The sequence below is a fragment of the Dama dama genome, chromosome 4, assembly GCF_033118175.1.
Source record: "Dama dama isolate Ldn47 chromosome 4, ASM3311817v1, whole genome shotgun sequence".
Lineage (NCBI taxonomy): Eukaryota > Metazoa > Chordata > Mammalia > Artiodactyla > Cervidae > Dama > Dama dama.
In genome coordinates, this window is record NC_083684.1 from 40,575,887 (window position 1) to 40,780,586 (window position 204,700).

Genomic DNA, 204,700 nt, shown 5'->3' on the forward strand with positions numbered 1-204,700 from the left:
GCACTGTGGTTGACTCAAGAACACATCAGTCAAAACAACAAGAAGAAAACAAATAAGTTAATTGTTGACTGAGAGAAGGATAGGTGATAAAACAAATATAACAAAATACTAATTGTAAAGTCTGTGGTGGGTATATAGGTGTTCAGTGTGCAATTTTTTTTTTTTAAACCCAAACTCTCTGATGGTTTTCAGGGAGAAGCTTTTTTTTAATATATATATAATTTTATTTATTTTTGTCTGTGCTGGAGCTTTGTTGCTATGCAGGCTTTTCTCTGGTTGTGGTGATCAAGGGCTACTCTTCGTTGCAATGCCTAAGCTTCTCATTGAAGTGGCTTCTCTTATTGTGGAGCACAGGCTGTAGGACACATGGACTTCAGTAGTTGCGGCACGTGGGCTCGATTGTTGAGGTTCCCCAGCTCTAGAGCACAGGCTCAGTAGTTGTGGCCCATGCTCCTCAGTATGGAGGATCTTCCTGGACCAAGTAGCAAACCCCTGTCTCCTGCATTGGCAGGCAGATTCTTTACCACTGAGCCACCAGGGAAGCCCCCAATGTTCAATTTTTTCAATTTTTATGTTTATAAAAATAAAAATCTTCATAATAAAACACTGAGGGAAGAAGCACAATCAGGGACCTAGGGATGTAGGCTCTCTCCAGGGATTGGGCAGATTCTAGCAGTTCCAAAGCTCCAGGGGAATTCAGCCATCCTCTCCCAGGGCAGGATGCTCCCACCGGCACCTAGCACCTGGGTGCTCAGCAAAATCTGCTGGATAAATGTGTCATGTCATCTCTTCCCACATGAGCCCTGTGACCCCTGGCAGTCAGAAAACAGAGTCAGTCTCCCTCGTCATAGCCCAACAAGTGCAAACAGAAGCTCAGCATTGTGTTAGTACCTCAGGTCTGCCTGGTCATCAGAGGGGTTTCACAGATAAAGGCCTTGTAGGAGTGTGCTTGTGAGAACTTGCCCTTGGAATCAGGAAGCAGCTCCTCCATCAGCATTTTAGCCATAGTGGGGCAATGGGGGTGGGGGGTCTGACTGGGAGCTGTGGGCTTTGTCCTTGGTCACTGATGAGGCAGGTAAAGGCTCTAGGTGGGGGCAGTACAGCGGTCTCCAGTGGACCAGAGGGCAAGAGCCAGGCATGGGAGTGGTAGGGGGAGCCTCCATGGTATGGAGAGGGGGCTTTCCACCTTGAGCCTGCAATGCTTGCCAGGCTGGGGTTCTAGAGGGGTAGATGATTAAGGTGGTGAGTGAATGGTGCCCCTCAGGCCAGACTGCAGCCATGGGAGGGAATGGCCTTTATGGAATGTGGCTAAGGGAAACACCTTAGCCACAGAGCCCTGCTGGCTGCTTGTTCCTCTCCACCCAAGAACGACACAGACATCTGTCAAGGTAGGTGTTTGTGTTTTTGGGGTTTATTCCTCTTTGTTCCAAGCTCTAAGCCTCAGCCTACTTCACTCCACATCCATGGCCTGCACGGTTTCCTCCACCAGCTCCAGAGTCAGCGGCACCACTGTCTGGGACAGGACAGGTGTGGTTCCAGGGGCAAAGCGGTACTGGCTGGACCTGGGAAGAAGCAGGGATGACCCCTCAAAAGGGGTCCATCGAGTGTCCCATCCTCTATTTATAGCCCTGTCTTCCCTCCCTACCACCCCATCCATCCTCCCCTGGGATTCCTCCATCCCCGGTGCTCCTACCTCTCTATAGGCTTTGTGGGAGAGCTCAGGGCTCGCAGCATCTTGGCGCCTGCCGTGGTGATCACACATGCATCCACATTGCCCCCAGAGCCCAGGTCACCCAGGATCCCTGCAGTGATGGCTTCTACCAGCAGCTCCTGCGCTGCCTCCAGCTGCAATGATGTGTCAGTGAGGCCTCATGGACCCTTCTAGATCACCCTTAGGCTATAGCCTGGAGACAGTTCATATTGAAGCCAGGCCTCATTTACTCACACCCAAACTCCCCTCTCTCTCGCCCTACACCCCCATCTCCACCCCAAGCTCCTCTACCCTGGTTTCAGTTTCCCCCTGTACCGTGACCCCATATTCCCACTGCCCCCATCTTCACAAACTTCTGAGTCACACTTGTGGCTCTGCTTCCACTGGCCTGTTCACCCACCCCCAATTCCTCACTCCCTGCCTTTTCTTTCTGGGCCTTAGCCGCCTATAAAGTGACATACATATGCCTTCTGCTTCCATCCATCCCAAACAAAATCCAGACCCCAGACCCCCCCCCCCGTCTCTCCTCAACTTCAAATGGCACTCTGAGGTTTGACTTCTGAGGCAGTCCAAGCTTTGGCACTGTTAGAATAGCACCTCATCCTCACTGCACTGGCCCCTCAGTCTCCACTCAGTCGTCACCTCCGAGAAGCCTTCCCCGACTAGGCCAGGGCTCCTCTGCGTTTCCCCGCTCGCGGGTGCACTTCCCACCAATGCTCGCGTAATGTGGTGGTGGTGGTGGGGTGGGGCAGGTGTCACTCACCGTCATGTTCGGCTGGAACCGGTCCTCCAGCACTGCTATGGCCGCATCCTGGCCGGATCCTGTAAGCAAGAGGGGCATCTGAGATCAACTGCGGCCGCCCAGTCGCTGAGCGAAAAACGCTGAGGCCAGGGTCGCACAGCAAGGTTCGAGGGGAGCGGGCAGAAGCGCTCACCCAGGGCCGTGAAGGGCAGCCGGCTGTAGGAGCCATGGGGGTGCACGCTGTAGAGCTGCGGTCCTGTGAAGTCCACGCCGCCCACGATCAGCGACGCTCCCACATAGCCCTGGTACCTTTTCGCCGAGTGGGTACGGTCAGCGGAACGCACCGGAGGCCAGGTCCCGCCCCTCCACGAAACCGCCCCTGCCTCCGAACCCCGCCCCCTCCCGCGGTCTGGCTCCCCATAACTGACAGCGCTCCTCGCTGTCTCCCTCTTAGCTCCTCTTAGGCCCGCCTCTTCCGGGCTCTCGGACCTCGCAGCCCCGCCCTTCCTCCGGTCCTGTGTCCTCTCAGCCCCGCCCTCCCCGCAGCTGCCCCTCCTCAGGGTCAGCTTAGACCCGCCTCAGCACCGGAAGAGCGTCTGGCGCAGCATGCGTGTGACGGTGGCCACGCGGGACTCGCGGCCCGTGGACAGTGCGTGTAGCTCCATGTTGGACGCCGCCATCCGCGTGGTCATCTCGGCGTCCGCGGCTACTCCAGCCCCACAGCAGCTGAGGGCGAAGGGAGGGGTCCCGTGAGGGAGTTGCTGGGAAGTGCTGGCACCCGGGATGGGAACGAGGGGGTGGTTCTTGGAGGGGGAGAGTTAGGCAGGGGAATGCTCACTAGATTTTGGGGGCGATGAAGTGGATCTTTTCGCAGATCTTGTCCGCGACGACCGAATCGTTAGTGGCCCGTGTATCCGCGCCCAAGATGACCCCGTCCTGGGGGTGGGGGACGGGGAGGAGCCGTTGGCCTAGTCCCCACGTCCCATTTCCCGCCGCCCCTCTAGGCCGCGCCATCCCAGCTCCCTGCTTACTTGGAACACAAGGCCTGCAATGGTGGTCCCGGTCTTGCGTGCGTGAGGGACCCGGAGCCCCGGGAGGGAGCGTTGCAAGGCTGCATTTCTGGAAACGGAGAGGAGAGGCCCAGGTTTCAGTTCTTCTGGGACCCCCATCACATCCCTCACTTCTGTCCCGGTTTCCCTCACCTCCTGGGGTAAACCTGGGAACCCAAGTCGTTTCAACACACGTACCTTACCCCACTCTCGCCCCCAGGAATTTTAAAGATCCTGGGGTGCTCACTCCCGGAAGCCCTCGCTGAAGGGCATAGGCAGCTGGGGAACCAACCATTCCCGCCCTCACCTCTCACAGTTCTCGAAGGAGAAGCCCCTTTGGGGCTCTAGCACTGTCTTCTGCATCTCCAGATGGGCAGGGGGTCAGAGGAGTGGGATCAGCAGGAAAGAAAGAAGGCGGAAGGCTTGTCCTCTGCCGGGCTGCACTATTGAGTTTCCCCCTTTCGCTTTCACGTTTCCTCAGAGCATGCTGGTCCTTTTCTGCGTCTTCTCTTTCACTTTCACCTTCAGCTCTGGTCTTTCGCAGCTTAGGAAGAGGGGAGATGTCCCTTGCTTGGCACTCCAAGCTGCTCCTGGGTCCTCTGTCTGAACAGAGGGACAAATTTCTCCTCTTTGGCCATTGTCCAGCCTGAGCCCCGGGCTCTGCCTACCCTGACCCCACCTCTAACTTCAAGTCTCAGCGCCCTAAGGCTATCACATTGACCAGTTCTCTGTTCTCATTATTACCTGTCTTCAACAGCATCAGTCATGGCTGCCTTTTGTCCTTCTCCCAACTCCTGCCTCTTGTTTGCTGCCTTTGCCTTCTTCCCAAAACCCAAACACTGAGGCTCAGTCCTCTCGGCCAAGGTGATGCTGATCTGTCTTCCGTGTTTCAGATGCGGTCCTCCCTCTCTCAGGAGGGGCATCATGGTTGTCCCTCAGGTGGCCTGTAGACATGCTGGGCTCTGCCCTTGGCCAAGCCTTATTTCACCTCCCATAGGACCCTTTATCTAGCCACTTCTTTCTCTGGATTACTGCTTGTCTCAGCTAGCATCCTCTCCCCGCTGGGCACAGCACTGGCCTCCCTGATTTCCCAATTCCTGCCCCTCACCCTCCACCCCAGACTACACTCCATGTTACAGAGAGGGGGCTCTTTTCTAGGTTGGAAATCTGGTCACACTCTTTCCCTGGTTAAACCCTGTATCAGTTGCACACAGCTCTTAGGCTCAAACGAGTCTTTACAGTCACCCTTCTCATTCATTCCATCTGATCTCTGCATTGGCAACACCTCCTCTGGGAAGCCTTTCCTGACCCACAAGACTCGCCACCTTGTTGCTCTCTATACTTTTCTCTCATATCACTTAGCTCCATTACCTAAAAATTAAATCTTCACCAGGGAAGTGACCCATTTAATGGCTGTCACTCTTCTAGATTCTGAACTCCTGTGCTTCTGTCACCCACCTAGCACTCAAAAGCCTCTGTCCAGAGGCGGGGTCTCGCCTGCCCTTTTGGGAGCTAGGAGGGACATTTCAGATCTTCCACATCCTGCACCCTTGGCTCCATGTATGCCCATTCCACTGCTGTGTGTGCAGCTGCCTCCAGTCCCCATGCCCAGAACAGAGGCAGGCACAGGCAGGCTGCTTAAACAGCTCAACCAGCAGTTTGCGCATGCTAAATCGCTTTAGTCGTGTCCATCTTTTTGTGACCCTATGGACTGTAGCCTGCCAGGCTCCTCTGCCCCTGGGATTCTCCAGGCAAGAATACTGGAGTAGGTTGCCATGCCCTCCTCATGGGAAGGTATACATCTCAAGGTGCCCAATTCAGTCCCAGGCTTTAGCAAAGCTCTTCACTCCACAAAGCACCAGGCCTGCGGCTGCGGATGAATGCATCCTTTGTGAGGACCCTAGTGCCTTTCCTTCAACTCACAACACATGTCAGGGCTTTTAACAGCAAAGGAATGTCTTTATTCAGGGGGCATGGGCTTTGGGCTGGCAGTCGGGGGTACAGCAGTGCTATTTCGGTAGGTACCCAGCAGGATGGCATTGATGTGCTCCAGTGTCTGATTGCTGAAGACCATATTGAGGTGCTGTGTCCCAGGCAGAGGCAATAGGTGCACAGGCTGTTTCTGGCGGCCCTGCCAGCGGGCACAGAGCTCGGTGCTGCGCGTGGCCACAGTGTCATCACCATCCTCATATAGCACATCCACGGGGTCTGTGTAGGGGAAGCCGTGGTCATAGATGTAGGTGCTGGGCGTGGGCAGGCCTATGCCATACAGACAGTACACTTCCACGCCAGGTGCTGGGAGGCCTGCCAGCAGGTCACGTGACTGGAGCCACATGTACCAGCCTTCCTCAAAGTGGAGGTCTGTAAAGAAGCGCTGCATGTGACGGCTTGTGTAGTTGATGCTGGGGGTGGAAATGAACACGTGGTCCTCAGGCCACGTCTGCCTGGCAGGAAACATCCAGGGTGACGTTGTCGTCATGCGCTGCTCCTCTTTCAGCTTGATGCTGGACATGATTGGGATGCCCTGGTTGTCACCTGGGGACAGAGAGTAAGGTGGGGTAGGGCTATTCCAGCCGGCAGGCCCACAACTTGCCCCCCAGCCCAAGCTCAGCTGGACACTCAATCTTGTCCTTGCCCAATCCAAACACAGACTCCAAGTCCTAGACTACTGGCCTAGCATTCTGGAGGTGCTCATGTGTACTTGTTAACTGAGAAGCCCCGATGGCACCTCTGACAGGGAGAGCTGGAGGCTTCAACAGGAGGGTCGGGGAGCAGTGCTTCCTGAGGGCGGGAGCGTGAGTTGGGGGATATAGTGCTGGCAGTTCTGTCTCAGGCAAGTGTCTGTCGACCCTTATGGCCTGTGCTGCACAGGGCTCAGAGCTGTGTTCTGGGAAGGATGAAATGAGACCCATCTCTGACACACATTGATGTGGTCTGGGGAGTGTTTCCTTCACTTCAGCTCCTAGGTGTAAGACCATGTCCAGCTGTGTTCAGCCTACAGTAGGTGCTCCACATGAGGTATCTGTCCTCGGGGAAGAGCAGGAAGGGCTCCTGGGGTCTGGCCCTGGCTTTGGCAGATCTGCCATGGCCTGGCTTAGGGAAGATCCGTGTGCAAAGCAGATCCTGGGAGCTGAGTGGGTAGACCTGAGGCCACGAGGAACAGACCTCAGTCAGACTCAGCAATGAGTCAGATTGCTGGGATTCACTTCATCTTTGTTTACCTCCCCTTTGTCATCACTGAGACAAACTCAGGAGTTTGTCTAACAGTCCAGGCTGGGCTCACTGCTCTCCAAGGACAATGAAAGGGGCTATTTCCCAGAGGTGGTAGACAACACCCCCCTAGATGGGCATTGTGAGAAGAAACAGGAGTAGGGGCAGGCCCATGGTCAGCTTCTTTCCACCACCACCCCCCCACATCCTGTGGGACCCAAGTGATCACAGGCCCTCTCACCTGAAGCTAAGACTAACATAGGCTTGATGGAGCCACCCCAGGGAGCCCCGAGAGAGATGAAACCATCGATGAAGCGGTCCTTCCAGGTCTGGGGTTGGCGAAGTAAGAAATAGAGCAGGTGCAGGCAGCCAAGACTGTGCCCAATGAGGAAGACGGGCTTCCCATACGTAGCATGCATCTCCTCGACCAGTCCAGCAAGCTTCAGGTAGTACTCCTCCTGCTGGCCTGCAGGGGGGTGGGTGGGTGGGTCAGCATGGCTGGAGGTAGGGGCCTCCACCCTGCCCCCCAAGCCCCCTAAACATAGAGACACTCACTAGGCTCCAGCCGCCAGTCGTAGGGGGCAGCCCGCACTGTCTCATCCCGCACGTACCCATTGTTGACCAGGTTCTGTACCAGTGTGTGCATATAACCTGTGGGGGAGGCGGCGGCATCAGAGGCTGTGGCCATGGCCCCTGCAAGCCCAACACAGCCTAGAGCCCAACCCTCTCCCTCAGCACACACACACCTGCCAACTTGCTGCTGTCCAGGTACTCAACAGAGTAGGTCTTGCCAAAGCCGGGGACACGGATCTGTACACCGGGAGCATTGGACACCCTCCCAGAGCTGCGATTGTACACAACCCTGGGGGCAGTGGGACATTGAGCGGACCTGCGGCCAAGGAGCAGGGCAAGGGACTAGGCCAGAGGTGACAGCACCCACCTGGTGTTGTCAATCCAGCAGTCTACCCCAAGGGGCAGGAACATGTTGAGATCTAGCCAGATGGTGAAAAAGTCCTCCGTCTTGCGGTAGCACATCCAGTTCACCACACTCGGTTTATCCAGCTTGGCTTCCAGCTGATTCCCCAGGCAGCCGGGCACTGCGGGCACCAGCCTTCACTCTGGACCCCACCCCAGCCTCACCTCCCCGACAGCCCCACCCCTTCCTCTCCCATACACCATCAACCCCCAGAGACTAAGGACAAGATCCTCTCTTTCTGTTCATATCCCCTGCTCCATCTCCCCAAAGTCCAGACTCCCCCCAGGGAGGGAAGATCCAGGGGCCAAGGCCACTGGCCCCTGCCCCCACAAAACAAACAGCTAGCATGATTCTCCATCTCTGCCAAAGTCCAAGAGGTGAACAAATAGTGTGGGGAGCGGGGACAGGACCTGACAGGCCTCTCCTGCTCTCCTGGGTTGGGCACATCGTCCTTGCCGGGGTGGGGGCTGAGGAAGGAGTGGTGGGGAGGGAGGGGGGCTGGACCCAGGGTCTGGCTACAGCTACAGCTGACCACAGCTTGTAATGCCCTGGCCAAGCCCTCTGGCACACCCACCCTCCACTCCACCCACCTGGGGGAAGACACCTCGGAGACACAGGAACAGAAGGGGTGGATTTCTCCTCAGGACAAGCCTCTGGCGCCTCCAAACACTGAGGCAGGAATTGGGGCTAATGCATGGGCAGAAGGGCGTCGGCAGGCTCTGCTACCAGGGGCGGGGGCCCCAGTTCCCCAAGGGCTGGCCGGGTATATCAGGGGCCTGGTGGGGGCTTACCGAGGATGACGGGCCGTGTGTGGTTACTGAGCTCGGCCTTGGGCGTGGTGTGCGGGGGGAACAGCACATTGAAGAGCCAGAAGGGGGCAGCTGGGGGGAGCAGCAGCCCCAGCAGCAGCAGGACCCACTGCCGCGGGGAGCCGGGCGGCCCCATTCCAGCCCTAGTGCCTGGTGCCCGGTAAAGCGGTCCTGGGCTGGCCTTATCTGGAGTGGGGGTGGGAGGGGCCCCAGGGCCAGTGGGAGGGACAGCCTGGCCAATGGGGCTGGCCAGTGGTTGCCGGAAAGGGGCATAGCGTCAGGGAGCTGGCTCTGGGCCTGGATTCAATTCCGCCTTCTTCCCCCGTGCCAGGGGAAACAGAGCTGGGGCAGCGGGAGGCCCAGAAGTACACAATGTTTTATTGAAAAAAGTCAGGCTTCAGCTGGCTGGTTCCATTCAACTTGGCTTGGTGGGGGTCCCCGCCCACAGGAGCTGAGTCAGATCTTCCTGCAGGCGGGCTGGGCCGGATCCCTCCCTCGTCACCCTTCCCCTCCTCTCTGATGGTGACATCCAAACAATAAATATGCAATAAATAGCGCTCCCGGGCCAGCTGCCTTCAATCCCCACATCAGCCCCAACCAGTCTTCTCCAGTCAGGACAGGCATCTTGGCGTGCTGGACGGGCAAGTCCCCGAACCTCTCAGGGTCCTGAGGGACCTCGGATCCATCTCCATGGCCAGGTCTGGGCCCAGGCTCCAAGGAGACCTAGTAAACCTGGGTCCAGGGTGAGGCCAGGCAAAGTGGGGCTGGCAGGTGGGTGCTGGAGGGAGGCTGTGTGTTACCCAGGACACCTTCACTCTAGGCCACAAGTCTGTACTGGGCTCAGGAGTAGATGGTGATGACTTCACGGCCACCACCACGTACCAACAGCACTCGTTCGAGGCCCTCGGTCAGCACCTCCAGGAACTCCATGTCTGCGGGGCATCAGTCAAGGAAGCCACACCCAAGGAAACACGCAGGGAAGTCTGGCCCATCAAGCAGAGCTGGGGTACCCTGCAAACCCTCAGGGCATCCAGGGACAGGAGTGCCCATCCTGACCTCATACACTGCCCACCTACCCACCAAAGGATCCAGTTCTCATCACCCTCGCTGTTCTTGGGTGGGCCGGGCATGTTCAGTAGGACCAGGCGGGCGTCATGGGAGCGTGTGACAATGACTTCATTGAGCTTCACGGCCGTGTGCATGCGCCGCACATTAGACTGGTCCCTGCAGATAACGCGGCTGATCATGGATCCCACCCCTGGACCACCCCACCGGGCTTATCTGCCCACACCCCACCTCCGCCCCCAGGCCTGGATATGGCTGGGTCCATTTCTGCTGCACTCACGGCTTAATATGCACCAGTTCCCGGAAGTTGTCGGGCGTGTGGCTGGGGTCCCAGGGCTCCGTGGCCATGTACTTGTCCCGGGTCCATGTCATCTGGATCTTGTCAGTCCCAGCTGCAGACTCATCCTCCTCATCCGAGTACAGGCTCTCCAGCCGCAGGGCTGAGTGCCGGTCCTTGACTAGCTGGGCCTGAGGACAACCAGAGGAGGTCGCCTCAGCGCCGTGGGGGGCCAAGCTGGCCCAGCGTGATCACCCAGCCTCAGGGAAACAAGGGGGGCTGCAGTGAGTCATTCTGATGCTCCCACTTGATGGCCTCTCCCAAGGCAGGACCCTGCCCTGAACGGAGGAAGGTCACTGACCTCTCGTTCCCGCTCTGTCTTGGTCAGCCTCATCTGCCGCAGCATTTGGGAGCGCTGCTCCATCATCAGTGTCCGCTCGTAGGTATATGCAGAGATGTCGCTGTTGTGCTGGGGAGTGGGTGAGCCATGAAGACCGGGCTATGGGGGTGGGGCAGGGCATCCACGGGGCTATGGCGGGCAGGGGTCTCACCATCTCCACCACCTCCACCTCTGCCTCGAGACGTAGGTGGTATAGGAAGATGGCCAGATCCTTCTTCATCTGGATGCTGTTGTCGTCCATCTGGGCCACCGTGAAGATGCGCATCCGGCATTTCCTCCAAACCTGCGGCCACGGAGGGTGGCGGTTCAGGCGCACCCCCTCCCTGCACGGGCCCAGCCCCTCGCACCACGGCCTGAGCGCCTGGCCCACCTTGTGCTGGCGCAGCAGGAAGGGCAGGAGCATGAGCATGCCGCCGTCGTGGACAATCCACCACACGTCGATGTGGCCCTCCAGGTAGCGCTCATGGTTGCTGGGGTAGAAGGCGATGTTCTTGGGCACAAGCAGGGCCAGGTGGGCAGCCGTGGTGCAGCGCACGGTGTCTGGGGAGGAGGGGCACTGTCGATTGTCAGCCCATGACCCTCTGGCCTCTGCCCTTGCTTGACCCCTGGCTTCTGCCCTATGTGGTCGAGCCCAGGCCCTGAGTCTCACACACCAATAAAGGTCTTCCAGGCGCGTGGGTCCTCACTCTGTCGCCAGCCGTAGGGCCAGCCCAGCACCACGGTGTTGTGCCTCATGCCTCCCAGGCCGCAAGACTGGATGAGGTGGGCCAGCCCCTCCCGCACCTTGCTGGCCACCACCACCTGGCAGAAGCCCTTCACCTTCTCAATCTCCATCATGTTCTTGATTGTCTGTGGGGAACATACCCGGGTCAGAAGGCAAGGCCATCCATGTCCCCTCTGCTGGGTTCCCTGCCCAGGCCCCAGGGTACAGAGCTGCTTGGTGGTGGGGAAGGACATGGGGGCAAGCTGCCCACCCAGAGACCATGCTTGCAAGATGGAACCTTCATACCCACCTGGCTCCCGCTCTCAGCTCTCGCCTGGCTGGCCAGGACTGGTCCCCTCCTCTCTGCACCAGCTACAGCCCGGACATCTCCAGTCCGGTTCAGGGTCCTCCCACCCCCGACTCCCACCCCAGCAGTACCTGCTCAGCAGCCTGGGCCTCGCCGTAGCTCTCCAAGAAGCTGCCCTGGATGACAGAACCGACGATGGTCAGGCCCTTGCCGGCTTTAAGCTGGGAGGCGAAAGTGAGGAGCCGCGGGTACTTCACGTGAAGGTCCTCATCTAGCTTCAGCAGCACCAGTAGCTGAGGCCTGAGTGGCCGGATGGAGAGGTGGCCTGAGACTAGGGCCAGAGGTCTGCAGGGAGCCCAGCTCCCTCCTCTCTTGGCTCACAGGCCCCCTCAGGTAGCAGTGATCCAAGGGCCTGATAAGCAGGACAGCACCCCTGGCAGTTCAGGACAGGGAACACGGACTAGGGAGGGAAGCCAGCACCTCGTGATTCTCCCCTCTCACAGGGCCGCCCCCTGAGAACCTCGACTGCCCCCGCCAGGCCCAGGTGACTCACCGCCAGTTCTTGGTGTGAGGAGGGCCCTCCTCTAGCCGCAACAGGGCATAGCGGGCGGCACTCAGGGACAGGCCTCGGATCCCATCGCCCCATTCCTTCTCAGCCCTGCAGAAGCCCCCGAAGGCTAGTGAGTCCCCCCCAGGACTTGTGTCCATGTGTATGTGGGATGGAAGGGACCAGGCCTAAGTCACAGCCCCCCAGCCCCAGCGCCACAGTCGCTTAATGAAGGATGGCTCAGCTCTCCACACCCGACTACAGCCCAGCCCAGCAGCCCCGAGCACCTGAGCGGGTGGCACCCGCACTCACCCTTGGTACTCGATGTACTTGTAGATCATGCCAGCGATGAGCATGGCGACCAGGGCGTAGTACCAGGAGGAGACAAACATCAAGGCCAGGCAGAGGCTCATGCCCAAGAAGGACAGTGCCCTGGGCCAGAGATGGGGGAAGGGCCAGAATCAGGGAAAGACCTCCCAGACTCTCACCAATAGAAACTGTTGCCCAGAAAGTTCAAACCCCATCCAGAATGGTTTCCCACAACCTGGCTCAGGGGCCCAGCTGGCACATACCAGTGATAGTACTTGAACCGAGGCCGCCAGTTGGGGGTCCTCAGGAGTGTCTGCACAGCACAGGCGAGGTTCACAAACAGGTAGCACATCAGGAAGAACCTGAAGCACAAGGAGCAGCTGGGACTGAGCAGCCCCCTTGGCAGCCAGGTACCTGATGTCCCGGACCCTCCCCAGGCTGGGCCTAGATGAGGAGCCGAGACTGTCACAGCTCTGCCCTGCATGGTCAGGAGGGTCATCTCAGCCTCACTTCGCCCACACCAGGGCCAGATGTGGATGGGACACTGCGCTGGGACCCGCAGAGCCTGGTCTGAGGATGTTCCAGGCAGAAGGCCAGGGGGCTGTGGGCAGAGGGAGCAGCTGTGGAAGAGGATGGTGTAAAGGAGAGTTCAGTGCCTGGATACAGCTAGACAAAAGCCAGGCCTCTGGCCTGGGAGACCAGTTGGATGAGGGGCTTTCATGAGTGTGGGGAGAGGGGGTCAGAGAACATGAGGAGGGCCATTTTGAGTCACTGCATTAGAGACACTTGAGGGACATTTCAGTGGGTGTGGGAGACCAGGACGGAAGAGGCCTACTGCCTGAGCCCCCCAGGAAAGACAGAAGGCTGCGGGGAGTGGCTGCCCACCTCTGCCCTCAGCTGGTGGGTGAGCAAGGACAGACAAGAAGGCAGGAGGGCTGATGAGACAGGGCAGGGACTCTCATGGTAGGGGCAGTGCTCAGTCCCGTTAGGGCTGCAGGAGGAGCAGCCACAGCATCAAGGCTGAGACACATCCTGACATGGGCGGTAAGGGGCCACCACCCAAGAAAACTGCAGCAAGGATAGTTTCAGGTGTGGGTGAAGCTGGGCGGTAACAAGTGGAGGTGTGTTGGGGGAACAGGAGAGCACTGACTCTGGCAGGCCTGGCTGTGGCTGGGGGCACAGCTTTGGGGCGAAGGGAGCTCAGTCAATCCTACAGGCTGCGTGGGGTGGTAAAGGGTGGCTCAGATGTAATGGAACAAGCAAACGGAGCACCAGCTGTGGAGCAAGGTGTGTGAGGTGGGGCAAAGTGGCCCTGGCACTGGCAGAGGTGAACAGAGCAAGGACATGAACTGCCCCAGGAAACTGCTGCGTGTTTGCCACCTCCTGCAGGGCACTGGCAGACTCAAATGCCCAGCTGACTCCAAAACTTTAAAAGCAAGCAACTTGCAAATAGGTGGATGGGACAGTGGTGCCTCATCAAAGGTGCTGAGACTGCTGCTTGCCCTGTCCCTGCTCTGGGGGTCTCTCACAGAGGCACAAGGGACCTACTGGTCTCTTTAAAACCTCTGAGTAAGCACTGGAAGGTTGAGGTTCAGAAGGCTGAGCTCTGCCAGGCAAATATCCCCCAACAGCCTAACCCGTCTCCCAGTTGTGCCCTCAACATTAGACAGGGTCACAGAGGAGTTGCTGGGCAGGGCTCCTGGCTAGGGTGTGGCTGAGGATGCAAGGAGACTTTCCCAGGACCCTTGCCCTGCCTTGGCCCCCAGCTCACATGGATAGAATGGGGGCCACCATGTCCAGGGAGGCAATGAGGATGCCCAGCTCAGCGATGAGTGCTGTCAGGAGGAGGGCCCACGTCGGTTCACCATTTGCCTTGCCATGGCCGAAAACCTGCACACGCCAGGGGCGATGGGGTCAGAAGCGAAGAAGCTGGTCCCATTCCACACATCAGGATACAAGTCACAGCCTGGCCTCCATCATCTCCAAGTCCCTCGGGCTCAAGTCACAGCCACACCTATCCTGACAGGTACTCCGCCCTCCAATTCCCCAGGTTTCTCTGTTGTGAGTGAAGACAGGCCTTGGGGCTTCTGGGCCCAGGCAGTTCTGCCAGCAGCAGCTCTCCATGGATGGCTGCCTGGCCCTGGCCCTTGGCAGGATAACATGCACCTGGATTGACTGTCTACTTCTCTCCCTGGCCAGTGTGCACGACTAGGAGCACCCAGATGGTGGGGGACTGTAAGAAGCTCACCCGGAGGAAAGGGATGATGTTGTCCTTGGCGATAGCCTGCAACAGGCGTGGTGCCCCAGTTAGGCTCTGCAGGCCGGCACCGCAAGTGGAGAAAAAGGAGCCGATGACGATGACCCAGGGCGAAGGCCACGCTAACGTGCCCACCACCAGGTTTCTGCTGACACCATCGCCGTACCTGCAAGGGCCGGGCTCAGACCATACAAGGAGCCCCCAAAACCCTGGCTGGGGCTGCCCAGTGTGAGGGTTGGCAGGGGTCAAGAAGGACAGCTACAGGGGCCAGAACTCTGGCCCTCAGCAGAGGCTAGTCCACCAGCCCCTATCCTTCCAGCCCAGACCCAATCTGATGTCAGCATCCTCTTAGAAGCCAAAGTCCTGGTGGGACTGACCCACCACTGACAACCAGCAGCCTGAGGACATGTGTGGGACCACGAGTATGAGAGGGGCTGGGGTCTGGGCAGCAGAAGCTGAGCCCACAGCCACAGGGAGGGGCCCAGCTCACTTACTTGTCCCGGAGGACCACACCCTCGATGCAAGCACCGAAGAGAACCACGCTGCTGAAGTCTGTAGCCGTGTCAAGGAAAGCTGGACCTCTGCTACCCCTGCTGTCCCCACTCACTCCCCACACAGGGCCCCAGGGCCCCCCTCGCCCAAGTCTCAGGACACCTGCAGCTGAGGTTTCATGTCGGGCACAAACAAACCCCTTGAATGTATGCATGTGTGTGAGGGGTGATGTATACATGCATGCATGTGTATACATGTCTGCACGTGCCAGGTGGTGACTTAAATACAAGGAAGTGCCTCCTGCCTGCGCACCCCCCTGCCACAATGCCAGGCCTAGGAAAGGATACAGACAAGGGAAGTGGTAACAATGGCCAGAATGGTCCCCACTGGGATGGACTTCTGCGCGTCTCGGAGGTCCCCAGAGCGGTTGGAACCAGCCATGATGCCTCCAAAAACAATGAGACTCCCTCAGGGGCTCCCTCGGGAGTGGGGGCAGGGAGCGTGGGTGGGCAAGAGAGCTTACCTGTTACTGAGGGGAAGAAGATGCCAACCAGCACAGTGAAGGATGTGGCGATGTCAGCCACCACGTACAGGGGCAGGCTCTCCTTCAGGCCAAGGGCATCCCTGGAGGGCAGTCCATGTTTCTCCACGACCTCACCCTTCTCCAGGTAGGCGCTCCATAGGTTTTCTGTGGGGGCAGCTGCATCACCACTGCAGCCCCAGGGAAGTCTGGGGCAGCCCAGCCAGGGGCTGCAGGTGTAAGAGGTTCTGGGGGCTCAAGGGGATGACCTCAGCCTGATGGCTGTGGTTTCAGCCACAGGGCCACTCTGGCTACAGGGAAGGACTGGCTGGCTGGAAGTCTGGAAAGTAAAGGTGGCTGAACCGCCACTGTCAGCCACTGCCTGCCTCTGAGACAGAGGCCCTTTATGGCTCCTGTGAGAACTATCCCAGGCAGGGTCAGGGGCTGGTGGCTGGGGAGAGAGGGGCTGCCAGAACTTTCTGGGGGGCTGCTGCAGGCCTGGGACACTGGCCAAAACAGGCTCCGTTCAACCGAAATTTAGCTGCCAGGAGCTGGGCTGAGAGGACACTGCTGGGCTGGGAAGGCAGCCAGAACTGCCTCCCGTTCCTGAGCTGGCCATACAAGGGCGGCTCTGTGCTACCCTGTCCCTCCATGCTCGTTCCCTCCTTCTGCTCGGCTGCGGGGGTGGGGGGCGGGGGTGAGCAGGCGGAAGGGAGTACACACCCTGGAGTACACCAGCAGCTGCACCAGGGATGCCGGGGATCTCAGTCACATTGTTGAGCAGGAAGTAGGGGTCGCAGGCCTCAGCCGTGAGGTTGGGGCTGTGGCAGAAGAGGCTCCAGAGCTGGGTGCCCACTGTCTCATTGTCTACCACGGCCGTCTTGGCGCAGACATCAAACTGGTCCCGGGACAGTGTCCTGTTGCCCAGCATACATACTCTGTGGGACATGGGGGAGGTGAAAGCATCAGCAGCTGCTCAGCCCAAGACCCCAACTTGCTCCCATCCGGCAGCCTCTACAGAGAAGGCCATCCATGTAGGCAGGATGTCAGTGTAATGCCTGGAGGTACTCCCAGGTTACTTACGGAAACACAGGAGGGTCAAAAATAGATTTGATGCCTCCAGCATAGATGGAGAGGATGGAGATGATCACACAGGCCAGGAAGAGTGAGGCAAATTTGTTCACATACTTGACACCAACGAATACCACTAGGGTCATGAAGGTCAGGAAAATGGTCCCATATACCCGCATATTGTTCAAGGTGGCACTCGACGTGTCATGAGTGCCTGTTGGGTAAAAAATGGCGGCTGGAGGGGCAATGTAGGTCTGAAACAAGAAGACAGATAAAGGAGAATCAATTTTCCTATGTGGAGTATGTGCTTAGTCACTCAGTCACGTCCGATTCTTTGCAACCCATGGACTATAGCCTACCAGGCTCCTCTGTCCATGGGATTCTCCAGCCAACAATACTGGAGTGGGTTGCCATTTCCTCCTCCAGGGGATCTTCCAGACTCAGGGATCAAATCCTCATCTCCTGCATTGGCAGGCAGATTCTTTACCACTTAGTTACTTGGGAAGCAGTGAATTTTATGTGAATTATATCTTAATAAAGCTATTATTTACAAAAAAGAAAAAAAAAAGATCCGGACACAGGAGCTGAACTGAATAGCTAAATAGAAGTGGGATAGTTTGAGGAACAACAAAATAAATAATGATAGTATAGGATTACAAGCCAAAGAATAAAAATAAATATCCAGGAGTCCATACTGATATAAATACATGGTTGAATAAATAAACAAATGGAAAAAGGACAAATTTCCTTACAGAAGAAATCCAGATAATAAACGTAGGAACGTCAGAAATAGTAAAACAAAAATAAACCCCCCAGAATATCCAGGAATAGGCTCCATGCTATAGACAGAGGATCTGGAGGAGGAAGTAGGTAGGCAGTTCCTCTAAACATCTACTGTCTGTATACCCAGGGGCGGGCACTGGTTAGCCAATCCTCCCCATTGCCCCTCCCGCTCATTCCCCACCACCAGGGCAGTCCAGTGGGAGGCAGGAAGCTGAGTCAGAGCACACTTGGGGCCCACAGAGAGGGTACTGACCTCCCTGATTTTGTTAAGATGATAAGATGGATCTAAGAGGCCTTGGCACAGAACCCTGGAGGAGACAGAGCTGCCCAGAGCCCACATGAGCCCGGGAGACAGGCTCTGCATCACCACCAAGATCCGTCATAACGTTACATGCAGTAGTTCACAGACCACCTGCCACAGCTGAAATATTGCCTGGGCAACTGGAACATCCAGGGCCAAGATGAAGACTGCCAGGCCCCTTCCATGCCCGATCCAACCTGGGAAAGGGCTGAAGGGGACACTGGCTTGAACAAAGATCTTTCTCCCTCAAAGAGGCCTTCCTCATTGTAAGCCGTAGATCTGGGCCAGACGTGAGAGGAGCATGAAGAGCCTGGGCTTATAGGAAAGGGGCTGTTCCGACAAGAACAGAAATGGCCAGGACTTAGCCTGACTCACCAGCAAGATCTCAATGGCCCCTAGGATGTACATGGCTGCCGCAAATGTTGTTCCCAGGTAGAAGCACAGGCCCACGGCACCTCCAAATTCTGGCCCCAGCGAACGGGAGATCATGAAATAGGAGCCCCCAGCTACAAAAGAAAAAGCATACACAGGTCAAGGCTGGTTTTTCTTCAAGAGGGTTAGGTCTCCCATGACAACCCTTCACAACCATCCAGGGGCACAGGGACTGCTTTTCCTATTTCCAAATGAGCAGAAGGTTTAGACAACCTTGCCTAAGATAGCATGGTTAATAAGTGGCCAGGCTGGGGGTGGACCTGATTTCATTTGACTCCAACACACAGCATGGGCCAGTGAGATGACTACTCTGCTGGGGCAGCTCTAGGTCCACAGCAAAGCCTCAGTGGAGTTAGGTCAGTCCCCACAGATTCCCCTGGCTGATTGTGTCCCATCTTAGCACACCGCACACCCTTCCCAAGGGCTAACTCTGTTAGCTGACCCTCCAGACCAGGGAAGGGACTGTATTTTATCTAGTTTTTTGCCCCTAGGGCCAGCCACAGGGTAATTGTCCTGGCTGACTCTCCAGCCCTGAATCTGTGCTTCCATCACAGTCTAACACCCCTGGCAAGACTGAGTCAACCCTGGGCCTCAGGGCCAGTGAGGGTGCAGGCGACAAGAGCCATCCCATGCTTCTGGTTGAAACTGCTCCTGATAAAACTTATCTGTGAAAAATCTGGGAACAAGGATCAAGAAGCTTTAAAAAGGCTACTCCTTTTCACGCTATAATCCCACCTCTAGGACCTTCTCCTATTCATTGGAAGGACGGATGTTGAAGCTGAAACTCTAATAGTCTGGCCACCTGATGGGAAGAGCTGACTCATTTGAAAAGACCCTGATGCTGGGAAAGATTGAAGGCGGGAGGAGAAGGGGACAACAGAGGATGAGATGGTTGGATGGCATCACCAACTCAATGGACATGAGTTTGAGTAGACTCTGGGAGTTGGTGATGGACAGGGAGGCCTGGCGTGCTGCAGTCCATGGGGTCAGAAAAAGTCGGACACGACTGAGCGACTGAACTGACCTGAGGACCTTCTCCTAAGGAAACTGCCAGGGGCATGAACAAAGATCAGTGGGCAAGACTGTTCATGACAATGTTTACAACAGTGAAAAAGCAGAGAATAGGAAAATAATCACATAAATTAGATAATATCAATCCTGTTTTAAAAAACCAAATAAACTGTTTTCAGCATTTGAGATACATACACACACACACACACACACACGCACACACACACACAGAGTTTGGGGAAAACAATATATCTCAATACTTTATAAGACCCTAAAACCATGGACCAAAAGGCTAACTAACAGTTATGAACTCAGGTTGGTTGGATTATGGGTACTCTTCAATTTTTTTCTACATTTTTCTATACTTTAAATCCCTCTTCTGGTAAACATATATTGTTTTTTCCCTATTACTTTTATATTAATACTAATAAAACTGTTATTTGAAAAAAATAAAAAAGGATTCTAACACAGGAGACAACCTGAATAGCCAAATACCCAAAGTAGAATGGTGCAAGCAAAAAATTAAATGATAGTACTAAGATTATGAACCAAAGAATAAAGTAAGTATCCAGGAGTCCATAGGGAAGGTATAATAAATACATGGCTAAATAAACAAATAAGTGGAGTCTCTGAAAACCAAGTCCAATCTCATCATCCTGGTGGGAAACCCTACAATCCATAGTGTGGGCCAGGCTCATTGACTTGGGCCACCAGGAACGCCCTATCATCTTCTTTATCAGCCCCAGCACCCCTTTTAAAAAATTACTTTTATACTAAAAACAAAACAAATCCCAAACAAATAAAACATAAAACAACAGCGATCTCAAATTCTATCAGGCAGGGATGCTCCTAAGTGGTGACACTTTCATGGAATCAAGGACTAAGACCGCACCACCAAACTGTCTGGGGGGCAGGGAATGAGTGTTCCCGGGCATGTCAAAGGGGATTCTGGGCCCATTCCCCACCTCAGGCCTGAATGGCACGCACCCACCTGGAACCACACCATTGGTGGCAATGGCGCTCATGGAGATGGCCGTCAGCAAGGTCTGTGGGAAGGAGGGCAGAGGTGAGCAGCTCAGCTGGGCGGGCTCTGTGGGGCAGCCGTGGCCCTGCCCCACCACGATACTCACACAACAGCAGCAGATGAGCACGATGAGGAGGGCCTGCAGCACGCCGGCCGTGCCCACCATCCAGGTCAGCCGCAGGAAGAGGATAACCCCAAAGATGTTCTGCAGGCAGGGCAGGTACACGCCCATGAGGGTGCCCATGCTGGGTGCCTATGGAGCAGGAGGGAAGAGGGGAGACGGAGCATCAGGGGGCCCCTCATTGCTTGGTAGTCCCCACCTCCAGGGTATTCTGCCAGAGAATAGGCTGGAGAAGGACATCTCAAGTGGAGACCTGGGGATACAGAGAGTGAGCTGATTGGATGTCTGTGCTGACCTTCATTAATGAAGAAACAGTGGGGAGTGGGGAGGTATAAAACCTGATTCTTTTCCAAACCCCATGTGCGAGCTTTTGAGCCTCACCTCCCCTTCATGGTCCTGCCACCTTCCCTTCCTCTCTTCTTTCACACTTCCAGAAAGTGAGGTCTATATCAGACCTCCACTTTCTCAGCCAGCAGGCCCTATGTTACCCAGGCCAGAGTCTAAAAAGTTGTTCCTGACCCCCCCTCTCTCCAACACCTCCATCCAGTCCAGAGGAAAGTAAGTCCTACCCAGTGTGCCTCTCAAGGTGCCCTGAGATCAGTCTACCTTGCTCCCCTGATGCTGGGGCGCTACACCTGGGGCACCTGGCTAGTGACTTCTTATGCCTGTCCGCCTATCCGTGCTCCAGCCCACTCTGCTGCCAGAATAGGACTCTGAAAACCAAGACCAGTCGCATCATCCTTAATAAAACTCCTCTGCATTGTCTATACTGTAATCCAGTGTGAGCCAGGCTCCTTGGCCTGGGCCACCAGGCATGCCCCATACCTCTGTCAGTCTCAGCCCCTGACAACATCAGACCCTCAGAGCCTCTGAACCAGGGCATGTGCTAGGCTCTGCCTGGGATGATTATCCCTGCCTTACAGCCTGGCAAATTCCTCTTCAGTTAAACCTTCAGGAGACTTAACTGTTGCCTCTTCCAGGAAGTTTCCCCAGGTTGCCTTAGGTGGAGTTAGTACTTCTTCTTGCATCCCCTCAGCATCTGATATACCCTTCCATCACAGTGGTCATGACAGGTCATGGTAACTGTTCACTCGAATGACTATAGTGGGGTAAACTTGGCTTGTTCACTGTTCTATCATCAGCAGGCCCTGCAGGTGCTCAAAAGGTGCTCCTAAGCCCAGTGAGTGATGCCTTAGAAGGCCTCTGGGACAACCTATTGGGAAAGTCCTGCATATAAAGACTCAGGCTGGAGGGCAGGTAAGGAAAGTCTGTCTTAATGGGCACATCCAGGCAGGATTTGTCAACTACCTAAGGGCAGAGTAGGGGCTAAACAGGAGGCCAGGGCAGATGCTGAAGCACAGAGTTATGGCTGGTGCCTTCTTGAAGAACTGAGCCCACATAAGAACAGCACTGAGTAGTGGGGTCCTAAGAGCTTCCACCAGAACCCCCAGCAAAGCCTGCTGCTCTAGAGCTGGGGTGGGAGAAAGAACTCCGTGGCCACAGGAACTCTTCTCCAGGGCCCAGGCCAGGCACAGGATCTGTGCACAGCCTAAAGGACCCCAGAAGGGCCTGGGAGGGCCCCAAGTAAAAACAAATGGTCCCTCAAGCTGTCCTGCACAGAGCGGGTGACGGATACCCCTCATGTGGGTTCTGACTGAGCCCTTCTCAGAGGCCCTAGACCATCCACTGGATAGTGGCAGCTCCCAGCCTCCCCATTCAAGGCTGAGTCACTCTGGGAAAAGGGGCAGTATGGGAAAGGGCAGGGCCGGAAATGCTTTCTGCATCTCTAAATAACCTCTGGCAGCCTCAGAAGGTCACCAGGCCACAGCTAGAGTGGCTGCCATGGAGAGGCTGCCTTGGGTCTTGGTGTGGTCTGACTGGAGGCCCACCCTTCCGGCTTTAAGCTTTTCTTTTCTGAGGCCCCTGCTCACACCCGCCTGGGTGAGGACCACAGCTCAGTGGCCCCAGCTCCCTAGCTTTCTGCTGATTTGCTGTGGACTTGACAAGCCTCTTCCTTTCTCCATGAAACAGCTACTAGCGCTGGGACACTCAGCCATCCTCTGCATCTTTAAACCCAGGGCCAGGGGAGCTGGCAGGTAAGCTTAGGCTGGACTCCAGCATCCTCACAGGCTCTACATAAGGCCAAGGGACCACAGCCCTTCACCAACCCAGAACACCTTGTTGAGATGTACTCTAGCCTTTCTTAGGGACCTTTTTACTCCCAACCACTGGCTTCCTGGACTTGGCCTGAAAGGACAGAGAGGAGACTCTTACCCAAGGATCTCACCCCTCACTGCAGGGCTAAACAGGGATAGCTAGAGATAGACAGAGTTCTCTGCTATCTGCAGTTCAGAAAATATCATCAAAATCACAACCAAGAGGATAGGGTGGGGGTCAGGTCTGTGTGACCCCAAGATCTCAGCTGTCCTCTCTCAAGTGTGGGCTGGGTTGCCTCCGAGAAGAGTGACATGAGGGGTGCACAGCCACCTGGTCCTCACCTCCTCTCTCCTCACCCACCTCAGTAATCTCAAAGGCAAAGGCAATCTCAAGGGCAATCTCAAAGACCTGCCCAAATCTCAAGGGCAGGTCTGAGACCTGGGATGCGGTTTATTCCAGCCAAGGGCTCCTCCTGCCTGTGCTGACCTCCAGCAAGAGGTCAGCTAGTGCCAGACACAAGCTCCTTTCGGGTCACAGCTGCTTCCCAAACCTCAGGGAGTCAGGAGACATGGAGAAAAAAGCTGTTTTGCCTCTAAACTGAATACATCGGGGGGAAAAAAACAACCCAGCCTTCAGTTAAACAGCCCCATCACACAGGTTAGTGTTAGGGTAAAGTCATCCCTGGCGGCTCCAGTGGTAAAGAACCCACCTACCAATGCAGGAGACATGGGTTTGATCCCTGGGTCGGGAAGATCCCCTGGAGGAGGAAATGGCAACCCACTCCAGTATTCATGCCTGGGAAATCCATGTATAGAGAAGCCTGTCAGGCTACAGTGGGGTCGCAAAAGAGTTGGATATGACCAAGCGACTGAATAACAACAAAGTTATCCTGAAGAGAGGATGACTGGAGGGCCAGAGTCCTGGAGAGTGAACAGGGATAAGACTAGGAAAGAGATAGGGAAGCCCCAGGAGGCAGTGTTTTACTTCTATCACCCTCAGTTGCAGCGCTCAAGGAACCCAGGGGCTGTTGGAGAGGTCTGCCAGTGCAGCCAACAAAGAGAGGGGCAGAAGGGTTTAGTCATCTGCTCTAGGTCACATAGCTCCAAGGTTCCTAGTACCAAAGGTAACACCCTTATCCATCCTGATGGGATGCCAGTGATCTGGCATCCTACACAGTCACATACCTCACAGGAAACCCACAAGTCTCCCAGTGTTATGTGTTGACCTTGTTTAGCTCAGTCACCTTAGGCAAGTTACTTAACATCTTTGACACTCAAGTTTCCTCACCTGTAAAGTGGGGATGATAATAGAAACTGCCTCACAGATTTTTTGTGAGGTTGATACGCAAGTGGTAAAGAACCCACTGCTTAGCATGATGCCTCACACACACACACGCACACACACAGGCCTAAGTAAAGGCAGTGGTCGCTCCCACCATTATTTCTGAGGGCCTCCCTCATCCTCTGCCCTGAGGGGCTCCTCCTCAGCCCAGCCCTTGAAGCCTCCTTGAGGCCAAAATACTCAGTGCCCATCCTCCACGCTTACCACACCTGGCACCTACTTCCCTGGGATGCTAACAGCTACATGGGGAAACTGCCAACTCCATGGTGTTGACTCTGTCCTCCTAGGAGCAGCCTCTCTGTTGCCCCTGACCAGCTCACCTTGGCTGCTCTCCGACGGGCACCCTCTCCACTCTCAGCCTCCTCATGCTCCTTGGCGCCCTGTGTGAGGTTGGTGTAGCTGACGAGCTTGCCCAGAAGAGATGACACCTTTGGCCGGATGTCCAGCTCTTCCTGTAAACAGAGCCACAGGGCATTCTGGCAACGGGCCCAACTGGCACCAGGCTACCTGTGTGTAGCCAGCAGCCTGGCCTCTGGTCCCTTGCCAAGCCCTGAGGCAGGCTTGGGCTCCTGCCTGGGGAAGCCCAAGCCAGCCAACTGGGCAGGTGTGGGTGCCCCACCCCAGCACTCACTTCTCTCTGCCCCACCTTGGCTCAATCACTACCAGCCCATTTGCAAAACTACCTGCCTCAGGGGAAAGGGTAGGGCAGACAGGCGACTGGCACACTTCATCCTGCCTGTTCTGGCTGGCTACCTCCCAGCTATGAGTAGGCCTCTGGAACTCACATCTGTGCTCAACAAATAGACACCCTAGTGATCCCAGGGAAACAAAGAAATTAAAAGAGGAGTCAAAAGAGAGATGTGTGGGACAAGTGAAGTCTCTCTTATCTGCCCAAACCGTGAACCTCCTGGATGGTCTTCCCCACACCCTGTGAATAACCCACCTCAATCCCCAAGGTGGGATCCTAGCCCCCTAGCTCATCTTTGGGAGGGACCAAGTCAAGAGGCCTCCCAGGGCTCAAGATATGGCACAGCATCTAGCACAGCTTCCTGAGCACTGTGTCTCTACCTGCCTATTGTCCACATTTAGTTTTTCCCTATCAATCAGCTCCTTTCTGACCCTACACACAAGGAGAAACTGGCTTGGAGTAAGAAGTGAAGATGCAGGTCTTTGCAAGTCTATGGAGACTGAAGAGCCTATGAGACTTCCACAGAATGTGGGTAGATGTGGGTCAGAATTTAGGGGCCTAAACCATGACTTCAACCCAGAGCCAGCTTCTGACTTGAGTCTGAAAATGATAAAATTCAAGGCCAAAGTCACAAAATTGGGAATGTTTCCAGAGAGAGATCCACTGAGGTTACAGATATGGGGAGAAGGGGCAAATTCAGTGAGAAGCACCAGGTCTTGGTGAACTTGATGGGGCTAGAGTTGGAGGAGTCAATCAGGAAGGACAAGGAAGAGTTCACAGGAGAGGGAAGAATTGTGGACTGTGAGAAGTCCCAGATGTGAAGGAGACAAAGGAAATCCTGGGTTAGAAATCCTGAGAGGTGGTGACCTTGCTGAGTGGCTGCATGGAAGTCAAAGGTAAACACTCTTGGAGGTAGTAATGAGGTAGAGACCTCTGGGAAAGCAGTTTCAGTTGAAAAGGCCAAGAGAACTGCAGCTTGGCTGCCAAGCGAGCGAGACAGACAAGCGGAGACTGGAGGAGGAGCCCAGACATAAAGAGGCACAACACCCAGCCGGCTTGCTTAGCTAAGGCTTAGGTCCTGACAGGTCCCTGCGCGCCCACACCCATGGCCCAGAATGGCTCCTCAGCTACCTCAAACAGTGCCAGGTTCCTGTCATGGTAGTCACTTCCTCTGGAAGCTTCCATGGGACAAAGGAAAGGGCTGCTCTCTTTATGGTTGCCATGTCCTGTAGAGAGAGAAAAACAGAATCCTAGTCAGGGACTGCCTACTGAGCTCCCAGCATGCACTTCTTCCCAGCAGGCCTGCTGTCATCTCTGTGGAGCACTTTAGGGACCAGTGTAACAATACTGGGCCTCAGTTTCCCCAACATACCCTGTCAGCCTCCTTGAAAGAGCCAGAATTGGCAGACTGGCCAATGATCAAAACCCAGCGTAACACTCATCTAGCAGGGGGCACAGGAGCCCCAGACGCATTAGCTCAGCACTGTTAACACCAAGGGGCGGAGTCTGCGGCAGAAGGGCGTGGCCCAGTCAAGGCCCGCCTTCAGACCACCCCTGAGACTCACAGTCCCGTTTTTTTCCCCAGCCCTTCTGGAATACCCAATGTGCACGGTGCCAAGGGCTCAGTGTCCTCAGGGCTCCCCCAAGAGCTACCCTCCAGATAGAGAAAGCCACACAGGGCGCCTTCTGCCGCCATGATCAGCCAGCCACCTGCTAGCCACCCCATCATGCACCGCACGGGGACGGCATTCTTGAGGGCGGCCTGAAGCATGCCGGGAGGAGCAGCAAGCAGGAGACTGTCCAGTGTACGGAAGTGGGCGCCCAGAGCTGTCTAGGGTCATCTGGGACAGCCCTGCGAAAGCCTGCCCCCGTGGGTGTGGGACTGGGCAAGGACTGTAGGCAGGACTCACTTGTTTACCTCCCTGTCCCCAGATACCAGCCGCTTGCCCGAGACTAGGCGAGTGGCCAGTCCCCCCGTCTACCTACCCCCCGGGCCGATGAGGTAAGGCCTAAGCACCAAGGAGACCTCACAGAAAGGAGCCAGATGCACCTTCTTTTAATACAGCTGCCTCGACACTCAAAACTGGGCCGCTTTTTCTGGCCACCCAGCATTCACTCTTTTCGTTTTCCAAACCGTGTCCATTGTGAGTCTCAGTGGGTGACATTCCCAGCTTTCCATGAAGCAGGCAGAAGACACCAAGAGTCCTTTTCTCGTTGCTAAGGGAGAAAAAACCCTGCAGTTTGGAAACTGTGGTGGCAGTGACTGAAGGCCTCACAGCTGACATCTTGGTTCAAAGAAGCCACGTTGGTATTGGATGGCAATGACTACAGCAGCAGTGTTGGCCTGGTGTCCTGTGATGGAGGTGGCCAACAGAAGTGTCTTCACGGATCCAGACTAGTGGGGTATTCTGGCCATGCCTGGTTTTGTGAGAGCTACCTGGCAACCTTCTCTGGTTAAACAGCCCCCAATCCATTTCTCTTGTTTGCAGCTAAAAATACTGAATGACACCTCCTCCATTTGATACGTCCTCTTGCCATCAATATGAAACTTAACTTCTCTGAGCCAACAATCACTCAATAGGTGCTGTGCTATGGATTATTTACTGCCCCAAGAGACTGACAGGTAAAGCATGTTGATGACAATTTCTGGGGCAAAATCAGCTGTTCCTTCCCACAGGATGTAAAAAGAGTACATCACCTTCTCTAGGAACCTGGACTAGCTAAATAAGTGAACCAGCTCAGTACCAGAAGCTACAAGTCTGTGTGTAGGTCAGTGCTAAGGGCAAAGTGGACAGAGATAGTAAGAGGTGAGGCCAGCCTACAGAATCAAGTTAAAGCCTCGGGGTGGGAGGGGTGGTCACGTAGCTACTCAGACACCCTAAAACATTTGCTGTGCCCTTGATGCCTAGTACACGGATGGTCCTTCAGTGAGAAGTCACTGAAAACTACTCTTAGATTTTTGTGACAAACAAAAATATCTTCCCTGAATAAGTCAGAGGCTTTATTCTGTCCAAAAAAGGCAACTATAAGAGCTCATCTTGTTTCCCTTTCTGCCTTGGCTGCCAGGAATCTCTAAGCTAAATTTATTTCTTAGAAATCCAGTCACCATCTGCCTCAGAGTCCCTGTCCCTTTCCTCTGCATGGTTTTGATCTTTCTTACAGTAAGAGTCCTTTGGGGAGGAATTTTTGTTGTCTGTCTCTTCTGACCCTTCTGTGGAAGTAGGTTGAAAGTAAAGGATAAATCATTTTAGACTCCTGCATTGCAGCCTCCCCCCCCTCACCACCACCATTGTCCAACCCTAACCCCGCCTCTCTTAAGGACTGCATTAGTGTCTAGAAAACACAGAGCTGAGCACATAGCAGTCCCCCCAAAATGCCTGTGGATGGTCCTGCAAGACCCAGTCGATCCCTTGTCCCTTCAGCCATGATGCCAGGGCAGCTCAGAGCCCTTCCAAAGGTTACCTTTAGTTCTCATAGCAATACTCCAGTAGGCATCATTTACCCTCTTTTCGTAACAAGGAATGCAAAGCTCAGGTTCAGAGGCAAAGTGACTCAGTGAGAGGGCCAAACTTGGGTCCCAGGATCCCCTAGATCCAGGTAAGAGCTGAGCTGTGGGTTCCCTACTCCTGCTTAGGAGCCCTTTCCATTCCAGGAGGCATCCCAGGGTTGCGGAAAGGCCACAGCTAAAGAGTGGCTGGGGTTTGCAGTTTGGCCATGATGTGTGTATCCAAGGCTCCTGGTGCTCAGTGGCCAGAAGCCAAGCTTGGATTCTGTGTGACGCAGGGCAACCTGCTTACCTTCTCTGTGCTGCCTTGGTTTCTTTTCCTATGAAGCAGAGCTAATAACATCCACTCTTCCAAATGCCTCAGAAAAGGGACAGCCTGGTGCCAGACACCCAGCAGGGATTCCATGGAGTTCCCCAAAACCACCCCAGTTAAGGACAGCTCCCATGGGATTGTGGGAATTGGGGGGAGGTGGGGTCTAAGCAGTGCCTGGGTATCTGTACTGCTGTCAGCTATTCCAAAAATCCCAGGGCAGGTCTGGGCATGCCTGCCAGGCCAAAGCTACTCAGATGCCACCTGAGACCCCTGGTGAACCACAGCATGAAGACGGGGCCTGGGGGCTGCCTCTGAGATACACACATATGTGTGTTCTGGCCAGCAGCTGTGAATGCGCCAGCTGCAAGCAGGGATCCAGGTGACACTCCTGGTATCCCCGTACAGGTATCTGCCAGGGGTACTCCTCTAGAACCTCTTCACCCTCTGCCCACAGGCCACGGTGGGCTGGATGAACAGGTCCATCTATGCCCTTGGACCAGAGGTATGGGCCTTGAGAGATTCAGATAACCAGGCCGGTGGGGGGGAAGGGGGGTCCCATGAGATGGCCCTCAGGGTCACTATTTGTGTGCCCCTGACCCTTTGCAGCCCCCAACTAGAAGGATCATAACCACTCACCAGGGTGCAGAATGTCCCCCATACTGCAGACACAGTCACGGATCTGGCTGAAAGGGAGGAAGAAGAGGTGGGGGGGATAGTGGGAGGAGCTGGCCCAGCCTGGAGGGACCTGGCAGGACTCAGCCAATGTGAAGGAGCCAGTTCCCTATAGTCCCCTGTGAGAGGCCAAGGCGGAGCCTGAGGCTGGGTTTCGCTCTGCCTACCTGCTGGTCCAAGCTGATCTTAGGGATGCAGCCCAACCCAGCCTCTGGGGAGAGCGAGCCTCCAAGGGCTAACAGAGGAGCAGGGATGGCTGCCGGCTCCTGCTCTGTTCACTGGTACCAGGCTGGGGCAGGTGCCGGCAGGGGTTGAGGTGTGCACACCCTCACAAGCTGTCAAGCCTGTTAAATTTCCATGATGTCCAGCAGCCCATGCCACTGCGCTGTGCCATCTCCACACACAGCAGTCAAGTGACACACACAGCCATCACCCACATGAAGCATGGATCACCTCAGTCAGGTCCCCATCAGAGACAGATCCAAGTCAGATCAAGATAACATCACCTGACATATGCCACCAACACGCATGTCCCCTGCAGATCTCCATCATGGTCAGTAACAGAGCAAGCATTTGTCATCAGTCACATCACCATCCTCATCACCGTAGCCCACAAGAATGTGCTATCCTGACCCCACTCTGGCTCTGCGGTACTCCACAGCGGTACACTTGCACGAACTCAACTACACATGCATGTGCTGCTGCACACACACACACACACACACACACACACAGGTTCTTGGAGTGTTCACACAAGAGTGAGCCCTGCAAGGACAGGGCCCTGGGGAAAGAGATGGTGAAAGTCAAGGGCAGGCACCTAGGAGGGGGAAGCCGGGTTTACCTTCAGGCCCAGTTTAACAGCTAGGTTAAGAGTTAGGACTCTGGAATCTCCCATCCTGATCTGAATCCCCTAGAGCAAGTTACATAACCACTCCATGCCTCACTTCACTCCTTCCTAATCGAGAGTAACACTACCTATCCCAGGGCGGGAAATTAGGAGGATTAAACTAAATTAGGGGGAGTTAATTCAGGTAAAGTGCCTAGACAAGCCTGGTCCCGTGTGAGTGCTCCACAGGTGTCCTCTGTAGCTACAGATGTAAGCTGGGATCCATGTAGCACTCAGACAGTGCCCCACAGACCCCTTCAGGCTTCCCTCCGGGGGGACTGGGGTGTTGGGCGGCACACAGAAGGAAGGAGAAGGGGAGGGGAGCGGAGGAGAGAGAGGGTTGTTTTAAGGAAAGAGATGCTGAAGCACAAAAGTGTAGGCGAGACGAGAAGAGGTTAGGGGCGGTTGGCAGGAGGTGAGACGGCTGGGGTCCCGCCTGGGGCTGTCGCTCCCAGCCGGGAAGAGCCAGAGATGCAGGTTCGGCTCTCTTCGCGCCCCGGGCGGCCCCGCTGGCCTAGCCACGTCTGCAGCCCCCGCCCGCGGCCCTCAAGGGAGGAGCTGGGGCGGGGAGGGAGGCCCGACCGCTACAGCAGGCGCCGGGGGCCCAGGAAAATTGTGTCTGCGCGCGAGGAGTTGGGGACTGTCTAGCGGCGAAGGAGTCTAAGAACTAAGTTGGGCCCTCTTCGACGTGTGCGCGCACGGCCCGGCGTCTGTGCGCCAGCTGGCCCCGCAAGGCCCGCTCCCCGCCCCGGCCCGGGACCCCACCGGGCGGGCCCTCACCGTCCGCGTCCTCCCGATCGGCGCGCTCCCCGTAGTCCACCCAACTCAGACCCTCGAGGTTGTCATAATCGCCGCGCCGCGGCCCGTCTACCGGCACCACGGTGAAGTGAGGCATCCCGCGCGCTCGGCCCCGCCGCGCCCGCCGCCCCGGCCGCCTGCCCGGCTGTCCCCGCTGCTCCGGGCCGGCGCGCCCCGCCCGCTCACATTCCTCCCCGCTGCGCTCACTTCCTCCGCCCGCCCCCCGGGCCGCCCCTCGGGGGCGGGGAGCAGGAGGGGCTCGGGGCCGGCTCCTCCCTGAGGGGGGCCCTGGAGGAGTGAAACCCCCGGGGGGGCAGTACAATTCCACGCCCTGGGGAGGCCCGATTCCTGTGTGACCTCGGGTGGTGAGCCGCCGTCTCTGAGCTTCGGATGCAGTGCTTGTAAAATGAGGAAATGCTCTGGGGCTGCTGGGGGCTCCTGAGGTGGGGCACGAGGTGAGCTTTCGGCCTAGTGAGCGCTCAGTGACGTTTCTGTGATGCAGGGCCGGGGAAGGGTAGGCAGGAGCGCAGAGCTCATTCAAGAACCGCCCAGGGGCCTTCTCAGCATCCTATCCCCATTTTCATCATCCCTGTCTTTCACCTCTCCTCCGCGTCCTTGGAAACCGAGGGAGCCCCAGGAAGATCCCATCCCTTCGCCCATCCCACAGTGCCTCTCTGTTGGAGGCTGCTGGGGGGATCCGTGCCCTTTCACCAGAGGCTGCTTCCTTCTTGGAAGTAAGGACACCCATTCCCCTCGCCCAGCCCCACGGGCATCTTCAGACGCTGCATTGCATTCTTTAGCCAAGTTCTTTCATCTCAATTTTATCTTTTTCTGTCTCACCTCCTGGAGATTCCTCTTTGTTATTGTGCAGTCGCTAAGTCATGTCCGACTCTTGGAGACCCTAAGGACTGAAGCACACCGGGCTGCTCTGTCCTCCACTATCTCCTTTTGCTCAAATTCATATCTATTGAGTTGGTGATGCTATCTAACCAAGCCTTTTTTTTTTTTTTTTTTCCATTTATTTCTTTACTCTCAATTTTCTTTCACTTTCTATGCCATTGCTTCAGATAAGTTTATTCAGGTGGCTTTACTTTAATATCTTTATCTTTCTAGACCATTCTTTCAGCATTTTCTCTATCAGAAAACCTCAGTGCCCACCTCCATTTTTTCTCCCTTTTATGACTCAGAGGGTTTTAGAGTATCAGAATTAGTGGTATCTTTCCAACCTACCACAGACTCTGCATTCTCTGACCTTTGTCTCTGGGATGGGATCAGGAATCAGTCTCTGGGCCCTGCAGGAGGACCTGGGATCTGACCTCTATTCTGGCCCCTACCCAACTCTCATCCCAGCGAAGACCTGTTGATTTGGCCTGTCTTTCATGCCACATTCAGTTGCCCATAGTAGCAGCCTTCCAATGAACTCCCTGCTCATGGTAGAGCCATTTCTTCTCTTTTTTTAAAAAATATTTACTTATTTATTTGACTGCACCAGGTCTTCATTGCGACATGCCAGAACTTTAGTTGCAGGCATGCGAACTCTTAGTTACAGCATATGTGATCTAGTTCCTTGACCGGGGATCAAACCTGGACCCCCTGCATTGGGAGTATGGAGTCTTAGCTACTGGACCACCAGGGAAGTCCTAAGAGCCACCTGTTTTGAAAAGAAAGCCCAAACTCTTCTCTTGGCCCACAAAGCCCTGCTCCATCTGGCCCCTCCAGTCTCTTCAGCTTTATCTGTCCTCATCCTCTGCCCCAGCCTCAGCCTTTCTGGCTTCTTTCACTTCCCCAAACTCAAGGGGTTTCTGTGCAACACCTGTGCCTGAAAAGATGCCTTTCTACCCACCCACCCCGACACCCATTTACCAAACTCCTTTGTATGGAGGGGGTCTCAACTTAGAATACTGCTTCTTCTCCAGAAAACGTCTCTGAAACATACCCCACCTTCCCACCACCCCCACTTCATCCTCCTGTGAGGCACTTTCCTTTCATAGGACTCACTGCAGGAAGAAGTATGTTGGTGGAGATCTTTAATGTTTCTTGTGTGTGGATTTCACACTGGCAGGACCGTTTCAGTCTCCTCAACTTGGTATCTTCAGTCTTGGCCCCAACACATTTTTTGAATAAAGAACGAACAGGTGCCTCCTCCTTGGTCTTCCCTGATGCTCCACAAAATCTCCCCATAGTTCTCACCTGGCCTCTCGTCTCAGGGGTAGGGTCAGGTGCTATGTGGGGAAGATAGGCTACTATAGTCCAACTGAAACCTTAGATTTTACGAGACTCTGTAGCTAGGATACAATTTCCCTCATACTATTGACTGGTTAAGTAGCCTGCACCATCAGGGTACTCATGGGCAAAAATAACAGGCAAAAAGAAACAGACATTTGACAAGCACAGACATTTCAAAAGAAAACATCTTAAAGAACAGTCTTTTGGACTTTGTGGGAAAAGGCGAGGGTGGGATGATTTGGGAGAATAGCATTGGAACATGTATATTATCATATGTGAAACTGATCACCAGTCCAGGTTCGATGCATGAGACAGGGTGTTCAGGGCTGGCGCACTGGGATGACCCAGAGGGATGGGATGGGGAGGGAGGTGGGAGGGGGGTTTAGGATGGGGAACACATGTACACCCGTGGCTGATTCATGTCAATGTATGGCAAAAACCACTACAACATTGTAAAGGAATTAGCCTCCAATGAAAATAAATAAATTAAAAAAAGAAAACATCTATTGGGGAAAGGATCAGAATACATGGATCAAAAATTCAAAATTAGCCTAATAAACATATTACAAAAGATAAAGTAGAATATTAGCCATATGAAACAAGAAAGTATAAAAAAGAACAAGCAGAGGGAACATCCCTGGTGGTCCAGTGGTTAAAAATCTGCCTTGCGGGACTTCCCTGGTGGCTCAATGGATAAGAATCTGTCTGCCAATGCAGGGGACACTGGTTCGATCCCTGGTCCGGGAAGATTCCACATGTGGTGGAGTAACAGAGCTCGCGTGCCACAACTACTGAAGCCCACACACCTAGAGTCTGTGCTCCACAACGGGAGAAGCCACTGCAATGAGAAAACCACACACTGCAACCAAATCTACCTTCCAAAGGAGACCCAGCACAGCCAAAAATAAATAATAAATAAATTAAAAAAAAAAAAAATCTGCCTTGCAACGCAGGTAAAGTAGGTTTGACCCCTGGTCAGGGAACTAAGATCCCACATACTGCAGGGCAACTGAGCCTGTATGCCACAAGTACTGAAGCCCGTGCACTCTACAGACCATGCTTTGCAACAGGAGAAGCCACTGCATGGCAATAAGAGAAAAGCCCCTGAGAGTGGCAACCAAGACCCAGTGCAGCCAAATAATAAATAAATAAATATCTTTTAAAAGAACAAGCAGAAATATAAGGTAGAGAAAAATATAATCGTCCCAGTGATCTATGGCTTCATAACAAATTACCCCAAAAGATAGTGACTTAGAGTGACAATCAACAGAAATATTTATTTGCTCACAAATCTGTTAACTGAGTAAGCTTGTCTCTAGTCCACATGGCATCACTTGGGGCTGGAGGATTCATTTTGAAAATGATTCATGGGAATTCCCCATGGGTCCAGTGGTTAGGACTCCGAGCTTCCACTGCCAGGGGCCCTGGTCAGGAAACTGAGATTCCACAAGCCGAGGGGCATGAACAAAAAAAAGATGATTCACTCACATGACCAGTAGATTGTTATTGGCTGTAGGCTAAGAGCTCAAGGGGACTGTGGACCAGGGACACTGGGTCCTTTACATGTGAACCTCTCCCTGGGCAGCTTGGCTTCCTCATAGTACAGTGGCTACAGCCCATGAGTGAGTAAGCATCCTAAGAAGCAGGACAGTCTCCTGGGCCCAGGGCTGGATGGGCACAGCATCACTTCTGCCATATTTTACTGGTCAAGCAGGTACAAAGCCCAGATTCAAGGGGTGGGCAGACATAGAATCCATCTTTGGATGGGAGAAGTATCAAAGAAATACAGGACCATGTATAAAAATTACCACAATGGTATGTCAGACAACACAATAGGTGATCTAATAGCAGAAAGTTTTCATTGAGAATGAATCCATAAATTAGAAAGACCAAGTTAAGGAATTCTCCCAAAAGAAGAAAAAGAAGAGAGAGATGAGATAGAAAAAGAAGTTCTAGTATCTGCACAATAGAAATTCCAGAAAAAGAGTAGAATAAAAATGGAGAAAAAGTGCAACATGAATGAACCTTGACAACATTAACTGTAGGAAACTAGATATAAAGGTCACATATTATATGACTCCATTTGTAAGAAACATCCAGAACAGAGAAATACATAGACGCAGAGAGCAGATTGGTGGCTGGGGGAACCACAGGATCAGGTGCAACTGCTTAATAGGTAGAGGGTTTCCTTTTAGGATGGTCAAAATATTTTGGAGCTAGATAGAAGTGATGGTTGTATGACATTGTGAATGTACTAAATGCCACTGAATTATTCACTTTATTTTTAATTTTTTTAAACTTAATTTTTTATTTATTTGGCTGTACCAGGTCTTAGACATAGCACTTGGGATCTTCGTTGCCATGAGCATGCTTTTATTTGCAGCATGTGAAATCCAGTTTCCTGACCAGGGATCAAACCTGGCCTCCCTGGGAAGTCCCCTGTAATTTGTTCTTTTTTAATGCTGTGTTCTCTTCCATGGAGTTAATACCACACCGTTGATTTCTCTATTGTTGGGTTATTTTCACTTTGAAATTACTAAAAATAGTGCTTCTCTAAATATATTTGTTCATGTCTTTCTGTGCATATGTGTGCAGGCCTTTCTGTTGAGTCTTTAGGGGAGAAAAATGGTTAAATCCTTGGGTATATGTGTCTGAATATTCACTGGAAGGACTGATGCTGAAGCTGAAACTCCAATACTTCAGCCACCTGATGCGAAGCTGACTCATTGGAAAAGACCCTGATGCTGGGAAAGATTGAAGGCAGGAGAAGGGGATGACAGAGAATGAGATGTTTGGACAGCATCATGGACATGAGTTTGAGTAAGCTCCAGGAGCTGGTGATGGACAGGGAAGCCTGATGTGCTGCAGTCAATGGGGTTGCAAAGAGTCAGACATGACTGAGCAGCTGAACTGAACTGATATGTGTCTTTAACTTTAGTAAATAATGTGGAACAGTTTTTCAAAGCAGTTTTGTCAGTTTACACTGCCACCAGCTGGTTATGAGAAAACCTTATACTCCACATCCTGAATAATACCCTATTGTTCATCTGTTGAGTTTTAGTTATCTTTTTCTGTGACTTTTATTTTGCATTTCTCTAGTGACTAGCAAGGTTGACAGTCTTTTCATTTTCTTATTGGCCACTTGGATATCCTCTTTTGTAAAGTTCCTTTGCAAATGTCTTGCCCATTTTTATACTGGCTTGTCTGTCTCTGGATATATACCTTTTGTCAGTTATACATGTTGAAAACTTCCCCCACTCTCTGACTTGCTTTTTCACTCTTTTTTATATTTATTTATTTATTCGGCTGCGCCGGGTCTTAGTCGAGGCACAAAGGATCTTTGATCTTCATTGCAGCAGGCAGGATATTTAGTTGCGGCATGCAAACTCTTACTTGCAGCATGTGGGGTCTAGTTCCCTAGTAATTGAACCCAGGTTCCCTGCACTGGGAGCCCAGAATTTTACCCACTGGACCACCAGGGAAGTACCTGAGATGATACTCTTTAAGTAGAAGACTCACTCTCCTAGATATCAACTTGTTTTAATAAATGGAACAGAATTCAAAGAGAGACCCACAAGTGTATGGACACAATTTATAACATAGTTGGCACTGTAGTCTTTCTGCTAATTTAAAGTTTCCATGGAAGGAACTTAGATCTGGCGCTGGCCCACCCTGTGGACTGGGAGAGGAAAGAGGCCAAAAGCTAAGAGGGTCTGTAGGAAGCTGAGCTGATGTAGAAGCTGCAGTTTCTTTTCTTTCTTTTAACAACTTGATTCACACCCCTGCCCATTAAAAAAAATCAGTTTAACAAAAATCAGAGTACCTTATCTGAAAAACGCTTTCTCTCTTGATATTTCCAAACACATTAGTTTATTCTATAAAAGGTATCATCCTCTTAAAAAAAATTTTTTTTAAACTTTTCGAGAGAGATTGGGAATGTACCCTCTGTTACACTCCACAATGGGATCAACTCTGAACTTGATTCTTTAGTGCTCTTCCGTGGGCTCAGGCTTTTAGCATAAGAATAAGGTAAGGTTCTTCTGCCTTTCCAGAGAGACAAAGCTGAAAGCCAATGGGAACCAAACATATTGAGCAGCTGGGGGTAGAACCTAAGACCCCTCACCAAGGACCAAGAGCCCATCAGACCCAACCCCTTTCCCCGTGAAGAAAGGACAGTCACACCTGGCTCTGTACTCGAAATGTTTATTCTCAGCATATATATGTTTGTGCCTGGATGACTGGAAGGGAAACTTCATGAGACTTTGCCACAGTGACCTCTGGGGGACTGGCCAGGTCACTAGAGTCATAAGATGAGGACTGAGAAGGTGGCAGCAGCCACAAGGCCTAGAACCAGCTGTGGGGAGGCTTTTGGGGGCCTCTGGAGGGCCTGGTTGGTTAGCCACTTGTTTCTCACCAGGTGTGTGGCCCGAGGCTTACTCTGAGGCTGAGTCAGGAGGTGGGAATGGCACGACCTGCCCACCTGCCTGTTTGGAAATTCATCCTCCAAAGGACTCTGACCTTTGTTTTCCTCTCTCACCTGAAGATGAAAGTCGGCAGTCAGTGGTTTCCACAGTGCCCCCCTCACCTGCTTAAACCACTGAACCCTCTTTTTGTCCAGCCCAGCATACCTGTTCCACTTGTCTGAAGACCCGCAGCAGGTTTCCACGAAGGACGCCCTGAAGGTCCTCCTCCCTCCAGCCTCGCCTCAGCAATTCCTCTATGAGTACCGGGTATGTGGACACATCCTCCAGCCCCTCGGGGAACCTGCGTGGCCACCAGCTGGCTAACTGGGGCTCCTCAGCCCCAATCCTGGCTGAGGGCCCACTGTTGCACCAGTCCCAACCACATATGGGAAGTTAAAGGCCGTATTCCTCAGGCTACTGAATGCAACTTTGGAAGCTCCTGGAAGACTGGGCTTCGGCAGCACTTACCTGCTGAGCAGATGCTCAGCCCACAGCACATCTGCTGGGCTGGCAGTGGAGCATATGCTGGATAGGTCTTGAGAGGGGGTGGGGTTCTTAACAACTGTGATGCCCTGGAGTGGGAATGGGTCCACTGGACCACAGGAGGGACAAGGAGAATCCAGGAAACAGGTCCTGGGAGGGGAAAGATGCCTGGTGGGCTGAAAGACCGGAGTCTATAATGGAGGATGAAGGATGGGAGGACCATGGATGGGGAACTGAGACTAAGGGACTCCCCACTGTACCCCAGCCAAGACAAACCCCAGGGAAACACTCACCGGCCAGACCCATCGTAACTCCCGCTGATCCCGATGAACTCAGATCCCATGACTGCCCTGATGTGGTCAAAGTGATCTAGGGGATGAGGGTGGTGGTGGGTAGCATGAGGTTGGAGTTAGATCCTGGGACCAGCCCTGATCTGAGGAAGCTCAGCGTGGCCAGTTCCCCTGCCCAAGGCAATCCAAGACATGACAGCTGACTCCATGGAGCTCCTAGCCTGCTGTGACTTCTGGAGTGGCCGCAGGCTAGATACTGGAGCCAGAGTGAACCTCAGGGCCTGAACTCCTTAGGACCTTTTCCTGCCTAGGAGCCACCATGCCTCTGGTTCCTTGACAACCTGCTCACAGGGCTCTGCCTGTCCTGTCTAGGGATATAGGAGCAAAAGAGAGACTCAGAAGCAGAGGCAGTTGCCTCCCCCCAAACCTGCTGCACTGGTTGGAGCCCCAGATCTGGGTTGAGGGCAGTGAAGAGCTGTGTCTGCTCCCCTAGACTGTTGGGAGGCCTACCCAGGGCCCAGGGTGTGCTGGAAGGCTAGAGCTCTCCTGATGGCCCGAGCAGCCACAGGCCAAGCTACAACTGCACTAAGAATTGAAGTGGGGCTCACCTGCCACGGTGGACACATTAGCAAACAGGTTACACTGCAGCACCCCCAAGGACAGCGACACCATCACAATGCCACCATTCTTCTTCTACATGGATGAACAAAGGAACACTCAGCTTGCCCCTTCTGACCTGATGGCCTGCCACTTATGCCCTGGGGGCCCTGATAAGGCAAATGCTTAGTCCTCACAGGAGGGCTTGGGTGAGGCTTTACCTCTCTTGGACCCTGGGTGGGAACTGATTTGGCCTTGAGTTTCAGAGATGGGGGAGGGTTAACCAGCCTCAGGTCCAAGGGTGAGTGAGGACCGGACTGGTAGGTTTGCTCAGGGTCAAGGATCTTTGGGTGAAGTCCTGGATTTGAGGGCTGGGGTGGCCGCTCACCAGAAGTTGCAGGATGTCATCAGGAATGTTAAGCATGTTGTCACACACAGCTTTGGCAGCCGAGTGGGAGAAGATCACAGGAGCTTTTGACACCTTCAGGGCTTGCTGTGCCAGAGCATGCGACCCATAGGACAAGTCCACCATCATGCCCAGGCGATTCATCTCCTCTATCACCTTCTGCAGGGACAAGTGGAGGATTTTTTGGGGGGAGGGGGTTGTCAGGAGGGATGCACATGTGTGCATACCTGTAGGGGGTGGCTGAGGTAGGGTATTGACAAAGAGTCCTTACCTCACCAAAGCTTGTCAACCCACTGATGTTGGTGTAGAAGAGCTGAAACTTGGTGGAGCTCTCTGCCCTGAAAGACAGGCAGAGGAGGGCAATCTAGCAGGCCACACCTTGGCCAAGAGAGCCTGAACATCCAGGCTCTCTGAACACCCGTCCCACCTCAGAACAGGGTGAGGATCTGGACCAGCTGCTTTCTGGGAGTGTGAGGGACCTGCTGGGAGTCCAGCCTCCTTCTGTGGACCCCTCTATCCTCACCTCTCTGGCACTTTCCCCACCAAGCATCTGCCGTTCCACCCCAGGCCAGGCAGTCTGCTCACCAGGGCGTGTTGCAGGTGAAGGTGAGCGTCAGGTAGCGAACTCCCAGCAGATAGAAACTGCGCAGCACAGAGAGGCTGCTGTCAAGTGAGTGACCACCCTCCACGCCAATAAGGCAGGCCAGCTTTTGAGTGCTGTTCAGTCCTAGAAGAAGATAGAAGATCAAGTGGTCAGAGGCCAAGGCCAGAACCACCAGAGTAGCCCCTGACTCCCCTCCCTTCCCCCAGCCCACCTTCGGCTGAAGTCACGAGCTCCAGTTCATTGTAGGAGTCACACATGCGGCGGATGAGGTCAATCTGCTCCAGCGTGAGGCGCACAGCATCCTGGTCCTGGGTCTGGCATGGGGCGTAGGCTGACCAGAACTGGTGGTTGGCACAGGGGTCCAGAATGAAATTAGGCTGGTCTCAATGCTGTAGGCCTACTTACTCCTCCTCAGCCCTCAAGGTACTCATGTGGGTCAGTGGTCCGAGTGCAGCACCACATGACCCATGGTACCCTGATGACTATTCAGCTAGCTGCCAGCAGCCCAATTGAAATTATGACACATCATTGCTTGCTGTTTGTCCACGGACTATGTGAATGCCCCAAGGGCAATCCACCATATTCTTTGTGGTTTCAGAGCCCCCACCCTCACCAAGGATTTTCCAGTCACTTTCTGTGTCTCCACAGAACCTGGGCACCCATGCGGCTGGCCTGTCTTGACCTCCAACACCCCTACACTCACTCCCCAGCAGCCTCATGATGGCACAGAGTGTGTCCTGTGTCCATCAGAGGCCTGTCTACCAAGGTTTCTGTGGCCCCCAGACTCCCCAGAGGCCATTATGTGTGTGTCTCTGGTACCTGTGCACCCACGAAGCCATCCCTGAGCTTGTCTAGGTTGGTCTGGCCGAGTCTGAAATTGCGCAGGTTCACACCTTGTAGCTGGTTCTGGAAATGCCGTTTCAGGAGCAGCGGCAGGTGGTTGTGGCTGGGGTTGTCAGGACAAAGTAAGAAAAGTAGGGGACATGGCCCCCAGGTCATGGGCCTACCCCACGTCCCCGCCTCACACAGATGATAGTCCTGAAGAGCAGCTGTTACGTAGGGGGTTCTACGAGCAACAGCGTTAATAGGGAGGAAGGCGCCCTATGGGGGTGGTGGAGAAGAGGAGCGTGTCAGGGAGCCTTCTCTCTAACCCTTCACGCTCTGGACCTCCTCTTCTGTCCAGGAGTGGGTTCAGCCCCCACCGGCCCGCACACCCCCACCTACGCACCCATCCACCAGCCGGAAGTCCCGCATCAGGGCCCGCGCGCGCTCCTGGAGACTCGGGCCTCTGGGAGTGCCTGGCGCTGTTGGGTTGCTGGAGGTGGCCGGCGCGGTCTGGGCGCTGGAACCGCCTGGCGTGGTCTGGGCGCTGGTTACCGGCCGCAGCAGCAGCCAGAGCAGGAGCAGCAGACGCAGCAGAGGCCGCTGGGTGAGCACGTGGGGACGCTCGAGGCCTAGGGGCAGCATTGCTGCACAGGGCCGAGCAGGCGGGCAGAGGCGGGTCTCGAGAGCTAAGAGGAGCCGGCGAGGGGCAGAGGGCGACAATGGGGTCCCGACCGTCGACGCTGGTGACCCAGCCGCACGGCTTCCTGAGAAGCGGCAGGAGCCAGTCAGGACGCTAGGCAGGTTAGCTCGGGGATCCGCAATGCCGCCGCCCAGCGTGGCCGCCAGGGGGGCGGTAGGCCCTTCCCTCCCATCTAGGGTGGCGCCCCATTGGGCCAGGCCAGCCTCTGCCCCGAGCGCCCTCAGGCGGCGCACCGCGGGTTACCTCTGTCCTTGCTTCCTGCCCTATACCCACCCCTCCCAAGCGCCAGGGGCCTACTGATTCAGGGAAGAGGCCAAGGGGTGGACTAGGAGGGACCCAGGAATCTTCCCAATTTCACCTCTAGGCAGACAGGTCGCAAGCCCATGTGGGGTTTTAGCTGCAGGGGTATGCCTGCCCTCCAACTGGTTAAATATTCCATGAAATTCTGGGAAGAATTAAAATTTAAAAGAGTGAATTAGATCTATATGTTTTGACTGGCAGAAGAAAAAAATCCCCTATATATTTTTAACAAAAATGAAATTTAAGTATAATATTTATGGGAGACCATTTTGTTTTAGTGCATGCTCATTCACTAAGTTGTGTCTGACTTTTCTGCCACCCTATGGACTGTAGCCTGCCAGACCCCTCTGTGCATGGGATTTCCCAGGCAAGAATACTGGAGTGGGTTGACATTTCCTTCTCCAGGGGATCTTCCCCAGGGATCATCAAACTCACATCTCTTGCATTTTCTGCATTGGCAGGCGGATTCTTTACCACATTTCGTATTAAAATTTACTTCTGGGGACTTCCTTGGTGGTCCTGTGGTTAAGACTGTGTGCTCCCAATGCTGGGGGCATGGGTTAGTGTTGTAGGGTGTGCCTCTGCCCAGAAAACAAAACAAAAATCCTGCCCCAAATTTACTTCTGTACCTATGTTGACATACACATACACAAAAAAAGACTCTGGAGGAATATACATACTAAACTTTAGTTAATAATAGCCATCTTGGGAAGAGGGTTACCTGTGTGTTATGTGTGTTAGTCGCTCAATCATGTCCGACTCTCTGTTGACCCCACGGACTGTAGCCTGCCAGGCTTCTCTGTCCTTGGAATTCTCCAGGCAAGAATACTGGAGTGGATTGCATTTCCTTCTCCAGAGGAACTTCCTAACCCAGGGATTGAACCCTGGTCTCCTGCATCGAAGGCAGAGTCTTTACTGTTTGAGCTACAGGGTAGTCCTAACCGTTTTAGGAAGGGGGTTACTTACTCCCTGGTGAATTTATGTCTCATCTTTTTTTGTATTTTTTCTTTAGCTTATCTGGCTGCATAGGGTCTGAGTTGCCCATGCGGGACCTTCTAGTTGAGGTATGTGAACTCTTAGTTGCTGCATGTGGGATCTAGTTGTCTGACCAGGGATTGAACCCGGGCCCCCCACATTGGGAATGCCGAATCTTAGCCACTGGACCACCAGGGAAGTCCCTAGCGCATTATCATTTATGGACTAGGGAAAGACGTAGTAGACTGACTGTCTTAGAAAGTCCCTGAGGAGCAGGGGGAGGGGTGGGCCCACCTCCAGAGCTGTCCAACCATTAGAGGTCTGTGGCCCATTAAGTAGCCTGATATTCTGGCTCTGTCCAAATAGGAACAAAGATCATTTGTGATCCAGGCAGGTTCTCTTCTTGGGAGTCTGAGCCAGAATTCCCTAAAAGATCTCCAGGTGATAGACAGTGGGTCAGGATTGAGGTGAGCTACTCAGAGGGAATGAGTAAAGTCCGCCTTTCTGCAGCCAGAGCCTTCCACTGTCTTCTGGTGCTGAGCCAAACGCCCTGGCCTCAGGCCACTGCCAACAGGTCTGCCTTGAGTACCTGGTGTCTGAACTGCAGGGTCCCCCACCAAACCCCAGTGTTGGGGCCTGTACCACAGGCCCCACTACAGAGAAGGACAGCTCATGCTGATTCCATTTCTGAAATGTTTATTTTTGGGAAATGTTTGTGCTTGCATGAGAGGAAACTTCGTGGATATCTGCGTCTGCCAAAGTGACATCTGGCAGGATTAATGGATCACCAGAGCCAAAGAATGAGGACCAGGAAGGCAGTAATAACTGTGAGGCCTGGGGCTGTGTTGGGGAAAGATTTTGAGAATGACTGCATAGGTGACAAAATAGGATTCCCATGCCTTGGAGTTCTGGTTAGTTTCTGGTCTTGAGCCAGATTTTCTCTCTGCTGCAGATGCGAGAGGACGGAGCGGCAGGAGCTTCCCAGCTGCTCATCTGGGAACTCATCCTCCAAGGGACTCTGTCCCTTGTTTTCCTCCCGAACCTGGAGGTGGCAGTCAGTGGGCAGCGACTCCCGCAGCAACACCCCCCATACACCTGCTCAGAGCTCCTCTTCAGCCCAGCCCAGCATACCTGTTCCACCTGGCTGAAGACCCGCAGCAGGTTTCCTCGAAGGACACCCCAGAGCTCTTCCTCACTCCAGCCACGCCTCAGCAACTCTTCTATGAGTACTGGGTATGTGGACACGTCCTCCAGACCCTGTGGGAACCTGTGTGGCCACCAGCCAGCCATCCAGCTATTAGCCCTCAGATATGCCCCCTGGTCCTGACTCAGAACCAGTGTCCTATGTGTGCAGGGTCAACTGAACCCCTGCCCTGGTCAAATATGGGAAATGGAGACTTGGAGATTCAAGCCTGCTCTTCATCCTTCAGAAGGGCCCTTAAGCTCCTTGAATATTCATCAGAATTCATTGAATTGATCTATTAAGATCTATGCCTTTCACTGAATGCAAATTTTCCTTCTGTTTATAAAAAGAAGAAAGGCTTTTGAAGAACTGGGTTGACCCCCTTGCCTGCACAGACCCAACTGCAGGTAGAGAAGATGGTGAGCCTACCCCAGACCTTTCTAAGAGTCTGCTCAGAGGCTGTGGGTCTGCTGGCACTGGCTGGGTGCAGATGCTGGGCAGATGAGGTCTGTCTGGTTGGGTTAGCCAAGTATGATGATCTAGAGTAGGGCCAATGGGATGCAGATAGACAGGAGAGCCCAGCAAACAGATCCTGGGAGAGGGGAGATACCAGTGGGTCCAGCAGACCTGAGGCTGTGGTCAAGGCCATGAGGACCATACTGTGGTGGGCACTGTGGCTATGAAAGCCCCCTGTGGCACATCCAGCCCAAGACAAGCCCACATGGATGCACTCACCGGCCAGCCCCGTCATAATCTCCTCCAATCCCGATGAACTTGGATCCAATGACAGCCCTAATGTGGTCAAAGTGATCTGAAGGATGAAAAGTCAGCAGTGTGGGACTTCCAGGATGGGGGTGGGGATGAGGATTGGCCTCTGTTGATTCCCCTTCTTGCAACCTGTAGGCCTGATGGGCCAGTTCCTTCATGGCCTGGCACCCAGAGCGCCAAGTAGAGGGCCCTGAGGTTTGGTCTGAAGTGATCCCGGCTGGCTCCAGACTGGACTTCAGATTTGGAGTAGACCTCAGAGCCACCCATTTGGGTCAAGATTCACTCTGCCTCTCAGTTCCCTTGAGAACCTGTGAACTTCTCCATGGGTGGTGAGAGAGGAACAAGAAAACAACCGACAGAGACCCCAGAGACCTATGGAGCTGCCCAATCTCTTGACCAGAGGCACGGGCAATCTGCTTTGGAGCCCCTGCAGAGGTGCAGATGGGCAGCACCCGGACTCTGTGTCTGACTGCCTCCCGGATACCCATCAGCATCTGTTTTGATTCTGTGGCCCCAGTTCCACATGGCACTAAGAACTGTGTACCGTTCATTATTGGGCTTGGGGGAGCAGTGCCTATTGCCAACAGGTGGGTCAAACCCTTGGGGCCCTTCTGAGGTCGTCCTCAAATTTGGGCCTTGCTTCAGGTCCAAATCAGAACTGTTCAGAGAGCCCAGGGTGAGGCTTACCTGCCACAGTAGACACGTTGGCTAGCGGGTTGCATTGTAGCACCCCCATGGACAAAGACACCATCACAATGCCACCGTTCTTCTTCTGCAGAGTTGGACAATGGACATTTGACTTGGCTCCTGGCACAACCACCCGCCTGTTCACTCTTTTGGCTCTCTGAGGAAGGTGTTCAGCCCTGGCTTTGAGGTCAGAGATGTCTCCTTTCTGGGTTTGTGTGAATGGGGGAGCCTCAGCTCTGGTCTGGGTGGTGTCTTGGCACTTGGTTTGTGGGTTTGGAGGAGTATTTTTATTTATTCTTTTAGCTGCGCCATGTCTTAGTTGTGGCACATGGGATCCTCCACCTTCCTTGTGGCATGCAGGATCTTCTGCTGTGTCAGTCAGGGTCTTTAGTTGCAAACTGTGAACTATCAGCGGCAACAGGTAGGATCTCCTGACTAGGGATCGAACCCGGACCCCCTGCCCTGGGAGCACGGAGTCTTAGCCACTAGACCACCAGGGAGGTTCTCAAGGAATGTTTACCACCAAGAGTTCGAGAGTTCAGGGGCTGTGTGTTTTGGGGGCAGAAGATCTTTAACCTGGGGTTTGAGGAAATTGAGGGAGCAGAGGCTCAGGTTCGGGGGCTACTGGTTCGAACGTCTTGCTTTAGGTTTGCAGGCAAGGGCAGTCTCTCACCAAAAGCTGTAGGATGTCATCAGGAACATTCCGGGTGCTCTCGCACACAGCCCGGGCAGCCGAGTGGGAGAAGATCACAGGTGCCTGCGACACTTCTAGGGCTCTCCGTGCCACGGCGTCTGAGACATGGGACAAGTCCACCATCATGCCCAGACGGTTCATTTCTGCCACCACCTTCTGCAGGGACGGGTTGGGGAGAGGGTGTCAGGGCTGCATTTGTCTTTGGTGCATTTATCTGGAGGGAGCAGGTGGGGCTGTGCATTTACATGGGGCAGGGTATGGAGCCAGGGTCCTCACCTCACCAAAGCTGGTCAGCCCGCTGACGTCGCTGTAGAAGGGGTGGATGCCCTTAGCTGAGCTCTCTGCCCTGCAGGGTGGCCAGGAGGCAGTCTGACTGGTGGTCATGACTCAGCTACAAGAAGCTAGACAGAGGTTCTGTCGAGCCCTCTACACCTGCATCTCCCTGGAGCTAGAGGAGGGACCCAAGCAGGGCTGTGCGTGGCAGTAGGAGGGCTCTTCGGGGGATCCAGTCTTGCTGTGTAGACCTCCCCACTCCAAGTTCAGGGCCAAGTCCCAGGGGTCAAGCTTGGTGTGGGCCCCAGCATGATCTTGGGCAGATCCCTGCCTCACTGGGCCCATACCATCTGCACCAGGCTCACCAGGGCGTGTTGCAGGTGTGCGTGAGTGTCAGGTAGCGCACACCCAGCATATAGAAGGTACGCAAGACGGAGAGGCTGCTGTCCAGTGAGTGGCCACCCTCCACACCGATGAGGCAGGCCAACTTCCGGGTACCATTCAGAGCTGGGGGCAGGTGGGACAGATTGTCATGGTCAGAGACATGGGTAGCTTAATCAAGCCCCTGACACCCACCACCAGCCACCCGTCTACCTTTAACTGAGGTCACAAGCTCCAGCTCAGAATAGGAGGCACACATGCGGTGGATGAGATCAATCTGCTCTAGGGTGAGGCGCACAGCATCGCGTTCCTGGGTCTGGCATGGGACGTAGGCTGACCAGAACTGAGGGAAGGCCAGGGGATGGTTTGGGTAGGAGTTCCTTTAGAACTTCTTGGGCTTCTCACCACCTCCACTGCTGGTGCAGCATTCCCTGTACCCAGTGTCACGTGTGATGCATGGCTTGTTCCATGATACTTGGATGCCCATCATGTCGACTCACTGTGACCCCTGTTAGCCCCCAGCATCCGTGTCATGGCACTTTCTAGGTTGCTATGGTAACTGAGTTCTGATGTGACTAACCCGCGGTCTCTGAGGCCCCCAAACTCCCCCACATTCCCCCAGAGCCATGGTGGCACCTTCTGTGTCCCCTTGGTACCTGGGCACCCACGAGACCGTCTTTAAGCCTGTTCAAGCTGGTCTGGCCGTGGCTGAAACTGTGCAGATTAACATCCTGTAGGCCCTTGCGGTTAAACTGCCTCAGGACCAGGGGCATGTCGTTGTGGCTGGAGGGAGGTCAAGGCAAATGGGTGGGCTCCTTCGGGCTCAGGCCAGCCAGGGGATTCCCCCACCTCACACTGTCACATAGACTATACTAGGACCAGCTGAGGCCTGGACTGAGGGGGTTCCCACCAGAGAGGGGGTGACAGAAGAGGAGAAGGGCACCCATGGATGATGGAGAGGATAACCCAGGGCTGGTGTGAAGGAGCCGCCCCACTAGCTCTGCATGCTCTGGACTTCCTCCCCTGCCCAGGGCCAGGCTAGGCCCCCACCAGCCCCCACGCACCCATCCACAAGCGGGAAGTCCCGCATCAGGGCCCGCACACGCTCCCCCAGACTTGGTGTGCTGGTGGTGTCCAGTCTGGTCAGGGTGATAGGGGCATCCGGTGCTGTCTGGGCGCTGGTTACCAGCCGCAACAGCAGCCACAGCAGGAGCAGCAGAGGCCGCTGGGTGAGCATGTGGGGATGCTTGAGGCCCCCACTCAGCATGCTGCACAGGGCCGGGCAGGCGGGTCTGAGAGCGGTGGGGGTGCTGGGGTTCTGCCAGTCAACACAGATCATGCAGTGGCACAGCCTCTGGGAGAGGGGCATGGAGGGAGGGGACACAGAGTCACAGGACCCTGCGACCCCTGTGCAGAGAGCCGTAATCCGCAAAGTCTGGGTGCCATGGGGGCCCGAACTACCCTCCTGCCCTCTGCTAAGAGGCGGCTCTTGTGGGCTAAGCTGGCCTCCACCTTGAGCCCATTCCCCTCCCATCTTGGGTTCCCTCTGCCCCTGCCCCTCTCCCGACCCCTCTATTCCGAGGGGACCACCCTAAATTGCTCTCCCCCTGCCTCTAACCTTGCTGTCCAAGAGAGAGTCCAGGGCGCTTCTGTGAGACAGTGGCCTTCAGCCCCAGGCAGCCCCTCCCAGGAGCACAGCTTGTCTCCATCTGTCTGCAGCCTGCCCCGCCCACCCCAGGGCCGTGTGCCAGTGTCTCTGTGTCCCCGTTGATCTGGGCTCCCAGTTTCCAGGTGCTGGGCCATGTGGGGTGGGTGTGAGGGAGGAGATAGTTTTTAGAAATGGAGGGTTAACCTTGTGGATTCTAGATTCAGGAAGGGCCCCCCTGCCCCTGACCTTTTTCTCTTCCTACTTGACTCCCCAGCGTGCGTGACCATTCTCATGAGACTTCAGCCAGCAACTGGGAACTGTCAGGGGCACCCCTCCCCCATTTCCCCCAGTCACCCTCTGGAAAGAGTGCCTTCAGGAGTTGCTGCACTTCTCCAGGGCCTCACTTGAGGAACTTTGGGGATGTGAACCGAACAACTATCTGGGAAGGGTCAAGGACCCTTTTACTCACCAGAGCAAGAACCTGGTAGGTAGGCTATTGAGTGGAAGGAATTGAAGTCACTTCCATGACAGGAGATTCCCCACCCCAGGAAGCTTCCTCCCAGAGTTGCGGGCTGACCTGCTGGCCAGGATCCAGGATCCCTCCTACCTCAGTGTGGAAGGCCTGGCATCTGGGTTCTGCTGCTACAGTCGCTGTATCTGGTAGGCCTTGTGGCTCTAGCTCTCCCAGAAACCACAAGGTCTAAGTTCCTGTGCTTGCTCTGAGGCCCCACCCAATTCCTCATTTCTAGTTTCAGGCCCTCACCCTAGCTGACTCCTCTAGGAACAGCCCCCCTCCCACCACCACCACACACATGCACTGAGGATGTGCCTTCTCACAGAAGCTCAGCCACTGAGATGCTTTCGGAACTGTGCCCAAACTCCTTCATCTCCAGCCTCTCAAATTTCTGCTCTGATCCTTGGTGCCCCACGGAGCTGTTCGGCCTTTGGAAACTTTCCCGGGTGGCAGGAGTGACTAGCTCAGGGGTAGGGACCTAAGTCTGAGTGCTGGAGACCCTAGAAATCTCTCTAAAAATGAAATGAGTAAAACTCTTCCAGCAGAACTAGAGGTCCTGGTCTACCTGTGAGGGGAAGGGTCCCTGCTTGTGCATATTTCAAGGCTCATGTATATTGCATTTGACATTGCCCAGTGCCTACAGGCCAGAAGGAAGGGCACACTGGTGGTGCTATGTTGGAGGTGAGTCTGCTTCCTGCTCACTGCAGCCTGCAGAGCATGTGTCCCCTAGGGCTCTGCCTCAGAGAACAGCAGGGTGTATCCCTGCCCTGGGCACCCAAACTCAGACCTGGCTCCTTTCCCTCCCCTTGCTGGTCAGCAGCCCCCAGAGTCACTCTCACAGTGGGGAGAGGGAGGAGAAATTCTTGGGCTGGTTTCCAGGCAAAAAAAAAAATGAGTTTGGGGGATAAACTGTTCATTCCACTCTTGATAGACCTCCAGGAAGTGCAGACAAACAGCAGCTGCTGACAGAGGAATGAAAAGAGAAAATTTAGCCTTTTTTTTTCTTTCTTTTTTTAGCTATTCTGTAGGGACCAGATGTCTAGACAGGCTGTTTTGACCTAGAGGAGGTAGGCACCATTACTGTAGAAGATTAGCCAGGCAACAAATTTTCTGTAACGTTCAGCTTCAGTCCTTAAACAGGCTGGCACTGGTGGCCATGGCCTTGAGGTGACCATATAAAGCTGATCATGGAAACACACACACATGTACATTCTTATATACTCAGGGGCATGGGAGTACTCACACCCAAGTGGCAAGCAGATTTTAGCCAACAAAGTGACATGTCGTTCCCTTAACCTCACCAAGGCATCTTCATGCCCCATCCCTGCCAGGGGCAAATGAGCACACTAGCAAAGTCTTGTCCTCTAGGAGCCCCCCGGACACAGAGACAGTTTGGGGGCAGAGGTTATGACAGAAGTTTTCCAGGTGCCGCCGACAATGGGCGGAAGTGAAAAGAGGATGGAGGCAAAGAAGCCCAGGGCCTGGCTCCAGAGCTGACCTGAATGTCATCCATGATACCCTCTACTCTCTGCCCACCCCTCCCCTTTCAGGGCCTCTTCAAGTTCTGCTGATTCAACCTCCAAACATCTCCCGGGTATGTCTCCTTTCCATGCCCACTGTTCCTTTCCCAGTACAGGTCATTTTCATCTCTCACCTCCTTCTGGTCTCCCCACCTCCAGTTCATTTCCCACAGAGCAGGCATACCCTATCTCTCTTTGAAAAATCTGGTGCCATCCTCCTGCCCAAAGTTTTTCTGTGGCTTCTTGTTGCTCCTAAACCTAGGATTCCTTTATTTGACTTTCAAGTCCTGGGGAGTCTGCCCTTACCTGCTTCTCCAGTTTCAACAAATAACACAAACCTCTAAGATCCCCTGGAGAAGGAAATGGCAGTCCACTCCAGTAGTCTTGCCTGGAAAATCCTGTGGACAGAGGAGCCTGGTGGGCTACTGTCTGTGGGGTCGCAAGAGTTGGACACGTCTTAGCGACTAAACCACCACCACACCACTCTGCCCCCTATTTTCTGGCCACACCAGCCATGCTGCCCCTCAGCCTCCAAATGGTGGCGCTGTTGAGGCAGGGCCAGGGGAGGAAATCTTGCCATCAGGAAGGGTTGAACATACCGTGGGGAACTCTGCCACATCCAAACCCTCTTTGGCAACTTACCCTCTCTAAAAACAGGGACGTGAGTGAATCTCTCAGACTGCTCAGGTTCAGGTTTTGCTGGGACCTCTCCCTCTTCCTCCCCACCCCACCCTGCCCCAGCAGTCAGAAGTGGTTGCCCCTGTTGGAGCTGGCAAGTGAACTCCCCAAGGCCACGACCACCACACTCTGGCACCTGGCACCACACCTGAGCACAGCAAGCACTTGACCAGCATTCAGTGAAAAGTGAGTTGACTAGGAGCACAGGAGGCTGCGCCTTCCCTTCCTTCCCAGAACGAGGAGATGTGGCAGCAGTGACGGTGCATCAGGGAAGCCAGAGTTACTGCGTGCCCAGAGCTATGCTACGAGTTAGGAGCACACAGTGCATTCAGTCTTCACAATAGCCCACCAAGTAGGTTTTTACCAGCCTTATATTTTTTCTGATAGATTTTTTTTTGTTGTTTTAAAATTGAATTATAGTTGATTTGGGCTTCCCTGGTGGCTCAGATGGTAAAGAATCTGCCTGCAATACAAGAGACCTGGGTTTGATCCTTGGGTCGGGAAGATCCCCTGGAGAAGGGAATGGCTACCCACTCCAGTATTCTTGCCTGGAGAATTCCATGGACTTCGGAGCCTGGCAGGCTACAGTCCGTGGGGTCGCAAAGAGTCAGACACAACTGAGCGACTGACACTTTCACTTTTTCACTATGGCTGATTTACAAAGTTGTGTTGTTTCAGGTTACAGCAAGGTGATTCAGCCACACATGCACACACAGATATGTGTGTGTGTGTGTGTATTTTTTCTTTTTCAGATTCTTTTCCTTTATGTGTTGGTGTGATGTTTAGTCACTAAGTTGTGTCTGACTCTTGTGACCCCATGGACTGTAACCTGCCAGGCTCCTCTGTCCATGGGATTTCCCAGGGAAGAATACTGGAGTGGGTTCCCATATCCTTCTCCAGGGGATCTTCCTGACCCAGGGATGGAACCTGCATCTCCTGCATTGGCAGGCAGATTCTTTACCACTGAGCCACCAGGGAAGCCTCTTTTCCCTTAGAGGTTATTACAAAATACTGAATATAGTTCCCAGTGCTATACGATAGGTCCTTGTTAGTTGTGTTTTATATACAGTAGTGTGTATATGTTAATCCCAAGCTCCTTATTTATCCCCATGCCGCCCAATGGGGGCAGCTTGTAAGGACAATGGAACTAAGATTCTATGAAGGAGAAATATCCTTAGTCTTCTGTTGTCTGGGGCTCTCTGGGACCCCAAGCCAGACCTACTCAGACTTTGTCTCTTCTGGCTCATCCTCTGTGTGTGCTCCAGGCCCTGACGGGCCAGAACTCTGAAGAATGACAGCCAGCTGTTTGGTCAAGTCTGCCATGTCTGGCTTTGCATACCTCCTGTTCACTGCTGCTGGGCTCACCAGGGTTGGCTCTGTCTTCAGTGAGGAGAATTCATGGTTCATAAGGCAGGCACCTGGGGAAGCCAGCAGTGGTAGGCAGAGTAGCCCACTGGCCCTGGGGTGGAACCTGCCTTAAACCTGGCTGAGAAGGAGGACAGGTGTGGGGAGACCAGCTGCTGGGCAGGCACATGATCACAGTGGTGCCCTCCTGGCACGTCAGATAGAGTTCTTTTGACGTCTCGACTTCCAGCTGCTACCTCTTTTGAAGAGAATCACTTCCATCCATCTCTTTGTACTGATATCCTTTGCTGATCACCTGCCGGTGCTGGCCTTTCGCTGAGGTGTGCAGTGAGAGGGCTGGACGAGTCTCCCGTGATCTATCACATGTGCTGGCATAACACACAGAAGAGTTGGCTGTGGGGGTGCCAGGTGCTGGGAGCCAGTCCTGAGCAAGCAAACGTTTGCTCGACAACATACGTGAATGCTCATTTAGCCTCGAGTTTGGACTTGCTGTCTCTTTGTTCAGCCTAGCCTGCTCATCTTTCAGGCCTGTCAGACCCGTCCTCCACAACACCATGCTGCACACAGCACGCCCTACCCCAGACCTGCCCGCCCCGCTCCCTGCTTTTATGTGGGAAGCTTGCCCTCCTCTGCCTGAGTTCAGGGCTTGCCCAAACTAGTTCACCCTGTGAAGCTGACCACCTGAGTCCTCGCTGATTCCAAATCTGGCTGAACATAGGCTCCATCTGAGAAGTTTTTATTTCTTTTTACCTATTAGGGAAAACTTTCAAACATATGAAAAAGTAGACAGAAGAATATATTGAACCCCTTTGTACCCATTGCTTAGCTTCAACAGTTATCAACTAATGCCCTATCTTATTTCATTTATACCTTACCCATCCACTTTCATAGGATATTTTAAAGCAAATCAGGCATTTATTTCATCCATATTTAAGATTACATCTCTAAAAGACAGGTGTGTTAGTCGCTCAGTCATGTCTGACTCTTTGTGACCCCATGGACTCTAACCCACTAGGCTCTTCTGTCCATGAGATTCTCCAGGCAAGAAACCTGGAGTGGGTTGCCAGTTCCTTCTCCAGGGGAACTTCCTGAGGGACTCTTTTTAAAAGTCGGATCCTGGCAAAGGATCTGAATAGACATTTTCCCAAAGAAGACATACAGATGGCCAAGAGGTATATGAAAATGTGCTGAGCATCACTAACCATCGGGGAAATGCAAATCAAAACCACAATGACTTGTCACCTCACACCTGTTAGGATGGCTGTTATCAAAAAAAGAAAACAAGTGTGAGAGGACCTGAAGTGAAGGGAACCCTTGCACACTGTTGGTGGGAATTAAATTGGTACAGTCACTATGGAAAATATTTTGAAAGTTCCTCAAAAAAAATAAAAATAAGACTATCAGATGATCTAGCAATTCCACTTCTGGGCATTTACCCAAAGGTAACAAAAAACACTAATATACGATATATGCACCCCCATGTTCACTGCAGCATTATTTACAATAACCAAATATGGAAGCCACCTAAGTGTCCCTCATGGATGAGTGGATAAAGATGTGGTATATACATCCAATGCGCTGATGAGGGAGGTGGGCCTGAGATACAGGCCCAAACCCTGTACTCTTTCTTCTCTCCTAATATTCCCCTGCCCCAACTTTCCAGGACCAACTGTCCCCTTAACTGCTGAGAGAGGCATTCCACCAGTAACATCCAGCAACTCACTGCCATGGCACACAGCAGTCAGAGTGGTCTTCCTAGCACTTGCGTCAGATCACTTCACTCCCCTGCTCAAATCCTTTCCACAACTTCCCATCACACTTAAGAGTCACACTCTTCAGTATGGCTGATGAGGCCTACTATGATCTGGCCTGTTCCTACTTCTCCAACCACATCTTTCATTCTCTTTCCTCCCTGGTCACACTGGCCCTTCTGCTGGTCCTAGTACACTCCAGCCTCACTCCTACCTCAAGGTCTTTGTACTTGCCATGTCCTCCTTCGGAAATTCTCTTCTTCCAGCTCCTCACAGGATTCTTTCACTTGCATCTCCACTGAAATGTCAGCTCCTCAAAGAAGCCTTCCCTGACTACCTGGTATAACATAGCAACCCCTCATCGCTCTACCCCATTATCCTGTTCTACTTTTCTGTATAGCAATTATAATTTCTTGAAATTATTGTTTGTGTCTCCTTTCAGGTTGTGGGTGCCATGAGAAGAGGGTGTTCGATCATCTTATTCACCTAAACGCCTCAGGCAGCCAGCACAGCGGCTGGTATGTAACGGGTGCATGTCTACTTGCTAAGTTGCTTCAGTCATGTCCGAGTCTTTGCAGCCCAATGGACCGTAGCCCACCAGGCTCCTCTGTCTCCAGGCAGGAATACTGGAGTGGGTTGCCATGCCCTCCTCCAGGGGATCTTCCCAGCAAACGGGTCGAAACTGCATCTCTTAGGTCTCCTGCATTGGCAGGCAGGTTCTTTACCGCTAGCACCACCTGGGTACTCAGTATTTGTTGGATAAATGGATCGACAGATGGAATGGCATGTTCCCAGTCCTTCCTCTTTTGTCCTTACACACACACCACACACACCCACACCGGCTCTACATTTCTTTTTTTTTTTTCCGGCTCTACATTTCTTAAAGAACCTGCCTACATCCTGCCCCAATTTGCACAGGTGTCATTGCAGGAGCCGCATAGGTAGAAACTACCCCCAAGGGTCTTTTTAGAGGCAGAAGTTCTCAAAGGACCAGGAGCCTCATGTGGGAATATGCTTAAACGAAACAGGGAGGTTTGGGACCTGGCCTTAGATAACTTGGATTTAAAGTCAGCCACTGTTACAGAAAAACATTTTATTGAGCGGTAAGGGACCCTGTTGGGGCCAGAAAGGGCTGGGAATAAAGGAGCATGTGAGCCTTAGGGAGGGGTGGCTGCCGCTTGACTCTCCATCATATTCTTGCTCCAGGAAGCAGGTCTTCCTGGGTCTCTCTCTCTTTTTTTTTTTTCCTGGGTCTCTTTATCCTGCCTCCTGATCCAAGGCAGGAGGCTCTTTGGGAAGTCACACATTGCTTCTTTCAGTTTTGAAAAGCCCAGCTCCCCTTGGTGTGTGGTGGCAGCAGCTGGCCAGTGGCTCAGGCAGGAGCCTGTGTGGTAGACAGGGCCCCTGCGAAGGCCACTCCACACTTCTCTCTGCTTCTGGGTCCTCCTTGGCTCACAGTGTGCAGATTGTTCTTTCTTCTGCCCACAACGGGGCTCCCGAGAATTGAGCAGAGGAACATCAGGTTTTCTTCCAGGCCAGCTTCAGTCCTGGGATGTTCAGAGGAGACTCTCAACTCTGTTTCTGAGGTTCCTTGCTCATGGCCGTTTAGTGTGGAAGGAGGCTCCTGGTTGAGGAAGGAAGGGTCAGACAGAATGGCACAGGTTCTAATCTGTGGCAGTGGGGGTCACTGCAGGAAGCAGCATTTAAACCATTGCCCTCTCTTCAGAGTGTGGCTCAGCTGGCAAGCTTCTGCAGGGTCAGCCTCCTGCCACCATGCTGCAGTTGCTGAGTTTTGCGGCTGGAGCAACTGAGGTCTTTATCCGACTCCACCAGAGCTCGCTGTCTCTTGGGAGTGCGGCTGAGGACTGGCTTCTCTGCTTCCACCTTGGCTGGGGTGGCCACAGGAGCATCCCCATAGGCCCGGTAGCCACCAACCAGGCAGTATGTCTCCCCGTGCCAGCCTACCTGCATTTCTCCACACCCTCGGTAGAGGACATGGTAGTGACCAGGTGTAGGAGGGGAAATGGGAGCCACAGCTGCTGCAAAGAAAATAACTGATCAGTCGCTTCTGCTGTACACAGTCTCCTGCCAGAATTTCCCCCCTCACTTCTCTCCCAGTTTCTGGCTGAAGCCCTCTAATCTGCTTGACATCCAAAACACAGCCTCTGCCCATCACCCCATGAGTCCCTAGAGAATGGACCTTGGCTGCCAAAGCATTTCCTAGAGACTGTGACTGCAGCCGATGAGGAAATCTGTTCGCCATTTCCAGAGAAAACCTGAAAATAATTGCAATCAGGATCCCCTCCATCTCTCCCTTCCACACCAGAGGAAATATTCCTTAAGATCTGTCTTCAGTGGAAATGCATTTCAAGTTTTGGGAAAAGGAATCTAGTTTGGTAAGAACCCCTCCCACCTTGGCAGCCCCTCTTGGGCCCCATTTATATTGCCTGTTTTCATCCACACTGAACTCTAGCCCTCTGATACTTTTATCTAGATTAGAAAATACTGAGGCAGAGTGACCAGAAGATTCAGAACCAGATTGTGGGTACCAAGTCTAGACTCACATCAGCCTCCTGGGATACCAGCTCCTCAGCCCTCCAGTCTCATTAGCATTTCATCACTCCCCTGGGTTCTTCTGGTCTTTCCCTCAATACCACACCACTCTTACCCCCAGTACACAGCAGCTCAATCTGGAATGTGTCGGAGGGGACCCATGTAGATGTCCCCATGACTGCACGAAGGTGCCTGGGTTTGAAGGTGCAGCTCAAGAGCAGCCCTCTTCCTCAAACTGTGCCATTTATCATTTGCCAGCAAAAATGCACTTGCCTCTTGCTAAGAGGCCAATCAGGAAAGGGTCTGGATGGAAGTGTCCTATAGCCCAAAGAGGAAGGCTACATTTAAAGACCAGGACTTTCCTGCTCACTTGCCCAGGGGTGACCTTTTGCTTATCCTCAGCAATGAGCACTGTGGGTCCCTGAAGGTGCCCCAGGGCACTCATATTACTTACAGTTGGGAAAGTGCTGAGGTGTGTGTGTGGGCAAGCCCAAAAGGAACACGTGGTGGCCAGGTGAGGCTGTGTGTACACAACGCCTTTTGTACAGATGTCCAGTCTCAGCCTACCTGCTGTGTTGCCCTCCCACGGGACAGAGGACAAGTTAGAGTGAATATAGAAGATTCGATCAGACATTCTCTCTTACACAGCCAAAGACTGCTATCTGGTAGAGGACTAGTAAGGAAGTTTCTCCGAGAGTAGCACGTTTGCGCAGTTACCCTGCCATGGAAACTGTGATAAGGGCTGTGAGGTCATCACTATCCAGTGAGGTCATATAAGGAACATGTGACTTGAGGGGCAGGCTGCAGGCTCTCGAGGTTTTTTGGAGGAGAGCAGAGTGAAGGCAGAGAGGCACCTTGCCTGGCCCCTCACACCTGGGCCTCCCCATGCGTGCCCTAGTCTAGTAGTCACCCCCTGGGGAGCATGCCTGTGGGCTGGCGCAGCCCCTGGTGCCATGGAGGGCAAGAGAAACCCACATTCTGAGATTGGCCTGAGAGGCAAAACTGACCTAAGAGACACTAGGCTGTATGTTACTAACCCCAAGAGAAACAGAGATTTGTGTAGACTGGGGAATCGGGGAAGGCTCCTTGGCAGTGGGCCTGAAGGACAAGTGAGATATGGACCCATGGGGAAAAGTGGGGAGTCATTCCAGTTTGAAAGAATAAAAGCAGACACACTCTTCTCAACTTGTTCTGCCCCAGATATAAATTCATAGCCCTCTCACATTTTTACAACTGCCAAGACTTAAACCAAGAGGTTAAGGGGCCTACCCAAGGCTACACAGGCAGTGGAGTGGTTCTGCTCAATGGTAGGTTCATATCAGGGTCCAGATACAGCCGATAGGAATGTGAGGACAAGCTCATCCCATTTCAAACTGACACTGAGAGATGTTAAAGGTGCAAAATGAGGGCCCTGATGACTTCACAAAGTGGGGGTGATGGACCCATTTAAATAGGAAATTCAAAACAAACTCATGACAAAATGACAACGTAAGCATTACACTCCCCTCTCCCTTAAAAGCAAAAATCATTATAGTCCCCCCTCTCTACCATGAAAAGATGAGATAACAGGCTAAGTAGCAACCCGGGTGAAAAACATGGTGAACACTGTGAAGAGGTGTTACTAAGACAGTTTGATCTGACTCAGAGAAGGAAAGAGACAGCTCTGCCCTTAGCCTGATCAGGTTCACAGGAAGGAACGTTTGGGGCAGCCTTTGGTAATGTGGCAATGTAAGATAACCTTCTTTAGGGGTTCCCTATAGCTAACCTTAAAAAAGCAAACATTTGTTTACTGGAGCTGTTGCAGAGGGGATGTGCCCAGGAGGTGGAGACATCTTGGGCTATTATTTTAGAGCTTGGGCCACTCTGGTTGCAAACCACAGAAACCTTCCTTCTCTCTACTCCTAAATTGCTTGAATTGGCAGATGCATGTTAGGACAGATGAAGTCAGGCCTAATTAGAGCAGACTGCCTTTGGGAATACTAGAAGGTAAAATGTGAAGGGAAATGTTCTGTAGGTTTGTCATGGCAGGTGGGCCAGAGTGAGACCACTGATTGTCCAAGGCTTCAGAGATTACTTGTCTGAGAGCATCCCTCTGGCGCGATGCGGGTACAGATACCTTATCATAACTCAGCTGGGCACCTGGGGAAGGCAGAATACATGGTTTATTAACTTAAAAGGGTGGGAGACTCATCTGGAGATTCCACAAAACAACTTAACAAAGACTTGTATGTGGATTTTTGGACCAACCCTCAGAAAACTTACGTAGCTCTGGAGTAGGGCTCAGGGATCAATCAACAAGCTTCCTGGGCAGTGGCACCAAAGTGGTCCACAGATAGTGACTAAATTATTGTCTATTTGGGGTTGCTTTTGAGAGTCAAAGTGAGCAATATTAAAAATTGCAGCAGGCATAGATATAAACAAGGAATATTCAAGGCAAACAGAAATGTATAGTTATTCTACATGTGAATCACATTTGAGAAAACTTAGTCTAGTGGTTAAAGAACACAACTCTTAGGACACAGACCAGATTCTGTCCTACTTATTTGTGTGATTCTGAACAAGTTCTTTCATCTTTCTGACTCTGTTTCCTCATATGGGAAAGACTACACATTTAGCACAATATTCTCTTTTGGCAAAGGTTGCTCTGAGCCTATTTCTGTTCTCTGCAACTTAACCCTTTTTAGTGTGTGAGCAGTTTTAAGTTGTTTTCTTAAGTATTATCTCTTTCAACTGTTCCTTACTTTAGGCAAAGCTTATATAATGCTGCTAGGTTCTATAAAGCTTATAGAGCCTAGAAGATAGTGAGAGGATGCTATAAGCTTATTTTGCCAGTTTTATAAAAATGTTTAACCTTCTTTCCTCTTCCTCTGCAACCAAGAGATGAGAAAGAAGGCAGAGGCTGGAAATGCATACCAAGGAATACCTCTGTGTCAGTCTGCCTTTTATTCTTCTGCCACTACTTCCCAGAGAGATTTCACTAAGAGAGCCTAAGCTTGCCATGGCCATTGTTCATAAAGAAAATTTCCCTATTGCTAGTCATATCTCCTTTTCTTTCTTCTGAGGGCTTAATGGATTTTTTAAAAATTTGGCTGTGTAAGGTCTTAGTTGTGGCCACAGGGTGAGGCTGGGATTTAGCTGCCCTGTCCCACAGCATGTGGGATCTTAGTTCCCCCACCAGGGTTCGAATCCACATCCCCTGCATTAGGAGGCAGATTCTTAACCACTGGACCACCAGGGAAGTCTCCTTAATGGGTGGTTTTTGGGGCAGGAAATAAAGTCTAAACAAAAACATCAACTGAAGGAGTCTTTGTCCTAGGTGTAGTAGTTTGGAGTGTGAATTTTCTCAGAATCCAGTGAATTGTGCCCCAGGTGCAAACTACAGAAACATCACTTATTGTTAGAAATCATGACATGATACAAAGCCAAAATTGACTTTATTCTTCGTGTGAAAGACTACAGAGAGCCACGTTCAGTAGTTCACCCTTCAGTGTTGACCAGCAGCTGGAGCCTTCAGAAGGTGACTAAGCAGCCCAGAGCATCCTGCTGACAAGTGTGCTCACCCACCCAGCATACAGGGAAAGATCCCTGTTATGGCATCATATTTAAGCCTGCTGCAGTAAGGTTTCCTGGTGCAAAGGCTCACTTACTGAGGACCCTAGACCTCGAAGGCTTCTCCTTCGGCGAGCTGCCAGTTCAATCTTCTGAACCAGGCTCACATCCCAGGGATGGGTCACAAAGCTGATGACTGTTCCTGGCACCTCACTCCCCACACGGCCCACCCTCCCTGCTCTGTGGATGTAATCCTGCAGGGTGAGAGGGAAATCATAATTGATGACAAGTTCCACCTGGGTGCTGTCCAGGCCCCGAGAGGCGATGTCTGTGCAGAGAAGTATGTCTCGGGAGCCCTTCTGGAAGGACTGGAAAATACCTGCCCTCATGGAGGCTGGCATTTGTCCCTGCAGTCTTAAGTGTTGGATTTTGTGGTCATCCAGAATATATCCCAGCCAGTTCACAGTGCTGGAGCTGTTACAGAACACGAGAACAGTTCCTGCAGAGCCAGTCCTGTGTGTTCTGTCATGCTGCTTGAGGATATGCACTAACTCAGTCACCTTCTCTGCTCCTTTCAGCCTCATGAATGTCTGTTTGACATGAGGCATGATGCAGTGGAGCTTGGGACTGGTAATGGTGGTTAGAGAGTCTAAGCTGGCAACTTTACTCAGCAGCTGGCCTACACCGTCGGGAAATGTGGCCCCGACCAACACTAACTGAGCTTTGGGATTGAAAGGGTCTTTTAAGTCAGCGGGGCCTTCTGCTATGTGACTCTTCTCCAAGATGTAATCCACCAGTTCCAGGAAACTTTCATCCAACAATGTATCTACCTCATCCAACACCAAGAAAGACAGCTGCGCCAGGCTGATTAGTTGACCTTTCAGGGCTTTCCACAGAGCCCCCGGCGTGGCCACCAGTACATCTGCTGGAGGATGTTTGGACAGTTGCAGCCTGATCCTACTCATGCCATGGCCTCCCCCTAACTCCTGCACCCGGAGGCCTAAGGAGCTGCCCAGGGGCTGGGCCACGGCCCGCACCTGTTCAGCTAATTCTCGAGAAGGCACAAGGACCAGGCCTCGAGGAGCAGGGATACGACTGGGGTCCAGGCTTGGCTGGCCCAAGAGCCGCTGAAGCAGAGGTAGCATGTAGCCGAGAGTCTTGCCACTGCCGGTTTCCGCGGCGCAGAGGATGTGGCGGCCACGAAGTAATGGCGGAATGGTACTCGACTGCACGGTTGTGGGCCGAACGACTTCGGGAGCAGCTTCTTGGAGTGCGCTCAGCACACGGGGCTCCAGACCCAGATCGGCGAAGCTGCCCTTGGACGAGAGGTTCCGCAGCGCTGGGGCCTCATGCTGAGCGCGCTCAATGGAGAAGTAGTCCTGGCGAGCGCGCCGATGCTTCCAGCCTCGCGAAGCGAGTGGCGCAGCCTCCCAACGGCCCAGCGTTAGGCGTGCGGGCTGGTTCAACTCCGGCCGCCGCGCCGAGATCAGCAGCGGGCCAGGTCGCACCAACACCGGCCGCAGGGGGCTCCGCTGCCTGCTCTGCCGCTGTTCCTGCCGCTTCTGTAGAGCCCGCGGGATGCGCACCACAGGCAGGGGCTCGTCGGGACCGCGGACTGTCAGGTCCCGTCGAGGCGCCAGAGGCAACTGAGTCACGAGCGACAACAGCCGTAGCTGCCGTGCTAGAGCCATATTCCCCTTGGTGCGGAAGAGGCGCACAACAGTGGCGTCACGCGCGCGCCAAGGCCTCGCGGACGGTGGCCGGCGCGGCTCAGTAAGGCATGCGGAATTGGCGAACTGTGTGGAAGGAGGGAGGATCTGTAGAGTTCAGCAGCGGCGAGGTCTGTAGGTCCAAACCGGATGGTGACGTCCAGGCCCCGGCCAACCTTGGGGAAGGGTGCGCGATGAAGGCAGGACCGGGGTCCGGCGATAGGCGGCGATGGGGCCCTGGAATTAAGAACCAGGAGGGCTGAGGGCTTCTGGCGATCCGATGTCGGAACCCTACAATTCTCCTTTGTCGCCCTCACATCTTCTGTGATGGCTTGTCCAGTTCTGATCGCCCCGTGTAAACTGTGAAGGTGTGGCGGTGTTTTCACAGATGTGCTCCCCTTGTAAGGTCTTCTAATACAAATATTTATTGAGAATCTGAGTGAATGGGGGCCGAGACCAGGAGTAGATCTAGGCTCAGCGTTTCCCCACCGCCCAGAGAGCAGAGGGCCCAGAGGGCAAACTGATGGACTTCAGCATATCATCTCTTCGGTCAAGAGAACTCATCTCTTCGGACCTTTTCCGCTTGCTTTTCAGCTGAGGTTCATTCTTCCTTCTCTTGTCACCCTTTCCAACTTCTCATCCTGAAGCTTGGCTAGCTCCACCAGCTTTCAGGTTAGAAACCTAAATTACTTGAATAGTAGTGAGGAGGGTCCTGCTACAGGTATATGACTTGTCTCACAAAGCCATGGTCAGGCAGAATATTTTACCTGAATTCAGTTCAGGTTGTGGGAAAACCTTACACTATTGGTACTTCTTGAACGGACCCAGAAAATGGGCATCAGATTATCTCCTACCCCACAGATTCTGAGGAAGGGGCTGGGCCACACAAGAATCTGGCAAATGTAGCTACCTGAAGTGAGAGTACATACTGCAGTCTCAGCCTCTCTTCAGTGCCCATCCTCCATCCAAGGTTCTCAACAGCACACTGTTGATATTTTGGCCCAGATCATTCTTGGGTAGGAGATAAGGTAAATGTGGATTAACTACCTGGAAGAGTCTTAACATCTGAAGAAAGAGGTTTTTGGGGTTTTTTGGCCACTGCTGTACCGCCTGTGGTGCTGCCTGCAGTGCAAGTATGGAATCTTAACCACTGGACTACCAGGGAAGTCCCTGGAGAAAAGTTTTACTTTCATTAGATGCTGTTATAAAGATAAATATTATTATATTTCAAATAGTATTTTGATACACAATAGGCTTTTCTGGAGAGTTACCTGTTAAACAAGAGGAGGAGAGAGTTTTGAGTAATGACAGGTAGATAGTCACTGGATAGAATGGCGGCTCTTGAGTGAGAGTGATTTTTGCCCCCACCCTCCCCCCAGGACATTTAACAATGGCTGGAGACATCTTTATTTGTCACATCTGGGGAAATGCTACAGGCTTCTAGTGGGTAGAGACCAGGATATTACTAAATAGAGTACAATGCACAGGACAGCGCCCCCCCCCCCCCCAAAGAATGATCTGGCCGAAAATATATATCAACAGTGCTGTTGAGAACCTTGGATAGAGAATGGGGACTGAAGAGGGGCTGAGGTTGCCGCATGTACGCTCACTTCAGGTAGCTACATTTGCCAGGCTCTTGTGTGGCCCAGCCCCTTCCCCAGAATCTGTAGTGGGCATATTGATGTCATTGCTTGTCCTGCCCTTGGGATCAAGAAACCTTGGGGGGTCCCTGAGAGCCATAAGCACAGAAAGGGGTGATTTAAGGAGGGTGGTACGGGAGAAGAGAACTTCAGGAAGAATAAAATTGTCCTCATGTGTTTGCGGACTGTGTCAGATGGAAAAGAGATGAAGTGTGCTATGGGTTGAACCATTCCAGAAGGCAGACTGGGACTGATGACAGGGAGTCACATTCCGAATTTGACATAAAGACTGCTATAGCAACCAGAAATGTCCAGATCTGTCTGGAGAGTGCTGGATTTTCTGTCACTGAAAATTTCTTGTACAGATCAATGACCATTGAGTGGTGGAATGATAGAGGGGAGTTGATACAAAGAATACGCTATGATATTGTGATTCTACACTACTTTTATGATTCTTTCCCAGAACTCAGAGCTCCTGTTCCTTAGCTGAAGGGCTCCTTGGATGTCTGATCTGACAGGTTTCATCCATTTACCTGTGCTACTCTTTTTTCAGATACAAAACAGAGAATTGCTTTGCACCGAGCCAGAACAGGTACATTGAAAGAATTATCAGAAAAGAATAATACATAGGTATGTATTTGTGTTTGACTTTTGTCCAAATGTTTGGGGCAGGGTAACTGGTTAGTGGCTGCTTTCTCATGCTCGAGCCCTTGCAATGTGATTACCTCAAAACGTCATAGGGATTGGAGCCTGTCTGAGCCTGTCTGTCTCTTCTCATAGCCCTAGTTTCTTACTGTGATTTCTTTTTTTTTTTTTTTTTGGCCACCCTGCATGGCATGCTGGATCTTAGTTCCCTGACTGGGAATCAAACCAGTGCCCCGTGCAGTGGAAGCATGGAGTCTTAATCACTGGACCACGGGGGAAGTCCCTTTCTTATAATTTCTTTAGATATTCTGTAAATCCCCTCTTTCCCTCCTGCTCACAGCAGACATTGAGTAACCTCTAGTTGTTATTGAGATGGATATTTTACAAGATATTTTACAAAGCACTTTATCAGTTCAGATCAGTCGCTCAGTTGTGTCCAACTCTTTGCGACCCCATGGACTGCAGCACGCCAAGCTTCCCTGTCCATCACCAACTCCTGAAGCTTACTCAAACTCATGTCCATCAAGTCGGTGATGCCATCCAACCATCTCATCCTCTTCTTTTCCTGCCTTCAATCTTTCCCAGCATCAGGGTCTTTTCCAATGAGTCAGTTCTTCCCATTAGGTGGCCAAAGTATTGGAGTTTCAGCTTCAGCGTCAGTCCTTCCAATAAATATTCAGGACTGATTTCCTTTAGGACAGACTGGTTGAATCTCTTTGCAGTCCAAGGGACTCTCAAGAGTCTTTTAGAAATAAGAAAGGCTTACTTATTGTGGAAAAATCCAAGCTCCTGGGAGTGGTAGCCTCATGAGGTAATGTTTTTCTCAGAGCTGCCATGGAAACATATGTTGCCTAGTTACTCCCTAAATTTTAAAAGGAATTGTTCCTTGGGTCTCAGGTGATAGTGGTACATTCATTCATTTATTCAAGCAGTAAATATTTCCTGAGCACCACGTATGTGCCAGGTACTTTTCATGTGAACAAAACAGACAAAATTCCTGCCCTAGTGAGCTTTATATTCTGATTTAATTGACTTGAGGTCAGGCCTGGACATTGGTATTTTTTTTAACTTTTTATTTTATATTGGGGTATAGCCATTTAACAATATTGTAATAGTTTCAGATGAACAGTAGAGGGACTCAGCCATATATATACATGTATCCATTCTCCCCGAAACTCGTTTCCCATCCAGGCTGCCACATAACATTGAACAGAGTTCCCTGTGCTATACGGTAGGTCCTTGTTGGTTATCCATTTTAAAGATTTTGGTTTTTTTGTTTTTGTTTTACTCCTGTTGACTTTACCTTCAAAGTATATTTAGAACATGACCACTTCTCACCACCTTTGTAACTCTCTCCCCATCCTGAGCCACCATCATCTCTCTTGTCAGTGACTGAAGAGTCTAACTGGTCTCCCTGTGTCTACCATGGCTTTTCATGCAGCAGTCACTGTGATCATGGAAAAATGTGATCAGTCATGCCACTCCTCTCCTTAGAACCCTTGCTGGCTCATATCGCGAAGAAGTAACAAAGCCCATAGAGCATCCTATGAGGCCATTTGGGATCTCACCATCGTGTCCTATCTGCTTACTGCTCTCACATCCATCCTGTATCTGATGTCCATTACTCTTTTTCTTTCTGTGCTCCACTATGTCGGCCTTTGTACTAGTCTTTTAACACATCAGACTTGCTCCTGCCCCAGGGCCTTTGCACTGACTATTTCCTCTGCTGTGCACTCTTCATTCCCCACTAGCATGAACGCTCTAGCAGAACAGGAATCTTTGTTTTCTTCTCTAATGTATCCACAAAGATTAGGACTGTGACTGGCACAGACCACACACTTAATAAATATTTGTTGGATGTGTGAATGAGCTTGCATTGTTTTTATGATCAGAGAAAGGGAAAACAAAGTACTACATGTTGGGAGGAAAAGGAAAGCCTGCTCTAGATAACAGAAGAGATTTTTCTTCATTTGAATTTCTGACTCTTCTTTCTTCAGGAATGATTGTCAACAGCCTCTCTCTGTGCTACCACAACAAACTCATCTTAGCCCCTATGGTTCGGGTGGGGACTCTCCCAATGCGGCTTCTGGCCCTGGACTATGGAGCAGACATTGTGTACTGTGAGGTAAGGGGCTCCTAATCCTCCCAGACAGAGAGCTTTTCCACAAGTGCAGCCTCCTCACTGGTAGGTGGGTGTGGTTAGAATCTAGAGGAGGCAGAATGGGCGCTCCCTTCACAGGTGGTCACTGAAAGCATCAGAAGACAAAAAGAGGAGTTTTGTGAGCCCTGCCGAGGATCAGGAGCCTCAGCTGCAAGGAGGCATTGTGGGACACCTGTGCCAGGTGGATAGATGAGCATCGTGTCAGGTGGCTGCTGTGGCTTCTGTAGGGGTTAATACATATTCATTATGTGAATGAGGAAGCTCAGTTTCAGAGTGAGAAGGAAAAGGACCAGATTCAGGCCAGAGAAACTGGATGGGGTTTGTTTGGGAAGCCATAGAATTTTCTGATAGCAATAGCTAGTGGGCCAGCTACTGGCCTGCTGCTTTGAAGAATATTATTAATAGTATTTCAGCTCCAGGTTTAGAAAGCATCTTCTAGGAAAAACAGAGTTAAAGGAGTAGCTGATATTGGATATGGACTGTGAGCAGTGGTTCTCAGTTGGGCATGTGAGCTTTCTCTGCAACCCTGAATCCTGCTATGTCTCTCTAGTGGGGGTGAGAGGTTAAAGAAACTACCCAAGTACTTCTGACATTTCCATCTTTAAGAGCCATCTGTGGAGGGAGGACTGTGGCTATAAGAGGGCTACACAAGGAATCCTTGTGCTGATGGATCTATTCTGTGTCAATATCCTGGTTGCAATATTGTTACTACAGTTTTGCAAGATGTTACCACGGGGAGAAATTGGGCAGTGGGTACACAGGATCTCATGTTCAGGTTCAATTGCATGTGAACCTCCAATTATCTCATAATAAAAGGTTTTATTAAAAAGAAAGGTGTAGAAAGAAGAGAGGGTCTGGGACTTCCATGGAGGTCCAGTGGCTAAGACTCTGTGCTCCCAATGCAGGGGACCCAGGTTCAATCCCTGGTCAGGGAACTAGATCCCACATGCTGCATCTAAGAAACCTGCATGCTGCAACTAAAGGTCCTGCATGCTGCAACTAAGACCCAGTGAATCCAAAATAAATAAGTAAAGTAAATATTTTTTAAAAAGGAAAAGAAGTGCTCACTTCGGCAGCACATATACTAAAATTGGAACGATACAGAGAAGATTAGCATGGCCCCTGCGCAAGGATGACACGCAAATTCGTGAAGCGTTCCATATTTAAAAAAAGAAAAAGAAAAAAAAAAGGAAAAGAAGCGAGGGCTTAAGAGGGAATTTGGGAAGAATAGGCCCTTTACCCAGACCTGGCTCCTGTGGAGCAGAGTCAGACAGGCAGGCATGCAGGTCAGCTGGCCCCTGCTTGTGGTGAGTAGATGGATCTCTAGGAACTGAGCCCTGAGAACTGGGAAAGGCACAGCATGGTGCCTGGTGCCCCCTGGTGGATCTAGAGTTGCTTTGCAGGCCAGCCTTGTGATGCTCTGTGTTCACATGAGGTGACCCATCTGCAGGGTTAGTCAAATCACCTCACCCACCTCTCAGGACCTAGTGTGGGACCTCAGGCATTCTATATGTACAGGCACCTTCTTAAAAACCCTGCAAAGCCCTCAGCAGCTGTAGGTGAAGAAAGGATGAACCAGCTCGGCAAAGATTAAGGTTATTCCCCACCAAGGTCTGCCCTATTGATGGAGTTTGCTAGGGGTTCATCAGATGTCACATACTTATTCCTTTTTATAATAACAATGGATGGAGGACCTAGAGATTGTCCTACTGAGTGAAATAAGACAGACAGAGAAAGACAAATATCATGTGCTACCGCTTATATGTGGAATCTAAAAAAATGGTACAAATTAACCTATTTACAATACAGAAAGGGTCACAGATGTAGAAAACAAACTTATAGTTACCAAGAGGGCAAAGAGAGGGGGATACACTGGGAGACTGGGATTGACATATACAGACTACTATATGTAAAATAGGTTACCTTTATAATAAACCTACTATATGGAACAGGAAACTCTGCTCAACACTCTGTAATGACCTATATGGGGAAAGAATCTAAAAAACAGTGGGTGTGTGTGTGTGTGTAACTGATTCACTGTGCTCTACTCCTGAAACTAACACAGCATTGTAAATCACCTACACGCCAATAAACATGAAATAAAACAAACAAACAAAAAAGAAATAAAACAAATAACAACAAACAAACCAAAATAAAATGGGACTCTAATGGCTCAGACATGAGAGGACAGCTGCCTTTTAATAAGCAAGTTGAAGGGAGAAGACAGTGGCCTTTAGAGACCTTGATTACCAAAATAGGTACTTGAATTTTTTTTTATGGTAAAAAACACATAAGATTTACCATCTTAACTGTTTTTAAGTGTACAGTTCAGTAGTTGTGAAACACATCTCCAGAACCTTTTCATCTTGCAAAACCAAAACTCTATACCTACTAAACAACAACTCCCCTTTTCCCCATCCCACACAGCCCCTTCACCGTTCTACTTTCTGTTTCTATGAGTTTGAATACTTTAGATATCTCATATAAGTAGAAATATGCAATAGTTGTCTTTTTGTGACTGGCTTATTGTGGCTCAGCTGGTAAAGAATCTTCCTGCAATGCAAGAGACCTGGGTTCAATCCCTGGGTTGGGAAGATGCCCTGGAGAGGGGAAAGGCTACCCACTCCAGTATTCTGGCCTGGAGAATTCCATGGACTGTATAGTCCATGGGGTCACAAAGAGTTGGGCCCGACTTAACGACTTTCACTTATTTTATTTAGCATAATATCCTCAAGGTTCATCACATGTTGTACTATGTGACAGGTTTTCCTTCCATTTTTAGCCTGAATAATAATCAATGGTATATGCACTGCATTTTGCTTATCCATTTATCAGTCAATGGACATTTGGGTCGCTTCTATTTCTTGGCTATTTTATTTTTTTATTTTTATTTATTTATTTTTTTATTTCTTGGCTATTTTAAATAGTGCTGCTGTGAATGTAGGTGTGCAGACCCCTCTTCGAGATCCTGCTTTCAGTTCTTTGGGCTGCGTATACCCAGAAGTAGGATTTGCTGGATCATGTGGTAGTTTTTTCATTTTTTGAGGTATCTCCATACTGTTTTCTCTGTCTTTTGCACCATTTTACACTCCCACCAGCAATGTACAGTTTCTGAAATCTTTGCTAACACTTATTATCTTCTCTTCTTTTTTAATAGTACCCATGCTGATGGGTGTAAGGTGATAGCTCATTGTGCTTTTGATTTGCATTTCTCTGATGATGAATGACATTGAGCGTGTTTTTGCATGCTTCATGGCCATTGGTATATCATCTTTGAAGAAATTTCTGTTCAAATCTTCTGCCCAGATGGGTAATTTTTTTAAACTTACAAGGAAATTATTTATGGAAAAAAATTGTAGGACTGGACAAAGAACATCCATATACCATTTACCCAGATTGACCTACTGTTAACATTTTGCTTGATTTGTTTTATAATTTGTTCTTTCTCTCTAATATATGTATTTTCTCCATAACTGTTTGAAAGTTTCATATAGTATAATGTATTACTTCTCAAATACTTCATGATATTTTCTAATAATAAAGTCATTCTTTTTTTAAGATTTTTTTTTTTGGGTGTGGACCATTTTTAAAGTTTTTATTGAATCTGTTACAATACTGCTTCTGTTTTTTATGTTTTTTATATTTGTTTGTTTTTGGCCCTGAGGCATGTGGGGTCTTAATTCCCCTTATTGAACCTGTACCCTGTTCATTGGAAGGTGAAGTCTTAACCACTGGATTGCCAGATAAGTCTCTTTCTGTCTTTTTTTCTTTGCGGTTGTTGCCGTCCTAGTCATTTTGAAATGGTATCTCACTGTGGGTTTTTTTGTTTGTTTGTTTTTAAAGATAGGTTCTATTTATTATTTTTTGCCACACTAGGGGTTGAACCCAGGCCCTCAGCATTGAGAACACAGAGTCCTAATCTCTGGACTGCCAGGAAATTCTCCCCATTGTGGACACTGTGGTTTTGATTTTCATTTCCTAGTAATGATATTGAGCATCTTTTGCTATATTTATTTTCCATTTATATATCTTTTTTTGAGAAATATCTCTTCATATCTTATGCCCATTTTAAAATTATTGTTTTTTTATTCAAAGAGTTTTAGGAGTTCTTTATATATTCTGGATATTAGACCTTTAACAGATATATGATTTGCAAATATTTTCTCCCATTCTGTGGGAGATAACTGTCTTTTCAGTTTATTTTTCATTTATTTATTTTTTTAAGACTTCATTTTAATTTTTTTAAATTTTATATAAGTATAATTGATTTACTGTATTGATAGGTATCCTTTGATGCACAAAAAATTTTAATTTTAATGAAGTTCAATTTATCTTATACTTTCCTTTGTTGTTTGTACTTTTGGTATCATCTCTAAGGGGCTTCCTTGGTGGCTCAGATGGTAAAGCATCTGCCTGAAATGCAGGAGAACAAAGTTCGATCCCTGGGTTGGAAAGATCCCTTAAAGAAGCAAATGGCTTGGAGAATTACATCAACAGAGGAGCCTGGCAGGGTGGAATGGAGGAGATGAAGGTAGTAGGCTGTAGTTCAGATATAGGAAAATAATATCTGACAAAAAAAGAATAAGCCCATACATGATAAGGCACTTAAAAATTAAATGCTGTTCAAACATTTGGTAGCCACATGAATAAAATAATTTGCTTGCTGGAGAAGGAAATGACAACCCACTCCAGTATTCTTGCCTGGAAAAGTCCATGGACAGAGGAGCCTGGCAGGCTGCAGTCCATGCGGTTACGTGACTGAGCACGCATGCATGAGGAGGGTGGAGGGAGATGGGCTGGTAGAAATAAACTGGTAGAACTGGAAAAAAAAAAAATCCGCTTGCAGTGCAGGAGACTATAACTGACTTATAAATGGCCTTACTTATCAGGTAAGTTAAAAAGTCAAAGTTAGTTTTACCAAGAAGATAAAAACCAATTAAAATTATATTCTTAACTGTGATGGAGATAGATTTGGGAACTAGAAAGCGTTGTTTGTGGCAAAATTTGAGTTGTCTCTTCTATAAAAATAAATGTCATATATGATAAAAATTGAGGGAATGACATGGATATAGGAAAAATAGTTGTGATAATTGAGGTAGAAAAATAATATCCTCTTTGACAAAGAATAGTTTTTTTTCTGCACAACTTTTATAGATGTAAAAGTCAGTTTGGTAGGAAGATGCACAAATGATAAACTCTATGGCATGGAAAAACAATGTTAGTTTTCACCAATGAAGGAAATAAAGTGAAAAAAAAAGAGAAAAATCTGTGAGGTTCTACAGTATAACCAAAAAACTGACTAAAATGAATAAAGTTGGTAAACAATAGTGTTGAGGACGTGTGGGTGAGCAGACCCATGTGTGGTTTTACTGGTGACAATTGAAATTAATTTATCCACTTAACAATCAGCTGAGCATCTGCTGCATGTAAGGCATTGATGCAGCTTCACCAGATGTTCAGTAAGCACTTGTAACATGCTGGGCACTAGTGACACAAAGATGAATGAGACTGTGTCCAAGCCCCAGAGGCTCTTTGGGTATAATGGGGAGACAGAAGAGAAAATAAGACATTTCAAGGGCTGTTTTGCCTCAGCTCTTCCTCTCAGGTCCTCAAGGCCCACCTTTGTGTAAATCCAGAACCTTCCTCAGGGCATTCATCATCTAATGGTAAAGGCATGATGGGTGCATCTGTAACTAGCATATAGAGAAGAAGTGGTCCAGCTGTGAAGGTGGACGTGGCAGAGGGTTTGAGGAATCCCGAGGGGGACAAGTTACAGCTGCCAGGGCTGGGATCCCAGCAGCAGGGACCCGAGCTCATTCTCACTTTCACTCAGCTCGCTTTCCCCAACTCATTCTCAGCCAAAGCTGAGCCTGGCTGCAGTCCTTTCCATAAGCACAGGTCACTCAGTGCTGCCCACTTACGACACTGGCCTTCTTGCCTGCCCCTGCAACCAGGATCACTGGTCTTCCTTGCTGTACTCAGGACTTGTGTGTCCAGGAGTGACATGTGCCCTTTGATTCCTCTGCAGGAGCTGATTGACCTCAAGATGCTTCAGTGCAAGAGAGTTGTCAATGGTGAGTGCAGCTGTGGTCCTAGGGTTGTATGTGTGCCCAGTCATGCCCAGGCTGTACTAACATCGTCTTTGCCTGGGTGTCAGTGTCCTCTGGTGCTCCTTGCCCGGTTGTGTCATTTTATGGATCCTATGCTCTCTTGAGTAGGGCTTCCCTGGGGGCTCAGTTGGTTAAGAATCCACTTGCAAATCAGGAGAGACCACCTGCAACGCAGGAAACCCAGGTTTGATCCCTGAGTTGAGAAGATCCCCCGGAGGAGGAAATAGCAACCCACACCAGTTTTCTTGAATGGGAAGTCCCATGGACAGAGCAGCTTGGCGGGCTGTGGTCCATGGGGTCACAGGAGTCGAACTTGACTTAGTGACTAAACCACCACCATCATGGTCTCTTGAGAATAGTCACTGCTCTCCAGAGACCATGACAAACAGCCAGTTGTAGAGCAGACTCTGAATACCTTCTACCTGCAGGCTTACTGGCGTATGAATCACCAGGTTTTGTAGTACAGGTGACCCCCTTGGGGTCAGGATGGCTTCAGCACTGATCCTGACCCTGCTGCTCTCTGACTGTACCCTGGGGCAAGTCATATGACTCTCTGCCTCAGTTTCTTTAGCTGTAAAAGGAAAATTACAATCCCTGCTTTACTTAAATCATAGGGTTGGAGTGAGGATTAAGTAAGATAAGGGACATGTAAGTACTTTGCAAATGGAAGTAGTTGTGCTGAATTGTGGTTTTGGTTATACTTTATTGATAAGGCTGATTCTGCTTTAATGAGAGTTGTGGTATTGTTTGAGGTTTTTGAAATGTATACACGTTTGTGAAATCTTGAAATAAGTTCACTCAAAGTTTTGTCAATTTCATGTTTAATTGTTTTAGATATATATTTTCTTCGTGTTATGAAAAGTTCAATGTTACAGGTATCAGTTCAGTTCAGTCACTCAGTTGTGTCCGATTCTTTGCGACCCCATGGACTACAGCACGCGAGGCTTCCCTGTCCATCACCAATTCCGGGAGCTTGCTCAAACTCATGTCTATTGAGTTAGTGATGCCATCCAACCATCTCATCTTCTGTCATCCCCTTCTCCTGCCTTCAATCTTGCTCAACATCAAGGTCTTTTCCAAGGAGTCAGTTCTTTGCATCAGGTGGCCAAAGTATTGGAGCTTCAGCTTCAGCATCAGTCATTCCAGTGAATATTCAGGACTGATTTCCTTTAGGATTGGCTGATTTGATCTCCTTGCAGTCCAAGGGACTCTCAAGAGTCTTCTCCAACACCACAGTTCAAAAGCATCAATTCTTCGGTGCTCAGCTCTCTTTATGGTCCAACTCTCACATCCATACATGACTACTGGAAAAACCATTGACTAGCTGAACCTTTGTCAGCAAAGGTCTCTGCTTTTTAATATGCTGTCTAGGTTGGTCATAGCTTTTGAAATTATTACTCCTGAAATAAAAGGAGCAAGTGTCTTTTAATTTCACAGCTGCAGTCACCATCTGCAGTAATTTTGGAGCCCAGGAAAAGAAAGTCTGTCACTGTTTCCATTATTTCCCCAACTATTTGCTGTGAGGTGATGAGCCTGGATGCCATGATCTTCGTTTTTTGAATATTGAGTTTTAAGCCAGCTTTTTCACTCTCCTCTTTCACTTTCATCAAGAGGCTCTTAAAAAAAAAAAAAAAGAAAAGAGGCTCTTTAGTTCCTCTTCGCTTTTTTGCATAGAGATGGTGTCATCTGTTTATCTGAGGTTATTGATATTTCTCCCAGCAATCTTGATTCCAGCTTGTGCTTCATCCAGTCCTGCATTTCGCAGAATGTACTCTGCATATAAATTAAATAAGCAGGGTGACAATTTACTTGACATACTCCTTTCCCAATCCTAAAAAACAAAAACTCCACATAATCCCATGCTTGAAGAGTAATCACAAAGAGAAATGACATGTACTTTTTACACACACTTGGGATCATCATATGCGTTTTTTATTTATTTTTTATTTTTTGGGGAGAAAGAGGGCAAGGGGCCCGCGAATGGCTGCATGCCACTGTCCCTCTCCCCATCACCGGGGACAGAGGGAAGGACATGGGCATGGACGTGGGACAGCGGCAACAGGCTTGCCACCGGCCCCCCGATCACGTGCGTCCCCCCAGGAAAGGGGATGGCGGGGCCTCCCTGTGACACCCTGCCTCTCCCCTGTTCCCTGTCCCAGCCCACGAGCAAGGCCCACGGCAGGGAAATGGTACATGTTTTGCCCCTTGCTTTTCTATTAATACGAAGACATTTGTGTTTTCTCGCAGAGGCGCTCAGCACAGTGGACTTTGTTGCTCCTGATGACCGAGTGGTCTTCCGCACCTGTGAAAGGGAGCAAAACAAGGTCGTCTTCCAGATGGTAGGACATCCCAGGGCTGAGCGCACTTCCCATCTCATGCCCTGGGCCGGGGGAGTCTTACGTGCCTGGGCTCCGTTATACAGTGGTCTTCAATCTTCCTGAAGATCCTTCATTCATTGGTTTCAGAGATCTGCTCGTGAGTGATTATACTCTTGGAGACGGTTTATGGAAATCAAACTATTAGCGGTTTATTACATGCTTCCAGTCTCAAATTTAATTTCCTTCATTGTAGGGATTATCTGTTTATCCTGACATGTGTATTTTTATTCCCTAGCATCAGTTGTTCAGATCATGGTCTTTGTTTTGTATAGTGTATATATATTTACCATTTAAAGAAATTAGGTTTCTTCAAGAGTAGTTTTTGGGGACTTCCTAGCAGTCTAGTGGTTAAGACTCTGTGCTTTTACCACAGGGAGCATGGGTTTGGTCCTTGGTTGAGGAAGTAAGATCTCACATGCCATGCAGTACAACCAGAAAAAAAAAAAAGAGTGATTAGGATTTGCGGTAGAGTCATAGTGATTCTGTCATTCTCTCACTGTGGGCATTTCTCAGTATTTTTTTCAGAAATACTTCCTGGGTAACATTTAGGTTTGTTAAAAAAAAATTAATAACAGGACTTCCCTGGTGGCCCAGTGGTTAAGAATCTGCCCGCCAATGCAGGGGATATGGGTTTGATCTCTGGTCCAGGATGATTCCACATGTAGTGGGGCATCTAAGCCTGTGCACTGTGACTGGCGAGCCCGCATGCCCTAGAGCCGATGCTCCGCAACAAGAGAAGCCACCACAATGAGAAGTCTGTGTGCCGCAGCTAGAGAAAGCCTGTGCGCAGCAACAAAATAATTAAAAAAAAACTGATATCAATGAGTAACCATATGATAAATTAGATACAGAAGAATGTTAATTATATAATCTAAGTGGTGGGTATATGAATGTTCCCTCTAGAATCTTTCCAACTTTTTTGTATGTTTCAAAGTATTGACACCATTGATGACATTTTCTTAGGTCTCCAGTGAGCCAGTCCAGTGGGCTAGCTACTTGGGAGAATAACACCTGGTCTCCACTTGCTGGTGTGTGTGTGTGTGAGAATAACACCTGGTCTCCACTTGCTGGTGTGTGTGTGTGTGTGAGAATAACACCTGGTCTCCACTTGCTGGTGTGTGTGTGTGTGTGTGTGTGTGTGTGTGTGTTTGCACGTGTATGCCCGTGCATGTGTGTGCTGTGCCTGCGTATGGTTGTCTGTGCATATGGACTGTGTCAGGGCCGTGGTTGATATAGCCTCTTGTGTTCCCAGGGGACTTCAGATGCAGAGCGAGCCCTTGCTGTGGCCAGGCTTGTGTAAGTTCTTCCCTCTTGGGGGACTGCCTTTGCCTCTTCTGTCGGCCCTGAGGTCTTACTGTTCCCTGTGACCTTGGAGGTGACCACCCTTCTGCTTCCTAGTCCACTACCTTCTGTTTTCAGGTTAAGAGGGTCATATTTCCTTCTCTATTTGTGGTGAATAAGGGCCGCCCCAGGTATGATGTGAACCCACTGTGTCTGGACCCCAGAGAACCTCTGGGTGGGAGCCTGTTTGTTAGTGTTTATTTATGAGGCTTCCTTTCTGGAGATTACCATGACTGTGAACCCTGAGCTTTTAAATCTCATGAAGTGTAAGTAAGAGTTACTGCTTTCTAAATTAATGAAGGCAGCAGAGTAATGTGGTTCAGGAGATGGGCTTTTGTGTTAGCTGTGGGCTGGAATCCTGACTTTGCTGTCTGCTGACTGTGTGACCTTAGATCTGTTACTTAACCTCACTGAGAACTTCGGTTTCCTCATCTATAAAATGAGACCAATAGTCCCACTTCCCTCTGGCGTTATAGGGAAGGGTACATGAGATGATGTATTTAAATATCTTTGCAATATGTGGCATGTAGTGAGTGCTTGGTAAGTTGTTAGCTCTTGTTATTAATTACAATGAAGGAGAGAAGAAACTTGGGTAGTAGTTGCCGCTGGTCACAGACAAGTAACTGTGTATGTACCAGATGATGAGGAAAGGGTCCTTTCTACATCTGAGGACTGTTTGGAGGAAGCTAACTATGCAGCCGAGCACACCAAGACAGTCCCCCACTTCCACCAAAACCAGTGCTCTGGGAAAGGGCTCTTGTGCCTGGGTCACTTTTGTGCATCGGCAAATGGCTTTCACTACCCAGTTAGGACTGGAACTCTGGGATGGAGTTCCGTGTGGCTGTCACTCAACGTTCGAGTCATCTGATACAACTCAAAGCTTGCCGAATTCTCTACAACTAGCCTTTCCTACATGTGTGAGCACCTTATATTCTTCTTCTGGAGCTCTGCCCAGGAGGAGAGGCGGTTGCATATTTTAGAGACAGGATTTTTCATTTTCTGTCCCTGAGGGTTGGTGTGTTTCAGAGGGCCAGTAAGAATTTCAGGAGCTCAGACCCATACTTTTTTTTTTTTTTTTTTCAGACCCATACTTTTGACTTTATGTCCTACCCACAAGTTGAATATTTATTACCTTTCCTCCTTCATGTTTTTCCAGAGAAAATGATGTGGCTGGTATTGACGTCAACATGGGCTGTCCTAAAGAGTATTCCACCAAGGTAAACTGCTTTTGTTGTACTCTTCACAAATGTAGGGTGCATATTAAAGGAGGCTGACTGGAGGTGACAACTAAGTACAGTGCCTGACTCTGGACTAGATCCTGTACTCATGAGCAGGAAGCTCAAGAGCATGTTATTAGATCAACTGGCAAAATTGGAATATAGATGATGGTAGATGAGCTAAAAAATACCATATCAATGAAAATATATGAAGTTGATAACTTCTGTGGTTAAATGAGAATATCTCTATTAGAAAATACACACAAATATTTAGGGGTCAAGAGCTATGAGATACATATATGTGTGTGTATGTGTGTGTGTGTGTGTGTGTGTGTATATATATATATATATATGTATAATTATCCTCAAATGGTTCAGGAAAAAAAATTTTAATTTTATTTACTTATCTTTGTCTGTGCTGGGTCTTTGTTGCTCCATACTGGCTTTCTCTAATTGCGATGAGTGGGGACCACTCTTTAGCTGTGGAGCATGGGTTTCTCATTGCCATGGTTTCTCTTGTTGCAGAGCACAGGCTCTAGGGCCTGCTGACTCAGTAGCTGGGAAGCAACGAGGCATGTGCAATCTTGGTTTTGGAGGTGGTTTGGAGCAGATGTGCAGTCTTCCTGGATTAGGCATGTGCCCTGAGGCATGTGCAGTCTTCCTGCACATTAGGGATTAGGGATCGAACTGGTGTCCCCAGCATTGGCAGGTGGATTCTTAACAATTGGACCACCAGGAAAGTCCAGGAAAAATTTTAGATGTGCATACACATACACATGTATACATAAATAAATATTCACACACACACACAGAGCACTCGTGCCCAAGTAATAATGCTGTAAATGTTAAAAGAAAGAAAAATGTGAACAGAGCTCTGTCTTTTTCATGATAAAAATAGAGGATGCAATATATATATATATCCCAATTGTCGTATCAGAAGAGACCAGACAGGACTGCAGTGGAAGCTCTGAGAAAGGAACAGAAGGGCAGCCCTTAAACGCAGGCTCTTGTGGGGAAATGTGGTCCCTGAGGAGGAGTCTTGGGACCTGGCAGGCCAAGGGAGGGGTATAAGCTGGGACTTGGAGGCCAATATGCAGTAGAGGCAGGGAACCTTGATTTGATCAGAGGGTTGAGCAGTGGGAGGGGAAGAGGCAACAGAGGAACATGTGATTGAAAATCTTGGTTGGGACCAGGTTAACTGAACTTTGACTTTTTAGATATCTCTGACCTGTTTCAGAACAGAGAAGGCTTGTGATCAGAAACTTAGTCTCTTCCCCCAGGGGAAGCCAGGGTTGCTAGTTTCTTGTGTGTCTTTCCAAATATATTCTATAAATAGAAATGCTAATCTAGAAGCCATGTGTCTAGTGGATTCAAGTGTAAAGAGGCTAGAGGTCAGGACACAGATATCCGAGATGAATATCTTGAGTCCACAGGAGAAACCAAGGATGGAGAGAAGAAAAGCCAAATTGGGGCAGAATTTGACAGTGCTTGGCTGGCAAATGATCACACTGGGAGTGGGAGGTGGGGTGAGTTGTGGGGGCAGAGGGAGGATAGACTGGCAGCCAAGAGGATGGTTGGTCTCAGTGTCATTGGGACTGCTGGAGGAAGAGGTGGTTTGGAGAGGATGTAAAGGGCAGCTTGGAGCTAACTGAGTGTAAGGCACCAGAGGACTGCTGCAGGGTCACCTTGGAAACCTGATCATAGGGTTCGAGGGTCTGCAGTCTAGATGTGGCAGATTGTCCCCATAGCCCACGCCCAGAGTCTGCTCTCAGGAGTTGATTGGCCTGAGGACCCTTGCTTTAGGCCAAGACGCCGAGACTGCCTGAGGGAAAGGCCCTTGGGGTACTTGAAAACCAGAGGACCTTGTGGGTGACTGCTTCAAGGAATCGTGGAAGTTTACCCTTGTCTCTTCCTAAGTGGCTCAGTGGTAAAGAACCCGCCTGCCAACACAGGAGACGCAGGAGATGCAGATTCAACCCCTGGGTCGGGAAGATCCCCCAGAGTAGGAAATGGCAACCCATTCCAGTATTCTTGCCTGGGAAATTTCATGGGCAGAGGATCCTGGCAGAATACAGTCCATGGGGTGGCAAAGAATTGGACATGGCTGAGCATGCACGCAAGGAGTTGAAAACATCAGGCTCTGTTTTGCTACCTTCTAATTATTCCCTCATGCACCTGAGTTGTGTATGGAGCAGAGCTGAAATGGTTGGGATATACCCCCGACATCATGGAGTGAAAAAAGCAAGGAGCAGAATTGTATATGATGTGTCACCATTTCTGTGTGGGAAATGGGGAATGAATATATATATTTACACTTGTTTTTATATATTTGGAAAGATACACAAGAAACTGGTGACACATGTTTCCCCTGGAAAAGGAAACTTAAGTTTTCCTTTGGTTTTGCAGAAGAAATAAGGTTCCCTTGCAGGGGTGCTACTCCAGATAATTAACAAGGTCACAGCACTGGCACTGACCAGTCAGAACAGATACCTCCCAGTGCGCCATACCTAGTACCTGCCAGCTGAATATCTGCTCTCTTCTTATGGTTCAGAAATGGAAGTCATATTAAAAAAAATAAATTGAATAGTTTTTTTCTCCTTCTAAGCAGGGAGAGTTTTACTCTTCATCCTTTTGAACCTTTAAGATTTTTAATATGTCGCCTATTCAAAAAAGCAAATTAAGAAGTTAAATAGAAAGGAAAGAAGGAAGGGAGGGAAGGAGAGAGGAAGGAAAGAAATGACAGTTAGGAAAGCCATTGCTGGGGAAGGAGCAGAAAGACCAGAGTTTAGATTCTGCGATTCCACAAGGCAGGGCTGGATTGTGTGCGAGGGGAGGGGCAGTGGAGCCCGGGTCAGTGGCCAGGGCTTCCTCGAGGCCTCTAAGGTTGTGTCTGAGGTAGTCCAGGGCTAGAAGCCCTGCTCTTCCCGTTCTCCTCTGAAATGCAGACTCAGTCTGTACTGGTTCAGCATTCTCCATGGTTCTAATGTGTATTTCTGAAACATGACATTAAACTGTAATTAACTTTAAACCTTCTGAGCACATTCCCTGAGCATTCATTAGTTTGTAGTTTATATACTGACAGCATATCTTTTTTTTTTTTTTTTTTCTGACAGCATATCTTTATTGGATTTGTCTTTCTTCCCTTCACCTCATTCTGAATGGGTTCAGATTTTTAACATTCCCCCCTCTTCCAATTATGAAAGTAATTCATACCATTGTCCAGAGCTTGGATAATATAGAAAAGGCCAAAGAAAAAAAAAAAGCAAAAACAGGAAAATCATCAGTAATCTCACCATCAAGAGACGACGACTGTTATTCATGTTAAGTGGCTCTGGGGATTGTTGGTTTCCATTAGTTGGGGATTTTGATTGACATTGGGCTGAGTGCTCAGGACTGAGAGGCCATTGTTGCTGGCAGGGGAGCGGGGTCTGGACATGATCTGCAGCCTGTGTGCCTCTGTGTGGCTTTGCTGGCAGTGGTGGCAAGTGACGGTAGGATAGGAAGAAGGTGGATTCGATCTCATTTCAAAGGAAGACCAATCCATTTTTTTTTAAAGAGGCTTGGCAGCTGGTGGGGTTTAGTTTAATAAGGCACTGAAACCCTCGATAGGAAATGGGCAGTGCTGAAAAATGAATTTTTTAGAACCCGTTTCTAGGTAGATCTGCGGGTCTTGCTAAGGGGATCAGAGTGACGCCTTTTAGAATTCGTCAAACTGATCCTTGGTGTTGTGGGCACAGATGCTGCTGCTTTCTTGCTTGCCCAGGAGAAGTGCTGATCACCAGTGGACCTTGGTTTCTGGGAGGCAGGTGTGAGGTGCTGCCAGGTTGCCATCCTACAGGGAGGAGCCGCCCTCCTCCAGCTCTAAGAGCCCCTGTGTGTGCTTTTCCTTAGGGAGGAATGGGAGCTGCCCTGCTGTCAGATCCTGACAAAATCGAGAAGGTAAGTCCTGCCCTTAAGAGGTCTCTTAAGTGTGCCTGTGAGCTAGAGCTGTTGGGAGCACCTTCCCTCCCCTCCCCTCCCCTGAGATTAAGGGAATTACTCACTCCATCAGGGTCTGGAAAGTTTTTAAAAGACTTCCCGGTGATTTTGACATGCAGCCAGGTTCAGGAACCCCTGAGCCATCCTGCAGCAGCCTTGGTGTTCCTGAAAAGCCCAGGGCTAGGGACATGTCAGCCGAGAGCCAAGGGCCCTGAGGTCTCATTTAGAACCACCTCTATATGCCTCTCTTCCTTCTGAGAAGATCATGAGAGCACAGGCCAGCCTACCTGGGGGTTGCAGACATTCTCAGTGGCCACATGTGTCAAGGCATAGGGGATTGGCCTCTCCCAGTGGGTCCCCTGCACACGGACAGAGTCCATCATCAGTATGAGAGCAAGCCAAGCTAGGGCCATACGAGGTAAGCTGAATTAGTCCCCTCTGGTCCCCTTCCTCTGTGATTCTGGTGGCCAGGTTTACAAGCCGTTAGGGTCAGACTGATGTTTGCCACCCAGTGCTATGAGCTGCCAGGGCATGTGGGAGTAACATTTTCTGTCACACCACGTGCACCTTTGACTCTTCTCTGTCAGTTCACCAGCTTTCTCCTTGCTGTTCCTCTAGCTACCTTGATTTCCTTTTCCTCCTCCATCCCCACTTCTGTCTCTGGGCCTTAAGCCCCCCTAATGCCTCCCACGTGCTAACAGCATGGGATGAGGCGCCACTGCTAAGAGGTGCCATTGCCATGTCAGCAGCTCAACCTTGTACATCCCTCCAGCCCCTCTGTCTCTGGGGTCTAGGAAATCCAGCATGTCTGTGAGTTAGGGGCCTTCTCATTTTTCCTGGGTGTGCATAGGCACAGAAAATGACCTCAGACACCTCTTTGCAGGCTGGAGTGTATGTGGACAGTTGTGGGTGTCCACCCTTAGGGGTGGTTTTCTTCCTAACATGTACATACAGGCATTTCTGTTATCCTCTGGCCTCCTGGCTTCTCCCACCTGTGCTGTTTGCTTTGTCTTCACCACCGCCCTTCTTCAGGCACATTGTACGCAAGAGGCAGCAGCATTCCCAGCTCACCTCAGAAGCTCACTTCACTTCTGTCTAACTGTTTTCAAGTGGCACCTGGGCCAGCAGGCCCTGTCTTGCCCATGATCTGTCCTGACAGCCCAGCCTCTTGGTCCAGTGTCTCCTTTACTGGTTCTTGTAATCCAGCTGTCTGCTGCCCCCTCCTGTCTAGAACCAGGCTGGTAACGGCTGCCTGAGTGTCCCCTCTGCTCTGCTAGACAGGGATCCAGTTTCTTGGAAGAGGGCTCTTGGGATCACCTTCCCTCTAGCTTGCCTGGCCCAAAATTTTTGATGAGGGAAGAAGATAAAGATAGTAAGGTCACAGACATGCAGTGTCATCTACCCCTTTCTTGGTCTCTGACTCTTGGTCTGGTCTTGTTACTTCCCTGACACTTTCCTATGTGACTTTCTTGATCTGTGTTTGGAGTCCTTTGCAATTAATGTGCAAAATAAACGCTTTTAAATAGGATGACAATGTTGTCTTTTCCTTTGCCCGTTCCTCTGCTGTATATCTGACTCCCCCAAAAGGGAGGACAGGGCCCAGGACCTTTTCAAGCTCTCCTGTTCCTTCACTTGGCAGACCTTGGCACAGCACTCAGGGAACATGCCTTCAGACAGGAATGGAGCTGTGAGCCATGTGTTCTCAATCAGCGTTAGGCCTCAGAACCATTTTGAGGAGAGAATATGTTGGACAGAGTCTTTTGAAAACACATATTCCTAAGCCCTGCCTCATTCAGGAGAGATGAGGTGGAATCTATGATTCTGCATTTCTTAGGCTCTCCAGGTGATTCTGATGTTTGTCCCAGCAAAGGATCACACTGTGTCCTGCACAGGCATGTATGTAGATCCATCCATACATTCATTCCCTCACGCATTCATTTACCAGATATATTTATACTGCTATGAACCAGGTAAGGGACTGCTGGGGCTGGGGCTCTAGTGGAGAAAAAAGGTGAGCTCCTTCCTTCACAGAGCTTCCATGTAGATGGTGTGCAACAGATGCATTCACATGAACATAAATGTGTCTGTGCCACTGGGCCACACGGGTCTGGAGTGAAATTCGTCAGCACAAGCCGCTGTGGTGATTATTCCGGAAGAGGCAGATGTTCTTGTGTTCTCCCCTGCCATAGATCCTCAGCACTCTTGTGAAAGGGACGCGCAGACCTGTGACCTGTAAGATTCGCATCCTGCCATCGGTAAGGATGATGTGTTACACCTGAAGGTCCATTTTCTCTGGAGATGTTGGTTGAGGGGTGTGAATGATTCTTGAGGGGACGGGTCAGGTTTGGAGGAGTCGGGAGATCTGAGTCCACTTTGGGAGCTGGCAGCTGCTCCCTCTGTGGCTGCAGTAACCACCCTGTGTGGCCCCATCCCTCAGCTGGAAGACACCCTGAGCCTTGTGAAGCGGATAGAGAGGACTGGCATCGCCGCCATTGCGGTTCACGGGAGGTGAGTTGTCCCCTTGCTAGTGACTGACTTGCAGGGAGGTCTTCAGCCATTTTGATGCTTCTTCACCAGACCCCGGGCACCTACCAGCTTTTCTTCTATGTACCCAGCCTAGCTCTGCTCAGCTCTTTGACACCCCCTGAATCTGGAGGGCAGTCTAACCCTTTCTGGGGTTGCATTTTTCTTTGTTTCATTCATTGAGCATCTACTGGGTGGTAGAAACTGCACTGAACTTTAGAGATACAGACACACCAAAGGGAAGGAGAAACGCCCCTGCCCTCAGGATGTGCAAATGCTAGAGATCGAGTGATTTGCTCAAAACTGGGTCATGCAGTCAGGAAGTGGTGGAATTAGAACTCTGCTTCTGAATCTCATTTTCTTTCCACTACGTTCAGCACTAGCTTTTCTCCCGAATGACCCCAGGCAGACCGCTGTTCTTTTATAGGCACTGCCTCTTTTGTCTGCCCTTGTTGGACTACCAGCTGTCACAGGGACTGCTTTAAACAGTCCTTAGGTCTGTAGCGAATGTGTTCTCTGCTGAGAGCTGAGGTGTTGCTGAAGGCTGTCCTTGGTTTCCCAGTAGAACTTGCTCCCTGTGTCCAGGATGTACTTGTGTACCAAATCCCAGGTTGGCAAATGTTGGCTGGAGTGACCTCCCTTCTGAATGATGTTCCTTGTGAGTTCAAGGGTCTTATAGGAACAGCCCATTTCTTGCAGGTGTGTCTATTACAGCGTTTTCAGAGAAGGGAACCCAGAACTTCAATATACAAAAACAGAGCAAAGCAGAGCTGTGTGTGTTGAAGCCAGCAGGGGGAGGTGAAAGGCCACACAAATGTACATACACACCCCTTCCAGAGGCAGCAGGCTCTGGGCTCAGATGCCTGGCTTCAAATCCCAGCTCTGCTGCTGGTTGGCTGTGTGTCCCTGGACAAGTTATTTAACCTTTCTGAGCACTACAGTCCTCATTTGGAAATTAAGATAGTTTCTGTTGTTGCGAAGCTTCTATGAGATTGTGAATATACAGTCTTGGCATAGTGCCTGGCAGATAGTGTTCTCTGAATAAATAAAGCTATTCCTTTTTCCCAGTAGCTGGAAAGACTAGGGAGACAGAATTGGGCAAGTTTAAAGAGGGACTTTCTGGCTATCAAAGCTGTTACGGATGGGTTAGAATTGGGCTGCCAGGGGTATGGGGAGGTGGAGGTGGAGGCTGGATTGATGGGACTTTCTTGGGCCCTGTGGCCCCTGACACTTTGGTTGAGGGGTATAGCAGAGGGACACCATAAACAGGGCCTGGGCAAGGGCTGTTTGGTTGGCCATCTGGTTTGCCCATGAGCACAACTCAGGTTGGGGTTTACCTTAGCATCCCTAAGACTCACTCACTCATACACAGGAACTTCTTGCAGCTGATCTTGGATTCAGGGGCCTTGAGCTGTGGCCCCGCCTCCCCATGACCCTTGGTGACAGCCATGGTCTGTGGCCTGCTCCGTGCCAGGTGCCTCTCCCCAGGATCAGCTGCCCAGCTTGACCTCAGCACAGACAGCTGTGTGGGAGTGTCCTGTCTGAGTGGCAGCAGCTGTTCGCTGTCCCCAGGGAAGGGCAAGATCAGGACAGTAGGGGCAGCATTTTTTTTTGGGGGGGGGCAGCATTTTTAAGGCAGCATCCCTCATCTCTGGCAGAGGCGAGGAGAAGTTGGGGGTGGCCATGTGACCATCCTCATCGGCTCCCGACAGCCACGCCTCGCCTGCGGGTCTCTGAGGGCTGGACTTGGTGTGTACCCGCGCTGCCCCTGCCTCCTGCAGCTGGGGTCAGGGAGAGCCATGCCCTGTAGCCTAGAGCCCTGTCCCTGCTGGCCACATGGCCTTCCTGAGTGCCAGCAGGGAGGACTGTCAGGCCTGACTCACGTCACTGGGGCTCAGTGTGACGCAGCCTTTGGCACTCAGCCCCCAGCCCCATCTCTTTATCTCCAAGGAAGCGAGAGGAGCGGCCCCAGCACCCTGTCAGCTGCGAAGCCATCAAAGCCATCGCTGAAACCCTCTCCATTCCCGTCATAGCCAAGTAAGCCTCCCTTCCTCCTTGTTTGGTCCTTTATGCCTCATTTTACTCAGAGGGATTTGAACTAACAAACAGAAAACGGAATGAGATAGCATCAAAAAATGACCCTCAGGGAAGAGAAGACAAGAGTGTGGCAAAAATGAACTTGGGAACAAGGCTTAGAAGTGTCTGTTGTGTCCCTCGGCCTCTGGTGAGCGGCTGATGTTAAGTATGTGGTAGGCAGAGGTCCAGGGCATTCTGATGGAGGGGTCGAGGTAGGAGCATTTAGGGAGAGAGAGAGCAAGAAAGAGGCTGCCAAAAGGCCCCCAGGGGAAGGTGGCGTCATACCAGGGCTAGGTGTTTAGGGTGTAGGGGGAGGCAATCCATGCCAGAGCGCAGAGAGCCGCAGCTCAGGGGCAGGAGGCAGGTCACAGGCCAAAGCCCAGATCCTGGCAGGTGTCGGGGACCGATGACCAGCCTGCCGGCTCAGCAGCTGGACAGCAGTGTCCTGGTGTCACTGGGGAGCTGGCCTGTGTCAGCCAGTTGGGAGTCCAGCTCAGCCCTGTTCCTGCCCAATGGCAAGTTGGAAACAGAGAGGTTCTAAAACCCTGACGAAAGTCGTGCCTGCCTAGAGGCAGGGAGTGGGAAGCTAAGGCAGGGGTGGTGGGGGGTGGCAACCAGGCCCATTTTGCCCAGGCCAAGGCGGGTTGGTGGTGGCTTGGAGAGGGGAGGAGGCTGCTCAAGACCCTAGATTGTATTGCTATCTGAGGGAGCTCCTCCACCCCTCATCCCACACGCAGTGCTGTCTCTGAGCTGAGGCTGCCACCTGGCTCCTAATGAAACAGACAGAGAGCAGTTTCCAAGCAGCCATGGTATGGCCTGAAGGGAAATTGCAACCACACCAGGCCTCCTTCCTTCCTCTCACGACCGCCCTGCGTCTGTTCCCTTTCTAGGGTTTGACCCAGCCATTAGTGGGCATGTAGGGCCCCTACAGCCTGGGGCTTTTCCTGTCATCCCTGTATCCATGTACAGATACCTGTCCTTCGGACCTGGGCTGGCTTTAGTCACTGTTGAGAATGGGGGGCTGGGGAGGGTAAATGTGCCTGAGTACCTGTGAAGTGCCAGGCACGGTTTGGGCTGCTGTTCTCTATTATCTCACTCAGTGTTCCTGGCCCCGCAGCAGGGTGCATGTTGTGCTCTCCAGTCTCCGAAGCTGTCATAGCTGAAGGGCTTGGCCAAAGCCACATACTTAATAAGCAGCAGATCCAGGAGTTGCCTGTTTCTGACAATGCTGGTACGAGGCTGGGGCTACCCTTCACCAACCCCCCATCCCCACTGGCTGTTGCTTTTCAGTGGCGGATCTCACGACCACATCCAAGGGTATTTGGATATAGAAGACTTCCGACGAGCCACGGCAGCCTCTTCAGTGATGGTGGCCCGGGCGGCCATGTGGAACCCGTCTATCTTCCTCAAGGAGGGTCCACGGCCCTTGGAAGAGGTCATGCAAAAGTACATCAGATATGTACGTCTATACACTTTTTCACAACAAATTTTTCTCTCTATCTGCCTGCTTTCTGCAGAAAGTGCTTTGGGTGAGCCTCCAGCCCCCGGCAGCCCATGTGGTTCCTCTCCTTTTCTTTGTCGTGTTGCGAGGCATTGGGTTTTCCTGGCTGCAGTGCGAAGAGTGGGCTGCCCTACCATCATCCCCTTCTAAAGCCTCCGAGGTGTGGGGGTCATTGCACGGGCCTCTGGATCCAGGATGCTGTCGGGGCCCCTAACCCATGATACCTTTCTCTAATTCCCTGTCACCCCTCTGCCCCCCGTGTGCACAGTGCCAGTGGGTTGGCACTTCAGCAGCCACAGCCAGGAGTAGCCATCATAGCAGCTGTTGCTGAGGGCAGATTCTCTCCATAAAGACATGTCACCTGGCCATCAGTCAGAATCACTTCTCAAGCTCTTCTCTTGCAATTCCCAGAAAGCAAAATAAGCAAAAATGTCGTTTCCAGTTAGGCTACTCTCTGCCTCAGGAAGTAGCCTAACGTTAGCCCTTTCCTTGGGGAATAGCTTTTTCTTCCCACCAGAATGGTGATGGTAGTGCCAGGGCATTTCCTGTAAAGAAGTTTTTTGTCACCTGCCATGTCTCACTGGCGCAGCCCGGACACCCCATGGGACTCTGTGGCCAGCTGTGTGTGTGTGTGTCTGTCGGCAGAGACAGTGAGTGGTCCTCAGACTCCTCATCAGTGAGGGGAGGCTGAGCGGAGAGTGAAGTCCTCACCAGAGAAGACTCCCACCCTCCTCTTCAGTCCCGGAGCCCCCACCCACCTGGGGGGTCAGGAGCTTCTCAGACTCTCGGGCGGCCGTGACCATGCCTGGGCAGTTGTGGCTGCCATGACATGTGGGTATCCTCAGTGCTGAGCGAGCTGGGGGTGGGGGAGGCCCTGAGGCCTATGCCCAGAGCCGGCAGCCTCTGTCCTCAGGCCTCTTCTGCTCATTGCTGCAGCCTTCATCCCCTTGGTCCCAGATGTCCTATCGGCCAGGTGAGTGACCGCCAGGCTCTCTGACAGCCTGGGTCAGCCAGAGGTGAGGGGCTGGGCTCAGCCTAGGTGGGCTGGCTGGTGGCCTGTGGCTGGGATGGCATGGTCAATAGAGCCAAGCTCTCTCACTGGCTGAGTGGTGATGGTATTCTTCCCGCACAGCCCATCCCTTGGCAGCACCTCATGAGGGTGTGTTGGGCCAGAGAAAGGGAGTGGCTTTCCAGCACAGGCAGGGCTGCTTCTGGTCCAGCCAGGTGCCTCTGTCCCAGACAAGCTGAGTCAAGCCCTTGCTGCTGGCCGGGACTTACCCCTGGGTCCCTGCTGTGTCGTGACGCACTGAGGCAAGGCACTGAAGACACAGGCCTAGGTGGAGGGATTAGAAGAGTGTAGGGGGTAGGTGGTGGAGGGGTGGGTTCTGGGGGACTGGGGCACCCTTTGACCCTTGCTCTCCTGCCCTCCCCAGCCAGGCTGACTTCCACTGGGCATCCCCAGGCACTCGACTTGCCTTGTTGAGCCTGCATTTCCCCATCTGAGTACTGGTACCTATTTGTCGAGCTCGTGACACATGTGAACATGCTTGGTCCATGAAGCTGGGTTTTCCCATGTTGGGGGAAGTTGTAGACAGGCTGTTTAAGATGTGGGAGTGGCAGGTGCCCGCCAGGGTTATAAGGAGTAGAGGAATCTCACCCCTGTCCTGGGGCTGGTTCTGCCACACCAGAGCTTGGCTGTTGCCCGCTCCCCGCCATGGAGGATGCTTGGCAGCAGGTCCTCAGTGGTAGCTGATGCGGGAGCAGCTGCCTGCACATCTGGACCTTGGTCAGCCTGTCCGAGGTAGAGTGTTCTCCTGACCGGGGGCCTTGGCTGCAACCCTCAAGCCTTGTGTCACTAACCAGAGGAGTAGATGGCCAAGGTGGAGGTGGCTCTTTTGTGGGGCCTCAGCTCCAGGCCCCCTCAGGCCTCCTTGGAGCCACTGTCCCCGCCGTCAGAGCAGCGCGGGCTCATAGCCTGCCTGGGCAGTAGGGGGACTCACAGTGGTTCTTCTCGCAGGCCGTGCAGTATGACAACCACTACACCAACACCAAATACTGCTTGTGCCAGATGCTGCGAGAACAGCTGGAATCACCCCAGGGAAGGTTACTCCACGCTGCCCAGTCTTCCCAGGAAATTTGGTGAGAGGGGCAACACGGGCTGTTCATCTGTCCATGCAGACATGCCCCAGACCTGACCCTGAGCCATAAACTGACTACCAGGGGACCCTGGGGGTGGATTTGCAGAATGCAGATTGTGGGGTACAGCTTTGCCTCACAGATGGGGGTACTTGCAAAGCTTTAGAACCTACTATCCCTGGACTGATCTCAGCAGCAGAATTTTGGAAACTAGGGCACCAGTTGGATGGAGGAAGGTGAGGGCTGGGCTTGGGAATCCCTGGGGAGGAAGGGGCTTTCCTGGTCACAGATCTGTCACATGCCAGGCCACCAGGATCCAATGGTTAGCAGACTTGGGGTCTTAGAATGGAACCCCCGGCCTGTTCCCACACCTTCACCCCATCTAGAGGCCACCCTTTGGTTCTCCAAATCTGCTGGAGCTCCAACTCAGGTGGTAGACTTTGGGGGCCATGACACCCTGGCCTCATGCCTGTCCCCACAGCTCCCTGACTACCTGTGCTTGTATGGGGCCTCCTACCTAGATGCTCTCTCCCCTGCACGTTCGCTGCTTCTACCCTCCTTCCCCCAGAGAAGGCTTTCTGGACCAGGCTCGCTCTCAGGCAGCCATCTTCATGAATATCTTCCAGTCCTTAAGATGCTCCCAGAGGGAAGAGCCTTGCCAGAACCTTCCTCCTCGCCCTGGGCTTGTGGTGCTCAGTCTGTCCCTCTCCCATGTGGCTTAACCAGCTCGACTTCAGTACCTTGTGAGCTCGGGGACAACTCTCAAGAATTATCACTCTGTTGCTCTGGGTGGTATCTCATTTTAGGTTTGGCCTAACTGTTTGTGGTCAGGGCAGGAAGTGGGGAACCAGTCAGTGGTCAGGCCTCCGTGTCTTCCTCCCACGGGCCCACATGAGAATGAGGTTGTGCATACCCCCCAGCGCTTGGTCTGTGTAGCTCACCTCACTCACTGCCGGCTGGGGACACCTGCCTATGTGCTCCTCCTTGGAAGAAAGGCTGTGGTGATGTTTGGAACCTTTTCCACCCAGCCCAGCCTGCTCTCCGGTGCTCACGCTTAGGGGGCACCTGCTCCATTCTCCATTTGCTAGTTCAGGCTGATCTCAGGGATGTGTAGGAAGCACCTTCCAATGGCTTAACCCTGGTAGTGTTCCGGTGCATGTAGGGGACATTTCTCAGTGGCGGGCCCTGGGTTTTTGCAGCAGTTTCCTGCGTGCCGGCTGCACTAAGGGGCTTGCTCTACTCTTCTCATCCCTTCAAAGTGAGGCCTTTGGCCTTGGTGCCTTCTATGAGGAGACCACACGAGAGCTGGATGCCCGACGGGCCAAACTTCTGGCCAGGAGCCCAGAGGAAGCAGAGGGACCAGTTGAAGACACTTCTGGTATCATTAAGATGGCCATCAAGTTTGACCGGTAGGTCTCCAGCTTGGCTTCAGCGTGGGCCAGGGCCAGTCCTCAGGTCTGACTGGGCCAGCAAGCTGGCTGGTTAATGCCAAGCCATGGGACCACAGGCCTCCTTTATTTTGGATGCTTGTTCTCAGTTTTCAGCAACCCAAAGAAGGCACTTTGGAGAAGACAGTCCCTGAAAGCCCAGGCAGTGCTGTCAGGGTGTGCATGCTGTTCCAAGGGTGACTAAACTATACCTTTTTCCTGACCCGTCCCCTCCCACAACTCAATCTGGGGAGACTCGTCCCCTTCTGTTACTGAAAATATGTGTTTTCTCCCTGAAAAAGTAGTGAAAGTATTAGTCGCTCAGTCATGTCTGACTCTTTGTGACCCCATCGACTGTAGCCCGCCAAGCTCCTCTGTCCACGGAATTCTCCAAGAATACTAGAGTGGGTTGCCGTTTCCTTCTCCAGGGGATCTTCCTGACCCAGGGATTGAACCCAGGTCTCCCGCATTGCAAGCAGATTCTTTACCATTTGAGTCACCAGGGAAGCCCCGGTTTTTACCTTGGCCCTCAGGAATTAACTGCCCATAAGAAGCTCCAAAAGAGCCGCAGGCCCTGAGCCCTTATCTAGCTGAGCAGTCCACCCCTCACTGCCCCCTGTTAGGCCTGTGGTGCTGTCTCTATGCAGAAGTAGCCTCAGGCCAATTATTGCCTCAGCCAGTGACTCAGCTTCAAATGGGGCCCTGGCCCTTATCCTCTGTGATCTAGGATCTGAGCCTTTCTTGGGTCCCCAGACCCAGATAAGGAGTCAGTCTTGTCTGACAGAGACTTGGGAGGCGGGATGTGGGCTCAACTGTTGGACAGTCATACCCTGGAAGAGCTCCTGGTGGGAAGTTGGAATATGGTGCTTCCGTCCCTGTCACCACCTGGCTCTGGAGCTCGAGTCCACTGTGCCCACTGACACTCAGGGTACATAATCGGGGTGAAGCTAGAGCCTGAGACCATTATGTGGCAACCCTGCTCCCTACTCCTACCCACTCCCTCCTGAGGTTGTCTTGAGAGGCAAACGGTACCTCCCTTCTTGGCTGCTGAAGGCTGTTTTCCAGGCTGGAGCGCACTTCCCATCCTGATTCCCCAAGCAGCTGAAGCCCGTCTTCCCTTCAGGTAGAATGCAGGCCCCGAGCTGCAGGTGGGACAGAAGCGGGAGATTCAGGGACTCGGAGCAGGTGTCCTGAGGAAGCAGTCTGTGGTCTCAGTTCCTGCAGCTCCTCCAGGCACTGAGTCAGGCCCCTGCTGAGGAATGCAGTGCTAATGGTCGTTGGGCCCTGACCCCTTCCCCGCCTCTCCCCAGGCGAGCATATTCACCCCAGATCACCCCCAAGATGTGCCTGCTGGAGTGGTGCCGGAGGGAGAAGCTGGCACAGCCGGTGTATGAAACGGTGAGTTCCTGGCTGTATCCTGCCCTCGTCCAGCCCACGCACTCCCGCTGCCACTGTGGCCCCCAGCCCGCCCATAGCTCCACCTGGACTCCAGACCGCTTGACTGGAGTCTGGTGTTGCCTTCTGTGGGCTGGTTGCCACTAGCTCCTTCCTGGTGACAGTGAGCCTGCTGTCTAGTTCTGGACGCTTTCATAAAACTGAACTAGAGACTTAAGTAAGTACTGCTTGGGCCAGTTCCTTCTGGTGGCATTGCCTGGGCAGGGGTCTCATCTCTGGAAAGGGCTGACTGGCTTAGGAAGGATGATCCAACCTAAAAGTTAGACTGACGGGTTTTTGGACCAGGCCTCAGCCAGTGGGGCACAGAATTGGGCCCCCCACATCTGGGCTCCTCAGTGGAAACTTTGAGGTAGTCTTGCTTCACTTCCGTTGGTTCCCATGGCCGTGCCTGTTTAGGTTGCTCTGTCTCTTCTGAACTGGCCTGTGGACCTCCAAGCTTGTATCTTCTGGGCCTGGTGTCCCCCTCTGCCAGAGTGACTCTTCCAAAATGAATCTGACTCTGTCTCCCTTGCTCCCATCCTCATCAGCTCCCCAGCACCTTTGGGATCCAGCCCTCCCACCTCAGCACAGAGCACGAGCCCCGCACATGTCTTTCCACTTCAGGTCCCACCCACTCAGCTCCCCACCCACCACTCATCCTGGTTGCCTTGCCTGATGTACTTTCTGTGCTCCTGTCCTTGTCCCCTTTCACCCCTTTGCCATCCGGTGAGCTCCTCCTCCCTGAGGGGACCTGGCCCATCCAGATGTCAGCGGGAGGACGCTCCACAGTCACGCCCAGCTGAGGGCTGTGATGGCCTTTCACTTAGGTCCATGACAGAACTCCTGACACACTGGGATGTCGCTGACTGTATTATTTGCCTTTCTTCTCTGGAAGAGGCATACAGGCCCTTCAGGGGAGGAGCATGTGATAGAGGTAGGCTTTGTGTGACTTAGGTGAAAGTACTTCCATTTCTCTGCCTTAGTCGTGACCCTGGCAGGTAGGCCTCCAGGGCTTGGCCTTCTGGCTCTCATGTAGCTGTCCCTGTTTCCTTTGCTCTCTCTCTACCAGGTCCAGCGCCCTCTGGATCGCCTCTTCTGTTCTGTTGTCACTGTTGCTGAACAAAAGTACCAGTCTACCTTGTGGTGAGTTTTCTCATCAGTGGGCATGAGGCTTGGCGGCAGGGCCTGATCCTCGCATTGGCCTGGGAGGGTTAGGGGGGCCAGTATACCTAGATAGTGGTATCCCTGGGTGATGACGCCTTCCCCAGGTTTGTCAGAATTTCTGCCAAGGGTGTATAGAGTCAAGCCTCTCAGCCTCTCAACCTGTAACCAGTCTGCCTATCTCCCTGCCTTATTGCCCCATACCTCATCTACCCAGGGACAAGTCCAAGAAACTGGCGGAACAGGCTGCAGCCATCGTCTGTCTGCGGAGCCAGGGCCTCCCAGAGGGTCGGCTGGGTGAGGAGAGCCCCTCCTTGCACAAGCGCAAGCGGGAGGCCCTTGACCAAGACCCTGGGGATCCCAGAACTCAGGAGCCAGCCATGCCTGGGGAGCTGTGCAAGAAGCCTTTTGTAGCCTTGGCAAGTGGTCAAGAGAGCCCCCTGGAAGGCTGGTAACCACTGTCCCTCCCTGGTCAGCCTCTCCCTGGGCCTGGCCCTAGGATGGCTGTGGGTGCAGAGCATCAGCCAGATGCCATTGGACAATTTTCTGCCCCTGCTGGACAGGAATTGAGAGGTTCTGGCTTGGGCCAGCAGCCTGGAGCACGGGCCAAGGGGTGCCCAGAGTGTCCCATCTCCCTCAGTGGGTCTGAGCAGCGGAGCTAAGTTCCCAGCGACCTCAGTATTTCCTTTGAAAACAGGAGCTCTCAGGTGGCACCTCCCCAACCTGACATTGGTACAGTGCAATAAAGACACCCATCACCCTTACCACCAGCTGGCTGCTTCAGCCTGGCTCTTTACCCATGGATGGATGTCTTGGCATTAGTCTGCTTCCAGCCTCTGGGCAGAACTGGGGCTTCCTGAAGCATTTCTCCTACCCATCCTAGATAGAGGTGGGGGATGGGGTATCACCTTTAATACTCACTGGACTCCTGGACTCAAGTTGAGCCAGGAAAGCCCAAGAAGCCCATTCTGCAGATGCTAAACCTGAGGCACTGGCCATCAGTTGACTTTCCTGATGAGAGATGATATGGAATCCGGGGGAACTGTTAGGGTATCTGGTACCCTAGTAAGGGACCAGGTCAGGTGAGTGGTGGGGTGGGGGGCGCTCAGTCTGACCCACCCCACCTAGCTGGAGTTCAGACCTCTGCCGGCTCTGGGCAGAGGACACTAGAGACTGCTGATGACAGCCATTTGGGGCCCTTGTGATTGCCCGCCCACGCCACTGCTCCCCTGCCTTCTGCCCCCACCGTCCCATCCCATTGGGCCGGAAGGAAGTGGCAGATTCTCTTTAATTTCCTCCTGGCAGTGAGAAGCAAACAAACGGCTACCGCATCTTGTGGGGCCTCCCCCACTTAACTGGGAGGGGCCTTCTGACCAAAGGTCTCTGCCCAGCACCGCCCCCGCTTCCTCCGCTGTAAACACGCGGCTTCTCCTCCTCCTTTCAGAGCTCTGTGTGGAGGGGGGATTCCCCTCTGGGTCAAGGCCTTGTTCCTCTCATCTCCAGTCTGTACTCCTGGCTCTGAGGACCTGAGTCAAGGGTTGGGCGGGTGAGGCCCCTGCCTCAATCCTGGAGCGGCCCCTCCCTGCACCCACACTTGCTCTTCTGTTTGCAGATAAGGATACCACAAAACCAGGGCCTCCAGGAGCCCATCACTCTTTGACCTTGGGCGAGTCACTTCTAGTCCTTGCTGAGCCCAAGAGCCCTTCTCTGAGTGGGATCAGCTCTTCTACTGCCTGAGGCCAGCGGATAAATAGTCTCACCTGGGCACTGTGCAGCTAATGGGGTCACTCTGTGGTGAGGCTGCCCTAACTTCCCGGGCCAGAGACTCCAGAGAAGGGGCCCCACCCAGGAGACAGACTGAGGCTTGGTTCAGTCTCAGTCATCCAACTTTAGGCATAATTTCTGATTTTTCTTACAAAAAACATATTCAGTCAAAATGCCCCCTTTGCTTTTCCTCATACCCAACTGGAACAGCACAGACAGGTCCCAGTGGATCGACCCTCCAGGCATCCTGAACTTGTCAGAGCTTGTGGGAGGACCCTGGTGGGCCAGGTACCAAGTCCAGAGATCCACCTACCTGGTGGGGTTGGGCTCTGTCCTCAGACCTCTTCTTCCATCAGTGTGGTTTTCCTGGGGGGTGGGGGGTGGGGTGGGGCTCTGCTCTAGAGTAGTCAGGTCTGTTTCTGGGCTATGGGCAAGGAAAGGCAGGGGTAGAGGTCAGTTGCTGAGATAGAGGTTAGAGTGTGGGGACTTTCAGGGGCCAGGAAAAGTATTGGGGAGAGGGTGTGCCACAGGGGAGCAAGTATGGGGGCCTAGTGTGTGTTCGTTGACCGAGGATGTCTAGCAGAATTCTGTTTGTATATGTTGGCCCTCAAATGGTCTCACTGTAGCACTCCTCAGTGATGCCTGCCCTTAACCTCAGAGAGGCGTAAGACCTGAGACCAACTGGGAGGGCCCAGTCAGATCTGAAAGCTGCACCCACTGTGCTCACCATGCTCACCTTAAACTCAGGCCACTTAGATACCCAACCCCCTCTCTAATCTAGTGGGCACCACACTTATCCATCCATTCCAGCCACCTTGATTGAGGACTTCCTCTTTTTTTTTTTTTTGATGATCAAATATTTAATAACTGAGGACAATAATAGAAGGTTCGAGGACTTCCTCTTAACGCATCATATTTTGGGGACACTTTTTTTTTTTTAAGATTTTTTTTCGATGTGGACCATTTTTTTTTTTTTTTTTTTTGATGTGGACCATTTTTAAAGTCTTTATTGAATTTGTTACAGCATTGTTTCTGTTTGTTTGTTATTTTATAATTCTTTTTTTTTGGCATGAGGCATGTGGGATCTTAGCCCCCTGATCAAGGATCTAACTCGAACCCCTGGCACTGGAAGGTGAAATCTTAACCATTGGACCACTAGGGAAGTCCCACACATGGTTTTAATATGAGCACGAGAAGAAGAGGGGGGCAGGTCTTCTGAAGGCTACAGCAAACAGACTGGACTGGATGCAGTGATGGGTGGGGAATCTCTTGCCCCTGCCGTTCTGCACACTCAGTCCTTCCAGGTGTCACTCCCGCTCAGAAACTCCTCCAGGGCTGTCCACTGCCCTCTGGATTAAGTCCAAACTCCACAGCCTAGTGCTTGAGGACAAAGTGCTGACCCTGTCTTCCCAGCACCCTGTGCTGACTTCAGCAAGTAACTTTTCTTGATTGTAGTTGGTTGGTCATATCCCCTCGGCCAGATTGGGAGCTGCTCAAGGGCAGTCCTTGTGCCCCTCTGGCCAGCCTGGGCGTGGGGGTGGGGAGCAGGCACAGAGGAAAAGTCAAACAAGAGCTTGTGGTGGGGGTGGGAGGTGGGGAATGTGTGCCATGGAGAGGAAGAACTTTTCTAAACTCTGACTTTTCTCCAAGGCTCCTGTTGTCCCTAATGTGGAACAAGGTGAGCTGGACTGAGCTAAGCTGTATCGTCACTCAGAGGCCACAGGAGAGCCTTCAATGATGAGGGCTCCGGGCCAAGCATGTGGCAGCTGACAAAAGGGATGGTTTCCCTCTCATCTCAGGCCCTGACTGGTATACACACAGGAGGGAGAAGGGACCCACACTATCCCTGTCCATGAACCTGGCCCAGTCTGGGGTTCTGTCTATTGCACTGGGTCCCTGGGCCTCCTGGTTGCACAGTGCTCTCAGGAGGCTGGAGGTGGGTCAGATGGCCGCCTGCCATCTAAAAGAGCTTTGGGAGCTGACCTGAGTCCTGGCCCTGGGTAAGGAAAAGGGGTAGAGAGAATTTGTGTATTTTTTTTTTTTTTTAGAATTTGTGTATTGATGTGTGTTGATTCTTCACAGCCTGCAGGGCTCCCAGTCATTGATGCCTTTCTTCCAAAGGTGCTAACACTCTTCCTGCAGTTGATGCTCACTTCTGCCCCAGCCCTCATCACACCCCAGGTTAGGGTTCTCAGTCTCCTTCATAGTAGAAACCTTCCCCAAGACATGAGCCCTTTTAAGTGTTCTCCAGGTGCACAGTGGCTGGGAACACATGCATCGCTGAACATTTGATGAATGGGTGAATTTCTGCAACTGTCTATAGCTTTTCTGGTCCCTGCCCAGTGGTGGGGCTGGCGGGCCCATGATCTCCCTCCTGTCTTCTCCGTGGCCTGACCAGCTGAGCCCCTGGTTCAGATAAAGTCATGTGTGGAGGGCAGAGGGGTTAGATAAAGGTTCATTTTCTCCATCTAGATGATAACCTGGGAGGTACTGATGTATGTGTGTGTGTGGGAGGGGGGCGGTAGGGGTGACACATCCTGAGATTACATCATTTTATGATGAGGAAGAGGTGAGCTGGCTAAACTTTTGGGGCCTTTTGGTGTACTAAGGGTCGTATTACATGTAATACTAATTGGCAGACCAAACATCTGCTTGGGGCAGAAGGCTGCAGTTAGTGTGATGTCTGGACTCTAAATTCCATACTTAGGCCCTCAAGGTTGGAGTTCCTCTGAAGGCAGGACTGCTTATTGGAAGGCTCTTTTACCCACTTAATGCTATTTGTTCCCTCTCCTTGACTACGGTTGTCTTCTGCCTTGAATCTTTCCCTCCCCCACTCCAAGTCAGAGATTCATTCAGGATTCTGAAATGGAAATCTGCTCTAAACCCTTTCGTGGTTCCCTCGTGCACTCAGGATAAAGTCCAGAAAGCTCACAGTGGCATGCACCACTCTTCCCCATTCATCGGGCCTTATTTTTGGCTTTTATTCACTGCATGTACTCTCTGGTTTCCAAGTCTTTGGAAATCTGTACTCTGCCTGGAACCATCTTGCCCATCTCTCCAGTTCCTACTTAGCCTTGCATCCAGGGTGATTATGAGTTTCCTCTCAGTTCTTGGCACAGCCATAATCTCTTTGCACAGTGATTATTAGATTTGCTGGCCTCTCCCTGATGCCTGAAGGGAGATTAATTTATCTCTGCCTCCCCAGGTCCAGCACAGGTATGAGTACAGAGCATAGGGCAGGAAAAGTTTTCTGACCTCAGGGATGAACCAATCCAAGATAGACATCTCACTGGTCTGGAAGTGCTCTGTTTTGCTGACCCTAGACTTAGTGGGCTTTCCCTAGGATTCCCTAGTAGCTCACGTTGTCAGTCCACATACTGAGGCATTTCTTAAGGGTGCTCCCCCTTGCCCTCTTCAGTTCAGTTCAGTTCAGTCACTCGTGCCTGACTCTTTGTGACCCAATGGACTGCAACACCCCAGGCTTCCCTGTCCATCACCAGCTCCCGGAGCGTCCTCAAACTCATGTCCATCTAGTCGGTGATGCCATCCAACTATCTCATCCTCTGTCATCCCCATCTTCCGCCTTCCAGTCTTTTCCAGTGAGTCAGTTCTTCGCATCAAGTGGCCAAAGTATTGGAGCTTCAGCTTCAGTCCTTCCAATGAATATTCAGAACTGATTTCCTTTAGGGTTGACTGGTTTGATCTCCTTCCAGTCCAAGGGATTCTCAAGTCTCTAGCCAGGGATTTTTTTTGTGGACAGTGTAGAATATAGCTGGGCTCTTGCACCTGCCTGAGACCCTAGTTCAGGCAACACACTTCCAGGGATGCTATGCCCTTCAGGGCCTGGAACTAGGAGAGTTGGTCACTGTCACCTCTCCCAGATCTTGGTTCACCCTGTGCCTTGCAGGAGTCCTAAGTAAACAAGCCAGGCTCAGCGTCCCTGGGCACAGCCTCCACCCCAGGCTCCAGGAGGAGGCATGTTAGCTTGTCTCGGGGGAAGACTGGCCCCCTGGGGAGGGGCCGAGAGTTTGAAAACTGTTGATACAGTGTCACTTCCTTCCCACTAACAGCCACTCAGTTTGGGTGGTACAGTTTCTTCCGCTTTAATGGATGTGCATCGGGATGCAGAGGTCACAGAGCCCTTACAGTGGCGTGAGTTCACGATGGGCTTTCCCGTTCAGTTAGCCTGACTTACAGCAGGGGACAGACCCTGCTCCTAGGACTTTGCCAAGGTCTCGAATGCGCCGGCTGTCCTCGAGAAAGCAGCTGCTAGGCGGGCTGGCGGGGGTAGACAAAGGCTCAGTCGGCGAAGCGCGGGCTCCGCCCCGCAGGGGTGGGTCTGCAGCGACGGGTAACAGGCTTGAGGACCGTCGCGCAACCCAGGTCTTCTCCCGCTCCGCTCTAGCTTAGCTGGAAGCCCAACCCAGTCCCCGCCCTCTGGAGACTCCGCCATTAAGGTTGGGGTGAAGAGATGAGGGTGTGAGTGATAGCCACATAATCCTCCCGAGCGCTGTTACCTTCCCCAAACTCAGCGAGCAGAAGTAACTCTGCGGCCGCCAGTCACCGCGCCCTTAACGCCAAGGCTCTGAGCGCCCCTTCCCCAGCTAGCGGTCCACCCAAGAAGGAAGAGGATCTCTGATTGGCCGGTAGTGGGCCCCTCAATCTAATTAGAGGGCTACGGACCGACCCCGCGCTCTGGTACCGGGTCCAGGTTTAGGAGGGGATGAAGTGGAGGCCAAACTACAACTCCCAAGAGGTAGCAGGGCTACCCGACCCTCCATGATCACATGGCTTCCTTCTCCAGGAGAGGGAGTCACGCGGTAGGCCGGTTGAGAGGGCGGGGCCGTCGGGCTAGCCCGCGGCGCCAGTGGCCTATGGGCTGCCGGGTCAGGCGGGCGCGCGGTAGTGGGCGGGGCCTGGCGCGCGTTGCGGCGCGGGAGCGCGCCGGTGGCAGCGGCTGTTGGGGGGCGGGGAATATCGTCTAAGGCGACCGTGGCAGCTTGGGCACCGACGACTGCCAGTGGCGGCGGCTCGTGGTGCGGCTCGGCGCGCGGCCAGTTTTCGAGTTCGGAACGGAACGCTCGGAGTCGCGGTCCCCGCCCGGAAAGTTTGCTGCGGAGCCGCGAACTCCTGGCCGGCGCGGCCCGGCATGAAGCGGCGCTGAAGAGCCGCCGCCGCCGCCGCAGCCGCCTGAGGAGGAGCCGCAGCACCCCGGGCCACGCCGATGACTACTGCAAACTGTGGCGCCCACGACGAGCTCGACTTTAAACTCGTCTTTGGCGAGGACGGGGCGCCGGCGCCGCCGCCCCCGGGCTCGCGGCCTGCAGGTGGGTGCCGGGCGGGGCGGGAATGAGGAGCGTCAGCTTTTCTCGCTCGCACGAGCTCTCCCCCTCCCTGGTCCCTCGGTCGTCCCGAGTCTGGTAACGTCGTGTGTGTGTGTGGGTGTGTGTGGTGAGTAAAGAGCGGATTTAAACCGCTGAGGAGGCATGTGAGTCGCAGAGACTTGGAAGTGCCTGCGGTCTTGGCTGGAAGCAAACTAGTGGGGACCTGGACTCCGGGGGTTTGGAGGCCGAGGGTCGGGGCCGCTGCCCAGGTGGCGTTTGGTTGTCGCTGCTTTGCCAGCGTGGTGTGAAGGGAATGTCCCTGTGAAGTGTAAGGAGGCTTGGTTTTTCATCTATTCTAGGTGTTAAAAACAATCTCCATTTGAAAGATGCGCATTCTGGAAGTGCAGGAGCTCTCTAAAATTCGTGCACATGTCTATTTAAATATACTTCGCTACGAGAGTAATGCTGTAGTGTTAAATTTCCACTTGTGCAAGTTAATGGCTCACATTTAATTAGAAGTGTAACTATAACGGGACTTTTCTGAAAAATAGATTTCTATTTTTTCTGCAGCAAAGTGTTTCGGAACATTTTAAAAAGTGGGGTGCCTTGTCCGAAATTCTCCTAGAAAGTTCTGGAAGTCAGCTTTTATTTTCAGAAAAAGCTCACCTCGGAAGATGTTTTGAAGGAGATCCTGTATTGAGTTTAAAGGAGATCGTGAAAGGCTGAGCACCATAATGCTTGGAGGTCAGACCAATCAGGAAATAGAAACAGGATGGCTGGGGACTTAGAACTCTCCTGTGACCTGGTTTGGAATACTGTGGTTCATTAAGTTCAGTTTCCCTATTACTTATGCAAGCGAACTTCAAAAGGGAAATGGATAAGACTAATCCCCCTTTATTCTTTCCGGGTGTTAGGTGAATTACTTCATGTTCATATTGATGTTCAACAGACTGCTCTGTAGGCTTGCACTGAAAAACATATCAGAACGTATTATATAAAAATTCTCTGCGAAGTATTTGTACTGTATTATCAGTTCTATTAGCTTTTTAAATGTTAGATGTCTTTTTCAATCCCATTGACATCGTTTGAGCACCTGTTATGCTCAGGGTGGTGGTTGGTAGTGTTATGATGGGCGCAGAAAGAATTGAGAGGCCCCTCAAGGAACTTGGGAAATGGGATGGAGGCACGTAACCCAAATAACTGTGCTACTAGGCTGACTGAATGGTGTTGCAGCTTATGGTAGAGATAGAAACGGGAAAAGTGGCTTTTGTGGAGAGGGTTGCATTGAATTGTACTTAGGTTACTGGGATTTAACAAAAAAAAACATCGTTTGAATGAGTATTTTTATTATAAAGAAGATAAACAGTTGATGATGTCAGCAAACTTTTATTGGACACAAACTTGATTGAGAACATTATATACCAACCAGATGATCCATAAAGATGTTAGCCAAACATGTAATAAAGAAGAATCATCATGTAGTTGAAATTGAATGTACATCTCAAACATTAAGTAACATTTACAAGCTATGAAAACAGCTTTTTAAAGAATGATTTTTGCCATAAGTCTTCTAAAAAACATTTTGATATGGGTCAAAATCAAAATGGATCTCGAAGAAGTTAAGATTTGAAACTTGATTTATAAATGGTTTTCCCAAAGTTAAACTTGAGCAGTTTTGTGTCAGAAGGTCCATTTTAAAGTAGTCTAGTAGCTATTTTTTTAAGTTTTCAAAATTTAGGATAAAGTACACATGACACAAACCATTTTTAATTGAATGATTCAGTGGCATTTAGTGCATTCACAGCATTGTGCAACCACATCTATCTAGTTTCAAAACATTTTCATCACCCTAAAAGGAAACCCCAAACCCATTAAGCAGTTGCTCTTCTTTCTCCCTTGCCCCCTCCCAGTCCCTGGCAGCCCAGTCTCTAATCTGGGATCTGTCTCTATGGATTTATCTATCCTGGATATTTCATATAAATGAAATCATACATATATGACCTTTAGTGTCTGGCTTTCACTTAGTGCAGTGTTTTTGTGGTTCATCCATGCTATAGAACATAGCAGTATTTTGTTCCTTTTTATGACTGAATTATATTCTATCATACATTTACTCCGATTTCTTTATCTGTTCATCCGTTGATGGACTTGAGTTTTTTCTACCTTTTGGCAGTTGTAAGTAGTGCTGCTATGAACACCTACTAGCTAATTTTTAAATTCTTTTGAAAATGATGTGTTAAATGTTCAGAATTAAGGTTTCAAAGTTATCTGTCATATTCATTTTCTTTTAAAAATTTATTTATTTATTAGGCTGTGCTGCCTGTTAGTTGAGGCATGTGGGATTCTAGCTCTAACTCGGGATCAAACTCAGGCCCCTGCATTGGGAGTGCAGTCTTAGTCACTGGAGCACCAGGGAAGTTAAAAATTAATTTTCATTTTACTAAGCATAATTAAGAGTGTGTAGTTTGAAGGACTAAGTGGATTAACTAACATGCTTTTAGGATGATAATATGCAGTAAGGTGGGCCATGAGAGTAAAACTGCTTACTAGAATTCAGATCAGTATTTGGTCATGTCAGTGAGTTTACTTGTGTCTGAGTTCTCTTTCTCAGTGGAGTGGAGCATTCCACGAGGGTAGGGATAATATCAGTATCTTATTTACAGATGCCTAGCAAGGTGCCTTTAACATAGTAGGCACCAGTATTTGTTCAATTAATGAGAAAGTACCACTTAACTTTTGAGTCAGTTGTTTTTTCTTTTTTTTTAATGGCAAGGGAAGTTTATGAGACTTGTCTTAGTTCTTTGACTTTTATTGGTCAATACCATAAGACGGCAGCTTTCGGTCATTTTGGGTTCCAGGTTTTCCCTCTCTCTAAAGGCTTGAGAGTACTTGTGTCATATCTAAATTTCCATACAGAAGATCTTGAAAAATATTTGGAGGTGGAGAAGATAGTGGATGGAGACTGAGGACAAGGCAAGAAGCTGAATTTAGTGAATATCCTTAGCAAGCTTGTAAAATACAAATTAGATGATTTGACACTTGATAAAGTCAATACATTGTGACTGACTTAAGTTTATTGCTTACCAAGGTATTTTGAGATTTTTTTCCATTAAAGACAATTTAAGATTCTAGAGTCTTTAGCTTTTTTTTTTAAATATCAGGACAGTGTTAACTTTGACATTTTTCCAGTTAAAAGTGAATCAAAATACTATGTTTGCATTTCTTTTACTTAATCCCTAGCTTGAAAATGAAGATATACCTCACGAGTAAATAGAGAATTTTAAATTGGTGTTTAATGTATTTTGCTAATATTATTTGCCATCATGGAGGATAGCTTCTGGCGCTCTATTTTAGTGTATTGATATATATTAGTTAGATGTTGTAATATTCTTTATGTTTCAGATTTAAATTTTCATTCTTAGGATTTGTTCGTTACTAAACATTGACTTTCTAGTCCCGGAGGAGAGTCACTGGGAGGAAGTTGTGCTGTAGGTGTGTTGTATTTTATCTGTTGTTCCTTTTTAAAAGGGGAGAAATAGATGGAATATGTGTTTTTATTAGAAATTTACTTTATGATGTGTAGTTTTGTCAGATACCACTTTAATATGCAGCTTTTTCACACATAAAATTGAGGGGAAATTTTTTTAAAATAAAAATTAAAAAATGAATTTGAGGAACTTTTTCTAGATCATTGTCCTAATCTTTTTTTTTTTTTTTGTCGTAATCTTAAATCTATAGTGTTTGACTGTTTAGTGTTTGGACATCTGATTCATGTATTCTTTATAATTTACTGTCTTTTAGATAAGTTCATTTTCTCACTTTTTTGTTTTTATTAAAATTTGTACTCTGTTTTTGTTCTCTTGTTTTAAATGAGATAAAATGTATTTAAAGGTCTTAGCACAGTCCTTGGCCCAGTGATACTCAGTAAGTGGTGGTAATTTTTTTTCAAAATGATAAGATTTTTTTAAAAATACCTACAAATTGATGATTGATTATTTTTTATTTCCTCCTATTTCTTAGACCTTTTTTCTATAGTAAGCTAAAATATTGAGAGAGAGAGTAAGGGCAGCTGAGAGATCCAATCTTTTAAACCTTACTAAATGAGTTGGAATATTTGTCTTAAATATTTTAATTTTTTCCTTTTAATTCTATTCCTGTTTTCAGTGTTACCTCCTTTCTCATATCTTACTAAATATACACACTGAATGTCATTTGCTTTTAATTACATTTTTCTACTTATTTGAATTAAATTGTTACTAACTCAGTATGGTGTGAAGGATGGTTGCTTTACTAACCATACTAAGTATAATTGGATATTTAAATCAGTATGAAAAAAGGGAAGTTGCGTGTATGATTTCCTGTAGAAATTAATGGTGTGTTTATACAGCACATTAGATACTATAAAGGAAGATTTGATTACTGCTGAACCTTACTTTCATACTATTGGTCAGCTTTTTCCTTAGACTTGAATGCAGTGAGAATATATATTAGGTGATTGAGTCAATGATAAACGTTTCACCATTTCACTTGGAAAAATAATATTCTGTTTCCTTGACATTTTTCCTGATAAGAAGTAGACAATACTCCTGAGGGTATTAGCAGAATTTTGTGATGAAGATTAGTGAATAACTGTGTTTTAGTGAGTATGGAGAAAATTGAGGAAAACATTTTAATTGTTTTGTTAAAACTTTATCATTGTAAGAGCATTGCTATACCTGTGTTTTCTTAGATTTTCCCATTTGCTAATTGTTTTTGTTGTTGTTTATAGTTGGTCAGTTCAGTTCAGTCGCTCAGTCATGTCCGATTCTTTGTGACCCCATGGACTGCAGCACACCAGGCTTCCCTGTCCATCACAAACTTCCAGAGTTTACCCAAACTCATGTCCATTGATTTGGTGATGCCATCCAACCATCTCATCCTATGTTGTCCCCTTCTCGTCCTGCCTTCAATCTTTCCCAGCATGAGGGTCTTTTCCAGTGAGTCACTTCTTCACATCAGTTGGCCAAAGTATTGGAGTTTGAGCTTCAAATCAGTCCTTCCAATGAACACTCAGGACTGATCTCTTTTAGGATGGACTGGTTAGATCACCTTGCAGTCCAAGGGGCTCTCAAAAGTCTTTAGTTGCTCAGTTGTGTCCAACTCTTTTACTACCCCATGGACTGTAACCTGTCAAGTTCCTCTGTCAGTGGGATTTGCCAATACAGAAAGGTTATTTTGGCATATATTCTAAACTATTAGCAGAGATAAACTATAGTAATTTTATTAGATGATATAAAAATTAAAACTTGGATGTTGTGTATATTGCCAAGACACTGCGGGGAGCTGAAACTTAAGTATTTAAGGGCATTTGAAATACTAACTTAAGGTAAGTTGGAGAATCAACTTATTATTATGACTTGCCTTTCGTCAATCAATGAGCTTTGCCTAAAATTACTGTGTGTATTTTTACTGAATTATATCCCAGACCTTGCTTTTGAGTCTTGCCCTGCGTTTATTTTTTCAATGAAGTGTGATCATGAGGACATTTTTGGTAAGAAAATGTGGAGTTCATGGTTCTTCAGAAAAAATGATAAGTAAAATGCTAATATATAAAATGGAAACATTTTAAGAGAAGATAATGAGTTGTGTTACTCATTGTGAAGTTTAATGTATCTTTTGCTTTCCTTCTTAGTATGTGATTCAGTATGGTGATGTTGGTGGTGTTTTATATTTAATAAGAGGTGGGACTGAGGAAGCCAGAATACATTGAAGTCAATTGCATTACTCCTAAGAGATAGGAAACCTGAGGAGGTTGAGCCTCATTTAATAGTAAGCAGTGGTTTGACTGCTCACAGCAGTAACATAAATAAGGAAGGTGTTGTCTAAAGCTGTTCTGGTGGGTCAGGGGAGTAGACATAGCAGACTTGGCAGTAAGCCTGGCTTCTAAAACAAAATCCAAGTCATCAAATTTGCCCAGGCATGCCATATGAGGTTCAAGTAACAGTGGAATTTAAGAGGAGTGAATTTGTTCAGGGAGGCTTAGGAGAGTCACAAGCAGTAGCAAGCTTTTTTAACAGCCATAGTTTTAGCTCATACATAGCGTGAGTCTGCATATATTTCAGTATTTCTGGTAATGTTTATATAATTATATAGCATGAGTCTCACCTGTTTGCATGAATTCAGTGGACTTGAGAAGACAGGAACAATTGGATCTGTAAGATTTAAGCAGAATATTCTATGAATTGTCTATGAATTGATAGCTGAACTTTAGTTGTTGGGACAGTTTTAATTAACATATTGATATTCCTGTGTGTAAGGGAAATGTGTCTTTATGAAAACCTGAAAATCTCAGGTACACTGGAAAAGTCACTCGAAGGTTTCTTTTTCTTACAAAATGTACAGTTTCTATTTATCTTATGTTTCAGAAGTGGGTGAGATTTTTAATGCTTTAAAATCTATTTTCAGGGTCTTAAAATTTTTATATTTCTTAATTTTGTATTAAATTTTTATCACCTTTGCTGTTTAATTAGAAAATAGGTAGGATTATGTGAGCTTTGAAATTATAACTTTTTTTTTTTTTTTGAGGTGGCCAAAGTCCCTTTATTTATTATTTTTTAAAAAATTTTTATTTTTATTATTATTATTTTTTTTATTAGTTGGAGGCTAATTACTTCACAGCATTTCAGTGGGTTTTGTCATACATTGATATGAATCAGCCATAGATTTACACGTATTCCCCATCCTGATCCCCGCTCCCACCTCCCTCTCCACCCGATTCCTCTGGGTCTTCCCACTGCACCAGGCCCGAGCACTTGTCTCATGCATCCCACCTGGGCTGGTGATCTGTTTCACCATAGATAGTATACATGCTGTTCTTTTGAAACATCCCACCCTCACCTTCTCCCACAGAGTTCAAAGGTCTGTTCTGTATTTCTGTGTCTCTTTTTCTGTTTTGCATATAGGGTTATCGTTACCATCTTTCTAAATTCCATATATTTGTGTTAGTATGCTGTAATGTTCTTTATCTTTCTGGCTTACTTCACTCTGTATAAGGGGCTCCAGCTTCATCCATCTCATTAGGACTGGTTCAAATGAATTCTTTTTAATGGCTGAGTAATATTCCATGGTGTATATGTACCACAGCTTCCTTATCCATTCATCTGCTGATGGGCATCTAGGTTGCTTCCATGTCCTGGCTATTATAAACAGTGCTGCGATGAACATTGGGGTGCACGTGTCTCTTTCAGATCTGGTTTCCTCAGTGTGTATGCCCAGAAGTGGGATTGCTGGGTCATATGGCAGTTCTATTTCCAGTTTTTTAAGAAATCTCCACACTGTTTTCCATAGCGGCTGTACTAGTTTGCATTCCCACCAACAGTGTAATAGGGTTCCCTTTTCTCCACACCGTCTCCAGCATTTATTGCTTGTAGACTTTTGGAGAGCAGCCATCCTGACTGGCGTGTAATGGTACCTCATTGTGGTTTTGATTTGCATTTCTCTAATAATGAGTGATGTTGAGCATCTTTTCATGTGTGTGTTAGCCATCTGTATGTCTTCTTTGGAGAAATGTCTGTTTAGTTCTTTGGCCCATTTTTTGATTGGGTCATTTATTTTTCTGGAATTGAGCTGCAGGAGTTGCTTGTATATTTTTGAGATTAATCCTTTGTCTCTTTCTTCATTTGCTATTATTTTCTCCCAATCTGAGGGCTGTCTTTTCACCTTACTTATAGTTTCCTTTGTAGTGCAAAAGCTTTTAAGTTTCATTAGGTCCCATTTGTTTAGTTTTGCTTTTATTTCCAATATTCTGGGAGGTGGGTCATAGAGGATCTTGCTGTGATTTGTGTCGGAGAGTGTTTTGCCCATGTTCTCCTCTAGGAGTTTTATAGTTTCTGGTCTTACATTTAGATCTTTAATCCATTTTGAGTTTATTTTTGTGTATGGTGTTAGAAAGTGTTCTAGTTTCATTCTTTTACAAGTGGTTGACCAGTTTTCCCAGCACCACTTGTTAAAGAGGTTGTCTTTTTTCCATTGTATATCCTTGCCTCCTTTGTCAAAGATAAGGTGTCCATAGGTTCGTGGATTTATCTCTGGGCTTTCTATTCTGTTCCATTGATCTATATTTCTGTCTTTGTGCCAGTACCATACTGTCTTGATGACTGTGGCTTTGTAGTATAGTCTGAAGTCAGGCAGGTTGATTCCTCCAGTTCCATTCTTCTTTCTCAAGATTACTTTGGCTATTCGAGGTTTTTTGTATGAAATTATAACTTTTTTAAAAAAAGAATGTTGATTTATATCACATGTAAAAATATTTCTGAAAACATTTTTTCCATCATCGGCCAGAACACTTTTTTTTTTTGGCCAGAACACTTTTATTGGACAGTTTGTGAGTCATACTTAAATGTAAATATTTTTCAGTATTAGTTTAAAATAAAAATATTTATTTATTTTTAAATAAAAAAAATAGCATTGAGGAAAAATATGACATTCAGAAATGGTTGAAGCTAGATGATGGATATATGGGAATTCATTATAATATTCTGTATTTTTATGTATGTTTTAAAATTTCCATGATAGAAAGTTTTAAAATCACAAACTCTTCAAGACTCTCTATTAGGGTAAGAAAAATATTCACTTAAAAAATAGCATTGTGAAGTTAATAGAATTTGCTGTGGCATGTACTTTTTTGAAAACTGGTTTAACAAAAGCTAGTTGTGGTATGTCTGATTTCCAAAACCCATTTCTCTCTTTGGGTAGAATTAGCAGTGGGATGTTGGTGGTGTGCATAAATTGGAAGGAAACTGATCTTGTGATGTGCTTTTGAGTAGGTATTTTTTAGTTTTTCTAAAATACTTAGTTTTTCTAAAATATTTTCTAAGTAACTACATGGGATCGGAAAATTCACTTACTGTTTAATGATTGAAATTATTTAAAAGTTTTTTAATTTTTGAAAAGAAGTTTTAATGTTTGACCGTGTTGCTTATATCCATCAGTCTAATATTTATTAAGTATTGTCAATCTCTTAAACCTTTAAATTTATTATGAAATGAAACTAGAGAACTTGAACTTAATTTTAAGACTAGATTTTAAATCTTAATGGGTAGTCTTTCCCTTCTCCAGGGGTTCTTGCCAACCCAGGGATTGAACCAGGTCTCCTGCATTGCAGGCGGATTCTTTACCATCTGAGCCACAAGGGAAGCCCTATATGTAATTAGTAGAGATTAATTCACAAAAATAATGCACATATAAATTCTTTTGATTGTGTACCTTTCAGAGCAAAGAAGATCTGAAATTTATATCTTATGTTTTGCCATTTATGAATCATACTGAATTCTAAAGGAATATAAGTTTTAAGCTTGTCCTTTATATAAGGAAAGTCTTTGGGGAATATATAGAAACATATCTAAATGTTACTTTTTAGGGAATTCCCTGGTAATCCAGGGGTTAAGAATCCACTTGCCAGTGCAGGGGACACAGGTTTGATCCCTGGTCCAGGAAGATTCCACATGCCATGGGGCAACTAAGCCTGTGCACCACAACTACTGAAGCCCATGCATACTCTGCACACCACAGTGAAGACCCAGCGTAACCTTAATAAATAAATGAAGTTATTTTTTAAAAGTTGCTTTTTAATTTTTTTATTGTTGTATAAGCATTTTAAGGAAACTTGATACTTCCTCTGCCAGCAACATTTCCTTATAGTTTTCACTTCCTTTCAGTAAAGGTTCAGTGAAGAATGATGTTCGGAAATTGTTGAAGTTACATGATAAATGTATGGGGACTAATTATACTGTATTCACTACTTTATGTTTGAAAATTTCTATAATAGAGAGTTTTGAAACCTTTAGGCCATGATGCAGAGTAAGAAATTTTGTTTTAAGCCAGCAAACAGATAATTGTTTAAACAGAGAAAACTGAGATGGAAGTATCAGTAAAGTAGCATTTACCTTTATTCTGACATTATTTTCTTATTTTCTTCTTCATTATCTTAAAACATTGTTGGCCGTGTCTCACTAATAGATAACTACCTTTAGTTTGAAAAACTGGGCTCTAGAAGATGGTTTCGTACTTCTGATTATATTAAAATTGTTAGGTCATTGACAAATTATTATTCAAGCCATATTTCCTGTGTCTGTAGTTCTTTAATACATTACAAAAAATATTTTTTATTGTGGTTGTCATGGGTTGTCAAGGGGGGAGAGGAGGGGGAGGGATGGACTGGGGATTTGGGGTTGGTAGATGCAAACTATTATATTTAGAATGGATAAACTACAAGGCCATACTGTATAACTATATTCTCCTGGGAACAATCATAATGGAAAATAATATTTAAAAAAGAATGTATATGTATGTAAAACTGAGTCACTTTGGTGTAAGATTGGCACAGCATTGTAAATCAGCTCTACTGATTTACATTATTTTTTGTTGAATTAGCATATTGCTGTCTTTTTATTTTATTGCTGTCTTTTATACAGCATATTGCTGTATTTTTATTGCTGGATTTTGCCACTTCCTGAAAATGAGTTATATCTCGCCCTTTCTCTCTGCTCTTTGTTCTAACTCAAGTCTTGGTCAGCTTCTGTTTGGATTTATGTAGTTTTCTCTTCATATTTTATTCCCTAATTCAGTTTTAAAAGTCACAGCTAAAATTATCTTTGATTCCTGCTCCCTTCTGTCTATAATCTGCCTCTCTACTGGTTTTCCTCATTGTGCTTTACCTTTTTTATATCCCTTACTCTATACATTAATATAACATTCTCTTTGTTAATATTAATTTTATAAATTAATGTCATCTTATTTCAGCCCCAGTATGAAATCTTTCTTTCTACCCGTTTGTCCGAACTGCCTCTGCCAGCCACATGTTGTTTCATAGTCTCTTTTGTGAGACAGTTTAGAAACATTATTTTGAGGTAGTATTGAACTAGGTCTGGGTTCTAAATTCATATCCATTGCTAGTTGAGTGACACTGCCAAAAAGCACAGAATAATTTCAGGCTTATTTAATTCTTTCATTTTATAAGAGAGGAAACGTAGGTTCAGGTTGGCTTGCCCAGGGCCATTTAACTAGCTAGTTACAGAACAGAGGCCCGGGATCTCTGGCTCCTAGTTTTTGTTTTTCTTTAGTAAATTGCTTAATTTCTACTTGAAAATCCTGAACTTTTTTTTGCCTAGCCTGTAACTTTCATCATTTTTGTAACTTCTGTTTTCTTGTGTGTTATGTTAAGTAAATACTTAACCCAACATTATTGAGTATCTATTATATGCAAGTTATTTTTATATACATTATTTCTAAGTCTTATAATAACCTGAAGAGGTAGGTACTATTTCCATTTTACCTGAGGAAGCATAAATGAAGGTAGATTTGACCATCTGGAAAGTAGAAGGGTTGAGATTTGAACCCTAGTTTTCTGACTTGGAGAAGGAAATGGCAACCCACTCCAGTATTCTTGCCTGGAAAATCCCATGGACGGTGGAACCTGGTAGGCTACTGTCCATGGGGTCGCAAAGAGTCAGACACAGCTGAGTGACTTCACTTTCACTTCACTTTCTGACTTGGGCTCTTTCTGGTATTCCTCTTGCCTCTCTACTCCCAGAAAGAGTTCAAGTACAAAAGTAGCTTTTCCTTTGGTAAAACCAAGACTCATGATGAGCACATGGAATCAAACATACCTGAGGCAGAGTTACCTGTGTTCCTATGGCTAGACTTTCTATTTTGCTCTCAGAGTGGCCGCTTGCGGAATGCCTGTTACTCTTGCCTGCTCTAGACATTTTTAAATGGTAGCTGTAGTAAAGCCAGACCAATAAAGGGTACCGCACAGCTAACCACGCTCAGCCAAAATTTGGCTCTTTTGGATTTCTTTGCTTCCTTATGGATCTGGAGGTCAAGAAGTCATACTTTCTAGGTTTTAAGTAGTGAGGATTTGGTCTTTCTCTTTAGTAACTCTCTCCCAGGTTGTCCTACTTAGGGTCTGGTTTGTGGCCTTTGCAGGCCAATTATGCACTTCTTAAAATTTAAAGCACTTTTAGATTTGTCATGAAAATTATCCTAAACCTAAATTAGACAAAAGTTCAAAATTTAAAAAATGCTAAATTACTAGTTAAGATAGTTTTTTTTTTTTTTTTTAATTTAAACATTTGCTTTTAAATGCTTTAACAGATACGTAAGTACTACTTTTTTCTTTGGTTGAATTTAGAACTAAAGTAAAACTACTCTACCTTCTATAGCCACTAGTTCTGACACTCATTTTTTCCTTGATATTTTGATCAGTATGCCATCTGCCACACATTCTTATCTCCCAAGACCAGTGCTGCCTCTGGGCTACTCTTTGTCTACTACCTGTTTCTTTTTACAAACACTCATGACTCTAACCAGAACTCTTCTTTCAGAGCAAAAGCAAGAAGGTTCTTTTGTTGTGTTATCTGGTACATGTTGACTGATCATTGTTTTGAAACTTTCTTTGACTTTTTATCATCTGGTCACTGTTTAAAGGAAATAGTAGTGCTTTTTATTTTCTAGTTTAAACATACGCAAATTAGGTATGTTTGGGCTTGACATTTGGTGAGGGCAGGGGAAGAGACACAAACACTGACTTCACATGCTTCTTTTTAAGCATGAGGACGGATTTTTCCAGAAGCCTAAAGCAAATATAACCTCTCATTTCGTTGACCAAAATTGGGTTACATTCCCTTTCCTAAATTAGTAACTAGTAAAGACAAATGGAATTATTCTTAGCCAACCAGGCCCATCCCTTGGCCTGAGGAGTTGATTGGCTTTCCCTGAAGTACAAGACTGCACAGGAGAAGAGTGGAAACACAGCAGAAAACCTGTTAGGAGGAAACGGATGCTGGGGGCAGGAGGTTTGAGATCATCCAAAATAATCCTCTGTTTTTTCTATCCACAATATGTTAGCAGTTGAGGAACTTTAAAATGTAGATGTGACTTTCCCTTTGCAATTACTTTTACTGGCACTTGAGTTTCCTGCTTTGTCAAAGTTCTTGCGGTAGACAGGGGAGCCTATATAAGTGCAGGGAAAGAGGATGAAGTATGGCTAGTAGGTTTCTAGTGGGCTTGGTATCTGGTGGATGGCATATATGAGGCACCAAATCATGTTCCTTGTATGGTTCAAATGGAATCAGGTGGTCTTGCAGACATACAGAAACATAAGGAAAGAGCCTTCTGGTTAAACCAATCCCAGTTTTTTAAAAATTTTATTTATTTTTTAATTGAAGGATAATTGCTTTACAAAATGTTGTTGTTTTCTGTCAGACATCAGCATGAATCAGCCAGAGATGTATGTGTGTCCCCTCCCTCTGGAGCCTCCCTCCCCATCCCGCCCCTTTAGGTTGATACAGAGCCCCTGTTTGAGTTCCCTGAGACATACGGCAAGTCCCCATTGGCTATCTATTTTACACATGGTAAGTGTACATTTTCATGTTACTCTGTCCATACATCTCACCCTCTCCTCTCCTCTTCTCATGTCTATGTGTCTGTTCTCTATGTCTGTTTCTCCATTGCTGCCTTGCAAATAAATTCATCAGTACCATCTTTCTAAACCAATCCCAGTTTTAAAAAATAGATATAGTAAAGTATTTTTTACATCCTTTATATATTTACCTAATCTGTCTGTGTAGATATCTATCTGTCTGTCTGTCTTTCTTTTGGTCGTGCCTTGTGACTTGCAGGATCTTAGTTCCCTGACCAGGGATTGAACCTTGGCCCTTGGCAGTGAAAGTGTGGCATCCTAACCACTGGAGCCCAAGGGAATTCTTTATAAATGCTTTTAAAGGTATTTTATTTCATCTTTTATCTTTAAAGCTAGTCTAAAAATAACTAACACTTGTTAAAAGATAAAATAGAAGGATACGCATGGGAAAGAGAAAGTAGAAACCAGGGATGTTGTATAAGATATCAGAGTAACTGAGTGGGAAGGGACCTCTAGATCATTAGCTGAGTGAATATACTAAAATGTTCAGTCTTTTAATATAGCTAACTGTGTCAGTATTATTATGTATGAATATGATTCAGGTTATTGGAGCGGATATATACTAAATACAGCAGTAATGCAGGTATAGAGAAGGCCCTCTGAGAGCGTAAATGACAGTTTAACTTGGAGAGGTCACAGAAGTTAAAGTAGAGCTGAATCCAATAGGATTATTTGCCTAGATAGGGTAGGAAATACATTTCAGGCCCACTTCCAAAAACACAAGTTAGTGTGGTCCCTTCTTGTTGGAAGATGAGGCTGTAGTATGCAGATGTGGCTAGAGGAGAGCCTGTTGTGCTGTGTTAAGGAGTTGGATGTTGGTCTGAAGACAGGGAGCTGTCAAAGAATTCCAAGCTGGACAAGAATGTCCAAGATTTGTACAAGAATGGACAAGATTTATGACTTAGATCTCTCTGCTACACTGCGAATAATGGACTGAGTAAGGCAGGAATGGAGGCAAAAGTAGTGTTGTGTCTGAGAAATGATAATGGCCAGAGGAGCAGAGATGGCAAGTTGGAAATGACGCTGAAATAGATTTAGGGGGAAGCAATCAAAAGGACCTGGTATCAGCTGAGTAAAGAGAGGAAAGAGACTAGGATTATTTCTTTTTTTCTAAATTGGGTCAGTTGTGATAGGAGAAGCAGATTTGGAAGTAGGAAGGGGAAAAGTGATTTATTTTAATAAAATATACCAGGCACTGTGAAAAGTCTGGGAGGCTTATATACTGTTTTATCAGAGTGGAAAAGTATGGAGAAGAGACTAGACAAAGTAAAAAGGGGGTTTGGGCTTTTGGTGGGGTTTAAGTTGTGGGAAGGTGACTAGGAAATGTATTATAAATAAAGGTTGTTTTTGTAAGATTTGTTATGCAGTTAAGAGTAGTTCTCTTCCTGGTGTGGGAGAGGGGAACACCTTTACAAAGGAAAATTTATGCCCAGCTTTTGGGCAGAAAGGGAGAGAGAGGATAGAGAGGTTTTCCTGTTTGCTGTTTTTCAGTTGACTTCAGCTCAAATAATCTTATGCCAAAGTAGCATATTTTGGAATAGCATATTCTGATCTCCTTCAATAATAAACTATTTATTTGAATTGTGCTATTTGATAAGTTTTGACACATGTGTATCTATGAAAATTTCATCACATTAAAGATGGTGAACATGTCCATCACCTCGGAAAGTTTCCTTGTATGCTTTGTCATCATTCCTACACTCACCTTTCCCCTTTTCCCAGCCAGCCACTGAAATCACTATAGAAAACATATAAATGGAATCATGAAGTATATAGTTTTTTTTTTTTGGTTCTAGTTTCTTTCATTTGGCATTGTTATTTTGAGATTCATCCATGTTAGTGAGCATATCAATAGGTCATTCATTCTTACCAGAGAATAGTTTCCATTCTATGCACATCCTACAATTTGTTTATCCATTCACCTCTTGATGGACTTTTGGATTGTTTTGGCTTACAAATAAAGCTGCTATGAACATTATGTATAAGTGTTTGTGCGGGCACTTATTTCCTTTACCCTTAAATCTGTGGTTGGTCATATCATAGGTGTAAGTTTAACGTTTTGAGAAACTGATAAACTGTTTTCCAAGGTAGATGTATCATTTCGCATACCTTACTAGCAGTGGAAATGTACATCTCCACATTTTCACCAATGTTTGAATTGTAATTTTAGTCCTAATAGGTGCATAGTAGTATTTCCTTGTTATTTTATATTTCCCTAATGACTAATGCTGTTGAACATTTTTTTAATGTGCTTTTTCGCCATCTGTATGTTTTTTTTGACGAAGTGTCATTTAAATCTTTTGCATATTTAAAAAAGCTTTTTATTTCAAAATAATTCTAGATTCACAAAGTGTTGCAAAAATTATAGAGAGGGAATTTCTAAGTATTCTTTACTCAGTTTCTTCTAATGATAAAATCTTGCAAAACTATAGTATAATATCAAGACCAGGAAAATGACATTGCTGCAATCCACCAGACTTATTCACTTGTTACCATTTTTATGCTCACTGTGTGTGTATGTGTGTATAAAATGTTACATAAATTGAGTCATACAGTGTTTAACCTTTCAAGCCATTCTAATGCGTGTATAATGACATCTCATTGTGGTTTTAATTGATATTCCCCTAATGACTGCACTGTTAAGCATCTCTTAAAATCATCCATGTATCATTTTTTGGTCAAGTGTCTATTCAAGTCTTTGCATCCTTTAAATTGTTTTTTATTGTTGAGTTTTGAGAGGTATTTTTTTAAACACAAGTCTTTATCATATGTATGCTTTACAAGAGTTTCTCCTAATCTATGGCTTGTCTTTTCATTAACTGTCCTTTGCAGAGATTTTTAGTTTTGATGATGTTTGTTCCTTTATGGATTATGCTTTTGATGTTATACCTTAGAAATTGTGCCTAACCTAGATAACAAAAAAGAAGCAGACCTCATAGAGAAGAAACCAGTAGTTTCCAGTGGAGAAAGGGAAAGGAAGAGGGGCAATAGAGGGGTAGAGCATTAAGAGGTAAAAAATATTAGATAGAAAATAAGCTACAAGTATATATTGTACAACATGGGGAATATAGCCTACATTTTATAACAACTATAAATTAAGTACAACCTTTAAAAGAAATAAAATAAATTGCAAGAAAAAAACGAAATCTTTGCCTAATCTGAGTTCACAAAGATTCTTTCCAAGGTTTTCTTTTGGAAGTTATTTAGTTGGGGTATTGTATTTAGGTCTGTGATCTGTTTTGATCTATCTATTAATTTTTTGTGTATATGGTGTAAGGTATGGACCGAAGCTCACTCTTTTTACATATGGATGTCCAGTTCTTCCAGCCCTATTTCTTGATAAAGCTATCCTTTTTCCCACTGCATTGCCTTTGAACTTTTTTGAAAACTCAATTGACTATATATGTATGAGTTTATTTTTGGACTCTGTTCTGTGTTGAGCTGTGTGTCGGTCCTTTACCAATACTATACTGTCATTTCTGTACCTTTAGAATACTCTTGAAATCAGATAGTGTCATTTTTTTTCAAATTTGTTCTTTTCCAGATTGTTTGGCTATTCTAAATCTTCTGCCTATCCGTATAAATTTTAGAATCTGCTTGCCATTTTCTACAAAAATGCCCAGTAAAATTTCAGCTAGGATTGTGTCAAATCACAGTTTCAGGAGAACGAATATCAGTATTGAGTCTTTCAATCCAAAAATGTCTATCTTCATTTATTTTATTAAATATCTTTATTATATTATTATATTGCTATTATTTAATTTTAATAGTTTGGAGTTTCTCGTGTACAAGTCTTATACATCTTTCGTCTGATTTATCCTTATGTAGTTAATATTTTTTGATGCTATTGTAAGTGTTGCCATGAACGTTAATGTACAGAGTTTGTGTGAGACCTTTGGTTTCATTTCTCTTGGGCATATACCTGAGAGTGGAATTGCTGGATCATAAATTAATTCTATGTTTAACCTTTTGAGGAACTGCCAAACTGTTTTCTAAAAGAGCTGCATCATATTATATTCCTGTTAGCAGTGTATGAGTGTTCCAGTTTCTCCACATCCTTGCTAATACTTGTTATTTTTCCATTGTGCTTTCTCAATGTGCTTTTGATTTGCATTTCTTTAATTACTAATTATGTTGAGCATCTTTTCATGTGTTTACTGGCTATTTTTACATCTTCTTTGCTGAAATATGTATTCAAATCTTAAATATATTTCCATTTTTAAATTGGGTTGTTTGTCTTCTTGTTGTTGAGTTTTAAGAATTCTTTATATATTCTGGATACTTTCTGAGATTATATCATATGCTTGTGAAACAGTACATTCTTTTCGCATTGTATGCATTCCATCCTGGAATCCCCCAGACTCCTGGTTGATTTTTAAAAATTTGCATAGGTTAAAGTTTCATTCTTTGTGATGTACAGTTCTTTGGGTTTTGGCAAATGCATAGAGTTACTTATTCCTTACCTCAATACCATAAAGAACAGATGTGTTATTTTAAAAATTCACCCACTCCCTCTTTCCTTTGTGTCTGGTTTCATTCACTTTGCAAAACGCATTTAAGACTCATTCATGTCATTGCATGAAGAACTATCTAGTTCCTTTTTATCGCTGTGAAGTACTCCACTGTATGGATGTATCACAGTCAGTTTACCCATTCACCTGTTGAAAGATGTTTTGGTTCTTCTATTTGGCAGTTATGAATAAATCTTCTGTAAAGAGTCACATTCAAGATTTTGGTGACCATAAGTTTTTAATTCACTTGGTCTTCTCATACAATCATGTTTTGGTTTCATTAATTTTTCTCTGTTCTCTGCTTTCGTCTTCGTTATTGCTTTTCAAACAGAATTTTAAAAAGAGAAGTGGTTGGTGTATCTGCTTCTTCAAGGAGATCAGTACAGGTGCAGTGAATGGATGAGACTTGAAGCCAGATGACACTGAAGAGGGAAGTGGTGACAGTGACAGTGTATTACTCTTTCTAAAAATTTAGTTTCTGGAGCAAAGTCTTTCAGCCTTGGCATTATTGACGTTTTGGACTAGATAATTCTTCGTTTTTAGGGGGCTGAGGAAATTGCCTGGTGGTCCAGTGTTTGGTGCTTTACGCTTCCATTGCAGGGGGCCTGGGTTCGATCCCTGTTTGGGGAACTAACATCCCATGAGTTGCATGGTGCAGCCAAAAAAATAAGTAGAGGTGCTGAGTTGTGTATTGTAAAGAAGTTGTGTATTGTAAATTCTTTAGTAGCATCCTTGGTTCCTGTATGCCAGTTGTATCCCTCTAGTTGTGACAGTCAAAAATGCTTCTAGACATTATCAAATGTTCCAGGAGGGCAGAATTGCTCACTATGAGAAACTAATGTTTTAGAGGAAGGAGGAGAGAGAAGACCCTAAAGAAGAACTCAGATATCAAGGAAGCTTTTTTTTTTTTTTTTTAAATTACTTATTTATTATTTATTTTTAGCTGTGCTGGGTCTTGCTGCTCTGGCTTTTCTCTAGTTGTGGAGAGTGGGGGCTACTTTCTAGTTTCATTGCACAGGTATCTCATTGTGGTGGCTTCTCTTGTTGTGGAGCATGGGCTCTAGGGCACACAGTCTTCAGTAATTACGGCACATGGGCTCAGTAGTTGAGGTTTCTGGACTCTAGAGCACAGGCTTAGTAGTTGTGACTCAAGGGGTTAGCTGCTCCTTGGCATGTGGGATCCTCCTGGACCAGGGATCAAACCTGTGTCTCCTACATTAGCAGGAGGATTCTTTACCACTGAGCCATCAGGGAAGCCCTTAGGGAAGCTTTTTAAAGGAAATGAGAGACTAAGGGAAGTAACGAGTGAGAGAAAGAGAGAAGGGGAAGGTTGAAGTTATAAAAGAGAAGATAGCTGATGGAACTTGGGTGTGGAATTTAGATCAGAGGTGGAGAGAATAGGTTTATATCTGAGACAAGGCACTTTTTTTTTATGAGAAAGGAAATGAAAAGATGATTATAGAATTTGTATAGATACATATATTTTTGAGGGTGGTATGGAAGATACTCGCTTTCTGCTACCTTTGTCAAGTAGGGTCAAGATCCCTTGCTAAATGAGGTGTCACTATGGAGAAGATGACTGAAGAGATGAGAGGTTTGGGATATGGAAAATAAGGGAAGGAACTGAGCAGAAAAAACTGATGAAGACAAGACAGCTAGTAAGTGGTAGATTTGACTTTAAGGCAGTGTTCTCCATTGTGGTTTTCTCCTTTAAATTCCCCCATTTAGGCTTTTTAAAAAAATTAATTAGTTTTGGCTATGCTGGATCTTCGTTGTTGCATTCGGGCTTTCTCTAGCTTAGGTGCTTGGGCTTCTCATTGCGATGGCTTCTTCTTATTGCAGAGCACTAGCTCTAGGGCATGCAGGCTTTAGTACTTGCAGCTCCAGCCGTGGGCTGGGTAGTTGTGGTAATAGGGCTAGTTACTCCATGGCATGTGACAGCCTCTCGGACCAGGGATTGACCCGTTGTCCCCTGCATTGGTAGGCAGACTCTTAGCACTGGGCCACCAGGGGAGCCCCGTTGTCATTACTGTTCTGTGTACTTGAGTTCAGTTTAGTTGCTCAGTTGTGTCTGCCTCTCTGCGACCCCATGGACTGCAGTACGCCAGGCTTTCTTGTCCATCACCAACTCCTGGAGCTTACTCAAATTCATGTCTATTGAGTCAGTGATGCCATCCAACCATCTCATCCTCTGTTGTCCCCTTCTTCTCCTGTCTTCAATCATTCCCAGCGTCGGGGTCTTTTCCAGTGAGTCAGTTCTTCATATCAGGTGGCCAAAGTATTGGAGTTTCAGCTTCAGCATCGGTCCTTCCAATGAATATTTAGGACTGATTTCCTTTAAGATGGACTGGTTGGATCTCCTTGCAGTCCAGGGGACTCTCAGGAGTCTTCTCCAACATCACAGTTCAAAAGCATCAATTCTTCGGTGTTCAACTTTCCTTATAGTCCAACCCTCACATCCATACATGACTACTGGGAAAACCAAAGCTTTGACTAGACAGACCTTTGTTGGCAAAGTGATGTCTCTGCTTTTTAATATGCTGTCTGGATTGGTCATAACTTTTCTTCCAAGGAGCAAGCGTCTTTTAATTTCATGGCTGCAGTCACCATCTGCAGTGATTTTGGAGTCTGAAAAAATAAAGGCTGTCACTGTTTCCACTGTTTCCCCATCTATTTGCCATGAAGTGATGGGACCGGATGCCATGATCTTAGTTTTCTGAATGTTGAGTTTTAAGCCAGCTTTTTCACTCTCCTCTTTCACTTTCATCAAGAGGCTCTTCAGTTCTTCTTCACTTTCTGCCATAAGGGTGGTGTCATCTGCATACCTGAGGTTATTGATGTTTCTCTCAACAATCTTGATTCCAGCTTGTGCTTCATCCAGTCCAGCATTTCTCATGATGTCCTCTGCATATAAGTTAAATAAGCAGGGTGACAATATACAGTCTTGATGTACTCCTTTCCCGATTTGGAACCAGTCCATTGTTCCATGTCCAGTTCTAACTGTTGCTTCTTGACCTGCATACAGATTTCTCAGGAGGCAGGTATGATGGTCTGGTATTCCCATCTCTTGAAGAATTTTCCAGAGTTTGTTGTGGTCCACACAGTCAAAGGCTTTGGCATAGTCGATAAAGCAGAGTAGATGTTTTTCTGGAACTCTTCTTGCTTTTCTATGATCCAGTGGATGTTGGCAATTTGATCTCTGGTTCCTTTGCCTTTTCTAAATCCAGTTTGAACACCTGGAAGTTCACGGTTCAAGTACTGTTCTATGTACTTAAACTAATTCATTCCTAAGGTCTCCTTCAGGTGCCTGAGTCTCTTCTCAATACTTTCAGACACATTAGTTGGTCTATCAATTTTATTTTCTTGGAAATTTCTCTCTAAATTTCTCAAACCTGGACTGGTTGTACAGCTTAGGCAGTTGTACGTCTGTCATTGTGAGATCTCTCTTCTGCATCATCTTAAGGAGTCCCTTTGCCTTTTGTTGCATCACCTGTTTCTTGGCTACATATCATATAAACTCCTTTTGCTTGGTTACTTCACACTCATTTTGGCGGAGTATTTACTCCAGGAGCATATGAGAGGTAATGGGAGGTAAATATTCAAGAGCTTACATATGGGTTGGCCAAAAAGTTTGGATTTTCCTGTATGATGTTATGGAACTTTTTGGCCAACCCAGTGTTTTTAAATGTCTATATTCTCTCCTCACACTTCATTACTCCTGGTTTTAGATATCTAGATTAGATATAATTTTTTCTCAAGTTTTGGAAGTATAGCTCTCCATTTTTCTTCTAGCTTCCAGAGTTGCTTTTGAGAAGTCTGATGACATTCTGATTTCTGTGTTCTTCATGTGTAACCTGTTTCTCTCCTTCCATTCTTTTAGGGTTTTTCCTCTTTGTTCGTTGTATTCTGAAATTTAATGATGATGTATATCAGTCAGGATCTGTTTTTCACCCATTGTGCTGGACTATCAATAATCCTTTATTCCTCTTCATTTTTCTATTCTCTTCTGGAACTTAAAGTTTCAACTGGGACTCCTGGACCAATTCTGATATTCTCTCCCATTTCCTATTTGTCTTTTTGCTGAACTCTTTGGGTGAATTTCTTCAACTTGATCTTTGAGTTTTTCTTTGAGCCTTTCATTTGTTATTTTTAATTTCTAGGGGCTCTTTTCTTTTATCTTTTTAAGTAAGCGTATGTTCTTGTTTTGGAGTTGCAATATCTTCTTTTTTTTCCGAGGTTGTTGAGATAGGTTTTATTGTTGAGGTTTCCATCTTACTGCATAGTCTTTCCCCTCCATATTTCTTTTTTTCTCTACTTGCCTCTGTCTTTAATGTTGAAGCTTTTCTTGGACCTTTGATGATCTTTGGCTATTTGCTTCTTCTTATTTTTTTTTAAATTGGGCACCAAAATCTTAATGGCAGTGCCATGATCACAAGTGACACTTGCTAACTGCAGGCCTCATTGTAGGAGTTTTGCTAGGTCAACTGTGCTGTCAGTCTGTTGCCTGCGGAGTATAAGTCCATTGTACTATGACAAGGGAGGAGAAAGTCCTGAGGGTTTCAATATACAAGTTTTTAGAGAGACTTTTTAGTTCATCGCTCTGTTTTCTGTATAATAACTGGCTCTCAGTTATCTTGTTTTACTTCTTCAGAAAATCTCTAGCCCCTAGAGGGACTGTCGTCCAGTAGTGCAGAGTTAGGAGGTATGTGAAACTGGGGAGGTGATTAATGACTCGCTAAATATGTAGACTTTGTGTCAGTCTTGTTTTCAACTTTGCCTTCATGTCTACTTCCAAAAGTACCTGGTAGTGTATTTCCTGAGTGTTTGGATTTCTTTGCTGGAAATAAGTTTTCTTTGCACTGTTGGCTTAAGATTTAGCTTTTTCAGGTGCTAAATCAGTTACCATGTGTCCTACATTCCAGCTTCTAAAAGTTTTGTTGCCATGGTTTCATGTCCTGTTTTGTTGTTGTTATTCTTGTGAGTTTACACCCTTAAAAAAAATCCTTTTACTATCATTTAATGGAGTTTCAGTAAGGAATGGGTAAACGTGTGTTTTCAGTTCTCTGTGTGAGAGTTCTTTCGATTTGTTTTTGTTTTTTTATTGAGGTAAATTTATATAACACACAATTAAACATTTTGAAGATTACAGTTAAGTGGTGTTTGGTGTATTCACAGTGTTGTGCAACTATCAGTTCTCTCTAGTTTCAAAACTTTTTCATCACCTCTTGAAAACACCCCATACCATTAAGTAATCACTCCGCATTTCCTCTCCTCCGCCAACCTCAGTAACCTGTAGTCTGCTTTTGCGTATTCTGGAAATACCATATAAAAGGCATCATATAATATGTGACCTTTTTAGTCTGGCTTTTTTCCCTTGGTATAATTGTTTCTCAGGTTCATCCAGGTTGCAGCATCTGTTAATATTTTGCCTCTTTTTATGGTTGAATAGTATTCCATTGTATGTATACACCATAATTTACTGCCCTATTCATTCACTTATCCAGTTAGTTGTTCCATGTCCAGTTCTAACTGTTGCTTCTTGACCCACATACAAGTTTCTCAGGAGACCAGTAAGGTGACCTGGTATTCCCATCTCTTTAAGAATTTTCCACAGTTTGTTGTGATCCACACAGTCAAAGGCTTTATTGTAGTCAGTGAAGCAGAAGTAGATATTTTTCTGGAATTCCCTTGCTTTCTCCATGATCCAATGAATGTTGGCAATTTTTTTCATGACACTGGTAAAGATTGAAGGCAAGAGGAGAAGGGGGTGGCAGAAGATGAGATGGTTAACCTCGCCTCCTCAGTGGACATGAATTTGAGCAAACTCTGGGAGATAGTGGAGCACAGAGGAGCCTGGTGTGCTGCAGTCCATGGGAGTTGAGAAGAGTCAGACGCAACTTAACGACTGAATGACAACCATTCATTGATGGTCATTTGCATCCTTTCTACCTTTGTCTGTTATGAGTAATGTTGCTATAAATATTTGTGTACAAGCTTCTTTCAAGACATATGTTTGCATTCTCTAAGGTATATACCTAGAGGTAGAATTGTTGGATCCTGTGGTAACTTTATGTTTACCTTTTTGAAGCATTGTAAATGTCAGATTGTTTTCCATAGTCTCTGCACCATTTTACTTGGCCACCATTAATGTATAGTGATTTCTATTTTTCCACATCCTCATCAACACAGCACTTATTATTTTCTAAGATTTTTTTGTCTTTTTTTTTTTTTTTTAAATTAAAACCATTCTAGTGGGTCTGAAGTGGTATTGTGGTTTTTATTTGCATTTCTTACTGACCAATGATATTGAACATCTTTTCACATGCTTGTTGACAATTTATGTATCTTATTTGGAGAAATGTCTGTTCAGGTCCTTTGCCCATTTAAAAAGTTGGTTGTCTTTTGGTTGTTGAGTTGTAAAGAGTTCTTTATATTTTCTGGATACTAAACCCTTATTGGAGAAGGCAATGGCACCCCACTCCATTACTCTTGCCTGGAAAATTCCATGGACGGAGGAGCCTGGTAGGCTACCGTCCATGGGGTCTCGAAGAGTCGGACACGACTGAGCGACTTCACTCTCACTTATCACTTTCCTTCATTGGAGAAGGAAATGGCAACCCACTCCAGTGTTCTTGCCTGGAGAATCCCAGGGACGGGGGAGCCTGGTGGGCTGCCGTCTATGGGGTCACACAGAGCCGGACACGACTGAAGTGACTTAGCTTAGCTTAGCTTAAACCCTTATTAGATATATGGTTTGCAGATATTTTCTTCCATACTCTGATTTTCTTCACTTTATTGATAGTATCTTTTGAAGAAGGAAAGTTTTTAATTTGTATGAAATCCATTTCATCTAGTTTTTCTTTTGTTGTTCATGCTGTTAGTGTCAAATCTAAGAATCCATGCCAAACCTGAGGTTATGAAAGTATGCACCTGTGTTTTCTTCTAAGAGTTTTATGGGTTTAGCTGTTATAGTTAGGTCACTGATCCATTTTGAGTTAATTTTTGTGTATGATGTGAGGTGGGGTTCAACTTCATTCTTTTGTATGTGGTTATGTAGTTGTCCCAGCACTATTTGTTGAAGGGGCTATTCTTTTCCCATTGAATTGTCTTAGCACCCTTGTCAAAAATTAATTGGCCAGAACTTCTGGTGGTCCAATGGTTAAGAAGCTGCTTCCCAGTGCAGGGGACACAGGTTTAATCCCTGGCCTGGGAAGATTCGACAAGCTGTGGGACAACTAAGCCCTCATGCCACAATTGTGGAAGCCCGCTCACCCTAGCGGCCATGTTCTACAACAAGAGAAGCCACTGCAGTGAAAAGCCTGTGCACTGCGATTAGAGAGTAGCCCCCACTTGCCACCAGAGAAAGCTCGCATAGAGCAATGAAAACCCAGTACAGCCAAAAATAGATAAATAAATAAATAAAAACTCAGTTGGTCAGATTCTCAACATTGCTAATTATTGGAGAAATGCAAATCAAAATTATAGTGAGATATCATTTCACACCAGTTAGAATGGCCATCATCAAAAAGTCTACAGATAATAAATACTGAAGATGGTATGGGAAAAAGGGAAGCATACTAGACTATTTGTGGGAATGTAAATTGATGCAGTCACTATGGAGAACAGTATGGAGATTCTTTAAAAAACTAAAAATAGAGTTACCGTATGATCTAGCAATCCGACTACTGGACATATATCCAGAAAAGACAGAAGCCCACATTCAAAAAGGTAAATGTACCCCTGTGTTCATAGTAGCTCTATTTACAATAGTCAAGACATGGAAGCAATGGAAATGTCCATCAACAGATGTGTGGATAAGGAAGATGCAGTATGTTTAAACAATGGAATATTACTCAGCTATAAAAGAGAATGAAATAATGTCATTTGCAACAACATGGATGGACCTAGAGATTATCATATAAAATGAACTAAGTCAGACACAAAGTATAAATGATATCACTTATATGTGGGATCTAAAAAAAATTAGAGAAATCAGCTTATTTCCAAAACAGAAATAGACTTACAGACATGAAAACAAATTTATGGTTACCAAAGGGGAAGGAGTGGGGAGGGATATGTTAGGAGTTTGGGATTGACAAACAGATACTACTATATAAAAAAGTAAACAAGGACCTACTATATAACACACAGAACTATATCCCATATCTTGTAATAACCTATAATGGAAAATAATCTGAAAAAGAATATGCATGTGTATAACTGAATAACTTTGCTGTACACCCAAAACTAACACAGCGTTGTAGATCAGCTGTACTTCAGTTTAAAAGGAAAAAAATATCAATTGACCATGCATTCTGTGAAGTGAAGTAAGTCAGAGGAGGACAGAGAGTGTGTGATGTCACTTATGTGGAATCTAAGAAACACAACAAATTAGTGAATACAACAAAAAGAAGCAAACTCACAGATACAGAGAACAAAGTAGTGGTTGGCAGTGGCGGGGGGGTGGGGTGGGGGGACAATATAGGAATGGAGGAATAGGTGGTACAAATTATTGAGTTTAAGATAAGTGCAAGAAGGTATTATACAATACAAGTGATATAGCCAGTATTTTGTAATAACTGTAAGTGGAGAATAACCTTTAAAAATGGTATAAAAAATTAATTGGCTCATAGATGATTTGGGTTTATTTCTGGACTCTCAGTTCTGTTTGTTCCATTAGTTTGTATCCATTAGTTTGTATGTCTTTCCTTGTGCACTATTTGTAGTAAGTTTTGAACTGTGAGGTGTGAGTTCTTCTGCTTTGATTTTCATTTTCAATATTATTTTGGCTGATCTAGGCCCCTTTCAGTTTCATGTAAATTTGAGGATTGGTTTTTCCATTTCTGCAGAAAAAGCCACTGAAATTTTGGTAGAGATTGCATTGACTCTGTAGGTTTCTTTGTGAAGCATTGCAATGTTAACAACATTAAAGGCTTCCAGTTCATGAACAAGGGAAGTCTCTTACCATTTATGTAGGTTTTCTTTCATTTCTTTGAGCAATATTTTGTAGTTTTTAGTGTGCAAGTATTACCTCTTTGGTTAAATTTATTCCTAAATATTATATTTTGGACATTGCTGTACACAGAATTCTCTTAATTTGCTTTTTGGATTGTTCTTTGCAACATACAGAAGCACAGCTGAATTTTAGGTGTTAAAATTTTAACCTGCAACTTCCCTGAATTTGTTTATTAGCTTTAGTTGTGTTTTGTGGATTCTATGAGAGTTTCTATATATAGAATCATGTCATTGGCAAATAGAGATAGTTTTACTTCTTCCTTTCCAAATTGGATGCTTTCTGTTTTTTGTTTTTTTTTACTGCCTAATTGCTTACTAGGATTTCCAGTACAGTGTTGAATAGCAGTGGTGAAAGCTGCTGCCTTTGTCTTGTTCCTGAGTTTGGGGAGAAAGCCTCTAGTTTTTCACCGTTAAGTATGATACTAGTTGTGGGTTTTTTGTAAACACCGATATTCATTTTAAGGACTTTCTCTGTTTTTAGTTTGCTGAATATTCCCCCCCGCCCCCCGCCATCATGATTGGGTATTGAAATCTGTCACATGTATTTTCTGTGTCAATTCAGATGATCATGTTTTTTTTTTTCTTTCATTCTGGTAATGTGGCAAGTGATTTTTGTATGTTGAACCATCCTTACGTTCTTGGGATAAATTCCACTTGATCCTTTTAACGTGGTGTTGGATTTGTTTAGTATTTTGTTGAGAATTTTTCCTTCTATATTTATAAGCGATATTGGCCTGTAGTTTTCTTGTGGTATTTTTGTCCTGCTTTGGCATCGAGGTAAAACTGGCCTCATAGAATGTTTAGGAAGTGATATCTACTCTTCTAGATTTTGGAAGAGTTTGAAAAGGATTGCTGTTAACTTTCCTCTAAATGTTTGGTAGAATTTACCAATGAAACCATGTTGTCTTGGACTTCTTTTTTTGGGAGATTTTTTGGCTAGTGATTCAATCTCTTTACTTGATATTGATCTCTTGAGAATTTTTGTTTCTTCCGAGTCACTTTTGGTAATTTGTGTGCTTGTAAGAATTTGCCTGTTTCTTGTATATTGCCTAAGTTGCTGGTGTGCAGTTGTTCATAGTATTCTTGTTATCATAGTGTTCTCACATATATTTCTACCAGTACTAGTTATAATATCCTAACAGAGTCCACTTGGGTGGTACTAAACTATTTTCTTAATTTTGAAAACATTCTTGCTTGAAGTTGTTCCATGCAAACTATTCATGCATGCGTGCTCAGTCACTAAGTTGTGTCCAGCTCTTTGCACCCCATGGACTGTATGTCGCCCACTAGGCTCCTTTGTCCGTGGGACTTCGCAGGCAAGAATACTGGCATGGGTTGCCATGTGCTTCTCCAAGGGATCTTCCCGACTCAGGGAATAGAACCTGTGTCTCTGGCATCTCCTTGCATTGGCAGGCAGATTCTTTACCACTGAGCCACCTGGGAAGCTTATGCAAACTATTCATAGGAGGCTAATAATTCTTCAGTAAACTCTGCATTGAGTCTTCGAGTAAATAATAAATAAGTAGAATCAGTAACATTGGGTTACACGTCAGGAGCCAAGGAAAACCTTGGAACTTTTTGCCTTGTTTTGTAATTGCTTCTTGTTGCTACCAGTGTTTTCAGTCTTTCAGTCGTTCTTGCTGATGGTCTTTACCAGTTTATTATCTCTGACATTTCTTCAGTCACAGCAATCAGACACAGATTCACCATTCGTAAATGGCTTTCTTTGCCTACCTGACAAGTGAACCATTTCAGAAACTTTATTTGGTTACAGCCTCATTTTAACCTTTTCTTGTGAAGAAATCTTGCTGTAATAAGATATTCTGTTTTTTTCTGAATTTTTTTTTTCTTTTGTTTTCCTGTACATTGGGAGTATTGTGGTGAATGCTTACTGGTCATGCTGATGTATAAGGTATTCTTACAGCACAGCCATAATGTTGTTGCACAATAAACATGATGCTTTGCCCTCTAATTTGATAAGAAAATAGCCCACACTCCATTGTGCCTTAGAAGCATGGCATTCAATTTGAAGTCCCCTCTTCTCTTTCCTGTTTTTTAGTGATACCTATGCACTGACAAGTTTTTTGTTTTTTTTTTTTTACTTCCCGTCCGCCCGAATTTCTTTCTTTTTTTTTTTTTTTTTTAGTATTATTTGGCTGCGTTGGGTCTTAGCTGTGACATGCAGGATCTTTCGTTGTGGGGCGCTGACTCTCTAGTTGTGGTGCATGGGCTCCAGAGAGCTCAGGCTCAGTAGTTGTGACATGTTCAAGCTTAGTCGCTCTGCAGCAGGTGGGATCTCAGTTCCCTCACCAGGGATCAGACCTGTATCCTCTGCATTGCAAGGTGGTTTCTTAACCACTGGACCACCAGGAAGTCCTTGCACTGGTAAGTTTTTAAAACTGTTGCGATACATCAGTATGCATTGCACTCAGAATGCTGTCCAGTTTGTCACAGCAATTTGCTAGTGCATCAAGTAACAGTGGGAAACATCTCTCACAGCTCCTCAACCCTACCATTGTTCTGTAAGATTAACCACAGGCTGTACGTAAATGAATGAGCATGGTTATATTCCAATAAAGCTTTATTTGTGGATACCAGAATTTGAATTTCATATTATTTTGTGTCATTAAACAATATTATTTTGACTTTTTTCCAACCATTTGAAAGCCATTCTTAGCTTGTAGCCCGTGCAGAAACAGATGGTAGGCCAGGTTTGGCCTGTGGGCTGTATTCTGCCAGCGCCTGCTTTACAGTTTAAATACATTTGTAGGCAACCTGTGTTGCCCAGATTACTGCATGCTTGCCTGGGGCCCCCTGGTGGCTGAAGGGAGCAAATAAGTCTTGAGATGGTCAAATTTCTAAAGCGCCATGAATTTGAGAATTCTAGAGTTGGAAATCTAGATGTAGAACTATTTATCATAGGGAGATTGTAGTGGCCACTCTTTATCATTTCCAGAATGTGGGCTTTGGTGACACTTAGGAAAAAAGATAAAACAGGACTCCCCGAAATTTTGTATGCAAATCTGAACAGTGCTTTAAGACATCATTCTGATATAAAAATATGTCTCTTCATCTGCGGTTTATTTGTGTAAAGGATGTGAATTTCAGCATTATTCAACACAAAATGGCACTGGTACAATAATTACATTTGAATGAACCCGTATCTTCCAAGGGTAACTTTATTCTCTTTTCACTCATCCTTTTTTTCCCCACTCAAAGGCTTCAAGTTTAATATATTGATAATTTTTGCTACTTTATTAAGTACATTTCTAAGTAAAACTGGGTTTTGTTTTAACTATGAGAGTATGGTAGTGAAGAATTCAGTGACTTTGTATAGTTGGGTGCTGCTGTCTTGCTTTGAACTAGGGTACGAGCAGTTTTTTGTGTTTAAAATTTTAGTAAACTATACATAGCATAAAATCTACCATCTTAACCGTTTATAAGTATATAGTTTAGTAACATTAAGCATAATCCCATTTTTATGCAACTACAGGGGTGAGTTTTTTTAATCTGCCATTTTAAATTCTTGATCCAAAAAAATGGAACCCTCTTGTTCTGGTCAGTCCTAGGTCTACTGTACTATCTAGGAATGAAATTATCCTCAAATATAGTAGAGATCATGTCATTCCCTTTTTAAAATTTTGGTGGTTTATATTATCCTTAGAATAATATTTAAACTTTTACCGTGATCCTTCTGGGTTTTGCCTCTCTCAGTTTCCCCTTTGGGTTGTTAGCTAGCTCTAGCATAGTTGGGCCTTTCGTTTCCTCAGAGAAGCCAAGGTCTCACCTGACTCGCTGTTTGCTTGTGCTGCCCAGCGGCGTTGGAGCTGCCCTGGTGCTGAAGCTTGTATACCCCTGCCTCTCCACCACCACCACCTCCCTTTTCTTTGCTTGCTGGTTCCTGTGCTGTCTTCTCAGAAAGGCTATCCCAGTACTCTCTGTAAAATAGGTTCCTTCTTTAGACTGTTTCCCCCTACTTAGTAATACTTACAATTTTTGTTTTTGTCAATCTCCTAACCTATCCAAATTAACTTCCCCTCCTACTTACTCCATTCTCTTTACTCTCTTTTATTTTTCCTTATAGCAAATGTAGCCATCTGACATTTTACTAGAATGTAAGTTCTAAGAGGATGGGGACTTTGTTGTGTTTACTCATATGTTTTCAGTGTCTACAACATGTCTGCTATATAGTACCTACTCGAAAAATATTTAACTTGAATGATCACATTACTTTTGGCTTTAGGGCAAAATACACATAGATGATTGAAAAGTGAGTAGGACAAAATTAGGGCTGGCAAAATGGGAATGTGGAAAGAAACTGTTGTTGAACTGAAGAAATAACCAATACTGTTCTACCTTTGGACCTTGTGTTATTGTTGAATGATAAATATCACCCTCCCCTTCAGCTATTTTTGAGTTCAGTTTTCTGTCTTTGCAGCCTGCAAGCATCGTATTTCATACAGAATCATTTCAATCCTAAATAGCACTAAATTAAAAAAAAAAACTTTTATTGTCCACACCACGCAGCCAACCAGAGATCAAACCCATACTCCCTGCATTGGAAGTATGGAGTTTTAACCCCTGGACCACCAGGGAAGTCCCTAAATTACACTAAATTTAAAAATAACATCTTGATTGAAGAAACTGATTCTTCTGTCCCTCCAATGTTGCAAATTGCCAACATTCATTGGATCATAGAGAAAGCAAGGGAATTCCAGAAAAACATCTGCTTCATTGACTACAAGAAAGCCTTTGACTATGTGGATCACAACAAACTGGAGTATTCTTGAAGAGATGGAAACACCCAGACTACCTTACCAGTCTCCTGAGAAACCTGTATGTGGGTCTAGAAGCAACAGTTAGAACCTTACATGGGACAGTTGACTGGTTTGACATTGGGAAAGGAATATGTCAAGGCTGTATATTATCACCCTGCTTATTTAACTTACATGCAAAATACATCATGCGAAATGCCAGGCTGGATAAATCACAAGCTGGAATCAGGAATGCTGGGAAAAGTGTCAAAACCCTCAGATATGCAGATTATACCACTCTAATGGCAGAAAACAAAGAGGAACTAAAGAGCCTGTTGATGAAGGTGAAAGAAGAGAGTGAGAAAGTCGGCTTAAAACTCAGCAGTCAAAAAACTGAGATCATGGTATCCGGTCCCAACACTTCATGGTAAATAGAAGGGCAAAAGTGGAGGCAGTGACAGATTTTATTCTCTTGGGCTCCAAAATCACTGCGGACGTGGACGGTGACTGCAGTCATGAAATTAAAAGACGCTTGCTCCTTGGAAGGAAAGCTATGACAAACCTAGACGTCATACTAAAAAGCGAAGACATTGCTTTGTCAGCAAAGGTGCATATAGTGAAATCTACTGGTTTTTCCAGTAGTCATGTATGGATGTGAGAGTTGGACCATAAGAAAGGCTGAGCACCAAAGAATTGATGCTTTTGAAGTGTAGTGCTTGAGAAGACTCTTGAGAGTTCCATGGTCTGCAAGGAGATCAAACCAGTCAATCCTAAAGGAAATGAACCTTGAATAGTCATTGAAAGGGCTGATGCTGATGCTGAAGCTGAAGCTCCAGTACTTTGGGCACCTGATACCCAGAGCTGACTCATTGGAAAAGACCCTGATGCTGGGAAAGATTGTAGGCAAAAGGAGTAGAGGGTGGCAGAGGATGAGATGGTTAGATAGCATCACCTACTCAGTGGGCATGAATTTGGGCAAACTCCATAAAATAGTGAGGGACAGGAAAGCCTGGTGTGTCGCAGTCCAGGGGGTCACAAGGAGTCAGACACGACGTGGTGACTAAAAACAATAACAAATCCTTTCCGTTAATAAACTAATGTGTATACTTACAATTAAAAACTTTTCAAAAACTCTGCTTTATCCTTTATTTGCTTCATTTTAACCTGCTGACTCCAGATGAGGCTGACTTTATATGATGATATCATTATATAGTTTTGTGGATATTTTTTAGAATTATGAATGTGATTATTTCTTTTATAAAAGCATTTATTGTTTTCAGATTCTCAATTTTAGAAAAATGTGGAAATAAAAAGAAAAAATTGGATAAAACATATGATAATTGCATGTATCCACAGATACATTAAAACACACAGACACACCACTCTTTAGTGGAGCTAATGATGTACATTTTTTGTTCCACTCTCTTCTCTCAAGATTATTATTATTTACATTCTCATCTAGTAATTTATACAGCTAAAATTCCTAATTTCTTGTTTTGTTAATTATTTTTCTTTTTTGCTCCCCCCCAACCCCCATAGATCTTGAGCCAGATGATTGTGCATCCATTTACATCTTTAATGTAGATCCACCTCCATCTACTTTAAACTCACCACTTTGCTTACCACATCATGGATTACCGTCTCACTCTTCTGTTTTGTCACCATCGTTTCAGCTCCAAGGTCACAAAAACTATGAAGGAACTTGTGAAATTCCTGAATCTAAATACAGCCCATTAAGTGGTCCCAAACCCTTTGAGTGCCCAAGTATTCAAATAACATCCATCTCTCCAAACTGTCATCAAGAAATTGATGCTCATGAAGATGACCTACACATAAATGACCCAGAAAGGGAATATTTGGAAAGGCCTTCTAGAGATCATCTCTATCTTCCTCTTGAGCCATCCTACCGGGAATCTTCCCTTAGTCCTAGTCCTGCCAGTAGCATCTCTTCTAGGAGCTGGTTTTCAGATGCATCTTCTTGTGAATCTCTTTCACATATTTATGATGATGTGGATTCGGAGTTGAATGAAGCTGCTGCGCGATTTACTCTCGGATCCCCTCTGACTTCTCCTGGTGGCTCTCCAGGAGGCTGCCCTGGAGAAGAGTCCTGGCATCAACAATATGGACTTGGACATTCCTTGTCACCTAGGCAATCTCCTTGCCACTCTCCTAGATCTAGTATCACTGATGAGAATTGGCTGAGCCCCAGGCCAGCCTCAGGACCCTCATCAAGGCCTACTTCCCCTTGTGGGAAACGGCGGCACTCTAGTGCTGAGGTTTGTTACGCTGGGTCCCTTTCACCGCATCATTCGCCTGTTCCTTCTCCTGGTCACTCCCCCAGGGGAAGTGTAACAGAAGATACCTGGCTCAATGCTCCTGTCCAGGGTGGATCAGGCCTTGGCCCTGCGATTTTTCCGTTTCAGTACTGTGCAGAAACTGATATTCCTCTGAAAACACGGAAGACTTCTGAAGATCAAGCTCTCGTACTACCAGGAAAATTAGAGCTCTGTTCAGATGACCAAGGGAATCTTTCACCATCGCGGGAAACTTCAATAGATGATGGCCTTGGATCTCAGTATCCTTTAAAGAAAGATTCATCTGGTGACCAATTTCTTTCAGTTCCTTCACCCTTTACCTGGAGCAAACCAAAGCCTGGTCACACCCCTATATTTCGGTGAGTTGATGGAAATGACTGATGGTCATTTTTCATGTTTATGTTTTTTGGTGGCATGTAATTACTATGTTATCTATGTAGAATAATTTGACCATCTTTCTGCCTTTTTTTTTCTTTAGTTTCTTCCAGACAACTTAAAAGACCACATTTATTTTCCTTTTAGTCTTAAAAGTATCTTTAAATAGGCTAAAGTTATAATTTTAAAAGTGTATAATGAATTGTAAATAATAACAAATGGCATTAGAAGCCCTAGAATGAATTTGTTTTTTAGAATGAATTTTCTTATCCACTAAAGCTTCTTGTAAAAGATAATAGTATAAATTAAATTACTGATTATTCCCACTTAGGGATAAGGTTTATATTATATATATATTTTTGAATTTTTATATTTTTAAGAACTCAATATACAAGTGAAATTTGGCTTTTTTATTTTGTGACAAGTGCTTTTTTTTCTATAATTTATTTTGTCGTTAGACTTCATATAAGTTTGTGATTTTTGTTGTTGGTTTAGAGGAATTTTTAAGTTTTACATATTCAAATTTGTCTTTTCCTTCACAGCTTTTAGATTTTATGTTATATTTGAAAGCCTGTCCCACTCTAAAATAACTGCAAATAAAGAGAAAATCTAACTTTCACATTTCTAATTTTTATGTATAATTTTTATAATGTATGTATGTAACATATATACTGTTTGTATTTGTACATATGTATATGTTTTCGAATCTTGAGTCCAGCTAAGGACTGAAGACTGTTGTAATGACTGTTTTCTAAATGGCTTATCAGTTATCACAGTGCCATTTTTAGAATCAATCTAATCTATAATTGTTTAGGGAAGACAAGTTATCATGTGTTAAATCCCCACACAGAGGTGGGTCTGTTTACTTTTTTAAAAAATGTTTTGTTATTGGTACAAATGTTTATTTCTGAATTGAGATATTTAGAAAATTATAATGTGGAATTATGATATTGAAGACTTCTTTGAACCCATCACTTTGCTTCTGAAAATTATCTTAATCTTTTTAGGGATTTGCTTAAACAAGTGCAGAAACTTGCTGAGAGTTGATGAAGTTGAGTTGTTTTAGACTAATAAAAATTAGTACCATTGAGCTTTCAGAATAGCTGGTAATGCTAGGCCGAGGATATTAAGGGAAGCAATGAAATAACTTAGAAATTTACTGTAGGCATGGTAGCATTCAAAGGAAGAAAAGACGTGTAAAGTCTTATTTCAGCAATTATTAAGGTATTTTTTAAAATAGAAGATATTACTTTTTAATACAAATCATTCTAGCTTTGGGTCCATTAATATTTGACCTGTAGACTTAGAAGTTGTTTTTTTTCTAATTCCATATTTTCATTGTTAACGTATCTGAATGAACCTGTCCCCTTTAAGCTATTTAAAAATTGTTTTGATTGTTTTTGTGGTTATACACACAGTTGAAAAATAGTTACAGTTTTATGGAAATTTTTATTTTTAATGAAATATTGGAATTTGTCCTTTTTTTAAAAAAAGAATAGAAACCAAAAAATAAATAAAATTGATTTTATTATCAGGTTAATTATTTTTAAAACACCCTCTGTATCCAGTGTTACAACTTATTAAGTGAAGTTTTGTGTTTTTTTTCTTTTTCTTTAAATTTTATTTTTTAAATACTTTACTTCAAAGATCATAGGAAGAAATCTTGGTGCCTTCAAAGAAATAATTTGAATCACTGCTTGGCTGGCAATAATAGCATGGTGAAATGCGTCTTTGTGTGTTTTGTTTGTAGCACATCTTCATTACCTCCACTAGACTGGCCTTTACCAGCTCATTTTGGACAATGTGAACTGAAAATAGAAGTGCAACCTAAAACTCATCACCGAGCCCATTATGAAACTGAAGGTAGCCGAGGAGCAGTTAAAGCATCTACTGGGGGACATCCTGTTGTGAAGGTATGAGACTTTAGGGAAGTGTTTCACAGATACCATATATCTGTTGTTGGTAGGGTCCATTCAGTCAGGTACTGCTGAGCCTGAAGAGAGAAAATTTTCAAACCTGAAAAGCTTCCATTAAGGTTTTGTGTCCTTGTTGATACAGTTGCACTTCTGCATTGTGGGGTTTTTTTTTTTTTTTTTGGCTAGGCTAAAAGATATTCTTACTGAACTGACTCTTACAGCTAGTAAAACTCTAGAGAAAGATCATAATGGTCAAATAATTGTTTTTGTGACTAAAAGAAAAGACTGTTTATGTTTATAAGTACAGTGCATGTTTGTTTAAGGTCCAAATAATACAGAAAAGTAAAGAGAGAAAGCAATGAATTACCTAAAGTCTAAATCCCTCAGAAATAAGCAGTTGGCATTTGATTAACAATCCAGGTAATTCTCTGTTTGTATGTTTAGTGGAATAGTAGGTGGTTGACTAGAAAAATGAATGGATTTTTTTTTAAAGGATAGGACTATATATTGAACATTTTTGTAATTAAATTAATTAATTAGAAAATAAAACTAAAGTGAAATTATTAAAATTATATAATATCTGAGTGTAGAAAATACAGTACATAAGTTTTATGAGTTGAATATTAACTTTAATTTTATTTGAATGAAACATTTAAAAAATGAACCAAAACTATATGAACTGCTAATTCTGGATATTGTTCTTCGCTTTAAGAGATCCTGAACAGCCTTTCTAAGGCCAAAGAAATTAAATAAGTTACTGAGAAACTGAATTTTTGTCTTAGATTTAAATGTTACAAACTGCTCCCTACTCTGAAAAATGAGGTAATTGTCTCTCTCAAACTTCTTCCCCCTGCAATGCCCTCTCCCTCCTGAATTTTGTTGCTTATATTAATCTTTTCAAATCTATAGTCATCTCTCTGCCTCATGTCCGGCCACTCCTATTGTTTACCTTAGTCCTATGTGTAGTTGGATTCCAGGTTTAGTACTAATTCTTTTTTATTTCTTTTTAAAGTGCTTTTTTTTAGTTTAAAAGTTTAAGGAGGGCTTTGGATTCTGTATTCCCTGGATGCTTTCATATTTGAAATTATTTGTTGCTTTTATATACTCAAACATCAGAATGGCTACGTTGTAATATGTTGTCACTTATTTTTTTTTCCTAGTACTTGTCTTATGGCATTGTGTATTTTTTATTTATTTATTTTTATTAGTTGGAGGCTAATTACTTTACAGTATTGTAGTGGTTTTTGCCATACATTGACATGAATCAGCCATGGATTGGCATTGTGTATTGTAGTGGAGAAATTAATTGAACAAATACAGTTTATAGCTGATCATTTCCTATACTAGCCATATTTTATGATTTATTTTCATTATCTAAACATAGTTTATAGTTCTTGACAAACAAACCTTTACATTTGAGGTGGGTTTTTAAATGACTTCTAGAAATGACAGTTCTAGAAAAAGAGAAAGAGATCAGATTTATGGTTACCAGAGGCAGGGGGCTAGAAGATGGGGAATGGATGAGGGTAGTCAAAAGATACGAACTTTCAGTTAAAAGATTAGTAGTGGGGATGTAATGTATAGTATGGTGACTATAGTTAACACTATCGTATGCTGTGTTTGAGAGTTGCTAGGAGAGTAGATCCTAAAGTTCTCATCACAAGAAACACCCTCCCCCCATATAACTATAAGAAGTCATGGATGTTAATGAAATTTATCATGGTAGTAAGTTTGCAATATATGTAAAAATATATGTAAATCAAGCAATTATGCTGTGTACCTTAAAATTTTAGTTGACTTCAGTCGCTCAGTCATGTCCGACTCTTTGCGACCCCATGGATCGCAGCACATCAGGCCTCCCTGTCCATCACCAACTCTCAGAGTTTACTCAAACTCATGTCCTTTGAGTCGGTGATGCCATCCAGCCATCTCATCCTCTATGTCCCCTTCTCCTCCTACCCCAAACCCCTCCCAGCATCAGGGTCTTTTCCAGTGAGTCAGCTCTTCGCATCAGGTGGCCAAAGTATTGGAGTTTCAGCTTCAGCCTCAGTCCTTCCAGTTAACACCCAGGACTGATCTCCTTTAGGATAGACTGGTTGAATCTCCTTGCAGTCCAAGGGACTCTCAAGAGTCTTCTCCAACACCACAGTTCAGAAGCATCAATTTTTCGGCGCTCAGCTTTCTTCACAGTCCAACTCTCACATCCATACATGACCACTGGAAAAACCATAGCCTTGACTAGACGGACCTTTGTTGGCAAAGGAATGTCTCTCTGCTTTTTAATATGCTGTCTAGGTTGGTCATAACTTTCAGTACTGTATGCCAATTTTAGCTCGATAAAACTGAAAGAAAAAGATCAGGAAAACTCAGCATAGGAATTTTACCTTTTGTTATTAGAGCTTTAGTTTACTCTTAAATGAGAGCTTAATTTAGGAGAAGGATTCGTTGCTTCATTCTTTTATCTTTTTTTTTTTTTTTTAAGCCACACCACGCAGCTTCCGGGGTCTTAGTTCTCTGACTAGGGATTGAACCAGGGCCCTGGCAGTGAAAACACTTAAGTCTTAGCCACTAGCCCACCAGGAAATTCCCCATTTCTTGTGTCTTTAACTTTTCTTCAGTTCAGTTCAGTCGCTCAGTTGTGTCTGACTCTTTGCGACCCCATGGACTACAGCACGCTAAGCTTCCCTGTCCATCACCAACTTCCAGAGCTTGCTCAAACTCACGTCCATCGAGTCAGTGATGCTATCCAACTGTCTCATCCTCTGTTGTCCCCTTCTCCTACCTTCAATCTTTCCTAGCATCAGGGTCTTATCCAATGAATCAGTTCTTTTCATCAGGTGGCCAAAGTATTGGAGTTTCAGCTTTAGCATCAGTCCTTCCAATGAATATTCAGGACTGATTTCCTTTAGGATGGACTGGTTGGATCTCCTTGCAGTCCAGGGGACTCTCAAGAGTCTATTCCAACACCACAGTTCAAAAGCATCAATTCTTCAGCACTCAGCTTTCTTTATAGTCCAACTCTCACATCCATATATGACTACTGGAAAAACCATAGCTTTGACTAGGTGGACCTTTGTTGGCAGAGTAATGCCTCTGCTTTTTAATATGCTGTCTAGGTTGGTCATAGCTGTCCTTCCAAGGAGCAAGCATTTTTTAATTTCATGACTGCAGCCACCATCTGCAGTGATTTTAGAGCCCAAGAAAAGAAAGTCTGTCACTGTTTCGATTATTTCTCCATCTATTTGCCATGAAGTGATGGGACTGGATGCCATGATCTTCGTTCTTTGAATGTTGAATTTTAAGCCAGCTTTTTCACTCTCCTCTTCTACCTTCATCAAAGGACCCTTTAGTTCCTCTTCGCTTTGTGCCATAAGGGTGGTGTCATCTGAGTATTTGAGGTTATTGACATTTCTCCCAGCAATCTTGATTCCATCTGTGCTTCATCCTGTCCCGCATTTCACACAATATGCTGTGTGTATAAGTTAAAAAGCAAGGTGACAGTATACAGCTTTGACGTACTCCTTTCCCAGTTTGGAACCAGTCTGTTATTCCATGTCCAGTTCTAACTGTTGCTTCTTGACCTGCATACAGACTTCTCAGGAGGCAGATAAGGTGGTCTGGTATTCCCATCTCTTGAAGAATTTTTCTGAGTGAGTTGTGATCTACACAGTCAAAGGCTTTGGCATAGTCAATGAAGCAGAAGTAGATGTTTTTCTGGAACTCTCTTGCTTTTTCTATGATCCAGCGAATGTTAGCAATTTGATCCCTGGTTCCTCTGCCTTTTCTAAATCCAGCTTGAACATCTGGATGTTCTCGGTTCACATACTGTTGAAGTCTGGCTTGGAGAATTTTGAGCATTACTTTGCTAGCGTTTGAGATGAATGCAGTTGTGCAGTAGCTTGAACATTCTTTGGCATTGTGTGTCTTTGGGATTGGAATGAAAACTGCACTTTTCCAGTCCTGTGGCCACTGCTGCATTTTCCGTATTTGCTGGCATACTGAGTGCATCATTAACACCATCATCTATTAGGATTTGAAATAGCTTAACTGGAATTTCATCACCTCCACTAGCTTTGTTTGTAGCGATGCTTCCTAAGGCCCACTTAACTTCGCATTCCAGGATGTCTGGCTCTAGTTGAATGATCACATCATGGTTATCTAGGTCATTAAGATCTTTTTTGCATAGTTCTTATGTGTATTTTTATCACCTCTTCTTAATATCTTCTGCTTCTGTTAGGTGCATCCCATTTCTGTCCTTTATTGTACCCATCTTTGCATGAAAATATTCCCTTGGTATCTCTAATTTTCTCAAAGAGATCTCTAGTCTTTCCCATTCTGTTGTTTTCCTCTATTTTTTTGCATTGTTCACTTAGGAATGCTTTCTTATTTCTCCTTGCCCTTCTTTAGAACTCTGCATTCAGATGGGTATATCTTTCCTTTTCGCTTTTGCCTTTCACTTATCAGCTAAGTTCTCCTCAGACAACCATTTTGCCTTTTTGCATCTCTTTTTCTTGGGGATGGTTTTGATTACCACCTCCTGTACAGTGTCATGAACCTCCATCCATAGTTCTTCAGGCACTCTGCCTATCAGATCTAATCCCTTGAATCTATTTGTCACTTCCAGTGTATAATCGTAAGGGATTTTATTTAGGTCATAACTGAATGGTCTGATGGTTTTCCCTACTTTCTGCAGTTTAAGTCTGAATTTTACAATGAGGAGTTCATGATGTGAGCCATCGTCAGCTCCCGGTCTTGTTTTTGATGTCTGTGTAGAGCTTCTCCATCTTCCGCTGCAAAGAATATAATCAGTATTTCGGTATTGACCATCTGGTGATGTCCATGTGTAGAGTCATCTCTTATGTTGTTGCAAGAGGATGTTTGTTATGACTAGTGCGTTCTCTTGGCCAAACTCTGTTAGCCTTTGCCCTGCTTCATTTTGTACTCCAAGGCCAAAGCCTGTTATTCCAGGTATCTCTTGACTTCCAGCTTTTGCCACCCAGTCCCCTATGATGAAAAGGATGTCTTTTTATGGTGTTAGTTCTAGAAGTTCTTATAGGTCATCATAGAAATTTGTAGGTCATCATAGAAAGTCAAGAAATTGACTTCTCTTACCAGGAGAAAAATTATTTACAAGTGCTTAAATGAATTTCCTACCCCCAAATAAGGGAAGGGGCAATTCCCTGGCCATCCAGTGGCTAGGACTTGGTATTTCCATTGCCATTGCCCCAGGTTCAGTCCCTGGCCAGGGAGCTAAGATCCCAGAAATCCATGTGACAACGGCCGAAAAAAAAAAAAAAAAAGGATTCCCTAAGAATTTTATAGTTTAAATCATACAGTATTTAGGTCTTTTCTCAGTTTGAGCTAATTTTTGTATATGGTGTTAGGTGTGGATCCAACTATATTCTTTTGCATGTAGGTACCTAGTTTTCTCAGCATTTTTTGTTGAAAAGAGTCCTTTCCTCATTGAATGTTAAAAATCATTCCTAGTGATCCAGCGGTTAGGGCTCAGCTCTTTCACTGCTGGGGCCCAGGTTCAGTCCTTGTTTGGAGAAATAAGATTCTGCAAGCTGTGTGGCATGGCCAAAAACAAAACTGAAAAAAAAAAATCATTTGACCATATGTGCAAGAGTTTATTTCTAGGCTCTCTATTCTGTCCCATTGGTCTTGATGTCTGTCTTTTTGCTAGTCCCACAGTATTTTGATTACAGTAGCTTTATAGTAAGTTTTGAAATCTAAGAGTGGATGTATTCACCCTTGTTTTTGAAAATTGTTTTAGCTATTCAGGGTCTGTTGAAATTCCATATGACTTCTGGGATAGATTTTTCTATTTCTGTAAAAATAACTTTGAGATTTTTATGCAGCTTGCATTGAATTTGTCAATTGCTTTAGGTAGTATTGTTCCAGTTCTTGAGCATAGGAATTTTTCCTATTTATTAATGTCTTTAATTTTTTTCAGCAATGTTTTGTAGTTTTCATAGTGTTAATTCCTGGGTATTTTATTCTTTTTGGTGCCATTGTAAATGGAATTGTTTTTGCAATTTCCTTTTCAGGTTGTTCATTGTGTATAGAAATGCAACTGATTTTCATATGTTGATTTTATGTGCTGCTTCTTAGTTGAATTCATTTATTATCTCCAGCAATTTTTGTTTTTTTGATAGAATTGTTAGAGTTTTCTGTAGAGAAGGGCTTCCCTAGTGGCTCAGATGGTAAAGAATCTGTCTGCAATGTACCCTGGAGTGTGCCCTTCTCCCCTGGAGAAGGGAATGGCTATCCACTCCAGTAGTCTTGCCTGCAGAATCCCATGGACAGAGAAGCCTGGCAGGCTACAGTCTATAGGATTGCAAAGAATCGGACATGACTGAGTGACTAACACTTTCTGTAGATAAGATTATATCATCTGTGATGTGATAGAGGTTAATTATGGATGGAACCTTACCTCCTGTTCCTTTTTCTTAAAATGAGGATAATAATACACTTAGTTAAGAGTTAAGGGGATCAAATGAAATGTTGCATGTAAAGAACATAGTAAATGCTCAGTAAGTATTTGTTGTTGTTTAGTCACTTATTTGTGTCTGACTTTCTGCAACCGGATGGACTGCAGCAAGCCAGGCTGCAGTCTCAAATGGTTACAATATTGTGATTCCATTTGTATATGTGACACTGTTCGTAAGATGGAGACTAGATTAGTGGTTGCCAGGGAACAGGAACTGGTTGAAGATTGTGAATGTAAAGGGGTAGCACAAGAGCGTTCTTTTGTGGTAATGAGGAGTTCTGGATCATGACTGTTACAGTGGTTACTTGAATCTACATATGGGATAAAATTGCATAAAAATAGACATACTTTGTTACACAGTGATAAGTTTTATAAAGGAATAAATATTTTGAATTTTATCCTAAATGTTACTGAAATTTAAGATGGAGATTATAGTATTTTTTTTTCCATAACTAGACTTTGTATTCATCATATACTAAGATTCATTTCCAGGTAATGACTTTTTATATGATATTGTTATATGCACATTTATAATTTGAAGCAGTTGATATTATGGAAGTTTTGAATTTTTAGTATCTCTACATTGTATGTCATGTTTCTAATATTAATATATTCAGATCCCCTCCTTCCAAGTAATGTAGCAGAACTGATAATAGAACTCCCCTTTTTGAAGCTGCTCTAGTCTGTCCTGTAGTGACCTTCGGGCTTTAACCCTCCAGCTTTAGTTAAATTAAGCACACACAGACCTTTGCTATGGAAACGTACAGAATCATAACAAACAGCTTACTTTGTTCTGTAGACCAGAAGGTGATCTGAAGAGAAGTATCCTGATACTAAAAGAAAGATTTTAGAGTAGTGTTAACAGTAACGATAATTTGTTTCCTATAACATATGGGTAACAAATGGGATGGGATGGGATAATAGTCTAATTAATTTGATGTTCTTTTAAAATCCTTGAAATGCAAAGGAGAGGCCCTGTTTTTCCTATGCTGTAGTATATATGCTTGGAGCAGATGTTGGCTGAACTATGTATTATGAAATATATTCCCTTTGAAGTTTTATATGCCTGATTACCTTCCTCCGTCACTGGCTCATTTTACTATCAAATATAAAGGACAGGTGGCTTATGTCTTTGCCAAACTGGTATTAATATGAGTCATCTAATATGACTGGCATACTTTGGAATATATTGAATAGTACTTACTGGTATGTTATGTGATATTTGGGTAACTTTATAGATAGTAATAAAATTTTTAATTTGTATTTTCTATTTTAGATTTTACTACTTCATTTAAAGTAACTACTTTAGTGGCTGTAATTCTTATTTAAATAATTCTGTTGACTAACCTGGTGTCATTTTGTTCCACCAAATTGTACTCTCTCATTCCAAAATATGTTCATTCAGCAATGATTAGATGCCTGTAACATGCTAGGTGCTATACTAGGCTCTGGAGATGACAAAATGTACACTGTCCTCCTCATGGTACTTTGGGGCAAGTGGTAAAGTTATTGGTACTTTTTCTTCCACTGTGTGAACATTTGGTTCCATAGAGTAATTTGTTCAATGTAGGATTAAACATGATAAAGCAGTAAGTATAGCAGAAAGGATGGTTAACCATGAATTTGGGAGTAGTTCCTTAATCTATCTTAGCTTCAGATTCTTCATCTATAAAGAAAATGGCATAAATTCCATGAGAGTTTTAGAATTAAATGAACTAATTTAGTTAAAGGGTATCTCCACTCTCTATTTTTTCACCTCTGGGTCAAAATGTGGAGGAATCTGTTTCTGCATCATCACTTACCCCATCTGCCTTCATACAAACCAAAAGGGAAAAATGACTGAACTTTATTTGTGTGCATTTGTACATCTACGCCCTCATTTTTACTATTTCTTCTTTAGTTAGTCATTTATTTAGGCTTTTTTTTTTTTACTGTAATCATATTGACATTTTATCATTTTATAGAATATTTTCCATTCATTTAAAAACTTTAAAATTTATTAACTTGTTTATACCAAGATGTAAAAAGATATCACAACTAAATATTAATAGATTTCTTAAATACACAAATATTTAAGTATTTACAGGAAATTGCAATTTCCAGTTCAATATACTGGATTAAACACATGTGTTTACCTTCATTAGACATTAAGCAGTTACGGCTTAAGCTTTTTGGTTGGAGAAATCATTTTACATAAGAAGCAGAAATCATTTTACACTAAAGAACCTTGAGAAGGCTCAAGGGGTTGAAGCACTGATATCTCTGAAAGTGGGGTGTGAGGTGGGGCTAAAAACAGAAGAATTGGTTGAAGATCTACAAAAGAAGCAAACGTCACAGTTTTTCCTTTCTTATGTGGCATAACCAAGTGATAACAACTGGCTTACCTTGGGAGAATTTTGGAAATTTATTCTTTAGAGAAAGTGAAATAGAAGTTCTAGGTTCTAGAATAACTGAAGGCAGGGTTTGGGGCTTTATACAGAAAATGGTATGGGGCTGAAAGAGGAGGCATAATGAAAGTCTGTGTCCTGAATAGAGAGACTTCTGACTCCTCTTGACTCCTAAAGATTTATGTTCCCTAGACAGGAGACTGGAAGATTTGCTTTTAGGCAAACTGGTCCAAGATAAAATACCTTTGTGCCTCTTGACTTGCAAATATTCTAAACCAGTGGTTCTCAACCCTATCAGACCCAACCCCACTCTCAAAATTGTAAACAAATATTTTATAATACTGCTTTATTTACCTGAAATGGAAATGCAAAGATAATATAATCAGCCTACATAATATAATTTTAGAAATATCAATATAATGCTTTAATATTGAGGAAATAAATTTAGAAAACTAAATTATAGCAAAAAGTTATGTTTCAAAATGAAAGGCTTGGTAACAACTGTTCAGTTGAGTCGCTTAGTTGTGTCCGACTCTGCAACCCCATGGACCGCAGCACACCAGGCCTCCCTGTCCATCACCAACTCCCCGAGTCTACTCAAACTCATGTACATTGAGTTGGTGATGCCATCCAACCATCTCATCCTCTGTCGTCCCCTTTTCTTCCTGCCATCAATCTTTCCCAGCATCAGGGTCTTTTCCAGTGAGTCAGTTCTTCGCATCAGGTGGCCAAAGTATTGAAGCTTCAACATCAGTCCTTCCAGTGAATATTCAGGACTGATTTCCTTTAGGATTGACTGGTTCGATCTCCTTGCAGTCCAAGGGAGTCTCAAGAGTCTTCTCCAACACTCACTTCTACCCTTGTTTAAATTTTGAGTACACATGATTTTAGTGCTTTAGTTTCTTAGCTGGTTTCCGTGATTTTGTTTTTTTTCCCCCTAAACAGAGCCTTAATTGCTTTTTATCATGTACTTCCCTATTTCCTATATCATTGTGATTAATAAATTTCTGCCTTTAAAGGTCTTCACTAATTCCTTAAAATTTAATACATGCCACTTTGTTCTCTATTTTAGTGTCACCTGTATAATACTGACTGAAGCAGTGACATTTGATACAGATATTTTCATAACACATCCTCAATAAAAAGAGGAAAAGATAGACTGGTAAATAAGACAGAGTTTCTGCCTTTTTGAAACTTATGTGGTACTGAGGCGAACAGATATAAACAAATTATAAAATACTTTTAATAGTAATAAACACTATGAAAAATAATAAAATGGGATAAAGGGATAGAAATATGTTTCAGATAGGGTGGTTTTCTCTGAGGAGCTGACCTTTGAGTGCAAGCTGAAGCAGTGAGGTAATGTGACAATCAGAGGGAAGAATATTCCAAAGGGATAAAATATTAAGTATGAAGCTCCTGAGGGTCCGAAAGAGCTTAAGTGGTTCATGCAATAAGGCCAGGATGACCAGAACAGACTGTGGAAGGGAGAGAGTAGGAGAAGGTACGGCAGCACATTGTCTAGGGCCCAGATCACATAGGACTTGTAAATATTTGTAGGGTATTTGAATTTAGTTCTCAGTGTGGAAGGAAGCCACTAGAGAGTTCTGAGCAGGGAGGTAAAGTTATCCGGTTAATGTTACAAGTTTGTTCTGGCTCCTTGACAGAAAACAGGCTATCAAGGAGCAAGAATAAGAACAGGGAGAGCAGTTACAAGGCTGTTGCAATGGTCCAGGCTTTATTTGCTTCTCTAAATGTTACAGGACTGAAAACCATCCTGAGTAAATCCTTTTTTTCTGATAACAGGAAAAAAATTTCATGTCCTTTCCTGGGTAGAGAAGGATAATCAATAAATTATGATGTTGCTTGGTTACAGGAGAAGGCAATCGCAACCCACTCCAGTACTCTTGCCTGGAATATCCCATGGATGGAGGAGCCTGGTAGGCTGCAGTCCATGGGGTCGCTAAGGGTTGGACACGACTGAGCGACTTCACTTTCACTTTTCACTTCATGCATTGGAGAAGGAAATGGCAACCCACTCCAGTGTTCTTGCCTGGAGAATCCCAGGGACGGGCGAACCTGATAGGTACCGTCTCTGGGGTTGCACAGAGTCGGACACGACTGGAGTGATTTAGCAGCAAGAGCAGCAGCACTCCCTAGAGCCTGTACTCTGCAATGAGAAGCCACTGTAGTAAGAAGCCTGCACACTGCAGCTAGAGAGTAGCCCCCACTAGCTGCATCTAGAGAAAAGCCAGTGTAGCAACAGAGACCCAGCAAAGCCAAAACTAAATAAATACAGAATTATAAAAAAAAAAAAAAACTACTGTGAACCACAGTGAAGAGAAAAGAGTCAGTAGAAGCAGACCCAGAGGTGGCCCAAATCCAGCTCTACATCTGGGTTGGACTTATCAGAAAGAGACTTTGACATAACAGTGATAAAATGCTAAATTAACTAGTAGAAAAGGTGGGCTAAATATGTGAAGCGATGAAGGAATTCCAGTAGAGATGTGGAAAAAAAATTTTTAATTGAAAGGATAATAAGGACAAAGATACAAGAAAACTACAAGAACAATATCCCTAAAATATATGACAAAAATCCTCAACAAAAAAACTAGCAAACCAAATCCAACAATACATTAAAAGGATTATACAGGGACTTCCCTGGTGCTGCAGTGGTTAAGAATCCTCCTTGTAATGTAGGGGAGTGTGTTTAATCCCTGGCCAGAGAACAGAGATCCCACATACTACAGGGCAAGTACACCTGCAAGCCCCCACTAAGACCCAGTGCAGCCAAATAAATAATTTTTTTAAAAAGGATTATACAGCATGACCAAGTGGGATTTACCTCAAGGATGTAGAAGGTGACTCAACGTATGAAAATCAGTTGTTATAATCATATTAATAGAATGAAGGCATAAAAACCACATGATCATCTCAGATGACATAGAAAAGGCATTTGATAAAATTTAACAGCTTTCATTAAAAAAAAAAACAAAACACCCAAGCAAACTAGGAAAAGTGGGGAAGTCCTTAACATGATCAAGGTCATTTATGAAAAGCCCACAGCTGACATCATCCTGGTAAAAGACTGCCAGCTTTTCCCCTAAGATCAGGAACAAGACAAGGTTGCTTGCTTTTGTCACTGCTATTCAACATTTGTGCCAGAAGTTCTCAGTAGAGTTCTTAGGCAATAAAAAGAAATAAAAGACATCCAAATTGGAGAGGAAGAGGTAAAATTATCTCTATTAACAGATGACATGCTCTTCTACTTTAAAAATCCTGAATAATCCCCAAGAAAGCTGCTAGAGCTAATAAATTAGTTCAGGGAAGTTTCTGGGCAGGAGATCAACGCATACTTAACCAGTTGTGTTTCTGTGTATTTCTGTGTGAAAGTTGCTCAGTCATGTCTGACTGTTTGTGACCTCATGGAATTCTTCAAACCAGAATACTGGGGTGGGTAGCTAGTTCCCTTCTCCAGGGGATCTTCCCAACTCAGGGATTGAACCCAGGCCTCCCACATTGCAGGCAGATTCTTTACTATCTGAGCCACCAGGGAAGCACATATAGGTGATAAACAACCCAAAGAGGACATTAAGGAAGCAGTTTCACTTACAATAGCATCTAAAAGTATTAAATAGTTAGGAATTAATTTAACCAAGGAGATTTATATAAGACTTGTATGCTGAAAATTATAAAATATTGCTGAAAGAAAAGTAAATGGAAATATATAAAGTAATTTAAAAAATATATAAAGTAAAAACAAGCATTTCCCTAGGAATTGAGTGGTTAAGACTTTGTTTTCTAGTGCAGAGGGTGCAAGTTCAGTCCCTGGTTGAGGAGCTAAGATCCCATGTGCCTCCAGGCCAAAAAACCCAAAACATAAGATAGAAAGCAGTATTACAACAAATTCAATAAAGACTTTAAAAAATGGTCTACTTAAACAATATTTTTTAAAAAAATATAAAGTAGAAATAAAATCCAAGTATACTTAGAACAAAAATATTTAGACATCCCATTTTCATGGGAGGGAGACTTAATTAAGATACCACTGCTCCCCAAAGAAATCTACAGATTTAATGGAGTACTTAGCCAGATTCCAACAGTCCTTTTTGCAGAATGGAAAAGCATATTCTCAAATTCATATGGAATTGCAAGGGGCTTCAAGTAGCTGAAACAATCCAGAAAAAGAAGAATAAAGTTGGAGGATTTCCTCTCCCTGACTTGTAACATACTACAAAACTACAGTATTTTAAGCAGTACGGTGCTGGCATAAAGACAGACCAATGAAGTAGAATAGAAAGCCCAGAAATAAGTTCTAACATATATGATGAATTAGTTTTTGATAGGGTTCCAAGACCATTCAGTGGGAGAAATGAGTCTTTTCAACAGATGGTGCTGGGAAAATTAGATATCCACAAGCAAGACAATGTAGTTGAATCCTTGCCTTATATGATATACAAAAATTAACTCAGAGTGGATCAAAGATCTAATGCAAGACCTAAAACTATAAAATTTTGGAAGAAAACTTGAGGAAAATCTTCTCAACATTGGACTTGGTAGTGGTTTCTTAAGCATGATAGCTAAAGCACAAGCAACAAAAGAAACAAATCAGACTCCATCAAAATTAAGAAGGGTCTTCCCAGGTGCTGTAGTTGGTTAAGAATCCATCTGCCAATGCAGGAGACACAAGAGACGTGGGTTCGATCCCTGGATTGGGAAGATCCCCTGGAGTAGGAAATGGTAACCCTTTCTAGTATTCTTGCCTGGGAAAATCAGGGACAGAGGAGCCTGGTGGGCTACAGTCCAGGTTTGCAGAGTTGGGCATGACTGAGCATGCACAAAGGCAAAAGGCAAAATTTAAAAAACTTGTGTGTGTCAAAGGACACAACCAAGAAAGTGAAAAAAATAACCTGCAGAATGGGAGATAGTATTTACTGATCACATATCTGCAAGGGATTAATATTCAGATCATATGAAGAACTCATACAGCTTTGAAGAATAACATCAAAACAAATATAAATGCACACCCATATGTACTCCCAAAGAATGTTGATTTTTTTTTGTTTAAGCAGGCACTTAACTTGGTTGGAGTCAACCTGTAAAACCTGTCTCCCTGTGCTTGGTGGTAGCTCATTATTTCATTTCAGTTATTTTAGCCTTAGGCTGCTTGAGTCTGTCCTGTTATGGATGGTTTACAGGTCAGCCAAAGAACTGGGCGGAGTATGTGTATATATATAACTTGGAGCACCCCTTCTCTGGCTGTCTTTTCAGGGATTTGCCTCTACTTTCCAGAGGTTATGACAGGCTCTGTCCTTGGTTCTTCAAGCCCTTCAGACTGTAGATTTCTTTGGAGGTTTCAGTCACACTGTTAAAGCATGGACTCTGGCTTTCCTTCAGATTAAAGCCTTAAAAACAGGAAACACACCTTCCCTTGTTTTCTTCTTACATGTGTCAGTTTGTTTCTAGTATCTGTTTACCTTGATACTTTCCTTCCTTTCAAAGTCATTCTTTATATTTGTTCCAGTTTATAGTAGCTGTAGGGCTTCCCTGGTGGGTCAGGCAGTAAAGAATCTGCCTGCAATGCAGGAGACCTGGGTTCGATCCCTGGGTTGGGAAGATCCCCTGGAGGAGGGCATGGCCATCCTCTCCAGTATTCTTGCCTGGGGAATCCCCATGGACAGAGGTGCCTGGTGGGCTGCAGTCCATGGGGTCGCAAAGAGTCGGATACGACTGAGCGACTAAGCCCAGTACAGCACACGTAGTTGCTGTGTGCGTGATGGCAGGTCCGATGGGTGCTACTCAGCCTCAGACTGAACACAGGAGTCTCCCTAAGTGCTTTAGGCTCTGTTTCTTTTAACTGCCTCTTTTCTTGTGGTCACGATTTTTACCTCCATACCTCCTGGCCGTCACCCTTCTTCATCCTGTGTAGCTATTTTAACCCAGGCAATAGCAAAGAGTACCAAAGAAAGTCAAGTAGCCTAGCTTTTTAAGTCCGTTGAAACGCCAAGTTGGAAACATGGAAAAGGACTTTTCAGGTCATTTCTACTAAATTATGTCTCTGGTTTTAATAGCCTGATGAGGACCTTCCCACATATGCTGATCTTTAAGTCTGATCTGGATGGTTAATGTAGCCTGGAGCACGGAATCAACATTTCTTTTATGTTCTACATAGCACTCTATCAAGGCTTTTCAGAATTTAGGTGGATCTAGCTTTTAATCCCCCCCAAATCGCCTCATCCCTTTGTAATATATTCCAGAATTTTATAACTCTTAAAATATTTCTGCAATTTAGAGGGTTGTTCACTTGTTACTTGTTTTGACTATTGAGATAAGATTTTATGTATCAATAGTATATGATATAAATACAAGACTTATTGTTGTAAACTTACTGTAAAATGCATGGATAATGATTTGTAATTTTTCTGTGTTTGCTCTTCCAAATTAGCTCCTGGGCTACAGTGAAAAGCCAATAAATCTACAGATGTTTATTGGAACAGCAGATGACCGATATTTACGGCCTCATGCATTTTACCAGGTGCATCGAATCACTGGGAAGACAGTTGCTACTGCAAGCCAAGAGATAATAATTACCAGCACAAAGGTTCTGGAAATTCCACTTCTTCCTGAAAACAATATGTCAGCCAGGTATCTTGAAACATCCTGAAATGGACTGTTTTTTCTTTTCCTGAAATAATTTTCAAAAGAAAATATATTTATTTAGATATTAATAGCACAAAAATAAAATAGTCACTATTCTGAATTAACTGAATAACAGTATATAAACAATTAGAGTATATTTGCTAAGGTTGGTATCATATTTCTGTAAGGAAAATTCAATTCAGCAAAAGTTTTTGCCCATACCAGCCAAGCATCATTCTAGGTGATAGACACAAATATGTGAACTTTTTTCAAGTAGCCCACAGTCTAACCAGTTCAGTTGCTCAGTCGTGTCGGACTCTTTGTGACCCCATGAACCACAGCACACCAGGCCTCCCCTGTCTGTCACCAACTGCTGGAGTTTACCCAAACCCATGTCCATTGAGTTGGTGATGCCATCCAACCATCTCATCCTCTGACTTCCCCTTCTCCTGCCCTCAATCTTTCCCAGCATCAGGGTCTTTTCAAATGAGTCAGCTGTTCGCATCAAGTGGCCAAAGTATTGGAGTTTCAGCTTCAACATCAGTCCTTCCAATGAACACCCAGGACTGATCTCCTTTAGGATGGACTGGTTGGATCTCCTTGCAGTCCAAGGGACTCTCAAGTGTCTTCTCCAGCACCACAGTTCAAAAGCATCAGTTCTTCGGTGCTCAGCTTTCTTTATAGTCCAAGTCTCACATCCATACATGACTACTGGAAAAACCATAGCCTTGACTAGATGGACCTTTGTTGACAAAGTAATGTCTCTGCTTTTTAATATGCTGTCTAGGTTGGTCATAACTTTCCTTCCAAGGAGTAAACGGCTTTTAATGTCATAGGGTCGACAGTAAATAATTGCAGTACAATTGTGATTGATAAGTTTCCTTAAAGAAAACTTTTGCCTGCTTTCAGGTGTCCCATTTTATCCATATCCAAATAAAATGAGATTTTGCCAAATTTTGAATGAGAATGCAATAGAGTTTTGTTCAAGTGGATTAGTTAGGAATGTATAGTACCTGTAATAGAGACCTGAAATGCAGTGGCTTAAACAGCGAGAAGTTTAATTTTTCTTTCTGCAAAAGAAATACACAGATAGGCATTTTAGGGCTAGCATAGTGGCTCCATAAGTCATTGGGGCCCCAAGCTCCTTCTCTTTTTTCTTTGCTATTTTAAGGGTGTAGTTTTCATCCTCAAGATTGCCTCATGATCCACAGTGGTGGCTAGAGCTCTTCCTATCATAACTGTAATCCTGGAAGGAATAGGAAGAAGGGGTAGGAGGAAGGGTGGGAGAGAATTTTCATCTGAGTCAGGCCTCTTTAAAGAGCTTTTCCCAGAAACTTACCCAACACTTTTACTGCATCTCATTGGTCATCCTTGTGTATAGGGAAGACCTGGATATGTTTTGTTTTGTTTTGTTTTTAACCTGAGTACCTTGCCACTTCTAAAAAGATAGGGGTCTGTTACTAAGAAAAACAGAAAAAGGACATTTAGTAGGCAACCATTACTTTGCCGCAATCAGGGATGTGAAACTTACAGTGCCTTTTTTAGAGAAATTGTTTCAAACTATAATATAGGTCTTTCTTAAGATGGCATTGATATCTGTCCCAGGCTATTGGAAGAATAGTCATATTAAAATCAGATTTCAGTCTCAAGCTCTCCTCCTTTAAATTTATATTTTTATTTAATTGAATATACCCCTGAAGACATGGTAATTTATGATATAACTGTACAGTTATAAAATAATAATTGCTTTTTATCTACTTACTAGCAGAAAAGACAAATTAATATAGATTTAAATAAAACCTTATCTTTGCCTGCTTTGTTCAAGTCAGTAGTACTCGAGAACTCAATCCTACTAAGTCATTACATGGGCTCAAATAAGAGTTTTTTCATGGCTGTGGCACTGTTAGCTGATAATCTCTACTCTTACATTTCTGTGTTCTGCAGTATATAAAAAGAACTTTGTATTCGCAGCTGATCCTTATTCAGGTACATGAGCAAAACTCTTAAAGAAAAATGTTGACTCTGCTTCCAGGCATCCTGTTTGACCCATTTTCAAATAAGGTGAGGTGGCCAGCCTCTAATGAGAATGCAAGAAGACTTTCTCCCTTCCTCCCTTTTACTCTTGGATCTTACATTTAAAATTTTTTTTAGCTGTACCATGAGACTTATGGGATCTTAGTTCCCCAACCAGGGATCAAACCTAGGTCCTTGGCAGTGGAAGCACAGAGGTCTAACCACAGGATGGCCAGGGAATTCCCTAGGATCTTGTTCATTTAGCATCAAAAAACACATGAAAATACTGTTATTTAGATGCAGAGGGGAATTTGAAAATCAACGTTGAACTGTCTTTTTCCAAGAACCCATAAAATTGCTTCTTAGGTGACAGTTTGCAGGCCATGTTTCCATTCATTCCTCTGGATATTTTAAGCAGTAGACTTTACCAGACAAGGAGAGACCTACAAAAACTTTATCATCGTTATTTTTTGCCTCAGCTTCCTGAAGTTCATGATCAAGCTCAATTATAGTAATTCATATAATGTTAGATTTGGATATATTTATTTCCTGTTTCTTCTATTTAAAATTTTTTTTTTCTATTTCTTTCTTCTTGACGTTATTTGTGTTTATGTTGAAAAACCCCTCAAATCATTTTTTAAAATAATGTATAAATCAATAAATTAAAGAAAACAGAGTACCGGAGTTTCTAAGACAGATTTTCAAGAATTTAAGAAAGCCTTATGTACCAAATAATGTGAACTTGTCAGAACTGTAGGATCCACCCATGAAATAGAGGTGGTAGTCAAGATTCATGTTCCCTTCCCCAACCAGAGGTAGCATACACTGCCTTCCTGGAATAGACCAGAAAGAACAAATTCAGGCTTAAATTGTAGAAAGTAGGGAAAACCACTAAGCCATTCAAGTATGACCTAAATCAGATCCCTTATGATTATACAGTGGAAGTGACAAATAGATTCAAGGGATTAGATCTGATAGAGAGTGCCTGATGAACTATGGACGGAGGTTCGTGTCATTGTATTGGAGGCGGTGATCAAAACCATCCCCAAGAAAAAGAAATGCACAAAGACAGAATGGTTGTCTGAGGAGGCCTTACAGATAGTTGAGAAAAGAAGAGACTTGAAAGGCAAAGGCGAAAAGGAAAGGTATACCCATCTGAACCCAGAGTTCCAAAGAATAACACGGAGAAGTTAAGAAAGCCCTCCTAAGTGATCAGTGCAAAGAAATAGAGGAAAACAGTAGAATGGGAAAGGCTAGAGATCTCTTCAAGAAAATTAGCAATACCAAGGGAACATTTCATGCAAACATGGAAACAATAAAGGACAGAAACAGTATGGACTTAACAGAAGCAGAAGATATTAAGAAGAAATGGCAAGAATACACAGAAGAAGTATACACAAAAGACCTTAATGACCCATGGTGTGATAACTTATCTAGAGCCAGACATCCTGGAATGCGAAGTCAAGTGGGCCTTAGAAACCATCATTATGAACAAAGCTAGTGGAGTCAAAGCCTTTGACTGTGTGGATCACAACAAACTGTGAAAGATTCTTAAAGAGATGGGAATACCAGACTACCTTACCTGCCTCCTGGGAAACCTATATGCAGGTTAAGAAGCAACAGTTAAAACATGGAACAACAGACTGGTTCCAAATTGGGAAAGGAGTGTGTCAGGGCTATATATTGTCACTCTGCTTATTTAACTTATATGCAGAGTACATCATGTGAAATGCGGGGCTGGATGAAGCACAGGCTGGAATCAAGGATTGCTGGGAGAATTATCAATAACCTCAGATACGCAGATGACACACTACCCTTATGGCAGAAAGCGAAGAGGAACTGAGGAGCCTCTTGATGAAAGTGAAAGAGGAGAGTGGAAAAGTTGACTTAAAACTCAGCATTCAAAAACGAAGATCCTGGTGTCCAGTCCTGTCACTTCGTGGCAAATAGATGGGTAAATAATGGAAACAGTGACAAACTTTCTTTTCTTGGGCTCCAGTATCACTGCAGATGGTAACTGCAGCCATGAAGTTAAAAGACCCTTGCTCCTTGGAAGAAAAGCTATGATAAACCTAGACAGCATATTAAAAAGCAGAGACATTACTTTGCTGACAAAGGTCCATCTAGTCAAAGCAGTGGTTTTCCCAGTAGTCACGTATGGATGTGAAAGTTGGACTATAAAGAAGGCTGAGTGCCGAAGAATTGATGCTTTTGAGCTGTGGTGGTGGAGAAGACTGAGAGTCCCTTGGACAGCATGGAGATCAAACCAGTCCATTCTAAAGGAGATGAATCCTGAACATTCATTAGAAGGACTAATACTGAAGTTCCAGTACTTTGGCCACCTGATGCAAAGAGCCAGCTTATTAGAAAAGGCCTTAATACTGGGAAAGATTGAAGGTGGGAGGAGAAGGGGACGACAGAGGACTAGATGGTTGGATGGCATCCCTGGCTCAATAAATATGAGTTTGAGCAAGCTCTGGGAGATGGTGAAGGACAGGGAAGCCTAGCGTGCTGCAGTCCATGGGATCGCAAAGTTTGACACGACTGTGTGACTGAACAACAACTTCCACTGCAGAGTATGCCAGTTTCATCCCTAGTCAGGGATCTAGTATCCTGCATGCTGCAGCCAAAGGAAAAAAAAGCTCTACTGTTCTCTCAAAGCAGTAGCGTGGGGGAAGATTGGGAGATAGCCTCTTTGTTCTGCCTGCTATCCCATAGATCTGGTCATCTCAAACCTAACCTATCTTGTAGGGTAATACCCTTTAATTAGCACCAATATTCAACCCATAAAACATAGAACCACTCTACAAGATGCTTTAAATATAGTATGCCAATATTCATTGCCTTACCCTACTCATAACTCCTCCTTGATTTAGAACTTGATGAATATGGATGTGGCAGTGTTATATTCTGATCTAGAATATAATTGCGTTGTAAGCAGAAATTAATAGTTATTATCATTCCTATAAATTTAGATTTTGTTGGTTTGGTTGCTTTTTTCTTTTTTCTCATTGCTTAGCCAGAGTTTAAAATGGTCATTTCTGATGCTCCACATCATCTGCTAGAAACTTAACTGTCTGCTAAAATACCTTCCCTTGAAATTCAATAAAAGTGGATAATCTCTGGCATTTCCCACCAAATACTCATTTGGCATATTAGCATTAATAATTACTACCTTGATACAATTTGATCAGTACTGTTTTGAGCTAAGGTACAGTTTTTCAATATTAGCTAAATACAGTTATTTATAAATAAAAAATGTTTATTTTTGAAAATATTACTTTTTTAGAAATTTCTTTGCCTTTCTGAAGGTGAAAATATTATATTTTTCAGATTCTTCTTGAACTTTACTGGTTCAAGCCTAATGGATTGTTTTTATTAATAAATATATATAAAAGTTTTAATATGTTATTATTGACTTAATTGTGGTCCTATACATTAATCTTTTCTGGGCTAAGTTATATGTATAGAATTAGAGCCTTTCACTTTATGTTTCAATTATCTAGTTCTATAACACAAACCACCTCAAAATTTAGTGGCTTAAAGTTGTAAGTGTTTATTATTTTTCATTATTCTTTTCGTTGGCTGGACTCAGCTGGTTCATTCATGTGGTGTTAGCTGGAATCACTCGTGTACCTGATTTCAGCTGGGAGCTCAGCTGGAGTAGTGCAGAGTAGTTGAGGATTATCTGGGCCTTTCTCTCCAGCTCACTAGTTGGACTTCTTCATTGTGGCTCAGGACTCCAGAAGAACAAAAGTGGAAGCCCCAGAGCTTCTTCAGGGCTGGACTTGCAACTTACATAGCATCACTTGACCATATTATGTTTGTCAAAGGAAATCATAAGGTCCACTATCAAGGAGAGAGGACATCGTTACTCTACCTCTTAATGGGTAAAGTGGCATGGGAATACAGGTATGGGGAAGAATTATTGACAGCCCTCTTTACAGTCAGTTGCTACAGTTAGTATTATTTGTCATCCAAAACATTTTTAATCCTATTTTTAATTTAAATAGAAAATAGCAGTCATCTCTTTCTTTTTTGACCTGATTTTAGGTTGTGATAGTTGTGCCTGGCAGGTTAACAATAACTGTTTAGCTGAGTTGTTTGGAACCACTAATTTCAGTAAGCCAATAATACTTGTATGTTTTTTCCTCCTAGTATTGATTGTGCTGGTATTTTGAAACTCCGAAATTCAGATATAGAACTTCGAAAAGGAGAAACTGATATTGGCAGAAAGAATACTAGAGTTCGACTTGTGTTTCGTGTACACATCCCACAGCCCAATGGAAAAGTCCTTTCTCTGCAGACAGCTTCTATACCTGTTGAATGCTGTAAGTGAGCTTGTGATGATATTTTTAAAATTTTGTTTATAAAAGGTCATTTTCATTTCCTGTTTTATTTATAATGTTGAGATCAAAAGTAAACTGAAACCCAGGGTTTGGATAGCTGGTGTGATTTTCTTATATAGAAATAAACTACATGTTTAGTTGGAGTTAGTATTGATCTTGGAGTTAGGAAATGGCTTTGCATTATAATCTGACCCTAGGTAGCCTATGTGGCTATAGACATTATTCTCTTGACTACAGTTTTCTTACCTGTAAATGAGGAAGGGGGCTTGATGACACCTGAGGACCAAACCATGAACCTATGAGTCTGACGCTAAGTGTCACTATTACTTGGTCACCTTTGTTTTATTAAAATGTTGGAAGATGCCTATCTTTACAAGCTGACAGTTCACCTAACTATGGATTCACAGGCTTTTGGCTTTTTACCATAAATTTATTTACACCAGCTTGAGAAAGTGAATATCATTTGCCTAAATTTTCAAGGACAAGAAATTGAAAAAGGCCCTAGAACCTGATATCTACTCAAGCTGTGGATTGAGAACTGTGGACCTCAGGCAGGTTAGCTGTTAGGACTGAAATACTGAGATTGTGGTTTAGATCCTTTTGGGCATAATTTTTGTATTAACTTTAAATAGATAATACAGGTATATGGTACAGAATTTAAAATGAATAAAAGTATGGAGTGAGGCCCCTGCACTTGCCTTCTGCTACACTGTCTGTGGATTGTGCTTCTCTCTGAATCTGAATAAATCCACTTCTTATCTAAAAAAAAAGTATAGAATGAAAAGTAAATTTTCAAGTCAGCTAATTCCCCTTCTTAGAAACAGCTTTTGTTGCCACAATCTTTGTTACTGTGCCAGACAAGTGCCCATTTAAGCATATATTTCTCTAATTTTTAGCAACATAATTTAAGTAATTTTAAGTTCATAGAGTAGCTTGAGTTTTTGAGATGAATTTATGCTAAAATTACTCTGTTTCCTCTTTTAGTTTATTAACTTAATGTGTGACTATTGAGAATATAGAAAACACAGAATGGTATAAAGAGTAGCATTAAAATCTTTTGTAACGTCACTTCTCTGAGATAGTCACTATTAACCATTTTTTGGATTTTTTGGGGTGTGTGTGTGTACACAGTATTTGGTGTTTTCACTTATAATGGGCGTGTTCTCATATTGTTAAATATTCTTCAAAAATACTTTTAGCACATGCATAATATTTTATTACGGCTATACCATTTGCTGAACAGTTTGATGTGTTCAGCAAATGTACTTGTGATGGCTAGTTTCCGCCATAAATAGTCTTACTCCCTAGGCTAGTCAGTGCTTGTTTTTATGCTCCTTCTCTGTTGCACCATTTAGAACATAAATAGGGACATAAATGTTTTCTGAGATCTAGGTTGGTCCTTGGTACTTTCCAAGTTGTAGCTCATCCTAACCAGACCCATCCCCTCTGACACATTCTCTTTGAATGGGACCAGGATCCCAGTTCATATACCTTTTGTGACTTGGTATGAAATACTTGGAAGAGACATGGTAAACTGGGACTGCATGCATCATAAAGGCAGTCAGGTTGTTTAAATTTCTTTAAAATGTTGTTTTGGCCAAACAAAACACAGCTGACCCTCAAAACCACCAATTTTCCACCCAAGTGGTAGGACTAAAAGTAGACCTGTTTCCAAAACATGAAGAAGAAAGTATAGTCCACACTTTATTTTAATCCAGAGAGAAACGTAGTTATTGAGGCCTTTGACAGGAATAAACCCTTAAGGAACCTAAGCAGTCAAAAGAAGTATAGCTTGAAACTCAAGCATTTTTTAAAAAAAGAAAAGAAAGGCCAGAAATAGGATCTCCAGAAAATACAATTGAAATCAGTTGGTATCAGAAAATGATGGCACCAAGGAAAAGTTAATACTTTAAATTATGACTTACAGGCTTTAAGATAAATTGTGTTCACATATCCTGGGAAGAAAGAGTAGAGTGCACTAAGAAATTTATGTTTTTTTTAAAAATTCTGTATTGAAATGTGTACTTCATGTATACTTTGTTTAGTTCAGAAGATCTATCCAAAGATAGATCTATTGGATAGATCTATCCAAAAGTTCAGAAGATCTCAGTTCAGAAGATCTATCCAAAGATAGATCTAAAGATCTATTCAGAAGATCATCCAAAATGTAATCCTGTTGTCTTGACGATCTGGCTGTTTTCTTGGTGAAAGGTTTACTTGGTGTTTGTCCTTTAGAAACTTGTCTTCTTTTAGTTGTATGTAATATAATTATGCCTCTTAGTTTTCTTCTTATATTAAATTTGCCAATTTTAAAAGGCAAATTGTAGGGAAGAAATGTATTAAGCTAAAAAGAGAAAAGTGGATGAGGTGAATGTGTTGGAGTCAACATAAGTTGCAGGCATTGATTAATTTCTCTTTATTAGTTTCTCTATAGTCGTAGCTAATAATAATGTAGAAGTCACATGACTAATAAGTCTATTATGTTTTCTAAATAGCATAGTTATTTAGTAGATATTGTTACTATTGTCCGGTGTTTTATAAAAGCCCAGAATTTTCTTCTTTTATAGCTAGAATTTGTTATTTACATATGAAAGACTGTAAACTAGTATTTATTTTTCTCCACTCTTAAAAAACAGCTCAGCGGTCTGCCCAAGAACTTCCTCATATTGAGAAGTACAGTATCAACAGTTGTTCTGTAAATGGAGGTCATGAAATGATTGTTACTGGATCTAATTTTCTTCCAGAATCCAAAATCATCTTTCTTGAAAAAGGACAAGGTAAATAATATAAAATTTGAGTTGACACAGACATAGAAAACAAACTTACGGTTACCAAAGGGGATAGGAGAGAGAAGGGATAAATTAGGAGTTTGGGATAAGAAGATACAAACTTAAAAAAAAAAAAAAAGAAGATACAAACTACTATATATAAAATAGATGAACTGGGCCACTCTCTTAAACCATACACAAAAATGAACTCAAAATTGATTAAAGACTTAAATGTAAAACCTGAAACTGTAAAACTGGAAGAAAACTTAGGTAGTAAGCCGTGGCATAGGTCTTGACAGTGATTTTTTGAATCTGACACCAAAAGCAGCAACAGCAAAAATAAAAGGGACTACATCAAACTTAAAAAGCCGCACAACAAAAGAAACTGGCCACAAAATGAGAAAGCAGCCTACTGAATGAGAGAAAATATTTCCAAAGCACATAAAGAGCTCATACAGTTCAATAGTAAAATATCACACAACCCCAATTAAGAAATAAGCAGAAGATCCCAGTAGACATTTTTCCAAAGAAGAACATAGATAGCCAACAGATATGAAGATTCTCTACATTGTTAATCATCAGTGAAATAGAAGTCAAAACCATAGAGAGGGACTTGCCTGGTAGTCCAGTGGCTAAGACTTCATTCTCTCAATGCAGGGGTCTCGGGTTCATTTTCTGGTCAGGGAACTAGATCCCACATGCCACAGTGAAGATCTGGCAAAGCCAAAAAAAAGAAAAACACAAAACTATAGATACCACCTCACACCTCTTAGAATGGCTATTATCAAAAAAAAAAGCTAGAAAAAAACAAGTGTTGGCAAGTCTGTGAACAAGAGGGAATTGTATACTGTTTGTGGGAATGTGAACTGATGCAGTCACTACAGAAAATATTTTGGAGGTTCCTCAGAAAATTTAAAGTAGGACTACTGTATGATCCAGAAGTTCTACTTCTGGGTATTTATCTGAAGAAAATAGACATACTAACTCAAAAAAACACACTCCCATGTTCATTGCCCAGTGTTTACAGTAGCCAAGACTCGGTTATGAGGACCGTGACATCTGTGCTCCTAGTACATCCAGAATGCATCTTTATTAATTATTGCAACTTCCACATTTCATTATAGTGAGCTGTTTATATTTGCCTTTCATCCACAGACAGAAAGTAGGGTATCCTGTCTCTTATTTCAGCAACCCAAAGTGCCTGGCAAGTTGAGACCCAGCAGATGATTGCTGAACTGAGCTGTAATTCTGAGTAGGCATAGCATTTGTGCACAGGGGTAGCTCATACTTAGTTGTTGGAGTGGAAAATGGTAGTCACAGTCTGGAAGGCATTTCACCGAGTCTTCACAGACCAGATGAAGTCATGCTAGCAGTGAAGATACTTGTATGGTTTTGTCACTGGGTGAATGCCCATGACATAAAAGGAATGCTTTAGAATAGCTGCACATGAGACAGGAGTAAAAACTAGCAGCAGATGGGGTGCTCCCAGGTCAACAAGTCACTTGTGATGAATAGACAGAAAATGTGCTGGCCAGATAATAAAGATCTGTGGTGACCCAGATCTGGAAAGCCTAGCAGATTGTTCACAAGACCATCTGTTTCTAAGAAGATCTTGACAAGCCAAGTAATCCTAGAAAATGAAGTCTAGTAGGGGGAAACTAACATAGCAAGGGCTGGGGGTTAAAAAAAAAAAAACCCAGCTGCATGAGTACACAGTGTGGGAGCTTGAGCTTGGCAGTAGGAAATGTGGCAGACTGAGGGACACTTGCTGGCCACACGTGAAGTGTCAGACACTTTCTTGATAGTGTAGCTGCTTCAGAAAACTTTTATTGACAGAGACACAGCATTTCTATGTGAGACAACAAGAGCCTCAGTCACTCTCTGTCATTTCTCACCTGGTCTATTCAGTCCTCAGCCTGATGCATTTGGAGGGAGATGGTCACACTGGAAGACTGTTCAAAGAAGAGTGACCAGGAGGGCTAAAATATTGTTTAGGGAATTAGATGTGGAACTAGATGTGCCAGGCAGCAGAAAAGGAGACACAGGCAAGCACAGATGCTTTTAAACATATGAAATAACTGTCTCACAGAGACACTCAGGATTTTTAGGGGGTGGCTACAAGGAGTAGTGCTTAGGCCAGAGGCTGGGTACTTGAAGGAGACATGTTATCTATCATGAAGGTAGAGCAGTTTTCTAGCAGCAGTTATTATCCAAAGATAAAATGGGTTACTTGGTTAGGGAATGAGTTTCTCATTACTTTAAGGCACACAGTCAGAAAGAAGTTGGCCGCCACTTTGTAGAGGTGTTCTCAGATTTTCATACATCGCTTAGTAGAATAAAGTCTGCAGGCCCTGCAAATTCAGGTAGCCTAAGATCTTTCTTCACACTTTTTTCCTTGTGGGTAGACATTTTCATAACAGAAGTCAGTGAGATAAAGATTCCTTTTGCCAATAAATTTGTGATACTAAATAAGTTAGATTTTGTTTGCATGCTTTTTGACTTCCTTTTAACTGTAAATTGTTTCTTTCACTAGATGGACGACCTCAGTGGGAAGTAGAAGGGAAAATAATCAAGGAAAAATGTCAAGGGGTAAGAAGTTTATTTCTTTGGAAATATTTGAGGTGCTTAATGTGAAAATTAGATAATGTTGCTTTGTGGTATAGATGAGGAGTCTTTTTTTAGAAGTTTGGACATGAGATAGAATGCCTTCCTGGTACTAAAATAAAGCTTAGGAAAGATAAACTGTTGGTGTCTTCCCATTTTTTGTGCATAGGGTAGGAGAAATTAGAAATGAAAGATTATTAGAAGTTCTTACTGAGGTTATCATTGATTTACTTCTCTGAATTCAGTGAAGAGATCAAGTTCAGTGAAGAACTTTAAATAATGGGCAAAAAAAATAGGAGGACAAGCCCTCAGGGGTTTTGTATTTAACACACTCTTTCCAACTCCTCCACATTAAGCCTTCCAGGATTCAACACTGAAAGCTGTGATTCCTTCATCCTGATTGGAATGGACACAGAATTTTCTCTGGGGTAGACAATACCTCTTCTCACAGTGCTCTCCAAAGACCTAGAGAAGTTAGATTAAGGATTGTGGTTGATTTGGGGCTAAAAATTTTCTCTATGCATATGTAAGATTATTCTTGATATAGATACAGATTTTGTGTTTTGCCATTTAGGACATTTTCAATGTAAAATTTAAGATAAAGGAGTTCCCTAGTGGTTAAGATTTAACGCTTTTCCTGCTGTAGGCCAGGTTCAATCCCTGGTGAGGGAGCTGAGATCCCTCAGGCCACACAGCGAGGCCAAGGGAAAAAAATGATAAGAAATCTAAACTATAACACAATGTGGGAGCTATTAAACTTTGATTAAAAATTAGAACAAACTTTAACTTAAGATGTATGCTGCTGCTGCTAAGTCACTTTAGTCGTGTCTGACTCTGTGCGACCCCATAGATGGCAGCCCACCAGGCTCCCCCGCCCCTGGGATTCTCCAGGCAAGAACACTGGAGTGGGTTGCCATTTCCTTCTCCAGCACCTGAAAGTGAAAAGTGAAAGTGAAGTCGCTCAGTCGTGTCAGACTCTTAGTGACCCCATGGACTGCAGCCTACCAGGCTCCTCTGTCCATGGGATATTCCAGGCAAGAGTACTGGTGTGGGGTGCCATTGCCTTCTCCTAAGATGTATAGTAACATGTAATATTTATTAGCACAAAATATCTGACTACATAGTAAATAATAACGACTTTTGATTTCTGCTATAGCTAGAAGCCCAAGTTAGGTGAGTGAAAAGCAATTTCTCCTTTAATGGTTTACTTGAAAGAGCTTTTCTCTGTTAAGACTGAAGTATCCTTAGAGTAAATCCCCAGATGACCTATATGACCAGTTAATGTGCATAATAAGCCCAAGTAGTTAAGGCTCATGAGATGTGTTGAGTTTAGCAGGTGCATTTCATTTTTAGTTCTGAGTGTAACACAATCTTGCTTTCCATGCTCCTTAGGCTCACATTGTCCTTGAAGTTCCTCCATATCATAACCCAGCAGTTACAACTGCAGTGCAGGTGCACTTTTATCTTTGCAATGGCAAGAGGAAAAAAAGCCAGTCTCAACGTTTTACTTACACACCAGGTACGAGGAGTTATTGTGACGGTTTACTATACAGCTTTCTTTCATAATGAATAAAAAGTTATTCAGTGAATCCTGTATTAGTTAGTGTGTTTAAGATAGGGTGCTTATAATGAATAAAAATCCCAACATATGCCTCATCTGTGAAGTTTGTATTTACTTTAAATGTTAGATCTGATAACAGTTACTTTTTGTTGTCTTTTGTCATAAGGAAATTAGAAGGTTTAATGTAGATTTGAAGTCTGTTTTTCAGGAGTTACCAAAGGTTACCAGCACTGTTGGAAGGATAGATGTCTGAATATGTGTGAACTTTCCTTCTGCCCTTAGCACTGCAAAAAAGCAGTGTGCCTGTTTTGTAGTATATTCATCTCAACCATTTCCAATAAAAATGGAAAAATTTCTCCTTAAATTTTTCATTTGGCAAGCAGCAACTATAGCATGTGTTGGCTTTGGGGGAGTACAACATTGATGGCAGAATTCCTGATTTTATAGAGACACCCTAACAAAGAAGACTTCCATACCTCTTTCTGCAGCAGCTCAAGTGCTGTAATTTTCCAGGTCTGGATTGTGACACACAAATAGTATATGCAGTAATTCATGCTGATGTTTACATTCTTAGAGAACAAACATTTATAGAGGTCTTCTCTGTGCTAGATGCTGTATTATTAGTCATCAGAACATATGATGAGAAAAAAAATTGTAATGAAGCTTATTCTCCAAAACTTATTCTTATAAAAACTTTTAAAGGGTTTATTGTAAATGAAAAGAACAAACACTGAGTTTGAGAGGGTTCTGGTTATTAGCCATTCATTTGTCACCATATTCTTTTTAAAGCCTGGCTGTATTTCATTTATAGCCTCTGAATACTGCTTATATTCCAGAATCTGAAAATTATTATTACTTGACCATGTTAATACATTACTTGGTAATAAAATATTTCAGATAATTTTCAAACCTTTGAACTAAGGATTTTGGTTAGCCATTTCATTTATTTGTTAATTCATTAAGTATTTAAGGATGCACACTAAGTGAGCAAAACCTCTCTTAGCTTCTCTCTCATGGAGCTTATAATCTAGTGGAACAAATAGAAGCTAATAAATCTCTAAATAAATAATTTATAAATTTGTAGTTAGAAACATAAGAACTGTTAAGGAAAGGGAAGCAATGCTGTGGGTGAAAATAATAGAGGGATTCTTGCTAGGCTAACTGGTTGTGAAAAGACTTGTATGAGCAAGTGATGCTTGAGTTAATAACTGAAAAATAATAGTAACAGTTTATAATTATATAACATTAACTGTTTTAGTACTGTTCTCAGCCCTTTCTGTATTCATTTAATCCTCTTAATAAACCTGTGGGGTAGGTTGTTGCCTTATTTTACAAATGAGGACACTGAGTGGCTAAGTAATGTACCCAGGGTCTCACAGCATATATTCTAGAGCCAAACATCATATATAGTCAGGTTCCAGAGTCTGGGCTCCTAACTTAACCTAGACTACATCCATTTGTTCATTTATTTAGCAAACAGAGCATTTCATGTGTACCAGGTGCTATTCTAAGCAGTTTATACAAACGAACTCATTTATTCTCCCCTAACGCTATAAGGTTATAAGTCCCTTGGACTGCAAGGGGATCCAACCAGTCCATCCTAAAGGAGATCAGTCCTGGGTGTTCATTGGAGGGACTGATGTTGAAGCTGAAACTCCAATACTTTGGCCACCTGATGCGGAGAGCTGACTCATTTGAAACGACCCTGATGCTGGGAAAGATTGAGGGCAGGAGAAGGGGACGACAGGGGATGAGATGGTTGGATGGCATCACCGACACAATGGACATGGGTTTGGATGAACTATGGGAGTTGGTGATGGACAGGGAGGCCTGGCGTACTGTGGTTCATGGGGTCGCAAGGAGTCGGACACGACTGAGCGACTGAACTGAACGCTGTAAGGTAGATGGTGTTGCCCTCCCCATTTGGCAAGTGAGTGAACTGAGATCCTATAGCTAATAAAGGCAAACACGAGATATGAATCTTTGCGTATGGCTGAATAGTCTGTACTGTTAATTACTGTTAGATAAAGAGTGGGAAAACATTCCGCATAAAGGCTGTAGCACATGCAAAGGCCTTATGGTTGGTTGGATCAGATAGTATTAAAAGAGTTGTAAGAAGTGAACTTTAACAGGGAGGTGACATGATCAGATCTGTATTTCAAAAATGATTTTTCCCATGGTGGTTCTGTCAGTTTATAAGATGTCAATGACCAGTTTAGTCTTTCCTCAAATTAACTAACTATAGAGTGTGAAATTTATATAGGAGAGACCCAGGAAGGATAAAATGTGATTCAAACAGCTAGCATATTTTGAGTATACAAAGGTGAGAAAGAGCATCAGTGATGATAAAGAATATCAGGTTTCTGAGAAGAGTGGGAAAGGATAGGATTTAAGATATCCCAATTGGCATGGACTTTAAATCGAAAAGAAACAGGAGGGAAGGTAAAGGAGATGAACAAGATGGATGTACATTAGGAACGTTTACAGACTTAGTAGTGGAAAGTTTAGGGAGTTTCCAAATGATAGCTTCAGTTTTGTTTCTATAAAGAATGACATACAGCCTCCTTCTGTGAGCAGAGAGAGGAGAATGTGGGTGATTTGGCAGTTTAATGGTGTGGAGAAATATGAAAAAGTTATTGTAAAGAGAGGGGAGAGTAAGTTACCACCAAAACCTAATAGGATAATCAAAGGACACCTTTGATGTTGATATTGGTGAATTTATGGATACTAATTAGCTCTCCTGTGTAAATTTCTTAAGCAGCACTCAGATTTTTCAGGGCAGGTGGTGAAATATGAATTATAGGGCTCATCCAGGGTCCAAGAATGTTACTAAATTCTTTTGAGATGAGGAACTACAGAATCTAACCTGAATAAGAAGGAAGAGAGCTTCTGGGGTTGGGGAAAAAAGGCACTAGGGTCAGCATGTTAGAGGTGTTGATTACTGCCATCGTAGTAGTGGTAGCGGGCAGACAGAAAGGAGCAAATATCATGCCTCCGCATTATCAACTCTTGAATTGAGAAAACAATATAAAAGCAGAGTCCTAGAGGGCATTACGTGTGAGAATGGAAATCAATGGGGCCCTGGAGTGCAGGGAGAACATTGGATTGGACTAGAGCTGTCATCACTGGCCTTGTGGTTGACAGAATGCAAATCAGGTGGCACACGCTAGTGAAGGAAGAGTGGACACTCAAGTGTTTGGACAGCCCTTATTCTGCTTGATTATTACCTTTTGTCTGTAACATTTGACTTTTCTCACTTTCTTTCTAAAATGAAATTTTGAGGTTTTTACAAAGGCGAATATGTTACTGTGAATGTTTTTAAAAGACAAGTTGAAAAAATTTTTTAAAGCATCCATATTCTCTTTCACTCTTGTCATTCCCTTCTTTAGATCCTTTAATTCCATGTATAGCCACATCATTTTAAAAATAGAAATGAGACCATACTCTCTTATATGTACTAATTTTATAACCTGAACATTTTTATTTTCCCTATCAGCAGATAAGTTTACAGAATCTTAATAGCTTTTTAGTATTCTATTGTATGACCCTTTGTTATGGTAGAGTTATTATGTTTGTCTTATTAATTAGTATGAATGCTTTATAGTAGAGATTTTAGCCATTTTATGTGTAACAATAATTCCTTTTTAATTTTTACTTATAAAAACTATATATTTGTAAGTTGCTTATTTTTAATTAAAAGGATTTCTTCATTTGCCTCCTTTTTGGCAACTTCCTTTTGGCAATAGGGATCTGACCAGTATCAGTATCCAGTGGGGGAATAATCATTAACTACAAGTGGCTAATTTAAAAACAAATTGTTTTTAATTAGGGATTATATTTAGTATTATTTGTCCCACAATCCATTGCTTTCTAGAATGAAGACAGTTCGCAGCATATGTGTATGATTTACACATTAACCTTACCACAGGCGGTAATACAGCACACAGCCCTTCCCTAGGTTTCAGCTACTTGATCTTCTGCCCAGCTTGTATTCAATAGCTTCAGAACTTCCAATGTGGGGGACCCTACCCCCACCCCAGAGAAAGTGTATCTCCCTCTGAAGTCCAGCAGAAGTTATTTGTACATGGGGATACCATCTGAGCTCTGATTTTTGGAATCATGGGGATTTTTCAGACAGTGTTAGAGCCAAATTCTCATATATAATATTTTGCTTGTGGGAGGGTATAGTCTGTATTCTAAATAGTTGACTGGGTAAACTGACTTATATTTTGGTTGTTTTGATTGGGAGGAAGAGCATGCCTTACAGTCAGAAGATCAAATCTCAGTTGTGCCACAGACTGTATCTACTGGCTAACCTCTGTAAAAGAGGATATAATACTAAACAGTGATTTTCAAATTGTTTGGATTGTTTTATTCTTCAAATAAGGGCTTCCCAGGAGGCGCAGTGGTAAAGAATCTGTCTGTCAGTGTAGGAGACACGGGTTTGATCCCTGGATTGGGAAGATACCCTGGAGGAGGAAATGGCAACCCACTCCAGTATTCTTGCCTGGGAAATCCCATGGACAGAGAAGCCTGGCAGGCTACAGTCCATGGGGGTCACAAAGAGTCAGGTGCGACTGAGCACAGCACATATTCTTCAAATAAAATCTTACGCAAAAAGCAGTTTTATGAGAATAAAACTGGCTTGGGTGCTCTTTTAGCACTGGAAAGGGAAGTCCAGAGCTGTTACTCTTTGGATCCTATTCTATATCCATCACTTGAAGAAGAGTGTAAGACTTCTCATGGTTTGAAAACCACTAGACCAGTTGATCTTTTCTTCCCCCCTGGATTCCTCTGTTCTTCAGCATTCTAAATTTGAGAAATAGCTTGTATAATACAAAAGGTAGAATTAATCTATTTCCAAAACTCGTCTCATTGTAGATATTGTAAGATGTGTTTAACTATATTTCCCTCCAAACAAGAATAAATTACCTTAGACCAGCATTGAGGACGTCATGTTGGAGTCTGAATTCCTTGTAGACCAAAAGAATAATTCTTGATGTGGCAGAGTGAACATGCACTTGATTTAGTAGAGCGGAGTTCTCAGACTGGATACCCAGATATTGGTCAGGAACGTAGAAATAAGGATTAGATCACACACAAAAAGGTGGATGTTATGCTGTAGTTTTCAGTCCCTCTGTGTCCTTTTTAGTACATGATAACCAACCATTTATGTAACCAAGGATCCCAGCTGTTCCATTCAGGATTAAAGGATAAGAATAGGCTTTCTTGGATATTCTCCCTCCTTATGTAGAAATATGACTCTGGGTATAGGATTCACTGTGGCTTTCCTGAGACCAGAATTGGAGTCAAAGTAAAAGATGAAAAAAATCCAGTAGTCCAGGGACAGAGTTCTAGTTCTGCCAAAGTCAGAAGAAAAGTACATCAAGACATTAGGGGGAGAAGAAAAAAGACGTTAGAGAGATCAGGAACCAGTAGACACAGTGAACCAAACTTGAAATACCTGAATAAGAATCAGAAGGCAGAAAAACCTGTGTTCAAGACCTTATGATATCACTTAGCTGCTGTGAGATCTTAGTGTCTTTAATCTCTTCAGTATAGTGATCTATGAGGCAGGGTAATAATAATCTCTACCTTATAAAGATCTTCGGGTTTTAAAAAAATTATTTATTTTTAAATAGATAATATATATACATGGTGAAAAATATTCAAAAGGCCCTAGAACTTTTTACAGTAAAAAGTAAGTCTTCTCATATTCACCTAGTTTCCCTTCCCAGTAGTAAACCCAATAGTTATCAGTTTCTTGTGCATCTTTCCAGAGGTATCCATACATATTAAGCAAAAACATATATTTAAATTATCTGGCTTCCCTGAAGCCTTTTGAGTTTTTAACCCCTGACTTGAATGTATGATATAGCTGTATAGCCTAGAATGAAGCCCATTCATAATTTTTTTATGTATTATGTAATAACATTTGCTTTAATCTCTTCCTTTTCAGTTTTGATGAAGCAAGAACACAGAGAAGAGATTGACTTGTCTTCAGTTCCGTCATTGCCTCATCCTGCCCAGACTCAGAGGACTTCTTCAGATACAGGACACCTACATGACAGCGTACTCTCTGCACAGAGAAGCTTAGTTTGTCCCATCCAGCAAACATATGCATCCATGGTAACCACATCCCATCTGCCACAGCTGCAGTGTAGGGATGAGAGTGGTGGTAAAGAACAGCATATGATATCTTCTTCAGTTGTGCACCAGCCTTTTCAAGTCACACCAACACCTCCTATGGGGTCTTCCTATCAGCCTATGCAAACTAATGTTGTATTCAATGGACCAACGTGTCTTCCTATTAATGCTGCCTCTAGTCAAGAATTTGATCCAGTTTTGTTTCAGCAGGATGCAACTCTTCCTAATTTAATAAATCTTGGCTGTCAAACACCATCATCCATACCTTTTCATTCTTCAAATTCAGGCTCAACAGGACATCTCTTAGCCCACACACCTCATTCTGTGCAGACCCTGCCTCATCTGCAGTCAATGGGATACCATTGTTCAAACACAGGACAAAGATCTCTTTCTTCTCCAGTGGCCGATCAGGTCACAGGTCAGCCTTCCTCTCAGTTACAACCCATTACGTATGGTCCTTCACATTCAGGGACTGCTACAACCGCTTCCCCAGCACCCTCTCATCCCCTGGCCAATTCGCCACTTTCTGGGCCACCATCTCCTCAGCTGCAGCCTATGCCTTACCAGTCTCCTAGCTCAGGAACTGCCTCATCACCGTCTCTAGCCACCAGAATGCATTCTGGACAGCACTCAGCTCAAGCACAAAGTACAGGCCAGGGAAGTATTTCTGCACCTTCATCCTTATTATGTCACAGTTTGTGTGATCCAGCTTCATTTCCACCTGATGAGGCAACTGTGAACATTAAACCTGAACCTGAAGAGCAGGAACCTCATTTTTCTACAATTGGTCTGCAGGACATCACTTTAGATGATGGTAAGTTCATCTTTGTGTTCTTGAAGCAGTGACGATTCAGGAACTGCCTTCTCTTAAGAGTCTTGAGAAAGTTACTATCGATTGTTTATTGCATATGGTTGGGCTTTTTAATAAGTTGCTGTTACTAGAAATATGGTAATATATTACTCTGGAGAGAGAGACATGAACATACATGCTTTAAAGTCTATTTTACCACTTATATCTGTTGTGAAGGCTAAGACCTTGAGTAATAGTAACCTACCACCTATTTCTGATGGAACTGAAGATGTGAGCTTTATTGGGCAGTTTTTCTTCCAGAACATATTGTGAGGTCGCAGCGTCTAGAGAATGGAATTCAGAAATGTTAATTCAGTAAACATTGCAGAATCCCATCCCTTTGCAAGAACAGAGTCAGATGCTAGAAATACTAGAAATGTATCAGGGTAGAGCTCCTGTCCTTGAGGAGATTGTTCACAAGTAAAGAACCTGCTTCTCTGTGGCCCTGCCAGCTTGCTGAGTCAGATAGTGATGATGGTACAAGTCCAGACTGGTTTGCTGCTGCTGGTACAACTGTTGGCACCGTGATAAAAAGAAGCTATTTGTATAAATGTAACAAGTTGGTGTGTAGACCTCTGTTTTTATGAAATCATAAATTGGACAGCAGATTCTGTGGTATTAATTTAATATTTGAAAATTCCCCCAAGATAGAATTTTCAGGTAATAATTTTAGAGTTTATTCTTGGTTTTATCATTTATATGGTAGTGAAAAACTCTAAATAGGAATGCAGTGAAAGCTAGCTGTAATATTTTTTCAGTATGAAATATGGAAATAGAATTTTAGTTCTGATTCTGTAATCTATTGAAAAGTTAACTCTAGGTCAATCCTCTCCTTTATACATCTGGAGAGGCTATTTACTACTTGGTTGCAAAGCTGGTGTTAAATTCCAAATTCTAAGCAAAAGAGAAAAGGAAGATAAATAAAATGATAAAATGTGGGAACCCCTACCCCTATCCCCGACTTGACACCACGGCTTTACTGTCATATTAGTACATGAGGATACAATGATACAGTAGGTCTTAGTCAACCTACTTGGTCTTGTACAACCAAGATATAAAAGCCGCACATTAGGAGATCAGCAAAAAGATGTGAAAGATTCTATGAGAAGGATTCAGAGAGGCTTCCTTGAGGAGATGACATTTAAGCCAGTGTTGGAGGGTGAGTATATTTTTCAGTAACTGAGGATCAATCACTTCTTAACCTTTTGGCTAAGATCAAGTGTAGTATCAGAAAATGAGTATCAAAGGGAAAATCAGACAACAGAAGCAGAAACATAAAGCTGTGTCTGGGAAAGCGTGATTATCTGTGGCTGGAGGGCAGATGGCAAGTAGAGGATGGCTTTCAAAGCACCAAGGGGATTGGCCAGGTCATTTGTGTGTAAACAAAAGGTATAATAAACTATAGCAAAACAGAAAAAGAGACACAGAAATACAGAACAGACTTTTGAACTCTGTGGGAGAATGTGAGGGTGGGATATTTCAAAAGAACAGCATGTATACTATCTATGGTGAAACAGATCACCAGCCCAGGTGGGATGCATGAGACAAGTGCTCGGGCCTGGTGCACTGGGAAGACCCAGAGGAATCGGGTGGAGAGGGAGGTGGGAGCGGGGATCGGGATGGGGAATACGTGTAAATACATGGCTGATTCGTATCAATGTATGACAAAACCCACTGAAATGTTGTGAAGTAATTAGCCTCCATCTAATTAAAAAAATAAATAAATAAATAAACTAAAGCAAAACCTAGAATTTTCGTAGCATTGTTATCTAATTAAATTCTTAACTAAATCCTCTCAGTTCAGTTCAGTTGCTCAGTCATGTCCAACTCTTTGCAACCCCATGGACTGCAGCATGCCAGGCTTCCCTGCCCATCACCAACTCCCAGAGCTTGCTCAAACACATGTCCATCGAATTGGTGATATGCCATCCAGTCACCTCACGCTCTGTCTGAATCCTCTAGATAGCTTCGTTTAGAGAATTAGGCTTTCTGAAGGTCACACAGCTGGTGAGTTGTAGAGCTGAGACTGGAATCAGATCGTCTCAGTCTAGTCTTCTTTTTTTTTCTTTTCTTTTGCAGCACTGCAGCTGCCCCCACCAATAGCAGGCCATGATGGTTAGAACCAGCTGAGCGCTTAATGGGATCCCACAAGCTTTTTTTTGTTCCTCGAGAATAGTGGAACATTATCTAGAATGCATGTGTAGAATTTCACTGCATGAATGTGCGTACACAACTGCATCTGATTCGTCACACTTGTATTGCTTTCAGGGCTTGTGTTTAAAATTTTAGTCCCTGAAACATAGGATGAGACCTGGAGTGTGATAACCTACCTCTTCAATAATGGCACTGAAGATACAAAATTTATTAAGCAGGTCTCATGGGATATTCCAGCTCATTTTCTTTCCAAATGAAGACTTTTTCTTCTAAAAAGACACCAAAACTAGAATTTACTCTTTCTGATTTACTACAGACTGAGTAATTTATGGGCACAGCAATTTGGAACTTTCAGAAAGGTTTTATGAAGATTTTGTTTCATCTTTTGAATATGTGAAGATGTATTGCAGAAACAGAGAATCTGGAAAAATGAGATCTATGAGGGCAAGTAAAAAAGCAGTTTCAGTTTTGTTGCATTCACAATGAAGCAAAGTTCCCAGATTGTAGCCCCACAGAGGACAAGGATTGGCTACAGAATTCCCTCATTGCCACCTGTCAGGAGACTTGACAGGAGCTAAGTGGTGCTAGTCATAATTAAAGAGGGGTTTGGGGGATTAAAATACACTCCTGGGCATCTTGGATTGTATACCTTGGATGGATTGTATATCTTGGATTATATATCTTGGATGTATAATTTTTGCATTTTGGTGCTTAACATGAACTCTAAAATGAATTTTTGATATTTGCCAACTGACTCATTGATTACATTATTTAGATTTGCCATTGAAGGTAAACTTCTAGATGCTTAGAAAATCCTACGGTTCTGCAGAGTTTTAATATAAATTCATTAAAAAACGACAATTATGTATTTCATAGGCCTTGAACTCTGTAGTACTTGAATGTCCACTTTCTGGTAAGCTTTAAAATAAGTCATAAATACCCACCCAGTATTCTTGCCTGGGAAATCCCATGAACAGAGGAGCCTGGTGGGCTACAATCCATGGAGTTGTAAACAGACATGACTGAACGACTGAGCATCCTATACACATACATATGTATGATAAAATTTAATTTATAAATTAGGTACAGTAGGAGATTAACAATAACTATTAATAAACTAGAGTAATTTAAAGAAAGTAAGCCATTAAACATACCAAAAATAATTGGACGTATACTACTTAAAGTGAACTTTGCAGTTAACTTGAGCTCAGGTTTTATTTTAACTTTTCTATATTGTGCTAAGCATTAAGTACAGAGTAATTTTCCACTTTACAACTAGAAGACATGAGTAATTTTTTTAAAAATCTGTGTTATACTAGTTAAATAATGAAGTGAGTGAAGTTGCTCAGTCATGTCCGACTCTTTGAGACCCCGTGGGCTGTAGCCCACCAGGCTCCTCCATCCATGGGATTCTCCAGGCCAGAATACTGGAGTGGGTTGCCATTTCCTTCTCCAGGGGATCTTCCCCACTCAGGGATAGAACCTGGGTCTCCCACGTTGGAGGCAGATGCTTTAACCTCTGAGCCACCAGGAAAGGAGAAATATATTTATCATCTAATCCTAATAACTTTTATTAATCCTGTTTCTGTTTTATATTTATTTACCCCTTTTTTTAATCAAAGATTAAAGCAAGTAAAATGTCCTTTTTATTTTTGCGATTTCTGATTAAAATAGAATTTATCAAGAATCATTCAAACTTGTCTGTTACCTCTAGATATGCAGACATTAACACCTTAATTTTTTATTATAAATTCAGTGACGTTTAATAGAGAAGGTATTAGTGCACCTCAGCTTGGAAATTCAAGACTTACAGAATTGAAAATAATATAGCTCCCTCATTTTATAGGTAGAGGATCTGAGTTTTACAGAGCTTAAGGTATTCATCCAGGTTAACACTGATTTAATGGCAGAGTAAAACCCAACTCAGAAAAATAAATAAATAAAACCCAAATCTGAGCTCCTAATTCAGAACTCTAGGAGTTTTTTCAGTATTTGCAGTCATGTTTCTCATCAGTCTGTGGCCTGGAACTGTGGATGTAAAGCATCCACAGGGTAGCATCTGTTCAGCAGAACAGGTGAGAGAAAATGCTATTTTCTCAGCATATCCTTGGTTTGTGAGAGGGACCAGGGCAATCTTAAAATTTTAGATTCTCGTTAGAGATGAAGTCCTAAAGCCTCTCTATTCTATCCTCCTCTTTCACACTGGAATTCATTTTCTGGTGTCCCTAGTAATATTATATTCCTGTTAGTCTCTTTCTCTCCAGCTCTTTGGAACATCTCAGGGCCTTTTAAGTTCCAGCTGCCCTTGTTCCGTGTGGGCTCTGATGTGTCTGGAATCATACAGAATAAATCTAATCATTCTTCTGTAATAATCCTTCATGTGTGTGAATCTTTATCTCTTTTCCTAAGTCTTAAAAACACTTGAGCAATTTCATCCTTCCCTCAGCCTCGCCAACATGCTTGTTTCCTTCTGTTTGAACCCTGGGGTTTAGTTCATTTTCATAGTGCCATATCCAGAAGGCAACACTCTAGCCAGCTCAAAAATGGATTGGGGCTATCACCTTCCTTGTTCAGAAAACTTTATCAGTTTGATGTTAGGTCAGGGGATTTTCTTAGCTCCATCTTGCTGTTAATTTAGTGAGTCATAAGTACTAGTCGTTAGTCATAACTGAATCATGTCCATTTTGTATCCCCACCCCATGCCCTACCTCCATGGATTTTTACATGTATTGTTTTTAGAACCCAAGACTAAACTTTGCAGTTATCCATCTTTAGTTTCATTGAAGTGATTTGGGCTCCTCACATCAATCTTCCAGGCTCAGGTGAGTCTCAGAAATATTTTCAGAGTAATGTGGCTCCCTCCTTAGAGGGGTTTATTCCTCAGGATAATAGCAACAGCAGAATACCAACCTTTACCAATTGATGTTCTCTTTCAAGCAGTCTCCTAGAAAGGCTTGTTATATATACTTATTCAACCACTTAGAATATTGTTATTGTTCAAAACTCCTTTGCTGCTTTTTTCCCTTGCTACCTAGATGTATTAATACCGTTGTCCCTGCTTGACAAGCATGTGCTACAACTGAGTTTTTACTCCAGTGTTAAAGTTTGTGTGCCTGGAACTGTAATTTTTCCTAAACATTTCTGTGCTTTATTATGTGCATGTCCCAGATTTGGACCAAGTGATTTACATTAAATCAGTACAAAAATGTAGAAATTGTCACAGCTGTATTTTAAGCATTTTTAATTAAGATTATAATATTGTTAAACTAGTCTTAGACCTTTAAATGCAGGTTCTTCTAAGTTGTGATTGAACTGAAGTCAATGAGAACTTTCCATTAGAATCCCTCAGTTCCCTCTTGTCCTCCTCTGTTCACAAACTAACAGAATCGCAGCTGCAGCTCTTCAGCAGAGAAGAGGGTACACGTTAAATATAGCCTGACCTGCTGCTCTGGTGAAAACTGACACTACCACTTGCAGGCTCTGCAGTAACATGCTGATCCTGAATGTAGGGCAATTGCTAATTTGACTGTAAACAGGGACTCTAGATGTGACCTCAGCTGTTGTGGTTCGGTATGGGTGACAAGCAGATGAACCTGCTTTCAAGTTCCTAGGGAAAGATAAGTGCAAGATTCAGGTGATTAACTTGGATGGGAGAATCAGGATGCTGGTATGGAGGAGCAGCACAGCTAATATTGTCAGTGTTGTAGTCCACCTGTTGAATGCTCATTTTACTGGTGTTTGTTGTATTTAAATAAATAAACAAATGCATAGCTAATGATGAGGATGGGTCACAAATGAGGTGTTTAGTCACTTAGGGACTCAGAAGTGGAGGAAGGTAGATAATAATGAACGTTCTCTTTTAACCTGGATTCAACGATTCTTATGAATACTCTGCTGGGAGGTGTGTATGGGCTATCCAGCCTTAAACATATTTATGATGAATAACTCCAGAGGCCAAAAGTTCCCATAAATAATACCCACCGTGTAGGTACCCTATTTGAACTACTTGACACTAAAAATCCTCTGGGTGTTGCTTTGAGTTAATGATAGAGCTGTAAAAAACTCATTCAGTCATTTCATACAGTGTTTTCCCATGAGAAAACCCAGTTTGTTTTTGAAATTTTAAGAATTCAGTAAATTGAAAAAAAAATTCAGTAAATTATGTATAACGTAAAGCTTAACCGTTTTAACCATTTTAAGTGTACAGTCCAGTGACATTAAGTACATTCACAGTAGGGTGTAGTCATCACTGCTGTCTATTTAGAAAACTTTTTCATCACCCTAAGCAACAGCTCTATAGGCATTAAGCAGTAATTCCTCATTATCTCATCCTAGTCCAGCCTGTGGTCACCTCTGTTCAGCTTTCTATTTCTATATAACTTTCCCTACTCAAGATACCTCAGGCAAGTAGAATATGACAGTTGTCCTCTTGTGTCTGGCTTATTTCACATAGTGTAATGGTTCCAAGGTTCAGCATGTTAAAAGCATATATCAGAATTTTATTCCTTTTTATGGTTGAATAATATTACATTGTTATGTGTATGCCATATTTTTTTGGTCCATATACCTGTTGAAAAGACATTTGGTTTGTTTCCACCTTTTGGCTGTTGTGAATAATGATGCTATAAATATTGGAGTATAGGTATTCTGAGTCTTTATTTTCAATTCCATTGGGTTTTCTAGGAGTAGAATTGTTGGATTATGTAGAATTCTTTGTTCAACTTTTTGAGGAACTGCCAAACTAGTATTTTTCTCACAGTGCCTGTAACATTTTACATTTATAGTGCATGAGGGCTCCAGTATCTCCACATCTTTGCCAACACTTACTTAAAAAAAAGTAGCCATCCTAAATGGGTATGAAGTGGTATCATGGCAGTTTTAATTTGCATTTCCCTGGTGACTAATGATGTTGCATATCTTTTTCATGAGCTAATTGGTCATCTGTTTATCTTTTCTGGAGACCTGGCTAGTCAGATCTTTCACCCATTTTTTTTGGTTGAGTTGTTTAGGTTTTTGTTGTTGTTAAGCTATGGGAGTTCTTTATATACTTCAAATATTAAATCCTTACCATCATGTTGATGTATGGCAGAAGCCAATACAGTATTGTAAAGCAGTTATCCTTCAACTAAAAATAAATTAATTTTTTAAAATTCTTATCAGATAAATTATTTGCATATATTTTCTCCCATACTATGGATTGTCTTTTTACTCTCTTGATATGATTCTTTGATGTTTTTAATTTTGATGAAGTATAATTTATCTATTTTTTTCTTTTATTGCCTGTGCTTTTAGTGTCATACCTAAGGAATCATTGCCCAATCCATGGTCGTAAAGATTTGCCCCATGTTTTCTTCTTCTAAGAGTTTTACAATTTTAGCTCTTATGTTTAGGGCTTTGATTTACTTTGAGTTAATTTTGTATTAATTTTCCGTGAGGGATGAGTCCAGCTTCCATTCTTTTGCATGTGTATGTCCAGTAGAACCCTTGTTTGAAAGTGAAAATGAATTGACCATGTATTGTGAGGGTTTGTTTCTGGGCTATTTTTTTAAATTGGAGTGTAGTTGGTTTATAATGCGGTGTTAGTTTCTGCTGTACAACACAGTGAGTCAGTTACACGTATATATGTCCAGTCTTCTTAGGTTCTTTAACAGTACAGAGCGCTTCACAGATTTGTCTGTCATACCTGCACGGGGCCATGATAATCTCCTCTGTAATCATTCCAGTTTTAGTATATGTGCTGCTAAAGTGAGCACTGTTTCTGGGCTGTTTTATTCCTTTGGTCTGTATGTCTGTCCTGAGGCCGGTGTACTGTTTTGATCCTGTAGCTTTGTAGTAAGTTTTGAAATCAGGAAGTATGGATCTTCCATCTTAATTCTTTCTCAAGACTGTTCTGGCTCTTGAGGGTCCTTGGAGACTCCATATGAATTTCAGAATGGGTTTTCCTGTTTCTGCAAAAACACTGTTGGGATTTTGATTACATTGAACCTATATATATTGCTCTAAGTAGTAGTATCATTTTCACAATATAAGTCTTCCAGCCCTTGAACATGGGATGTTTTCTCATTTATATTCTGTAGTTTTCTTTCCTTGTAGTGTCTGTCTGGCTTTGATAATCAGGGTAATACTGGCCTTAGAAGGAGAGGAAGTGTTCCCTTCTCTTCAATCTTCTGGAAGAGTTTAAGGATTATTATTAATTCTTTAAATGTCTGGTCAAAGTTTTTGTGATAGAGATAAATCAGTTCTTTGGAGCTGTCAGCAGAGTTTCGAGGAACTAGAAGGATGTCTTGAGGGCTGCAAGTTTCCATAAGTACAATCTGAAATTACCACTGTATCAGCCGACTCACAAAAGTCCCCAGTGTATATTGGCCTGGACTTCTTTGTTTCTTCTAATTCATGTGCTGATTTACCTAGAATCCCATGTTCTGTACCATAGAGTCTGTTTTGAAGGATTCAGTTGTGAAGATTGGGCAGCCACATAAGGGAGACCTTTAACGGTACTGTAATGCTTAAGTCATCCCTGAAGCTACGTGAGTGATCTCAAATTTAGTAATAAAAAAGCATCAGGGAGAAAAATTTTGCCTAAGCATAAAGAGTTCCTTGCTTTTGTGTGTGTGTGTTTTTTTAAGCCATTTAGTGAGGCTGCATTTTGCACTCACTAGAATGCAAGGAGATTGGCTGCTCCTTGGTTTTCCCTCTTTTATCTGCCTAAGAGGAGGGTATGGTATCAGCTAGTTCACAAAGATTATGTACAGTTTCTTCTCTTTCATGGTAAAATAAGCATTCTTTTAGAGACTAATAAAAGGTTATGTCCTTTAATTTGAATTCATACAGCAAAGGCCAAAAATAATTTTTTATAGGCCAAAGGAGGCTGCCTTATTGTATAGTGGACTCTTTAGCTGGGTATCTGAGTGTGTCATCAATTAGCACAAAACTGACAATAATGACTCTTCTTGAGTACAGTGACTTTCAAACATTTTGACTACTTCTAACAATAAGTAAGTTTTATAGCCTGGATCCATTACATAACAAAAAACATACAACTAATGTGAAAGTCTCACAAGCCAATTCTTAACCTTTATTAAAGAAAATGTAGCCCATCTTCTATTTTATTCTATTTTTTTTAATACTGATTTCAGCTTGCTCTATTGATTTCATAACGTGCTAATAGATGTGAACTTTAGTTTAAAAAAACATTCCTCCATGACCTGCAAATTTACCTATGCATATAGTGTTCTGGGCTCCTACCCTTAGACATTTTGATTCTGTGCTCTAAAGTAAAGCCCAGAAGTTTATTTTTTATTAAGTGCCCGACTAACTCTGATGTGGCCACAGAGGGACTTCCCTGGTGGTCCAGTGGTTAAGACTTCATGCTTCCAGTGCTTCTACTGCAGGGGCTGCAGGTTCGATCCCTGGTCAGGGAACTAAGGTTCTGCGTGACACACATCTTGGCCAATTAAAAAAAAGATATAGCCACAGACAAGTATTTGGAAACTAGTTTATTGAAAACTAAATCTATCCTTGACAGTCACTGAAAACCATCACTGTAACTTTTAAAAATTACTGCCCTTTTAAGTTTAGAAAATAAATCAGCATTACCTAAACTCTCTGGACTCCAGTATTTATATTATCCAGTAAAATGTGGGGAACCATTTTATGCTGTGACTGGCAGGTAAAGGAAAACTAAATTCCTCTTGATTATAGAAAAAACCAAGCTGGGCATGTAGTAGATTGTTACCCTCTGGTTTGTTCCATTCAGTAGTGATGTTGTCTTCTTTGACACAGACCAGTTTATGTCTGACTTGGAACACCAGCCATCAGGTTCAGCAGAGAAATGGCCTAACCACAGTGAGCTCTCATGTCCACCTCCTTTCTGGAGAATCTAGAGGGTGAGTGTTGATTGAAATGTATCATTGTTTTTGTGCCCAACTCTGATATTTGCATGCAGTGGCCAGATTTGCATGTGCTACAGAGGAGGGGGTATCCACGGGCATCTTCTGGTAGGGGCCCGCTCTTCATCTTTGGAGCTAAACTTTAACACTCTGCTCTGTAAATTTAACCACACTCAGACTCTCACACTTGTACTTAACAATTTTAGTCTGGGTTTGAATAAAAGGCAAAGGAGTGTTTGATTGGATTTTTTAAACCAAAGCAGAGGGAGGCCTATCTGTATGAATTCTATGGCATGTGTGCTGAGTAAATGTAGTTGCTGATCAGGCGTATAAGCCTACTCATTTCTGGTCAAGTACTCTTTTAAGTTTTGACGTAAGGCAGTATGGGATGGAAATAAAGCAGGAAATGTTAGCCATTTGCCAGAGGCAACTTGGATCATTTACCCTTGAGCCTGCCCTTTAGGTCCATCTTTGCATTTCTGGTAGTTTCATCTGGGACTCTATTTGGGAGGAGTCTGTGCTTTTGAGGGAGCCGGCTGGGCCTCAAGCCTTTCTACCTCGGCAAGCAACCATAACCCTCTCTTTCCCTCATACAGCTCCTTTCTTTAAAGACTCTCAAAGCCACCTGAGAAAGTCTGTAATAGAAATTATAGTGACTTCCCTCGTGGTCCAGTGGTTAAGACTCTGTGCTCCCAATGCAAGGGCCAAGGGTTCGACCTCTGGTCAGGGAACTAAGATCCCATACAACACACAGCATGGTCAAAAAATACATAAATATTTAAAAAATAGTTTTAAAAAAACAACAAAAAGAAATTACAGATATACAGATTGTAGTTCTCAAAATGTCATTTGAATTTCATTTTAATGAATTTGGATTTGGAAGTGGACTTAGAAATCATGTCCAGTAACCAAATCTTTATATTTAGGATACTAAGGCTTCCAATCAGACAAGGCACCAAAACCCTGGCTCCTCCTAGAATCTGGGCAAGCATACCCTGGTCTCATCTCATCTTTGGCAACTAAATTTCTACATATCTGTGAAACTCTCAGGAGAGTTATAACCAGGATTTAAATGAATTGCCTCTTATTATAGTTGAGAAAAATCAGTTGAAAGTTTGGTTGCCCTAGTCACATCACAGCTGAACCAAAATTAAAGCTTATTTCTTCCATTGTTTACCCCATTGCCCTTCTCATGTATGAAGCCAACAAGTTGGTCACTTGCGATCTTAGTAAGAAGTGTTTCTGTGGAGTGAAGGAATGACTAAGGAATGAACAGGAGGTAAGAAGAGAGAAACAGCAGGCAGGGTAGATAACTCCTTTAAGATATTAAACAATGAAAAAAAATTAGAGATAGAGGGCCATGTGGGTCTAGGGTTTTTATTTGCTAGCTGGTTTGAGATGGAGACTTACCCATATTTAAGTAATGATGAGAAGAATCTTAGGAGGAGAGGGTGGGTGGGAGGCTTAATTAAAGAGATGGAAGAATGAAGAAATTTGACGGAACAAGGTCTTGAAGAGGCAAGCGTATGGGATTCATAGCATAGGTGTGGAGTAAGTTGTGTGGGTTTACAACTCTGGAGCTCAGGTTTGGGATCTGCCGACAGTAGATTTAGGAGTTGACAGTATACAGAAATGAACAAGGTTACTCAGAGAAAATGTTCAAATTAAAAAAGGAAAAGGACAATCCTCTGATAAGCCTAAAATTCAGAATCCCACATCTTAACCCAAATTGAAAAGAAGTTTTTTGTCTTGGGGTCCTCCCCCCACGTTTCATTTTTTGCTGATATAAAAACATACATGCTGATACTTGAATATACTTTCAAGTAACCGTGTACTGTTTACTTAGCTGGAGACTTAGTGTTTAGTCTTTGTAGAATGTTTTGAGTCACAACTTTTCCTAGAGGAAAGGTCTGTATGACAGTATAGTATCACATATATAAAAGGTTTCTTAGAAAGAAAGGATCTGTAATAGCGGGACTGACCCCCGCCTCAGTCAGTTGTGGAAAAAAAAAAAAGTTTCATAATTTCCCTTTACTAGTGTTAAACCTAATGTTAAAAGTGAAGGATATCTCTGATCATTGTGCCTATAAATTGAATAGGCCTAGAGTTCAGTGTGAACTCAATTACTAGAGAAGACAGGACAATAGCAGTCTACCATAGGTAGACTTCTAAATTTTCAGGAAGTTTTTTCTTTCTTTAGCTTGAGAAGGCAAATTAGTCTGATTTTGATAAATGCAAAATAATTAATAGTTGAGTTCAGTATTTTATGTATTTCATTTAGATAGTATTCTTATAACTTACCTTGTAACCTGAAAGTAAATCTTAGGAAAACTCTGCTTTAGAGTAATAAACCATAAAGTAGTACTAGTTTCTCATCCATTTAAAATAATTTCTATTCCTTTACTTCCAAATGTCTCTTGTTTCTTCACGGGAAATTTAGAAAATGATTGTACCTTCATTTTATAAAAAATAGTATCTCCATAAAATTGTTCAGCCAGAGAATGAATGGTACCTTTAATCTTTGGGTGTAAGGAAAGGAAGAAAAGATGAACTTGCCAAACTTTTATGAATGTTCATTGGAGCTTTTTTAAAATGAAATAGTATACATAAATAGAGACTAATTAGACCTAAAAATAGTTTACAAAAATGATCAAGATGCTCAAATGCTAGTTATGAAGGCCCTATAAACTTGTGTGCGTTTGACTACACACACTTGTGTGTGTGTGCCTACTCCAGAGGCAGGGCTCTAGGTTACCCTGCCCCTCCACCTGGTGGTGAGATTTCATACCATACAATGCTCGCCAGCTCTAACTCTGAATTCGTAAGCATTGGAAATAGCTCTAAATAGGAGGCCTGTTGTTACTCAGACACCTCATTCTTTTGTGTAGATAGCATTTCATTGGACTACTAATTTGAACGTTTCCTGGATTTAAAAAAAAAAAGTTTTTTCTTACAGCAAATATTGCTGATGGCTGTGACTGCTTCTGTTGTGGTGACACAGGCAATCCAGGTGTTGCGGTAATGGGAGTCAAGGACGGTAGATGCCACAAGTGGGCCAAATGCTGTGACCTACATAACCTGTTACCATGGGTGTTGAGAGCTGTTGACTGTTCTAGACTTCTAATGCACTTTACTCTTTTTAGGGAGAAAGTGAGAATGTTGTATAGGAGGGGTATAAACAATTCTTTGTTTTTGCCTTAAATTAGTGAAAAATATAAAGCCAACTCACATGCTTTATGGAGTAGGATTTAAATCAATAAATTCATGCATATATACATTCAAAAGGAAGTGAAAATGAAATTGTAAGCATTAATATTTTAAGAAGTACTGTATTTATCAAGATTGCTAATGATTTACCTATAAATTACATTATAAATTTGTTTATCAGTAATAATTTTGATTTGCTTAAGTTGACAAATTTTGGCCACATTAGAAGGCTATCTCAGGGAGCCAGAGCCTAGAGCTCCCAATCTAAGGGAGAAGTGAAGGGCAAAGGAGAGCAGTAGACTTGTATACCACACTGCTCTCAAGTTATTGCTGAAGAACGGTGAAAAGACTGCTTTGTTGCAGTACTGACTCCCTGGCCTAAAATTCATATTCAGTAGCTATTATTTGAGCATAATTTTTGTTGTTATTTTGCCAACATGCCATTAAAGATTCAACGGCATGTAATTTTATTCGGCACTCAATATTTACCAAGCACTAAGGAGTCAATGGAGACCAAAATAGACGAGTTCTTTGCTCCATTGGAAATTAAATCTATGAGCTAATTATTATGTATTAATATTATATATCAAAGTATTTTTGTGTATAGTCAGCTTGAGTGCTTCTTTGTGAAAAATCTTCTTGGATTTATCCTAGTCTTAAAATCCTGAACTGTCAAGAACCTTCCAGGTTGCTTTAGCAAAATGAAGTTAAGCACGCTAGGCAAAAGGAGAGCAGAACTTTGGTGAAGGGAGCAGAAATAACGCAGCTTGGATCAGGCTTTTGCTATAAAGGTTATCACCTGACTTTTTCAGGAAATCATGTGTTTATCCTTATCATTAAAATGTACTTGGTGAGTGGGGGGATAGTGCTGGTTATAGACTCTCATCCTCAAGATGTAAGCATTGACTTCCTCATAAAGACACGTGAAAACTGTATTACGTGGTTTTTTATGATGATAGAGCACCATTTTTAATCATCTTGTTTTAAAACTTGAACAGTGAGATAAGAGTTGAAAAAGCTGTGGTTTTATGGCAGCCTATAATATCTCTGAAGTTATCATCTTTGGAAGGAATAAGCAACAGAAAAGATGACTGTGAGCTGAGTACTTGATTCTATATTTGGCTTTTCGCCACTGCTGTGCGACCTGTTTAAAATAGACACTGTCAAAGTCAAAATCAGATGCCATGTGTTAATTTTAATAACATTCTCTGGTCCCTTCCCTACCACACCACCTAAGTTCCAGATAGCTTCCTAGTAATTGTATTGAATTAGGATCCATTTATTCAGTCATCAGAAATTGATGTTTCCTTGGTAGTAAGGTCCTTGTCCTTTGAGAGCTCATAAGCTATCTGAGAGACAGATAATACTGATACCTACTGACAGTCTGATGAGATGAGTAACATTAGAGGCCATGCACAGAGATCACAGCCACCCTTGGGCTCTCTCTCGGCACAAAACTGACCCACAGACCCACACGTGGACACCACACAGCAGCACTGTTCCCTGTTGATGTGACAGAGGTGCCGAGGCTGCCTTGTCTATTCATACCCCTTGATTTGCTATATACATGGCCTATATACGGCCCATGGGACTCTCCAGGCCAGAGTACTGGAGTGGGTAGCCGTTCCCTTCTCCAGAGGATCTTCCCAACCCAGAGATCGAACCCAGGCCTCTCCCATTGCAGGCGGTTTCTTTACCAGCTGAGCCACCAGGGAATCCCATATATATATGTATATACACATACATACATATATATACTACATAACATTTTTAAAAAATCTTCGTTATACATACAAGGAAACTGAAGAGAAAATATACTGACATACATCCCCATAACTTTTCATTTACATAGAAACTATTTCAGTGAGTTATTTCTAGCAGTCAGGAGTCAGTTTAGATTAATTCCATCATTCTATGCAAACCATCAAGAATGGTCAATAAGTCCTAGCCTGGAAAATTTATTTAAAAAGCACCATCTATTTGGCACAGGGCTTCGTAACTCTGTGTATCAATGACCTTCAAAAATTGATCTCAGTTAGTGATTATTGGATCTAGCCAGCACTACTTAATCTTCACCCTTTTGTGCTTAATTCCTTTAGCTTATAGTTCTGTTTCTTTACTATTCTGCATTAAATATTAATCACAGTTTAGTTCAGTCGCTTAGTCGTGTCTTACTCTTTGTGACCCCATGGCCTGCAGCACGCCAGGCCTCCCTGTCCATCACCAACTCCCGGAGTTTACTCAAACCCATGTCCATCGAGTCGGTGATGCCATCCAGCCATCTCATCCTCTGTCATCCCCTTTTCCTCTTGCCTTCAGTCTTTCCCAGCATCAGGGTCTTTTCCAATGAGTCAGTTCTTCCCATCAGGTGGCCAGAGTATTGGGAGTCTCAGCTTCAGCATCAGTACTTCAGTGAACATTCAGGACTGATTTCCTTTAGGATGGACTGGTTGGATCTCCTTGCAGGCCAAGGGACTCTCAAGAGTCTTCTCCAACACCACAGTTCAAAAGCATCAGTTCTTCGGTGCTCAGCTTTCTTTATGGTCCAACTCTCACGTCCATACATGACTACTGGAAAAACCATAGCTTTGACTAGATGGACCTTTGTCGGCAAAGTAATGTCTCTGATTTTTAATATGCTGTCTGGGTTGGTCATAGCTTTTCTTCCAAGGATCAAGAGTTTTTTAAGTTCATGGCTGCAGTCACCATCTACAGTGATACTGGAGCCCAAGAAAAGAAAGTCCGTCACTGTTTCCATTGTTTCTCCATCTCTTTGCCATGGAGTGATGGGACCAGATGCCATGATCATAGTTTTTTTAGTTTTAAGCCAGCTTTTTCACTCTCCTCTTTCACTTTCATCAAGAGGCTCTTTAGTTCCTCTTCACTTTGTGCCATAAGGGTGGCATCTTCTGTGTATCTGAGGTTATTGATATTTCTCCTGGCGATCTTGATTCCAGCTTGTTCTTCATCCAGTCCAGCATTTTGCATGATGTACTACTCTTCATATAAGTTAAATAAGCAGGGTGACAGGTATACAGCCTTGATGTACTCCATTCCCTATTTGGAACCAATCTGTTGTTCCATGTCCGGTTCTAACTGTTGCTTCTTGACCTGCATACAGATTTCTCAGGAGGCAGGTAAGGTGGTCTGGTATTTCCATCTCTTTAAGAATGTTCCACAGTTTGTTGTGATCCACACAGTCGTCACATATGCAGATGACACCACCCTTACGGCAGAAAGTGAAGAGGAACTAAAAAGCCTCTTGATGAAAGTGAAAGAGGAGAGTGAAAAAGTTGGCTTAAAGTTCAACATTCAGAAAACTAAGATCATGGCATCTGGTCCCATCACTTCATGGGAAATAGATGTGGAAACAGTGTCAGACTTTATTTTTTGGGGCTCCAAAATCACTGCAGATGCTGATTGCAACCATGAAATTAAAAGACTCTTACTCCTTGGAAGGAAAGTTATGACCAACCTAGATGGCATATTAAAAAGCAGAGACATTACTTTGCCAACAAAGGTCCACTGTGGTTTTTCCAGTGGTCATGTATGGATGTGAGAGTTGGACTGTGAAGAAAGCTGAGCGCCAAAAAATTGATGCTTTTGAACTGTGGTGTTGGAGAAGACTCTCGAGAGTCCCTTGGACTGCAGGGAGATCCAACCAGATCTCTATCCTAAAGGAGATCAGTTCTGGGTGTTCATTGGAAGGACTGATGTTGAAGCTGAAACTCCAGTACTTTGGCCACCTGATGTGAAGAATTGACTCATTTGAAAAGACCCTGATGCTGGGAAAGATTGAGGGCAGGAGAAGGGGACGACAGAGGATGAGATGGCTGGATGGCATCACCGACTTGATGGACATGAGTTTGAGTAAACTCCGGGAATTGGTGATGGACAGGGAGGCCTGGTGTGCTGCGATTCATGGGGTCATCAAGAGTCGGACACGGCTGAGCGACTGAACTGAACACAGTCAAAGGCTTTGGCGTAGTCATAAAGCAGAAGTAGATGTTTTTCTGGAATTCTCTTGTTTTTTCTATGATCCAACAGATGTTGGCAATTTGATCTCTGGTTCCTCTGCCTTTTCTAAATCCAGCTTGAACATCTGGAAATTCACGGTTCACATACTGTTGAACTAATCACAGTCCGTGTGATTACTAATGCCAGTCAAGCCAAATTTTCATCCTTCACTTCTTTGCCTTTCTGAATGCTGCTACTTGAAAATTTGTCTGTTGAGAATCACAGACTTCTATATAAGAGACCTTATTAGTTTATAACACCATCATTGATTAGCCAAGGAAATGGGAATCTCGGATATATGAAATAATTTGTCAAGGATACAAATGGAATTAGTGGCAAAGCCTGCATTCAAACCAAACCTAATTTCTAGTCCATTCCTTTGCTCACATATTTTGCTTTCCCAGGTCTTTATTTTCTCCTCAGGTCACAAGGCTGCTCCCACTCGTTTTTTCTCAGCCTTTTGCTCTTCAGTGGGACTGTGAAACTGCTCCCGTACTTTCTAGTAAGAAGGTGCATAAATCTCCTCTTGATCGTTCACTGTAGTTTCTTACCCATAGGATTTCTCCTTTTGGATGTTCTAATTTCCAAATTCAGTTCCAGAGCTGACCTACCATCTTCCTCTAAATTCCTCCTCAGCTTATCTCCAGTAGTGACAGCACTATTCTTCCTAGACTTAGAGCCCTGGTGGTAGTAACGAGTCAATCCTTTCCTCTTCTTAGTCACCACACTCACTCTTAGAATTGTATTTGTCCAAGACCTTTGCATTTTCTTTGTCTAAATGATTTCCATGCTCTTCTACTCTTTTGGCTTTCAAGAAGTTGAACGGGTGTTTTGAAACTGATTCTACCATTTACTAAGCAAATTGTGTGAACTGACAAAACCTCTGTTATCTATCTGTAAAATGGGATAATACTGATCTTAAATTGTTGTCAAGATTAACTGAAACAAGATATAAATTTTCAGTTGTAAAGTTTAACTCATAGATGCTCAATAAATATTTGTGGAGTGAATGTTACTTCCCTTTTCCTTATAGCCATAATGAGTATATGAGTTTGAAAATTTTTTTTAACTACTAAACAATAGATTAGATATTAATACTTGAAGGTTTTTTTAATGATCAATAGTGTCTCCTTTGCTCTGTGATCACTTCAGATGCTAGTTATGGAAAGTTTTTTTTCTCTTGGTCTATTTTTTTTCTTTTTTTTTTCCCTTGGTCTATTTTTATTTATAATAGCTGTACTGAGATTCATCATTCATTCATAACTTTAGAATTCATCTTTGAAAATAATACAGTTCAGTGGTTTTTACTATATTCATAAACTTGTAGAACCATCATAAGTATGTAATTTTAAAACATTTTCGTTACTCCAGAAAGAAACCCCATACCTCTTTGCAGTCACTCCCTGTTCCTTCTTCCCCATAACTCCTGGCAGCCACCTATTTATTTTCTGTCAGTTCTGACCATTTTATATAAATAGAATCCAACATGATAGGACCTTTTGTGTTTGGCTTTTTTCACTTAGTGTAATGTTTCCAAGGTTCAATCCATGTTGCAGCATGTATTTAGAACCTCATTCTTCTCTAAGGCTGAATAATATTTCGTTGTATGGAACAGACCACATTTGTTTATCCATTCATCAACGGCAGACAGTTGGGTTGTTTCCACTTTGGGGCTATTGTGAATAATGCTGGTATGAACATTTGAGTACAGGTTTTTATGTGGAAGTAGTTTTCAGATCCTTTGAATATATGCTTAGGAGTGGTCTTAGTATAGAATTTTTAGTTGATGAAGCAAAAGAATTTTCATTTCAAAGCAAAGAGTTCTAATGGTGAGAGAACTAAAGGTTCTAATTTGGGATGTTTCCTTCTATGTTGGTTCCTAAGATTAAAATTCTTTGCACTGGACCTCACAGAAGGCTATAAATCAACAAAATCAAGAGCCTTTTCTGAAAGGATCAGAAATAATACAAATGCCCCTACATAATAAAGGATGTTTGTATTAGCATAGGGTAACAAAGTAATCCCCAAATCTCAACTCTCATCAGAGTATTTATTTTCATTCACTTTATATCCAAGGTGCACTGCAGGAATCAGAAAAGGAAAACTCTCCTGAAGGGATGCAGATTAAGGAAAAGTTAGGTTAAATATATTTCAGAAGAATCCTGTCTTCTGCTCTGCAGCCTGAGCCTTCACAGTGAGGGTAGGAACGTTTCCCCTTTCCCTGAGCCATTCCCCTTCCCAAAAAAATGGAAAGGTAGAGAAAGGGGGGCCTGGAACAACTTTTGGAATGATGTTTCCATCCAGTTCAAGAGTAGGCTTCAAGCACTGCCTTCACTTTTTTAGAAAGCCACAGAAAGGGAAAAAACATCTTTGAAATAGAGCTCGGCTTCGAGCATCATATGGTCAGTCACACAGAGGTCACTAATTACTCTTCCCTTTCTTGTTTTTCAGTGAACGAGGTAATTGGGAGAGACATGTCCCAGATTTCCGTTTCCCAAGGGACAGGGGTGAGCAGGCAGGCTCCCCTCCCGGGTCCCAGTTCCCTGGATTTAGGAAGATCCGACGGGCTCTGACAATGCTCACTGCAGCCTTGTGTCCACCATCATGTACTTCTCAGCATGTTTCTCTCCTTGGACCTTGGGTTTCCAACTCTGCAACCTTCAGGATGGAGCCAGGAGTTGGGATCACCGTATGTGGGGAAAGCAGCATTCCTCCAATTCAGGCCTTGGGAAGATTTTGTAAGAGAACAGGAGCAGTACAGGCTGTTTGATCTTTGGAGAAATGAGCTTTGCTTTTTATATTTAAATAGGATACTTTTATATGATGGGTGCTTTGAGTGTGAATGCAGCAGGCTCTCCATTTCAGAGGTGCTGCTTCTGCAGGTGACCTGGTTGCTTAGCTAGGATTGGTGATTTGTACTGCTTTAGGTCATTTGAAGGACTCTTTAGCTTTGATGGTATTTTTAAAGTAGAAACTTTTGATAAAACTTTCCAGAGGTGAAAGAAAAAAAAAAATTACCCCAAGCCCACACTTCTGCCTCAGAAACTCAGCATGTGTCCTGGAAGCCTTTCATAGATTTATAGGAAGTAAAGCCAAATGTAGCTCATACTTCTTTATAAAAGTAAACTCTTAGATAAAATGAGAAGAGACCATTCCAATCACTGAAGTATTGGAATACAAAATGACATTCCAGAGCATAGCATTTTTGTAACTTTTTAGGTAATCTTCCTGCTCTCTCTCCATACCCTCTCCATGTTGAAATTGCTTTTTTCCCCTCAGGGCCTTGGGTAAATTAACTACATGTAAGGGAGCTTTGAAAGATCGGGGTTTTTTTAGCTTGATATCTTTAATTCCTGCCATCCTACTAACAGGTAGGCTGTGGAGTATTTTTCCTTTTTGTGTCCTCTGGTCCCAGACCTTTTACAAGTGGAAGCATCAGCATTTGGCTACCACAGTCTCTTGATGGTTTGTTTAGGCAACTTTGCTGCTTCTAGCTCATCTCTGGAGGCCAGGCTGTGTCAGAAGCCAAGCACAAATGAGCTATGCTTCAGGACCGGGGCAGAGGACCCGCAGGATTCCAGATGGGAAGCTCTTAAGATCTGCACTGGCGTGGGAGGCTTTTCCCTTGTTGTTTACAGCCTGAAATGATCCTGGCCTATCCTGCCCCATCCACATGGCCTAAAAAGCAGCCTTTCCCTAAAAGGCTTTGAGGCAAATCCAAAAAGGAGATACCATTGTAAACCTGCCCCTCCACACCAAAGATGCCCTGGTGCTGCTGCTGGTAAGGCTGGTGCCCAAAGAGGGGCCAGCAAGAAACTCCAGCCTGCTGTCTACCAAAGGAGGTGCCCAACTTGGGTTCTCTTTTCAAACCCTGCCCTTACCCATCCCCTTAGTGGGATTAGTTTCCTGTTCCAAGGCTTGGGCCTATTTCAAGGCCCCTGAAGCTTGTAGTACGTTTTCAAACAAAATGTACTTCTATTCAGGAAGCAAATTTTCTGAGTGCCTACATAGGAGAGACAGTGTGGTGGGCTCGTCAAAGGCTCCATGCTGTTACTCTAGGGGATTGTGGGTCCCAGATGCCAGGACTCTACTGAAGCCAAGTGAGGCCTGGGTGGAGGGAGCCAGCTCAGTGTCCACCGTCTCTAGTCAGCCTGATAGGAACTGTTGACCTACGATGAGGAAGTGTGGTCTTTTTTTTTTCCTTTAAGCCACGATGTTTTCAGTTTCTCCCTAAAATTAGTTAGAAAAAAATGTCTTTCAGCAAATCACTCTAGTCCTTCCTGGAGCCCAGTGTTTTCACCTTTTCTTTGAAAGTGAGTTTTGTGTCACAGAGTGTAGATAGTGAGATTTGCTTTGGGGCCTGTGGTTGGAAGCCCAGAGCTTCCTCTGGAGGGTTTTGGGGGGCTGACCCTCATGAGATGGCCAGACTTGCCTCCGCCCTCATGCCCCTGGTGTAGCCACCTCACATGGGGTCCTTATGAGAGCTTCCTTTGCAAGACCCTTTGGGGGTTGCTCTGTTGCCCTCAAGAATAAAAGCCTCTATGATCCAGAGTTGCTATGCACCAAAATTTGATGCCTTTTAAATACCTTGATGCCTGTAGCACTAGAAATGCTTTCCTATTTAAAATAAAAGTTAAATTTTAAAATAGAGCTTTGTATACTACATAAGCAGTTTTGTATCAGCTTTGTAAAAGCTTTGGTGTAAGAGACAGTATTTTTTGGCTTTGTAGACAAAGACCTTAATTTTTGTGCAACATAGTGGTGTTACAGCACACATCCATTGGACTATGCAAATTGAATTCTAGTAACAGCACTGAGCAACTGGGCATGTGCTAGCACCCACCCCTTCCCCCTCCAACCCTGCTAGACCTTGGGTTGAGGAATGGGATGAGCAGCCTTCTGCTTACTGGAGATACACAGAGAAACTTGGCTGAAAACAGCTTTTAAAGGAACAGATGTCTTTGAGTTTGAGTGTGGTGCTGCTGCCCAGGGTGCATCCCACCCCAGCCCAGGGCTAGCCCCTATCACCAGAGCTCTGCTGAGTCCAGCTGTAAAGCCCTGTTGTTGATACTCAGAACAGATGGTCATCTGTGTGGCTCCGGTGGGTTCAAGTTGAAACCTTGTATTTTATAAAATGGATGATGTTCAATTAAGGAACTGGTTCTCAGTTATGTTTACAGCACTTGAGATTGTGTTTTCTTGTACATTTTGTATTTTAAAACCTTTTATAGGAGTACAGTGCTCCTTACACAAATACAAAGGGAAGAAGCCAGCAATTCAGGCTCCTCAGTTACAGTGCTGAAATAATAAACGGTGACAGGTCAACAGTCTCCTTGAAATCTGCCTGAGTGTTCCTCTGCATGGGGCTGGTGTGGAGCCCCTCACTGTGTGCCAAAGGGAAGGGCACTTGGGCTTTTAAAAAGTCCATTTGGTTAGGAACGTTTATTTTACAGAGGAAAGGGTAGAATTCAAAATTCCTTCTGAAGCTTCAGTTGGGCACCCTGCAGTGGGTGCAAAGGACATCCCAAGGTGTCTGCTGAGTTCAGGAAAACTGACCTGCCCAAGGTGTGCATGAAAAGTAGGCAGAAGTCCCTTTACAAGTCAAGCCTGAGTTTATCTGTGGGGGCCTCCCGCCCCCTAGTGTCTTCTGGGGATACTGCAGTACAGTCCATTGAAACAGTTTGTGGTTTTTGCCATCTGCTATTCCTTGTGCCAAGCTCCAGGGGGGCCAGCATCCTTAGGTGAGACCACCCCTGGCACCATGTGGTCACTGAGGTCCAAGTATCCTGGGGAGTGGGACCAGCACTCTGCTGCCCTGCGCCCCGTCAGGAGGGACAGGGGAAGGTAGGACACTGGTATCTTTACTCAGAAAGAAGCTCCCTGGAGTCATACACTGAAAGCACCAGGGCTTACATTTTTTAAAAAGAAACCAAGCCTGCTGTAGACATCAGCCCCCCAGAACCTGTAGGCACGGGCCACAGCCAGAACAGAACAAAGGCTCTCTGGGTGCTACTTAAGGAGCCCAGATCCGACCACTGGGAACAGGGTAGCGCCATTTCACTCCCAGCCCTGCATTCAGGGTCCAGCCGTCATCTCTGATGTGGACAGGCAGAGTGATAAGTAGGGGGAGCTGGGGCTTGATCTTCTCTGGGGGCCTTCTGAGAATTTTGAAAAGCCAGAAAGAAGCCACCAGGTTGAGGGCGCTGGCTCTGGAGTCAGGAGAGTCCTATTAGCTGAGGACATCAGTCAGCTCTTACCTCCTGGCTCCCTCACCTACAAACACACCCATTCTTTGGGGGCCTGTAGCACAGTGCGTGCTGGGTCACCAACAGGCATCAGGCTGGTGTAGTCATCAGGGGCTAGCTGCAGGAGGGACAGAGATTTAGCCAGGGAGCCCCAGGCTCAGTCAGCTTCCCCAGCCCTCCAGCCACACCTCACCTGGTAGGCCTGGAAGACGCTGAGCAGATCCTTCATACCAGCTGTGTATGGGACTCCCTGCATACGGACCAGGGCTCCTGGCTGGGACAATACGGAGGTGGGAGCAGAGGCCAGGGCTGCAGTGGGTGTGGTGAGGTAGCCCACAGTGGTGGGGGAAACTGGAGGGCTGGGGGAAAAGGCAGGGATTTAGTAGTGCAGTCCCAGTTATGGCCTAGACCGAGCCCTGCCTGCCTCCTCCCTTGCCTCTGCCTTGTGTTTGGTTCATTTCCTCCTCCCTGAAACCCCTGCCTCCACAGAGTCCTCCCTATTCCAGTATGTAGGTGGCATCAATCAGCCCACGCTTGTCACTCCCTCACTGTCTCAGAATAAGGGAGCTCCAAGAGGCCTTGAGTTATGTGGCCCAGGAAGGGGATCATGGATCATAACCCTCCCGCAAACCAAGACAAGAGGGCAAGACTGAAGTTCTTTTAGCAGCAAGGTACCTGGGGTAGTACGCTGTGTAGTTCATGTAGAGTTGAGTGGCTGGCCCTGGGTAGTAGGCAACTGGGGTGGGAGCAGCAGGCACCCTGGCAGCTGGGAGCAGTGCTGAAGAGGGATACAGAGCTGCTGTCTCAGTGGGAATGAGGGTCGGGGTGGCCTGGAAGGTGGCGTAGGCGGGTGGTGAGAGGCCTAGAGGCAGAAGCAGAGAGTGTATCTGCAGGGAGCCCAGCACTGCCCTGGGTGGGGCAGCCAGAGAGGGAGTCCCCCCATGTAGAAAGTGAGGGTGATAACAGCCTGGCTCCCACATGCTGCTTCCTTCCCCAGCCCCTGGGACACTCACAGGGCAGCTTGCAGGGCGGAGGGGACATGCCACTGCGGCCCAAGGTGCCCCCCATCAGCACACGGCTCATCTCCTCTGTGGAGCAGGGGACCACCTCCACATAGCGTTCCTTCATTGCTTTCTTATGGCAGCGCTGAGCAGCAGCTAGGGCCCGCTCTGCTGATGTCATCTGGATGAAGGCATCCCCGGACGGCCGGCCCTGTGCACACCGCCTTGTGAGCGAGAATCCCTTACTTCCAACCATGCCACCCCACCGGCCTGCCCTGGGCAGCAGCTTCACCTGCTGGTTGAGCACCATATGCACACCGTGAGGCCGAATGTCAGCCGCCGCCTCGCCCAGAAAGCTGAGGATGTCTTCGATGGAGGCTGTGTAGGGCAGGCCTCGCAGGCGGACACAGTCTCTCCCGGTCCCAGCTGCCAGTGGGAAGGGGATGGGCAGCAGTGGAGCAGTCAGGGTGGGAAGGAGTGGGCTGGAGGCGTAGCGGTTCAGGACCTAGAAGTAAAGGAAGCAGCAGGCTTAATTATGCCAAGGAGGGCAAGGCCAAGGCAGGGGGAGAAGGGGCACCCTAGAGAGGTGGGCTGGGGGGGCCTGGGTGGCTCACCTGCTGCACCTCAGCTGCAGTGCTCCGGAAGAGTTCAATGTATCGCTTACCCAGCATGCCCTTATGCCTGCGTAATGCAGCCTGTGCCAGCTCCTCACAGGCAAAGAGGGCAAAGGCATCGCCCGTGGGCCGGCCATCAGGGTGGCGCACAAAGAGCAGCCCATCAGCGCCCCCCGTCACGGGGCACTCTGGCCCCAGAAAGCCTAGCACGTCTGCTGGCCCAGCCGAGAAGGGCAGTCCCCGCAGCCGCAGGATCACTTGGTCTTCCCGTGACAGGAAACGGGCCACCTCTAGCGATGTGCCTTGGGGGAGGGGGGTTGCGCATGGGAGTCACCTACTGACTTCATCTGTGCCCTTCCAAATAACCCACCCACACCGGCACGCAGGGGAGCAGGAAGGCATGAGGCATGAGGAAGCAAGACGTGTCAAGAGCCAGGGGGCACTAGGCACTGTCAGGAGCACACTCACCCCCTGCGATCTTCACAAACTCCTCTCCTGTTGCCTTATACACCTGTGGGGACAGCCCATGGGTCTCATGCCTGCCCAGCCTCAGCTCTGCCCTGCTCCGCTCCCAGACCTAGAGCCCCACCTCGATATAGCGGATGCCCATGTGGTGCTTGTGTCTCTGCAGTGCTAGGTCCCGCTGTTCGCTGTCCACAAAGCGGATGAGAGCCTCACCATTTCTTCGGCCCTGGGCATTGAGGCACAGTGCTACACCACCCCTGCAGAGCCAGCACTGCGTTAGTTCCTCCTGGGTGGGCCTGCCCTCCCGTGCCCACCCACCCTGCTGTACCACCTGGCAATATTGAGCCCTTTGAAGAATCGAGCCACGTCCTGGTCTGATGACTGCCAGGGCAGCCCACGAGCCCGAACCACAGTCTCGCTATCCACCACGTCAGCCTTGCTGCTGTGGGGGCAAGGCACAATCAGAGCTGTCCAGCTGCTGTCACCCCCAACCCTGCCCCCTCACTCACCAAGGCCCTGTCTCATATTTCTGCTTCACCACTTCAGGCTTCAAAAACAGTTGACCTGAGAGGAGATACGGCATGGGGGTCAGCAGGCGGGGGGCTGTCTCCCCACCAAGCTCTGCAAAAAGGACAGTTGAGGGGGATGAGGAGGTAACAAAGGGGCTTTCTTCACCTGTGGCCTCTCAGAGAAGGTGACACGTGGGGAGGGGAACTTGGAGGAAGTAAGAGGCAGGCATTCACCCAGCCATGAGAACAGGTGAAAGGTGGTGAGGGGAACCTTACCACTGGGACTTTCAAGCAGGTGGAGGATGATGGCTACCATTGTCTTCACTTCCCACACCCCAAAATCATCCTCTGTGGCATCTGTCTCCAGCCCCAAGTCTATGAGCAGAGAATAACAATGAGGAAATCCCAGCACAAGAGGACAACCAGCATGTCCCACTGATGCTCACGGCCCCTACATAAACACATGCAGAATCCCAGCAAACACGTTTGTTTTGGCTTGTGCCATCTGTGCCATTACAGGTCCCCAGCCTAGATAAATGGAGACATATGCCCACATTCCAAATGTGCCCCAGCACAGACACACAGACTTGCAGTCAGCAGTTCATGTAAACTTGCATGTGTTCATCCAACCTGCCAGCATGCACATACTCAAGACACATTGAGCCTGCAGCCACCCTTCCACCCTCACTCTGCTGGGTTACAGATACCCTGTGCCATGGTGGCCACAGTGAGGTCCCTGGCAGAGCGGGCGCTCGGGTGCTGCACGTGGAACTCTCTGCGGAGGTCGTAGAAGGAGAAGAAGGTGTCGGGGAGCACCAGGTTCTGGGGGCACATGGGAATGGGGATGAATGGGGGAACTGAGCTGCCCTGGCCTCCCCCCGCCCCTGCCCTGTGACAGTGGGCATCCTGGGAACTGTGCCCCCTGTTGCACCCTCAGTGGTGGCATACCTTCCTGGAGGCCTCAGGGTGCAGGACCTGTCGCAGCAGTTGCTGCCCATCAGTGCAGAGCATGTAGGGGCCCCCGCCCAGCAGAGCCACATCCCCGCTCACCAGCTGTGAGAACTGGGAATAGGGAGTGAAGAGAGAGACAGAGGGACTCACCGCCAGGTGGGCAGGGGGAGGGAGGGTGCAGGCTTGCAAAGCTGGTTCAGCCAGATGTTCAGCCCTTCCCTGCCTGGGGAGGAGGCTGCCACGCCTGCTGGGCCTGGCTCTGTGTCCCACCCCCTCCCTCCCCATCCACTGTCACCTTCTCCAGGCCAAATGGGAGCAGTCACAGATCACCCAAGCCCCCATCACACACACTCCAGGAGTCTGGAATGGGGCCAGAGCAAACACCTGGTGGAGTGGGACAAGCAGGTGGGGAGGGGCGGGACAAAGCAGGTTAAACCTGTCCCTGACCAGGCACCACCCTCAGACAGGTGGGGGAGGCCCAGCCTGCTCATGGTCAATGGCAGCCCCGCCCCTAGGTCTGACCAACCCGGGGGCCGAGAAACTCCAAGGACAGAGCTCCACACCTGAACGCCAGGGGCAGCATGAGCTTTGACCCAGACCCGATCGACCGGCTGGCACTGGGGTGTTTGCTCATGGAGGGGGCGGGAAGCGGCCCAGCCCCTCCCCCATTCTCTTCCCCGCCGGCGAACACGTAAGAGCACAAACCACAGGCCCAAGAACCTTCCCTAGCCCCAGCTTTCCCATCTGAGGCTAGCAGAGCAAGGCGACCCAGCCCACGCATCCCAAGTGGGGGCTAGTTAGGGAGTCCTGGAACAGACTCAGGTTCCACATCGTTGTGCCTGTTTCCTCATCAGGAACCACCAAAGTTGTCGGAAGATGAAAGAATTTGTGCTAGTAAAGCACTTTAACTCATTCCACCCAAGTCAGGCACAGGGTGAGCACAGTAAAGAAGATAAGAAAAACAGCAAAGGGAACCGCCTTCCACTTCAGCCAGGCCTTTGCACTCAGGAGCCAGGTAGTCCCCCAGGCGGGGTCCGGACAGCGCCCATGCCTGGCCAGCCGACCGGGACAGGCCTGGACGAGCAGCTTACACCTGGCGGCGTCTACCTCCGGGGCAGACACCGCCCTACGCCCCCGCTGCAGCGTCTCCCAGAAGGGTGGGTGGGCAGGACACAAGCCGCACGGACCGTGACCTGTGGCCAAGTCTGGGCCCCTTGGCCCTTTCAGCTTCCGGCTGCTGTTTTGGACGACCTGGCCAGGCAGGTTCCCAAAGGCGTCTCACCTACCTCCCCCCGCAGGCCTGGAACTCTGGGAGGGGTCTCGCAGCCTCCATCTCCACCCCCTCAGTAGGAGTGGATCACTGCAAAGTCTGAAAAGACGCCCCCCTGGAACGGCCAACACATGCGGACACACGCACATTAGGGAGTCGCTGAAAGTTTCAAACAACAGGAACCCGTCCTACCACCCTGGCCACTTGGTTGTGGTGCGCCAGGCCTCGCCTCCTGCCGCCTCTCCCGCCGAGAAATGTCCCTGCAGCCCGGCCGTGCCTCCATTCACCCCGGCCCCGGCGCTCACCTGCTGCAGCACTTTGTCCAGCGGCTCGGCCCGCGCCAGGCTGTCGGAGCTCAGGCCGCTCGCCTCGCGGCACTGCGGGCTCAGCGCGGCCGCCTCGGCGCGAACCAGTGACTTATGCAATGTCCCCACCTGCGAACGACGGGGAAAACCGATCAGCCACTGCGCTCCTGGGATCCGAAGCTCTCTGGAGATCTCAGCGCCCCCTTCCCACCCTACCTGGCGGCTCCGCGGCTCCACCACTTGCCAGACTAGGAGGATTAAGTCGGTCTCGTCGGAACCCAGGTCCGGCCCCAGCGCACCGGCCGTGGCCCCGAACAGTACGACCAGGGGTCCAGGCCCGGGACGGGGGTCGGCAGCGGAGTCTGCAGTGGGGTTCGGGCCTGGGGGCGGCGGCTGGGGTGGCGGCGGAGTCATGGCCGCAGAGGAGAGGGGCTCTCCGCCAGAGACACACGCGGACCGACGAAGCGCACGCACGCACCGACCGACGGCAGACGCGGCCCGGCTGGGGCGGGACACCGTGTGTTGGGGGCGGCACCTGCGGCCCGGCTGGCGCAGTGGGCGCTGCTGAGACCCGCCCGCGGCGCCCCGCGGGGCGGGGCGGCTACCGGCCCCCGCCCTCTCTGGGCGAGTTACCTGTCGGCCCCGCCGGCCACGTGATCGAGGGCCCGGGAACGGTGGGGGAGGGCCGCTAGAATCCAGCCCTGGACGCTCACACTCGCTCTCCCGGCCTGGGCTCGCGCTCAAAACCCAAACTCCACTCCCGCAGCCGACCCTGCCTGACTTCTGGGGCGACCCCCCACCCCCTCCCACTCCCCTCCCACCAGGGCTCCATCAAGGAAAGTGCAAAACTGGGGGCCTTCTTCAGTCCGTAAGCGGCAGCCTAGAGGCTGTGGTGGGTCACGACGGCCAGTCTGGATGGGTAAAGTCAAAGGGGGCGGTAAGAGTTACCAGGTATCACCCCAAGGCTTTTAGGGTGATTGCCAGAGGTCGACTGGGGTGGGAGGAGAGTGGCAGGAAGCACAAGAGAGCATTAGAACCATGGGGGGATTCACCAGAGGTCAGTGGGCAGGGTTTGTGCACACAGGTGCGAAGGCTGGGCCTTAGCCGGGCTCCTGGAAGTGCCTGCGATGCCAAAGCGCGGTCGGACGTGCGCAGGACTCGGTCTCGGGAAGGAAGAAGCGCGTCTCCCACATCCCCGGCCCCAGCTCCCGAGAGCGGGCCTCTAGACGGCGCTGAGCCGGACTGCCCCAGCAAGGAGCCTCACCCCCACCCGACGTTTAGGGCTGCGGTCTGCTTTCGCCCTTCCGCGTGGATAACAGGCCTGTTGCTGGGAGTTGAGAGCGCGCTAGCCGATGGGGGCTAGCGGCGAAAGTGCAATGTGCTCAAGGGGGCCGCAGATCCTCCATCTCTTCTTTGGACAGTCCCTCGTGGAGGGCTCCCAGCACCCTTTCGTCCCGTCGGGTTTGGTGAGGATCCTTTACGGTGAGTTTCCAGGCCGCCCCGGACTTCCCCAAATTCTCCCGTTTATGTGACTGAGAAACTGAAAAATCCGGTAAGAAGGGGCTCCAGCCCGGCGAGAGTAGACACACCGGGTTGCGAAGCCCGAGCTGGAACAGGGGCGCGAGCCGCATTTCACGCTTTCAGAGAAGCTGGGAGCTGCGTTCGGACTTTCGGACGACTGAGAGCGAAAGAGCCCGGGGTAGAGGAGGCGCCTCCGAGGCCTTACCCTCTGATACACACTGCACCGCGCGCGTCCCCACTTGGCGGATGAAGAGACTGAGGCGCCCGGGACACGGCGGCTGGGAAGCAGAGGGAAAGCAGACTGGCCTTCCAGCGGCTGCTGGCAACCCGCGCTTCCTCTTTGAGTGCAGGCGAGTGTCCGCGCTTCGCTGCCCTAGGTTAGACCGCCACCCAACTGCCAGCCCGCTGACCCCACCCCTGGACACACTGAGCCAGTTAGGCCCGGGGGGAGGAGGAAAAGCGCTCTTCGGGCACCACCCTCCTCTAGATAAGCCTGGAATGTCAAATATTTGTCCGGTGGGCGGGACGCAACAGCGAGGTAAAGCCCCTCCCTCACCCGACCAGGAGCGCGCGTGCGCCAGGCTGAGTCCGGCCACGCCCTTGCAGCTAATTGCAATTCACCCCAACAGCACCCCATCCTCTCCTAAAACTTCGCTGGCGTGTATCGCCCCTCGCCAGGCTCCAGTCTGGGCTCTGCTCCTAGACAACAGAGCCCCGGGCCATCCGGGCGGCTACCTGATTTAAGTCTCTCCTTTCCTGGTATCCCCATCCATTCAACCACTAGACCTTCGCGCTAGGTCCTGTTTTATTGATCATTCAGCGCAGGTAGGTCTCCACGTCAGGTTCCCGGGGAAGCCTCCCGCTCGAGGTAACCCCTTGGTACCTCTAGCCGTCCTGAGCGCATTTCCATTGGAGTGTACGTGAGTGTACAGGTCCTTGCGGAGTAGTAAACCCAAGCGTGGGACAGCTCCCCCAGATATCCGCGCACCTGTCTGCCCCCTGCCCCCCACATGATAATTCCTGATGTTAGGACTCTTGAAAAACTAAATTTGTTAAAACTACGTTGGTCCCCCTGTTTTGTTGAGCTCCCTTACTCATTTTCAGATGGTCCTCCCAGATCACCCCATTAATATTAAACAACCCGCATTCCTGTCCCCCAACCGGCTCTCACGTCTTCTGCCACCACTAAAACAACTCCTAACACGATAAATCGTTTATTGTCTCCCTACCCCACCACCCATCCCCTCCCCATCCCCCACTCTAACCCAGCCCCGTGAGAATATCCTCGAGGAAAGGCTTATCCAAAGTCTATCACTGGACCTGCCGGGCACATAGTAGTAACAGAGTAAGAATGAATGAATGGTTGGTTGACTAAGCGCTCTTCCCGTATTCCATCAAAAGTAACCTTCCCTGTGGCTACAGGACCTTTGTACTAGAGTCTCATTTTTGCCCCTTCCTCTCCTTCCAACCCGCCCTTGCCCTAGTTAACCCCTGCTCTCCCTCCAGATTTTCCCCTCAAGGCACCTCCCTCTGTAGCAAGGGTACCCACTGTGGTTTGAGATTTTTGTATTTCACTGATAAATGTCCCCCATCCTCACCCTGCTACTAGCTAGTGTTCACAAGTCACGAATGAATGTATCAGAGATAAGATACGCGAAAGACGTCAGCGAGGCTCCAACGGCACAGCCAGATTCCTTTTCCAAACAGTACTTTGGGTATTCAGGAAAAATCAACGTGGTCCGGTGAGCCTGCCGGCAAGCTAGCGGAATCCCATCCTCACTGCAGCGCTTGGAAACCTGCCACTAAGGCAGTGGGCGCTCCAGCTGCAGGTACGTGAAGGTCTGAGCAGATACAGGGTGGGGTTCCTCCCCTGGGGAGTGTGGCTTTTCTCGTGGAACTCCAAGACGAGGAATGGTGTAAAATCACGCTCCTCACTCCCAGGAAATATTCCGTTGTCAGAG

At 45.7% G+C, this 204,700-nt stretch overlaps 10 protein-coding genes and 2 non-coding genes across 33 annotated transcripts; 3 read left to right on the forward strand and 9 right to left on the reverse strand.

Annotated features, from left to right (window-relative positions):
* Positions 1–1,389: 1,389 nt before the first annotated feature.
* Positions 1,390–3,987, reverse strand: PSMB10 (proteasome 20S subunit beta 10). The gene is made up of 8 exons (XM_061138762.1): positions 3,810–3,987; positions 3,485–3,572; positions 3,292–3,389; positions 3,039–3,179; positions 2,647–2,762; positions 2,475–2,533; positions 1,694–1,845; positions 1,390–1,562 (listed from the first exon to the last, which is right to left on the reverse strand). Exons 1-8 carry the CDS (start codon positions 3,863–3,865, stop codon positions 1,451–1,453), a joined length of 822 nt encoding a protein of 273 aa, XP_060994745.1. The 5' UTR covers positions 3,866–3,987; the 3' UTR covers positions 1,390–1,450.
* A 1,459-nt stretch (positions 3,988–5,446) lies between these two features.
* LCAT (lecithin-cholesterol acyltransferase) lies at positions 5,447–8,784 on the reverse strand. Of its 3 annotated transcripts, none has more exons than XM_061138767.1 (7): positions 8,480–8,784; positions 8,279–8,357; positions 7,653–7,809; positions 7,459–7,574; positions 7,268–7,363; positions 6,954–7,178; positions 5,447–6,037 (listed from the first exon to the last, which is right to left on the reverse strand). In XM_061138767.1, exons 1-7 carry the CDS (start codon positions 8,768–8,770, stop codon positions 5,463–5,465), a joined length of 1,539 nt encoding a protein of 512 aa, XP_060994750.1. In that variant the 5' UTR covers positions 8,771–8,784; the 3' UTR covers positions 5,447–5,462. The 3 variants fall into 3 exon arrangements, with proteins under 3 accessions (XP_060994750.1, XP_060994749.1, XP_060994751.1); XM_061138766.1 differs by having other exon boundaries at positions 8,279–8,375; XM_061138768.1 differs by lacking the exon at positions 8,279–8,357 and having other exon boundaries at positions 8,480–8,773.
* Positions 8,785–8,854: 70 nt separating this feature from the next.
* On the reverse strand, positions 8,855–30,628 carry SLC12A4 (solute carrier family 12 member 4). Of its 3 annotated transcripts, none has more exons than XM_061138764.1 (24): positions 30,460–30,628; positions 25,435–25,529; positions 23,936–24,067; positions 20,103–20,249; positions 19,964–20,018; positions 17,905–18,035; positions 16,458–16,699; positions 16,098–16,312; positions 15,378–15,542; positions 15,202–15,300; positions 14,857–14,914; positions 14,354–14,528; positions 13,877–13,995; positions 12,369–12,467; positions 12,109–12,228; positions 11,803–11,907; positions 11,381–11,549; positions 10,893–11,088; positions 10,610–10,779; positions 10,391–10,522; positions 10,201–10,308; positions 9,843–10,030; positions 9,586–9,721; positions 8,855–9,427 (listed from the first exon to the last, which is right to left on the reverse strand). In XM_061138764.1, the coding sequence occupies exons 1-24, from the start codon at positions 30,572–30,574 to the stop codon at positions 9,338–9,340; spliced, it is 3,261 nt and encodes a 1,086-aa protein (XP_060994747.1). In that variant the 5' UTR covers positions 30,575–30,628; the 3' UTR covers positions 8,855–9,337. The 3 variants fall into 3 exon arrangements, with proteins under 3 accessions (XP_060994747.1, XP_060994748.1, XP_060994746.1); XM_061138765.1 differs by lacking the exon at positions 30,460–30,628 and adding an exon at positions 25,903–26,014; XM_061138763.1 differs by having other exon boundaries at positions 8,855–9,721.
* A 6,262-nt stretch (positions 30,629–36,890) lies between these two features.
* DPEP3 (dipeptidase 3) lies at positions 36,891–41,013 on the reverse strand. Of its 3 annotated transcripts, XM_061138770.1 has the most exons (11): positions 40,775–41,013; positions 40,366–40,492; positions 39,758–39,887; positions 39,528–39,669; positions 39,214–39,280; positions 38,925–39,101; positions 38,548–38,632; positions 37,943–38,018; positions 37,635–37,799; positions 37,332–37,467; positions 36,891–37,240 (listed from the first exon to the last, which is right to left on the reverse strand). In XM_061138770.1, exons 1-11 carry the CDS (start codon positions 41,011–41,013, stop codon positions 37,007–37,009), a joined length of 1,578 nt encoding a protein of 525 aa, XP_060994753.1. In that variant the 3' UTR covers positions 36,891–37,006. The 3 variants fall into 3 exon arrangements, 2 of the variants coding, with proteins under 2 accessions (XP_060994753.1, XP_060994754.1); XM_061138771.1 differs by lacking the exon at positions 37,635–37,799; XR_009692372.1 differs by lacking the exon at positions 38,548–38,632 and having other exon boundaries at positions 37,106–37,240.
* On the reverse strand, positions 41,004–48,690 carry LOC133054105 (dipeptidase 2-like). Of its 7 annotated transcripts, none has more exons than XM_061138782.1 (13): positions 48,450–48,668; positions 47,951–48,126; positions 47,397–47,686; positions 46,989–47,115; positions 46,546–46,675; positions 46,317–46,458; positions 45,955–46,024; positions 45,658–45,834; positions 44,985–45,069; positions 44,265–44,340; positions 43,478–43,613; positions 41,430–41,516; positions 41,004–41,135 (listed from the first exon to the last, which is right to left on the reverse strand). In XM_061138782.1, the coding sequence occupies exons 3-13, from the start codon at positions 47,669–47,671 to the stop codon at positions 41,058–41,060; spliced, it is 1,383 nt and encodes a 460-aa protein (XP_060994765.1). In that variant the 5' UTR covers positions 47,672–47,686; positions 47,951–48,126; positions 48,450–48,668; the 3' UTR covers positions 41,004–41,057. The 7 variants fall into 7 exon arrangements, with proteins under 7 accessions (XP_060994765.1, XP_060994766.1, XP_060994762.1 ...); XM_061138779.1 differs by lacking the exons at positions 41,004–41,135; positions 41,430–41,516 and adding an exon at positions 43,026–43,388 and having other exon boundaries at positions 48,450–48,473; positions 48,588–48,653; XM_061138783.1 differs by lacking the exons at positions 41,004–41,135; positions 41,430–41,516 and adding an exon at positions 42,139–42,263 and having other exon boundaries at positions 48,450–48,667.
* Positions 48,691–55,320: 6,630 nt separating this feature from the next.
* On the reverse strand, positions 55,321–56,995 carry DPEP2NB (DPEP2 neighbor). Its single transcript, XM_061138786.1, has 2 exons — positions 56,929–56,995; positions 55,321–55,847 (listed from the first exon to the last, which is right to left on the reverse strand). Exons 1-2 carry the CDS (start codon positions 56,993–56,995, stop codon positions 55,543–55,545), a joined length of 372 nt encoding a protein of 123 aa, XP_060994769.1. The 3' UTR covers positions 55,321–55,542.
* A 2,781-nt stretch (positions 56,996–59,776) lies between these two features.
* On the reverse strand, positions 59,777–61,638 carry DDX28 (DEAD-box helicase 28). Its single transcript, XM_061138769.1, has one exon. It carries the CDS (start codon positions 61,599–61,601, stop codon positions 59,964–59,966), a length of 1,638 nt encoding a protein of 545 aa, XP_060994752.1. The 5' UTR covers positions 61,602–61,638; the 3' UTR covers positions 59,777–59,963.
* Positions 61,639–61,640: 2 nt separating this feature from the next.
* On the forward strand, positions 61,641–94,117 carry DUS2 (dihydrouridine synthase 2). Of its 6 annotated transcripts, XM_061138773.1 has the most exons (18): positions 61,688–61,750; positions 62,214–62,291; positions 63,813–63,889; positions 65,902–66,029; positions 72,094–72,139; positions 74,423–74,514; positions 75,806–75,849; positions 77,051–77,111; positions 81,003–81,050; positions 83,279–83,344; positions 83,527–83,597; positions 85,563–85,649; positions 86,979–87,147; positions 89,207–89,328; positions 90,525–90,734; positions 92,063–92,150; positions 93,256–93,329; positions 93,565–94,117. In XM_061138773.1, exons 4-18 carry the CDS (start codon positions 65,904–65,906, stop codon positions 93,800–93,802), a joined length of 1,542 nt encoding a protein of 513 aa, XP_060994756.1. In that variant the 5' UTR covers positions 61,688–61,750; positions 62,214–62,291; positions 63,813–63,889; positions 65,902–65,903; the 3' UTR covers positions 93,803–94,117. The 6 variants fall into 6 exon arrangements, with proteins under 6 accessions (XP_060994755.1, XP_060994758.1, XP_060994760.1 ...); XM_061138772.1 differs by lacking the exon at positions 62,214–62,291 and having other exon boundaries at positions 61,641–61,750; XM_061138775.1 differs by lacking the exon at positions 62,214–62,291 and having other exon boundaries at positions 61,641–61,750; positions 90,585–90,734.
* On the forward strand, positions 67,126–67,232 carry LOC133055394 (U6 spliceosomal RNA). The gene has a single exon (XR_009692669.1). It is a non-coding gene; the product is annotated as a U6 spliceosomal RNA (small nuclear RNA).
* Positions 94,118–100,056: 5,939 nt separating the features above from the next.
* On the forward strand, positions 100,057–195,188 carry NFATC3 (nuclear factor of activated T cells 3). 2 transcript variants are annotated; one of them, XM_061138788.1, is made up of 11 exons: positions 100,057–100,438; positions 133,714–134,848; positions 136,615–136,777; positions 152,106–152,305; positions 158,471–158,643; positions 161,298–161,438; positions 163,963–164,018; positions 165,426–165,552; positions 171,554–172,555; positions 182,528–182,631; positions 192,310–192,446. In XM_061138788.1, exons 1-10 carry the CDS (start codon positions 100,336–100,338, stop codon positions 182,626–182,628), a joined length of 3,201 nt encoding a protein of 1,066 aa, XP_060994771.1. In that variant the 5' UTR covers positions 100,057–100,335; the 3' UTR covers positions 182,629–182,631; positions 192,310–192,446. The 2 variants fall into 2 exon arrangements, with proteins under 2 accessions (XP_060994771.1, XP_060994770.1); XM_061138787.1 differs by lacking the exon at positions 182,528–182,631 and having other exon boundaries at positions 192,310–195,188.
* LOC133055308 (U6 spliceosomal RNA) lies at positions 180,392–180,498 on the reverse strand. The gene has a single exon (XR_009692603.1). It is a non-coding gene; the product is annotated as a U6 spliceosomal RNA (small nuclear RNA).
* Positions 192,446–201,734, reverse strand: ESRP2 (epithelial splicing regulatory protein 2). 4 transcript variants are annotated; one of them, XM_061138790.1, is made up of 16 exons: positions 201,435–201,734; positions 201,219–201,347; positions 199,641–199,754; positions 199,400–199,514; positions 198,969–199,067; positions 198,693–198,747; positions 198,515–198,625; positions 198,308–198,440; positions 198,187–198,229; positions 197,719–198,020; positions 197,397–197,609; positions 197,117–197,315; positions 196,779–196,965; positions 196,297–196,462; positions 196,116–196,221; positions 192,446–192,582 (listed from the first exon to the last, which is right to left on the reverse strand). In XM_061138790.1, exons 1-15 carry the CDS (start codon positions 201,630–201,632, stop codon positions 196,132–196,134), a joined length of 2,154 nt encoding a protein of 717 aa, XP_060994773.1. In that variant the 5' UTR covers positions 201,633–201,734; the 3' UTR covers positions 192,446–192,582; positions 196,116–196,131. The 4 variants fall into 4 exon arrangements, with proteins under 4 accessions (XP_060994773.1, XP_060994774.1, XP_060994775.1 ...); XM_061138791.1 differs by lacking the exon at positions 192,446–192,582 and having other exon boundaries at positions 195,345–196,221; positions 198,515–198,622; XM_061138792.1 differs by lacking the exon at positions 192,446–192,582 and having other exon boundaries at positions 195,345–196,221; positions 196,779–196,881.
* Positions 201,735–204,700: the final 2,966 nt, after the last annotated feature.

What these genes read in the sequence shown, in the direction of transcription:
- DDX28 (XM_061138769.1), bottom strand. Translation starts at nt 61,601, where the DNA reads ATGGCTCTAGCACGGCAGCTACGGCTGTTGTCGCTCGTGACTCAGTTG.
- DPEP3 (XM_061138770.1), bottom strand. Translation starts at nt 41,013, where the DNA reads ATGCTGCCCCTAGGCCTCGAGCGTCCCCACGTGCTCACCCAGCGGCCT. An exon ending in TTCACCTGCAACACGCCCTG is followed by an intron (nt 39,281 to 39,527) that starts GTGAGCAGACTG and finishes CCTGTCTTTCAG; the next exon opens with GGCAGAGAGCTCCACCAAGT. An exon ending in TCTTCAGACAAGTGGAACAG is followed by an intron (nt 37,241 to 37,331) that starts GTATGCTGGGCT and finishes TTTCATCTTCAG; the next exon opens with GTGAGAGAGGAAAACAAAGG.
- NFATC3 (XM_061138787.1), top strand. Translation starts at nt 100,336, where the DNA reads ATGACTACTGCAAACTGTGGCGCCCACGACGAGCTCGACTTTAAACTC. An exon ending in TTCTATACCTGTTGAATGCT is followed by an intron (nt 158,644 to 161,297) that starts GTAAGTGAGCTT and finishes CTTAAAAAACAG; the next exon opens with CTCAGCGGTCTGCCCAAGAA. An exon ending in ACGTTTTACTTACACACCAG is followed by an intron (nt 165,553 to 171,553) that starts GTACGAGGAGTT and finishes CTTCCTTTTCAG; the next exon opens with TTTTGATGAAGCAAGAACAC.
- LCAT (XM_061138766.1), bottom strand. Translation starts at nt 8,770, where the DNA reads ATGCCCCTTTCCGGCAACCACTGGCCAGCCCCATTGGCCAGGCTGTCC. An exon ending in TGCTGGATTGACAACACCAG is followed by an intron (nt 7,575 to 7,652) that starts GTGGGTGCTGTC and finishes CACTGCCCCCAG; the next exon opens with GGTTGTGTACAATCGCAGCT. An exon ending in TATGTTAGTCTTAGCTTCAG is followed by an intron (nt 6,038 to 6,953) that starts GTGAGAGGGCCT and finishes CTCTGTCCCCAG; the next exon opens with GTGACAACCAGGGCATCCCA.
- SLC12A4 (XM_061138763.1), bottom strand. Translation starts at nt 30,574, where the DNA reads ATGCCTCACTTCACCGTGGTGCCGGTAGACGGGCCGCGGCGCGGCGAT. An exon ending in CGATCGGGAGGACGCGGACG is followed by an intron (nt 25,530 to 30,459) that starts GTGAGGGCCCGC and finishes CTCTCTCTACAG; the next exon opens with GACATGGCAACCATAAAGAG. An exon ending in AGACAGAGCGGGAACGAGAG is followed by an intron (nt 10,031 to 10,200) that starts GTCAGTGACCTT and finishes GGTTGTCCTCAG; the next exon opens with GCCCAGCTAGTCAAGGACCG.
- PSMB10 (XM_061138762.1), bottom strand. Translation starts at nt 3,865, where the DNA reads ATGCAGAAGACAGTGCTAGAGCCCCAAAGGGGCTTCTCCTTCGAGAAC. An exon ending in TTCATCGCCCCCAAAATCTA is followed by an intron (nt 3,180 to 3,291) that starts GTGAGCATTCCC and finishes CTTCGCCCTCAG; the next exon opens with CTGCTGTGGGGCTGGAGTAG. An exon ending in CTGCGCCAGACGCTCTTCCG is followed by an intron (nt 2,763 to 3,038) that starts GTGCTGAGGCGG and finishes CTCGGCGAAAAG; the next exon opens with GTACCAGGGCTATGTGGGAG.
- DPEP2NB (XM_061138786.1), bottom strand. Translation starts at nt 56,995, where the DNA reads ATGTCTGATCGAATCTTCTATATTCACTCTAACTTGTCCTCTGTCCCG. An exon ending in GTGGGAGGGCAACACAGCAG is followed by an intron (nt 55,848 to 56,928) that starts GTAGGCTGAGAC and finishes TTTTCTTTGCAG; the next exon opens with CAGCTGTGGCTCCCATTTCC.
- LOC133054105 (XM_061138781.1), bottom strand. Translation starts at nt 47,671, where the DNA reads ATGATCTGTGTTGACTGGCAGAACCCCAGCACCCCCACCGCTCTCAGA. An exon ending in CACACCTGCAACACGCCCTG is followed by an intron (nt 46,025 to 46,316) that starts GTGAGCCTGGTG and finishes GCCACCCTGCAG; the next exon opens with GGCAGAGAGCTCAGCTAAGG. An exon ending in GGCTGACCAGCTTTGGTGAG is followed by an intron (nt 45,835 to 45,954) that starts GTGAGGACCCTG and finishes CCGTCCCTGCAG; the next exon opens with AAGGTGGTGGCAGAAATGAA.
- ESRP2 (XM_061138790.1), bottom strand. Translation starts at nt 201,632, where the DNA reads ATGACTCCGCCGCCACCCCAGCCGCCGCCCCCAGGCCCGAACCCCACT. An exon ending in GTTTGTGAAGATCGCAGGGG is followed by an intron (nt 198,021 to 198,186) that starts GTGAGTGTGCTC and finishes CCCTCCCCCAAG; the next exon opens with GCACATCGCTAGAGGTGGCC. An exon ending in ATATGGTGCTCAACCAGCAG is followed by an intron (nt 197,316 to 197,396) that starts GTGAAGCTGCTG and finishes CGGTGTGCACAG; the next exon opens with GGCCGGCCGTCCGGGGATGC.
- DUS2 (XM_061138772.1), top strand. Translation starts at nt 65,904, where the DNA reads ATGATTGTCAACAGCCTCTCTCTGTGCTACCACAACAAACTCATCTTA. An exon ending in AGATTCGCATCCTGCCATCG is followed by an intron (nt 83,345 to 83,526) that starts GTAAGGATGATG and finishes CCCATCCCTCAG; the next exon opens with CTGGAAGACACCCTGAGCCT. An exon ending in ATGGCCATCAAGTTTGACCG is followed by an intron (nt 90,735 to 92,062) that starts GTAGGTCTCCAG and finishes GCCTCTCCCCAG; the next exon opens with GCGAGCATATTCACCCCAGA.